This window comes from Melopsittacus undulatus, chromosome 4 (genome assembly GCF_012275295.1).
Source record: "Melopsittacus undulatus isolate bMelUnd1 chromosome 4, bMelUnd1.mat.Z, whole genome shotgun sequence".
NCBI classification, from domain to species: Eukaryota; Metazoa; Chordata; class Aves; order Psittaciformes; family Psittaculidae; genus Melopsittacus; species Melopsittacus undulatus.
Window position 1 is genome coordinate 8,814,335 of NC_047530.1, and position 232,581 is coordinate 9,046,915.

General features: G+C 40.1%; 7 protein-coding genes, 1 non-coding gene and 1 pseudogene across 8 annotated transcripts; 4 read left to right on the forward strand and 5 right to left on the reverse strand.

The window, feature by feature from the left end:
* Window positions 1-4,170: 4,170 nt before the first annotated feature.
* ZNF106 (zinc finger protein 106) lies at window positions 4,171-42,054 on the reverse strand. The gene is made up of 22 exons (XM_031044534.2): window positions 41,997-42,054; window positions 33,131-33,216; window positions 31,275-31,336; window positions 24,977-25,174; window positions 20,737-22,821; window positions 19,300-19,918; window positions 18,353-18,422; window positions 17,356-17,510; window positions 17,200-17,260; window positions 16,551-16,892; window positions 13,835-14,612; window positions 13,386-13,441; window positions 12,768-12,913; window positions 12,301-12,435; window positions 11,991-12,107; window positions 11,292-11,483; window positions 10,159-10,221; window positions 9,092-9,211; window positions 8,566-8,637; window positions 7,722-7,793; window positions 6,936-7,082; window positions 4,171-5,950 (listed from the first exon to the last, which is right to left on the reverse strand). Exons 2-22 carry the CDS (start codon window positions 33,182-33,184, stop codon window positions 5,894-5,896), a joined length of 5,601 nt encoding a protein of 1,866 aa, XP_030900394.2. The 5' UTR covers window positions 33,185-33,216; window positions 41,997-42,054; the 3' UTR covers window positions 4,171-5,893.
* A 2,001-nt stretch (window positions 42,055-44,055) lies between these two features.
* Window positions 44,056-65,833, forward strand: SNAP23 (synaptosome associated protein 23). Its single transcript, XM_005143905.3, has 8 exons — window positions 44,056-44,135; window positions 53,334-53,439; window positions 54,027-54,068; window positions 56,100-56,148; window positions 56,647-56,764; window positions 60,134-60,286; window positions 60,849-60,993; window positions 62,813-65,833. The coding sequence occupies exons 2-8, from the start codon at window positions 53,383-53,385 to the stop codon at window positions 62,876-62,878; spliced, it is 630 nt and encodes a 209-aa protein (XP_005143962.1). The 5' UTR covers window positions 44,056-44,135; window positions 53,334-53,382; the 3' UTR covers window positions 62,879-65,833.
* Window positions 65,834-67,683: 1,850 nt separating this feature from the next.
* On the reverse strand, window positions 67,684-72,821 carry LRRC57 (leucine rich repeat containing 57). Its single transcript, XM_034062622.1, has 5 exons — window positions 72,641-72,821; window positions 71,308-71,443; window positions 69,756-70,024; window positions 69,152-69,337; window positions 67,684-68,566 (listed from the first exon to the last, which is right to left on the reverse strand). The coding sequence occupies exons 1-5, from the start codon at window positions 72,722-72,724 to the stop codon at window positions 68,525-68,527; spliced, it is 717 nt and encodes a 238-aa protein (XP_033918513.1). The 5' UTR covers window positions 72,725-72,821; the 3' UTR covers window positions 67,684-68,524.
* LOC115945634 (uncharacterized) lies at window positions 70,668-70,814 on the reverse strand (annotated as a pseudogene).
* Window positions 70,838-70,909, reverse strand: TRNAA-UGC (transfer RNA alanine (anticodon UGC)). Its single transcript has one exon. It is a non-coding gene; the product is annotated as a tRNA-Ala (tRNA).
* A 797-nt stretch (window positions 72,822-73,618) lies between the features above and the next one.
* On the forward strand, window positions 73,619-79,249 carry HAUS2 (HAUS augmin like complex subunit 2). The gene is made up of 6 exons (XM_005143948.3): window positions 73,619-73,940; window positions 74,592-74,684; window positions 76,912-76,981; window positions 77,765-77,897; window positions 78,506-78,614; window positions 78,752-79,249. Exons 1-6 carry the CDS (start codon window positions 73,650-73,652, stop codon window positions 78,893-78,895), a joined length of 840 nt encoding a protein of 279 aa, XP_005144005.2. The 5' UTR covers window positions 73,619-73,649; the 3' UTR covers window positions 78,896-79,249.
* Window positions 79,250-81,967: 2,718 nt separating this feature from the next.
* STARD9 (StAR related lipid transfer domain containing 9) lies at window positions 81,968-188,589 on the forward strand. The gene is made up of 34 exons (XM_031044536.2): window positions 81,968-82,051; window positions 97,273-97,342; window positions 100,570-100,686; window positions 130,053-130,169; window positions 132,147-132,179; window positions 132,269-132,330; window positions 132,916-133,028; window positions 137,910-137,979; window positions 140,495-140,567; window positions 141,489-141,556; window positions 143,104-143,201; window positions 143,410-143,610; window positions 144,008-144,105; window positions 144,888-144,965; window positions 145,792-145,866; window positions 146,560-146,739; window positions 149,682-149,733; window positions 150,620-150,757; window positions 151,594-151,676; window positions 152,658-152,761; window positions 154,173-154,216; window positions 161,349-161,543; window positions 165,070-165,550; window positions 166,402-177,390; window positions 178,219-178,416; window positions 179,368-179,551; window positions 180,400-180,546; window positions 181,083-181,188; window positions 182,705-182,847; window positions 183,423-183,487; window positions 183,576-183,781; window positions 184,183-184,262; window positions 184,668-184,826; window positions 185,922-188,589. Exons 1-34 carry the CDS (start codon window positions 82,005-82,007, stop codon window positions 186,021-186,023), a joined length of 14,976 nt encoding a protein of 4,991 aa, XP_030900396.2. The 5' UTR covers window positions 81,968-82,004; the 3' UTR covers window positions 186,024-188,589.
* Window positions 188,590-189,613: 1,024 nt separating this feature from the next.
* CDAN1 (codanin 1) lies at window positions 189,614-221,662 on the reverse strand. Its single transcript, XM_034062522.1, has 29 exons — window positions 221,567-221,662; window positions 217,707-218,407; window positions 216,021-216,245; window positions 212,966-213,159; window positions 212,416-212,535; window positions 211,628-211,706; window positions 211,131-211,251; window positions 210,015-210,124; window positions 209,232-209,321; window positions 208,144-208,219; window positions 206,509-206,717; window positions 205,633-205,747; window positions 204,685-204,828; window positions 203,843-204,009; window positions 203,202-203,283; window positions 202,487-202,576; window positions 201,606-201,660; window positions 200,465-200,598; window positions 199,413-199,516; window positions 197,771-197,920; window positions 197,260-197,323; window positions 196,699-196,777; window positions 195,587-195,744; window positions 194,682-194,789; window positions 194,234-194,297; window positions 192,856-193,058; window positions 192,066-192,173; window positions 191,219-191,321; window positions 189,614-190,399 (listed from the first exon to the last, which is right to left on the reverse strand). The coding sequence occupies exons 1-29, from the start codon at window positions 221,660-221,662 to the stop codon at window positions 190,242-190,244; spliced, it is 4,107 nt and encodes a 1,368-aa protein (XP_033918413.1). The 3' UTR covers window positions 189,614-190,241.
* A 304-nt stretch (window positions 221,663-221,966) lies between these two features.
* LOC101868974 (uncharacterized) lies at window positions 221,967-224,901 on the forward strand. Its single transcript, XM_005143903.4, has 2 exons — window positions 221,967-222,510; window positions 223,912-224,901. Exons 1-2 carry the CDS (start codon window positions 222,042-222,044, stop codon window positions 224,568-224,570), a joined length of 1,128 nt encoding a protein of 375 aa, XP_005143960.2. The 5' UTR covers window positions 221,967-222,041; the 3' UTR covers window positions 224,571-224,901.
* The last annotated feature ends 7,680 nt before the right edge of the window (window positions 224,902-232,581 follow it).

Sequence of the window (232,581 nt, forward strand, 5' to 3'; positions counted from 1 at the left end):
AAAAGAAAACGGCAGAGATGTGCTTAGTTGGGATGTTCAGAGAAAAAACAAAATCTACCAGTCAAAAGATCAAAATTGGTATTTTCTATTGGCAACTCAAAACTGGTCCTTAAAGTTGTGATGAGTGAACCACCAGCAGCTCTAGAGAACTTATCTTCATAAGGGCCACGAAGCAAGAGAGTGAGTACATCATCTTCAAGGCACCCGCTGGTGCCCCCAATTTACCTGCCAAGCAACGAGGAGGTGTGAGGTTCTGGCACATTGAGAGCAAAAAACTTGCAACACTCCTGCCCGTGCTGGAGCTTCCAAGTGGCCTGTCTAATTTCATCCAGGCCTCTTAGAAAAGGGAAAAAGCCCAGAACAAAGTAAGCCTCTACTGAATGCTGTGAATCATCCTATTCAAAACAAAGAAGAGTCAGACTGACAAGCTGTAACAATATAGAGAACTTTTATTTTTTTATCTTTTATCTTCTTTTTTTCTTCTTTTGCTGTGTAAAAATGCATCATGAAGCTCACAGCTTTGTACCAAAGTGAGAAAAGAAACCCATGGTCAATCTGTGCACGTGTTCTACACAGCTTAAACTATTACATGTACAATCATGTGGCTTTATTCCACTTCCATTCTTCAAAGAGACCGTTCAACTATTACAGCAAAATGAAACTTGAGAAGCTGCCAGGTGTTTATAACAGAACATATGTCTACACAGTTTGCTCTTTCACAACTAAGTATTTTACAAACAGTAGCTGAAACCTTTTCCTTATCCTCCCTCACATACTCTGGAACTCTGGACAACTCAGACTGCTTGAATGGCAGTGTCCTACAAGCTGAAAACCAAGATTCATCTGTACATGTGTTTTAATTCAATAGAAGGGGAAAATATTTTCTCAACAACACATTTTGTTTCTGGGAACCTCCAGTTTATTGTGCATTTTCAGTTATTATTTACCCACGTTGTACAGTTTGAAATGCGGACTAAGAACTGCACTACTTCAAACATACTGCACAGCCAAACTCCTGCTATTTTGCAGAAGGCAGCTCATGTGCCAGTACATTAAATTCTGTAATCCACGTGTAAGTGACACAAGGCAAGCAGAAGCTGGGATATTTAATGCATCTTCATACTAACAGATGCAGCAGTTTTCCTTTTGTCCCCTTCCACATACAGAAGCAGCAGCAATATCCCATAGAGTGATTTGCACTGCCAATTGGCTCTAATTTTTCCCCTATCATTTGAAGGAAAAAGGAGAAACAAATATTGACCAATCCTACCATTGTCTTACTCAATACATGTGAGTCTATTAGTATGGGGAAGGTTAAGCTTTGCAGAACATGCGAACTTCAAGTGATCATTTTATGCTACTCACACCCTCCTTTTGGAGCTCAGGCAAGGCCTGGTATGCTATGACACAAGTTCTCAAGCTTCTGAAGAGAATGATGTAACTGGTTTCAGTAGTGCCTGGCCCATTCTTTGTATCATTAAATCATGCAATGCCTCTGAGCACTTTCTGTCTGCTGGGGAGGTTCACAGCTTAATAGACACAATGTCAATCCTGCTAAGAGGGAAATGGTGCCTTGCCCCCCCAAAGGGTCTGCTATATGGAGGCAGCCCTATAGTGAGTCCAGAGCTCCTTATTTAAAACTTGACTAACAAGATAAACACAGGTAACCACAAAATAAACCTTCACTCTACTCACTCTTCCACCCACAACTTTTTACTTGCATAAAAAAACAAACTGAAAACAAAACTACTCCTGAAACAGGCTTCAGAGGTGCAGTACTGCTTTTCAGGCAGAACAATTCAACCAGAGGTGTATCAGCAGTCAAAACCCTAAGTTCCAAGACTGGAGAGGATGCCACTAACGGCTACCAAGCTAGTATATTAGTTTGGCATCTCTCTTCGGCAACTGCCTCCAGAAGTGAACGGCCGATACCAAAAGCTGCCCTGAAGGGGGAAGTCATGTTTGACCAACCTTACAGCCTTCTATGAGGAAGTAACTAGGTGGAGGGATGATGGTAGAGCGGTAGATGTGGTTTTTCTTGATTTCGGTCAGGCATTTGATACTGTCTCCCACAGCATCCTCATAGGTAAGCTAAGGAAGTGTGGGCTTCATGATCAGGTAGTGAGGTGGATCAAGAACTGGTTGAAAGGAAGAAGGCAGAGAGTTGTGGTCAATGGGGCAGAATCTAGCTGGAGGTCTGTGACTAGTGGAGTCCCTCAGGGGTCGGTGCTGGGACCAGTGCTGTTTAATATTTTCATCAACGACCTGGATGAGGGAACTGAGTGTACCCTCAGCAAGTTCGCTGATGACACTAAACTGGGAGGAGGTGGCTGACACACCAGAAGGCTGTGTTGCCATTCAGCGAGACATGGACAGGCTGGAGAGTTGGGCAGGGAGGAACTTGATGGAATTCAACAAGGGCAAGTGTAGAGTCTTGCACCTGAGGAAGAACAACCCTGTGTACCAGTACAGGTTGGGGGTTGACCTGCTGGAAAGGAGTGAAGGGGAAAGGGACCTGGGGATCCTGGTGGATAGGAGGATGACCATGAGCCAGCAATGTGCCCTTGTGGCCAAGAAGGCAAATGGCATCCTAGGATGCATTAGAAAGGGTGTGATTAGTAGGGCAAGAGAGGTTCTCCTCCCCCTCTACTCTGCCTTGGTGAGGCCGCATCTGGAATATTGCATCCATTTCTCACTCATCAGTGTTTACAGATATGTAAAGGGTGGGTGTCAGGATGATGGAGCTAGGCTTTTTTCAGTGATATCCAGTGATAGGACAAGGGGCAATGGGTGTAAACTGGAGCACAGGAGGTTCCATGAGAACATCAGGAAGAACTTCTTTACTGTAAGAGTGACAGAGCACTGGAACAGGTTGCCCAGGGGGGTTGTGGAGTCTCCTACGTTGGAGATATTCAAGGCCTGCCTGGACAAGTTCCTATGTGATGTACTCTAGGTTACCCTGCTCTTGCAGGGAGGTTGGACTAGATGATCTTTTGAGGTCCCTTCCAACACTCGGGATTCTGTGATTCTGTGAAACCTCCCCACAGAACTCCAGAGAAACCTGTGGATTTCCATAGCCATACAACAACTTCACTGCAAATGACATCCTCAGGAGAAAGCAGCACAGCATTTTCCTCTGACCCCCTGGGGCATTTTAAAAATTGTTAATTCAGGAACTAAAATTCTATAAACACTCATGCAGCTCTGCTATTTTCCTGCCTCTTACCCACTTTAAGATGCTTACCATATATCTGAAATTACTTACAAAGCAGCAAAAGGCATCACTGTTAAAGCTGGATTTCACAGGTCCAGACTTTTCAGAAGGACTGTTTTCAAGGCAGATAAAGAAGTATCATAGACTACACGAAAAGGAAGTCTGCTTCTACCAATTAGGAAAGAGAAACCCAACAACCAATCAGGAATGCAAATAAAGTGTAGTAACTGTTTACTGCAACAACTAGTGAGAAAGATCTTCACATGTTCTGAAAACAGATGAAAGAACGTGAAGAATCACAAAAAAGAAGTAACAAAATCTACTCTCACACATTAGTTTTCAGAATGCTTGTCCTCAGGGCACACACCTCCACACCTTCACTTCAAGCACAGTCCATGAAGGACAGCTTCAGATATTCACATTGATTTATGCCACACTTTTACATGCTCCCTTAGGGAGGTTCACAAAACCCCCCAAAACTACTCTTCAGTATCTGTAATTTTGGAAATGGTTTAAGTATTATGCAGTCTTCTGCTCTTAGGTCATGGAAAAAAACCCCAAATACTCTCAAGACTTAAGAGCAATCCAGCCTGCATCAGAAAACACTGACACTGCTCAGATCTACCCAAACCTGTTTCTCCCTTGAACTGCTTCATCCACACACCACTATAATAAAAATAAACCCAAAGCACAAACACACACCCCAAAACCCAAAACCAAACCACCCTTGAAACAGCCTGGGGTCTGAGCCACGTATCTGGGATTTTGCCTGGCCACAAACAGCTAACAAAAACCCCAAACAAATCACTACAAAAGCATTGGAACCTCAGAGACTCCTGTGTCTTTGAAGTAGGATGCTCCTGCACCTCATTCCTATTTTATTCTCGTATCTCAGAATAAAAAAAAAAAAAAATAACAAAGTCAAGCAATTGAAAAGAAATTATACTTGTCCACTACAAAAAAAAAATAGTGTGCTTCAGAGGAGACCCCAAAGTTCCTTGATTTGATGGCAGTGGAACATGCACGGGCTTTCCTCAATCAGTTTCTTGGCCTAAAAAGGCTTCTTCATAGGCAAAGAATGAGGCTATAAAATTTATGTGGTCTGTTTTGGCATAGCAAGCATTGAAGTAGTGGTCAAAAAGTTGCCTAGTAAAAACAGTAAGTTCAATTTGTTTGAAAAGCATCACTTGTGAGCAGCTTAGTTTTAGCACTGGGATGTTTTTAACTTCTGTTACAGTTTAAGGCAACCTTGCTTCTTTTTTATCCTGAGCAGCAAGTTAGGCAAAAGTGAGGACAAAGCTCATTGCTACATTTAGCCTCATTGTTTAAAAGAGCCCTCTGCTAAATTAGTGTCATTATGGGAGAGAGGGTCACAAATGCAAGAAGTACATTTCACTGAACTAACTGGGTAAAGTTTTCCATCCCAAGGGATGCCTGCAGAGGAATCCTAACAAGTAGAAAGAGTCTTCATCTCTGCACTGGCTTTTCCGCATTAGTAGAAACAAGATTTTACCATGTGGTATGCATTTGTTATCCTCAGCTTCTGCTTGAGAACTGTAGACTTTTAAATCCTTTAAAATCCTGCTCCATTCTTTCCACTTGAGGTTTTGTGAACTTGATATAGCCCAAGCCAATTAAGCCAGTTCACAACAGAAACAAAACACAGCCAAGTGGATGCAGTTAGACAGGCAGTGCCTTTGCATTTCTCTGAAGTTTGCTATGCCATGGAGAAATGGAACTGCAAAGTTCAGTCACTAAGATATCAAATAAAATCAGGAATCCAATTATGGTGTTGTATCAAGGTAGCAGTGGTTATGTTGGTATTTAACTAAAACAAAAGCTGACATCACTTACTTCTTTCCTGTACATAAAGACCTACATTTAAAAAGACTAAGACTGCAAACCACATGAACAGAGCCATCGTTCTGGCTGTTTTCCTGCTACTGGCATACCTCTCAAGAAATAAAGTCTTTTCCTCCAAATAAACAAAAGGAGATACAGTATTTTGGGCAGTTTGTCACCGTATATATTATGCCAGTTATAGCAATCTTTACACAAGGAATAAAAAATAAGTTACAATTAACATAAAAAAATACTTATTCCAGTTCTCCATAAAATACCTTTTTTATGAAGTAAAAATGTACACTGGGTATTCAGGTTTCACTGTTATAATCTGTCATACTCTGGTTTGCAGAGTTCTGTTAAAATAACCTAAAAAAATAAAACATCAAACTAGACATTTTTGAGATGCATAAAAGGCTTCAAGCTGATTTTGCAAACATGAGAACCTATTGTAATCTAAGTTCTCAACACCCCTCTGGTCTTTCCAAGGACACTCAGACTATGCTGCTTAAAAAAAAACAAACAAAAGCAAACACAAAAACAAAAAGGAAAAACAAACAACAAAAATCCAAAGCAGACAAGAGGAGGGAATATTCTTATCTGTCAGTGAATTAAAAACTTGCAAGAATCTTCCATTTGGGCCATGTCTTAATCGACCAGCCTTATTTCTACAGAGTGCAATATGACCTGCAGCCTCCGTAACAAGGCATTTGAGCCCCACTCTATTTTTGCATTCCAAATGGGAAAAGAAAGAGGAAAGACTGGAGTAGGAAATGGATGTTATCTGGAATAATTCTGACATATAAAATTACTTCCCAATGTGGGAGGTGAACAACTTCACGAGTCAACTCTGCTGTCATCCTCAGCATGTCTTTCAATGTGTCCTACAGCATCCTAGAAAAGAACCAGAAATCAGTTATAAGTAGTAACCATCAAAAAAAGCTTTGTAAAAGATACTTGAAGTGTCAGAGAAAGTTACATGCTGGATGATACATTTTTTGGCTTAAAGCTTCTAAAAAATTATTTTTTTCCGAAAAAGATAATTGGTGCCAAGCTATTAAATTACATCTATAAAGCATCTCACATACCACATGATTTTAGGCAAATAAAAACCATCTTTTCTGACTATAAAAGTATATCAAATAAACACATCATACCCAAAGCCAGTGCTTAAAGAGAAATTAAGGACTCCACTCTGTTCTTGAGTTCTCCAAACCCTCCTTCCACTGCATGTATTGAAACACATTAACAGAAAGGTAATTTATATTGCCAAGGACTAAAATGGGGATTTTGCCTATCAGTCTATAGGTAACAGCCCTCCTTCCACCCAACCCCCAACCCCTTCATCCAGCCCTTAAGTCTTCATTTTTCTTCCATCTGTGCCAGCATTTACTCAGAAATTTATGCACCACTTAAAGATTGTTAGCAAAACCAATCCCATGCCAAAAAACAAACAGCATCAGCATCCCCAACAATGAAAGGGGGCAATGAGGGATAAAAACTTAAGAGAATAAAAAACTTGTTTCAGGACTAATGTTTATTCAACTTAAAAATAAAATCTTCCTGCAAGAACTTAATTTAAACCTATATTTATCAGAATTTCTTTTAATATTTCAGAATTTTACCCCTTCCATATAATATTTTATTATCAAGTTGTTTTATATTAACCATATCTCAAGTTACTATACTTAGTTGCACTCATCTGTCACAGGTTGAATTGAACCCTATTCACCTGTGTGACTCTAGCTATATGAAGTTAAGCCTATCAAGACTAGAAAAATTTAACTCTTTTTAAGAGAAATAGGATCAAGTCCCATGGCTGTGGTGATGTAAAGTACTTTCTGCTGCCAAATACAAACAGGTTAATTCAACCACATACCTGCTTGGAACTTTTCTTGGAAGTAAAGAAAGCATCACAGTTCTTCCAACGACATTTTAGAGTCTGAAAATTTGGGTTGGTGTGGTCAGTTAGCAAGTGTTGTTTCAGATGGTCCACAACTCCAAAGATTAGCGAGCATCCATGCCACTGGTAGAAAAAAAAAACATCAGAATAAGCCAGGAAAAAAAAATTTTAGCTACTTATTTTCTTCTTGCTGCCTCGCAATATTCTACCAAAAACTGTTCACACACACGCCACCTCTTGTAACTTTTTAATCTTCTTATTTAATTTCCATTCTCTACTTGAATGAATAGTCTCTGTTCCTTTAAATGCACCTTTACAGAGATTCTTCCTGCCTCTAGCCAAGCCTAGATCATCAGCAAGAATGGCAAGAGGAAGACAGGAACTAAACCTTTACAAGATTTAAGCCTACCTGAGACAGAGGGAATTTAATTAAACTTATTTAGCAAAGTAAATCAGCTTTTCTATGTCATTCAGCTGAAGTTTTTGGTTTTAAACAGGTACAGGTCACTATCTTTAAAGTTTCCAGAAAGAAAAATAATTTAAGATGCTACTATCAGTCTGCCCCAAAGCATATACCTATACTAAAACCATGAAAAGTGGAACAAGAGATACATACTTACATTTTAAAAGTATATATATGCATTTAAAAATACTACTGAACTACAATAAAGGTTAAGCTATGCAGGACTGAGTAGTGACCTTCCCCAGAAAGTTAGTCTAAAAACTGTAACAAAAGAAAGCTAAAAACATATCGCTTATTACCCAACAACGATAATTCTGCATCAGATTAAGCCTCACAGCTCTGACACTGCCATCATAGCAACCAGTGTAGATCTGTAAAAGAAACATTTATGGATAAGGAAGCTGGGAATAATAGGGGAAAAAAGTCAAATTTGGAAGGAGGCTTCATTGTAGAGTACATGACATAAACAGCAATAAAATCTCAACATGCAAGGCTTCTAAATTTAAAAAATGGATCTAATCTAATGGAGATTTGCATTCATTGTTTACAAAAACTTACTAATGAATAAGAAATGTTTCCATAACTTCTATTGTTTATAGTGTCATAACAGTTCAGAAATATTTCAAAATCCAGTGTTACAAATAAATGTATTTAATGACTATTTTAAGGAAATTATTTATCCAGAAGTGCTTCTGAAACCTATCCTGCAGGGCAGATGCATGAAGAAATCTGTGCACCTAAACCAATTTCATACCTTTGTTTAGGTTCTGCCAAAGGTTACTAGAGGTTTGACTGTGGGTGAAGTTCTTCTCTAGCATGTATGTGACTCTTTCGAGCAAAAGTCAAATGGGATTGATGCTTGAGAAGAGGGAATATTTTACTGTTTCTAAACTCTACACTGCAATCATAACTATAAACAGAATTAGTTTTAAGACTAGATCAAGCTAGAAGTAATTTTTCCCCAGACAATTATATTACATAGATACAGAGCTGTAACAGCAAACTGATTTTTGCCTGATGTTCTTAAGCTCTTCTTAGTCAGACAGCAGATTGATTTCATTATCTGAAAAAATTATACTGTCCCGTATATGCATGTGGAAATTACAACCTCCCATTTGAGATCAGTGAAAAGAAGGAAGTTACCATGCTCTTATGGATGGTCATACACATAATCATATCTGTGTGGCCTCCATAGACTTGCAGGCGGTCATGTGACTTGAAAAAAACAGAAACAAACTTTCATCACTTGACAGTTAATAATTTTTCACAGACATGCACATGACAATGCTTCTGAGAGCAGTTTTCTGGGTAGCAACTAAACTCCTCTGGTGGATTACAAAGTTTCCAGCCACCATGAAAGTTCACTTTTGCTTACATTGCTTCTTTAACTTTTTTTGTCCAACTAAGCACTTAGTCTTCCAGCAGACAAAATTTACCTTTCCCCACCGCTCTGATTTGTCACTGTCTGAAGATAACCCAGGTTCTAAAAATAATGGTTTAGGTTATAATCTTTAAAATCTATGTATTTTGGTTGGTGAGACAACTATATATTCTGAGGAACGGGAAAGAAAGGGATGGGGCCAAGATCAGCAAGCATAAAGATTACATCTGACTTCAACATAATTAATGCATATTAGGTAAATGGTATCGTAAACATCTATCTTCTTACCTGTAGTTCATAAACACGAACAAATTTATCCAGACATGCCGTCACCATCACTTTTCCAAGAATGTTTACAACCGTTACCGCATGGTTATGGCCTTTATAGATCCGTACTAGCTCTCCAGTCTGCATCAACGAAAAGCAAAAAGCAAATAGGTATTTGCTGCTTTGAGGGTTTTTGTTTGTGGTTTGTTGTTGATTTTTTAACAATTAAAACCATTTTAACCTAGCCTAGATAGGGTAGCTAGCTTCAGTGTTCATTACTCAGAAAATGGAAACACTATTAGACTTTCATTTGTTGTGAAAGTACTTTCAGATTATGATCAAATATGACTTATCCTTTTCTTTGCCCATGTTAGCTCAGAGCCATTCCAGTACAATAGAAATGCATGCCACTATGAAAGCTGTGTACTTTTCTTTCCATCATCAGCCACATGTTCCCACCAGGCCTGCAACTAGTACCATTCTAGCGGTGATACTAACAGTATTTAGCCACAAGGATCAGTGAGCAAATTTAGCTAAATACATAGAAATACACTTCTTTATTATATTTTTCAATTAAAATTTACCTCTGGTAAGTTTCTTAATCTACTTATTGTATAGCTACATGAATGCTTCTGCTAGCACAAGGGAAAGATAGTGCAAATGAGGAAGAGAGAGGCAGGTGAGCGACAAAGCATTCAGGACAGTATAACAGCTTTTGAACCAACTAGTTTGGAACACTGTGTTCAAGTTTTTCCTGTAATAACAAACTCTTCCTCCACCAGGATACCTCACATGTCTTTGCTCTGAACCCTTCCTGCATTATTAGCATTTTTGTAGTAATATTTGCAAGAAAAATATCCCCAGATAAAAAAAGCACTGCATATTGCATTGTAAGACTCAGCAAGTTTATGTATCCTTTTAATGCCTCTTTAGTTAGCTATAATGCCGTCACATTAACAAAGTCTTATGTCTTTATTTTTCCGGAAGCACCACCAGTCAGTCAAAAATTCTGGAAACACTGACTTTATAGTACAGGAATTCACTGCCTTAACAGAAAAAGTCATTCCAGCTTTATAGATGATACTTACATGAATATTGTGGGCATGTACAGACTGATCACTGGAGCCACTGAATACCAGATCATTCACAACCTTACAAAAAAATAAAGTATTATTTCTGTAACAGATACAGAAATGGGCAAGTAAAGCATTAAGATGCTGTTCAGTTTAAAGTTGCACTGCAGTATTTCCTAAATTTGACAAACTTAAAATCAGTGGAGAATACGGAAACAGAATAAAGCACACACTGAGTTCCTTATAAGAGCTAGAAAATGTACTGTGGTATCCTAATGATGATTTGTGGCATTTCAAAACTGACACCAGAAGTTGTTAAAACTTGCAGCCCACCAGGCTAACTCATCCTTCTTACAAGCTAGTCTTAGTGCCAGCTCAGCAGCAGATCAACAACCAAATAAACTGAGCGCAGATTGCTGCTTTGAACATGCACAGTAAAGCCCATTGTTTCCTAGTCATTTTGGATGTGCTGTGTGCTTATACACTGGTCACAAACGAAAGGGCTCCTGAAAAGTACTAATCCAGAAAAGAAGCTTCTTAATAGACCCATCATGGATCAAAAAGGAACCACAGTCTGCTGCCATATAAGCAGGACTAGGATAATTCACAGGGTAAAAAGGCTGTGCCACTGCACTGTAATATCTGTACAGTTTATGGAAGTCATCCCCTATCTGTGACATGATAGCAGTCACAGCAAAGCAATCAGGAAAGCATTTCTGTTCCAGCTTATAATCTCAGAAGCCAGAAACCTGCATATATGTGTTAGTGCTTCTTCTATTATAAGAGAGTACTTCTCTAGAGTTACATTTTTTCCAGTTTCCTCTGATGTTTGCCTTAGGGTACCTGACAACTAGCTTTACCTTTTCCACAACTTTCCTTCTACTGGCAAATTCACACTTCAAGATTCCCTGAATCTTTTAACAACATGAAATAAACATGCTTCCTACAGACACAGCCCCAACACTTTTATAGGAAACGTGAGATACAGCAGGCAGCCAGAGCCAATTTATCTTCCAATTTACTTAGCTTTTACTATCATAATCCTTTATTTCCTACCACAATCTGCTCACTATTAGATAAGGAACTAAAAAAACAGACATAACATTTTAAGCTGTCATTATCAAAAATGTATTTTCAGAGACACTTACCTTCATACAGAGGATAGTCTTGCTGTGACCTTCCAGGGTTCTGAGAAGCAGCCCGTTCCGCGCATCTCGCACACTGATGGTGCAGTCATAGGAGCCCACCACCAACAACTTGCGTGCTCCTTCCTGAGCTGTGGCTAGACAGCTCACTGCTCTAGGGCCATGGCATTCAAAGGTATCAACCTGCTTGTTGTTCTGTTGGGTGAGGAAAAAAATGTTATTTAAGAATTAAAACTTTTCTATGGCATTGACTAGACCCCTGAGTTCTTCCTGTGCTGTACTTGTTAGAGCATCTGATTTCAGTTTAGTAACACACCATTTCAGCAGCAGTAAGGGTTGCAACTGAACAACTAACTTTCCAAATCAAGGAAATAACTTTGATGGTCAAGAAAGCAGGATTCACAAATAATCTGTGTCAGAAAACTGTCACGATACATGACTGGTAGGCCAGGTGGCACCTTAAGGGATAACATGACAACAATACAGCAGTTAAGAGAGAGGCACCTTAAGGGAAGGGGAAATGGGGCAACTTTGTGCACAGACAAAATAAAGGACCAAAAGGGATCAACAGTGACCATTTATACCAAAATAGTTTACTCACAAATACACTTGCTACTCAAGAAAAAGAACAGAAAGAAACACAGAGTGGAGAGAAACAGCATTGCAGGAGACTTTTAACTGCCAATATTTAAAGATACTAACCTTTATGCTGAAAGTAACCACATTGCCATTTGCAAGGCCTGCAAAAAGGATCCGCCATCTACTGTGTAAACAGAGCACTCGATCTTCCAACTTAAACTGCTCCAAGCACTCTTTGGTCTGACAATAAAAAGAAGTATTTAAAGCTTTCTATTAACTGAAAACAATTCAGGGAAAAAAGCCTGAAGTGAATGATAATTTTCACCTACAGCTCATATGGGTTTTAAAGGCTTTTTTCATTTATATTTGCAGAGAAACACTTAAATAAAAATACACATTACACTGTGTGTTAACCAACACAGAGTTTGACTACCTTGATATTGTAACAATTGATAGTGTGGTCGCTTGAGCCAGTGTAGAGTGCAGCATTCTTCCCATTTGTCTGAGTGACCAGGAGGCAGTTCACTTTTGAAGTATGTCCTTCAAAGATGGCCACACACTTCCTGCTCTGAAAAGGAAAGCAGATGGTCTGTAAACATAAAAGGCCATTATACCTCTGAGGATCTGCACCTGACTGAGTAGGGTAGGACAGCTAACAAAAGCAGGACATGTGCAGCAATCTATCTCCCCTTAACTCTTCTCACAAGGAGAAGGGGTTGGGGAGGGGGAGAAGTTTGAAGAGTAGCATAACAAAATTAGGTACTTGAAAAAGCAGCTGCTTCCTTAATTATATAGTAAGGCTTTACAAAAACAGAGTTGCAACCTTGTGACTGCAATCAACATTAACACCCACCATTCAAAACATTCACCACACCAAAACATTCCCACCACCTTACTTACAACCAGATTGTAGGCACAAACAGTTTTGTCTGCTGAACAGGTATACAACAAATTCCCAAAAATCTGAAGAGCATTCACTGCAGCCAGGTGTCCCTCAAAGCTTCCCTCTGTGGGCTCTTCATCTTCACCTGGCTCTGAAGACACTTCTGTAAGGCAGACACATGTACTTTGATGATAGGAATACATGTAAACACACTGCTGCTGTTTGTATTAACAAACAGTAGAACTGTTTAATGGGCTTAGCACCTGTGGGTCTCTGGTGGAGCCTGTAAGTGGCAAAAGGCAATATAAAATGCCAGAAAGACCATTTATATGATATTAAATGCAGAAAGCTCTTTAAAAATAGCAAAAGGATTGTATTATTGTTTGTCCTACCGCTCTACAAAGATTGTGGAATATAAGCGTTTGTGCAGGAGGACACGGGGATGCAGGGGAGTCAAGGCACACAGCAATTCAATGAGACCTAGTGAGTATGCATCACTTCCCACTTCAGTTTTTAGCACTGGTTTTGATTTTCAGGACAAAATTTCCCACTCGAAGCAGTTTCACCAAGACTTAACTCAGAGTCTTGCAAGACACTATATACAAAGTATCACAAGAAAAGGTTAAAAGATATACCTGATGAGTTCTTTGATCCTCTTAGTGATCCTATGGAATTCTGCATCTCAGACATACTGCAACACAGAAATAAAGAGCAGCGAGATTAGACTTTGCATGTTCATTTGCAGACAAAATTTTGGTGCGAATAACACCCCAGAATACAAGACTCTGCACTTAGCAGAAAACAGGCTCTAACAGATAAGCTCAAAACCAAACTTTCCATGGAGGGCAGTGTTGTTCTTATATTACTTAGTAGGTAACAAGACATATTTATTTGTTGGACAAAAAAAGCAGATTAATTTTCCATTTTCCCTCATTTCACTACCAAATTAAGTTACTGATGTTGCCAGACTTTCTGAATAGAAAGTTAAAAAAAAAACAAAAACAAAACCCTAAAGAAAATAAGATAGGCCTCTTGTGACTACTGTATAATGCCTTTACTTTTGAGAGACCTGTGGTAATCTCACCTTCTTTTCCCATCATCCCTATAATTTGTGCCTATCTCACTGGTAGAGGTCACTTCATCATAACCTGAGCAAGACACATGTAGGACTGCTTGATCCATAGAGCCATGTGACTGCATCTTTGAGGGAATGTCTGTTTTCTCATCTCCCGACTCTGATGAACCAACATCAACCACCTCATATTGGGGTGCTGGAAATTCCACAAGTTCCAAAGAAGCATCACTGTCATTCTCATCTTTGTTTCTTGCCATGTGAGCAGTAACTCCATCCTCCTGTTTTGGAGGAGTGGACGTAGTAACTTTATCTCCTTTAGGAACCTTTCCACCCTTGACTTTCCGGACAGGCTTCGAGTCAATTATATCCTGCTCTGTATCACTGTTCTCTGGCACATGGGCTGCCCTCAGAGTTTTCTTCTTCCTTAACTTTCTCCGCCTCCTGTTCCCTTTCTCTGCTGAGACTACAGCAGTCACCATCTGTTGTTCGGATGGTTCTGCTGACAATTTGTGGGGTTTATCTACTGGCATTTCTAGAAGGGCCGAATGCTTTGGAAGAGAAGTGTTACACTGATCCAATAAAAAGCTTCCAGTCACTGTATCATTTGCTTCTCTCTTGCTGAAAACAGACGCTGAATAAGAAGGGTTCTCAGGAAGTCCAGCTTCTCCACTGTCCACAGCAGGCTTGTGTACATCTTGATTAGGTTGTTGGAAACAAGCTGCCAGCTCTGATAGGGATATGGTTGCTGAGATAACTGGATACACTGAAGTTTTCTGGTTGGTCTCTTCTGAGGAAAACAGAAAAGTGTTATATTCAATCTGTACAGCAATAAATATTTATGCAAAATTGTTTCCCTGATTTTTCTGTTTATACTTAATCGTGCATGTTAAGTATGTATTTCTAGATGTTGAAAGCTACATGCACACGCAGATCTGCTATTTCAGTCAGCTATCCAGGCTTTAAAAAAAAAAAAACATACCTGAGGAATAAAACTGTGTACCCAGAAGCAAAGGAACAGGGCACATCATTCAAGTTGCTGGCTAACTATAGAACTTCTGACAAACAACCTTTGGTGAATCCTACGTAGTCAGCTTAAGATGCTACCACCTGTCACTGTGTGCTCCCTTACCAGCTGTTCACCACTGCTGTAGGACTGGTATTAACCAGTGCATACTTAATATGCCTCAGCTGCTCCATGACACTTCTACTTAACCCATTGCATTAGTTATTTCTACCAAGTTACTTGAACCTAACTCAAGGTAGATGAGTCATGCACAACCCACTCTGCAGTGTCATACTTTCTATCCAGGGAATGGCAGCACTGTAGGACAGAATAAGCTTTGTCTGTTTATCTATGGTGGACTAAATGACAGAGCAAACATGCTCTCCTCCTTGTGATTCTAATTTGAAGCCAATATGAACAAATACATCCACCCTCTCAACAGAGAGGCTAAGAGCACAGGCAGCATCTCACAGCTGTGTTTCTGTCCTGGTTTGAGCAGTAGCAGTAATTTTTCTCCTTCTTGGTAGCTGGTGCAGTGCTGTGTTTTGACTTTCGGGCTGAGAATGGTTGCTGATAGCAAGTATGTTTTGAATTACTGCTCAAATGTTTGGTTTTGTCCAAGGCCTTTTTCTGATCTCATGCTCTGCCAGGGAGGAGGGGAGGCCGGGAGGAAGGAGAGACAGGACACCTGACCCAGGCTAGCCAAAGAGGTATTCCACGTCATACCCAGGATGTAACCGAGAGGAACCCAGAAGGGCTGGAGCTCTGGGGGGATGGAGGAGGTATCCGTTGGTGCTCGGTCGGACAGGGTGGGGTGAGTTATGGGTCGGTGGCTGGTGAGGTGTTGTATTCTCTTGTTATTTGCTTTATCATTATTGTTTGTAGTAGTAGTAGCAGGAGCGATTTATGTTATACCTTAGCTATTAAACTGTGCTTATCTCAACCTGTGGGGGCTACATTCTTTGGATTCTCCTTCCTAACTCTCCGGGAGTTGGGGGAGCGACGGGGGGAGTGAGTGAACGAGCTGTGTGGACTTGGGTTTTAAACCACTACAGTTTCCCACCCTAGTATTTCCCCATTGCATTTCCAATAACTACAGAACAGGATATTTCAAGTTCACTGCATTTAGTAGGTGGGACCCCTCAATGTGAATGGGAAGCTGCTGGCCTTTGAAAAACTTCACTGCTTCCGTCTCTTAGAAACCAGAAAATCAAACCTACAGCAATGCTTAGGCAAAGCTGTTCGACAGTTTCAGACATCACAGTACATACTGGATGCTTTGGAATTACGCATCCAACTAGAGACAGCGTAAATGTGAACATCTACCCCCAACACCCTCCCCAGATGGAAAGTTCCAAGATAAAACAAGAACTTGCTGAGGGCGTAACGTATATCATATTTAAAATAAATCATAGAATCATAGAATAGTTAGGGTGGGAAAGGACCTTAAGATCATCTAGTTCCAACCCAATGGAAAGCTGTCTCTCACCCATCCCATAACTGTTACACAGCTACCACACCGTCACACACAGCTGCAATCTGTTAGAAAATCCTTTATATAGAGGATCCTACATTATACATAAAGGTCCTACACAAGTTAATGGGATTCATCCTTGCACAAAAGGCTGCAGGTTTGAGAACCATCTTACATTCTTCTAGGGAAGTAATATTTTTTCTTTCCTTAAAGCTAACTCTCCTAAAACAAAGACAAGCCAAACATACCATCCTTTTGCTCCCCCTCTTCTGCTCGTGAGGCACATGGAGAGCTCTGGAGTACAGAATTCACATTTTCTTCTGAGCCTTCTGGAGACACAGGTTCTTGTTTAACTTGTACTGAGGAGTCAGGAGGAGCAGTGGGTGCGATGCCAGAAGACTGGAATGGTGATGGTACATGAACATGAACAGAAGCTCCAAATGGAGCTACAGAAGACGACAAAGTGTCCAACAGGGGCAGGAAGGTGCCTGTAGGAATTAAGTCAGCTGCCACGTGAGACTTGCTATTTCTTCTTTCACTTGAGACACTGCAGGGAAGTTGCTCTGACAGCTCAGGAGGTTCATATGTTTCTAATGGCAAAAGGAGAGAGGGGGAAAAAAATAAACCAAAAATGTTCATATTCTACAATAAAATTTAGTGGTGTCAGAAGCTCATTTCTTGTGAACACACCAAGAAAGAGAAATATTTGTGAAAAAAGCGCCACTAGATGGCACTACCAAAAATGACAGATAACACAAAGACTTCATTGGAAAGCCTGAGATTTTGTTGCATATTTTAAGTGAGTGAATTCAAATTAAATACAATTTTTACAAGACTTAGAGTTCAAAGAATGCACAAGTTAGAATTCCATTGGTATAGTCTGGTGGTATCTCATACCTTGTAGCCCCTGCAAGACCTGGATTCTCTGGCTTCTCAGTGTACTCATTTCCATGGTTATCTGCAAAACAATTGTGGTTAAAATCAGTCCTACTTAAGGCAGTTTCTCAGGCTGTTAATTCAAAAGTTCAGATGGTCTCAAAAGCCCACTGTTACCTGTTGCTTTAATACAAGGAGCCGTTGAACTTCAACATATGCAGCCTGCAGGGCAGCCCTGGCCTGCAAGAGACTGCTGTCCACACTATGCAAGGACTTGCTTAATTCTTCTTCCCTCAGCGAAATAGCCAACAACTGGTCTACCTGAGAACGTTCTGAAAAGGAAACAAAATGTAGAGTATAACTGTATTTAACAATACATTAAAATACATTACCTATGGTTTTTCAATAAATACTACCACCTCAGCTGTAGAAATCACATAAATTAGGTTAAGTGTCAATAGTCATACAAGAAGCTGAAAAGGAATAACTGCACAGGAAAAGCCACATCTACGTGAAGGAAGAGCAAAGTGCAGTATTCCTCTCTACAGATTCTCAACCTTGACTCGAATAACTATTTCCATCATAGTTTTGCCATCACTGATTTAGTTTAGTTGAACAAAGTCATTCTCATCCACAAAGATCTTTTCTTGAGGTAGACATATACAGGAAGTACAAATACACGCTTTCCATTGATGTCATTGAAAAGACAGAGGCAAACTTAAGCTAAACAAGATCTAAATTGTTCAGTTAACTTAGAAGCTGAGGAAGGGCAGCTTGAGAGAAAAAGAACCCAGTGATGAAAGATCATTCTTGAAGTCCCAGATGACTTCAAGCCACAAGACTCACATTTGCTATCTCTTGAGCACAGTACTCTGTAAAAGATGCTCCTATATTACTTCCTTAAGTCCACTGAAGGCAGAAAGGAGGCACAAAGTGTTCTGTTGGAAATAATGCCTGACAAATTAAGATCGGAAGCTTCAAAGAATATGTTGCAGACTTGACAGCAGTCTACTCCGTGATCTTCAGGAAGAGCCCAAGAAGCACCAAAGTAACATCAAGGAACTACCATATCAACCAAGTCAAAATACTACTAGTGTTTAGTCAGTAGTATTAATAGTGCAACTACTAGTTATGACCTCTACACCAGACACACATACGTATAATAGTCACTCACCTTTTTTACCTTTGATTTTTCTTCTCTTATTCTTTCTTTCTAGACTAGGGATCTCAGGAGAAGATCCCTCCTGCAAGTAAAATAATTTATTAACAAAAGTTACAGGAGCAATTTTGCCTAAATCAAAAAGCTAAATATCTACTGTCTTTTCAACTACTACGTGTACCCACAGAGAAGAATGTGCAAAACTAATAGTATATTCCCATACAAGGGAGGGCAACAAAGTGAGTGCCATGTTTTCATCTCCCCACAAGTTAAAAATATTAAATAAGCCAAGAGCCTTCTACTTGCTCAGATGTTTAAGACCACACTTGGGTCAGATTTTCTGCTCTATGTTTTTAGTCGGAGGTCTAGAAGATTAAATCAGTGAGGAATTAAAATTATCCCTTTCTGCAGTTAACAAAACCATTTTGAGGATTTTGACCAGAAGCATTTTCTTCCCCTCTGGGTAAGTCCAAGACAGGATAGTGAAACAAATTCAGAGTTAAGGCTATAATTTTAAGTATATAATCTTGTAGAAATGCTTGTCCTTCCTTGCTTGACCATAAAACCAGAAACATTTAAGGAAAACAAATTTCTACTACAGCCTACCTTCCATTCAAGTTTTGGAACACAAAGATCCTTGCTACAACAGCAACTACTTCCAAATAACTATTTTAATAGCTCTCATTTACCAGCATAGCATGTCAATTCCAAATCAAACTTAAAGAGCATTTGCCATTCCTACTAATTAAAAAAGAAAAAGCAAAAGTCCTGCACTAGGAAGGCAGACAAATATTCTTAAAAAAAATTAAGACAAAAAAGCAAGTTAGCTTGAGGCTGTCAGTGTACAAGATAATCAAATAGAGAAAGTCCTCCTTGCAGAGATCATTCCAAGGCTGAATGACCACTGACAGGGAAAAAAACATTTCTTATTGCACCAAAGCTGGACAAAGTTGCACACTTACTCCAGTTGCTCTTCTTTTCTTTCCAATTCCTTGGCTGTCATTCTGCTCAGTACCAGATGTGCAGCTGCTGTCTGTAGCTGCATCTATGTTATTAGACACTGTAAGAAGTAAAGCATTATTTGAAACTGGATGATTTTCTTCTGAGATTTCTAGCACATTTTGTTTTTCAAGGAGAGGTGTTCTCTTCTCTGGGCTCTCCTGCTCTTGCTTTGTGAGGCCTGCAACCTCAGAAGTGGCTGGTAGGCTGTGACTCCTTCCACTAGTCTCAGTTTTTTCAGACATAAGTGGTGACAAAGGAAGAGAAGATGTCTCCTGTTTCAAGTCAGCCTCAATGTCAGCACTTGCCTCATATCCAGATGTTATATGATGTGAGGGACTGGCTGCAGTTATTTGCCCACTTTCTTTCATTTTGGCTTGTTCACTGAAGAAGCTATAAGCAGAAGGATTTCTGTCTGCAACAACACTGCTTTCAGAAAAGCTACGTTTTCTGGCTGAGCCAGGCATTGCTAAGGAAATCTCTTCCCACTGGAATCCTTCTAGCGAAGACAGATCAGATTCTTCACCAAGTTCTAGACCCTCTTGCTCATTTTGAACAAGAGGCACCATTTCGATGCCAAACCTTTAACAAGACAAAAAGAAAAATAAATATACATGTAACAAGGCAGCTAATTTAGAAAAAAGCCTCCCCCTTTCCCAAAAGGACATTAATGCTTTAAGAGATCCAGAAACTCAATTACATTGGTATTCTGTTTTGTGTCTCACCTGGCAATGGAATATGTTTCGTATGCCACAAAATAAGATTCAGCAGCTACGAACTGACAGCATGATTCTCAAGTCTGAAATCATGTTGTTGTAATTATTCCAAACCAAGTTTGGAATAAGCAAATATGACATCTTCTCAACACACTTCAAAAACTTCAGGTTTAACGAAATTAACAAAAATTTCAGAAGTGAAGTATTATAAAATAGCTTCCTTTAAGCACAAAACCAAGCTGCAGGTCAGATGAAAAGATTAACAAATGAAGAGGAAGCATTTATTCTGCCTGCAGCAATGCAAGCATTTTGTAATCTTGAATAAATGAAGAAATAAGCAACTGACACAGGAATGTTCACGTCCCAGTTGCATTTTTATATTCTTCCACTTGAAAAGCAAATATACTGCTGGTGTCCATATTCAGATATTAAGCAACGATTATGAACTGGATCAATCTTTTCTAAGCAGCAGACTACTATTACTTATCTACAGATAGACATCCACAGCAGGAAGTAATGACAAAAACTCTGTATCATTTGTATATGCAAAAGACAGTGGTATAGCAAGTTTCATTCTCAAGTCTTAGTTTTAGGTTTCTGGAATTCATTTCAGATTTGGAAAGAAACAACCCTCCCCCTGAACATGCTCAGAGAGAGGCATGGTTAGTTCCGAAAGCTACTGACCTTGGTAAGCCTTTGCCAAGTTCCTGCTTCTTCTTGGTTACCTGCTGGATGACCTGATCCCAGTTTACATTTCGCCGGGAAGCACTAAGAATCTGCCTGAGGGTGGGTTTAAGTCCTGACTCCTTTTCAGTTTCACTTCTTCGATGGCCGCTCACATTCCGAATGCGCCGTGCGTTATTGAGATTGGGCTCTGGAAGATGTGTTCCAACTTTGCTCTTCAAACTAATATGTCGTGTCAAGTCTCGTTGCAGAGACGCAGGGAGGCCAAGTTTGCTTAAATCAGGAAGCAGGCCCAGTGACTGGCCTCCTCCTTTTTGCAGTTCATGATCTGATTGATTTTCAAACCCTTCCATTTCAAAGTGATCATGTGACTTGACCTGCTCTTCATCCCCTTCTCGGTCCTGCGAGGAGGTTTTCAAATCTACATGCTCATGGTTCTGACTGTTTGATGGAGAAACTGTGGAGTCCATCTGAAACACAGAATCTTTTAGATCAGCAGGAGCAATACTTGAAGCAGCCAGTTTTTCATCATCACCCTTTTCAGAGGTAGCAGGTTTACCTCCTGGAGTGTCACAGGGTAAACAAGAACTAACAGAAGAACGCAACTTTTCAGCTCTTGATTCTAACTTCTCACCTCCTGTTAAATTATCATCGCTCACATCTTCTAATGGATCTAGTCTGAACTCATCCTTTGGCGGTGTTTTCCCAATCTCTTCCTTATTCTGGTCACTTGCATCCTTGCAAGAGCTTAAGGAAACATTTTGCAAGGAATGGGTGGACTGAATATCTTTGGGGCTTTGTTCTGTTTCACATAAGTTATTAACAGTCTCTTTAAGATGGCTACCAAGCACATCTTTGTTATTTTGTAAGTTATCAGCACATGCACTATGAAGCTTCGATGAATAAGAAGAGGAACTGTTTGTTTCCAAGTTCAGTGCATTCAAACGATTCTGCTCTTCACCATTAGCCGAGGATAACAAAACCTTGAAATTTTTTAAGAGACTGTTTTTGTCTTGCTTTGGAGAAGATAACATAATATCTGTGATATTCAGAAGAGGGAACTTCAGCGATGGCATCTTATTACTTGTACCATCAGTTTTGTCAGGCTTTTCACCACTGGCACAGTCTTTCATTACCTTGCAAGACTCAAGGTGATCCGAGGTCACATTAGAAGGGGAAGATGCTTCCCAGTTTTTAGGTTTTGAAAGGCTAACACTGACTTCACAAGTTTTTTCTTTCATTGGTGAATCAGTAGGAGGCATAGATACAGACTCCATTTTATCTGGAGTTTTAGATACATTATCTTCAGACCACAGTTGCTGCTCTGCAGCTTTCTGGGATGGGTAGGGAGTCCAGCGATGCATTTTATCTCTGGAAGGACTGCCACTTTTTCCATTGGCTCTTGAAGTTTTGCTTTCTGGTTGCTTTAATGTACCAAAATCCAAAGCCCCCTCAAAAGGAAACTTATCACTAGTAAAATCAAGCGAGTCCTTCCTATGTTTTCGATCTCTGTATGGTGGAACACCAATGTCTTTCTCCTGCCATGCGTATCTTTCCTTATTATATTTAACAGGTTCTACTGAATACTTATCTGCTGAGCTTCCAAAATTCCAGCCATTTGTACCATGAGGACCAGATTTCCAGTTTCCTCCGTAACACTTAGAATTCCAAATAGAAAAATTACCTGCTCCTTCCAAGTGCCAAGTAGAATTTCTCTCCCTAGCACTGTGATGCCAATTTGATGCTCCTCCTCCCCACCTACTTGGATGCCAAGCACTTCCAGAATTCCCATAGTTATGCCAATTTGAAGAGCTTCCTGAAACATTCTGATGCCTTCCAAAGCGTTCCTTTGAGCCACCTGAATGTCTGTTAAGGTTCCACTGAGAGTGTGAAAAATTGCCTTGTCTAGGACTAATATAATCATAATTTTCCCAGTTCCTGTCCCTCTGTGGTCCATTATGATGATACCATGATGACTGATCATAAGCTTCTCTTCCTTTGTAAGTAGTTCTTTCTTCTCGCCTTCTCTGTGACCTCCTGTCATCACATTCTAATTCTTGGTTTGCACAGCTTGGCTCAGTTTGCCTACAAAACAATTGAGAAAAACCTAAATTCTGATGTCATCCACTGAAATCCAAGAACACACAAACCACATATTTTTTATTTGCAGTGGGAAGAAAACTTTTTTTTTTTAGTAAAGAGAAACCAGAGATAACTTCTTTAGCTGCTTTGCTGTTCAGGCTTCTGTAGTGTCTGACTTTCAAAACTGAGGTTGTACATTTACTTCAACATGACATTTCAAAACTGCTCTTACAGGAACAACTGATTTGGTGCAGGGACAGTTCAACAGACTAATTCTTAAATACTTCTATTTACCTTTTATTTACCAGTTACTGGACTACTAAGAAACAAACAAAAAGAAAGCTTCTTTCTGCCATGTGATCTTTGTAATTTGAGTAATATTGATAAAAATCATTCATAGTGAAATTATTATTTTCCTTAAGACTATTCCATTGGTATTAGATGGAGTAACTTGAAGGAACTGATACAGAATAGAGTGAAGGTTAGGCTGGGAAAAGCAGTTATCCTACTTACTGGAAAAAACTACTGAGATCATGTCTCAGTCCATAAAGCTGAGGTTAAACACAAGATGTAAAACATCCACAAGTTGCACCTCAAATACAAAAATATTTTGTCTTGTTTTAACTAACAGACTTGAACAGCCTACAGCATGCAATGCTCAGTCTGTATGAGCCTCCCAGCAGCACTACCTACTGCCCTTTGGATAGTACTTATCTTGGCAACTTACCATGAACATGTGGTAAGTTATCACATGTACATTTAAAGATAAATGCTGCCCTAACACCAAGAGCTATTCCCAGGCTCAGCAGCCTAAATGTTCCAAATATTTATTCAACCAATTAGGAGGGTTTTTTAAAAAGTTTTTCAAAAAAAAACCTGATTACAGAAATGCTTCTTTCTGACATTATAGAAATACCCTAGATCCCTGGACAAGCACAGCAGGATACTTTCACACTATTAATCAAAACCAATTGATTCACTTTTGAATAGACAGAATATTGATATTGTACACCTCCTAAGCTTTTAAACTGCTCCAGTTTTGCTAAAAGATTCACAAATAATTACTCTCTACTAGGAAATGGCCTCCTGCATAAAATAAAGTGAGTTGTAAGAGAAGGAATAAAAAAAACCCAACAATGTCTAAGTGACACTGCTAGTTCTAGGAGCTGACTCAACTAGATTATGATCTAATGGAAACAATTTTGCTGTTATTAGTAACTCAATCCATGTACTTTTGTTTTTTCCCCTTTCAAACTGGCATACAGTAGAGAGAGATTTTCTAAGATTTCAGTTGCCTCAGAATACCACTGTACCGGCAACATTACTCCTTTACCACAAAACCTGTGGTGACATTGCTACCAATATGAAAACATTACCATCCTGCAGTACAGGGACACTCTAATATGACAGAATGGTGTCAAAACCAAATAAACCCCACAGATTTCGCACTTGGGAAATGCCAGTTGAAATTTTTAGCCACAGCAAGCAAGAGTTCCTTTCAAAAATCATATATTCCTTCCATACCATCACCATGCTGTTAGACTATTCAAACAATACATTCTCAACTGCAATGCACACTTCTAGAATCACATGGAAGATAAAAGGCAATACTTCTCTTTCATAGTGAGCCACTAGAATTATGTTTAGCTTACTTAAGATAAAACAGGTATGAAATTTCACTGAAAGACTATGGGATTTCAGTGTGACATTGGCAGAACAATCTAACTCACTGTAAAAACAGATTAAATTTTTATAACAAAGCATGTTCAGCAACAGTTTTCAGTAAAGGCCAGGTTCCTAAAACCACCTCCCACCCCAACAATATTAGCACTACTGTCACATTTATTAAGTCTTTCAGTGAAATGGGTATCAAATACTAAAATAAAAATGTTACTGCTCTCCAAACACAGGATTCCACACTGGGGACTGGTTTTATCCATAATGGAGAACAGTTGTACTTCCTCACTAGTAGATCCACAGAACAAGAACATTCAGCAGAAACACATTTACATGCTGAATGTACGATATCCACCTGGGGCTCCTGGACTGTTGTCGTAACAAGTACACTAGCTAAAAGCAGCTTAAATCTCACAAGCACCTAAGTCTTAAGAACATATCCTGTGTTAATAGCAGTTCCACGACCCAAGAGGAAACTCACCGGTTCCGTTCCTTCCTTTGTTTGATTAGTTGAATGACTTCTTTGTCAAGGTATTCTTCTTCTGCCTCTTCTTTCTCTTCCTGATTTCTGTCATGGTCATAAACATTATCTTTGTGCAGCTTGCTGGAGATGTGCTTGGCATATGCTGACAAACCCACCAGCGTCACTCTGCACACCCGGCATTCATGACTGCTGTCCCTAGGAAGAGAGGCAGAGGGTGGACTTTCAACACTGCCAACAGGCATGGCAGGTACCTCTGGGTCTTACTTTGTTTCCTCTGAATGTGCTTGAATTCAAGGCAACTAGGTTTTGTTCTGTATATTTCAGTTACTTGACTTCTTTGGCTTTTTCTTTCAAGGTCTAGTTTTTCGATAGTCAGGTTTTTATAAGATTTTTTTCCAACAATCAAGAGGTAAAGACTTGGTAATAAAGCTGCGTTAACAGGGAAGAGGAATTCTTCTTGAATTGTTGTACTCAAAATCTTTTCAGAGGAAACATAGTGAGCGAGGAGGCAGAGTGGAAGGCTTACAGAGCTAGCAGGAGCTGCTCTGAAGCCTATCCATGGTGCCAGCTGCACTGGGGAAGCCTGGTGACAGCTTCTACATTTAATCCTTGCCTTGAGCCTTCCCCCAGTGAAATTTAGAAAAAGGAGGAGGCAGTACATGGATACAACCAATCCTGATACAACACAGCCTAAACTGGGACAGCTGAGACTGCTGCCTGGAATCCAAAGACTCCACAGCACAGCGAGTGATGAGAGGGTTTCTTCAGTTCACTGTACTTTATTTGGTTCAAGCGTGCATGAGGTCTGCTTTCCACTTTAGAGGACTTATCTTAAAAAATACAGAACTTATTTCAGCTGTAGGAAGTTGACAGCTGTGTCAGACAAATGGCTTTACTCATGTTTCAGTGAATATTGAATTATGGTTACAACTTTTTTATTATTATTATTTTAAAAAAGATATTCAGATTTCTAAATATACCTTATCTGTTCTCCAGACAAGTCCTTTCAATACTCCACTGTTACAGAAATACATGGTTAATAATAAAGCTAAACAAGGCAAATGTGTTCATCAGTTAAAAAACTTAATGAAAGCATAATCTGCTGCAAACAACTCATCTGAATCAAGTTAAGACTCTCCACCTGCCTCCATAATGCCTTCTTCAATTCTGCCATTTAAATCATAAAAGCAGTTACGCATATCCCCATGGTGCTCTTGTGACTGAAGTCTGATAACAGTACCTTTAGAATAGCATCACACAGTCCATGATGGGGGTAAAAAAAAATAGGACCCATAAAGGCAAAAGACCAACATGAATCCTTGGGATTTTTCAGAGAAAAGCTAAAAATTAAATGATAAAAAGATCAAGAGATGTACTTTCACTCAAGATACTAAGCCAATATCCTTAGAGTGGTTTATGAAGTGTCAGCACCCATATTTCATTTATCCTGGAAATCTGTGGGTTTCCTACTAAAATAGTTAAGATTTAACCAATGTAGTCATTCAGACACAGTTAGAGAGTGTTCTATTTTAAATGGACAAGTTATTAAAAACTACTCCTTTTACATTTTATTATTTTGTATGTTGCAGCCTAATTACTTTCAGATCAAACATTTGGATAAATTTCATTTACAAAGTCAATAGCTTACAAATTTAGTCTGTACTACCACAGAGAGGGGTGTACTTCATTTTGCACACTTCAGCTTACTAACAAATATCCAAAGCTCAGATACTACATACATATTGTACTTGGGCTATCTCATTAATTCCAATAAATATAAACAAATACAATAGTAAATTTTACTAATGGCTTCAGAAGAATCCTCTCCACACTCATAGATGGTACATCTATGCACTGTTAATAGGACTTGTTTTAAACTTAGGTCACCACACAAGGCAAACCACCAATAGAAATTTGTCTTCCTGCTGAAAAAGGTGTTCTTCTTACATAATGTTCCACTTCAATCATAAGGACTCTTCAATAAGAAACATCTCAGTGGTACTAATTAGGTTTTAGAGAACAACCCAAATCCTTCCAAGACCGATGTTTCAATTCTGTCATGAAATTTTCATCATCCTCATTTATAAATTAAATAAATATATGTAAAGTTTTACTTGCTTTGGACAAAGCCAGTGAGTTAACAGCTGGCCTAAGGACAAAGAACTCTGTCACTTCTAACATGCAAGTTTCCAATTACAAAGCTGTGGCTCTTGTGCCACCTGACAGTCTGGACAGAAAAGCTTCAAGTGGCTAGTGACGAGGCTTCTCTGTCCTATTTTTAATCGATATGAACCTAAAAAGTGACACTATTTTTTTTCCTGTGTGAAAAACTGCTTAAATTGTAGATAATTTGGTAGGAGTTCAGATAGTTATACTTAAAGGAATTTACACTTCCTTCAGTTCTTTCTTTCCCCTATCTCCATTAATATCAAGTAGAACTGGGCACACTCCATGACATACACTGATCATGTCTTTGTTATTTCCCTACCATACAGGAACACCATACAACCTTACCTGTTCAACAATAAGGCCAAGAGCAATTGAAAATAAACACGACAGAAGTATTCTCAGTATAAAAACATCCAAAAGCTTTATTCACTGTATGTGTGCTTCAGATGGCAGACTCAACGTCCCTTGTACAAAAGGGTTACTTTGCTTTCAATTAAAAAATCCTCCAAATCTTCAAAAAAACCCAAATCACAACAAAAACACTGAAGGTTTGTACTTGACATCCAATTCTCCTTATACATCACATGATGTAAGACTTCAAAAAGAGAACAGCCTTAAAACATTTCAGAAAACTACTCTAGCTCTTGAGATTACTAACTTAACTTTAAAAGGAGAAAAGTGTGAACTGACACATGCATTTCCTTTACTTCTTCTTTACAGGAAGTCTAGAAAGCGAGTTCTAGTTGGGTATTAAATTTGAAGGTAGTAAGATGGCATTATCCTTTGTTACACAATTCAACCACACTCTGGCGGCTGTTGCTTGTGCTTCGCATTTTCTACTTGGAATAGCTTTTGCTTTACAAGGCTGTAAGACTAATATTAAATGGGAGAGAAGAGGAGAGGCACAGAAGCCTGCTGCTGCACAGTGAAAAATGAAATTCATTATTCATTTTGGGAACAAACATCTTCCATGCACTCTTCTGAAAGAAGTACTGAAGACAGGTACCTTACTAATAGAAAAAGTAACGATGCTGAAACAAATTTAATTTCAGTCTTACAGAAATGGAAAACCAGGAATTGTCAGACCACTTGCAAGTAAGCCATTGTGAACACAATATATAACTTCTAAAAATCACTGCTACTTTCAAGAGTCACAAACCAAAAAAAAAAAAAAATAGTAAAACAGTAACTTAGAAGGCCAGAAATAAGATGCTGAAACACATGAAATTTTAAGCTGATCTCAGTCATCAGAAGAAGAAATTCCGGAACAGAAATGCTCTACAAGTTGGCTGACCAGAAGCCCTAAGTCTCTTTCTAGTGCTGAGGACATTCTGGTTTCTGAGCCATCCCTTCCCAGCTGTTCAGCAACAGAACAAATCCTTTTCACACTCAACAAGAACGATTTTGAATACCCCCATGCACTCAATCCCAGCGACATTTTCAGAATGTTCCTAGCTCCCAATACCCAGCTGTGTGGGGCACAGCAGAGACAAAACCAAAATTATTCGGGTTTTTTGGGTTTTGTTTTCAACTAACTGAATTCAGAACAAAAAAACCCCAACCAACCAAGAATACAGAGATGGCAATAGCAGGGAGGGGGAAAAAAAAAAGGGGAGGAGGGGAAATGTGAGGAATTTATTACCATCTTCACTACAAAGCCATTTTTATTTGGAAACCAACCAAACAAAAAAGAAATAGCTTCCAAAAAGCTGCTTTCATAAATTTAATGTGACACAAGAACAACTTTGCTAATCCAAACAACTTGAAGATTTTGTGAATCCCACTAAACCAAATTTAATTTCAAGGGGGAAAGAGTATTTCCTTTCTATTTAACTTTCTTTCTATTTCACCGCTTTGAGAGTCCACATAACTTCTGCCTAAAGACAAGCTGATGATGAAGATTCTGAAGATGCAAATTCTTTCCCAGCTTACTAACCTGCTGTGAAGCTTCAAACAAATAATGAAAAATAGTTGAAATTAGACAACAGAGGATATTTACCAGCAGTTAACGTGCATCTCAAGGTAAGCAGTATCTTTTTATTTATTGTCCTGCAGTAAGTTACTTTTTTATTTTGAGTCTGCCATCTGAAGTACACATACAGTGAATAAAGCTTTTGGATGTTTTTATACTGAGAATACTTCTGTCATGTTTATTTCCAACTGCTCTTGAATTTGGATTAGTGATATAAACAGGCATACACATATGCCACAGATTTTCTGAAAATCTTAACCTAAAGAAATTTTAAGGTGCTGATTTAGACAAACTACAGCAACACTTAGCAACTACACAAAACAGCAGTATACAGCATTATACAGCTGGCTCAAACAAATGTCTTAATCTGTGACATGGCTGTAACAGGATCTTCTACTCCAAATGCAGGCACTTTCGTGCAGCTATACATATGCTCTGCATATAAAAAGTTACTAAGAGAAATAAGTTTCTAACTTCCTCTACTATTGAAAAATTACAGATCAGAACAGTTCAAAAAGTTTTACTGAATTCAATCTGGCACAACTGATCTATATTGGCATTCGTACTTGTCATAGTATAGATCAGAGTCTTAATTTCACTCAGACTTTTTTTGATAGTTAACTCTTTAAAGCAGGGGCCTGGAGTCCTAACAGCTACTCTCACCTTACACAAAGCAAAATAAAAGCTACATGAATAAAAAGCTAGCATGGGAACAGAAGTAGTCTACAACTTCTCCTTGGATGTAAGATATCCTAACAAAAATGGATCTCCCACATCCCTAACAGTTGAAAGAGCATCACTTCTTAGTCTTTTAAAAGCTGTTTAAAAGAAAATTATCATTTGCACATAAAGTTTGTGCTGCAAGATGTTTAACAATTAGTTTGTAGGTCAAATACTGCAGTGCAGACTATCTGATCCCTCTGCTTACCTCAAAACCCATGCACCTGAGAGCTCTTTTAAGTGCACTCTGGTTACACCCTGATTCCAAATGATCAGGATGATATTTGAACAACCCTCAAGTCCTTTCCTCCTGCTTTCCCAAGGTTGCAAATAAAATGAAGGATAATAGAAGGAAAACAATATCCACTGTGGTAAGGTCCCTTATCTAAACAACCAGACTAAGATGACAGAGGACAAGGCAGTCACTCAAGCAGATGCAGACTTTACATCCAAGATACCAGTCTTCTCACAGTCATTTTAAAGATCAACAACTGTTTCTACATCATTAAAAACTTTTAAAAAATTAAAAAAAAAATGAACCCACCATTATTTGTGATTCTGCCAAAGGCAGAGCTCTAGAGCTTCCAAGAAATAAAGCATGAAACTGCCAGGTTTAAAAACGGGTTCTTTAATCTTATTTCACTACAGTCCAAGAATATGGGAGAACCTTCTTCCACATCACTGCTTACCCTGAGACAAGGAGGCACAAAAGCATAAAACGTAATCAGTTCTAAGTAATGTTAAGCTTGATGGCTTTGTAATGGAAAACAACTGATGTGCCTGAAGGTAGCTGACATAGTTTTAGTTCCTTATGACCTTAGTACAAACAGTGCAAGAAAAACAGAATAAAAAAATAGGACTTGGGGATGGGGAGTATCTGGGACTAGATATCCAGGATGGGAGTAGTTAAACTAACTGATGAGTAGAAGACCATGTCTGTAATGTTAATTAAGCTGGTGCTTCAAAGACTGCCAGAAGTTATGAAGATTGTTGGAAGAAGTAAATGACTCTCAAAGACCATTACCACATTTTTGTATGCATGCAGGAAACTTTCTGGAAAATGATGTATTTCATGTGTAGCCTCGAGAACACGTATGTGTGCCCAGTGACTATATAAGGATGGCCAGTATAGCAGTACATGATACACATTAGGAAGAGCTATCCCCCCATGTCTCCCAGCACCACAATAAAGAATACCTACTTGTCAACTTGAAACTTTGTTGGCGAGTTTGTTCCTGGAATTTTCTCTGAATCAACCCAAAGTTTTTGATTTTAAGAGAACATGCCCATTGGTAGCTTTACCACAGGGCATGCAAACAAGTGATACATAAAAATAAACAGTGCAGTTCAGCTTGTATGGGAAACAGGACATGAGCTCTTCCAGAGTTACGTATACAATGTACTGAGAGGAAGGATTCAAGATTGTTCTCATACCTTCCCTTCAGGTTTTCAAGTTCTCTGTGGTGGAGCATGCTTCTTACGTGTTCTTCCATCTCCTTCAACATAGGGAAAAAAAATAAAATCAGTCAAAACAAAGCAGTGTATCATATTTGAAAAGCTCACTTTAGAGAACCCCTTGACTTGCAGGAAGGTGTCCTCTATTCCCATAGGGCTGCAGCAATTGTCATTCCTGTTTTTATGACTGTGAATGCACAAGTACTCACATTCTCAAGAAGTTATATAATGTTACCTTTCCTGAAGAAGGACACACAGGAGTCATAAGAATTCAGCAGAAGGGGAGCAGAAGTCCAGGAAAAAGACAAACAGGAGTGCACGAAGCATAGCTTGTAAGACTGATTTTTGACAAGTTACTGTTGTTCATTTTTTCTGAAGTCTGTCCTGGGTTCAGCAGTAGCAGTCATTTTTCTCATTCTTAGTAGCTGGTGCAGTGCTGTGTTTTTGACTTTTGGCCTGGGAACAGCATTGATAACACTGATGTTTTTAGTTGTTGTTAAGTAATGTTTAGTCTGACCAAGGACTTTCTGAGTCTCATGCTCTGCCAGGGAGGAGGGGAAGCCGGGAGGAAGCAGAGACAGGACACCTGACCCAAATTAGCCAAAGAGGTATTCCACACCACAGCACGTCATGCCCAGGATGTAGAACTGGGGGCAGTTTCCCAGAAGAGCTAGATTACTGCTCAGTCGGGCTGGGTATCGGTTGGCAGGTGGTGGGTAGTTATATTCTCTTCCCTTGTTATTTCCCTTATCATTATTATTATTGGTGGTAGCAATAGTGGTTTGTTATACCTTAGTTACTGGACTGTTTTTATCAAAACCCATGGGAGTCACATTCTTTCGATTCTCCTCCCCATCCCTCCAGGAGCAGGGGGGAAGAAGGGGGAGAGTGAGAGAGGCTGGGCTTAAACCACAAGTCTCATCAATATCATTCTCCAGAATCACAGTATTTAAACCATTGTTTTCCTGTGTGATTCAAGCAGTCTCTCTATTTATATTATGACACAGCTGAAATTTCATTGTCACATACAATTTTACTCTAGATATACTTCAGAAACTGAGATGTATCTAACACATGTCAATTTGTTGACTACAGCAACCTTGACGTATGAGCTGCCGTGCTGTTATAACTTACTGCTATTGAAAGAGAGCTGCTGAACAGAAAGAACAGTCATAATTCAGCAAAAGGAAGCAGCTCAGAAGATTAAACTTTCTCTTGGCATTTGAGCCAAAGCGTTTGGAAAGCTTCGGAACACATACTAATTACTATTTCCTCTAGTCCTTGAAATCCTACACACAAAGGGTAAGCAACATCTTCAACCTTGAAAAGTTGTGTTAATTAATACATTGGAACTTGCAATATCTCCATGTACTGTGTTTCTAAGGAATATATGAAGGCCCATTAAGAAACACTCAGTTTCAAAGCAGACTTTACATGATATGTAGCACACAGCAGATACATATCTTCCATATGAAAACACACATATCCCTAAAGGAACAAAAAATGTGTGTATTACGGTATTCTCATCACCATTTACAGCTAAATAACCTTGAGTGCTTTTCACTTTAGTAGCTTTATACAACATGAGTGACTCAAAGACCTCAATATTTTTGGCATTCAGAAGCAAGCACACAGCACAGCTCATTTAAACAAAGAAACTCTAGAGGCACATGCAAATATACAATTTGGGATAAATCTTGATCAATATATTCCTGGTAAAAGAGAAAACTCTCACACTTGGCACAATTTTAAAATGGAAGCATTTCATACACACAGTTCATGTTCATATCTTAAGATTAGTAACTACTGGAGGAGGTAAGGCATTAATTCCTTACCTTTCTTGAGTTGTACACAACGTGGCATAATATGCATTTTCGTTCTCGAACCATGCTTACTACGCTGAAAAGATCTTATCCCATATCTGCAATTGAAAATAAGAACCAACATTCAGGATTTTTTTTCCATTATTCTGTTTTAGTAAGTTAAGCAAAAGTAAGCTACTACTCACAAAAACACTTGTGCTGAGTTTCTTTTAGAGAATTCATACCTCTCGTACATAATTTCATTTCAACCACCCTGCAAGGTCCTACACCTGGGTCAGAGCAATCCCAGGCACAGCTACAGGTTGGGCGAAAACGAAATTCAGAGCAGCCCTGTGGAGAAGGACTTGGGGGTGTTGGTGGATGAGAAAATGAACATGAGCCAGCAGTGTGCACTCACAGCCCAGAAAGCAACCGTATCCTGGGCTGAGTCAAAAGGAGAGTGACCAGCAGGTCAAAGGAGGTGATCCTGCCCCTCTACTCTGCTCTTGTGAGACCTCACTTGGAGCATTGTGTGCAGTTCTGGTGTCCTCAACATAAAAAGGACACGGAACTGTTGGAACAAGTCCAGGAGGCCACGAGGATGACCAGGGGGCTGGAGCACCTCCTGTATGAAGACAGGCTGAGAAAGTTAGGGCTGTTCAGTCTGGAGAAGAGAAGGCTGTGTGGAGACCTCATAGCAGCCTTCCAGTATCTGAAGGGGGCCTACAGGGATGCTGGTGAGGGACTATTCATTAGGGACTGTAGTGACAGGACAAGGGATAACGGATTGAAACTTCAACAGCAGAGGTTTAGACTGGGTATAAGGAATAAATTCTTTACTGTGAGGGTGGTGAGGTACTGGAATGGGTTGCCCAGGGAGGCTGGGAATGCTCCATCCCTGGCAGTGTTCAAGGCTAGGCTGGATGAAGCCTTGGGTGATACAGTCTAGTGTGAGGTGTCCCTGCCCATGGCAGGGGGGTTGGAACTATATGATCTTTCCAACCCTAACTATTCTATGATTCTATACATTCTTTAACACCATGCTGTACATGGCATCTTATGTATTAGAGTAATTAATAAAAACTATTGATTTTCATTAATTACTCCCAACAGTATGACATTATTCAAAACTTCGCACCAGAATACTACACATTTCAATACTTATCACCTTAAGACTTGCATATATGCAAATGAAAGCAGATCAAATTAAATGGCATACATATTTTATCATGTTTAATTCATAAGGAGGGCAATTAAATTAGAGAGGTACATAATAGTCTAGGTTATAACACAAAGACAGTACAAAGTCTGTGTAAGAAACAGGGTATAATTTTTGCCTTTTCCCTCTCTTACAAGACACTAAAATGCATAATGATCAAGAATTATGGTAATTTCTTAACTGACTTGGCAGAAGCAGTTTCTCACCCTAAAGAGGAAATAAATGTATCTTTTTACTACTAGGCATTTTCACATCTCCACACAAAAAGACAAATCCTTCCAAGCTTTGTTATCTTAAATTAGTCAACTTCAGAGATAACTTAGCTACTACCATCAAACTTAATCTTCAAGAGCCTTCTTTAATGGCTCATCTCCTCATCTTACCCTACAAAGTTAATTCTAACTACCATGAACCTTCTATATCAGGGATGTCAAACCCTCTGAATCAGATACTGAATAGAAGCTGCAAGCAAAGGGCAAGAGCTGAATTTTTACAGAATCCAGATTACCCAGAGTTAAAGCAGCTCTGGCCTTCTGTGGTCCTCTTCAACTGTAAACAAACAAAAAATCAGCCAGTAAAACCACATCCCTTCTGATTCCAAAACGTGGTTCTTTGACAAGTAACTCTTTTCCTCCAGATATGCATGTCCATTTACAGTTTGCATGTGCACCAGCATCTGTGCCATTTAAAGCGAAGGAACCAAGAGATGCAGTAGCCCTTTCAACTTTAGACAACAGATAAAGCAGTCTTCTCCCTGCAAACATCCACACCAACATACAAAATGAAACACACTTAAAACACACAAGGAGATTCAACCATCCTAACCAGCATTCCTAGGTTGCCATTCTTGATCTCACTAAAATACCTGATAGTGTTTAAATGTCCATTCTCTAGAGTCATCTCATGGGCACCTGATGTGCTTGAATCATTAGTAACAGTCTGGGTTTTTTTTTTTTGACAAATGACTCCCAGCAAAGGTACTATATAATTCAGTACTTCGCACCACCCTAGGTCATATAGAGTACACATAAATGCAGATGGTATCAGTGATGTGCATGGAGAAGCTTCTCCCTTCACAGAAGATCAGAACACAGAAATGCAAAGTTTTGGAACAAAAAATGTTAAACCCCATACAAAAAGTCTTACTTGTTTTGAAACATTTTAACTGAGACACTAGTTAAGGAAAGTTTAAGCTAATGTGAGCCGAGACAGAAAATGAGATATTTCAGCCTCATGATTATCCAATAGGTTATTAGGTGGGTATAGAAGGCCATCATCAATACACTGTTTATCCACAGATCTGTTCAGCTACAACAGAAGTATTTATTATCACACACAACTGACAAAGGTTTCAACACCTACCTAATAAAGAAGAGATGTTTTAATATGTAGTTACCCCTGAAAAGAAAGGGTGCTAATCTTTGCATTGATTTCAGATATTTCCCTTTTGGATTAAAATACCCTGTACTTCCCCCAACATTCTTCACTAGCTCTAATTTGTAGTTTAGTGGAGTAATACCCTACATGTGTTAAGGATCTCATCAAGATTATTCAAGTATTTACAGAATTTATTCTGCACAAGGGCAAAACAGCAGCATGGGACTTATCAGGAAAAGCAGGGCAGTGGAGTGTAGTAACTTGCCGACACAAGTGAACACGTAACATTAAAAAGCTTTCACAAGCATAACTAACATTACACCTGTTTTATCTAATTAAAACATATTGTAATGATAGAGGATTACAGGAAGAGTTTTAAGATAACTGCCCAACCAACTGGGCATTACTTACGACAGAGTACTAAAAATACTAATGGAATTCAAATGCTATTGGATATCACTATGAAAAACGAAGCTTTAACCTCCAGAGAGAAGCCCGTAGAGGCAAGAACCCAGAAGTAAAGAGATTCAATAGATGCTATAGAGACTGGGAGAAGACACACCCATGTTCTATTTCCAGATGCCTCTTGACTTACTGTCCACATAGAGATAAACCACTTCCCATCACACTTAGCTTTCTCCCAAATCCTGCTAGAAAACCCATGGCTCACTTTAATAAGCTGCTTCAATTTCACTGTAAAAGAACTTCATTAAATACTTTGAAAAGCATTATAAATTCAAGGTATTCCCTCATTCACTATGCAACAGTGACAAGAACCAGACAGCTTTTGAATCACATAGTCAGTGATTGCATTACATTTCATCATACACTATTCTGTTCTATCACAGAACTGTTATACCAAGAAACTTAAGAACAAACTTTCCCTACAAAAATGCAGGTATATTTCAGTACTTAACAACAAAAGCCCCAAGCTTGAAACACTGAGCAACCTTCAAGCTTTTATCAGATTTAACATTTTGTGCTTTTGAAATTACCAACTTGCTGCACAGAATAGGAAATTACTTTTTATGGAACATTAACTGGAAAATTAACTACTCAAAAATAAATAAACAGAGAACAAACATGAGGTTTTGCCAAAAAAGATCCCATCACTATACAAAAGAGAAACTGCAAAATGTAAAGCTTTCAAATGAGATGTCACAACAACTTTCTATTTTATAGGAATGTAACTGAACAGTGAGTGGTATCTGTTTGTTTCAAAGACATGCATTTCACAGCTATGTGATGGAAATGTAACTTGCCCAGATCCTGCACCTGCCCAGAGCTTGGAAACAGCACACGCAAATTTAATTAACTTAAGCAAGTCTGCTACAGAGGTTTTGGAGCACACTTCTCACAAGTAAAAATAGTCTACAAAGAAAATCAGGCATTAGACTACTTCCTGCTACAACATTCATCTGTCCACAGTAATTCAACCTTACCGGATAACATACATTAAAAATGTACTTCAAGATTAAATCTGCTACAGATCAGTGGCTGAACACTCTGACTATATAAAGCCACAAGTGCCATGGAGTGAGGCAGGCAGCCCAGCATTCCAGCTGCCTAGAAATCCTCAGGAGGCCTCAAAGAGATCAGCAGTACTGGCCTGTCTAAAGGCCTGCCTAAGTGCTGCATGTCCCTACAGATAGCACTGGAAACTCTACACTTTACAAGAATGGAAGTCTAGAAGCTCAGCTGTGACAGAACGCTCTGCAGCAACATGTTCCTCAGCTCCTCACAGCAATCTCGTTCCTTGTTTCAGTTCCTTCTCTCCTTTAGCAACTGATTGCATAGGTCCTAGCTGGAGCTGTAGAATAGTAATAAAACTACCACAGATCTGGGAGAGGAGAGCAGAGAGGAAAGAAGCAATTTACCACAAAGTGCATTCAGGAAATCTTTAGTCGGTTGATGGGAAGAAGTGGCAGATACAAAGTCATCTTAACTTTGAGACAAGCCTCTTGCAGAAAACAATTAGGAATGGAAGTGCATTTAGGCCCCAGAAAGCACTTAAACAACCACTGCTAGGCTAGACCATATATAGTTTGATTATCAGCACACTTTGCCAAGAATTTTACAGGAAAACTGGGAGAACCCCAGATAGGCCTTTGATAGCTGTATCCAACTAGCAATTACGATATACAAGCAGTCCAAATCAATGATTGCTAATTTAACTGAATAATGCTTCATTATAGCCTAGTAAGAAATTTTCTTAAGGGTAAAAATTATAACTAGAAAATTACTTCCCTGTATTACACACTGCTCCAAACATCAAAGCCCAGCACTGCTGTGAGAATGCTGTACAAAACCAATTTATCATAACAGAGGCCAGATGCTCAAATACCATCACCTCGAGCAGGATTTATGCAGAATAGAGCACCAAGGTTCCAAGGCTACCTTTCCTTTCCCCTGAGGCATCTGAACTCACTATCTCAAGATCTACCTGAAGTGATTCTCCCCTTGCTCCACAGTAACTTTTACAAATTACCTTAACATTCCTTCTGGGCATATGTGGGAGGCATTTTAACTTTCCTTCTGGAAATGCTAATCTGTGCAATTTATCCAACCAACAGAGAGAAACTTAAGGATTTACTAAAGTTAAGTAAGGACTCACAGCATTATTCTCCTCTATCACACTATCATGCACTGTACAGAATTAAAATACTTGTACCAGAAGCAGTTTTTAAAGGTAAATTCCTCCCTGGTTTCCAAGATTTAAATTTCATCCTCATGACAGACTGAGGGTACCCTAAACCCTCCCAGCACTGAAGCAGCACCACTGCACAGCAAATGTTATAACTGAGCATCCAAGTGCTCAACTGTTTTGACACTGAGCTACAAGGAGAGAAGAGTTACTTCACAGATACAAGTTCTTTAAGTTCCTGTTAAAAGCAGTAGTCAACTCAACTATCTAGCCTAGAACACATCAGAAACTGCATGCTATCCCAGGAGTGTATACTGTGAAGGTAGTATACACTGGCTTCAGTATACTGGGAAGGCAACTGAAGATAAGGAGTGCAGAGAAATACCTCCAAAAGACCAGGACAGGCAGGGCAACACCTGGCACGAACACAGAGTTTTCATTGATGTCTATTTTTATTTGAAGTAAATCTAAGAATGGGGTGCAGACCAGAAGACCCCCCTCCGAAGCCCACTATGGAACTGGGCAAGTGCTCACTAAACTATGTCCATCATTATCATAGCAATGCCTCTCTATTCTTCATATGCAAATTAGGGCTAACAGCCCAAAGAGCTGAACACAAAAGTGTAGGGCCCAGATTAGGGTGAGTTCCCAACACCAACAATACCCTGGATAAAGAAGACCAATAAAATGCAGTTGGATCCACCTATGCTGATACTTCTCTCCCTCTTTCTCTTTTTTATTGAATATTGACTAGCTGTAAGTAAAAAAACACATGGCACAGGACTGCTGATCTAGTTAATAATCGTTATTATATCTAACCATGTGCCTTGTATTTTGTATTAATAAATCATAAAACTAGTAATTTGGTGTCATTTCACCCTAGTTCAGTACAAGGGTATCATGAAACCTGGTGGCTGCTTCCAAGGGGAGGAAGGTCACCCTAAATGACTACTTTTGGATCACCTATTAGCACTCTGGGGAGGGGAATTGGCTCTATATGCCTACTACCATTACAGCTTCAAACATAATTGATAATAATTGAGACAAAGTCTTAATAAGAAGCAACACAGTGATCCACAAGATGCAGGACAAACAACCTAACTGATTTAGATATTCACCTGACTTACAAAATAATTCAAATCAACTTATTCTTATAAACTTGTGTCACATTAAAAAGGTCTTCAACAGACCCTTATAAGAATGACAGAAGTACCCACCATGTAATTTTAAACTTAATTCTGTAACATTTAGCTGCACATTTTTTTCCCTTCCTAGGGTATTTAAGCTTATAATAACCTTCACTGGTAGGCATACTATGTCTGTTTTACTAATTAGAAGAAGGTTACTCAGAAGCCAAATCAAAACAGACTACTCTATAGATCCTATCTATTGCAGTTCCACAGGAGCAGATACCTGGCCTTAGCAAAATGATTCAGACTTGCATAAAAAAATATCCATATAGACCTAAGAGAGCATGTAGGAAAGCAGTCAGTCAGTCATTGGGCTCTTTCTATTTATACAGTCACTATAGAATATGAAAAACAGCTGTAGAGTGATATGAGGTGCTCAGACCAAGGTAGTCAGGTCACTCTTCAGTACATGGAGCTCTGGTGCCATGTAAATTCAAGTTAAGGATCCAAACATTAGGACAGCAGTCATTAATGGCCATGTAGTCAAAATATAGGAGTCTGTCTGAATTCTTACATCTCTGTAATGAAGTTCCCCCAGGACTGAATATCAGCAGCTCAGGATGTACAATCAAAATGTAAGATAGTCTAGGACTAGATGAGAAAAAGAAAACAGAACTTGCACTACAAATATGAATAATATTTTCACAAAAACAAAACACATTTTTTGTAATGCATAGTACCCGCTTATTTTCCTGTAATTGGTTTGAGTCAGGTAACATCTTAAATCTTAGGACACCACCTGGTGGCAGTTTACAGAAGATGAGCACCAGTGTTAAAAATGTTATCAATGTAAGTCTGATTTCAATAAAATTCAAATGTTATTCTAGATATCTTATAAATTTTATCTCTACAATAAAGTGAGGGGGGGGGAATCAATGGAAAAATACCTTAATTTTGCCTAGATCAAGTCATCTACACATCTTAGTATCTCTGTACACAATTTGTATTTGTACAATATGTATTCATAGATTTCACAATTTGTACAATATGTATTCATAGAATAGTGATAGCTGTTATTCTTTGTACTGGATATCAAAGCCCTGCATAAATTAAGATGTATTTAGCTGACACCTCTTCAAACATTTCTGGAGATTTCAGCTAGAAATTACATGAAGTTCAGTCATAGACACCACATTGGCTCAGGTAACAGACCTACATAGTTTGCCTAAAACCAATGACTTGTTTCAAACTGAGAACACTAGAAGATACCACCTACTATGGTGCAAATGCAGTTGGCTTGTACAGCCACTCCAGTTGCAGCCAGGCAAGAAGAGAAACAAAAGACAACACTAGTTGCCTTTACCTGAACAGACCTCAGAATAAGAGGCTATTTTCCAAGGTAATGAATTACAAAGCCATGCTGCATTGGCTCTTAGAACCTCCAATATTCACCATAAATACTGCAGTGCTAACAGGGAGATAATTTCAGTCTTCAGCAAAACTATTAAATTTTCAGAAGGCTTAAGTGTTTCCCGGGTTAGTTTTTTTTGGGGGGGTTGATGGGGTTTTTTCTTTGTTGGTTGGTTTGGGGTTTTTTGTTCGTTTTGTGGGCTTTTTTTGTAGGATCTATTAGTTCAGCAAAACAGGCTGTTAGTTTAATATAGCAATTGAGGCTTGACTGAAAAAAATAACAAATGAACAGAAAAAAACAGCAGAAATGTAGGAAAAGCAGTCCCAGGGACTGATGCTGAAAACAAAGTCCAAAAAGCCTCAATCCTTTTCTCTCTCTGGTCACACCTCAGAACTCACCTGATCTACAAAGCTCTTTAAAGCTGCATTTCAGAAAGCACAAGAGGGAACATGAGAAGGAAATCTCTTACTTGCATAAGGCCGTTGTTATCAAAACACTACCAATAAAGAACAACGAAGTATAAACTTCAGTCACCAATGACACTTTCATCCAATGCTCATAAACTTTTCCAAGTTGAAGCTCATAAGCACCCCTGAACGGTTCTTAATATAATTTAAGCCTGCATGCAAACTTCCCTACTTTTAAACATCTCTTATTTCATTGTACCCTTAATGTTTCACACTATCAGCCCCACTCTTCTAAGTTCGCAGGTATTTATCATTTGCATATGCTTCCACTAACACACACTTTTAGCAATATATTACAAGAAAGGTAAGTGAACAACTCTGCCCCCAGAGCCATGTTCCAACCCAGGAAACGCTTCTGGCTGGTATGAAGAGACCTGATGATAGCTACACACCTGTAACAGAAAACCAGCTCTAGCAAAACTTGTATTAAAACAGATCAACGACGTTCAGGATTCACTGCAGCAACAAAGGATATTCACTACACAAAGCAAAACGCATGCCCGCCCCAAGGCAAGATGTCCGGTGCAGCCCCCCCACCCACGCCAGGCCTGCCCCGCTCACCTCCACCACATCCCGTGCAACCCCCCATCATCCCAGCTGTCCCCCACCGAGCTCCCCGCAGTCTCTGCTCCCCACGGCCTCGGTACTCACACATCACACCCTTCGCCAAGGCAGCGGCCCGAAAGTCCATCCCCGTGCCAGGACCGAGCAGACCCGGGCACCGCACGTCCCCAAACCAACCCACCTCACCAAACCCGCGCCGGCCCGGGCCGACCCCACAGAGACCCGCGGCGCACGGCGGGGCGGAGCCACTGACCAACACAGCCAATGAGCCGGCAGTAAAGTGGCCGCGCTGCATGCCGGGAGGCACGCTTGCTCCTCCACGGTGCATGCCGGGAAGTGTAGTCCCGCCGGCGTAGCGGCTGGGCAGGGGGATTGGCGGTGAAGTCGGCAGGATGGAAATGGTACCACTGGTTACTTACAAAAACATGGAATATGACAGAGTCTCACATGTCCAGAAGAATTGACTTGTGATAATTGGCATATTTGGGAAGCTGTAAAATAGCAAATAATTGCGAACAGATGCCATAAAAAAAAGATGAAAAACTAATTATTTGCAAAATATTAGGCTTCTGTGTAGAAACTCTTTATCAGCATAGAGCAGAAGATAGCAAAAAGATACAGGACCTAACAGAAGAAACTGGAAAAGGAAAGAAAACAGAATATATACAAAATATATACAAAATATCTTTGAAAATTGAAGAGTTACAAAATCAACTTCAGAAAGAAAAAGGGCAAAATTAGGAGAAAAGGTTGAAATTATGCTTATGCAGCCTTTCAAGCCCCCTGATACTGTACAGAATAGAAATTGTACTCCGTGCAGACTAGGAGGGAGACAGCCCATATGAAGACAGGCTGAGAAAGTTGGTGCTGTTCAGGCTGGAGAAGGCTGCATGGAGACCTCATAGCAGCCCTCCAGTATCTGAAGGGGGCCTACAGGGATGTTGGTGAGGGACTATTCATTAGGGACTGTAGTGATAGGACAAGGGGTAATGGGTTCAAACTTAAACAGCAGAGGTTTAGATTGGATATAAGGAGGAAGTTCTTTACTGTAAGGGTGGTGAGGCACTGGAATGGGTTGCCCAGAGAGGTTGTGAATGCTCCATCCCTGGCAGTGTTCAAGGCCAGGCTGGATGAAGACTTGGGTGATATGGTTTAGTGTGAGGTGTCCCTGTTTATGACCTGTTAAAGCCATTAATTAAGGGAGCTCCTGCTGCTCTCAAACCTTATCTTATTGCAAGAAGAGATGAAATTATGAGAAATTCAGACTTTAATGCTTTATTGGCATATTGCTGATTATGATCAAGACAAAGTTCTAATGCACAGAGATCTCCCAGCTGGGGCAACATTAATGCATGACATTATAAAACACGGGTGAGAAACAGGATAGAGTGCATTCTCATGGAAACCATGCTAGGGCATGTGAAAAACAGCGAGGTGGTTTGTGACATCCAGCATGGTTTCAACAAGGACAAATCCTGCCAGACCAATTTGGTGGTCTTCTATAATGGGGCTACAGAACTGATGGACAACGGCAAAGCAGTTGATGTCTATCAGGACTTGTGCAAAGCATTTTACACTGTCTGCACACCACTGGCTCCAAGAGCCACGTCAGGCGGTTGTGGGCCTCAATGGTGTGAGACCTCCGTGCGGCGCTCCGAGGAGCAGCCCTGCGGAGGGGTCCTGACGGCGGCTGAACAGGGAAGAAGTCACCCAGGCCCGAGAAGGAGCACACGTCGGAGGGGCTGTCCGCCTCAGCTCTGCAAAGCGAGGTCTGTGATTCCAAACGGCAACTTTCCCACTCCGCTCTCCTTGTCTCTGGCAACGAGCAAGTGGCTGACACGCTTCCTCCTCATGTGCAGCACGGTGTCCGGAGAATCACCCGTACACACGGACCGTACCAGCACCACGAAGTCACCGGCGCGGCGAAGCCACCTACAACGCATTCGCACAGCTCAGGGGCGGAGCTGGGCGCCATCTTGGGTGTACGCAGACTGATGTCACCCCCGTATGGGGGCGTCCCGCCATGCCGGGTGTGGCGTGTGGTGCCTCTCCTGTGGGCGGTACCGGCTCCCGCTTCCGGGGGTGCGGAACTACGCTCTCGCGGTCGGCACCGGGTACGAGCGGGAGGGACATGGGCGCGTAGAGGGCGGTGAGGTTCGGTTTGCTTCGCCACGACTCGGGTTGAGGACGGTGCGTGTGAGGGAGCGACGGTCGGCGGTGGAGCTGGTAGGTGTCTGGCGGCTTGGGCTCGCTGCTCTCTGCGCCTCAGGCAGGGCGGCTGCCGGTGGATCCGGTCTGTGGCCGCCTCCCTGCCGCGTAGCGCCCCGCGCGGGGTAGGCTCGGCTCGACTGTGGTAGGGGCCTTCGTGGGTAGGGGCGGTCTCGGCCGTGCTGGCCGTGTGAGTGCCGCCCTGCCTCGGCTGCCGGGCCTGAGAGCCAGCGCGGGGTAACGGGGCGGCCGGGACGCGGCGGGGTCCGAGTACGGATCCGGGCTGCCCGGGAGAGGCATCTGAACCTGGGCTGAGCCGTGGGCTGCGACGGTCCTGTCGAGTGCTGGAAGGCCTCGGCCGGCTCTCCCTGCGAGGAGCGTAGGTGCTGTGTTCAGGTGTTTGTTTTTTGCTTGTCGGGAGCCCTTCAATTGGTGAGCCCCACTGCTTTAGAGTAATCAGTAAGATGCTGTTGTGGTACATAGTAAACAATAATCGTCAGAAATAAACTGTGCGTTTCCTAATCGTACCTCTTGAAGCCCTTGGCACTTCTGGGAAGCTAATGTAGAGTCAGCTTTATTTTTCACTTTTTCCTTTATTTTTTTGCATTCATTTCTGTTTTATGCAATGAAGGTTGCCAAATCAACACACATGATTCGACAACCTAAGTAAATGAGCTGAAGAAACTTTGGAAATTTCTTTATGCAACTTCTCTATCTATTTACCTTCCCCTTTTTCACCCTCTTAATAAGGGCACTGGGTCTCCAGTGGTCAGAAGTAAGCAGCTGGGTGTTGCTTTGGTTCTCCTTCATAAATAGAGAACACAGCTATGTAGGAAGGTATTTAGAGATAAAGGGAAAGCATCCTGTGATGTCAATTGCTTGATTCAGTGACTTGTACAATTAATTGCTTACTGACACTCTAGTAACTAATCTATATGTCTGACCCCCCTGCTCTGCAGTTTTTGATATAGCTTATTATATAGCACGGTTTGTGTCATTATAAGAAAAGGAATCAGTCCAGGTCTGTGTACAGATATAGGGTTAATTGTTACTTGGTATTGGTGAGTAACTAATTTGAAGGAGGTATCACGAGGCTTTTCCAGCCAGACAAAAATGAATTGTTGAGACAAGTACGGGACTGCACAGAGGAGGTGGCATTCCTATCGCCTATTCTTTGCGCTATCGCCTCTGTGCAGTATGGTCAGGAAGCTGATAAGAGAGAGCAGGAAGCATGCAGAGTAGTGTCTTGTTCTGGGCTCTGGCCTCTTCCCCCAGGGTCACAGATGCTTTATTCATTTATCTTGTATGCATAATCATGTGAAGGAGTACGTCTTGGTGCTGACACCTTGTACCACCCTGTATTAGCTGGGCTGAATTTCAGCTAACTAATAAGAAGGATGGCTATTTCTGTTAAGGAAGGGTTTAATAAAAACAACTCCTTATGTGTTAGTGACATGGGGAATTGGAGAGATTAAAAAAACCCATCAACATAAAGTTATCTAGTTTGTAAACTATCTGAATTTTATTTTTTTGCAATAATACATGGAATTTTTTTTTAGGACTATTGTTTCAGGAATTTTTCTGTATTTTGGGGAAGGCAACAGCTTACTTCATAAGAGAAGGAGCTGAGAGAGCATACATGATCACCTGAGGCTGCACCAATTCACTGATGCCTAAAGTAAAGCTCATAAGATAGTGGCTTTCAGTCAAGTGTCGCAACAGCAGGGTTGTATCATCTCCTACTTCCTACCTTTCTAATAAGATTACTCAAAAGGAGGTGTAGGCTGCGTTTCTCAATCATACTTTTAGATGTATTAGTTCGAAATTATTATTTAAAATTTCTTTCCCAGTATGGATATGAAACATTCAAAGAAGAAACTAGTGAACTGGGAATAACAGGATTTTAAGGCTTAATGCTTTGGTATTCTTACCAGTAGATTATGTTAAAAGAATAAAGTGTTACTTTCTGCTTTATCTGAAATGAAGTAGTCAAATGTAATTATTTAGAAATGTAAAGGGAAAGATTGTTTCATATCATGACTTCATAAAAATGATTTTACGATACATGTGTGAAAGTTTTTCACTCAACCTTGCTACATTTAGTTCCTGGCTGCCATAAACTTCCACTAGATTTTGAAAAGGAAAACAACGTGAAGATGTTAGCGCGAGGTCTTGCTGGAACACTTTGTGGGAATTACATGGTTTTCACTCTCAGCTTGGAAATAGCTCTTTTAAAGACATTATCCTAGAAGGCAAATGCAGTAAAATTTATGGTTTTGGTATCAAAGAGATAATCTTATCCCAACTTTTAGCTCTCACACATATTGTTTACCGTGGCCAAAAATATTACACTTGTTTCTTCATCTCACTTGCTACTCACAAGAGAATTGTGAACCTCTTATTCTCCATTTATGGAACCAGGCACTAAGACACAGCCTGCTATGTATTTTGGATGTTATAAAAATACATTTAACAGGAAAACAAAAAAGAGAAACATTTATGCTTAATTTCTAGTTTAGGGTTATCAGTGAAGAGGACAAAAAGTTAAGTGGGACTCTTCATTAGGGAGTGTAGTGACAGGACAATGGGTAACGGGTTCAAATTTAAACAGGGGAAGTTTTGATTGGATATAAGGAAGAAATTCTTTACTGTTAAGGTGGTGAGGTACTGGAATGGGTTGCCCAGGTAGGTTGTGAATGCTCCATCCCTGGCAGGGCTCAAGGCCAGGTTAGGAGAAGCCTTGGGTGGCATGGTTTAGTGTGAGAAGTCCCTGCCCATGGCAGGGGGGTTGGAACTGGATGATTTTAAGGTCCTTTCCAACCCTAACTATTCTATGATTCTATTAGAGCCATGATAGAACTCGATAGAGAAAGGGTTAGGTTCTAACAGAGGACCCTAAATGGAGAGTAAGGAATTAATTTATGGTATTTAGCAAATGTGACAGACATACGGCAAATTTCTGAAAGGCATTGAGTCTGTCAGAGGCATACAAGTGTTCTATGTCAGCCAGAGATGCAGGACAAAAATCTTACAATCATTCAAGGTGGGGTTGTGAAAGTGCAAGCAGTAAGAACAGTTGATTGATCTGGTGCATGTAGACCTATCTGGTTTAAGAAAACTTGTCACCTCTGACAGCATCTCCCTCCTTACAATCCTTTTCCAAATGTGGGCTATGTAATTGCAATTGAGCATGCACTTTATGAGGCCTTGTGGTGTCCTGCACTTGGCTTAACTCACAAAGATTGGTAAGACAATAAATTCTTACTGGTTTTCAGTGCTTTGGATAGCACAGTCGGAATATGGTATAAGTGTTGTGAACCAAGAAAGTAAGTTATCTTTTTTTTTCCTTCTTTTTTTTTTTCCCTAAAGCTAATAAGCCTTACAATTGCTTTTCAACTAGTGCTGAAGAAAAGCACATTTAAATAGCATGCAAATTGCCTACTATAGCTGTCAGGATGTTGGAAGTGTTTTATAAGCCTCAGAAGATGATCTGGGGTTGGAAAACCCATGAAAAGATCATACAACCTCACTGTTACAGCTTTTGAAACTTGTTTACATTGGAAAGTGAATGTTAGCATAAATAGCTGGCATCCTGTGTACAAGCAGTTTTGAATGAAAAAGAAAACACTTGTAAGTAAAACCTGTAGTGGTGCAGAGGAGTATCTGAAATCAATGACTTAGCAAAGATTCCGTATTGGTTTTTTTCACTCAGAAGATAGGTAGCAAAGATGACTGTGTTGTTGCTGGCTGCTTACCTTGATCTTGAGGCTCTGTCCATTCAAATGCCTTAGGGTTTTTTTTTTTTCCCCAAAGTTTTTAATATATCTGTTGTCAGACACTCACAGACAGAGAGCTGGGATAAAGCGATACTGTCTTAGCTTTCTGTTCACAAGCAGGTAATTTACACTTTGAGACTTGTATGTGCAGGCAGTAGGTTGCTGTAGGTGTTACTAACACTGAATTTGCTTATTGTACTTAGTCTTATGAAGGATATGGGTTGGCAAATGTTGGCTCTTGAGTCAGTAGTTGATGTTGGTGCAGAGCTCTGATTAAGTAAATACTTGTGATTGATCTGTCTGAAATTTGATAGTATGAGCAACACTTTCCCTGAATGAAAATTTGCACTATAGTCTCTTAGGATCACCCTGCTGCTAATACAGACATAGCCATAGCTCACATCGATATCTGTCACCTTACAGTTTTTTCAGGCTAGACAACCTACTAAAATGCTTCAGCTGCTATATGGGTTGATTAACCAAATGAAGATCTCTAAGCCAGTGATAGAATCATAGAATAGTTAGGGTTGGAAAGGACCTTAAGATCATCTAGTTCCAACCCCCCTGCCATGGGCAGGGACACCTCACACTAAACCATATCACCCAAGGCTCTCTCCAACCTGGCCTTGAACACTGCCAGGGATGGAGCATTCACAACCTCCATAGGCAACCCATTCCAGTACCTCACCACCCTAACAGTAAAGAATTTCTTCCTTATATCCAGTCTAAACCTCTGCTGTTGAGGTTTCAGCCCATTACCCATTGTCCTATCACTACAGTCCCTAATGAATAGTCCCTCCCCAATAGGTTTGGTATTATGCTAAAATCATCACCAAAGTGCTTGTCCTGTCCCTCATTCTTTTACAGAAATACCTTGAGCTTTTAAACAGTTCTGTAAAATCATCTTTGCTGTGTCTCTTCCTCAGCATTCTCCAACCTAGAGAGTGCATTGAAGGCTTTTCAGGGTTTTTGGAGCCATGAATAAAGGTTTTGTAAGCAAAAAAAATATGTGCAGACTTGATTTCTTTGTTTTTTCTTCTTCAAAGGATGGCAGTAACTTAAATCCATCCTCAACTGACCTAGACCATAATATTCTGATTTCAATATGCATTACAATAGTGAGCTTACAGGCTTAGCACATTATGAGCAGTCTTGTGGAGAGAGAGCCTTTAATCTAAAGCTTGTGGTTGGAATTGGAATTTTGGAGAACTTTCTGCCTCACAATCTCAAAAATAAAAAGAATGGCAGAATAGAGGTTTCTAGGATTTGCAGGCCCTGTGTTTATTTCCTTGATGCTTTTGGTTCTTGATGAATCTTCCTTTTTTTTTTTTAAGACAATGATAGTTAAGGTGATGTTGTGTGTAGTCTTCTTAGTTCCCTGGCAGAGAAAGTTAATGAGGCCCCTTACTTCAAGAAAATGTGATTTTTGTGCAAGCTTAGTTCTGCTTAGTTTGTAGGTGCCAGGTTCTCCCATGCAAGGGGTAGAAGGGGAGTTGCACTGAAATGCATTTAACTTTAATCCTTGCAGTCTGATAACTTGAGTAAATAGTGCAGAGTACTTTTTAATAACAGAAAGTAAATAAGGGTGACCTCACCTTATTACTCATCCTTTCTTTAAAGCAGTTCTGCTTTGTATTTCGGCACATTAGTCTCTTGTTTAGAACTTACCACTTAGAGAGAAAATAAGGTGAAATGTGTCAGAAAATTGTAATGTAAATATGAAGTGTCTTTGTAGGCTGTTTTATTTCTTTGGTTACTTTGTGGCTGGGATTAATGGGCATTTTCCATGGATGAAAAAATAAATGCTTACCTTAGCACATATTTGATTATAATAAAAATACATTCCAGGAACACTTTAGCTATATCAAGTGTTCTGTTCCTGAGGAATCTTCATGTCTTGGATATAAAATAGTTTTCATATAACATTAAGAGCTAGATACCTTAATGGGTGCTTCATGATTCCTAGGCAAAAAGATGGGGGGACGAGCATCCTTTCTTTATGTATGTATTCATTTGGCTATGTATATGTTCTATTGGAGTAGCTGAACTATTATTTCAATACAAATGACCACGTCTTGAGTGTTCTAACTTATTGTTTACAGATGTCTTGCAAGACTAGTAAGTAATTGTACCCTATTATCCATGATGAAAGATTGTCATAGTATTTGTCCCTTAACCAAGTGTTCTGAATGGTTTTATTTAACATCCTCCCACATAGGTCAGTTATCCTAGCAATTGTAAATTGGGCATATGAATGATCACTTTAGATTGTTTTCATCTCACAAGAGACAAAACACTACAAGTGGCCAAATATGAGCATCAGAAGATAAGCACATGCATACCTCAGCTCTGAGGAATCTGCAATTTATTTTTTTATTTCCTCTTTATTATGGTTGTCAGCTGTGTAGAAGGTTGGGGTTTTTTTTTTCCTTCCTATTTTCCAGATGTATTTCTTGTGTTAGGTAAGTCATAAATAGCTTCAAGATGAAATACCATTGATTTAGGAAAAAAGTTGGAGGAATGCTGTGGATTTCCATGAAATTCTTGCTGCCTGGCAGCAGATTTGTTCAGGATGATGTGAGCAAGCTAGGGGAACAGAAAGCTTCCTTGTCACCTTTAGAACTGGTAGATGCAATGGCAAGTGCTTATGTTTTCAAGATACTGTCTGGTGTCAGATACAGTTACAGACACCTAGTTTAGTGTGTTACTACTAACTTATTTGTGTCAAATAATGGATTGCCAGTTCCTTAATGAGATAACATAAATAGGACAAAGATTGGGGGGAATAGTTTGATCGGTAACAATACATGAAGTAGCTCTTCACATAACTGCTATGTCTCTTCATGTCATTACTATCAGATTTCAGCATGGCATTATCTTTCATAGGACTTTATTAACATCATGGTTGTCAAGCCCATCGTGGATTTAGTTCAGTGTATGTGAGCTTCAGCCCTGAAGTTAATTTGCAACTGTCACTTTCCAGTAATATATTACCTTTCAAATGTTACCATCAAGAATTACTGGCTTGGGAATTGGAACTGCTGACTGTTGTCTCCTTTTTTCTCGTTTTTCAGTCTTACTGCTGGTTTGTTTTTCAATGGCTTCTCCGTGAATCTGTGGTTCTAGTAGTACAGCACGGTGTTCTGCCAGTATTGAGTAAAACACAAAACTCAGTATCTGGCTTGGTAAAGTATACATTCTTTCTTCAGATTCTGGGTTCTTTCCTGGCATGTAGTTAGTATTATAATGTATTTGCAAACATGCAATCAAACTTAAGGGCCTATATTACCTGTCAGACTTAGTTTATAAATCCTTAACCATGTTTGAGAATATTACTGTTATGTCGTTGCCTCAAAAGCAAAGAAACTGTTACTGATTTGTGTCGTGCTGGCTGTAGCATGGTTATTGGGTAACTTGAACAGAGCCTTTGAGCTAGGGTTACATCATACAGCCAGCAGTTGTGCTTGCACTGATGGTATGTGAACTCCTGGACAGCCTGAACCCACAGCTGCGAAGGGAAGGAGGACACCAGGGCTGCTTGAAAGAGAAATCTCCAGTCACTTTGTGAACATAGCTGTATTTCTGGCCCTGTTCTGCAGTTGTAATGGGATTCTTGGCAAGCTGATGATTCACAGGGTGGGGTTATAATATCTCTTTTCACTGTCCCAAGATGAGATGTGTGTTTTATGGCTCCAAGTTGCAGAGAGGTACCTGACTCTGTAGCACCCAAAATAGGGAAAACTGGTCAAGCCTGCTGCAGTAATCCAGATAATTGCTTTTTCAGTGCCCCTATATAACTGACTCTTCATTCTGTTTCTGAATATTAAATACATGTGAGATCTTCACCCAAAGAACCAGCCTGATGTCATTTTCCTGTGCTTAATCTAACTTGATGAAAATATGTCCTTTCCTCCTGCACCCTGCTTTACTGGACCTTAGCTGTGCAAACCATCCTAAGGGACATTCCCAAATTCAAAGTTGGGACTGAGCTGCCCTAATAAATAAACCTCATGAAAGGGTCTTAAGTCTGTGAGTGAAAAGTCACTGATTGTATAGTGAGATTGGACTACTGCAAACCGAGCTAATAGAGGCCTTGTGTGAGAGTGTCTAATTTTATTACTTTTTAATGGTGGAAAAACCGAACTTGTGTTGACAGCTACTTAAAAAGGATAACTCCTGAAGCCACAGTCTCAGCCATAGTGTGAGGAGGTATTTTATGTTCGTAAGATCAAACTTGCTGAAATATTCTCTATATCCTGAAGTACTTCAGCTATAAGGGATTAGGTGTCTGTATTTCAAGTCACCCTGAGATGTGTGCACTTTCTGTGAATAGCATCCCTTCTCTAGCTAACAGCTGTCTGAGTCTGCATAAATTTGCCCTTCTAAGAGCAGTTACTAATGCTATGTCTTCCAGAAAATTTATCTTGTAAGGAAAAATGGAACATACTTCTGTTAGTCAAGCAGGATGTTTGGAATTATTCCAGTGGATTATGGGAACTTAATTGAAAGCTACTCATGTGAAAGAGCAAGGACTAATCAAAACTTTAGGGGAAAATGAATTTTAAATGCTTCTTATTGTTCAGTTTATGTAGTATCTCATTAAATTATTGTATAGCCTGGGAGCTCAGTTTTCCCATTGCTGGGAGTGCCAGCTTTATTACTATTCCTCCAACAAAAATGCGTATTCTTAGCTCTGAAAAACCTGGCTCTAATGACAATACATTTATTGATGGGGTTGCTTTTTCGTCTTGTTTCTTCAGGGAAAAATGTATCTCCTGTTAATAGCAAAAGCTAAAATGGTGTGTTGGGGCTTCATCTTGATCCTATCCTTATTATGAGACAGATTTGAAAACCTTTGCTAGAGTGGCAGACATACCATTTGAAACTTTTGCAGGTCCTCTTGCATTTGAGGGGTTCACCAGACTTCCTCGAGTGTTACCAGAATCATTGTAGGTGGTGTCTGGTGAATGAAATTGTTTCCCCTTCTGACTGAGTGCTGAAATTCCTCAGAGGGAAGGGAAAGAACACTTGAAGCTTATACTAGTAATTTAAATGTCATCCTTAATTTCTTTCTGGATTGCTGGCTGAACCAGTGTGCTTTTCCGACATGGAGAAGCTTTTTATTTCAAGACTTAATTTCTATCTGTTGTTAGTTTAAGGTAAAAATGATGAATTATCAAAAAAATTTTTGCAAGCCGAGTTTTGTAAAGGAAACTGTTTCACATACTGATTGTTCCTACATTTCTCTTATCTCCTAAGTTATGTCATATCAGCTGAATAATTCTTTAAGTACTTTCTAGTCCTAACGAGGTATTGTTCTAAGCAGAATGAATTCTATAGACTTTCATTCTTTGAACTTCTTATTTCTACTTTCAACTCAAAATACTGATACAAGGAGATTCTGATGCTTAACTGATAATTCCTTTATTCTGTATCACAGGGGAAAGATTCTCTTTAACGTGATTACGTACAAGTAATAGTTCCTCACCATGGCTGAATTATCGCCTGAAGAAATCCAGCTGAGGGCCAACCAGGTCACCGATGAGGTAATTGTTATAGGAAGCCATCTGGGTTTACACTACTTATCTGCCAAGATTACAATATCTTCTAAATATTAAGTCAGTCTAGGGTGGTGACCCTGCGAGGGTATACTTGAATGTTTCAGACTCTCACTTTACTTGGTGAATACTGGAGTGAAGACTTCGACTAGCAGTAAGAATGAATTTCAACTTGTGAACTGTAAAGCCACCTCCCTGACTGAGTACAGATCACTCAGCCATGATTACTGAGACCATGCAGGCTGGTACCTACAGTATTCTTAATCCATGTTGATACTTCATGATTATTCAAATGAACCAAAGTTCATTTGAATATATTTTCTTTTATAATGACTTTCCAGTGGGATAAGCAAAGTACTAAAGTACTAAAAACAAGTACTAAAAACCAAGGGCTTACTAGCATACTGAAAAAAAACTCCAGTATGCTGGCACTGTGACTGTGATGTGGAATGTATTGCATATAGACAGGCTGATGAACCTTTGTATATTAATTGCTTTACTGTAATGAACTGGTGAGGACTATTTTGGGACACTGATATGCTGTTAACACACTCATGTTAAAATTCTCTTTTTAGTCTTTGGAAAGCACAAGGAGGATTCTTGGCCTGGCCATTGAGGTAAGGAAACATTTTTAAATTCCTTGGGGATTTATTAATTTAAGAAGCAGTGTGCTAATTATCACAAAGTGATCTTAATCACTTTTATTGCCTTTCTCAAACTTTTTGACACATACTTCATTATTACAAGCTGCTGCTTTAATTCAGTAATAGAGTTCAAATGAGTTAAACGTAATGTTTCTTACATTATGTAAAGTCACATCACAGAAGTCCTTTCTACCTGTTTTTCTCTTAAGCAAAATGGCCTTATCTCCAAATGCTATAGATTAGTTATAAAAGACTTCTGCAGTGGTCAGTAATACCTTTGGCTTCTGTGTCATTTGCTTCTCATAGCATGTTCAGTTTCTCTTTTAGCAACCTTAGCCTGTGAATGTCTTGCTTTGAGGAAGAGGGCAGCGCTTATTTGGGTGGGATAGTGGAGGGTAGGGCTGCCTTCAGTTTTAAACAAAGCTTCTCTACATAGACCTTACAATCTGTTGATAAATTTTAACTTTAAAGATAGCTAGGTATGATATTAAACTTTTAACACCTTTATACATGACTTGAAACAAATCTGTATTTCGAGTTTTATGTGACATTGTGTAAGGAATCTATTCCTTTACACTGTTATGCATAACTCATTGTAAAAATGACAGTTTATTTTTGATACTGTAATTTCAAAATATAGAGAGCATCCTGTTGGTAGGGAGTAAGATAAGGTAGATAGTCAGCTCTGGTAGACTTAACAAAGCTTAACTGGTTCAGCAAGATGATTTTGCTAGTACGTGGATAAATCATAGACAAATGGAAACCAGAGACGAAGCAGAGACAAAGCTAATGCCCAGCCTTCAAGGGCTGAAGACTCAAGACATTTTGCTGTCAGTGTAAGAACACAAAAAAATAATCCAGTGAATAAGGAGCCTGAGGTGTTTGGTCACTACTGCTTTAGAGCCTGTACTCACTGTCCAGGCGGTAGCAGTTTGCTGTGAAACTGAAGACGCTATGTTATCAGTGAGGCATTTGAATCAGTGTAATGAATACTTCTCAAACGCAAACATTAAGAACATGTAATGAGCCAACATTATTTCTCTTGGTGTCATGGTTTGGAGATTCACACACGAAAATATTTCCTACCATAGACAGTCCTATGCTGCTAACCTACAGTAAAACATGGGTGCAACTTGCACGCTAGATTCAACTCTTTGATACAGCAAAGAGCTCTGCAATGGTATATTCCTCACTGCTGATTTCTTTTGCTTCGTTTTAAAACTAGTTATGGGCTGGTCTCTTACTGATCTCTTCTGTTGAGTTTGCAGGAACAGTTTTGCAGGCTTTGTTTTGCTTTCTTTTATTCTGTTTTCCAAGGACTAAAGGCTGTGTTAGCCCTATTGAACGTTGTAGGGATAAAGAATCAATTGAAGTGCCACATTTCAAAATAAGACATGGCTAGGTTTGCTTTTTTATTTGATGTTGTTGTAGTTCGATCTGAATATTACAAGGACTTTTTACAAGGGCATGTAGTGACAGGACAAGGGGTAATGACTCTAAATTGAAAGAGGGTAGATTGAGATTAGAAGTTAGGGAGAAATTCTTCCCTGTGAGGATGGTGGGACACTGACACAGGTTGCTCAGAGAAGCTGTGGCTGACCTGTCCCTGGCAGTGTTCAAGGCCAGGTTGGACAGGGCTAGGATCAACCCGGTCTAGTGGAAATTGTCCCTGCCTGCGGCAGGGAGGTTGGAACTGGATGAGCTTTAAGGTCTCTTCCAACCCAAACCATTCTGTGATCTTATTGTAATGTTAAAATAATTAAAAAAACTCCAACCAAACAAATAGAAACTACCACAACCAAACAAAAAAAACCAGCGCACCAGACAAGATTATTATCAGCCTACCATAGGATCCATTTGAATCTTAGCATAGCTTTACTACAGAAATTACTCCTAGCAGTGTTTTATTATGAACTTGATTGACTTACCAAATTTACTATAGAGACCTGATTTCACATTGCTGTATTAAAATCTGATTTTATATCTGAACATTTCTTTCTGCAGTCTCATGATGCTGGCATCAGAACTATCACCATGCTGGATGAGCAAGGAGGTGAGTCCTTCCTCTCTAACACTAAAAAACCATCCAATTTTATGACTGTAAGAAAAAGGATTGTAATTCAAGAGAGTTATTGCTGAACCTAATGGCTTATTAAACACTACATACGTTACAATGAGATTTGCTTATTTGTTGTTCTGATGTGTTTGTAGTAAAGAGGTTTTAAAGTAGTTGAAAGACTGTTATCATGTAATACAGCTCTGTTACAGATGCTCTTCTTCCCAGCATAGAATAAATGTAACTACATTTATTCTAAAAACAGCAGCTGAAGTGCTTTCTTAAGGATAGGGAAGATATTTTTTAATGTAGTAAACGAAACTTTTCACTGAATGTCTTCCAGTGAAATAAATAAATGAAGAAGCCTAAAAGGCAGGAAAGGCAAAATACATTAATATCACTATGAAGATAGAACTGAAACTTAGGTTTCCTGCTTGAAGGAAATGTTAGTTTCCCCCAATCCATGTTTATTCCAATTACTTGTTTCTCTTCTAGAACAGCTAAATCGCATAGAAGAAGGCATGGACCAGATAAATAAGGATATGAGAGAAGCTGAGAAGACACTGACAGAGCTCAACAAATGTTGTGGGCTCTGTGTCTGTCCTTGTAACAGGTCAGTTCAGTTGGTAATTGGGTCTAAAGTTCTAGTTCAATAGCTACTGTACTAGGAGATGGTCTCTAATAAAAGAGCTTATTAAAAAATGCTGACTCTCTAGAAAGATCAGTTGTTTTGGTTTGTAGAGGTGCATCCTTTTAAAATTGTGGGTTGGTAGCCAGAGCTTACTTGCATCTAACCATATATTGTGCCCCTGTCACTGTAAATATAGCTGCTGTGTAACATCCTGCACAATTCTGCCCTAATCTCCTCTAAAATTTCTGTTTGGCAAAATACTATTCATCTCCATATGGATGAGACCAGATTGGACTGCAGATAGCTATATGTAAGTGCCTGTCTGTGTTAGAAATTGGACTCCAAAAATAGTTCTCTACAAAAGTACTTTTGTACTAACTTAAAAGTAGGAAAACTTCTGTTTTGAATAAGAAAAGTAGTATTGATTCTCAAGGCATTAAAAAAAGTGTTCATTCTTTAGGGAGGAAGAGTAGAACAGACATTGGTGTTAGAGCTTTAATGTTTTGTTACTGATTACGTAAATTCTTGTAGACCTGCTTCGCAGTTCCTCTAGAACATCAATGTTCTGGTTACCATAACCAAGTCACTTAAGGGTGTCTTGTATGGCACCTGTTTAGTTGTTTAGAGGTACAAATGAGCCTAAACAATTATCAGAAATCAGTTGTATAAGGAAAACAGCATTTAGTTTTGGAGGTGTGCTAGCTACATCTTTAAGCAGCAAAGTATCTGATTTGTGTGAATTAAATGTATCTTCTTCACTTGGAAGAACTATGATCACAAGCTCTTTTAAGAGTGTGACCACTGAAGTGAATAGTGTGTGTGTGTTTGGTCATTTTTAGCTGTTTAGCATGAGGAAAAAACAATCCAAAACCCAGCTATCATTCAGTTGAGAGGTAGCAGAAACCTAGGTAAGAAGTCCTTGGAATATCTGAGTCTGCTTATCCAGCAGAATAATACTTTGAGGATCCTTGAGGATAGATATGTGTGGCTTCTAAGGCTGAAAGTGTTAGAGCTTTAGTACTTTGAAAAAGCAGATGGTGTTTACTGATTTATATTAGTTTTATCAATCTGATAGATTGAGCATTTTGACACATTCAGTCTTTGTTTTCTATAGTTACAGTTTTATTTCACTGAAGCTAAACAGCTTATTGACACTGAGCAAGCTCAGAGTTCATTAACTCTTGTGGCAGTCCTTTAGTGTACACAGATAACAATAAAAAATAATGAGTTGTGTATCAAAACAGGCAGTAATGTGCAGGAAAATCTACTAGGTAAGTAGAGGGCACAGAGGAAGATGAAACTTTGAATGCCTTTCATATATTTGGGACATTGATTTTTCTGTCAGTGTTGGAGTTGTTTGTCAACCAATTATCTCTAAAGCATTTCATTTGTTTTCATAAAGCATGAAGCTAAATTAGAATGCTTGCTGAATTAAATAGTGCTTATTTCTTCTAGGCTTAGACTATATGTAAAAGCTATGTGAAAACATGAAATACTGGCAGCTCTCTAATATATAATCTATGTACTAATAACTATTTACCAGTTTGCTGGTCTTTACTATTCTTTCTTTTCCATTCTCTCCTAACACTGATGCTTGCTTTCTAAAAATGAAGACTAGGATAAGAAGCTGTATTCACTTAACTGGTGAAAGCGGATTTTAGGACAAGGTCAGTCTTACTAGTGAAGATGTAATTTAACCAGCTGTCTGAAGTGATGCTTCTATTGGATTTGTGCTTGCATGTGTATGATGCCTGCATGTAGGTCTCTGTGCGACTGTGGTGTCTTTTATTACTGATGTGAATAGAAAATGTCAAGTACTACAGAGTGCACTACCTGTGGAAATGTTGAACAACTGCTTGAGGCCTTGCTAGCTTGACAGGCTGTATAAATTGCCTTATGCTTATGGAAATATGAGAAAAGTGAATATATAGTAATTTGAAAAACAGCTCTTAAAAAATCAGGTGGTGAGAAGCTTTGTTCTTAACTGTTTAGTTTGAGCAGCATTTTTGTTTCTAGCTATCTACTTTTGTGCAAGTAGTTTTCAGGCCACTTGGTTTTGTTCAATAAATTCCTCAGTTACCTCTAGCACCTAAGACTTTGCTAATCCAGAAGCCAAGTGCACAAAGCTCTCCTGCTATGAAAATCTCCTACCTAAAGAGATCTTTAAGCCTGTGTAAGGAGCTAGAATTGACTAGTCTAGATTTCTTTAGAGTTCTGCTGGATGTAACACTTCCATTATGAACTGATAAATTATTCTATTTCTTCATCATGTATTCATACTAGATTACATCCTGTAGCATCTGGCCTATGAGACACCATTTCCCTTTTCAATTACACAAGTGCCAACAGAATGAGGGGATTGCAGCTACAATTAATGACATTGACACCTCTTCAAATGTAAAATGTCTGGGCTATTGAAAGGCACTACAGGGAAAATGGTTACCAATTGTGAACTTAGATGTAGTGAAAGACACTACAGATATCCCCTCACAGGCTTTTTAAAGAAGCAGAAAAGTGGCAGTGGAGTCTGGATTATCAAGTTTAAACCTGAAAATGCCAGCAAACAAGGTGAACATGAGAATATTCTCTCAGAATATATTTTTGGGGTTCATGAAAACTGACCCCAATTTAGATCAGTTATTTTTTCACTAGCTTTTCTTTCTCTCTTGCTTTTGTGAGTCTGATTCTTTACACTGTTTCATGTTAGTGTGCTGATTTATTTTTATTTCTCTTCTGAATTATGTGCTGAAAGTGTAATGGTAAGATGATTTGTTTCTTTAATCGGGTTAGTACAATCAAATTGCAAAATGAAGGAGCCAATTAAACATGGTTACTGTTATTCCATAATTAAAATTAACCTGAGGAATATTAAGTTTGAAAGGAAAGACTTAGCAACAGACAATGTTCAACAGAAAAACAATAGAGATTAATGGTTTTCTTGCATAGAGTAGCTATTTCTGTTTGAGGAATCTTTTCATTAATCCCCATTTCTTCCCTGAAAATCCTGACTCTAGACTAACTCCTGTCGTAAATGTGACTATCTTATGACAATGTGAGCTTTCCTGTTACTGTCATAAGCTTCCTCTCTTCTGGTAAAGTATGTTAATGTACGGAAATTGCTGTGCTTGTATTAAAGCTTAAGACCAAATTAATCACAGTCCCAGAGTAACTCAGTTATGTTTCTGCTGTCATGATATAAGAAATTGCATTGCATAGACAAGGCTTTGTGTGTACAAAATCTAATCTCTTTCAGGCACAAATGTTTCTGAAAATTCTAGATTAATACAGAAGTTTAGTCAGGAAACCATATTTCTGATGTGACAGTTCAGATTTCTTATTTTTGTGGAGCAGGACAAAGAACTTTGAGGCTAGCAAGGTATACAGATCAACCTGGGGAGATGGAAATGAGAACTCGGCAGATCATGTGATATCCATGCAACCAAGAAGAATAAATCAGCAGCAGTTTCAGACTGCCCGAGGACCAAGTGGTGGATATATAACAAGGTTTGCTCCTTTATATTAATCTCAAAACTAGGAATCCTAAGTTATCAGTTGTGAGCCTTTCAGATGCATTTTAGGGTAAGTTGCTAAATAGTAAGATGTTTTACTGCCGCTTGCAAGAGTTGTTCCTACTTGGACAGGAGATGGCAGACACCTGCACTTTCAGTATTGTGGGGCTCATCTTAAACTTCCATTTGTTTTGTCTTGGTGGTATTATCAATCTGTTTCTGGGTGTGAGGACTATAGAGCTTCATGCTCATTTATTGAGAGGACTTAAAAATATCAAGGACTTTTACTATCATAAAGTATATTTGAGACCATCTCCTGTCTTAAACTTCCTCTGGTAGCTGTTACTTTAAATTCTAAGGCTGTTTTTGCAATAATGACTAGCTTAGCACCTTTTTAGTGGGGTGCTTGCTTGGTTCTAAAAGGGAGGGAAAACATCTGACAGGCAATGTATTTGAGCCAAGGTATAATGATGCAATAATTGATATTAAAGTAAATTTTTGGTAATGAAAGGCAAGATTTAGATTCGTAGAAACATTGTCCTTAATTATTTGAACAGGATAACAAATGATGCCAGAGAAGATGAAATGGATGAAAATCTTGCTCAAGTGGGAAACATTCTTGGGAATTTGAAAAACATGGCTTTGGATATGGGCAATGAGATTGATGCCCAGAATAAACAAATAGACCGGATAAATGAAAAGGTAAGTGCCAAAGGTGTTCACTGCCTTCTGCTTAGAGGTTAGGTTGTAACCGAGAAGTTATAAGGAATGGGTTTACTGTTCTGTCTACATGTATTTGCAGTAAGTATGCATCGAGATTATACAATTGTCCAGGTTGCAGTGATCTGGATAAGGGATGTCTGGGTGTTTGGGTGCATACCTGAGAATTTAAGTGCTTCAGAGTGTTGGGAAACCTAAATATACAGCACAGGTCATTGCCTACTCTGGAAAACACTGAACTTCTAAGCTTGATAGGATTGAAAGGGCAAACATACTGGAGGATTTTTTGCGCACAGGGAATCTTGTACATGGTAGGGAATAGGTATTTTTGACAAAAGCAAGATTCTTCTGGAATTCCTAAGAAGTTGCTATAATTGTTGAACTTAAAATAAAACACAGGTGATTCATTGCCCTAATTCTCATGGACAGGTTAATATTAGGACTGGGGAGACTTTGGAATAATAGGTTTTGTACATGCACAGGACATGGTCTGCCCTTATCAGCAAATGGAGTTAGTCATAGTCAGTAACTTATTTTTCTTCCAAATGTTACTGCTTTAAAGACAAACTTCCCAGAACAGATGAATCCTATGTAAATATATGGGGGGTGTGCATCTTATGAGGAAGTTAAGTATATTTTAGAAATCCCCATATTACGAAATGAATACAAGCTTTAACAGGCTTCTTATTTAAGAAAGGAAATTAAAGCTTTAATGAGTAGTGTATACTAAGGATGAAAAAAAAGCAGAAGTGAACACCGATTGCTGAAAAATCATGTAATTAAGACAAAATGGGAAGTTAAAGATACCATTAAATGCCCAGTAGAGTTAAAAGTGAGAGGAATAGACTTTTCTCAAATATACAGAGTTAGTCTGACACAAACACTGGCTGTACCAATGTCACCATCTCAGTTTTGTCTAGTAAATTTGAGTTGTGGCATTAATAATGCAATTAACATGATTTTATGAAGGATGCTTTAATTGTCTTTCACTGTTCCCTGAAACCACCAATCTGATAAGATTACCAAGTAAAAGGCAAGCATTTTAAAGAACACTAGAAAATTTAATAACAGTTTAAAATGAGGTGTGAAATTGTTACATTTTTATCATGTGGACTGAAGTTGGCTTGGTCAGATTAGCTGCAAGTGGGAGTTACTGTTTGCAGCAATATTTTTTCTGGTAGTTTCAAGCACTTGTTTTGGCCTGATACTTTCATTTCAGTGGTTTGAATAAATCTTGCTGATCAAACTTACTATTAAAATTTTAGAAACAAGTTAGAATTGCTTTACAAAGCAGCAGTAAAAGTGGAAATGTTATTCCTGGCTTTCAGACTGGCACCTATCTCAGGATATTTATCCTCTTCTGCTGAAAGGTGCTTTGAAATCTATTGCGGAATGTGGACACCAAATCAAAATCTTAAAGGTGAAACTTCAAGGGACAGTATCATGTAAAGAAACCAAGAGCAGTATTAAGCTGAAAAGCGTCAGTTCTATTCTGAAGTTATTTTTATTTTAAAAAACAAAAATAAAAAGGAAAGTAAAATTCCAACTCACCTGGGGAACACATAGGCTTGACTGGGTGACTTCTGTAGCCAGCAATGTTAACACAGGACTCCTAGTTTGAATGAACCCCCTAATAAACGGTTATGCTACTGTTTTATTTCTTAGATCATCTAGTTTAATGAAGTGCTAGCCTTCTGCCTGCCACAGTGATAATACCCTGCATTGCATAAGTTTCTGTCAGCTTGAATTTTGAAATGCTTTTGCAAGAAGTCTGCAAATGACCTGTGAATTTCTCTTTCAGGCTGATACAAACAGAGAACGAATTGACCAAGCCAACATCAGAGCCAAGAAACTAATTGACAATTGAAGCCTGCTGTCATTGTTAATGACACTGTCTCTCCAGCTGCAAGCCACCATATTCATGGATCTGTGAAACTTCTCCTATTCTGAAATAAGAGGGGCTGGGTAAAATGAAGCAGAACCCTTTCTGTAGGGATTAATTGTCTTTTATTTTTTTATATTGCTTCATGTAAATGTGGCCTAGACTCCAAGAAAGCAGCCAACGACATAACTTCCTCCTACCCATTTGCCTTCACTATCTTTAAACTGCTCAGGGCTAAGAGTGTTATGACTTTGAGAACCTTTGCATGTTTCTTATTTTTCCTTTTTCCCCTGCACCCAAAATACTCTTGAAGTTGAACAAGCAGAGTAACCTGAATTTACAGTTGTGGGAAGTTGGAGAGGGCACTTTGCACTGTTTGAAATACCTCATAAATTGAGTGTCTTCACTAAAATAGGGACTTGGTGAATATTGTCTGACTTGTATCTCTAGCATGCTAATGATAATTTTACAGTCTAAACCACATGATTGGTTTGGGGTTGAGTTTGTCAGTTACAGAACTGAAGAGGCCCACTAAGTACTCATGGGTTGAGGGCTTTAAAACACTCCTAACCACATGAACATTAGTGTAAGGGTAACTGGAGGAATATAGATGTTGCCATTGGTTTGGAGGCTATGCCTAGAAAACATGCTGCATTGTCCTGATAATATTTGTTGTAAGTATATATATATATACCTGCTCTAAACCCCACGTGCATGTGAGTAGAACAAAATAAAATGATCTCCCTGAAGTATTTATTTGATGGAAAAATGTATGCCCCTGATCTAAAAGTTACCTTTTAAGTGTTTGAATTATGTATCTTAACTGGAAGAAACTGAGCAGAAAAGTATGTGTGTATCATCCTGTATCAGAGTCCATTTTGGCCAGTTTTCACTGGAGTTCAGTTTATGCCTTTCTCCAGGTGCAAAATAATGACTCTGATGCGGTGCAGGGCTTGCTCTCTGCAGTGACTTTGGGGGAGCTTCTCAAATGTACTGGAAACAGAGAAGCTTATCATGAAACTTCTTTTGTCACAAGTGTGGAGGAAGCAGTATCTATTTATGAACTGTATGCTAGTTCTAAATAAACTAGTTTTAAATAGATTCCTGACTGATTTATTATTGCAGGGCATGAGACCTGCAGTTGGAAATATTACATGTTCAAGTTGCTTGCAACCAAAATGTTCCTGTTGCAGTATAGAGGAGTTTCTGACCAGGTGAGGTAAAGCTGTCATAGGAGTTAAGAAAAATGGTTTGATTTTACTGTACTTTAATCAGATTTATTTCTAGGGTTTTCTTTAAAAATTCGGCAAATAAATTACAAGCGATGCATATAATTGCAATAATGCCTGTCTTAAAGGTGAAAATGGGGCTTTGGACTAACTTGTGATACTTAATGTTGGATGGCAAAAGTCTTCAAATTGATTGGAAGAATAATTAAAACTAATAGCATTATTGGGTGATTTGTTTGGAAGCTCAGCCCACAAGTATCCTGTAACTATTGATAATCCCAGGGCTGTTGAGATGACACTAATCTGCTGAAATACAGTGGTTTTTTTTTCTTTATAGTAGAAATACAATCAGCATTACTGGTATATTCTCAGTTCAACTAAAGGGAAAAAAGTCACACCAAAAAACCCAACAAAACAAGAAAAGTAACAAAAAATATGCTTCACTCACAAAAAAAAATGACAAAAGGACAGAGCTGCTGCTTATAATAAATAGGCCAGTGGTAGACCTTATGTGAATAAGGTAAAGTCATATTTAGGGGACTGTGGATATTTCACTAGTGTGTGTTGGCTTCTGTCTAGCTTCCAATAATTGTTGGAATGCTAATCAATTTTAAAAGCTCATTATCTACCCCCTTAGTAAATGAAGATTTATGTGCTTAAAAAATACAAGTAGCAAAGAAGTACTTTTAAGAATATCACACAGTAAATTTCTAACAACCACTTGTGTGGGAAAGCACAAGACATTTGTATGCCTTTTTTCCCTTTCTTACAAACTTCAGGTTAACTGAAGAGATATTTGCTGCTGGTTGTGAAAGTAAAGTATATTGTATTGAATTATAGTTGTCTCCTGGAACAGAAGACTAAAGGGGTTACATTACTCTGCTTACAACAGTGCAAACCTGCTCTGTAGCATGTGGATTCCAAGCATTGGAATGTTTTTCTCCCTTGCCATTCAAAGTCCATGTTCTTGTCTACCCTGAGCAATAACAACAAATTGGCATGTTGGCTGAGAGAATGCTGTGATTGATATCTCAGAACCATAATGTAGCAATGTATACCACACGAAGTAAATTCTGAGGCTCTAAGCTTGAGTATTAGTGGAATATCAACACTATTTTCTGGTGCAGCAAGAGCCAAATCCACGCAGGATTTGGTAACTGTTAGCAAACAACACAGACTGCTTCTTGGATTGTCTTGCTGTTTGTAGAATAGTTGCTTAATTTCCATTTCTATGGGATGGAATCAATGCTTGTACATCTTTGTATTTCTGAATGCTAATATGAATGAAGGTTTACATTTTCTGCTTTTGATTGTTAAACTATATATTGTGCACAAAAAATACATACTTTTATAACTGAGTGTGTTTTAAAACTATTTTCTCTTAGGAATGGCTTTTAGTTTCCTGTCCTTGAAAAACTTGGCAGAACTAGTTGCTACTATACAAGTAGGAAGTTCCCTTTCTATTTCTAGTTCACAGAAATCCTAATGCTAACAAAGGAATGGGTGTGGTTGGGAAGAGAAGACTATTGTGATCTAACACTAGTTTTCATCCCTTCATAAAAAACATCATGTAACTTCAACCGATGAAATGTATCCATCTCTTTGAAAGACTGATTTGACATGGGACTGGACATCAGGGTGTATGGGAATTGCACTTTAAGTCAAGTATCAGTAACAGATGCCTTGCAAATACTGAAATCCAGTGATTTAACCTCTTGCCAATGCAATTTCTCTTGTGAGGAAGTTTAAACTGTATTTTCTCTGATAGCAGGGCCTCAGATTCCCAGATCATTCTGGGGGGGGGGGGGGGAGAGGGCAAGGGTGAAATACAAACTTATGTTGATGTGCATCAGTGTTGAGTTGTGAGAGAATAGTGTGTCCAGGAGTCGGTTGGAAGAAGTACTTCTCATTTACTGTATTTCTACCAGTAACTAGTGGCAAATAAAAAAATGGAGAAAAATGATTATTTTGAGCCATGCGTTCCATGGCTACACTTTGATGATGAGTAAATTTAAGCTAGGCTACTTCTTAATGAAAGACAAATTAAGCCTCTGAACGTAGGGGTAGCTATGTATGAACTGCAGCATGTGCTGCTTGTGCAGCAAGTTGCAGAACATTCCTCTGTGAAGGCTGTATGGTGACAGTTTGGTGTTTGCATAATGCAGTGACATGCAGTTGCTAATTTACCATTGCTGCACCTCAGACAGCAATGCACTACCAGTATGTTGATGGAATAGATAGATACACTTTTCATCTATCTTGCTGCAATGGCAAATTGGAGAGCAAGTGATAGAGGTCTGAAATAAAATACATGAGTGGTTAGGGGATTATTGTTTGTTTTATAGTGATGCTAACTGCATCATTTTGAAATGTTCTGACCTGCACTCTCTTCTTACATGTCTTTAAAAAGACAAAAGAATACAGTTAAAATAATGTTAAATGAGAGAAGAAGCATGTCTGGGCACGGACATTTCCAGTTAAAACAAAAATAACCAGTGCACAACCATGCTAAGTGCATGCACATTGATGATGGCATGTTTCTTTGTAATTGTCAAATATGGCGAATGCAAAGGGGAAGTCTGCTGAGGGGCTTTCTTCTGTGGATGTCTCATGCATGGCAAATCTCTAGGAGAAAAGCTAATACTTCAAGTAGGATTTAGGTATCAAGTGGAAGGAAGTAAAAATTTAAAACAAGCCTGGGGCTTTAAACTATTCACTGCTGGGTTTGCACATCATAATCTGAGGAGTCTTGTAGTGTTAAGCTGAAGAGATTTCTGAGTATACAGGGCCTTGCATTATGGTAACATGTTTGCATTCTTAAAACATCTCTCTAGTTACATCTTACAAAACTAAGTAGCATCATAACCATTGTCTGCTGTCAGCTATTTGCAGGAAGCTAGTCCTGGAACGGGGGTTCCTAAGTAAAACTGGTTCCCTGCATCCACTACCTGAAGGAGTTGATGTTCCTCCAACAACTATTACAAGAGCTATTATTATGTAAGAACTAAAATTAGACAGCAAGAGGGGCAGGCAACTAGATACATCTGAGCATCATATAAAAGAACCACTTATTGCTAATCTTAATTACAGTTGTTACACAGAGGAAAAATTGGCACAGAGCTCACTTCATTTTTCTTAACAGTAGATGGAATAAAACGCTGAATACATTAATAATTACACCAGTAATGTTAAGGAGCTTTGTGTCCAAATGCCTTTCTTACCTCATGTAGGAAAGCTTCAGTAAAGAATGGTAGTTATGTAAGACTATCTCGTTATGAACAGATACATCCATGCTTATCTTGCCAAGAAGTGGACTTAGTACAGCTCTTACTTCATTGTCCTGATAGTGCAGTGTACTCTGTTAGCAGGCTGAACTGTCAGTGTTGACATACGCAACAAAGTGTTGACATACTCAAATCCCTTGCCTTCTCAAAGCAGTTGAAGTACAGCCATTACCAACAACTGAGGAAACTGAGCACCTAAGTGACAGCTTTCAGTGATAACTTGGTATTACTTGTTAAAGTGACAACAACAGCATTTACACCAAATAAACTTGAACTGAGTTTTTGAAAATTATTTACTAAAATAAACAAGTACATTTTTCTTTTCAGTATAAGTTACATAATTGCATACAGTTTTGACTCTTTCTAGGTGCTTTTGGTACTAAGGCAGCAGCATAGGCTGACAACTCTAACTTTTAGCATTGCTCTTTACACAAGGAGTCAGTGCAAAGGTATTGTATTTTCCAGCAATCTATATTTTTACTGGGTGTGTTGAAGATGAACCTTGTATTTGATACAGCTTAAGCAGAAATGGACTGTAGTGCAATTCTTGCTTATGGGAAAAGAAAGCCTGTACAGTAGAATATGAATGAAGGATGCTCAAACCATGATTTGTTCACCAGAAGCAGTTAATAAAACATTTAACAGCCACAATTATTTGTGCTTCATAAAAAAACTTAGGTTATAAACTAAAACCTCAGCTGCAAAAGTTCTTCACTGTAGAATAGCGCTTAGTGCAAGACATAAAATGTTTCAGATCTGCTTTGGTGGTTGAACTTCCATGGGCTATCATGGAAAAATGTTTCCAGAAGAAATAATCCTCTTACAGATCAACAGCCAAGCTCATTCCCCTTTTCTCTGTGAAAGAACAAGCTCTGACAAAGGAGAACATGTATTGTGGCAAAAGCTATAGTGGCACAAAAAACCCAAAACTGGCCCCTGGACTGGTTCATCAGTTCAATACCCATGTTCTCGAGTTCAAGTTTATTCAATGTGGCCTTAACAGACCATATCAGACTACTAGAGAAGGCGTACTCTCCATCAGCCTTGATTTAAATCAGTGAAGCAGATGCTTCAGTCACTAACCCCTCTACTGGCAATGCGCAGGGTCTGAATAATGATCATGCAAACTTCTTCTTTGTAGCTGTAAATCGTTCCATGTACTACAAGGAAAACAAAGATTCAGAAGTTAATACAAGATTCATTGTTATAGAAAGCAGCTACACTTCTGCTCTGAGACTCAAAAGCACCCTGCAACAAAAGCATCCTTTAATTTCCCACATACTACAGAGCTTCAGAGCTCCCAGACATTAGAGCTCTAATTTTAAACAAACAAAAAACAACCCAAAATTTCTATCATTTGCTGTAATTCAGATTAATGTTCCAGAAAGCACGTCTTCACAGTAAATAGTCAAATCTCAAGGCTTAAGCATGAGCAAACCGTTAAGAATGGTGCATAATAAGCACCATCCAGTGGTTTTGTCCCATCAAAGACATGCCTATCAACTACCCTTCAACAGATGCTGATGAAAGAACTTTATCCTGAATCCTATGAGGAAGCTGATCTCTGAAAAACTCCAGAAATTCCTTTCTGAGGTTAGTTACAAATCCAGTACCAGGGACAATACCAACAGACTGTACTTTTACTCGCCAGCATAAATGCTTAGTACTCTGAGGAGGTACCCAGTAAGGACTTCACCAGAAGGTTCATTAAAAAGCCACACACACAAGAAGAAAAAGACACAAACCTTGTCATAACCTTCCAGTTCTCTGAGTTTCTTAATTTCAAAGAGGTTGCCTTCTACTGCAAGCAGTGAGATCTGGGAATCACTGAGGATACTCTGAGGAAGCATGCTGAGTTCTAGACAGTTTTCCTCTAAACGCAGCACTTTGAGGCGTGGACAGTGGGAGATCTGCACTGAGATCTGGGAAATCTGGTAGAAAAAAAAAGAGAGAAATAGGATTAAAATGTTAATAATCCATAATTATTTTAAGTGATTTGTTTCAGGCTAATGTGGAACAATCACCTTGTAAATATAAACTACATTAACAGTAACCACTTGACAACAACATGTAAGCAACCATAATAATAATCAAAAGTCCACGTAACTTTTTGTTCTTGCATGATGACAGGCAACCTATACATGTTTATCAGATTCCTGCTAAAAACTGTTCAAATAATTTCTATATGACTAAGTTCACGATTTTTCAGTATAAAAATTCTACTTGTGATCCCTCATTTCTGTTGAGTACATGGAGGTCTTTTAGCTATAAAGTTGTGATGGTCTGAGTTTATGTTCCAGACAGACCACGTCCTAAATCTACATGCCCATAATATCTTTGTTACCAGACCTGATTCTGATTCAAATTGAGTTCAATAGCCTGCAATTCTCCCACACTGTCGGGCACGTTTTGGATCTGGTTTTTTGAAAGATCTACCACATCCAAGTGGCGAAGACCACAGAGTTGTGTAGGCACAGTCCGAAGCTGGTTTCCAGAAAGGCCCAGGGTTTTGAGAGCCAAAAGCTGTCCAAACGCAGCCGGCAGCTGCCTCAAGTGATTGCCATTCAAGTGTAGTGTTTCCAGTTTCTTCAGTTTACACAGCTCCTCAGGTAAAGCAGCTAGAAACAAATGACACAACAAAGAAATGACCTAAACAAAGGCAGTAAATGTCCTTACCCATTTAATTTGAGTAAGTTTCTGCATGGAAAACAGTGCTATATTACAGTATTTTCTCACAGGATTAATTTTCCAGTGAAGGCACAGACCCCTGCACAGAAAGTTAAGCCCAGTGACAACATATGCTTTTTAACCATCTTCCATAAGTGTCTTAAAAATAATCTGCAGATAAGGCAGAACTTCACATCCTGAAAACACCACTCTCAGAAGAGTTTAGCCTATTTAATCAGCTGTACTCCTTACCAACCACTTTGCAAACACATTGTATTATATTTGAAGTACCACACAATTCAAAGCTTCAGGTTTGCTGTAGCTCTTTAAAGGTATTATTCAAAACTAAGTTCTCAGATAATTCATACTGTATCATACCAGCATAAAAGCCTCACCAGGTAAGCTCTGCTGGTGTTCATTCATCCCTCATTCTACCTACACACATGTATAACCTGTAGCACTTCTCAGTTGCTCTACAGAGTCAGAGGTTTGTACATCTGGTTTTCAAAAGGATACATAATACACAACACACAAAAAAGTTTGCTTGTTCATCTCATCTAATTTTTCCATAACGTTGGACTTTTGTTTAACAGAAACAGTAACAACCACTGAATGGCCACAAATCATTCAGTGGAGTTTCCCACATTTGGGGAAATCGCAGGGGTCAGCACACCCGGAGTGCAAGGGATGAGCCTCATGCTAGGAAAACCACCTGCCTGATTATGGTGTTAAAGGAAGTGGTGCTCAATCTCTGTGGAATAGGCTGGAGATGCTAGGGATTGAACCCAGGACCTCTTACATGCAAAGCAAGCACTCTCCCACTGAACTACATCCCCTTGCCTAGCAGGATTCAAACCTATGCAGGGAAACCCTACTAGATTTCAAATCCAATGTTTTTTACAAGTGGTCTTCTTTACCAGTTCTCTATGCAAGTGCTAAACCATGAGACACTTATAATTTCAGATCAGACAAATCACAGCACAGAAATGTTATGGTTTTAAGTACTTACATGTCATTGTAAAACTGATAATACAACTAAGTTGGCAACTAGTTTTGAAGAATTTATGGTTCTGGGCTTTTTGATCCTGTACATGACTCCCAAAGATTTCAGTTTAGGTGTGACTAAACTCCCCATTTACATCCTGCGAGAGTTAAATCATTAAATTTAGTTTCTGATCAGAGAAATGAGGTTCTTATTTTTAAAATCTACAGAGATATTAACAAGCAGACATACTCAGTTTGTTGTTGTTTAGAGCAAGGCTCTTCAACAAGGAAAATTTTCCTACGAGCGGTGGCAAGAGCTCTATTTTGTTGTTCGATAAGTCTATCGTCCGTAAATTGCTTGCTAGCTTCTGCAGATCTTCAGGAAACTATGGGGGAGAAAAACAATACAGCATTTAGATATGTTAGATATGTTTAGCTCTGAATGTTCAAGTTACACAGCTTAGAATTTTAAGTGAAATCTGTACCGTTACTACATACTGTCGTAAGCATCACAATGCCCAATCACCACAGTGTGCTACTAAGCTGGCAAATTTGCTTAATATATATTTTTAAACATATTTTTTCATCTGAGGAAGGGAAAAGGGATATAAACAAGACAGTCTGACATCTAAGAAGTAGATTTTAATCCAAAGAATTCAAATGAAAAAGGGAGATGGAAGCATACCATGACATGAGCTTGGTTATATTTTAGTCCTCGTGTGTGTTTCTCTGAAATGTGCCTGTCATTTAAAAACATTCTACAGCTGGTTAATAACTTTTTATTTTAACAGAGAGGGAATTTTTACTCTTGCTTTCCTTTTTAATTAATTATGAAAACCATTTTCATTTTCTTTATGAAAAAGAAAAATTAAAATGGCACTTCAGGCACTGAGCTGAAAAAAAGAAAAACTTGGTCAATAGGCCAGTGATTTTGATTCTTCTGGGCTTGGCAGAGGAAAAGGGAAGAGAGAAGGTAGGAGAATAGAAAAAGATACTTTAAAAGTCTTGGAAAATTAGTGCAATATAGCGTTATTCTGGCTATCCTGTGAACTGTTACTTGACTTATGATTCCAGCATATTCTGTGTTTTTCTGCAGTCAAGTCAAAGTGAAGACAGTTTCTGATATAATAAACTTCAAGAAGCTTGCAGCCCAGTGAACAGCCTGTACAGACTAGTTATATGACTACAGTTAAACACAGCTTAAGTATATAAATGTGACAAATTGTGGAGTATCTTTCTAGGTAACAATACAGTTATAAAATTTACAGGTTTTCCCCTCAAGTTTACAGCCCTTTTTTAAAACAGCACAACAGCATAACAAGTACTTCTTGAGCATATACATACTCTAAAGCATAAGCTCATAAGCATACAAGTGCCCTGACAGATAAATCCTCAATCAAAAGACAGTAAAAACAAAAAAAACCCAAGCAAAAATGAAAAAAACAAATTCCTGAAATTAATTTTATCCATCACTAATTATGAAAAACATACATATGCTGTGCATTGTGAGAGATGTGGGAATTTCTCTCCAAAAGCATCACTCATGCACACAAACCACCACACTTCCCCTATAGATGCATTACCTCTGTGAGACCCTTTCCAGTTAGCTGAAACACACCAGTTTTCTGTGCCGTCTCCAGATGGGCCTTTAATGCACTGTTTCCCATCCTAACAGTTCCGTCAAGCGTCCTGAGTTTTTAGTGAGTCTCAGGTGGTTTCTCTTCAGTTATCCTGCACTAGAGAACTGCAATCCAACGTCTCTGTGATAAAGCAAATGTAAAAAGTAATTTTGTGTTCTGTCTTTAACACTACAGGTGTTTCAATGTAATGAACCCCTTCACTGCTGCATATTAATCTGCCTCATCACTAAAGCCTAGAACTTAAAAGATTTACCTGGTGGTTTCATTACAGCAGCATGAATACTGAAATGATACAATAAGTAGAGTTAAAATTAAGTGGGAAAACTGAATACTCGCCCAGTTTTGCCTCTTTCAGGGCCCAGTAGTCTAAGGAGATTCTCCACGGAGACTGGCCATGATTTTAATGGCATCTATCAGCACTGACCTGCTGTTAATGCTATACAGTTCTACTTCTTTTGTCAACAGTTTCATGTACAGACCTGACTCCTTTGCTGCGACTCTAAATGCAGACACAGGACATCCATCTCTCGTAACCCCAGCAGCGTTTAATCCTCAGAACTGCATAGGTTTACAGGCCGAGGGATTAGCGGCAGGTCTGTGGCCGGAAGGTGGGGAATAAAGCCTCACGCAGCACGTCAACAGCTGGGATAAGAAGCATTCCCTAAAAGAGGGTCAGTAGGACCCTCGGAGACGGACGAAGCCAGCACCGACCCGCAGCAGGCCCGGGTCCCCCCGCCTCAACCCTGTCACCGCAAGACGCTCCAAGGGAGCAGCCGGACCCAACCCGGCCCACCTCACCTGTCCAGAGCCGCACGATACCGCTCCGCGGCGGGGGCGATCCCCGCACCCTCCCGCAGGCTCCGCCTCAGCCCTTCTAGCGCTGCCGCTTCAACAGCTCTCACGGCCCCCCGGAACCGGACGCATATCCCTGCCCCTTCCTCCCGCACCCAACATGGCGGCCGCCCTCAGGTCACTGCCGCCGTCATCCGCCCGGGCTTCCGGGACACCTCCAGCGGTGGAGCGGCACCGCTCCGCTTCTTCAGCGATGCAGGCCGCCAGCCGCTGGCCCTCCAAGGAGGCTGAGCCCGTGTGGGAACCGCTGGAACTGAGCCTGCGGCTGTGCGCGGATGGTGCCGGGGAGCAGGGTGGTGCTGAGGCCGCCCGCTGTTCCTGGGAGAAGGGGCAGAGCACGGTGGTGAGCACCCTGCTGGCGCGGTGCCTGGCGTCGGGCGCCGTGACCCAGGTAACGGCCCAGGGCCTGGAGGGGACCGGGCTGGAACGGCAGCGGGGTAACAAAAGCTGCGTGTGGTAAAGGCATTTCAGGCCCCTGTGTCCCGCCGGGGTTTCCTCCGTGCGGTGCCTCACTTCCATCTCCAGGCAGACAGGCCGCAGTGCTTACCCGCTGTGGGTCCGGCTGTGTCCTGAAGTGAGACTGTGCTGAACATAGAATCATAGAATAGTTAGGGTTGGAAAGGACTGAAACGTGTCCCTGTTTGTGTAAATCGTTGCGAATTTGCGAGGCAGAGAAGTTTTTCCTTTTAGTGTGGGATCTCTTAGGTTTGGCTGATGGCAGCTTTCCGTACTAGGAATAACCGTGCCTTATGGTGCGTGGAGCATAGACGTGAGGGGTTCGTTGTGCCCTGTGTTCTAGCAGCATGCAAGCCAGTGTCGTTGAGAGTGCTCTCATTATGCCTTTTATGAGATTTTATTTTCACTCGTGTTCATTTTCCCTACAAAAAAAGCATCTGTTTTATGAGTTGTTCAGATTAAATCTTCTGTATTCCTTAGTGCGAGACTGGAACAGTAACTTTAGACTCTTAAAAACCAATCTGGTGGCTTTGCATCATGTGTTCTTGCGCTGACTGCATTTTTTCCCATTGTTTTCCTTTCACAGGAGACACTGGATTTAAACTGTAGACGTCCCCAGTGCTTAGCGAAATTTGAAGAGATGGAAAGAATGGCAAACATGCGAGCTGAAATCAATGAGGTACAGCCTTTACTGTTGCCAGTGCATCCAGTGAGGTATAGCTTTTACTGTTGTTGGTGTGCATACAATGAGGTACAGCCTTTGCTGTTGTCAGTGTGCATTCAGTGAGGTACAGCCTCTACTGTTGTCAGTGTGCATTCAGTGAGGTACAGCCTCTACTGTTGTCAGTGTGCATCCAGTGAGGTACAGCCTCTACTGTTGTCAGTGTGCATCCAGTGAGGTACAGCTTTTACTGTTGTCGGTGTCCATCCAATGAGGTACAGCTTTTACTGTTGTCGGTGTCCATCCAATGAGGTACAGCTTTTACTGTTGTCGGTGTGCATCCAATGAGGTACAGCCTTTACTGTTGCCAGTGTGCATCCAATGAGGTACAGCCTTTACTGTTGTCAGTGTGCATCCAACACTTCAGCACTGGGTTTGGTGGGGTTAAAGTTATTTTCTTCCTGGCAGCTGGTGCAGGTCTGTGTTTTGGCTTTAGTCTCAGAATAATGCTGAAAGCACACCAATGGTTTAGTTATTGTTAAGTAGTGCTTACCCTGATCAATGACTTTTCAGTCTCACACTCCTCCAGTGAGGAGGGGGACAAGCAGAGACGGGACACTTGACCCAAACTAGCCAAAGGGGTATTCCATACCACAGCATGTCATGCTTGGGATATAAACTGGGGGAGTTAGCTGGAAAGAGCTTATCGCTGCTCAGGACAGGCTGGGTATCGGTCAGTGGGTGGTGAGCAATTGCATTCTGCATCACTGTTGTTCATTGGGGTTTTTGCTTGGGTTTTTTTAGGGGGTATGTGTCTGGTTGGGTTTTTTTTCCCCTTTCCATTTTATATATTTTACCCTTATTGTTTCCCTTTTTGTTCTAATCATTAGTAGCATTAGTATTATATTGTACTTTAATTATTAAACTGTTTTTGTTTTTTTTCCTCCCAGTTTTTCTCCACATTCCACTTAGTTGGCAGTTGGGGTTAAACCATGACAGTGGCACTTGATGATGTATCAGACTGCCTTGTGCTATTGTTTTGTGGTTTGGGTTTTTTAAACAGTTTAGCTGTTGAACAGTTGGTACTTTTTCCCCACTGTGAGTTGTCATAAAGAAAATAACATTATGAAACAAAAGGTTTTGATATAACTGGAAAGATGCAGCAGCCTGCATCTTTGATTAAGTGTTACCTGATGTTTTCTGAAGAAAAGGGAAAAATTTGTACTTGACTTAAGTTCACAAAAATGTGTTTATAGGCAACTAGACTATCTGGTTGGTTAGCAATAGGTAACTTTAGCCATCTCCTACTGCCTAAATTGGCTCTTGGCTTGTATTTTATGATGATGTTTTCTGAACATTTGCTAGTACAAAAGCTGTGTTTATTAAGTTACACAACGTGGGCTCCAGCAGCTTACTGCAGCTGCTTACAGCTTGCTGCAAAGCAGTGTGACAAATTCACCATTTACTTTTTTGGAGGATGGGCTAAACAGGTGGTATTATCCTGTATTGACAGGCAGAAGGAACAGTTTCTAGCTCACAATAAGGTGGCTGCTTAGCATCCTTTGCTGGAAGGTTTCACATACAAAATACCCTCTGATAAATGTTCAACATGCTATGAGTGAAGCACATTTATTTATGTCCTCTCATCTGTGATCAAGAAAAGCAAAGCAGCAGCTCTCTGTGTCCTGAGAGACTGATATCATCTTCTTTTGTACTTTCCTCAGTCATCTCTTGTCTAGCCAAAACGGCAAAACTCTTTCAGCCACAGGAAGGTATCTGCTGCTCTTGTGCTGGTTTATTATTGGAAAGAATTAAAGTTGGGAGTTTTCCCTGAGAGAGCTTCTCCCACAGCTAAAAAAGCCCAACACAACACAAACCCTCCAGAAGGGGCTGTGAAAGGTTCTTTAATAGAATGCAGACCATGAAACTGCTTTGTAGGAGGTGTAAGTTTCTGTGTTTAGGAATGGATTGCAAAATCTCTCTTTTCCAACATAAATTCCCAATAAGTCACCAAATTCTTTAGCTTTTTTTAAAACAGTCTTTTCCTATGGATCTCCCCAAGTAGTGGTAACACTCCAGAGAGCACAGTAATAATGCTCTCTTGCAAATGCTCTCTCTCTATTGTCTTCCATACGCATGCTCTCCCCCATGCTCCTGCTTTTTCCATTTCCACCCCAAGAGGGTCAACAATATCTGGATAAGTAGGTTAAAAATGCATTTTCATTTGATGTTGTTACTGTCGTAGATGAAACTGAAAACTGAAATCTTGCAGTTGGAGAAGGAGACAGCAGACATTACTCACCCTTTTTACTTAGGTAAGTGCAGTTGTACATTATTAAAAACAAGAGTGTTAAGTGACTTCATCGGTGTTTTAATGTTTCTTCCGAGTACATGCCGCTTGTAGAATTGGTTGCAGATTATTAGAGGTAGCAGGTGCTTTATGGGCCTGTAATGAACACTTCCATGCTATTTAAACTTGCGCTTCTGCTGTGGCAGCAGATGCTTGTGCATAGCTCATTATCCAAAAAGTTGGGGGGGGTGGACAGCTCAGTGCAGCATCAGGAGTTCTGAGATCATCAGTAACCTGATTTGATTCCCTTGGCCTGCGTGCTGCCTTGCTACTTTTCCAGTAACTCAGTGTATTTTTGATGTACCTGTATGCCCCTAAAATCACTTGATATTTTGGAGCATGTGGATTCATTTCTTGTTATTGCACACTCTTCCCACTGTGATTTGATGGATGCTTAAAAATATTCTAGCTTGCTACTACTGTGTTAGGCTAGTGAAGTATACTGTGATACTGCAGTGCTATGGTATGGTCTTAAAAAGTTGGTTTCATTTCAAACAATTTACTTAAAACTATAATGTAGTAAAATTAACAAAGCAGTATCTCTAAAAAGTAAGTATTAAGACTTTGAGGTGCATGCTGATACTAAGTCCTATAAGCTCTAACAAAAGTCTTTCTGATTAATGATCTCTCTCTTGAATGTAGACTGTCCAGTGCAAGAGATCAGATTGTATTTCTGTCTTTCTCCAGAAGAAATCTTGCTCTTGTTTTAGCAGGACAGTAGATTCAACTTTGTAATTTTATTTTATAGGCAAAAAATGTGAGATTATGCAAGATATGAACAGACACTTGAAAGCCGTGCTGAAAGAAGAGAGGGCTCTTAGAAAGAGGTTGCTGAAGCCCAGATGTCAAGAGAGCCTGCCTATTGAGGCTACTTTCCACAGGTAGGCATATAGAAAATAATTGTTCTTTGTTTGCATGAGTCAAATTAATTTGAACTAATAAGCAGTAAAAATTGCATGTTTTCATTCACTTTTCCATTGATTAGAATACAAATAAAAATGGTAGCAGAACCTCAGCTAAAATCCAGTAGTTTACTCATTGCTCAGTTTGTAGAAAGGTAGTGATACATGTTTTTGTGAATATCTGCTTAGGTTATTGGTCTTCTGAAGATTACAAAACAATTTGTGATCTGTTTTAAACAGATGTGTTAAATGCTTGATTCATTATGCTTCTCCATAGGCAGGAATTGTTACTTTAACATTTGGTGTCTTCCTCGGAGAGAATAAGTGTGTGAATGATTCCCAGACATGTATAGTACATTTAAAAAAAATATAGTCCTTCTTATGGTCAAAAAATCTGGTCTAGTTACTGACAAAGTGCATATTCACGTCTGTCATTCCTGCTCTACTTGTTGCTCAGAGTCACAAAAGAAGTGTAATTATAGAGAAATTAATTAGAAAACCCATGTGGTGAAGAGTAAAGAGCTAGGAAGTATTAAATCCTCACTGTTTTCCACAACTTTTGAGTAAGAGCTCTTTCTTTGTTACAGGGATATAGTAGAATTGTTGACCGAGGCTGTGACTTTCATTGAGAAGCTTGAAAGCCATTTGCAGACCATTAGAAGCATCCCTCTGATACCACACATGCTAAATAATTTGGTGAGTAGCAAAAGAATGGAGTCTTCTGTCTTCTCCAGCATTAAGAACTCAATGCTGTTTAGGTGCTTAGGTCATTTTTATATCCTGCTAGATTGACAGGGTATATAGAGATGAAATCCTTCTCCTTTTTACTTCAGGAGACTGCTTTGACAAAAACAGAGTTGCTTGTGATAGACTTGGAGGAACTGACAGAGTATATACTGAAATGGAGAGAACTTCAAATAACTTCCAACGTCATCTGCAGTACTGCTGAATTGGACTTTGGCTTATCTGTGACCTAAGAACTCATTTTCCTGAAATAGGATGCCTATTCAAAGAGCTATCTTTTTACAGTCTTCTGTGAAAACTACAACAGAGCTGTAGTTAAGGGGATTTTGTAGGTAATTATGTTTCTCTTCTTATACAGCAGTTCATGAGCTGTAGCTCATGGAAAAACAGACTACCAAGAAGGCTGTTAAGGAGTTCATCTTTGAAATAGTTGGACAGGATTCCCTTGGAGCCTGTATTGTCAATGCACATTTGTTTTGATACTTCTTTTGCACTTGCTATAGTGTCTCTTTTTTATGAGGGTCTTGATAATATGCTGTATTTTGTACATTGCTATAAAACTTCAATAAAAGCACTAGATTTCAAGAGCTCAGTTTCTGACTTTTTATTTTGTTACTAAATTGTATAATTAAAAGAACAGTGCAAAGTCTTGGATCCTAGCTTAGGCTTCCATAAGAATTCCAACCAAAAAATTAAACTAGGTTTACATTACAGTTCATTATGGTTATGATGTGGTTTTGTGGAAACCAGGGAAGGGACTCAGTAATACATGACAAACCACATATCTGTGGTAGTGATAAATACATTCCTCAGTCTCTCCTTTTCTGTTGCTTGCCCTATTTTCAGTGCCCCTGCCCCCCCTCTCTTAGAATAAAAATCTTGTTCCATGAGTATGAATCTAGCAAAAGCACTGGTTGTTCTAGTTTGCAATTTTGAAGACTTTTACATCATGGAAAAACTTGTTGGTAAAATATCATTGGGATAGTGGTTGTGTTTGGAGGATGTCCAGTTTCATACGGATGATGCAGAACAAACTTAAAGTGGTGCAGATGTATTCCTTTCTACCTTCCTATTGTTCAGTTATCTGAATTCTTCCTATGTCCAGCCTGTAGCTGATTGCCGTTTCTGAAAATGAGCCCTTTGTTTTTAGGAAGTAACCAGTAGGTGGCTCAGTACCACACAAATTTCACTGTAGTTTAATGATTGCTTAAAAACTTAAGGTACAGTTAAGGAAGAAACCTTTGGCTCTTTGTTGAGCACGCTGTAATCTCACTGACTTGTCGCTGGTCTACTCTACAGCTGAAATTTTCCGAGAATTCCATTTTAATCTCTAGATTACATCATTCTGGGTGTGGGGACAAGGCATTTAGCTTAACCATTTTCTGGTGAAGTGTGTAAGTGTAGCTGATGTTCCTCTCTTCTGCTGTTGAGGAAAGTTAAGAGGATAGACACAATTTGGATTGAGTCAAGCAGAAGGTCAGTAGATAGGGTCTGAGAATATGAACTGGTGTTTGAGTCCCACAAACTTTAATGGGCTCTTTGTGTGAACACTTGCACGTCATAACAGGATTTGAGTCCAAAGTCCTATGTCAATGTAGTTTCAGATGTGGAAACGAAGGTCTTGACACAATGGGGAGGAGCTGGCATTTTGTTTAAAGTGCTTTGCACATTCTGTGAAATGAGAAGAAACAGAATCCAGACTTCTGGAGTCACTGTCCTATGCATCTATCACAAGCTTAACCTCTCTCTCATTGCCTTTCAGTGATGAGTTAGGTCAGGCAAATTAAAGCTGTTGTATAATCCTTCCAGAAGTGGAATGAAAACATTTCTGGATAGGTTGTTTGTTGTACTCTCTTGAAGACAAATATGTGGTTTGCCATATCCCAGAGAGTTGAGCATATTTTCTTCTTCTACTGTATCCGTAACTGGAGAGCTGACTGTGTAGATTGTAGAGTTTAGCTAATACCATTTGCCATTGATGTACTAATTCACTCTTTGCTATGATTAAATCACAGAATCATAGAATGGTTTGTAGGAAAGGACCCTAAGATCATCCAGTTCCAACCCGGTTGCCATAGGCATTGATGAACCTACTGAAATAAACAGTGATTCACAGCTTGTATCTCTACGTTTTAGCATTTGTCTGGGGGGTCACTGGGAAAAGTGTTGGGCTCAAAGGATCCATCCTATACTTCACTCCTGAAAGTTCCTGTATTATAGTATCTTTTTCATTTACATTTAATGTTTCTGGAACTTAAAGCAAATTGTCTCATGAGAGCTATACTTAAAGTATACTGTACTTAATAGTACAGTTGAAAGGCAATTTGAACAAGTTGTTTAAATAGTCAGTTAAACACTCCCGTAGGATATTTAGATACAGCTCAGTTTTGCTTATTTTGAAATGCAAAACCAGAAAAAGTCCAGTTAAAAATGAGTAACAACACTGGCAAAAAACAAACAGGAATTCTGTGTTGAGCATCATGTTTATGCCAGTGCTTGCTTCACGATAGTGGCAGTAGCTGACAGGGACAGTATTCTGAAAGCATTTTTTCTTTGTAACTTTATGGGGTTAATATTACTTTTGTTAATGCAATTGTTTGATGTTGACTTCAATTATAGTCCTTTGGAAGTTTCAACATTATGTTTTACACCATAAATACAACCCACACGAAGACTGGAGGTTTTCAAAGGAATTTAAAACGCTCGGGAGCTCTCCTTTAGCACCAGTAAGGAAGGGACGGATACTCTCCTTCCTTAAATTACTGACGTAATTAATTAAAGGTGGAATGCTTTGCACTTTAAACAGTGCTGATTTTCCAATTGCCTGCACATTACTAGGAAAGGTGATCAAACGCAGGGTTAGACCGGCAGTTCTTTACTCGTCAAACAAAGGGTAGTCCCTAGCTAGTATCTTTGTAGCAGCGCGCGTTTAATGGGGATGGAATATTGAGCTCTGAAGTTAATCTCGGGCTGTTACGCTGCTACACATGGCAGTTCAGTGGTGCTGCCGGGGGACAGTGGTGATTTTCACCCTGAAATCACAGTCTCTCAGTTCGGAGGTCCCGGGCGCACCTGTTTGGGGCGGAAACCCCCGGTTTGGGTGCCTGAGAGGCTGCCGCGGCTGCTCTGCCGGGTGCTCCCCATCCCCTCTTCTCCGTCAGTGGAGACTTCCCTCCCACCCGGCGGGGGCTGCCTGGGCCGGGCTGGGCCGCTCCGGCCCCTCCTCTCCGCCCTCTCCCGGCTCCGCTCCTCCCCTCCCCGGGCGCTGGGGCGCCGCGGCGGGGCCGTGATGCGGGGCAGGGGCGCTGGCGGCCGCGGGTGCTGTGCGTGACCGGACGAGCCATGGCTAACGTCAAGGTGGCCGTGCGGGTCCGGCCCATGAGCAAAAGGTGCGGCGGGGCGCGGCTGGGGGTGCGAGGGGGGACCCGTCGGCGGCAGGGCGGCTGCGTGGGGTGTCCGGGTGCCGCTGGTCCCGGCACCGGGGATGGGATCACCGCGGTGGGGGCTTAGCTGGGGTTGAGGAGGGACGGACGGAGGTGCGAGGGAGCTTAGCCGGGAGGTACGAGGGGGTTCCTCGCTCACCAAAGAGCTTGGAAAGTGTTCTTGGAAGAGCCTCCCACTGGAGCTGTCAGATGACTTCCCTGTTCCTGAGCTCCCCGAAAGAGGGAATAGTCATCCAGTTTCAGGGAATCTTCCCTTCCCCTTCTGTTGTTGCTGTTTTTTCCAGCGGGAGGCAGAGCCGGATATTCCCATTGTCGCTCTGCTCCGCTCCCCTCCCCAGTTAGCCTGGCTCCAATCGAAATACCAAAAGCTAAGAGATACGGCTTGAGGACAACTCCCACAAACAAGAAGATGCCGTAGCACATTCCTCTGCTGTTGTCCGAATATAATGCACAATTAAAACCATGCAGACTTTGGAAACTCGGGGAGGAAAAGAAAAATCAAGCAGCCAAAATATCAGAGGCTGGTAACTTGCTCCTCGTAAATGCTGTAGTGCTTCAGGCAGAAATGGCTTTGAAGAGGGGTGGGAGGGCCAGTCCGTGGCTTGATGCTACCTTGGTGTTTAGCGTGAGTCTCTCGCGTTGTATTCCGACTGCACGGGCTTCTGTGACAAGTAGCTGGGATGTAGCAGAGAGAACGGTTCTTGAAGAGTTGCCCTGCCAGAAAACGAGCTTTGTTGTTCAGCCAGAACTACACTGGCATGCATCGTTTGCCTGGATTCATATGGTTTTAGTACTCTGTTCTGTGAATGTAACAGAGACACTGCTGTTCAATCACAGTTTTCATGCTTCTTACTTCATTTTCCATAATCAAGTGTTAGTCCAAGTGTTAGACCTTCATGAGATACATCTGACCTGCTAGTGTTGCACAGCGGTTTCATTTTATGTGATCTTAATTTGCAGAACTTGTTTTTAAATACATTTTGCAGTTACTGTACTGGTTTTTATTGTGGTCGACTTGGCAGTGCTGGGTTAACATTTGGACTTGATGCTCTTAAAGGCCTTTTCCAACCAAAATGATTCTATGATTCTAAGCTATTTTGCACTCTTAAGTTCTTGTCAATTGATTTTTGAATTTATTTTTTTCAACAAAAGCTAGCAGAAAGTGTTGAATAAAATAAATTTTAAAGAATTCACCCAAAGCAAACCTGTTACTTTAATAGAAAAGGTGGGAAATAACCTTCAAGTTTTCAATATCTTTTACCTTTAATTCGAAGCTAACTGATTTAAAAATACTCTGTCCGTATTTTCATTAAAAAATATGTTTGGGTAATACAGTTCTGCTTTATTGTCCAGCTGTGAACAAAACAGCTTTTAAAAGATACTGGTTTGTTTTAGGGAGAGTTGCAGCACTGAAGTAAGCCAAGTTTAACCTTTCATTGCCTAGGGTTGCTTTGGTGTTTGATTTTTATTTCCTTCTGTTTTGTTAGTCATTCTTAGGATTTCCTGGTTAAATAAGTTGTCATTATGCTCTCTAGAAATAAAAAGCAGTAAACAGGAGCCAAGATTTAACACTAAATGACAATTTGGTAATGATGTCAAGTTATCTATATCATAGGACCCTTTTGTTTCAGTCTTGCGGAGTTCACTGGAGACTGAAGGCCTTTAAAAGTTGGACTCAGTGATGTATTTCATTATGCAGTCAATTACATGTTTGTTTCTCCCACAATAGCATTTGGCTGCCTATTTACAGTTATGCAGTAGACTTAGTAGGGTTTCCTGTAGACATAAGTTAAAATGAGTGTTCTTAGGAGCTGGGGGAGAGAGGCCAAAGACTGATCTGGCAGGGATGTAATCTTCCCTCTCACCAGATCCTCCTTGGTGAGGAACTCTGCACTGTGAATGTCTTACTGGTTTTTACCCAGCGGGTAGCATTAAATAATGTATAACAGTGCATATGTCATTATAGTATTAAACAGCACCTATAACTCTGTCAGATAGGGTTTGATAAATAGGAAAGCCTTCAATATCGTCAGTGTAGGCCACCTGTTTGCTAGGGAATGTAGTTTGGAGAGGGGGGTAGGATCAGAAAGGTGGAGAGCCTCCTGCACATGGGAGAGGCTAATCTGGTGCTGGAACAGAAATGTTTCTAGGAAGGTGAGAGTGGAAACACAAGGGATAATGTGGGAAGCGACTCTTAAGTAATTCCATCTACCAAACCTGTGGCAACATAACAGCTGGGATGGGGAGGCACAGACCAGTCTTGTATTTGTCCCCATTAGGGCCATTTGTTCCTTGTACCGTGTTGCCACAGCTGAAGCCACCAAAACCATTTTAAGGTAGACTTTGGTAATGCGAAGCGAAGATGATTGGATACTTGATTTTGTGAGGTCTCTGGCGTGAGAACTTGCTTTCTAGCTATGACCAAAATTGTTCAAATGCAGTCACTTTGAGGCAAGTATCAAATATCTGAAGGCTTGATAGACATTGAAAGGACTAAAGCTCTCAGTGGGGATAAAGGCCTGCACTTTCTGTTCCAGCTTACACTGCTTCCATACTGTGGTCAGGCAAACCTTGCATCTTATGTATTGACACATACTGTGATTGTCTCTAACAGGTACAATGTTGTCACAGCCCCTAGGTGCTTTAAAAAGAAAAACCTCCTGCAGGAAAATGTCAGTTCAACTGGACTGAAGCAGTGTAATGTGTACAATTGCAGTTCCAGCCAAAAATACTGAATTTTGCTTTTTTAAGAGTCCCCAGAATTGAAAAGCTGCATGAAAAAAGCTGTAACTGGTTAGTTGGCTGTTTCTAGCTTATCATACAAACTTATCGCTTATTTTCATTTAACTTACAATGGCAGATAAATGTCGGGTTTGCATCTTAAAATTCACAGAATATTCAGATGTTAAAATGTTAATACAGGAGTTAATAAAATCCTTCTTTCTGTTCCAAGTTTCCATTTTTTTATAAACCATAATCGTATCTGCAACTTGCTATTTAGCATAAAGCAAAGAGTGGTCTTTTTGTTCCATGCCTATATGGCACCCATCACAATGAATTCTTTGACAGAGAGCCCCTATGCACAAATAATGCCTGATGGTTATAAAGCGAGCAAAGTTATACAGAATGCAGAAGTTTTTCCTTTGCCTAAACTTTAAATAGCTTGTAGCCAATGATCTTCATAATGCCATCAATCATTCTGTAACAGACCAAATGATTGTTTATCACCAGAATGTTATCCTGGGAATAAATTCCCTCAAATACATTCCCTGGAGTGGCATTACTTTAAAAAGTGTTTATTATACATTTACTGTTCTATATATTAAAAAAGATTTGTTACTTTGTGGTTACATGAACGCTTATCCTGTGTAAATACACCCCCCTCAGGATGAAATATGGAAGCTTGAATGGGTGCTATATATTGACTCTAGCAATAGGTAATAATCAGGTATTAAATAGGAGCTGGGGACTGATGAAATCCCTTTATGGTTTATTTCTGGACATCTTAATGCTTGGTCTATTAGATATTAGACTTTTGTAAGGGAAGTGTGATGTTATTTTTGGCTGTCTGTCAGAAGCTGTTGATAGAAACACTTTCAATGTTAACAGGTAACTATGTGAACTAGGAATGTTGTTTCTTTTTCTTCGTTTCTGCTGCAGCGTATGCCAACACCACAATCTCCAGTGGTGTGCTGCAATAGCAGGTCTGACCCTCCAGATATGGTAATAGTGTGACTGCGTGAGAAAAGGGGTACATTACCCTTTCAGTATTTCATTGCTGTGTCTAGGGTTCTCCTTGTGCCTGGGTAGCTCTCTTAAAGCTGTGTTGAGTGTTGGCGTGCTACAGAAACACCTGCAGTGTTACACATGCCCTTCTACTATTTGTGTAGGCCAGCAGTTTTTTAAAATGCTAGGTTTTATGTGCTGATAGTTTAAAATCATTTTGTCCCTGTGGTGTTCCATCTCAGTACTAGTACCTACCTGTGGTTGCTGATTGCTCTTATCATGGACCTCAGCACTGTGTTACATGAGAGGAGGAAGGGAGGGCTAGGTTTGTGCGTGGGAGGCGCTCTGGGAAGGAAGCAGGCAGTGTGTCCAGGACAGTATCATTGGGACCAGGATGGAGCACAGCTGCCTGATGCCTTTTCCTCCATGATCCACTTCCACTGCATCTTCTGCTCTGCATCAGCCAATCTCAGTTCACTCATCCATACCCAGGGTGTGTTTCCTTGTCATGCCTGTTTCAGAGCTGCTATGTAAGCAGTATTAATGATGGGGAGAAAAAATTAAAGAGGAAAAAAAGGATTTTTTTTTAAAAAAAGGTGCTTTATACCACAATGAAAAGCCTCATACATTACTATAGGATTCTCTTTTTAGCATGCACCAGTGACTAGAAGACGTTGCATTCCTCCACAGATTGTGGATTGAGGCCTGGCTACAATAATTCACATTCACAGCAAGTGTGTTCAATGGAATTGTAAAACTATAGTGGTGCTAGTTAAAGATGATGCTAGGACATGTGAGTTGCCCTGTGACACTTCTTGAGAGCTTAAAGTACTTTGCTGAAGTTTGCAAGCTACTTGTGCAGGACTCATCAAAACAGAAGACACCATGTGGTTCAGATTGTCTTCTCTGCTTCTCAGCTGCCTCTGTGGCCTGGAAAAGGAGTGATTGGCATGGAGCTCTTATTTGAAAGAGTTTTTCCCTAGTGTCTTTAATAGTTACAGCTGAACTCTTCCATCCTCTACAGACTTCATAGACATGTCACCTGAATGAGTTGCTAAACAGATTAATTAACCCAAAAGCTGCCCTTCGCCTTTTTCTGCTTTGCATTGTTTCCAAGCTGTAACTTCAAGTCTCCTGGGGAGCTGCTTATTTCCCAGTCCCCTCAGGAGTTCCTGATGCTCTCATTTGCCACTCCTGACAAATGAGAGCATCAAAGAAATGCCTGGGTAGTCCCAACTGGCAAAGCTGAATCACATTTCCAGCTGTCACAGTCTGAGCTACAGCAGTTGTTTTCCTCATCACTGCTGCTCTGCATGGCACAATCCTCTAATTGCCTTTAATGGATGCAGCAGGTAGTGAGGCTCTAGGATGGGATAAGGATGGAGGAGTTATGTTTGAGAAAAAAGAACTTGGATGATGGGTAGGAGCAACCCCAAGGCTGCAATGGAATTGTAGGGAAAGTTTCTTCTTATGACTTCCAGGAATGTTGTCGGTGCGCCAAGCTAAGTGCATTGAACGTAGCTGCAGTGAATAGGTGCGAGAGAAGCTAAGCTGGTTAGTGCTTTATGTTGTGAATATTTAAAATTAATTTCTATTCAGAAGGAAAGCTGTGTGGAAAACTGAAATTCCTTTAAAAATAATTATTGAAATTAGGCAAAGTAAATCACTATTGGGTTTTACTGCATATGCCTTCAGCATCAGCTTCATTAACTAGTTTCTGCTGTGGAACATCTTTGTTCTTTGTAATTAGTGTGGTAAGTAAAAGGAAGGATTGTTCTGTAAGCAAGACTTGTTGCTGTTTTGTAGACTGTCGTATTAGCTAGTTTACATGCTCATGTATAACCACAAGAACTTCAATACAGCAATATGGCCTACTGCTGACAAGAGTCGTAACTTGCAGCAAATTTTGTTGAAAACATTCCTTGAATTTTATGCATAACAGATGTTAAATGCCATATCAAAACAAAATGAAAGCAACAGCAGATTGGAGATTGTTATTCTCCCTCCTACCCCCACCAAAACAAATTATCCAAGCATATTATTTCTAAAACGTTTATTCTTCACTGGTTGTTTAAACTTCATAATGCCACTGTTAAGAGGAATGTATTCTGAGGAAAGATAGCCACAGGTTATCATTTAGGTTAACATTTCAAAAGCTTTTCCAATTATATTTAAAATACCCCCCCATGAGCCTACTTTATTCAAATTGTTGTGATACACTGCGTCAAATGTGTTTGATACAAATGTGTAATGACACTAGCATCACTAGTTCTGGTACAGTTTGTTTTTACAACTTCAGCTTCTTCAGTTACCTTTTCTGTCCTTCTTTGTCAGTGCTTTAAAATTGTTTGGTTTTAATGTTTTTGAAATAACCCCAGTGGTTGCAAAGAGAGAACATTCATTTCCCTTTGTGTTTCTAAATGTAGATGTGAGGTTTTTTTCTTGGTACTTTTCTTGAGCTGCTTAACCTTTGCTCTGTGACCCAAGTGTGTTTTGGATAAATTAGCTCTCTGTTAATGGCATATTGCTATCATCTCCATTAACTGCTTTACTGGAAATAATTGGAAACCTGTATAGATTTTACATTAGCACAAGGAATATAATTCAGTCAAAAAGTCTCTGGAAAATGGATGTAGAATAATTTTGTTTAATAGGTATTCAACACATATTCCATATGGATGTGATTTTCAAATACAAACCAAAATACTACTTTATTTGAAGAAAACAACAAAATTATCTGTGATTTCAAAGGGGCCAAAAAGTCTCTGAAAATAAAGGTATAAATATAGGAGAAAAAAAAAAGGTAACAGGCAAGATCAGAAAACACCATTTAGCTTGCCTAGAACTGTTACATAGTTCTGATGCTATTCAAGGCTCAGGACTAAGGCAGGATAATGAACTCAGTGAAATGCCTTTCTCCTACCCTGACCTGGTTTCTTTACCCTTCTCAGTTTTATTCTTTAGTATACGTATTCGTTGCTATCTTGGTGCTGTCATCCCCTCACACCTAAAGGAAAGGCAGGCTTTTATCCACTTTTATCTGCTGTGTTGGTTGGTTGAGTGAGTATTGTTCCTTGGTGTCCCTCTGTTACATGACAATCCCTTTCTTCAGGTGGTGATAGCTGAACTCTGTCCCAAAAATTGTGTGTTTAGGGGTTGGTACGTGATGGTAGGAAAGAGCTTTCTTGGGCTTAAAAGGCTTGCTGTCTGAGAATCTGTGCAAACTGCATTGGTTATGCATTGCTTGTGATTTCAAGCTTCTTTTCCACAAAAGAGCTGTGATTTTTAAAAGAAAAGTTGAGATTCTAATTTTGTGTTTATAAAGGAGATCCCTCTCCCAAACAAATGTGTTTCAGCATTTGTGTATCCTGTTTTGTAACCTAGCCTATTGTTGAGGTTATCTTGACATCTTTTCCCCTCTCTCAAATCAGTTATTTTCTTTTGCCTAGTCTGCTATTTAAAGTTCCATGTAAGGTATCATTGAGGTGGCCGCTCTTTTATCTTAGTAACTGTACTGGGCATTAGCAGGTGGTTTTGGTAAGCCACATCTGTGTTTTCATTAGTGTGCTGCATCAGCAGCCTTTCCCAGATGTATCCTTCTTGCAGTTGTGTGAAGCGAGTTTTGTAGCTTTGGTAAAGGGCAGACTTTCTAGTTCTTTAAAAGGACAGGACTCTGCATGTCCTGAGTAGCCACCACTGCCCATTCCACACAAAATGATGCTTCTGCTGATGTTATGTGACAGTGCTGTACTCATTTAAGCCAGGAGCACAAGGTTTACTTCACAGTAAGCTTACTGGTGGTTTATGTCACAGAGTAAGAGGCTGTCTCTTCCTTCACCTCCCTTGTTGCTTATGCAGAAGCAGTTAGTGCAGTGTCCTAAAACAACAATAAAACCCAGCTTTTGGAAGCCTTCTAACTAATGTTTTTCATTTTCATAGAACACTTTTCCTTCAAATTCCTCAGAATACTTCATGAGTGTCAGAATGTTTTGGAGGAGGGATCAGATTTTTTTGTATGCAGCAAAGAAAGATAGGGTACAATGTCATGAAATAACTTGGCCGGATCCACGTCTTTGGTTGGCAGTCTCTCTGAGACCACATACTTTATCTGAGAGAACATAAGATGATGCGACTGCATGCACATCTCTGGGGAATGATGCATTGGTTGGATACTAGTCTTGTGGAACCTTTATGGTGACATGGATGGTGGGATTGAACTTGCCATCAGCAAGTTTGCCGATGACACCAAGCTGTGTGGTTTGGTTGATACGCTGGAGGGAAGGAATGCCATCCAGAGGGACCTTGACACACTTGTGAGGTGGGCTGATGCCAACCTCATGAAGTTTAACCATGACAAGTGCAAGATCCTACACATGGGTAAGAGCAATCCCAGGCACAGCTACAGGTTGGGCAGAGAAGAGATTCAGAGCAGCCCTGAGGAGAAGGACTTGGGGGTATTGGTCAATGAGAAAATGAACATGAACCAGCTTCAGTGTGTGCTTGCAGCCCAGAAAGCAACCGTATCCTGGGCTGCATCAAAAGCAGCATGACCAGCAGGTCAAAGGAGGTGATCCTGCCCCTCTACTCTGCTCCTGTGAGACCTCACCTGGAGCATTGTGTGCAGTTCTGGTGTCCTCAACATAAAAAGGACATGGAACTGTTGGAACAAGTCCAGGAGGCCACGAGGATGACCAGGGGGCTGGAGCACCTCCTGTATGAAGACAGGCTGAGAAAGTTGGGGCTGTTCAGCCTGGAGAAGAGAAGGCTGCATGGAGACCTCATAGCAGCCTTCCAGTATCTGAAGGGAACCCAGAAGGATGCTGGAGAGGGACTCTTCATTAGGGACTGTAGTGACAGGACAAGGGGTAATGGATTCAAATTTAAACAGGGGAAGTTTAGGTTGGATATAAGGAAGAAATTCTTTACTGTGAGGGTGGTGAGGCACTGGATTGGGTTGCCCAGGGAGGTTGTGAATGCTCCATCCTTGGCAGTGTTCAAGACCAGGTTGGAGAGAGCCTTGGGTGACATGGTTTAGTGTGAGATGTCCCTGCCCATAGCAGGGGGGTTGGAACTAGATGATCTTAAGGTCCTTTCCAACCCTAACTATTGTATGATTCTACATGGTGAGACACCACCAGTGTACGCAGAGAATTTATACAAGTTTTGGGTAGGATTTCCCAAAATCCTTTTTATTTAGTCCAGTGCATTATGTGAACTTTAAAAGCAATGCACTTTTAAAATTCTTCTGCCATCTTTCTATCTCTTGCATAAATTTTAAACAAAATAATGAAGTTTTACACCTCTATAGAATTTAAGGGTTTACTGCAGTAGCTGCTTTTGTTACAATCAAAGAGGTACCTAAGGAAGAGGAAAGAGTTCACTGCAGCATTCAATGTCAGTCATGTATTTAACTGTGACTGCAGATTGAAGTTCTGTCCTTGTGGAATGAAAACTGATCACTGTATCCATGTTCTGGTTTGCATGGAAATCATGGCATTTGCGCAGAATTTCTTTGATGCAAAAATACTATCTCCTTACTCAGTAAACAGTTGGGAAATCAAGTGTGGATGAAACTGGACTGACTGGACTGCAGCTTTGATATAAATCCTCCTTATTCATGCTTCCCTAAATACTGGTGGTATGACTGATGAAAAGACTTCCATCAGGATTGTTTTTGACATGTACTGCTCAAGGAAAATGCCTGATGGTCTTGTTCTGGCAATACAAGAGTTCAGAGACAGTGCAGACAGAAAAACTCATTTTGTACTGTGCCATCACACAGGCAGGATTGCAGAGCTTACGGTGACTGGAGGAGGCCAGCTTGCACTTCCTCTCCTAGCTCATGATTATATGTATCAGAAGCCTGGTAAGATTAAATGAAGACAGCTGTTTGAGTAGGTGTGTATGCGGAAAGACCACTGACAATGCCTCATGTTTATCTCTGTTGTGGTTGAACCCCAACTGAAAACTAAGCACCACACAGCTGCTCACTCCCTCCGCCCTGGTAGGCTGGGGTAAGAGAGCTGGAGAAGTAAAAGTGACAAACCTCATGGACTGAGATAAAGACAGCTTCATCAGCAAAGCAGAAGACATACACACAAGCAAAGCAAAACAAGGAATCCATTCACTGCTTCCCATCACAGGCAGGTGTTCAGTCATCTCCAGGAAAGCAGCTCCATCTTGTATAGTGGTTACTTGGGAAGACAAGAGACCGTAACTCAGAATGTCTCCCCCTTTCCTTCTTCTTCCCCCAGTTTTTATGCTGAGTATGATGGCATATGGATATGGGATAGAATATCCCTTGGGTAAGTCGGAGTCAGCTGTCCTGGCTGTGTCTCCTCCCAGCTCTCATGCACCCCCAGCCTATTCTTGATGGGGTGGTGTAAGCAGCAGAAAAAGCCTTGACTCTGTGAGGGCACTGCTCAGCAATAAATCATCCTGGTGTTATCAACAGTGTCTCTAGCACAAATCCAAAACATCTCTATGCTAGCTGCTATCCCAACATCCTGCACCAAAAATCCCTGTTTTTCGTTGCCATATAAAATTTGCAAAGGAGAATTAGGAAATCACATGAGGATGATGGTGATCACTAAGAATGATGAATTTTGACTATCAGATTGTGTTAGTCATTATCAGAGACAATGAAGTCTCTGTGCAATTAGGAGTAGACTTGGATAACTTGAGCAGCGTGTCTCGTATAGCAGCGTGCTGTCTTGGTGAACTCTGTGTACTTGGCTTCAATATAGATTTTCAAATTATTTATAAACATCTGTTCTGAATTTGGTGGGAGGATTGTTGACTGGGTGTGCACTGCTGTTTGCAAGACACAGTAAACCAGTTATGACTTAAAGAGAAATATCCCAAATGGCAGTGTATAGTTCTAAATAATGGGAAACATTGAAAACAAACTTGAGGTAAATTTACTTGACTGGTTATTTTTTGGTTTGTTTTAATTAATTAAAAACCCCTGCCAAAACTGGGTTGCTCATACTATTAGCAGCTTGACTTTCACAGGTTACAGCAGTAGGGATAAGGATATAGATTGTGTTGGTGTTGCAAAGGGGTGCTCTGTTTGGGAAGGTTGTGATTGTAGAAGCTTGTCACTAGAGTGCAGGAGCTCTAATGGATGAAGTCTTTGACATTCTTCTCTACCATTTCTCATGGAGCAGCATGGACTCTTGGGGCTCCTCTTATTGCAGCTTTGGTCTCTCAACAGATGTTTTATCAACTCATTTTGTTTGGAACAGAACTTACACAATTGCTCAGAACAGTAAAATAATCTCTGCCAGAGAGGAAGCATTGATGCTGTTGCTGTACTGCTTTTGAGATCCTCTGTCATAGTATATGTTGAAATTGTGTTTGGAGTTAACTTGGGTGATAGGAATTGGTAAGGAAGTATAAGTGCTTGCAACATTTACAGTGAAGGGTTATTTTTAAAGTTTTTATGAGTAGACACAAATTCTTTCAGAAGTTGTTTCAGATTTCTCATGTACTTGAGCAGTATATGTTGGCTTTGCTATGTTTGATTGGTGAGTACTTTGGTGGTCTGTATTTGTAGAAGCTGTTTCATTGCATAGCAGGACTACTGCAAATGACTCCAGTATTTTTGCTTGAGTGCATGTACATGGCTTTAAAATAAACAGACGACTTCTCAAAAGTCAGCTCCTTTGTTCTCCAAGTGCCTGTTATTTGAGAGGGTGGAGAAGCAGGGCAAATCTTATAGTCTTAAAATAAACAGCTTCCCCCTTTCTTTCCACCTACTGCTTCCTCCAGCTCTATATACCTCCTTGCACTCTGTACTCTGTCTCTGAACTCATCTAAGTGAATCCAGCAAGCTGGGTAATGTCCCTCTCAGGGGTCTTGATCCTCCTCCGATTCTTTTCTCCTGGCTTGTTTTAATGTGTCTTCCAGAGTGTTGTCCCTCTGGAGTTGCATTAACTTTACATTGTCTGGAGAAATCATTAGTCATAGGAACAGCAAATGGTACAAGGAAGTCTCCTTCGGACTGCCACAGCTGCTTTGCTTTTGTCAAGTCTCTCTTGTGGCTCCCTGTACAGCCCTGCCACTGCATTCCATACTTGTGTCCCTGTTCCATTGCTGACTGCATTTCTCCAAAACTTTCTGTGCCTGAGAAGATCCAGGTCTTTCCTGGGACATGTACCATTAAATGGTCTTGCTACAGCTTCATCTTCATACAGATGACTTCTTTTCATGCAAAGTAATTCCAAAGAGAGGCATTTCCCAAACACAGCATGATTTTTTCAGAAGTGGGAAAGAAGGAAGGATGGGAAAGCTAAATATCGGGATCACTGTATCTTCTGAGCAGCAGGAGTCAAATGTATTATTAGAGAAGTGTATTTTGGAGTACACTTTGGAGTGTACTTTGATTTTATTAGTACAAGCAGTACAGCTTTCATACCTGTGGAGCAAAGCACCCATTCCTAAGGGTGAAAAATTGTTTTATCAGTGAAATGCAAACTGCTGTGCACATTTGTGTAATGCTGTACTGATAAACACTATTTTTGTTGAGAGAGCTTTTGTAGTGTTTGCAGTCTGGAGTTAAGGTCAGAATATCTACAATGCTTGTGAGTCTGCTTTGCCTCCTGGGCTGTGGATATTAAACTGTGCTTTCTCTCCCAGAGTTCTTTGGTTTGTACCTAAATGAAACGTAATATAAACACAGGGTTATGAGGAGGTTGAATGTATGGTTTGTAGAGCTGGGAATGGCTGCAGGTCCAGTTCTGTTTATGCTCAATGCTTTCTGGCCGTGAAACTGCTGCACTAGAGAGTGATCTCCAATCACTTTGTGTTCCTGCCTTTTCTCTTGCTTTGGCTTAGCAACTGTGTGAGCAATGTACTCAGTGCTCTGGAAGGGCTCACTGGTCCTGTGGCACACTGAGTATTTATTTTGGGGTGTCTGTTTTGTGATCACAGCTGATCTGAATCATTACATTGAGGTATGATTGGTAGATCAGATGCAAGAAAAGAAGTGGAAACGTGGCAGGTTGGAGCAGAAAAGAGAAATTGCCTCTTGCAGCAGCTGCCTCTGCAGTTAAGATAAAGGTATGGGTGCTGAGTCTGTGCCCAGGGCAATGGGAGACTTTAGTTTTATCCCTCTTTGCTGGTGGCTTCTTGTCATGAGACTTGAACAGAACTACGTGATTTTGCATTGAGCTTTTTGTCTGCATCGTGAGGAATCCTTATTACTCTGTGGTTAAACGTGATGTGGTGATTTTATTTGGTTGTCTTTTTAATATTTATTTTAATATAAATATATAAATATAAGTTCATAATTTTTTACATAAGAATTTTTTGTACCTCAGAGGTTTTATGTTTGGAGTTTCTTCTTTATCTTGAATCTTCAGTAATGACTGTGGTCTAGGAGAGCACCAGGTCATGAGAATCCACAGCATAAAGTCATTCATTCACAGGGTTGTGTATAACACTTGTAGATGGAAGTCAGTGAGTTTCATGTAATTATTACAGGTGGGGTTGGGAGCAATGCTTGCTGTTGAGGTTCTGAGCTTATGCCCCCAGACTTACTTGTGTTGGCAAACACTTGCTTTTTACAACATATATGAAGTTGCATATGTACAGAATAAATGCATCAGTTGCAAATGTCTACCTTAAGATACAGCCTGTATCCTTAGGCTCTTGTTGTCCTTGTTCATTTGTTCTTCAGGAAGCCTTATGAGGCCTCCACTCAGTCCTCAGCTGTACGTAATGCAACATTTGGCACCCAGTTGTACGTAGCACAAGTGCCCTCTATTCTGAGTTTTCCTTTTTCTCCTGGGGTCTGACTCGGGGCTTTGGTGAGTGATGTGTTGAACTGCTGAACACTCACAGCTTAACCAAAACCTCTGGGAGTTGTGCTTGTGTTTTCTATGTGAAGTGCCATGTATAAGTATGTGTTACAGAAGGTACTAAGTTTAGTCTGTCTCTAGGCAACTTCTCAAAATCAGTAATGTGAAGTACAGAGACTTCAAGGTAAAGCATTATTTCTATCTGCAAAACAGGGATGGTCTATGCTCGAAAATCTGTTTAAAACTTCTGCATGCTTGTAAAGCTCAAATGCTACAGGGATGGTCTCTGTAGAAGTATTAAGTGTCCTAAGATGCTGTTTTGAATGTTGTTTTAGTACAGGAAGTGGGGGGTGAAAACAGAGAACGGGAGAGACCTTCAGAGGCAGGACATGTTGTGCTGTTTGCTGCCTAGAAATTAGAGCTGTCAGTGGAAGGAAATTATAGTCAGTGGGGGAGTAAATATGTCTGTACATATGTAATGAGAAAAAACAGATCTAGGGATATGAATGAAGAGTGGTCAACTGGGTTTGAATTTTCTAACTCTTGTTTTATCTTATTTGTTAACTGACCTGATGATAGGGGATAGGTATACAGCTAATCTCAAAGGATAGTGTTTGTGCCTTCAGTTTAATTTCAAATAGTGTGACAAAAATACAGTAAGGACAAAATTGCTTGCATTTTTAAATCAGCTTCTTCCAACTTTACAAAGGCGTTCATCAAAATACAGGTTTTGTCAAAATTAAACCTTATGGTAAAGCTGCAGCTTAGAAGATTTGTCAGTATCAGAGCACAAAGGAAAATACGGAAGAAATATAAAGGATAAAAAAAATATTTTTCCTGTTCTTCGCCTGTCAGTACTAAAGTGTTTGTTTTTGTGCTGTCATAGAAGTCGGCCACTGACCTCTTCTTCCTCATTTCTGTCCTGCTATGTATAAAAAGATCCACAATAATTATTTAGCTATCATGTCATTGGCCCAGAAATAAGGTGGTTTGTTTTTTTTTTTGCTTGGCCACATCCTTGTTTCATTGTTTTCTAGTGTGACTCATTTTGGAAGTGGAAGTTGGCTGTAGTAGCCAGTCATAGTTGCGTTCAGTGGAATTTTAGACAGTGCATGGTCCTTTGCACTTAGGGAGCAATCCTGTTCCTTTACATTTCAGCACAGTTTTGTTTATCTAAAAAGGACTTTGCTGAGGACTACAACAAACACTGTGGATTTTGTGGTAAAAATCAGACAGTGCAGCCTGATGACACTTGTGGCTCACAAGTATGTGATATGGATCCGTACTCCACAAAGCATAACCAATCAGTGCTCCACTCTACTTCCTTGAAGTTAAAACAACTCTTAATCAGAAATAAAATCCTAACAAAGTGTTTAGGACAAGGACCGAGGACTTTCAAACTGTTTCATCACCACAGTCCTGAGGTTTTGTAGTGTAGTGCCCCCCACTATTGAGGTACCTGACTGCAGCTGTACAAATGCTACACCCTGTCACAGAGTGTCTTATAAGCAAAAGTAGCTGGTTTATACCTCTGATTCGTAGTTCGTTAAACACAGATTTCTGTGGTTTACAAACTTGACATTCACCTTTCTGTGTCTTCATATTATATATGGATTTTTAAATGTGTTCTCTTTTCAGAGAGAGTGCAGAAGGAGGAAGAGTGATTGTAGAAGTTGATGGCAAAGTGGCAAAAATCAGAAATATAAAGGTATGCTTTTTTGTCATCTTCACTTTCTCGTATAAGGATTCTGATATCCTGATGCTTTTCTGTGTTTGCTTGGTTATTAAATCATTCTAAATGAAATGCTAAGGGAGAAGTTTAAACCAGCAAAGCTCTAGAATAAACCGCAGTGAAAGTGTGAGGGAGGATTGTTTTGGTTTGGGGTTGTTTGGTCTTTTTTTTGACAGGGGATGTAATATGTAGTTGTGTTTTCTGTATTTTACATTTGTGAAAGCTTCTGCAGTCTGGCTGTGCGCCATCATTCAAAGCTGTTAGTAAATTGCTCAGGATTTTGTGTTTATCTCTCTAACATCTGCATAATTTCTTTCCCTGTGTGCCTCCTCCTCATACTTGCGCTCAGAGTGCAACTGACTTGCATGAAATGGAGCAAAATGTGCTCAGCTACACTTCAGGCCTTGGTAAAAGACCAAGAGCTATAAGAATAAACTGAATGTAGCTGTTGTCCGTGAGAGTTCTGGAGCCAGCATGCATGGGAACCAGCCCTCTGGTTTAGGCTTTTGAACTACATAAAGCTCCTGTGGCACTTCACTAAATTAACAGAATAGAAGCAAAGCAATTTTATGTTGTCAAACATGTTTCTTGTCAAAAGGCAAATAAATGAACCATGAGATTACAGTGGGGATCCTAGAAGATGGATGCATTTTGTATTTCTTGTCTCCTTTTTCTTTATATCTGCAAGCAATTCAGCTATTCTAAGTAGCTGGTCCAAGAATACATTAGGTTTTGAAGAGAAACCCTGGCAAAAATGGAATCAAAGGAGTTAAATTATTTACCTTTTTCATTATAATTATTTTTGTAGTGAATACAGGTGCTTGTCTTTAAAGAAAGAAGAGGAAAAGTATTAGTGGCATGAGAGGCCTCATGGATGTAAAATATTGCTTATGTTTTGCCTATTTCCTTTTCAAAGGGTGTATTTATAGAATCATAGAATAGTTTGGGTTGGAAAGGACCTTAAGATCATCTAGCTCCAACCCCCTGCCATAGGCAGGGACACCTCACACTAAACCATGTCATCAAAGGCTTCGTCCATCCTGGCCTTGAACACTGCCAGGGATGGAGTATTCACAACCTCCCTGGGCAACCCATTCCAGTGCCTCACCACCCTCACAGTAAAGAATTTCTTCCTTATATCCAATCTAAACTTCCCCTGTTTAAGTTTGAACCCAACACCCCTTGTCCTATCATTACAGTCCCTAATGAAGAGTCCATCCCCAGCATCCTTATAGGCCCCCTTTAGATACTGGAAGGCTGTTCCAGGCTGAGCAGCCCCAACTTTCTCAGCCTGTCTTCATATGGGAGGTGCTCCAGTCCCTGATCATCCTTGTGGCCTCCCCTGGACTTGTTCCAACAGTTCCAAGTCCTTTTTATGTTGAGGACACCAGAACTGCACACAATGCTCCAGGTGAGGTCTCACGAGAGCAGAGCAGAGGGGCAGGATCACCTCCTTTGACCTGCTGGTCATGCTTCTTTTGACACAGGGCTGTGAGGATTTGAGCACCTTAGCTTCCCTGAGCAGGTGGAGGCCTCAGTCCCACCGTTGCCTAATGGGGTCCAGCTGAAGCTTGTCAGGCCCAGAGGACTTTTGTTTGTATTTGTTTAAAGGAGCTGTGGGTTGCCTCAGCATCCTGGGGAAACCACAGCAGTGGGGCTGGTTGTTTGTGTTGGGCCTAGGAGGGTTCTTTGGAGATGCAAAGAGGCTGACTTCTGGATGTTTGCTCTCGTGGGGTTTTGTAATTGTTAAATAAAGGGAGTGAGTTTGCTTTATGTATAAACTATATTTAGGCAAGCTTTGAATTTAAGTTAGTGTCTAATATTTATACACCAATGTCTATATTGTTTTATCTGGGGTAGGTGTGCTTTGCAGTTCAGAACAAAGCCCTTCATCATCTCTGTGATCAGGGGCTGCTTTTCATGAGGTGGAGGGTTTTCTTTAATTATTTTTAATTTTTACTCTACACATTGCAGTAGGAAGGCAGTGCTCCAAGCTGTCTTCTGCTTATTGCTGTAAAAAAACTAAGGAAATTAAAGGTAACTGCACTGAGTCGTGACACTTAAAGTGTTACTATTGAAGATGACTTGTAGGCTTGTTGAGATCTTAATTCTGACCAAAGGAAACCTTGTTTATATTTAATTCAAGATAACAATTTTAGAATCATGCAGAAGTTAAAATTCATGAAACACTCTTACTTCAAAGATAGTTTAAAATTATTTCTGTCCTCTTTGGTTTTGCTTGGTTGAAAAACCCCACAAGCCTCACTGATGGGCCTGTAAATTAATCTTCCCTGTAAACTTTCCAGCTGGCAGCAGAGTTCAGTGCTTACAGCATCCTTTATCCAGTACTCTGGCAGACAGCACTGTCACCCCTGGTTTCTGGGGCCATTAGTGAAGCAGTTTGTTTAGGTACCAAAATATAACAAACCTTTTTTTCCTGCTTATGTTACTGCAAAGGTTACAATAATGTTACCAATTAGGTCAAAACTGCATGTGGAGAGTGTTAATTTTGTGTAATGTTTTGACTCATTGCTCCCCTTCTTTGATGAGTAGAGCAATGAATGTCTAGTTCCTTGTTCGTAAGCTTATCTATTGTATTACAAATCTCTTGGTCAAGATTATACAGAAAGACTTGTACGAGTCCCTTAATTTCAGTCACTGTTTCTTACTATTATGCTAGAAAGGCTTCACTGTCATTATTATTAACCCATAAAGGTCAGGTTTGTTTTTGTGAGTACAGGCCCAGTGACAGAAGCATTAGATTGCAACCTTGACTAAGCTAAGGGGAAATGGGGGAAGAGACATTTTCAACTGTGCAGTGGGAAAGTTGTTTTTGTTTTCTCACTTGGGGTCTGATTTCTGTTATATGATTCACAGTGAAATAGAAGAATGACAGAGAGGTATCTAGAGGTTTGTAGAGCTTTTCTGCTAATACATAGATGTGTAGATTAACTCAATTATTGTATACAGTCTGGAGAACCTTAGCTGTAGTAAATGAACCCTTCAGTAAAAATGCTTCAGAAGGTTGCATTTCTCTTCCTCACTCTGAGCATCAAAGAAAATTGAATAAAGAGGATAAACTGTTTGCCATGCCTTTTCCACAATACAAATTCTAGATAAACTTCCTGTTAGTTTTAAAATGCTTGTGTTCTGGTCAGCTTCAAAGTGACGTGGTCTTTCTGTCTTTTTCCTTCTGTTGTCAGGTTGACAGTAGGCTTGATAGTACTTGGGACTCAAGAGAAAAGACTGTGGCCTTCAGTTTTGATTACTGCTACTGGTCAGTTGATCCAGAAGATCCAAAGTATGCATCTCAGGAAATGGTATGTGTTGCTGTTCTTCATGTCTATGTTCCCATCCCATTTTGTCCTTCATAATGCCACCTACAGGAAGAAATTGAGACACAGGGTACATGAAATATAATTTTATTTTCTGCCCCATCTTTTTCTTACCTTGTTTGTAATATCACAGTGCTCAGTCTGTTTTGTCTTAAATAGGTGCAGTAGGACTTCAATACCCTTGTTTGTCAACTAATGCACACTTTCATTAGATCTGTTAATTTCAGTAGTGATCATGAAGTGTGCTAATCTGAGAACTCTAGTTTAACAGTGAGATTTGGGATGGGGGATTGGGTTCTAAAGGGAGAGAGCTCTGAAGTGGAAGGAAGAGTGCAAAGTGATTTTGCTGAGAGGATCAGCAGTGAAGTAATCACACCTTTAAGTAACGACAGTAAATTTTACTTATACTGTATTGTTCTGAGCACTTTTCCTTGCTAAAGCATCAGAAATCCCTTGTAACTGATGGAGACTCCTCCTAGAAGATCTGATCCTTGATGGATTAAGAAAGAAGATTGAAGGATTCAGTATTAAAATAGGTGGTGATTACATTCCTTGTTAATGAGTGATTATTAAATCTGCTCCAAATAAATACAACATACAGCAAAGCTGTCTGAATTTTTCACTATGCACGCATACCAACATGTCAGCATTAAAATGAGGTTTTACTGCTGTTTTGTCTTCAGAATTATTTAATTTAATTTTTCTTGTCAGTACAATTGTTCCTGAAAATCAAACTGTATAATTGTGCTGCTTTTCACAGTAAGCATCACTTAAAACAGAGCTAGTCCTGTAAAATGTTTATTTCTGGTACTGATGAGCACAGGATTGTTTTAGTTTTGGGAGTCAATATTTGAAAAACTATCAGGTTTGTCAATTACCAGAACTAGAGGGGAAATTCTTGACTGTGCTCTGTTTCATTCTTGGTACAGGAGTGTGAAAGAGGTTTGGGGAATTTGGGAAGTGTATTTACTGTGTGTACATTCATATTATTTAAAAGTTGTCTTTCTGAAGTATTCAGCACTAGATAAGCTTCCATTTTAGATATTGCAAATAATAAACCTGTAAATGTTAAATTGCTGGGGTTCCTCCCAACCCCTCTTATATTTTCTTAGTTGCTTATTTTGATTTTTGTGTTCGTTATATCTGTCACCATACACTTAGAAAGTTGGCTTCCTAGCTGGAACAGTTTAGCAGATGAAATGTTGATGCATACAGTTTGCCAAGTAATTTTATATCTCCTCAGTATGAACAGTTATCAAAGCGTTAAGTGGAAAATATAAATATTAGCTACAAAGCATAAATTTTTGTTCTGGTTGTTATTATATACTAGTGCAATAGAAAAAGAATGTAAAATGCAATATAAACACAGCTTCCTTGCTGGGGCTGTGTAGGTATTTCAGACAATGTGAAGAACATTGTGTTATAAAATGTGGCTGTATCCAATAAAAACACTGAAGGGGAAACATGAACTCCTTGGCCACAGACAGTGAAGTAACAGGCCGTAGTTTCTTTACTTGTGTCCTAAGGCTGGCTGAAGGGATGTCCAGTGCTGCCTCATGTAACCATTGGGTTCCTGATCCTTAGACGTACATCTTACATGAGTTAAGAAAAGTCTAGAGGTGGGCTGATGCTTTGGAAGGCCTAGAGTCCTGAGTGAATTTCTTGGGCTTTTTACCTGTCTTGGTGCTTGTAGAACCAGGAAAGCATACTTTAAATGTCCTTGAGAAGAGGGCTACTGGAATACTGCAGTCTTGCCATGCTTTTGTGCATTTGTCCGCCTCATGCTGTATGAATGAAGTTTATTGTACTAATTCCATGTTTTGAATCATTATTTCAGTGCTGACCTTGAGATTTCTGAACTTCCTTATGGCAATGATGCTATCAGCAGCCAAAGGAGTTATGGTGATATTGTCATCCCATAAAAGCTTTCTTTCATGAGCTGACCTTGGATTACTTTCCCTTGAGGATGTCCTGCCAACTGTTATCATACGTGATTGGTGTATTGGTTGAGGATGACAAGTAGATTAAAGTATCTGCCTTCAGGTTCATTTTGTGGAATGCTGCTTTCTGGTAAACTGTCTATTTTATCCTCTGGATAGATGTATAAAAATGAATTCTTAACAGCTGCTTCAGTTGTTAAGAATTCTGTGGCAATAAACCAATAGTGCAAGGGCTGCAAATCATAAATGCTGTTTATGTAAAACCAGGATTTTAAAGGTACAAATCTGCTTTGAATACTTCTTACAGTTTCTTCCAGATGTTAACATTGTTCACTTCAGGTTCCTGTCCCTTGCATTCCAGAGACGACTACACCAAATGCATGTTATTCCCTATATGTTTTGATCATATAGTTCACAGGTATTTGTGGCAGGCTTAAATCACACATGTGTAATTAATTTCAAATGTTTGGATGCAAAGTTTGGATTTATTTTCTGTTTATAAAGACCATGATCTCTCTATCACCAGTATTTCCATTTTGGCAAATACAAGTCAAATACATGCTGCCCACCTTGGTTGTTTTTCCTAATCCATTCAAGTTAATATTTCTTTTATTGCCTTTTTAAATTAAAAAAAATATAGGGAGGGTTGTTTGTAGTTGGTTTTTTTTGTTTTGTTTTGTTTTGTTTTTTCACCCTAATCTGGGGAGAGCAGAGCTCACAGTACAATAAACTGAAGAGGAACTGAACCAATTTAGTAAACCTGCAATGCCCATGTGACAGATGATGTGTCTTTATTTATTTTTAATGGCACTGGAACTGGAAGTGCTTTTCCCTTCAAAAAGCTGGAGCAAAAAGAGTAAAAAATAGAAATTATATTTAAGTGTTGCTGTCCACATTTTTTTAAGGTTGAATCTAAGAATTAGTTCCACTTCACGATATATCAAAGCATTATTTGTTTGACATTGCATAAGTAATGGAAGCCTCCTCTTATCTCTGAAAAGAGGAAAATTTAAAATTAAATTAAATTAAAAACAATGCTGAATTTTGACTGCTGAAATAAGATCCCATCATTGTTGATCTCTGTGAAACAGGTTTCTTAGCAGACACAACCTGTAGGATAGCTGTCAGTTTTGGAAGATGGTTTAAGTTAACAAATAGAATCATAGAATAGTTACTGTTGGAAAGGACCCAGTTCCAAGCCGCCTCCATGGGCAGGGACACCTCACACTAAACCATATCACTCAAGGCTTCATCCAACCTGGCCTTGAACACCGCCAGGGATGGAGCATTCACAACCTCCCTGAGCAACCCATTCCAGTACCTCACCACCCTCACAGTAAAGAATTTCTTCCTTATATCCAATCTAAACTTCCTCTGTTTAAATTTGAACCCATTACCCCTTGTCCTGTCTCTACAGTCCGTAATGAAAAGTCCCTCCCCAGCATCCTTCTAGGCCCCCTTCAGATACAAGAAGGCTGCTATGAGGTCTCCACACAGCCTTCTCTTCTCCAGGCTGAACAGTCCCAAGTTTCTCAGTCTATATTCATACAGGAGGTGCTCCATTCCCTGATCATCCTCGTGGCCTCCTCTGGACTTGTTCCAACAGTTCCGTGTCCTTTTTATGTTGAGGACACCAGAACTTCACACAATGCTCCAGGTGAGGTTTCACGAGAGCAGAGTAGAGGGGCAGGATCACCTCCTTCGACCTGCTGGTCATGCTTCTCTTGATGCAGCCCAGGATACGGTTGCTTTCTGGGCTGCAAGCACACACTGAAGCTGGCTCATGTTCATTTTCTCATCCACCAACACCCCCAAGTCCTTCTCTGCACGGCTGCTCTGAATCTCTTCTCTGCCCAACCTGTAGCTGTGCCTGGGATTGCTCCGACCCACGTGTAGGACCTTGCACTTGGCATGGTTAAACTTCATGAGGTTGGCATCAGCCCACCTCACAGGCATGTCAAGGTCCCTCTGGATGGCATTCCTTCCCTCCAGCACATCAGCCGAACCACACAGCTTGGTGTCATCGGCAAACTTGCTGAGGGTGCACTCAATCCCACTGTCCATGTCAGCAACAAAGATGTTAAACAAGACTGGTCCCAACACTGATCCCTGAGGTACACCACTCACCACTAAGATACCACCAAATAAACAGACTTTGACTGTTATTTAAGATTATTTTCTCATTTAAAGCATTTGAGGAACTAGATATGAGCCAGAGTTACATTTTCTTTATTTCTCTCCTAACTGGTGAAATACAGAGCTACCAAGTGTTTCCAATGATGACCCAGTAATTTGTAGGCTCAATTTATAAGTCTGATAGTAGTAGTCTGAATTCTTAGTCTTCCTTTTGAGGTTATATAAATTTTTCACAAAATGTAAGTTTTTTTTAAGTAGTTCAGCTATGCAAGTATTATGTTCATTTTCCAAATAAGCTGTAGTCCAATTTTTACAGTGTTACCTCTGGTTTTTAGGTGGCCAGTTTGGGATCCTTGGGTCTATTGCTTTTGTTTTTTTTTTTTTGCTGGGCAGCTGAATACTTTGTGCTGATGCTGAACTGATGTTTTCATCTGTTTTTACAGATGTGCAATTCTTTCCAAAGGGAAGCCTACCTTCTTTTGTTAAAGACAGTTTTGGGGGGGGTTGTAAGTGGATTTGTTAGTGCATAAACAGAATAGAGTATCAAGAAACACCCAAAGGGAAGGGTCACTGGCTAAATCAAGCAGGGCTACTGGCCACCAAAGGAAGAAGAAAACAGATTTGCTACATCTTTCTAAATACAGAGAGACAAATGAGGCAGTAGGGCTACAGGACAGAGAGAAAGAAACTGAGTATCAAAAACTTGTGTGGGACTAGAGAAAGAAGGGGTAGCAAATAAATGTGAATCTGGGATAGGGCAGAACACCTAATGGGCAAACTAGGAACCAAAAGGAAACTCTAAAAGATTATATAGGCATTTAAAATGGAAAAGCCATGCTCGTTTTTTTGTGATTCTATCTCTGTAATTTGTTACCTGCATTTTCTAGGTTATAAACAAGGGAATGTTTTTCCAAACGGTCACTTTCAAGATAAAGTTATACTCTTAAAAAAACCTAAAACTTTTGATGATGTTTTATATTCTTAAAAAAAACCTAAAACTTTTGATGATATTCCTTTTCCTGCCATTTTTGAGACAAATATGTTTTTTCTCTCATGCTGTTGTAGTTCAGTCTTGTGGAAGGAGAATGGTGTCTGCACCTGGACATCATTATTTGCATACAATGAAGTAGCTTCACCATGTTTCCCTGCATTCTTGTATTGAGTTTTTCTGGGAGGTGAATTTGATACTATATGAAACCTTCTTTAGGAAAAGGGGACGTTTTGTGTAAAAGTGACTATTGCTTCCTTCTCCCCCACCCCCTTCCTCCACAGATGTCTTCAGGAAGCTGTGTGTGGTTCATGATTGTTTTCCAAAGGCAATGTTGGAAATCCATCGCTCTTTAGCCATTGTATAACTGGGATTATGCCTTAATAGGGATTAATGACATATTTCCATTTTGTAGTAAAAATACTATATGATAATGATTTCATAATGATATTTAGGGTAATAATTTTTATTCTTCTAGACAGATTCAGGCTTGCTGATTCATTCTGGTGGTTGAATGTGGTAGATATTTTGTAGGTACTTTGGGACCTTTATAGTCATCCTGCAAACATCTAAATTTAAACTTATTTAAATTCTTGTCTGGCATAGAACAGTCTGTTTCAATCTCTTGGGTTTCCTTTGTAAAACCTAAAATAGATCTGAATCTTCCCTCTAGTCTTTTTTTAGCTCCACTAAGCAAAAAACCAAAATGTTTAAAACAATTACAAACTTAAGTAAATTCCCATTTAAATCCCACTGACAAAAAAAGTCAGCTTGATCTAATATAAGAGCAGTTAAACAAAATCTGAAGGGTATTCTGCACAAGAGTATCCTTAAGGCTACAGGAACACATGGAAGCACGAAGTATTCTTGTTGTTGGTTGTTAGAGTTTCAGTCCTCAGCTTCCCTCCAGCCATCCTACCCATCCGGTTATTGTGCATGCACAGTAACTGTGGTGGGCAGACTGACCTACAGGATGTGCAAGCAGGTATTTACACACAACAGTTGCCATAGATGGCTGGTGTGTAGCAATCTGTTGCTTTTGATAAGAGGAATATGTGCCATGACTAATAGGCTTTGAATATTAGGGACAGTGAAATCCAGAGAAGTGTTGAACTGCTCAGCTTCCACTGGTTTCAGTGGGATCCAGATCTCCAATTGCATTTTCTCAAAATGCTTTTTGTAGGCCTCAAGCTTAGCTGTTGTATCTCAGTGTATCAGTTAAATGGTGAGGATAATGTTTATAAAGGAAATTGTGATTTAGATGTTAGAAATTTTACCTCAGGCTTGTGTAAGAATGACATAGATCATATTCATATAGGTCAAGAAATTTCACACTTCTGGGCTTGGCTTGATAAGGATTTTATTTAGGTTTGGCATAATGGTTTATGGTTTATGCAGGTATGAATATTTCCCGAGTGGCTCTCTGAATATTATCACTTTCAGTAATGCTGTGACCCTTATTGGGCCTTCTAATATGAGTCATAAAAGCACTTGACCAAAAAGGCCACGACCAAACAAACAGATTACTGTCTCTGAAGTAAATCTAAGAAATACGAGAGTGCACAGAGATGGTTGTAAACAGCTGAGTGGTGATATGTTTTTGCTCTTTTTCCCCTGAAAGATTACATTGTCTTTTGGATGAGAAGTGGCAGCCTATTCAGAAAAAAACCCACATTAAAATAAACTTGGTTTCAAAATTTTGTATGGGCTTCTCTGTGTGTCGAGGTTGCACTGTGATGTATCACATGTGAGAAGTATTATCTTTAACAAATCAGGATGGTTTTACAAGTGAGAAAGTAGTAAGGGTATGAAAACAAATTCTATTATGAATGTCAATATCTGCTCCTAATTCCTCACTTCCCCATTCTTCAGAACTGGTTTACCAACGTGAGTGAAAGAATAACTGTCTCTCTTTTGATGCACTTCACTGTGCATTTGAACCATTGAAGGTTTTACATCCTGCTCAGAAGCAAGACAGTGTGTTAAATGTAAGGTCGTTTATACCTAGACTTTTTATATAAAGTGACACAGGTTCTCATTGTCTGTCCATTCTAGATGTGTGCTAGAAAGAACTCCCTTACATTCAAATACGTTATCTAATTATTTTTATCTTTGTTTATAAATATATTCATTGAGAAGATTGTGTTTTATTCTGTGCTCTGAAGGCAGAAATGGGGATTCCTGATGGCTCATGAGGGTGAGCATACATGAGCCCTGTAAACAGATTTTTCCGTTTCTTTTTTGTTTTCAAAGTACCATAATTGCTTTTCATCACATTTAACTTCCCAGGATAACTGGGTTTTATACTACTTCCAGAGGAGGCCACAAGGATGATCAGGGGGCTGGAGCACCTCCCATATGAAGATAGGCTGAGACAGCTGGGGCTGTTCAGCCTGGAGAAGAGAAGGGTGTGTGGAGACCTCAGAGCAGCCTTCCAGTATCTGAGGGGGGCCTACAGGGATGCTGGTGAGGGACTCTTCATTAGGGACTGTAGTAATAGGACAGGGGATAATGGGTTAAAACTTAAACAGCAGAGGTTTAGACTGGATATAAGGAGGAAGTTCTTTACTGTGAGGGTAGTGAGGCACTGGAATGGGTTGCCCAGGGAGATTGTGGATGCTCTGTCCCTGGCAATGTTCAAGGTAATGTTGGAGAGAGCCTTGGGTGTCATGATTTAGTGTGAGGTGTCCCTGCCCATGGTAGGGGGGTTGGAACTAGATGATCTTAAGGTCCTTCCCAATCCAAACTATTCTATGATTCTAGGTAAAATAGTCAGGGAGAGGTGCAGATGGGCAGATGTATTTCTTGCCTCCTTGTCAGAGTCTAACTAAAAAGCAAATAGAAGAGATACGTTTGTTTTAATATGCAGCATCTTCAGTATGGTGCTAGGGGGTTTGTTTTATTTTTGGAGGGTTTTGTTTGTCTGTTTTACATGTTAATTGAAAAAGTTAGGAAAAGTTACACAACAGTCTTGTTTGGAAGCAAACCATTGCAGCATACTCTCCAGCCCTTCACCAGACTATGTCACTGTGCTTGCTCCTCTTCTTTATATTTTTTATTTATTAATGCAAATGCTTTATATCACACTTCTGAAGAACTTTAACTGAGAGACCTTTCCTTTCTAAGCTGAGATTTTGATGCTTCCGTACATTCACTGTGGGATTCAAGTTTTTAATTGTCTTGCAAATCCTCAAGACAAATTCAAAACCTATTACCAGCCTATGGGCTTCATTCTGAAAGTGATAACAAAATAAAGCTGTGATTTAGATCTCCTGAAAAATCTTTAAATTTCTTTCTCCCCTTGCCCCCCTGCCCCATGGCTTGCTGTAAAGGAGAAGGAGGAGGTGGCTGTGGGTGTAAATGGCATTTTGGCATGAAATATTTGAAAAGCAGTGAGCATTCCATCCTCAAGATTTTTTTCTTCCTTCAATCCAGAGGGAGACAGAAGTGAAAAGGGGAACATGCAGTTAAAAAAAAAAGGCTTTTTGTGCAATAATTGGATCAGTATTTAATGGAGTATGGTGGAGGGAAGGAAACCACCATGAGTGCATGCTGTATAGCTTCTGCCAGCAGCACAGCTGCTGTGTTCAGTTCGTGATCGAATAAGGTCAGTTTTCTGACTACACCAACATTTCTTTGCAGAAAACTTCTCTGGGAACTATTGTGAATAATTGCAAACTTCAAAGCAGGCTTTATTGGAAGACACAAAAGAGCCAAGTTGATTTTCAGTTTACCATGCATAACATAAAAAGCATTGTATTTTGAGGAGACAAATAAGTTTGAAATAACTGAGGAATTAATTGATAGAAATATATAGAGTCATATGCATTCATATGCAACTATAATTTAATGCAGATACATTTCAAATATGAAGCCTAAAGAGTTCACAAGAAAGGATTCAGATGAATATTGGTAACAAGTTAAGGGAAATCAATAAATTGCTCCACAAACAATGGAAAGAGACATTTTCCGACTGTTCAATCTGCTAGTGGTCATACACATTCTGTTTCATGACAGGCACTGACTGTTGCTCGCTAGATACAAAGAGCATGTTCTTTACAAAAGGCAGGCAGTATAATTCACTAAATAATACAGAAAGGATCTGTAAGTGCATTCAGCAGCTTGGAAGAAAAGAGAGTTGCAAGTTCTTTTGGTTGCCAGTTGTGCACGTTGCTGTGAACCTGCACATTTGCAATCAGTGTTACTTTCATAAGCCTTGTGAGTTTTGTGTGTCTTAGAAGTGAAAACAAAACTCTGGTACTGGTGTACAAACTTCCTGAAGTCATTTGACAGCACATAGTTATTTGGAAAGATGATTAATTTTTTAAATTAGCTTGTAGTGATGAAGATGTATTTAAAAACCCAACCAGTTGTGTAGGTAAGCTGCATGCAGATGCTGATTGTTCTTTCTTACTTGCAGATGGACATTCAGCTTACATTTCTCTGTGTAATCACACCACAGTCTTTCCTCCATACTTGTAAAGTACTGGTACTATTTTCTTCTTTTAATCTAACATTAGGACCATTCCTTATTCTTTCTGCTTTGTGAACAGGTCCCCTTGCTCATCTGTAGGTATTTCCACAGCAAGGCTTGGCACAAATTCAAGGTCATAATCGTGGTCCTTCCAAGCTAGCAGGTTGATCCAAGATTCACTTTCAACCTGAAGTGTTTTTAATCATATCTTAGCAATGCTGAGTGAATAAATTCAGTAAAGACTGGTCTTTTGGGAACCAAAATTACTGAAAAATTACTCTGAACTAAGTCTCCAAGATCACAGAGGTCTGCAAGTTCTGTAGTCATTGGATGGACAGATACTGATACACTTTTAGTAAAAGACTGGGCCAGATTTGAGGGTTTATTTTATGAATTTGGGGTTTTGTTTAGATTTAGCGGGCAGCTGGCTCATGAAAGGTTTTTGTTGTGCAGGACTGTGGTAGCACTGAATAGTGAGATACATTTATTGCAGCAGCTGTGATAAGTTCAACACAGCCATTTTGTTTATTTCTGAAAACAAGCCATGTTTCTGACATGTTGCAGCGTTGAGGCTGGACTTGCATGCATAAGTAGCTAAAGCCTGAAAAGCCTAAATAATGTGCATGCGTCCTGTTTAAATTATTAAAGTGTTTGGTATGAGCAGCAATTGTTCCTTTATACCACAGCAAAGACCAACCCTTTCCTTTCAACATATTTGTGCTTGCTTTATTTATCTTCTCTAGTAGCTAACTTTTCTATTTTACTGTTAACCAAGATAATATGCCTCAGAGATGTGTGTGGCCTTCAACACAAACTGAATGAATCATCCTTTTGGCTGAATCTGAGCACCTGCATGTTGACTCCCAATTCCGTTTTGTTTTTAATCAACAAAAAGTCTGCCCTTGAGAGCTCATATGTGAAAAGCAAAATTAACATCTCTGTTCAGTTGTGGCTTTCCTGCTAAAGTAGTTTCTGTTGGCAATGTTCCTAAATTGCATAAGAAACAGTGAAGATAGATAAAATTAATTCAGTCTAGAAACATTTACAGTAGCCACAGGACATCAAAATCACAATTCTGAGTGTAAGTTTAGGGTTCCTCCTTCCCAGATGCTATTATGGCTGGGTCCTCACTCTATAACTCCGGTGTTATAATGTCAGGACATTCTCAGCTGAAGCAGGGGAGATCATGTTCTGTATATTACATTGGCAAATATATTTTGAGGTATATCTTACCAGACTATATCACTGTCGCATGAAATAGTTGATTAATAAGTTATTTATTCAATTTAAAGTAGGCATGCTTTCAAGGAGGTTATATTTATACTTCATATGTGGCTTTGAAAAAGAACTGTCCACCTCTATAGGATCTTTGTATTTGTTTGTTTGGAATATGTCTAAAAAGTGGAGCTCAAATTACTGGTGCAAGGCTGCTTTATGCCTTTTGTTTTGGTAGCTTAAGTTTCCTGAGGCCATAAGCATTTTTGCAAGTTTTGCCCAGATCTTTTGATTTTAGTAAAAGATCTTTCAAGATATGTTTAAACTAGTATTCAACAAAGCAACATCTGAGAAAGAACCAATTGATTTGAAGGAGAGCACAAGGAGACATCATCTTATTTTTTGCTGAATGTGTTGTGTTATAATAGCAGAAAATGGATTTGAGTAACTGCTCATAATCTTAGGAAGAGATAAACTTGTTTTTAGCTAGATCAACAGTTTTGAAAGCTTCATGGGCAATATTTTTTATTATCTTCGTTGTGGAAGAATGAGGTTTCCTGTTGGATTTTAAAAGCCAAAAATCTCTCAGAGCAATGATTCCCAGTCTTTTGAAGCATGTTCTTTTGGAGCTGTTTATGACTTTCACAGTAAAGACCACAATAATAATTTTGCCACATGACCAGTAAATGTAACATGAGTGCTTGGAGGTACAATCAAAAGAGATTCCTTATATAGTGCCATAAAAGCACATATCCCTTTGGGACAGGAGGGGTGCACCTATAAATTCTATCTGCAGAATAGAAAAGTTCTCCTTTAGCTGTTGGCATTGTGACCCATGTGCCTGGGCTTTGGACTTTGGTATTCCCTTTCACATGTTGTCACCAGGACCTTCTTGTACATTGGCAATGATATTTGTGATAGTGGATAACTTGGGTTACCCTGCACCCTGCAAGTCAGGCATGAAGTTGTCATGCTGCTCTAATAAGTGACAGTGCTCTAAGGCTGTTTTCTTTTCCAGTCTATCTTATTTTGATGCTCTTATTTGCATTGTGTTTCTTAATGATTGAAAGTAATGGCTAGAGTAACTCAGGAATGACCATATATATATATATATATATATATATATATATACTCTGCATAAATACGAGTTCTGCTTTGAAATGTATGACTATCTGAATTCATTAACCTTTTTATTAGGCAAATTAAAATGTGAAACCTGCTTGCTTTTATCTTTTTCATGGTGGTTTTCCTTTGGCTTTTTTTTAGAACCAAGAGCATTTCACAATATTTGTTTTGAAATAGGAAAAAAGGTGGAATAATGTTAAATATCTAGAAAGTTAACATGAATTTATCACTGAAGCAGTGATTGTTTTTTGTATGTCATCACTTACTTTTAAATTCCAATCAAGTGAAAGGGTTTGGTGGAGCTAGTTAGCATTTTAAAGCCAAAAATTCATCTCACTTCCGTACCAATTGGAAAATGTTCTAATCCACAATCTGAGGCTGTTACTTGTTCCTCTTTAATTTTTTGACAGCTAACATTGTTATACCTTTTAGCAATTTCTAGTGTGTCTTACAACTCTAAACCAAGAAATTGACACTTTTTCAGCTCATTTTCAGAAAATTAGCAACTGTCTTGATTCCTGTATATGGAGAATGAGATAATTTAAAGCCTGGACTTAGAGCTTTTGGTATTTTAAAGTTAAACTTGAATTCAGCAGAACTCAAAAGAATGGTCAGTGCCTTAAAGATACATTTAGTCTGAAAACACAAAAAACACTGGAAAGATTTTAGAGGATTGTAGAAATTTGCTTCTAGTACTTCACATTTGCCTCCTTTACATAATTTCTGTTTGGTAGAGCACAATGCTTTTATTGTCTTGCATCCTATTGCATGTCATTTGCATAAATTTATTGCTTATCACAATGTATGGAATGTAATCTTTTTTGTTTGTTATGAATGTAAGTGGCTTTCTACATCTGAATGTCATGGGCATGTTGAGTTGGAAGAGAGAGCAAAACAGACTAGGTCATGTTTTGTTCCTTATTAACCTGCAGTTGATGCTTTTTCTTCATAGCAAACAGAGGCTGTATCTGTACAAGTAGATAAAATGGCCCCACTTAATCTTGGATATACTCCCTGAGCAGTGCAGTTTGGTCATCTATACTGCTAAATTAGTCATTCCTGGTCCTATCCCTGGGCTGGGACAGCTGGTACTTCTCCTAACAGTTTACAGGCATTGTCCAGGAATGGGCAGGGATCATGACTGTTCCTGACTGGCAGTTTGCATATGGCCACCCTGGTTTGGAGGCTGAGAGTACTTGGCAGTATGAATACAAGTTGGTTTGTGCCATGTGGGTTGGGTATGTTTAAATTACTTTTATCTGTTGTAACGTACACTTAAATAAAAGCATGCTTAGCTGAAGATAATTCTAAAAATGAGGAGAAAACACCCTGGGAGAGAAATAATTTGATAATGGAAATCTGGAGTAAACAGTGATATACAAAGAATAATATTTTAAAAGTATGCTTTTAAAACCCCTTTTCAAGTCAGGCTTTGACTTTCTATAAATGGTTGAGGGACTAATAAAAAATGAAGCGTTACAAGTGAAATGCTCTGGTTTGTACTTCGACCTGTTGTGAAGCTTTGATCAAAGTTGGCAGCCAGTTTTTGAAACAAAGAATTTGCAGACACTGGGTCCTTTTAGGTTTTCTTTGAGGGAGAGCAGACTATACAGATGTTGTGTAAGAAACACCCTTCTTACAAACTTCTGCTGTAAGCCTGAGCTGATTTCCCTGGGGGGTCGAAAGTAATCTTAAACAGTGTATTTGTCTGAAAATCACTCAGCAACTTTGGCATGTGGTCACTATATTCAATACTCTTTTGGAACAGAAACAATATTCTTTAATAACTGAATTTCTAATTAGGTTGATGCAACTGTTCTCTATCTAAAAGAGGAAATAGTGGAAATAGGAATATAGCTGATTAGGTTGTCAAAGTCCAGTACTGCCTCAAGTTGTGTGTGAACATTTATTTTTCTGCATCACTTTCTCATGATAAGACAGTTCTATTGACAAAGAGTTAAGGGACATGTAATTAATATGTATTGATTTAATGTATGCTCAATATGACTTATGTCAGGACAGAACTGACAATGTAAGTTGCAAACTATAAGTGACAAGTGATATCTCATCTTAAAGAGTATTGTACTAACACACTGGGAATGTGTATATGTAGAGGAGTGGGTAGTTATTTAAACATGGCATAGATACTTACATGTCCTGCATTTTAATCCTTTACCAATCTCTCTTGGTATCTAAAATCAGTTACTTTGAACCTCCAGGTCTTTGCCCATTCCTTGCTCATTTCTTGCCCATTCTAATGTGCTGCATAGAACAAAATTTTAACTTGTAAAGAAATGAAATTTAATGCATCTCGAGCCTGGAAGAACTTGAAATGCTGATGAAAGGTCTTCCTTCTGTCTCATCTTAGAAGGAAAAATAAAAAGTGTATTTTATTAGTCAAGGGTGAAATTATGCTGGTTTTCTTAGACAATTGTGTTCAACTGAACAATTTTAGGGCTTCTTTTTTTTTATCCCAGAAAACATCATGTCTGAGAGGGAAACTCCAGTATTGTCTTCACAGGAAATGTCTTGTCATAATATTATGAATATATATTTTTTTTGTCAGTTTGCCAAAGGGTTTTTGCTCATCTTGGTAAAATCAAAGATTTGGTTTATTGCTGGGCTTGTAATGACACAGAAATATGTGACCTTACCATGGTACATAGGAATTCCCTGGTTCTGATGCCTGTTTTTTCTCTGATCTTTAGCAGATTCGCACATTTCTTTTCTTGGATATGGATGTTACCTTTTCCTTTATGGAAGTATTTAGCTGGTTGTTTTCTTAGATATTGTATAACTACTGTCAGATGTTTAGTAAAGCAAAGAGTAGTAAGAAGCACTGAGCTATCTTCATAGTTTGCCTTGCTGTGTTTTGCTGTTGGTGTGGTATGAAGTGAGCAGGGAAGAGAAGAATGGTGTAAAGAGTAGTTATGTCCAACTTAAGTAATTTCTGACAGTAGGAGAGCATAAATAGAAACTGAGAGTCCCTGTAGCATCTTAAATGTAACATTTTTAATTAGGTGAACGGTTACTGTTCATTGCTAATATGTGGCTCCTCCAGTGCTTGTAATCTGGAAATGAACAGAGGCCACTGACCTGGCAAAAGAGTGGAATTAACAATTTACTCAACCACTAGTCCTGGCACAATTTATTATTAATATGTTGTTGAGAATAAGGTGCCAAGAGCTCCCTGCATGAACTCACAAGTGGCCTTAAATTACCTCCTGTTCTTTGGATTCTCCTGGAAGCTGCTGAAACAATATGAATTTACAAAGGACTCTTTTCCCTGAGGATCTTGTACATATCCAAACCATCTTTTATTTTAGTAGACAGTATTCTGTTTTTATGCAATATAAAAACCTCATGAAAATGTAATGCTGCAAGAATATTTGAAGACTTGAACCACAGGAAGAAACTTGCTTGGGGATCTGACTGCTGGTTGTCAATCTTCCCAATAAACATTGAGGTGGTATCTGAATTCATGCAAGTGTGTATGTTTTTCCTTCACATCCTTTTTGTGGAAGTGAGCTGTGCATTCAGCCCTCTGAGCAGTCAGGAAGGTGCTTCCAAATACAGGTGTAAAAATAGCCCCATTTCTGTAAAGAGCTTTAGTTAGTGGAAAAATCACTGTTGTATCATTGCTTCCTGCTCGTGGCAGGGGAGTTGGACCAGATGACCTCTAAAGGTCACTTCCAACCCAAAGTATTCTGTGATTCTATGCAGGTCTCTGCCTGTGAGAACAGCGATAGCAGATTCCCCTCTCTTGTGAGCTGTGCTTAATGAAGATAGCTGGTGGTACTTGTAAGCATGGGATGAAACCTATGCGAATGCAACTAGGTTTGATGGAGTATCTGTTTCTCAACATCTGTTCTTTTGGCAGTAAGCCCTGCATATATTATAAAAGCTGGCCAAACTTCCTATCAGAGGGCAGGTACTTCTATGTCTTTAAGCAACAGCAAAAAAAACATCCCTCTGATGATTAAAACAGATACAGTCCTAAGTCTGTTGCCTGAAACCAGCAGGAATACTCTAATTAACCTTTTTTTTCCTCCTTCCTGTGAAATACAAAAGTAGAAGTGACTGCTGTGTATTACTAAGAAGTGTTTCTTAAACTTTTTTCATGTCTCCAATTATGGAGACATAATTTCTTTTAAATATAGAGGCTTCTGCCTTAAAGTGGCTACCCTTCTGGCTTGTATAGTAACATCATAAAGAGCTGTTCATAGGTGACCTGAATGGCTTTATTAAATATACTGCTACACCTTGCTTAATATCCCAAATTATAAACAGAATAAGTGTCTATATTGTATTATAAGAGTCATGTTAATAGTCGATTCTTCCTTTAATGCCTCTGTAACAACTTGAGTCAAAGAATTTGTTTTCCACTGGCTGACTTTGATGAGACAACCAGTGCATCAGAATAAGAGAACATAGTAAGCCACTCCTTTCTTAGCTAAACTGCTGCTGTTTCTGCATGCAAAATATAGATTCTTCAATCCCAGCCTTGGCAGGTAAGACTGCCCTTACTTGTACACTTAAAGAGAAACAAATTATTGCAAGAAATCTGTAGCTCCTTTTTACATATGCTGCTATAAAGTGGAAAATTTTATAGTAGTTGCTTTTTATTTGGTTTTTAATGTTTTGAGCTTGGACAGTGAAAACTCACTTTAAAAATGAAGCTGTTCAAGTAACTTTCATTGCTGCAGTTTTATGCTTTTGAAGTCTAAAGGGAATATTGGGGGTTTTAATGCTTCTCTTCTCAGTGGAACTCTTAAATTTCAGTTCTTCAAGATAATGTGTCTTTTCTTTGTTTTTTATCCCTGGAGGTATGTGAAAGGCTTGTAGACATGGTGCTTAGAGACATGGTTTAGTGGTGGACTTGGCAGTGTCAGGTTTATGGTTGGACTTGATGATCTTAAAAGTCTTCCAACCTAAATGACGCAGTGATTCTATGATTAGCTTATAGAATTTATGTAGGTGGAACTTGAAACACATTTTATTGAAGCCATTACTGTACATCTTTCCAACAGCTCTCATAGTTGTAATTGCCAGAAACAGAAATTTACAGTATAGTTGAGACCAGACATTAGTGAGCTCCATGAGTGCTTGCCAGGTTCACCCGGATTAAATAATGACAAATGTAGGAAATTTACTTTCAGAAGCATGAAGTCTATCAGTTTTGGGTACTGTTGAAATTCAGATGTTGCTGATAGAAACGCAAATGGAACCTGCCTTGCAGAATTTCTACTGGTATTTTAAGGAATTGTTGATGGAATTATTATTTTCAATGTCTTATTGTTTTTGCTTATTTTTTTATGTTCTTCTTACAAAGCTCTTGTATGAAGGTGAAGAAATAAGCTTCTTGCTAAGAAAGTGTATTTTATAGGCTTAAGAATTGTTTTCCAGTGTAGTGATTTTAAGGGCCAAATAGTAAAAAATACAAACTTGAATTACCTGATACATGAAGAGAATACCCATATCCAGATGAAGGGAGAAAAAAGCAGAAATCTAATCTTGATAATGTCATTGTATTGTCTATTACAGATGATTGTTAACCCTTACTGAATTACTGAAACATTTGGATCCACACTTTTCCTCCTGCCTCTTGCAATAAAATTGAGGAACAATCTTTTTTCCATCTCCATGCTCTGTCTCCTCCAAAAATTAGTGGACACTTGTTTTCAGAGACACTGCTGAGAACTTATATTTGCCTCTGCTGCCTTAAACAATAAAACTTGCTAATTTTATGTTGTTATTCTTTACTTTCCTTTCACATGGAATCACAGACATCCGCTAATGACCTGGGATCCTAGCCAAGAGCTGGCAGTGGTGGGAGAAAATGCAGGATATTTATAACTTCATTATAATCCATCATTTATTCCTTGCTCTCTTCATTGCAAAGGAGATACAGTTCAGTATTAAAAACCAAGTATTTCTTTTGCTTATTCTAAGAGGATATCAGTAAACTCCTCCAATATTTTTTTTTCCTTTTTGGTAGAGTTTCAGACATAGATAATGATGGTATCACACCATTAAAAGTGACAAATTACATTATTTTTCTGGCATGAATTATTATCTGGGCCAGGACAGTGGGATGTCTAAAACATTTTCTGGTCCCATTGGAGTAAAGCTGTGTGATTGTAGAGAACATTGTGCTGCTTCTTCCAACTGTGACATTAGCCTTTGCTAGACCTTTAGAAAAGCTGAAGTTTTTAGTTTCCCCTGTGGGTTTCATTCATGCATGGTCTGGCTCTGAATTCACCGGAGAAAACTCTTCCTTCACTGTGTATTGCTGGCACTGGTGTAAGTCAGTGTGTTACTATTCTGTTGGTGAAGATACACAGCACAGAAATTAAATCTGTCCCTCTGACATGCAAGCCAGCAAACATGCACCCATATGGATAGATCAGCACTCAAACCTGCAGTCCTGGGTTCCTGGGACAGGGAAACAAACATGTTTGTCTGTGTCTTCCTACCAAATATTTCTGTTCTCCTGGAGAGAATTGCCAAGCTTAAAATATACTTCCCAATTCACTCAATGAAGGATCTCCATTCATCCCTTAATGGATAGCATTCACCTGTGTTGGTGATGGGCAGATGAAATACCAGAGTAAAACTTACATAAAACACAATGTAATGTGTAAATCTCAAAGTAATCATTAATAAAGCAATGTGTAGAAAGCTTTATTATGACAAGTAGCTGGACTGAGCTAAATCAGATAGTGATACAGTGTCAAATGCTGCAGGGTTTTTATTGTATGGCTGTTGCATTCAAATTTCTCACCTGTAATCTAGAGATAACACAATGGGCATCCCTGTCTGTCAGGAAAAGAGGGATCTGAGAGGAATGTGGTTTTGTACAGGTAGGTGAAAACATCAGGTGGTATTTTTGTGATGTGACTTTTTATAGTATTTTACAATTCCACCTAAATACTTTAGTCAAGGTTGACCTTTCATGCTGTTACACGTAGTGTGTGCATGCACATAACCACACAGAGCAGACACTGAAATTAATTTTTTCACTGGAAAACAAATTACAGCTGATAAGATGAACAAAGCAACCATTGTTGTGTCTCACAAGGAGAATTAAAGCACAAAGGGATTTAAGGACATGCAGGAAGTCTGCTGGCAGAGCCAAGAACTGAACTGTCTCTTAAGTTCTAGTGCAAATGCCCCTGCTACGGGCCAAGCTTCTTGAGCTGGAGAGAAACTGTCCCTTTCACTGCCCTTCTTCCGGTTTGACAGGGAAAAGAAACTGAAAAGGCTGGATAGAGAGAAGGAAAAGAAGTAATCCCAGTTGTGAAGCCGTGGCCTCTTAACAAGAGAGAAATGTTCCCAAACCAACCAGCCGATGCCTCCCCCCCTGCCTCTCCATCCCATTCAACCCAAAAAGTAATGTTGCTGAAGTAATCCTAATGTCACAGTAAAGAGTTCTGAGCAGCTGATCAGCATAATGTGCTTCCCTTTGCTTGTGCTTTCTCTGGTTGTGTACAGAAAGCCCTTCAGCTGACATTTGTTTAATGTTCCTTAAAAGAAAACACGTGTGGAAAAAACCTCGCATTATTGGAACAAACCCTTGAATTTGTTTTCAGATATTCCTTCCTTGCATCCTCTTTCCGCCTTTTCTTGTTTAAATGAATTCTGGGGAGTTTGTGACAGTTTTGGAACCAAGGCTTTCATTATTTTGTCAGCAATTCTTTAGGTCTGCGTAATTGTATTTTGTGAGACTTTTTCACTTTCATTTCAAGTCTTTTTCACTTTCATTTCAAGTCTTTCAGTCTTCATCTGAGATGTAGCAGCAATGTAATTAAACAGAGTTCGGTCATAACCCACACAGTAACAGCTTGAGGGGGGCAAGATTCTCTAAGGAAAGCATACCAAATATGAGATACTGCATATGTGTAGTTTACAGTGGAGATGGTGGCAAAGAGATACTGCAGGACTGAGCCTCTTAGGTTTTATACAGCTGCTGAAACTGTCCTGACCTACTGGTTGAGAGTGATTTTGTTTGTATAATAAGTAACAGCACCTTTTTTTATATATACTAAGTTTATATTGTACCTGGATCTACTGTAGTTGTCTTCATGCTCTGAAGCTTTCTGTGTACTGATGAAGTTTTCTGCTTTCCTGTTTGCATGGTGAGTCTTTAATGGAAACTGGGCTGTTGATTTTATTCATCATTATGAAACCATTTGGTTGGCTCTATGGTGAAGGGCAGCTGCTGGCCATATGTCCTACCTAACTTTAGCCTTTTCCTCTTTCATTAAATCAGTGCTATTTCAAAGGCTATTTTTAAATTGTGCTGTGCAAGAAGATTATTTTCTTCTGGGTTTGCTCCAGGTTATTAACCTGTGGGAACTTATCTTAGTTTTCAAACATTAGCCTAATGTTTTATAGTACAAGTGGTTTGCTTTTAGTGAGCTGTTTGTTGATACTGTGGACTATGCCTGTAGCAAGTAGTGATTTTATTTATTCAAAACCTTTTTTTTTAACTACCAGAAGATTTTCATGTCTGGGGTTTTGCCTTGACTAAATAAATAGCCTTGAAATTTCTGAAGTTTCTAGGATTAGGTTAGTTTCCTAATGGTAACATTAACTAGTGACCCCTTCAGACACTTGCAAATAAGAAAAAAGTTATCATAAATACTAGACTTTGATAAACTGTTTTACTTCCTTTTTGCTTCTCAAAGGTGAAGTTCCCTCTTTTCTATTCTTTCCACCTCCTCTTACCTTCTCTGCTTCAGAGTTGGTTCTAGCCTGTTCATTATAGTCTAAGCAAAATGCAAGTACTCTACCAGAAATTATTTAGGGTAAAAACTCCCAAAAACTTTATTTAGCAATATTGTTCCCTTAAATTTGCAAAAATGGCATTACACGCTGTCCCTGCAGGTTTATTGGATGTTATTTTCTTTCATGTTACTCTGGACTTGGCTTGAGTGACTTGGGGAAACTTTATTTCCCAAATTCTTAAACCCTAGAGCATAACAGACAATTTACTACATTTTAAAACAACTGCTTTCTGTTTCCTTGCACAATTCAGTTCTGACTGGATTAAGAAAGAAAAGTTTTCTTCTCAGGGAATTCTTATTGCCAAACCGTTTTTTCTGATAGCATGCCTCCATTATCTCTGAAATTGAAGCATTTGCTGCTGTAAGAATGATAGAAATGTATATATTTACTGTGAGGGTGGTGAGCCACTGGCACAGGTTGCCCAGAGAAGCTATGGCTGCCCCATCCCTGGCAGTGTTCAAGGGCAAGCTGGACAGGGCTTGGAGTAATGTGGTCTGGTGGAAGGTGTCCCTGCCTATGGGAAGGGAATTGGAATTAGCAGGTCTTTAAGCTCTCTTCCAACTCAAATTATTCTATCTTTATCCCAGAACAGGGAGCACCCATTGCAGTTACAGTGTAAAATATGTATTTGCTGTCATCAACTGCCCTAGTTGATATCCATTCAATGCACAGTAATTCAATGAAAAGTCAAAGGCACTGATATTAACTGAGCCTCATGTTACAGTAGTCAACAGCATTAGTTTGAATCATATGCATTAAAGGAGAGTTTCATTATCTCCAAGTTTTTGTTAGGCTCAAAAGAAAAGCTGACAGCCAATGCACTTCCGTCTTTGTGTGCGGCACATAGAAAGGTTGTAGATTATGTGGGTTATCCACTGGCCATTGGTTAGATAGTGAGTTACTATTCAGTGCAGCCTACTTACCGCTATTGAGTTAATCCTATTTAAAATTGAAAGCTAGAAAGTTTGATTATGATTAATAGGAGTGTCAAGGAATATGAAAGAGAGAAAAGGCTTCATAATATACACAAGCAGTTGGGAGAAACAGGATATGCTAAAAGTTTTGATCCAAAAATAAATATGTGATTTTGAAAAGAAGAGTTTAAAAACAAAAAGCTTCACACTTCTAATATCCAAGTGAAGATTTCAATGTAAAATAACAAAGTCAGAAACCCTCACTGTTAATAACTGTCTGTCACTTATGTTGTGTGACTGGATGTGCTCCATGCCGTATTTCATTTCTTCTTGGCACTAGCACAAAAATATGTTCCATTATTCCAGAGAAGAAATATGGTCATCTGTCTGCTATGCATATTGATACACAGGCATGCAGGTCTAATGTGATAAAATGTGATATAGTTTCAGACTAATAGGGTATCTTTCAGTATCTTGAAAATACATTATTCAAGAAAGACGTGCAAAAGCCACTATAAAATTTGACTTTTAAGCCAGAAAAAGGGAGAGATGAGATTTTAGCTTCAGAAGATTTCTGCTGACCAAATGGAAAAGGATCCGAATAGGATATTGCTTCCCTGTTATAAATCATCTGGTAGTAAAGCTACCATCAATTTTTTGTATCTTTTAGCAACGTGAGGTGCATTTCCAATTAATATTCTCTATGTCATTTTAAAAATGGTCTGTGTGGAGAGGCTAAAAGTATCTCAAGTATTCTTGAAAAAGCAACCGAAAAAGTCTCAATTTATTCTATCAGTTTTCATTTTCCTTTGAAATGGGTAATAGATAGAAATTTTCTTATCAAGGGTGACCTGATATGAAGTGCAGGGTTTTGGTGCAGTTCTACTGTGTGTCCCAAGCTGACTGCACTTTATGCTTCATTATTTTTCCCTTCCAGTAGAGGCTCAGATGTTATTTGCAGGGTGGCACATTCATTTGACCTCTAATGCATTTGGATTTCAAGGAAAATACATAATCAAACTTTCTAGCTTTCAATTTTAAATAGGATTAACTCAATAGCAGTAAGTAGGCTGCACTGAATTACTACTTTTTTAGTTTCCCTATATAACAGCAATTAGAATCTGGATTTGTCCTTATTTTAATATTTGGCTTATGTGCCATATGAAATATCTTTTGTTGTTATATTTACTTATTTAAATGACACTGAATTTTTAGGCTTTAGATGGTCTCAGAATCTGTCATTCACATAAACATTTGGAAAGCATATCCTGTAGAGAGACTTCATCTGAAGTATTTTCTGTTTCTGTCTTCAAAATTCTACAATCCAGATCTAAACAGCATGTATTAAAATTGGCTAAACATATCTTGTTGATGCTCACAAGTAACACATAGCGACCAAATGAGCTGGTGTGCAGACCAGTAGAGAGAAAGGAAAGCAGAATAAATTGGTTAGAAGTGGGCACACTTATCCCACGCAGAAGCATTCACTTTGCATGACTGCTAATAGTAAATTTGACCTTGTAATCTAGACGTAAGGTACTTGAGATGTATGAAGTCTTTCAAGACTGAATTTTTTTGTCTTTAAACCAGTTTTGTTGAGAATAGAATCCTAAAATTATTTTGAAACTGCTAATTTTAAAACATGTATTTGAAGAGGGAGGCGAGGAATTTAACTTTTTGTGATCAAATACTCTACCATGTGATAGACACTTAAAGGCATTCATCAAGGCCAAAATACCAAATAATACCAAATTATATACCAAATAAAATACCAAATAATAATGAAAAATACCAAATAAATACCAAATAATACCAATAATACCAAACTCAGGCTTATGAAGCATTTGATTTGAGCCTGTTATTCTTTACTTAAGCTGTAATTTTCCTTGGATGACATGGAATTTTGTAAGACTACAAGATTTTACACTGGAGCTTTGTTGAAACAACTTACCTGAAGAGAAATTATGCCAATTGAGGGAGGGGGAGAAACAGAAAGAGGAGAAAGATGCTGAGGAAGTCACCAGTACTCCAGTGCACTGGCTATGCATTTAGGAAATAAGGTTTTCTGCTTCAGAAAGATGGTTTAAATGTTGAAGCCATTGACAATCACAAGGTCCTTCTGCACTTCTGGGCAAGGGTCTTCTCATTTTCTTCTATTAACTGTTGCAGATTGCACTTGTGCTGCCCAAGGCTCCGAACTTTGCCTGGGTAGCGATTGCATATCTGATACGCTCAAGTATGATTTATATTTTGGCCTGGTAGTATAAACAGGGGACTGAAAAAGTTTATATGTGTTTAAAGGGCATAAGCATAACAATTGTACAAATAGCTTCAAAAAACACCAAGAAAACAAGTAATATCAAGCTGAATATGTTTATATTTTTAGCTGAATGATTGGAGTGGTAGTCTTCCTGGTACATTAGTCTTTAAACCTTAAATCAGTTTTAAAAAACACAGGTAACTGAAAATTGTCTGGTTTTCTAATATGGGCAAGGGCAAATTACAAATACTGTAGTTTTCAGAAATTAAATTCTGTGATTCTTTGAGTTAGGACTTAGTCACAAAACTTAGGTTGCTGCTTAAGAGTTGGTAAGCCTTGTACCTTCATGGTTTCTTAAGGGCAGAGTTCCTGTTGAGGTTTTTCTACCTGCTTTTAATATATAGTTACACAACTGCACAACTTCTTATGTAAGATTTCACAATGAGCAGCTTAACTTGCCTGTTCTGCAGACACTTAGTCTCTCTCAACTACTTCTTGTATCTTCTAATAGAGCATTGAAATAAGTTTTGAATTTTTTAAGTGTTCTGTTATACTTGAAGTAGATATTTCTTACCTCATGTAAAACAGCTTCAAACCCAAATATGTTCATATTGCAGCAACTTGGGCAGCATTTTGGTATGTGTGAACTGCATGGTTAAGACATTTTATCTACTAGACCAAACCTTTCCCTTTTTCCAGTTTGTATTGAAAGTCTGGTAATAAGGACTAATGTGTAGAGCCCAGGATTTGTTAGATTTGAATTAGAACCTGGCCACTTCGTTGAATATGTGACCAAAGTACCTTGAATGACAGCAGTTTTCTTAATGCCCTCTCATAACTTAGAAAGGCGTGTTTTTTTTCAGTATTAGGACAGTTGATAGAATGCTTCATAGATCATCATGGGATATGGACCAGATACAGCTGAGCAAGTGCAGGAACAAGGCATAGCAGAGCCAGTTGAAGCTTTGTTGAAAGCAGCATTCAGCATGGAACAAACTTAGCAGTGCCAGTCACACAGAGCAGCCATGCAGGGAAGACATAGTTTTCTCTGCCAAATGGAGTATTCTCTGCAGTAAGCCATATCCAACTCATGGCCTTTGAAAAACCTCATCTTCCTGAAGCTTTATTTCAGAAGTGACTTGGATGAATCCCAGAAGAACTGTATTTTTTTTCCCTTCTCTCATGATCAACAGAAACCATGATTTGATCCATTATATCATGAAATATGTTACTACATATGTCCAAAATGATTAATTGTAGTTCTTTTTGTATAATCAGCAGCTGTTGATACTGATGGGTATTTGGACTAATGCCTCTGATATTAGCACAGAAAAAGCTTTGATTTCAATTACCCTCCTTTATCTTTAAACAAGCCAGGAATTAATTGCTGTGCTTCGCTTTGTTTTTTCTGCAGTACACTTAAACAAAGAGTTTTTTTCTGACAAAATTGAGACTGTATTCAATTAAATGAATTTTAATTTATTCTCACAAAAGGAAAGTGAGTAATTTACCAAAAAGAACAAACACAAAGCAGTACAAATAAGCTTTTAATAGGATTTTAGCAAATAATTCTTTAAGTTCTCATTCATTTTCATCATAGGGTTATGGCACTGTTTTCAGAGTAATCCAATTTTGCTTGTAATAATATGTCTTCTCTCAATGCCTAATTCAGAAAGGACTGATTTGAAACATATTTGAAGTGTCTGTGTAGCCATGTGTATTTAATAGAGAGTAAACCTAACACAGCTTTGCTTAACTGGGATTTGGAGTTAGATGTTCTTTCAGAGTCCAATGTATGCAGAGAGAGAGCAAGCACACAATAATATGCACTTTTGGCTTAAGTTGCTATGGATGTTCTAAGATCCCAAGGAATTTTATGAACACTAGTAGAGCATCCCACAATTTTCTACTAATGGATAGCATTATTCCTATTTTATCTGAAGGAAAATGGGGACATTTAAACTTTGAATTGCATAAAGTTTCAACAATTGTTTGTCTAAAATTCCAATTTCGATGCCCAGATGACATTGTATATAGATGTATGCTATACACATCTATATACATTGTATATAGATGAATGCTAGTGTTGGTATCAGAAGGGTTGCCACCCTGTGAAGGTTTCATTTCATTGTAATTAAATCAATTAATAACTCTTCATGATCCACTATGAACCTTCAGAGAAGAGGACAGTTCTTAATGAGAGAACTGTCATAGAATCAAGATACTTCTCCAGGCTGCTTTTATCCCTGTTGTAAGAGGTTCTAGCATGTGAAGTTCAGGTTTCTAAACTGATGTGAAATATATTAGCTTGTTTTAGGCCATTTCTATTTACAGCAAACCAAGAAAAACTCCTGGATTTGTTCAGTGTTGATACTCTGAAGGGAAGTGGTCATAGACCTGCCTTGCTCCTGTTACTCCAAGATAACACTGATGGAGTAAACTAAAAGCAACAGGGCTAATCACACAGTTTGATAAATTTATACAGTTGTTATTTTTAAGTGGGGCTCCCATAGATGGAGTAAAAACAGATGATGATAAGTAAAAACAGATGTTGAAATGCTGTGACAAGCAACCTCCAAGAAAACCTGACCCCCAGCCTAATCCCTGCAGTTATATTTTCCCACAATTTGGAAAGCAAGACTCATGGACAAAGTGCCGCCTATGATCTTATAATTTCCATTATGTGCTGGAATACAGCTCAGGCTATTAAAATCCCTGGGGGGTAAACTTCACTCTTCTCTTAAACCATGCACTTTCCTTCCTTAGTGTCACCTTAAAATTGACGCTTCGAAGTGCTTCTCAGTAGCTTTCTTCTCCACTGTTCATTTTTTAAGCCCATGCTGTCTCTTTTTAGTGTGCTTCTGGCTTCTTCATACAGATTCTAAACCTTTGTGATGGCAAATAATGTATATCCATCTCTCTCTTTATACTGGTATTTGTAAAGGTAGTGTGGTTTAGGTTTTTTTTAATATGACTGATGTTTATTAGAGGAAAGTGCTACACTGGCCTCTTCAGCATCAATTTTAACCATCATGCTAGTATGTCAGTTATTTGTTCACTCGTTTATCGACTGTGTACAATGGATTCATTTTGCTAGTTGTATTACTTCAGGGTTTTTTTCTTTCTGTCTGTAAAAGTTGATCTTTTTATGGCATATTGTCCTTTGTGAGGAATTATTAGCCAGATGTGCTGCAAATGAACTACCAGTACTCCGTGTATATTCTGGACTTTTGGCTTTGAGCTAATTATTAAAGAACATAAGTCATTTCCAATAATAAATGTGGTACAATTAAGGCATGTATAATGCCACTGCCTCCCATGGAGTAGCAAATGTGCATATGCTCATGAGCACTCCCTGCATGCTCTCTGCCTGTCGTCCCGTCCATGTCTGTCATGTCCCCCCCTGCTCCATGCCAGTAGCTGGCGCACAGGCCCTGGGGATAGCAATTCTCTACTCAGGTGCTTATACTGACGCTCACTTGTTTCACCTCAGCCACCTTAGTAATTGGTATCTGCAACACAGATCTTGGCACCCATGGTTCCCTCTCCATCTATTGATAGAGACCCTCATACCACTCCAGTTACCCTAGTAGCTGGGACATAGATCCTGAGACACATTGTTCCACTCTAATTGCTGACACTTAGATTCCTACTTGCATGAGGTGCTGGCACCATAGATGTGGGGGACATATTACTTGAGGCTGACTTCAGTTTCTGACCTGAATTTACTTCTACCAGTAGCTGGACCTGCACTCCTTAGGTCCATGGCTATACCAGCTCCCTGTGCTGAGACACTCACTGCCATCATTTGCAGGCACCACTGGTGTGATGGCCCTATAAGCTGAGGTCTTCTGACTTTAATGTTGGCCCCAGATTCACTCCAGGTACTGAGCTCAGTCAGACAGATGTACTGATCTACTGCTGTTTACATGGGACCAGCCCTTTCTCCTTCCTGACTCCCTCACCTTAAACATTTCACAATAAGATTTGCATAGCCCTGCAGGTCCCCTCAAATATCCCAAATCCTTCTGTTCCTCTTGTTTGCCCTATAACGTATGTTATGGTTTTAAAGTCCAGGTTGCCCCTCTACAAAGCTATGCTTCAGTTACTTAACGGCCTATCCAGTAGTGCCTGGAGAGTTTGTCACTATTTTTGTTATCCCTTGTCTATTACTTTTGTGTCCATGTGTTTTGTTTGGCTTTCTCTGTATTCTTTAAACAGAAAAGTTCTTGATAATCAACAGAAAAGTTGATCTGATAATCCTATTGAAGCAGATGCTCTGACATGCCACATACCCTTACAGATAACACAGGGGTAACCAAATTCTGCTGAATGGCAGTGCTATTGGTTCTTCAGCCAGAAATTTTCATCTTGTCTCAGTTTGAGTTGAAATATGATCTGAAAAGGAAACTCTTGGTAGAAGATTTTTAATCTATTTTCTGGGCAGTTTAGGTGAAGTGGTATATTTATGAAATATGTTTTACTGTTGATTTTTCTATCAGGTTTAGTACATTCATCTCTCCATTGGAGAAGCAAATGACATGGCAGTCAGTGAGACTTCACAGCAGTGACACACAGAAATCCTGTTATCTCTCTCTAAATGCTATCTAGTTTTCTACATAAATGGCAAAAACATGGATACTTGTAACAATTGTTTTGAAAGGCCAAAGGGGTTGCACCTCCTTTTGATCCATCATGCACTTCATATCAAATCTTACCAGGTGTCCTTTCAGCTGGTCTGTGATGAGGCTTTGATATGCAGAGAGCATGGTCACAATGTGGGGCAGCTGTGTCACCAGAAAGGGAATAGAGAAAGCAGAAGGAATGACTGTTCAGATCTTGCTGTATGGCTGTGATGGTCCAACTTTTGTAGCCAGAGTGGGACCAGTGCAAGCTTTGGAAGTGCCTGGAGCCTGGCACTGATTTGGTGGTAACAGTTCCTGGCTCTGATTGTGGTGAGCAGAAGGCAGCATGTCACTAAGTGTGTGGTATAAACAGAAAATAAAGCATTTAGCCTTTCGTGTGGTGCTGCTTACTGACCGGAGGGCTCAGATAGAAGTACTGTTGGGTGAGGTCTCCTTGCAGGCTATGGGTTAGACTTCACTTTGCTTTGGACCTGTAATTCTGATGCCTAATGTTCCCACTAATGTCATTGGTTCAAAGAGGCTTGATCATGCCTTTCTGCCAGATTTATGCTGAGGACTGTAAAACATGTGGTGGGGGAGATACTTAAGAATTCATATGGTCTAAGTATGCAGTAAGAGACAGCAAGATAAGAAGCACAGTTAAACACTACTGCTCAGTGTCAGCACTGTGCTTGGCCTACCAGCATCTGGGAGAAGACCTAACAAGTGAATGCTAGGCACTTAACACTGTGTCTGATTAACCAGAAAGACAAATACTGTGAAGATCCTTGTTCCCATAGAGTTATTGAAGCTGAAAGATCTACAAGTAATGCAGAGAGAGGCATGTTATTCATAGACTATTTTGTTTCTTTTGGTCTTTTCAGGTGTTCCAGGACCTTGGCACTTCTGTGTTGTCGGGGGCATTTAGAGGATACAACATCTGCCTCTTTGCTTATGGACAGACAGGTTCAGGAAAAACTTACACAATGATGGGAACACCTGTGAGTTACTCCATTCATTTTACACTTAGGGTTGAGGGTGGGATGTCCAGCAGAATCATTGCTTCATTTTTAAGCTGTGATTATGGTGCTTGTGTTGAGCAGAATCCTTTATACATGATTTGTTTGATAGTTATATATAGAAAATGAGAGTTAAGCCTTTACATTTAGGTAAATAACATAGCATCACCTAACAACACTACAAAAAGAGGTGTAGCTTAAATATTTCTCCTTCATCTTACTGTTTATGAATCTTACTGCCTATGTTAGAGGACAAAAAGCTACCCATGTGTTTTAGAAGCATAACTCAATATAATACAAAGTATTCATTCTTGGAAATTTTTGGCAGTCTGAGCTATGCTGAAATTAAATTACTTTCACAAATAAAACTGGATTGAATCCTGAGAAGTACTTTTGTAACAGGCTTCATTATCTACTTGAGACATTTATCAGTTGCAGAAGTTATCCTTTGCCTGTGGAAACTTCACTTCCAGTTTTGAAATGTATTCAAATATTGTTTGCAGAAGCTGTTATATTTTGATTCTTGTCTACCAGAAACCACTTAAAGTGCATTTTAATCTTGGTACTCTGATGGCTGAGGATCCTCAGTTGAGAATTCCCTGTGTTCTGCTGCAGCACAAGGCAATTTGATCTTTATTCATAAATATTCTCGGTTGTTGGTGAAACATACCCCTAAAGAAGTCACATTTTATTTAACAGCTTGTGTGAGTAGACCACTATCTCCTACACCCATGGGATTAAGTTTTAAAGGTGAAATAAGGGTAAAATTTGTTCAAACCCTGAAGATAAGAAAAAGACTGTTCTGTCAGGGCTTGAGCTTTTGGCAAGGTTTGGATTTCAAAAACTGTTTTCCCCACAGTCATCAGCAATAGGATTCTGTTAAATCATGAGTGAATTCTGTTAAATCATGTGTAGATTCTCCCTTCGTTTTCTGCAAAATCAGGCTTAACTCCATGGAAGCCTGAACAATTGTTAAAATTGGGTATCAGCAACCCTGACTGGCCACATCTTGAAATTATCCTTATTTTTCTAAGGAAATTTCCAGGTGTAGTGTTTCTAAGAGATTTCTGGCTTATAAAGTGATTTCTTGCTCCAGTAGAATCCTGCTTTGATCTGATCTCTAATAGCGTGTGAAACAGTGTTCAAAACAAGTGTTTAGTATAAACTGAACTTTTGCCCACGATGGTCTGCTTGATGAACCTGGACTTTTTCCCTTTTACAAAAGGGGAGCCCTTTAAAAGCCTTTCATGCTTCTCAGCAAGCAGATGCCACCTAAGCCATAGAGTCTGTCATAGGGTGTGTTGGCACTGTGGTCACTCATGATCAATCATGTCATAAGAACAGTTTATCACATAAAAGCACACCATTACTTCAGTGTAGACTGTATGGGCAAAGTCTAAGTCACCTTGTTTGGGTGCTGCAAGGCCATATCCCATTCTCTCTGAGAGATCAGATTTATAAATCTAGAACATAAGGCTGTTCCAAGTCTATTCTGTGATGCCATAGCATAAAGAAATTAAAGTAGAATAAAGAAAAACCAAAATATTCCTGACCAGTCAAGCTAGTTACAGTGCTGGCCTGGCATCATCTAGACTGCAACACCTCTGACATAAGCATGTCCAAACAGCTCTTGGATTTAATCCAAACATCTAAGCTTCTCATCAATGCTATATAAGTACTCTAAGACAACTTTTGTGATAAAGAACATTTGTGCTGAAGCTGCTGATATTACACAGCACATGAGTATCTGTAGAGTTTCAAGCCCAAGGTGCCTTCAGCTGAAGTAGCAGAATTGCCATGGTGTGCTGACTACACTCCAGGGCAATTTCTGTTGTCATTACTTTAGTGCTACATTATGACTCTGTCCCTTTCTTACAACTTGGCTTTTACTTAAAAGTAACTCTTGCAAGAGTGATAGTAAGTATACTGTTTAATTTTGTTTCTGTTTATTATTTGAAGGCATCCATTGGGCTGACACCCCGTATATGTGAGGTACTTCTTTTTATTTCACTTGCATTTATTTAAGCAACATTGTTTTTCTTACTGGGTTTAAAATTTACATAAGCTTCTGGTTTGTGCAGGGTCTTTTTGCAAGGAAGGATGATTATGCAGACCAGACAGCATCTTGCAGAGTAAAGGTCAGGTAAGTGTGTCGCTGTTATGGGCAATACAATAACTGCTTTTGACAACATACTCCCATAATCAAAGAAAGTAAAGAGTAGTTTATTTTGGTTTTGTTTTCTCAGATGGTAATAATTTTGGAACAAAGGGGAGAGCACAGAGGAAGGATGAGAAAGTGTTGGATTTAGTTTTCCATCTCAGTATAGTTCTTTGGATGCTGTCTCTTCACTTTTGTATATACAGCTGAAATAGGAGTGCATTAAAAATGGACTTCCTGTTTGTTAACTGTTAAATTAGAGCCATAATCCTACATTCCATTCGTAGTCATTGTTCCCATTGATCTAATGAAACATTATGTTTGGAAATCTGGGAATCTGAACTTGCTGATGTTAAAAAAGTGCATTTTATGACATTTTTAATAAATACTGAATGCCTCTTGCTTCTTGGAAATTTGCTATGAGTTCCCTCTACATGCATGGGAAGGGGCAGTAATAGGATAATGAAAATTGATTAGTTGACTTTATCATGAAAGATTCAGGTAGTTACATTGTCTAAATAACACTTTTTTTTCCATTGTGTGCATTTAACTTTTTTTTTTGCTTTTCAGTTTTCTTGAAATCTATAATGAGCGTGTCCGAGATTTGTTGAAACAATCAGACCAAAAGAAACCTTACACACTTAGAGTCCGAGAGCACCCTGAAACAGGACCATATGTACAAGGTAAGAGCAAGCTTCACAGCTAGCATCAGAATTTCAAGTAAATGCTGAGCAGGGGTGTATGTATCTTTGCATATGTTCCTGGTGTGATTCTGGATTGCTTCTACTCTTTTACCAGTGGAAAATGACACAGAGTAGTTTTACAGTGGAGACTACTAGGGAAGAGCCTTTTCCAAGCTGATGGAAGTTTCAAAAATTACTGAGTTTGTTTAGAAAGTAAATGCATATATTTCCTTTTCCAGGTACCTTATATCTAGTGAGCAGAATTCCCAAGATGCCTCTGGTGTCAGATTTTGCTGCTTTTTGGCTGGCTACCAAGTGGGTAGTAACATCTGGGGTTATGCATTTTGTATGCAAAATTTTATTGGTCCTGTCATATTAGATCAAATACCAATTTGTTTTGGCTTTTAAATAGAGTTCTTGTCTCTCTGTGTTTTGTGAATTCCTTTTGTTCTCTCTGGTTCACTTTTTCTCCCTCTCTTTTTCTTTATCATGGCATTACCCATCAGATTGTTGTCCTCACTTCAGAGATTAAGGCAAGATATGACAACAGATAGAGTGATCTGACTGTGCGATTGGAGGCTGGAATTTCCAGCTCTCATTCCCTGGGCACCAGCAGTATTGGTCATAGCATGTCAGCAGACAGTTGTTTCCAATTCCTCATCTCAAAATTTGAAATAACCACTTGGGAAGTGTTGAACATACATGGTCCTATACACAAGGGACTATCTGACATTCTGGTTATTTCAGCTGTGCTTTCCCAGCCCATCAGCATCCTGTTTAAGGAGAGCTGGAAAATAGATGAATTGATGGTCTCATTAGTATGGCAAACTTACCATTCTTTGAAAAGCAGATTTGTAGACATTTGGCTTTTATTGAGGTCTTTCCAAGATTCTTTCTACCTGCTTGGTATTGGACAACTTCATTGTTGGTGGAGTACAGATACTAATTATTTTCCTTTAGCAGCTGCTCATTCACCACAGAAGAAAAGGTCTTTAAACCGCTTCCTTCCTTGGCAGTTTCCATCCCTTTTCTCAGGCCTTATATCTCCAGTGATTCCTTGGCTGCATGTAACTGAGTTTCCCTGCTTTAAAAGAAAATGAAGTTATAGCTTCTACCAATGCGCTGGCTTGCCTTTTGTCACTATTTTGTCTTCATCTGGAGCCTTCCAGGCCAAATCTGTCACTGCTTTTACAGTTCTGGGGTTTTTTTTGTTTGTTTATTGTTGTATTTGTGTGTTTTGTTTGGTTGTGGTTTGGTTTTTAATTTCATTTTTACCCTTTCGAATAAAGATTTTGGGCACAGCTAAAAACTTTAAGAGGAGCAATTTTATGCTAAATTCTTGAAATATCCCACAGAATTTCCCAGTTGATTAGATTTTGTAAAATAAAGGGGAAAAGATAATGGAAAAAGATGAATCTAGATAATGTTTGCCTGCTTTGGCCATGTTTGCAAATCCAACATGAATATTTTATTTTAGAAGATTCTCTCCCTCTGCATCTTGTGACAGCCTCCAAAAATAATTATGCTAATGCCTGTAAGAAAAACTTTAATTTTAATGATAAATATGCATTTTTAGAAAAATTGATCACATGCATGGAAAATAAAGTAATTTATCTGCTGAAGGTATCAGATTAATTAGATGCTGTTAGTCAATTAGATGCTTAGGCCAACAGTCAGATGGCCTAGGGTTTTTCTTTTTTTTCTTATATGTGTATATAAGTATATATTAAATGAGCTTAAGTAGTTTGTTTAATTAAGAACTGTAACAGTTTGCTTTACTTGAGGCAACCCTGATGCCTTTTGGGGAGAGGGACTAAAAAAGAAGATGTGATTATGTGGCTCTTTTTGGAGCTGCACTCATTAGCTCACATCAAAAGTAAGCAGCAATGAGCAGGTCCAGAGGTCTTTTGAATGCAGATGAGGAGTACAGTCAGCTGGATATCATTAAGGTCAGATTCCAGAAAATGAAGTGTTTCACAACACTGGTACAAAATGCCCTTCTCAATTGGAGTAATATTTTTCTGCAGTCAACAACTACTGATCTCTGTAATAAGGGCCATCTACGTGCTGAAGGTGTCTTTGGCAGTGTTATATGTAGTCTCTCTGCAGCATCAGAGAGTATGTGCAAGTATATTGTTTCCAATAGCAGATGGCTGAGATCAGAATTCTCAGCAAGCTTGCTAGAAGGGGAGCTTGTTTTGTATTTTGTTTTTATTCTCCTTCCAGGCAGTTCGCTGTATGGAAGAAATAAAAATGGTGAACATGAGCAAAGCTCAGAAATTTCCCATTATTTCCCTATAGATACAGTATGATAAGGGCTAGCATCTGTATTTGCTTTATACTTCTTGCAAGCCATCAGTGATTTTAAGGTTTGCTGATTTTGGTCAGGAGCTTCCCAGTGTACCATTAGTTTTAGTTGTGTGTTTGTTATCAGTGATATCCAGAGTACAGTTAGCACTGGGTGAAGAACAGACAAAGATGAAAATGGGAAGACTTAACCCCTTTCAGGATGCTTAGATGGCTTTGGGCAATGCATTTTCCATTTGCAAGCCCAGTCAGGAAGTCCCAGCTCTAAGTATTTTGAATAGTTTCCAGCCCATCCTTTTTCCACGTAAAGGCTGTGAGATTGTAGCCTTTAAAATGCTGAAAGTGTTTCAGTGCTTGGGGTTGGAATCATTTCAAACTTCTCCCTCACAGATGGTTGCACCGTTAAGGAATCGGCCTCTCTTAAACCAGGAAATGATGCAATCTGTTTTGTTACTCTGAGACAGATTTCTGGGGAGATCCTTTCTTACTCCAAGGCAGATTTCTAGATGAGCAAGTGTTTTTGGTCTTTCTACAGGACTTGAAAGTCACCTTTCTTTTTCTAGCAGTCAGCAGAACACTTTGTCATTTCTTTTCAGAAACACAGTGTTTCACTTGCCTTATTGAAAAGCTAAATGTTTCACTAGATTCACTATTCCAGTACTTATGGAAATGTAAGTAGGTAAGAATTTCTTCCATGCCTTCATTTTATAGCTGGATTTTTATTCAGTTAAATGAAACCCTGAAAAAGGCTCTGGGAAAACAATGTATGATAGTTTCCATACCCTGAGCTTTGAAGATCCCACTGCTGTTGGAAAAATAATGGGCCTCTTTCTCAAATGGAAAATGTGATGATTTCTGGAATGAATGCATTGTAAAGGGACACCAGAGAGCAGAAGAAATGCTTTTGTTTGAGAATCATCCTATACTGTGTGTAGGGTACACACTACAGCTAAGAGGTTTTTGAAGTGTGGGTGATCCAAAAATATTTTCCCCCTCCTCTCTGTATGTGTATTTCAGACTAAAATAAATGCCCATCTTTGCCTTAGATTTTGCATTCATTTCATTCCACTGTTCAGCCTGAGGAAGAGAAGCTGCTTGTAGACCTCATAGCAGCTTCCCAGTGTCTGATGGGGGCCTACAAGGATGATGGAGAGGGACTATTCATCAGGGTCTGTAGCGATAAGGGTAATGGGCTCAAACTGGAACAGAAGTTTAGATTAGGTATAAGGAAAAGTTCTTCACTGTGAGGGTGGTGAGGCACTAGAACAGGTTCACTGAGAAGCTGTGGCTGCCCCATCCCTGGCAGTGTTCAAGGCCAGGTTGGATGTGACTAGGATCAGTCTGATCTAGTGGAAGGTGCCCATGGCAGAGGGGTTTGAACTAGATGATCTTAGGGTCCTTTCCAGCCCTAATTGTTCTATGATGCTGTGATTTGAAGTCGAACAAGCTGTTATGATGTAAGGATAAGCTCTAACATTGCCAGAAGTTCTTATTTCCGTATTGTTGAATTTTATATTAATTTTTACTTACACTAGTAGGTAAATGATTTTATCCAAATATATCAGATTTTTAGTACTCTGCCTTCCTCCACTCTTTTTTGGCCTGTGATAAAACAAATCAAACCCAAATCAGTACAGGGGGAGGAAGTAGCCCTGGATTCCAGCTGTGAGGTAAAACATTATGCAGAGGAGTGTTTTATTAGGTGCTTAAGACAAAGACTTGCTTCACAGCTCCGGTGGTTTTTTTAGGAGTCACTGCAGTACCAGCGATAACTAATCATGACCATAAAATCCAAACGAGACATATTAAACTGTATTTCTGTGAAATACAAGCCTGGGGAGGTTAATTTTGTGTGTCTGTTGGAATTTGCCTTGTGCAAGGGGCTGGCAGTGCCGCAGCTGCACACTGCCCTCCTCCGGGGCCCTGTTAGTCACAGCCACCGCTCCACCACAGCAGGCTCTCAATGCAGTATTTTCTTCCATTTGTTTTCAGTGGGGGTTTTTTCCCCACTTAAAAATAAAATCAAATAAATGTAAAACTGGAAGCAGGAGATCTGAAAAGGACAGATGTTTCATATCATTATTTATGTCCACTCTAGGGAGAAAAGAGCATGAAGACTCATGAGTTGCAGGCTCAGACCTAGTTAAGTAAATGGTAGATATTCTCAGGGGTTGGTTGCTAATTCTGTTGCTTGAGCAGAGCCATTATCCAGAGGCAATGGCAAAAAACTTCTTTACAGGATCTGTACCCAATTAGTAGCAGTGACATAGCTGAAAATTTCTCATGGAATTTCAGTAATACTGGTTTTACATACCATTTTTCTGCTGACAAGTTGTAAAAAGGCCTGTACTTTGAAGGCAAAAGACATTTCTTGTACTGATGTCACTGCATCTGAAGGATTTTATCTGCATCGCTGCATCTTATCTTTAAATGAAATGGTTACTCTAGTTGAAAGACTGCTTGTAGCACAGACTGGCCTCCCAGCACAGCATCCTTATGCTCCTGTTGTTGGGGAAACTGGTTGAAACTTCTTGAAAAATAATATGCATTTAACTCTTTTGAAATCTTTGACAGGATTGACGCAACATTTAGTTACAGACTACAAGCAAGTTGTAGAACTTCTAGAAGAAGGAATAGCTAAAAGGTATTTTATAAAACAAACCAGCTTTTTCTTTAACACTTCTTTCACCATCTGTTGATTTTATTGAGGTTCATTTTACTGACTGTTGCCAATGCTTTTTGTGATAGGATATCAGATTTGCTGTGTATGACGTGCACATAAGATGTTACATACCCTCATATTATCCACAGTAAGAGCCACAAGTACTCACGAAGTTGTTTCTTCAAACCTGATCCAATGCTGACTTACCCAGAAAATTCAACCATCTGTCTGGGATGAAAAATGCATGCCAGGAAAACATTTTGCTGTAAACAGACTTAAGTTTTTCTTTTCCACTTGCTCTTGACACTTTAGACTGTTTGGCTTTCAGCTCACTTGTTAGTGTAACTTAGTGATTTAATACTGCTGAGAAGACTGTTTGTTTGTATTTAATTTATAAAAGTAATTGTTTTGTAATTATTTGCTTTGACTTGCATAAGCATTTAAGTTCTTAGTACAGGTCATGCACATTTGCTATGAGAGAACTGTGGGAACTACTAATGAAGCCAATGATTTTGGCTCTCCTTAGTCAAGACACTTCCTTACTTTTTCAGCAGAGAGCCTTGGACATCAGTACAACTGCTGTAAAGGGTCCTCCAAGTACAAATCACAGCTCCAAAACTGATATTAAGTCTTATCATTAAAGAGATCAAGATTTTAGAATATCAGCGATGCTGAGAAGTAAATAAAACTAAGCTGCATTATCACAAAAACAGAATATACAGCAGGACTGAGCTTTGCTGCTTCTGCTTATAGCAATCAGTAAATGCAATTCTATAGTAAGAAGAGTCTTTTTCAGACTAACACCAAAATCCCAAGTTGTCTCATTGCTAAGGAAATAGACGCAGAGAAAACAGAATCAGAGGTTCAGTATTTTGTGTGGTTTTGTGATGTTGAAGTTTCAAACTTTATCACTTGCATGAAACCAAGGAGTTTTGTCTTTTTTTGAGGAATATTCCAAAAACTTATTTGGAATATACAGGAAACTGCTGTTTACCTATTGTTTTTATTTTTATGAAATAGCACATTGTAAATGCAAACAGACTAATTTAAACCACCTGCAATCTGAGAAGTGATGCCAAATGAGCATGACTGCTCCAGGTCTGACTATGCAGGAATGATACAGGATGGGGAACTTTGCTTGAACATGGGTGGTGCCTTTCATGGGCGAGAGGGCAGTTCCTGTACTAACAACAAGCAAAGTTTATTGAAGGCATATTTTTAACCAGTCAGTTTTATCAGGCTGTCTCCAGCCCTGCTCTGGCTGCACCTGTCCATTACAAAATAAACAAATATGATTTTCCATAGGCGGTCATTATTTTTGTTGTTGCTCCCAGTGCTAGAATTTTCTCTCAACACTTTACAAGACCTAGTTCTCAAATGCTTAAGAACAAAATCTTAAAACGCAGGAAATACAAATTTCCCTATTTCCATAAGCATAGCCCTAGTGCTGTGTTAAGCTGAGCAACCAATGAGTCTAGATAATACTATTAGAGCAGTTCAAAATATTAAAATGTACACCACATGCTGTGATGAAATATAACATATAAAAACCTAACACATTCTCCCATAAAAATGCTCACGTGGGTTGTGATTGTCCTCTACTTATGAGTATTGTCAGAGGTGAGAATTGAGCGCTAACACTTTGTCCTCCAAATCCTGGTGCACATTCTATTTCTCTTTCGCTTTATAAATTTCAGTGCTGTTCCCTTATATTCTTTTCCCACTGTAGAGCTGTATTTTGTCTTCTGCCCTTCACATAATTGTTTGCTTTCCTCCCCCAACATCTGGAGACCAGTTCATGTTCTCCTGCTTCCTCAGCTTAGGCTAACATATGACCGTGAGGTGTTAGACTGCCTGTAGTTTTTGGCAGTGCCTGTTTACGTGGCTGTGAAGGTGTAGGAAGCAGAGTGCAATAGGGAGGAGAGTCCTGGTTTTGGTCTCCTGTGTCTGATGCTCAGCAGTATACCCACAGCTGCAAGCTCTCTGCTATCTGGTGCAACTGGTCACTGCTGAACTCTTGACAGCTGGGTTCAATACAAAACCATGCCTCCAAAGTCCTTGTCTGTGCTACTAACATTGCCTGCTGTTGTTGAGGGCAAGCTTGGCAAAACTGATACTAAAGGCTGCACATGGGAACAATATGAAGAAAATGTACTGGGCCAGTATACTCAGTGGTGTTAGAGGTGAGCTGTATGATGCCATTGCTGACTGTACTTCTCTGCTGTATTCTACCTCACACAACACTTTACAGTTCTGCTATAAAGGTGCTTTAAGATACTTTTTCAGAGTGCTGCTGGTGGACAAAACCACCTCCAACTGACCCTTAGTTTCTGCCCTTCCAGGTCCTCTGCCAAACAGTGTGATCAGATCCAAGAATACAGCCTCCCGTAGTCTCCAAGTTTCACATTCCTTCGTCTTCGTTTCTGCTGTTATTTTTGCTTTTCCTGAACACAGGGAAATAAACCTTTGTAACTGAATGGTTTGTTCTTCTTTCTAGAATCACAGCAGCTACACATATTCACAATGCTAGCAGCAGATCCCATGCTATTTTCACCATCCACTACACTCAGGTTAGCTAAAAATAATCCATCTTCCTTTTCTCTTTGCTCTCAAAAAGTGTTGTTCAATGTGTTGGGCATTGTTTACTTCTCACTGTTCTGCACTGTTTGTAATAATCTTTGTAGAAGCTGTTACTTATTTCCTTTGGATCACACTGCAGATGTGTTACACTTCCTAGACTGCTTGTTGTGTTGAGTGTTTACTGAGATATTCTTGTTCTTTTATGCTTTGAGGTATTATTTCTTTTATATGTTCTTATAGTCAGAAGTGATGCCAAAGATTTCCATAAAAAGAAATGTTTGGAGTTTTAATCAGCCCTTTGAAATGTAGTACCCATTCTATGATGCTGTGAAAATTACATGTGAATACGTTTGATGTTATATTATGTTTAGAATCCTTAATTGAAATATGGCATTAGTTTAACACCAAAATTTTATATCTGTCCAGCTTTTCAGATGTGCTCATCTCTTTAGCATTTGGCATCCACTACTAACCCAGAGACAATGCACCCTTTCTCTGGAGGAATTATATCCTTCCCTGGCAGGGAAGTTGTTCAGTGATCCAATAGACCTTTTCTATCTCACACTTCTAACATCCTGTAATCACAGAACATTTTGGGCTATTTTTCAGTAGTTTCACAAAAGACCTTTGGAATACATTAGTGGAAAATAACTGCAAGATCTACAAGAAAGCCTTTCACAGTCGCTAGGCAGTAAGGGTTTTTTTCAAGAGGAAATCGGCATAAGAGGGTAGTTTCTCTGCTGGGTGAGAAAGCTGTTGAGTTAATGGTTTGAGCATAGTCAACGGGTCAAGGTCACAAAGAAAGGCAGTGAGACAGTCATGTACAGCTCAGTTTCAGACAAATGAGCACATCTATTTTATTTTTGTTAATTAAGAGGAGTAATCTTCCTTATTTACATTTTTGTCTTTAGGCTATATTGGAGAATAATCTCCCCTCTGAAATTGCAAGCAAGATCAACTTAGTGGACCTTGCAGGCAGGTAATTAACATACTGAAGGTCAAACAGGTAATTTTCTCTGAAGATGGTACTGCCTGAAAGATGAAATGTAATATTTTTCAACTTCATTAAGCTAACAGTAAGCCTGACTTTTGTATACAGTAACAAGGAATATTGAGCTGTGTCTGTCATCTGTTCTATTGTTTCTGTCTCTGTTCTTATGCATTAGATATTTGATTTCATTGGGAAAGAGAGGTCCTGGATCTTAAGATCCAATACTCTGCTGTTACATAGAATCATAGAATAGTTAGGGTTGGAAAGGACCTTAAGATCATCTAGTTCCAACCCCCCTGCCATAGGCAGGGACACCTCACACTAAACCATGTCACCCAAGGCTCTCTCCAACCTGGTCTTGAACACTGCCAGGGATGGGGCATTCACAGCTTCCCTGGGCAACCCATTCCAGTGCCTCACCACCCTAACAGTAAAGAATTTCTTCCTTATATCAAGTCTAAACCTCTGCTGTTTAAGTTTCAACCCATTATCCCTTGTCCTGTCACTACAGTCCCTAATGAAGAGTCCCTCCCCAGCATCCCTGTAGGCCCCCTTCAGATACTGGAAGGCTGCTATGAGGTCTCCACTCAGCCTTCTCTTCTCCAGGCTGAACAGTCCCAACTTTCTCAGCCTGTCTTCATACAGCAGGTGCTCCAGCCCCCTGGTCATCCTCGTGGCCTCCTCTGGGCTTGTTCCAACAGTTCCATGTCCTTTTCATGTTGAGGACAACAGAATTGCACACAATGCTCCAAGTGAGGTTTCACGAGAGCAGAGTAGAGGGGCAGGATCACCTCCTTTGACCTGCTGGTCACGCTCTTTTTGATGCAGCATTTAAGTAGTTCCATTCAACCCTATATTCTTGTTAAGTGGATATTCTAGTAGCTCTTGATGGAATTAGCAAATCTGAGCTTGAAAAGAGAGAGAAAAAAAGAGATGTATTCCTCATGGCTGCCTAGCATGAGCAGGATTAAATAGTCATATCTCACTGTTTATGTTGTTCATGTTCCAAAGTCTGTAAGAGTCTGATCTTAGCTGTGCATTTCAGTAAGGAACATGGGGTTATGTTGGACGTGACAGAGAACAGAAAGAAGAGTTATAGAACAGTTGGAGAACAGGACATTTTCCTTTCTCAAGAACGTAAATTGCCATGTATGTCTGAACAGAGGAAGTACTATTGAGGGGATATACAGACTTCTGCACAGAGCCAGTCTAGACTTGCAGAATTCTAAATATATGTTGGGGTTTTCTTAATTCAGAGCTCCTATGATTGGGTTGCCCAGTTCAGGCTTAAATTTGTGTTTTGGTGGGTGTTTAACAGTAGTTCATGCCAATGACCTTTGTTCGTGGCTCTTCGGTCTTTCTGAGCCAGAGCGCAGTATAAATTATTCAAAGCATATGGGGTTTAATTACAAAACCTGCAATTTCTGTTTTCTTGTATGTCAGGAAAATGTGTAATGTTTTCATATTGATTGTATGTTAATAATTAAGCATTTTTGTTTGGTTTGCACTGTCTTTTACATGCTTGTGTGCTACAGCGAAAGAGCTGATCCCAGTTACTGTAAAGATCGTATTACCGAAGGTGCCAATATTAACAAGTCATTAGTTACACTTGGAATTGTCATCTCCACTTTAGGTAAGCATAGTAGTTCTTTATATTGACGGGTAGTGATAAAAGCCTAGGATTCCCTCACCATGTGTTTTATCTTAATGTTTCTCCATATTTACAACAAAAAGCTGAACAGAACAGCTATGTGGCATCTTCATAAACTGTAATGACATCTAAGAAACTTAAATAGAAAAAGAAAACTCCTTTCCTGAGCTCTGTGGTATTTCTCCTTCAGCACAAAATTCCCAGATGTTCAGCAGCTGTCAGAGCATAAACACCATAACAAGTGAAGGGGACAGCAGTCATGCAGACAGTCCTTCCACAAGCAGTGTCAGTGGGACCAGGCGACCGGCTTACATCCCATACCGTGACTCCATCCTCACCTGGCTTCTAAAGGACAGTCTAGGGGGCAACTCCAAGACCATTATGATTGCCAGTGAGTATGGTTTCTATTCCCTGCTAGAATTTTGCCCTACGTTACCAACTTAAAATACATCTCTACTCCAGTGAGAAGACAGGTATATCACTCTCCTTGGTTTTCATAAATACTTCATAGGATACTCAAGGAAATGAGAAGGCATGCTGATTGTGCATGAATTTAAGCTTAAGAGACTTTTCAAGGTCATAGCTTTGGTTTAAAGTGTGTTATTCAGTTATAAATGCAATCTTGAGAAGACATTTTCTATGGGCCTGATGAATTACCCCTAAGGAAATTTTGGGGTTTTGTTTTTTAAAGAAGCAAGACTAAAAAAATCCACCTTTTTCAAAAGTGATGGGTTAAACTGGTTGCTTTTTAAAATACTATTTCTTTCTTATTTGTTTTCTGTCGGTAGCTATCTCTCCTGCCAGCTCCAGCTACAATGAGACCATGAGTACCTTGAGATATGCTTCAAATGCCAAAAACATTATTAACAAGCCCAGAGTGAATGAGGTGAGGCTTAGAGTTCTGCTTTTCATTCTTGTTCTGTTTTGTTCTGTGTATTATATAAGATTTATTTGCTGTATCTGCACTCTCAATAAGATTCGTACTCCCTTTTCCCATGTTAATGGGAGCTAAATAGGACCCCGGCTATTATAGAAAGCCCACACTAGATCCTTGACTCCATCCCCTCTTCCCCTCAGTGCAAACCTACCTGAGCCAAAGTGTCACTGGCAATTGAGAGAAAGTTGACTCTCACTCAAGAGTTTCCCTGAACTGTCTGCAAAAAGCTGGTCTCCAGAAACTGCCTATGCAGAGATGCTTACACTGAAAGTGAGATAAATGCCTCCACACAGACAGGAAATGCTTTGTGTATCAATTGGAAGGGATTTTAGTACCACGGTTGGTGACATTCTCACTTAGTCTCCTCTAGTCTGGTTCTATTCTCTGCATGAGAGAAATAACAGCATTTTTCTGACCTGTTTTGAAGATAAATCCATAAAAGTAGTGATGTATCCAGATATTGTTACATTGGGAACAAATATTACGTTATGTCTGTGTTTAGAAAAGAGATGGGACAGAGTTTATGGGGAAAAAAAACCCATCAAAAATGGGAAGCACCTGTCCCTAGGCAGTATATTCCAGAGGCCTGGCAGGGTGGATGGACCAAGGAGCACTGCTTGAGTGTGCCTGTTCTTCTCTCATCCCAGGGCTTGGAACAGCTCTGTATTGATTTCTTTAGCTAGAATTTTTTAAAGAATGATTTTTCCAACATCTGTGTCTCAATGTTTCAGGATGCAAATGTAAAACTGATCAGAGAACTACGGGAAGAAATTGATAGGTTGAAAACTATGCTGATGAGCTTTGAACTGGTACGTAGGAACACTTCCCAGCTGGAGCTCTAATCAAGCTTTAGGTAGCTACAGTCACTTACTTTGTCTTATCTGCTTACCTTACCATGTTTATTGTAACTGGAGAGAAATTAAACTGTTCTGTGATTTCACAATGTTTATAAGGCTAACTACATTTCTGTCAATTCACTTTTTTCTGTCATTATATTGATAATCCTGAAGGATAAGCATTTGTGTAATGATTAGGAAGGATTTTCTTGCCTTTCATGGAGTCAGCTGGTGTTGTTGTCCAAAAATATCATGAAATAGAAGTATTTTATTTGTAGAGATATGAAAGCACCAAGACAGTACAAAATATTAAGCTTTGATGTGATTTCCCTGCCAGACTTGTTACAATCCTCCTTCCCAAAAAGAAGTGAAGTAATAGACCTCAACAGTACTTTGGAGATTTCCTACACATTTTGACCCCAAATGAAGTTGTAAGCCCTCACAAAATAGCTGAAACTCTGTTTTCTTCCTTTGTAATAATAATAATAATAGCACCTTTGTTTTCCATGCCATGGGAGAGAGCATGTTTTTTGGGGGGAGAGACTGGAACTATAGTCCAGGATTTATTTACACAGAAGTATCTCTCTATTAATGCACTTTCACCAGTTTTTCACGAGAACTTGCATGCCATACCTAGAGAGACGTAGGGTAGATGCTATAAGACAGCATTAAACATTTGTGTATTTTGTCTTTGTTTCTGTTGAATTCATGTCCTTGAAATCCTGGAGTGAAAGAACATACCTGCTGGTTGTGGATAAGGTAATTAACATGTACATCTTGGTGGCTGTTGTTTGTACAGAGGAATTCCAGTCCTTCTTGGAGCGATGACAGGGATGGAAATCTGACCGAGCTGGTTCTTCAGAATGAAATGAAGGTGTGTATGAGCTATTTGATGCTGTAACTCTCCTGTTCCACTGGCTTGGGGGAAAAGCATTACTGTAGTTCCGAAATCTGAAAATGTGTCCTAATTCTTTCCCGTTTGCTCTGAATATGCAGGCAACTGCCATCTGTAATGCAAGTTGGGTGCTCTCTACCAATTTGTTGTGAAAGTCTCATGTCCTTGATGAGATACTGTCCATTGCTTATCACTAAGTCTGCACAATCTACTCCTTGTTTGAAAGCTGTCTTGACATATCACAGTAAATAACTATACCGAGCTCTTCTAATATTAAAGTCCCCCAGTTTATTCAAAGAAAATTATTGTGCAGTCACCAAATTACCAGATTTGATCACTAGTGACCTTGAAAGGTTTTGGAAATCTTAATGTCAAGATTTGCTTAAAGACAGGCAAAATAACTAGTTAGTATGATCATACATCTTTCTACGTTCTGGGAATGAGTTTTCAATAGATTAAAACTGCTTCACTAGGTGGTAGTACAGTTTTTACCTGATTTTTTTTTGTTGCTGCAGAAATGTACTGCAATTATAAATACACCTGCATTGCTACCAGTGAAAGAATTTTGTACCCAGTAACTGAAAAAAAAATAATGTTGTTCTGAAGAAACTTCTGTATGAGAAAAATTAACCAGTTTAGTAAGTGAAATAGTTTTCTTTTCTGTTCTTTAAGATTGAGCAATTGACCAAAGATTGGACAAGCAAGTGGACAGACATGAAAGCCATCATGGAAGAATACAGCGTGGATATCAACAAAAAAAAAGCTGGAGTAACAATAGATTCTAGTTTACCTCATCTAATGGCCATGGATGACGATATCCTCAGCACAGGAGTAGTGCTATATCATCTCAGGGTGAGATACTGAGGTCATACTGAGGAAAAAATACGTTAAATATAGTTGAAAATCGTGTCACTGATTCTGTGATCTAATAAAGTATCTTAATCCAAATCTAGTTTTTGTGCTACTCGATACAATTTAGGGATCAGGGATTTTTTTTTTCCTATCTGAAACAGAAATCATGTTTTTCTTTATCATATGAAAAGAGAAGCCTTACTAATTTGTCTCATGCCAGCACAAAGAAATCATACCAGGTAATAATTAGGGACCAAGTAATGATATCTAGAGCTGATCAACGTGCAACTTGAACTACTCAAATCTTATGTTAATGTTAAACATGCTAATTTTGACAACACTTTAAGTAATTTGCAGATACTTATTATTATTAATGGAGAAGCCTCATTTGAAGGGTCACCTTCTGAAGTCATTAGTGTCTGTCTGTCACACTAACATCTTTGTCCCCTCTTTCTTTGCTCCTAGATGCTGCCTTTTCTTTTCTTTGTGCTTTGCGTCTTTTAGACTCTGGTGTCTATTACCTTCATCTGAACAGCAAGAAGGTAAAATGTGACTGGTTCCTTACATATTAGGGCTTCAGCATGTAACAGTACTTCACATTGCACTTCTAGAGAGAAGTCATGGCAGCAGCTTTCAGACCATGTAGAATAAACATTTTGTTATGCTTTTAGTGTCTCGATATGCCAAGCTCTTAATTGCACTAATCAATGCTGTGCCTATGCTCAAGAAAACCTTCTTAGGTTTCTTTTTTTTTTTTTCTGGCTTTCATTAACAAATATTTGTGTTTTCCCTGTAATTTCACTGAGCTTTTCACATAGCTTAAAATATGGGATTTGTTTTAGAAAAAGATATTCTTGAAAAACCTCTTTGAAAGTTCGAGTATTCCCAAAACTGAAGGGGGAAAGCAGTCTCAGTCCTTATGGTTTTATAATGTGCCTTGGGAATTCTACACTTAGTCAGGAAATGCTGTAGAAGGGGGAAACAATGTAAAAGCACTTCAAGATCTGAAGATGTACCTCAATATGTTAAGATGAAGTTGTGAGTTCACGTCATCTGAATTGTCTTTCACTTTTTCAGGTAGAATACTTAATATTAAATTAGGAAAGAGTATAAATATTTAAGTTATTAGCTCAGGAACAGCATTTGAAAAATTGAAATCAACATGGACCTGGGTTTTGGCAGGTTTTGTTTTGTTTTCTTCTATAAGTTGATTCAGTTTGCTTGTATTGTATCTGTCCCCTTCTTCTCAGCTGCAGTTGTTAATTGTACTTAAACTCTTACAGAAGCACTCCACCAACTGGGATACTATTGTGAATTTCGTGAGGCAATACTGCTGCAATACATTTTTGTGAATTGAACTGTGTTAGCAAAGAGTTAGTCCAGTACATTGGGAAAAAAGTTTCTTTTGAAATTACAATCAATATTTCTTTGCTTAGTCAAGAATATAATTGGTAAAGAAGACTTTTAGGAGTTGGTTTACTTCTCTTTGTCTAAAATACATGTTGTTAACTCACTTGGTTATGTGAGGTAAGACAAATGCAATATGGATTGTAAGTTTTCTTCAAGTTGTGGCCAAGCCAGGTGGGTATTTTGTGGTTGAGGCCACTGAACATTAAGCTGATACCTAACTTGAGAATTACTCCAAAGCAGGGTCACTGGACACAATCCAGATTTCGGTCTTTCTAGCAAGGGTCTCTAAGCAGGGCTTGTATTACAAGAGGTCTGTTAATGGGCTCAGACAGCTAAGCTCTGTGAGGAACTGAATGATAATAATTCCGTTTCCCTCCAGTGCACAAAACCGCTGTTATTTACACATAATTACCTGTAACTGCATTGTCTTCAGTAATGCACAACTCCCTTTTTCCCAGTCTCCAGGCTTCTGATTACTATTTTTTGCTTAATCTTTAAATCAGGGCTATGATATGCTTGGAGCAGAAAGCATATTCAATTTATTCTAATTAGAGCACAAAAATCAAGTAGTTTAGTGACCATAATTAATCTTAGTATGACTGAAAGAGTTGCCACTAAAGTCGTTTTAGAGCACCTTCACTAATCAGTTTACAATAATCAAGTGTAGTGTCTCTTCAGAGCTGGGAAATGATCTTGCTTTATTTTCCTAAGGAAGAAGATAGAACTGGTAGTGGAACATTCTAGGCAGGTGTCACATTAATTGATTTTTGGGGGGTTTTTTTTTCTCATAGTATTAAATGACTCTTTGCTGGTATTTGCACTGTACCTTAAGAATACTGTCTCTATTCTGTTACTGGCCCACAATATGCTTTGAGCCTGCTTGGTCTGAAGACTTTTTTTCCTAGGCAGAAAGCAAGAACTTTTCTTTGAAGTTGTTGAATCTTCGTGTTTGGGGACTTGCCCATATACCATACCATAATCACCAAGATGAATTTCAATAAATGTCATTTAAGTTTCAGAAAAGAGATTCTTGTTTAGTTCTTAGTTTGAAGAATTCATAATCTATGAAAGTTCCCTTAAAAAACAGGTATTCTATTGCTTTTGTATCTGAAAAGCCCAGTTAACCAAATAATTTTGCAACTTCTTTCTTCCTACATGATTATTTATGAAAAGAATTATCTCATTTCTGCATACATAAGTCTCACTGTAAAAGTTCAAAGCATCAGAATGTGTGTTCCTATTCAAAAAATTTATCAAGCACAGTCCAAAAATCATCCTCTGGGAGTTACTTTATCTACTGGAGTCATAATAGGACAATCTGACATAGTTACAGGATAAGAAGTAATAGCATCACTGTAGGGGACAGCAGGCTGAAGTATTGCAAAGCAGTAGATAGAGCTCACTCTGAACAATTCAGTAATTCACAGGTGATTTATTTCACGTATTTGTTAGGATGCTCTACCAAAACTTTTTTAATTATTGTATGTAATACACTTTCAGTAACTTTTAAATTAGCTCTTTTCTCGTTTTAGGAAGGAACAACCAAAATTGGAAGAAGTGATTCAGACCAAGATCAAGACATTGGTAAGAGAATCATATTACAAGTTATTTTATGGTATGATCTGGTCAAACCAAAAGATTTACATTTGTCATGTGTAATAGCTAGGTAATGTATTGGTTTGTCAGCTTTCTTTGTAGGAGGTGAGTACAAAAGAATAATTGTTCTAAGTTGGCTAAAATCAGTTATTTTTTGGTTTTGTTTAAATGGTAAAAAAGCCAATGGTCTTGTCTGATTTGAGATCTCTTCAGAATTTTCTTCCCACTTGTGAAATGCTACAGTAGAGTTTAAAAATACCTTCATCCAGCATGGAAATCTTGTTATGAGCTATCCTAAACTAGTGGCACAAGTCATCATGAGACATTAAAAATACTTTTCAACTCTACTTCGGCAGAGTATTTCAGGTATAAAATCCAAATTATTCAGAATATTTTTTATTGCATTTCATTCCTGCTCTTAACTTTAACAAATTATAGTAGTTGAAACTTTATACCAAAATAGGCAACTTTGTGGAATCTCAGCTTTGATTAGTTCTGCTAAGTTTGGTTAAGTTTGATTATTTTCTGCCAGTAGGTTAGTAAAATATAAATAATAAATGCCATAATAGCAGAAAGAAAATTCAGCACAACAGAAGAATTTGCACATCACTCACAAATCAGAAAGTAGTATATAATTTTCCAGAAACAGAAATACTCTGAAAGATCAATCTCACTATTTTTGATCAAGTATGTTTTTTTCTGTAATATTGGGTAACTGGGTAGGAATCAAGACTATTTAATCTCCTTGTTCTGCACCTCTGAGGTACGAAGTGTGTAGTCATAGTGTCAAATAGTGTGTGGTACTTCATTCTGAGGAAAATAGTGCGAACCAACCCTATCAACACGTGAGGTAAACCAAATCTATACATGGTAGTTTTGCAGGGACAGTGGATTGAAAAGGATCATTGTATGATAGACAACAACTGTGGGATTGTGACACTGCGACCAGTTCAGGGGGCACACTGCACTGTGAATGGATGTGAAGTCACTGGATCATGTCGTCTGTCACAAGGTAAGGCTTGCTTTTTTTCTCTGACTGCTGCATTATAATCAATTTACCACTGGAGTTTAGAGACTAGGATTTATGGCACTCATCCAGATCTAAGACCTAGGCAGCAATCTCCTACTGCTGTCTAGCACCATATTCTTTGATCCATGGCTAGAACTTCTAGACTGGAACAAATAAATTAAACATTCCACAGAAAGTAAAATGAAGACATAGGTGACAATATTAAGAATATTAAGCCCTCTTGGTAGCAGTAGTCTGTAGCTTTCTGAAAAGCAAAGACCTGTAGTCAAATGTGCTTTTATGGAAAGCAGTAGAGACCGGCTCAAAGCCAGCTGACCACTAGTGGGGTTTTTGACAATCTGTAATATGCTTGAAATCACCTTCAACTTTTTCACAGTGTGTTTAGATGGAGGGTACTAGCCACAGAGTCATAGGTTATGGTGAATGAGCTCAGATGAAATGGATCAGGTTCCCATGCTTTCAGGGTGTTTGAAAGAAAATAGAAAATATATCCAGTTTCTGGGAACCTGCACAATCTGGATTCTTAAAAAGACAGTGTACAAACAAGTTTCCAGCAGTGGGCTGGTTATGTTTTATTTATATGAAGTCATGCCAGTCTTTAATATGAACAGGGAATTTACTGTTATGTTGAAGATCTCCAACATAGGTTTGCTTGGATGCTGTTTACAGAAGAACTCTGCTGTTCCATAGTGGCAAATTCTGTAGTAGTCTGTATGTGCTATAATCTGTATACTGGAGTTAAGAAACTGCTGACATCCTAGGGACCAACTGTCTGATGAATTATGTCTCTGAAGTTTTCTCATTACTTTTTTTCACAGGGGCCCTTGTTGTCCTTGGCAAGTCTCATAAGTTTAGATTCAATCACCCAGCAGAAGCTGCTGTCTTAAGACAAAGAAGATCAGTAAGTTCTAAACCTGCATTTTTGTCTCCTAATTCTTCCTTGTCTTTTCTGGTTATTTTCCCTCTTAAAAGCAAGCCTGATGCAGGTAATATGTCTTCTCATCATCGTATTCACTTGCTTCATTTCCTCCACTTAATGGTCTGTAATGACACTAAACCTTTTGTGGGAGGACACTAGCGCTTCTTTCAGATGTGCTTAGCAAAAGATTATGCAGATCCCTTGAATAATTTAGTGTTTCCTATTCCTAGTTGTGACTACAGAAAGTCATTGAAACAGACAGGCAGAATGACGCAGTGAAAAGACCAATTAAGAATCTTTCTACATTTGATAATTTTCTGTATTATCTTCTATCTCTGTCATTTCACCATCCTGAATGACGTATGCTAGAAGTAAAGGAAAATATATGGGATTAAGCACTGGAGTATTGTTGACTCTAAAAGCACTTAATTGTTACATGCTCCAGAAGTAAAGTATTTCTGGATATGATCATCTCAGGAGCTCACTATTGCAAGATATAATTTGGTCAGGTAGTTCAATATGTTTTTGTAATTAAAAAATTAGATAATTCTTAAAATGAATGGCATATGTAACTAAAAAAGCTAACTTAATGAATTTAAGTTTTCTGGTTTAGGACATAACCATACTGCCAACCTCTTTTAGTAAGAATTTGCTTTCATAGAGTAACATTTTACACTTTCCACTCAACTGTCCTTTTGTACTCACTTCTGTAATTAAGGAGCTTAACTTCCATTTATTTTGATTCTTAATTTCTTTACTAACGAAGCATGCAGTACATTAAAACAGAGCTACAAGAAGAGGTGCACTCAGTAACAAATCCTTAGCAGAAGTGTGAGATTATAAACTCACATGGGAGGTATTATGCAGCATTGCACGCAGTAGTTGGCAACAGCAGTATTTATGATAACTTGGAAGTTTCTGGGCTGTTGTGATATTTTTTCTTCTTGTTCTTGTGTGTTGTAGATTAATGAAACCTCACCCATTCTGAGTTGTGGAGCTTTGGACTGGCTCAACTTGGATGGAAGTTGCACACATTCTCCTCACTATGTCCTTTCTTCTCTTGACAAGTAAGTTTAAAACAAACTGACAAATAGTTTCTCATGTGGGATGAAAATGAGTATGTCTGAAACCAGGCTTGGTCCAGGAAAAAACTACGTTGTATCTAAAAAAGGTCCCATCATGTTTTCAAGTGATTAAATACAAGTGCCAGTGCCATACTTCTGATCAAGTGAATTGCCTTCCACCCTGGGTGGTGTGTTTCTGTGTGTCCTCTTTAACATATCTAATCTCTGCATTTGCTTTTCATTTGCTGCAGTGATACCTTTCGATACAAAATGATTTTCTTTTCATTTCATTACTGAGGTACATTTTACCCATCACTGCTGTTGCTTTCTTTGTAAAAAATATGAAAAATTTAAAAATAAGAGTTTTTCTAATGACCTTCAGAAGCAGATATCAAATTGCTCTTTATATGTGTGGAAACATCAGAGGTGAAGCTTTTGTCATGGTACTTTATTGATGGCCGTGGAAAAACCTGCAGAAATCCCAGACCACTGTGAACAGTATAGCACAGAACTGGTATTCCCATTTTTAACCTGACAAAGCAGCAGAATGCTTCTGATTTTTTCAGACCATGTTCAGAGAGTAGATTTTTTTGGTGTTGATTTATTTTTTAATCACTTGGACAGGACTGTGCATATCGCATTGCTTAACATTATTGAATTGAATTAACATAATTGAAACACATTAGCTAGTGTTTCAAATGGTTACTTCAGTGAAAATGAAAAGCATTTACAGTATTGCATTCATTTGATTTTTATCAATGTCCATGCCTCAAAAGAATAAGCTATAAATTGTATCTAACATTAGATGTGTTTCACCTTACATAATCCAGTGGTCTTCTGTTTATTCCTCTTGAATAGTATTTTTGGCAAAGGTAAACTTAATTGATGCTCTCAGCCTTCCTTTACAGTAACCAGTAAGGCTGTGTTTCTGTCAAGATATGTAGTTTTCTCATGGAGGAGGTTATGACTGTGACATGTAGCTTAAGATTTATAATATGAGAATAAAATTTATATATATGGTCTCTCAAATGTCTAGCTTTCGTGAAGAAAAGTCAGTGTCAAGTGCGGAAAGTTGTGTTTCAGGTACTTCACAAACAGTAATACAGGATGAAGTGGACTACAGGGAGTGCTTATTTGCTCATCAATAAAAAGCTCACTTAGCACAGGCCCTGTGTTTTTAAGAAAGGGATACTTAGAGGAAAATATAAGAACATGTCAAGCTCTGTGTATAGGGGTGTGTCCTTTTCTCTCCTCCCTCTCACTTGAGAGTTCCTGATGCTCTCCCAGCTGCTAGCAATCTGCATCTTGGAATCTTCCTCTTAAAAATTACAGTAACATTTCTGTGTATAACAGGCTTCAGTGAGGTTTTCTTGCCTTCTTTTTAAACATCTTTATGATATTTTTATTTTTACAGTCAAAAATTTAGAAGCTGTAAAGAAAACAAATGCTCTCCAGAACTAAGCTAAGAATATTGATGAGTCTTTAACATGCTGAATTTTTTGACCCCAGCTTTGTCTTTCTCCTGTGCTACACTGATTTTCTGCAGAGGAGATGCAAACTAGTCTTCAAGCTTTAATTTGATTTTTGTCATATTGAAACAAGAATCTGCACATGCAACTTGAGTTATAGGCAAGTCTCTGCAACAGTATTCTCTGTTCATACTTGAATTTCTGCAAATGGTTCATACCTTTGCTGCATGTGTAGCCATAAATTTAAAGCCATGTCTATAGAGGGGTTTATGCTGAAGCTGCCATCCATTTACAATATGTAAGAACCCTAATATATATTAAATTCTATATCAGTAGTAGGTAGTGTGGATACTCATCAGTATATTGGAAATTCCATGGATATATCGGGTTCTCTTCTGGTGAGAAAAAATGGCTTTATGGAAGAGTTTGAAAAGAAGTCCTAGCATAAAATATCGTTCATTCATGCAAAGGAGCATAGCAGTCACACACAAAAACTATTCAGTTTGTTGGACTTTCATGGGTTAACTACTTTTTAATCAGGAACCGATGGTACCTTACTTTCTTCTGAATTTATTATTTTTGAATATATGAACATATATATTATGGTAATAATTACTTACAGTCTTATCTCCCATGCTGTCAGTATGGTGACATTTTTCTCGTCTGCATTTCATGGGTTGAATCATCAGTTCAACCTCTATTTTTATGTTGAAATATTTTGAGAAATGAGAGAGAAAACAAAACTCTACCATTGCATCCAAATGTTAAAACTTTAGGCCTGTAATGTTGCTTGAAATGGGTGTGACTCGTTGCACTCTTACTTGGCTGCTTGCTCATACACTCTACTCAGAAGAGCCCCAGCACTTCAAGCTTCTGATATGTGTTGCTAGCCAGCAAACACACAGAAGGCTTGTGACTGGCATCAATCATCATATGACAGCGTTACCACAAATAAGCAGGTAACTAATTTCTTGCTCCTTTCATTGCCTTAATATGATACTGCATATAAATATAAACCCTGATTTTGTTCTCTTACTGGTTTGAAAAAAAACCTAAACCACATGAGTTCCGTTAGAGTCCTGTGGTATAGCAATGCACTGAATTAATTTTATATGCTTGGAGCATGTTTAAGCTCTCTTTCCTTGAAAATACCAACATTGTTAGATAGGAAAGAAAAAAGTATTCTAAGAATGTGTGAAATTCCGCTGAACAGGAAAGAAAACAGTGTCCATAGATATGACATCTGATACTGGAGAGCACGACACAATTATCATTCTAATGTATTATAGATATCATGTCCAGCTAATATTTATAAAACTAATGCTCTGAATTCTTGCTAACAACTTTCATCTGAGAATTTCGAAGTGCTCTACAAATACAATTTAATCTTTTGCATCTCTTAAAAGATCTCTTGAATATTTGATTTCACAAATACGCTGTGTCGCTCACAGCAACTTTACAACTTAGCAGCAGAATCATGTATGATGGGTTAGCAAGGGAACTGACAGATTCTATGTATAACTGCAATCATAAGGGGAAAACCTGTGACAGATTGTAGTTCCAGCTGAACTGGCATTTACCAAGGCAGCAGTGACCTTTACTGGAGTGTGTGGCTGTGTCTTGTCTCTGTGACTCCTTGACAGAAAGAGGTCTGGTTTAGAAGTGTATTTGAAGCGTTGCCTTAGATAAACCATTGCCTGGTTGTTATTTTGGGGACTTAGGCAAAGGTATTGCATGCAAAGGCTAAAAAAAAAAACAAACAACCCACAATATTAAGAAATGCACAGGTGTGCTTTTTCTTTAAGCAAACCAGCTAATCAGAAAGGCAAATTATACTTCACCCGATGGTAACTTCCGTGAAGGGGATCACTCTCTGTGTGCATTTCCGAAGGTCCCTTGTTTCCAAAGGTTTCTGTCTCTGCAGGAACTTATTTCTGGTTCCCACATCCTGTCTGACACCCCCCAGCTTTTGCTTTGAATTATGTGAGTGGCCTTGCTTCAGGAAGCTGGAGGAGGTGATACTCAAGGTCTTCATATCTCCTTTATCATTCTTGCCTTTGCTTTAGGAAGGAGGAGGGAGAGGTTTCAGCCTTGGTGCTAGGCAGCTCCATGTGATGCTCTGAGGCCCTGTGGGAAGGGCTCAGACTGGACACGGGTGGAGGGGGAGGATGGTGCAGGTGTAGATTTGTATCAGTGGATAGCCTTGCAACCCTGACTTAGGATTGCTCTCAGTGCTGGGATTTGCAAGGGTGCAAAATGCTTTGCCAACATCTTTTTTTCTGCTTTGTTATTAACTCTTCTTCCCCTGGAAAAAATCATTTGTAAAAGAAAAATGGGACTTGAATACTAGGCAAAGAGAAGGGCAGGGATGCTGACTTGACTGGTACTTTCTTTGGGAAAATTGACAAATTACAGCTTTTGCCAACAGAGGTTATTTTCACTTGAGTGAAGTGAATTTGAGCCTTAAGACTTTGTTGCAGAAGGCATTCAGCCTCACCACAGAGCTATTGCTGCCATAGTTACTGAAAACTGCATTATGCTGTAGCAGCCGCCAGCCTCTGCATCAGCAGAAGTGTTTGGGGAAGAGGGGAGGAGAATTGCACAATAGAATTCCGGAGAGCTGACAACAACACAGGCTGGAAAAAAACGTGGATTTACAGATGGCTCATTTAGCGTGCATCATGCAAACTTTGTGGAGAAAAAGATGAGATGGAAAAGCAACCCAGCAGCACTGGTATAATATGAGAATTTTCTCAGTAATTTGGGGTTATCTTTAGGTTAAGGTTTTTATGTCTCTGTTGCTGTAATTTTACTTGCTGTGTTTTTAAATGTTTAAGCTTCTTGGTTCATTCAGTACACCTAGAAATCTGCATGCTTTTATGAAATTCTATGAAGTGCTGGGTTTGGTTTGTTTTGTTTTAATATGCTGTATGCAGAGTATGCTGGTCCCATGAAACCAAGATTTTATGTTTGTCTTGATAGCTACAGAAATGAAGCTGTTTGACTTATGCTTGTCCTGAGGTTATATTATTTCCTGCTAGAACTGGACTGAATGTAGATTGCTTATGTGGGAAGGCAGGAATACAAGCAATAGCAGTAATTAGTCTGCGCTTGATTCCTGTATCTCGTAGTGTTTCTGTATTTCCAGTCTAAATTTAACAGTATATCTGATTTAAAGTGTTTTAGATTAAGGAAATGAGTCATCTCATGTACCTATTACAGAATAAAGCTAAATTCTTAGGTGAACTGCATTGATATTTATTTTGAATTTGGTCATTCAAACATGTATTCTAAAAGCTGATTGTTTGAATTGTCTATCGCATAATTTAGCTATGAAGTGTGTGGCAATCTGTTATTTCCTTTCTGGGACACTGTCACCTCATTTCTGTGTTTTAGTTTGTTTTCTTGTGTTATTTCCACAAGCCAGCAAGAGTGTGTTGACATGACATAGCATGTTTGAAGGTAGAAAGAGTGTATTCCTACTTCATGTTCGTGGCTTCAGCTCTGACAGACAGATCTGTACCTGAAACCCAAACCAGCCACTTGCTCTCACAGTCACTAGTCTGACAGTCAGAGGAAAAACATCTTCTGGCATACCTGTATTATGTAAGTGGGTTTGCTTGAATTGTCATTGTCTTTCTGTTCTGCTTGGGAAGAAAGCCATCTTTAAGAAGCAGCTTCTTTAAAAGGTGTTTAATGTCTCATCTCTGTATTCAGATCTGCCTTTACTGCCCTGGCTGGTTTTTGGGTTGTGCTATTAAAAATTAGGAGATGAAGCAGAGAGGCACTGACATAGCAGCAGAACAGCAATTTATCTATATACCTTCAGCAATGGTATTTTATTAAAGAAACTTTAACCTTAGAGAGAGATAGAATTGTACCAGATAGCTGTATCACCAGAACAAAAGCAGTTTCTGTGCTGAGTTTGTTTTTTCAAGGCTTTAAGTGAAGTATAGGCATGCCTCTTTACCCTGCCTTTTTGGAACGTAGTCGTAGTACGGAGCTGTGATTAATAACATCAGTTTGGACTGCATCCCATACTGCTCTGTGTGCAAACACACATGCCTTTTGGAAATGATCTTACAGTTTCATGTTAGTTCAGCAAAAGCCATTACCACACACATGAGGGAATACACTAGTGCTGCTGAGAACAGCAAACACCACACTTCCATCTGCATTGTTTGCATTGCTTATTCTCTGATACTTTATTATATAGGAGGGGTTGAGTTGGCGTCTGTATGGTTGGAAAGTATGGAAAGAGCTTGTGACCCTCTCCCAGCTGTAAACAGATGCTACCTAAGCACCTCTGCAAGCATTGTGAGGTCTTTGGATTGAAATGCAACACTAAGTTGTTTCATATACTTAAATGTTTTGGATTTCAATTTGTAAACTGTTTGAACTATGATAGGTTGATTTTATGAAAATGATGGCTGAGAGATGTAAGTCATGGTTAGGAAGAATATGAGACATTTTGTAAGAGGAATTTTATCTTATTTTAGTAAAGAGTTGCAGAATGGTAATTCTTTCTCTTGTTTTACTATCATGCTCTGCTTTTCAGCATTATTGGCAATGATTTACTTAATTTCCTCCGTCTCATACAGAATGGTGCTAATAATGATAAATGGATGCAGTCAGCTTTTCTGATACTTGACTTTCCGGTGTTTGATAATGTTAATAGATCCTCATCATTCCTTTTGGATTAATGTACTTTGCTTCTTTCTCTCATGTTTCAAACTAAGTGACTTGCCCAAGGTCATGCAATTGTCCAGTAACAAATTTAGACTCACATTTTTCAACTTTCATACCACCGCAGCAATCAAAGCTTTCATAAGTCTGTTAGCAAAACAGGTTAAAGACTACCCCATCATCAGGGTGTGCACAGAGACTTAATAATTACAGTTGCTGTTAAGGTTTATTAGTTTTAACATATCAGCAAGAAGAGGCCTTGGCTGACAGAAAGTCTCTGTTAAGTTTAGTGCATGGGCACCCAGAGGCAGTGTTTGCCCTGAAGACCTTGCAGCCTAAGCATGTATGAAAGCACAGAGGTGATATAACTGCTGCAAAATCAGAGACGTTTTGTCTCTCGGATCCATACTTTAATCTCCAGGTTAAATGCTGCTCTGTTACACTTCCCTTGGAAAATATGGAAGATAACATAGAAGTCACATTCAGGAAAAGCCTTGGTTAAAGTTATCATTGAAACCATGGAAGCTTTTCCTAAACAGGATCTTCCAGGTTTAATACTATGTTGGAAAAGTGATTCTTCTTTAGTTAACTTCAGTTAGCTTTAACCTCTGAGTTTGTCCCCTAGTAGTTGGTAGCCTTACAAATACCTGAACAGCTGGAGATTTGTAATGGCCATACAAGCATTTCAGTGCTGCAGCGGAAGGTCGTTTAAAACCTACTTCAGCTGAATAAGAAATGAAGCACCCAGCTCCTATTTCCTGTGGATCAATTAAAGTTTATCTGAGAGGAAAAAATTACAAATCACAGAATGCTGGCATATTTGTAGTCAAGCCAAGGACAAATGGTTCTTGGAGCTGCCTATTCTTTTTAATTTGTTCTTGTGAGCCCCAAACAGACACAAACCATGTAGCAGATGACAATAGCTAAGTCTGTACTCTGTTTGCACCATGCCAGACAATTGAGCAGATGTTCCTTTTCAGTTATTCTCACCAGCATTACATTTACATAAACATTAAATTGTGTTTTCCTCAGGTGAACATAAGAGCCACAGTAATATTGTAAATTATTTATAGTCTTAAGGTGTTGATGTAGTGAGGCTTTCCCACTGCTTCTGAAGCAAGTGAAATGCGTGTTCCATGTAAAGGTGCTCCAGAGACATGTACACTTCAGCTGCTTATTTAATCTGTTTTGTCTGCTAATCTAGCACATAGAATCAGTTGTTTCTGTGGAAATGGTTGCTTTGAACCCATGCTTGTAGTTCTAAATAGAGATGTCAAATTAATTCCTATGTAGCAAAGGTCAAATGCTCTTTTCATGCAGGTGACCTTGTCTTGGTAATGAATTTACAAACAATATGATGCTTCCAAACAGAATTTCCCTTCAAAATTATGGTTTGTCTTCTTTTGACCTTCAGGGTCTTTTTAGCATTTTGGCACCTCTGCTCTCTTTAAAAGTATAATAAATACATCATTCTAATAAGTATATAATTTACTTCATCAGTAAAAATATATGTAATTTTTCTTCAAGATTTAAAAATTTAATTTTCTGAGATTACACGTAATGTGGTGTTTAGATACAAAATAACAGCCAAAGATCATATATCACCTTTAGAAATCAAATAACTTGAAGAATTTCTGATGATAATGTGTGGACAGGTAGAATATAGATTCCTTTCAGAGGGTTAATGTATTTTGAATATTACCATGGATTATGGTAAGAATAGATACAGTTTTGGTTGTTACTCTGTGTGTGTACTTGTGTGTGTAAAATTTTGGCATACAGTCAGGAATCAAACATCTTGGAGGGAATATAAAGCAGTTTTTCACAGGTTAGTCGCTTATCACAATTCTGCTCCAAATATAGAAGCAGTAACCTAATATAGTTGCTGCATCCAACAGAGAATGGTGTGATCAGGTTCTTTCCTTGATACTGCCAGAGACTGTCAGTGTAATCTCAGCAATGCCTGTAACCCGTTCTAGGCTGGGGATTATTGATCTGAAAACAGAGGGTGTTTGTCATTTCTGCAAGGCACTTTGCGGTACTTAGATAAGAAAAATCCTGTAGAGTGGTTATCACATTTTATAACACATTAACAGCCCTCCTTCCCCCCCCACCCCCATATTTACTCTTTTGGAAATCTAAAGTTAAATGAAAAGTGACAATATTTTTAAAATTCTTTTTGCTGTTATCTTTCTGGTGATGGAATTTTCTGCATCACCACGAGAGCTTTCCTGTTTGCTGACATTAATGACACAGGATTGTAGTTGCTGTGACACACGTATACACAGCTACTTTGCCATCTCGAGTATTTTTCATACTGTACCCTTATTGAACAGAACAATATCTTACATGTTGTCTGTCTTTAGTTAGGTGACCTGTTTTATTACAGATGTTTCTTGTTTGTTTCTGGATTAAATTCACCATCAATGTTTCTTCCAACAGAGAATTAGATGCTGTGCATGAAGAATACAAGCAGAAACTGAGAGACCAGGAAGCTTTCCACAGAAAACAAATTCAACGGCAGCAGCTCTATGTTGAGGATTTAAAGCAGCAGATAGTGAGAGGACAGATCAAAGCAGAGCGGGAACTAGAAAATGACCAAGCACTAATCAACCAGCAGATACAAGAAAGTGGGTACCTGCCTCTTCCTCTCTGTTCTTTCCCCTCCATTATTGAGTTCTTTCATCCTCTCGATGTTTTTGTCCTAGTTATGCTTTATATCATGGGTAGAACTTTATTATGGCTTATCAGTAGTTTTCTAATTGCCTTTCCCTTGGGAACAGTCATTAAGCTTTGCTTAACAGGACTAAAGGGTCTCCTTTGCATTGTACCAGCAGCACTGTTTAATTAGTTCTGCAGGTCACTGCTTGGGGGCTGGCACCAGCATGCTACTCCCCTGTGGTTCCCTGTTCTGCCTCTCTGCAGCTTTGCTCTGTTCATTATCTGTAGTGCAACTCTGCCATGTAGACCAAGTCTGCTATTGTGATTTAAGTTTTTCTTGTGATATACCTGTGCTTCATCCAATGAGTTGCTCTGGGATATTGAACTTGAGAGGACGGTGGCAGTTCTAACTATTAGGTTTCAGGGAAAACTGCTCTAACAACAAGATGATGGGAACCAAGCAGCATTTCCAAGAGAGCAACGTGCTGGTTGAGGTACTTTCTTTGCACATTTCATTGAGGATGTCACCAGTAACAATACAGACCATTTGCACATGCTTTAATTAATTTCTCTCAGGAAGAATAGAGCGATGGCATAAAACCATGGCTCAAACTGAATTTTCTGTGCCCGCCATGTGAATTTTAAACAAGGAAAACAAGCAAAACATATCTGAGAAATGGGTGGGACACTGAAGGTAAGAGCTAACATCCCAGCCCCAGTTAAGGGAAGAAGAGGTTCACTGGCTTTTATGTATTTCCAAACACCCTCGAAGTTTACAGTATGAAGAAAAATGTATAAAGTTATTCTGTGGTAGAAATAGAAACTGAAGTGTGACAAATCAAGGTCAAAAATAAGATGCAGGTTATATTTACCCCCAAAATGATCAATCGATTGTATCACATTCACAGCAGCTGAATTTGTTTTAACCAAAACTGGATTTTAAAAGAGAGAGACATGCTTTGGTTCAAACAGGAATTACTTCTAGGAAGTACTACAGTGTTAAGATCAATGATCAGATTTTGGATGGCAAGTAGCTATGTCAGAAGGTTAAGCTACAGCATATTCAGAGAGGTATTTTTTTAGTGTCAGTGACTCCTGGTCCCCAGAGATGCTGCTTTGCTTTCTGGTGGATATATTCAGCAAGAAGTCTTGGTGAGGTTGGACTGCCTCTTAACGAGTTTATAGTCTAATTTGAGAACACTGTAAACCTTGAGCTGTTTTTGACCACTGAAATTGGGTGGTTATAGTGTTCTCTAGTTTGTCTCTTGATTTGATCCAAGTTTCTTGACAAGCAAAGTATGTCTATTGCAAGGGCACCATTCCTGCTTGGCAAAACCTGATATTGGTTCCTGGAAGAAGAAAACTGTAAATTTTTGGAAACTTCTTACATCCAAACTTCTGCAGTCTGCTATTTTTTTATTATGCCAGCCATAATAAAACCTCACATGGAGCATTGTGTGCAGTTCTGGTGTCCTCAACATAAAAAGGACATGGAACTGTTAGAACAAGTCCAGAGGAGGGTCACGAGGATGATCAGGTGACTGGAGCACCTCCCATATGAAGACAGGCTGAGAAAGATGGGGCTGTTCAGCCTGGAGAAGAGAAGGCTGCATGGAGACCTCATAGCAGCCTTCCAGTATCTGAAGGGGGCTATAGGGATGGTGGGGAGGGACTCTTCATTAGGGGCTGTAGTGACAGGACAAAAGGTAACAGGTTGCAACTTAAACAGGGGAAGTTTAGATTGGATATAAGAAGGAAGTTCTTTATTGTTAAGGTGGTGAGGCACTGGAATGGGTTGCCCAGGGAGGTTGTGAATGCTCCATCCCTGGCGGTGCTCAAGACCAGGTCAGAGAGAGCCTTGGCTGACATGGTTTAGTGTGAGGTGTCCCTGCCCATGGCAGGGGGTTGGAACTGGATGATCTTAAGGTTCTTTCCAACCCTAACTATTCTATGATTCTATAATGAAGAGATTAAGAGGAAGTTGTGGTGATGCAGCAGAAATGGACTTAGGATCTGTAGACAGTACAGGAGACTTCCCCCAAATATTTTTAATTCATGTCTCTATAGACTTGTTCTCTGCTTCCATCTTGTTCTGCTGGTTTTGATGTGTTCATGCAAAGCTTAGCCAGGCAGGTAGTCCTTGCCAGACAAATACAATCAGTTGGCAGCCCACAGAAATTCTTTACCTTTTCTGCACCCTCTGTGTCTTAGCTCCTAGGAGAGGCAAATCTGTAAGCAGAGAACAATTAGCATCTTGAGGCTTGCAGCTCTGTTCCAGGGAAACTTATCTGACAAACATTCTGCTTGATGGAAACATGCTAAAGAGGACAGATCTGGGAATAAAGAGTTGGATTAAAAAAGCTTTGTATGTGCAAGTTAAAAATGTCGTTAAGGAAAGTTAACTAAAATAATTAGTAAAATGCTTCCCTTTTGTTCATGGAGTAACCATAGAGGTAGAATTCCCTCTTCTGTGTGTGTTGTGTAGAGAGCTGCCAATATAAACAGGACAGGAGACTTGTGGTAGGGATCACTAATGAGGTATGTTTAGTAAGATCAGTCATCACCAAGCAAGCGATGCTGACAGCACCTCTGCACTAGTGATTTCTTACGTTAGGGAAACTTCCACAGCCTAAAATATCTCCTTGCAGCTGAGCTATGCAGAGCTGCGGATAGTCCTTGTTCATCACGTCAGGCTTAAATACCTCTCAATTCTAACCTCCTGAATATGCAATGAAAAGTTGCTTAGTCAGTAAAGGACTGCAGATTGAAAGTAAGCCCAGCCAAAAGAAATGTTTCTGCTAGTAAGACAGAAGTGATTTGAACCAATTTTCTTTACTAGGAACCTTGCTTGTGATTTTGACCTTGCTTTTTTCACTATGGATATTTTATTCTTTGCTTTGTGCAGCTTTATGTGTATATTTTTCTAGCAGCCTAAAAATGAACAAACTCTGCTTCTTTAAGAGAACATCAGTCATCAGACACAAGCCGATAATGGTGATCTCAATAACCCTTTCTTTTGATTGTTACAGTTCATCACAGCTTAGATTGAAGCCAGCATGCTCTAGAAAATCTCTAAGCACATCCCCTGCATGAAATAAAGTAGTCTTGCCTCCAGGGTTAACAAAAAAATCAGGTGATGTTTGAGTGTAATCTTTGAAAAATGGAAATGGGTTCTACTTTTTCTTATACACAAGGTCTTATCCACCAGTCCCCTTAGCAGTATTGGCCAAGCTCTTGCTTATATCTCACAGTTATTACCTGAGTCCTTATCCCAGTGGAAATGCTTTTGATTATCAATGAAGTGGAGCAATTCTCTAATTTCTGGGGTTTTAGAGGAAAAAAAAACATTTTTCTCTTAATGGTTTATCAGGACTGTTCTACATGCATAAAAATTCTCTCAAATGAGCTCTCATGGCTGATTTAATTAAGAAACAAACTTGTAATGAACAATGTTTTTCCTATGAGTTTAACTTTCAATCACTCTTTTGTTTGCAGACCAGCAGTGGCTTATAAATGAGAATAAACGACTGGCTGCCCTTCAACAACAGCAGAGGGAGTTTGCAGTGCAAACAGAGACTAAGCTGTATGCAGAGGCTGAGGTGCAGAGTACCATCGGGCTGGAAAACTGCCCTTCCCTGCTACAGCAGAACAAGAAGAGACTGGTGCAGCTGGAGCTCTTGCGAAGATACTCCTTAAAAAAGGCAGAAAGAAACATAAGACGAAAAAAGGTCAAATTCCAGCTGGAAAGGATAGTTAAGAAGCAGAAGTTATTGGAAGCCAAGCAAAACCTAGAGCAGCTGGAAGCTAGCTGCTGGCTCAGTGAAGAGTGTGTGAAACAATCCCAGGTCCTAAATGAAAATACTGTACAGTCCTCTTCGGATCACCAGTTGCAAAGGAGAAGGAAGTCATTGGGTTTGAGTTCCCTGCAGCACAGGGAGCATTCTTTCTGTAACTCACGTCTGCCCCAGCTACCCAGGTAAGTTAACATTTGGCAACTCCTCTGCATGGTCAAAAGTAATTTAAATTCAAGGTATTTTCAGTGACCACCTGTGCTCCAGGATGCCTTTCAGTTTATTGAAACAATCCCCAAACTTGCAATGTCAGTGAACTTACTGTATGTTGCACTAGAGCTTTTCCCTTTTTCCTGGGATCTGTACAGTGCATTTCCTCCTCAGCTCTTCAGTGTGGTCTCTATCCCTGTTTTTACATACCTCTCTCAATCCTTTCTGCACTTTTTACCTCTTTGTGAATGCTTTCCACAACTGGCTTAAGTCTTGTTCTTACCTTGTTTAAACTGTTGGTAAATACTAAAGTCTGCATCATTTTATCTTGATTAGGATCAAACTCTTCCTTAATAATAATTGTATCACTGGGATGATTCTGGATTGGGCTTTTAAGTTGGCCAGCCTTTCCCAAGCTAAATAAACTTCTCTAAGCAATGCTAAAAAGTTGGGGTTCACAGCATGGTCCTGGAGGGAAGAAACAGCTGAATTCTGTTAAGTGTATTTCTGTGATTTAGAACCACCCTTTATTTTAATCTAGTGTTTGCAGCCTACTTGAGCCTACAGGAACTAAATACCAAGCTACACCATGTAGCACTGAGCTGGTCTTTTGTGTTGCAGAGCATCTCAGGATATCTAGAGGACTGTATTGTTACTGACAGGATTTAATCTTATTGTTTCTATTTTCTGCTAAAATCTGCTTTTGGAAGGTGTTGATTGTTGCTTCATATATCTTTACTCTTAACTACAAGACATTATTGATGTGGAAGTGTTCTTGATTACATTATTCAAGCAAGGATTCTGTTTTATTTCTTTATTTCCACAGTTGTTTGTTGAAGAGGGAGACTGTCTCAACACTATCTACCTCACCAAATACTGATCAAAGCTGTGAAGTCAATACAACAAGGAGGTTGTCATCTGTAGAATATCTTTACAGAAGAGGTAAAGATGTTTCTGGGAGCAATGACCTTAATGATGAAAAAGGGATCTCCTTTTCAGTGCGGAGGCAGCTAACTGAAAAACAAAAACCATCTTCATTTGCAAATAAAAAAGGTGCAGGACAAGACTCTAATGGTAAAGCTATCATGGCTTACATCAATCAAAATTATCAAAAAGGTGAAAAGTTGGATGACAACCCAGGGCAAACTGGATCTCAAAATCAGACCTCTAAAGGCTTCTCTCCTGATCTTTTTAAGGAGAAAAATGAGCCTGAAACCTTTATTGCAGGGACAAGAATGACAAAAGCAAAGGTGCTAGGAAATTTAAGTCAGGCTGCAAGTAGCAATCTAGAACAAAATAGAGCTCAGGTATCCAATGAAAAGACTAGAATGGATATCGATGGAAAAGGTCACAGATTTTCTCCAGAAAACTTTCCTAAAGAAATGAGGAAAACAGTGTATGAAAACCCACCATCAGCGCATCTAAACCAAACAGCCAAGAACTGGAAGAGAGCACCAAACTCAGCCTTGCCAAGTCATGAGAAATCAGCAGTGGAACAGCAAGAATTTTTGATGGTGGCAACATCAGTAGGAAACCTCACAAAGATGAACACACAGGCACCACTCTTTTATGCTGAGAAAAAGTGGCACAGTGCTGAGATGCTAAGTGCTGGAGCATCCAAAACAGCAGCAGAGGTGCTGGAGAACTGGCAGGAGGATGATGAAAATGAGATTTCTGATACTGACAGTTCCTATTCTGTGGATTCTCTCTCCTGTGCTTATGCAAAAGCTTTCTCAGAGAAACCAAAACAAGATTTTGACAGAAACAAGTGTCTTGCCAACCCAGAAGATTCTGAGAGCGATGACAGTCAAATGTCACAAGACTCTCTGGTAGAAAAGGAAAACAAAGCCAAAAAGGAAAATACAAGTCGATTTCACAAGTTTAAGGCCCGCCATGAGCCAGCTAAGCTTTACAAAAGCAGAACTGATCACCATATTTCATCTTCATCATACACGTCTCGTAGGAGGTTGGGAAAGCCTGAAAGAAGCTTTTCTCTGGACAGCTTAGCTGATGGAGAAGAGATGCCAGCAGAAGATCCGGTAGAAGAATCCAAATCTGATTCATCTGATGAAGTGCCAGCAGAGATTTTTTGGAAGTTACAAACTCCCAGATCACCAGCTATACAGACTGAGGAAGGCCATGAGTCCAAGACCTGCGACAGAGATAGAGAAGGGACAAGTTATGACCTGAAGCTGAGCAGTTCCTTTTACTTGGACACTAACCCACAGCCTGCTTCCAATAGTGCTTGCAAGCAGTTGCTGAATGGGATAAAAGTCTCCTTTGTAGAACAAGAAAGGTCTCTTGATAGAAGACCATACTATGCAAGTGGAAATCCTTTGCTTACTACTGATGCTTGGACTTCCTGTGATTCAAAGGTTGACATCAGCAGCCCCAGAGCAGCACCTTCTTCCGATGAACATTTGGAATTTCAAGAAGCTCATCTCTGCTCTTTGAGCAAACCAGAGCTTTGGCTGAAGAAAGATGATCTAAAGCAGTCAGCTGCTGAAGTTTCCTTTGTTTCTGGCTCTAAGCAGATATACAGCATTACTCATTTATCACGTATAAATGAAATAAACACATTTTTTTCCTCTGATGCATCAGAAGTACCTTTACCTGAAACAACAACTGCAAGCAAAGCTTCTGAGAGTGAATCATTAAATAAGATTCTTAAGGGATGGACAAACTCTAATGAAAATTCTTCCTTGGTCTCTCAAGAGGTAATGTCCTCATTTGTTAGCTCAGTAGGACCAAGCTCCTCTTTTGTTCCCGTTTCAGCAAAGCATGATTATCATGAGCATTCAGGGTCAAATTATCCTGAACAAGAACAACTGAATGAATTATCTACTTATAGGTCTGCCACTGAATGCACACAAACATTCAGATGTTTGGAAAGCGCCACCTCTGCAGACTGCTTGCCACTGGTATCTAGGAAAGAGGAGGATTCTTTCCACACAGCTCATCCAGAGCTGTCAAAAGATCACAGTCTGAAAAAAACACCCTTTGTAACTGTGTTTCCTATGCAGATTTCAGAGCAGAGAGATGGCTGTGTCAGTGCAGATCTAGAAGATGATTTCTTCAGAACTTCTGAAAAAGATTACATCAGTGATGACTACAGTAACTTGATGACAAAGTCAGGTGTGACAGATGCAGGCAGAAGGGCATCTGTTGGTGCACTTGCTGCTGAATCTTCTACAGGATTGGCTCACAATATGATCTCAACACAGGCATCTGCAGTAAAACAAGTCCAGTTTGGAAATCACGGGCAGCTTTTTCCAAGAAGGGAAGTACCAACATGTAGTGATGAAGGTTTCTTTCTCAATGACTTAACAAATAAGAGCTGCTCTCTTGTAAGCAGTTACAAGCTTCAGCCATTGGCTGGACAAGGAGCAGAATCAGCTGTTACAGTAGGTGTCCTCAGATCTGGGGAGAGTAATCTGGAAACAATGCAAGAAACAGATTATGAACAGATATCTGCAGAAGAAATAACAACAGAGACAGATTTTTCCTCACAGAAGAAAACATACCGATGTAACCCTCTAGTTGTTGCTCACAGTGCAAGCTATGACCAATCTGCAACACCAATAGAGATGGCTCAAAAAGAGATTATCTGTATGGAGATAAGCACAGATAGCTTGGCAGAGGTTGCAGAAGATGTGCCTTCATTCAGAGCTGATGAAGACTATGAACCAAAGGATGAAGACTTGTCTTCGCTGAATCATTATGAATTCAAAAGCAAACCTGTTTCAAAAAATTATTCCCATGAATGTGCTTTAGCAGAGAGTCAGGCAAGTTGTTTATCCCAACAAGTTTCAGAAAATTCTATATTATGCATTGATAGTATACGAGAAGAAAGCAGTGAAAGCAAAGAGCACAATGTCCTGAATTCTCAAGCTGTAGCTCAGAAAGAATTTTCATCCGAGTATGAAAACTTAGTGGTAAATGAAGCAAGTTATCTTATAGTGAATGTAAATGGAAAAGACACAGAGTCTTTCCCTACTGCTGCTCGTGAGAATATAAATGATTTTCCCCCAGAATCCAATTCAGTCATGTTTTACAAAGCTTCAACAAAAGGTAATCTTTTTCAAAGTGCATCTGAGACGGAAAATTATGATAAACTATTGGAGCATGTCACCGTAGTGAAAGGAGACTGTGATGCTACATCTAATCTTACTGTGGAAGTCAGTGGCACAGAAAGTTGTTCTGAGGCGCATTCTGGCTGCCTTTGTACAGCATGCTCTTCGAAATCAACAGGGCAAAAAATCAGTACACATAGTATGACTGACATTTCCATTCTCTTGGAAGCAGAAACACAGAACAAATCTTTACTCAAATTAAAAGAAGAGAAAGAAGCCTTTTTAGAAAGTGATTGCCCAGAGGGTGTCTTGCTTGTTGAAGGTGATGTAAGCTCTGAGCCGGAAAGAGTATTTGAGTACAGCACAAATACATCAGCTACTGTTTCTGAAGAGGAGAGTCTGTATGTAAATAAAGAATCCAAGTTTTTAAGAAACCCAGAAACCAATCCAGAAGAAACTATGGTTCCTTATCAGAATACAAAAGCAGACTCTGATGAAGAAAGAGCAAAATTAATCAGTAGTGCAATCAATTTAGAAAAAAATGCATTGGAAACTAAATCCAGACAGATTGAAAGTTTACCTGACTTCCAAGTCCAAAGTGCAACTGAAGACAGGACTGGGGAGGATTTTAAAGACATTGGTCTATCTCAGAATCCAAAGAAACCTCTTGATACTGAAGCTTGTGAGGTTCAGCGTGAGCTTTATACCAATCTGTGCCTGACACATGAAGAGGTGGAGAAAGATGAACTGCAGGTAGCCAGCACCAGGATAGAACATACTCAGGAACCAAAAGCACTCGTGCACTGTGGCAGCCACCTTGAAACAGGCAGCTTTTGCCAAAAAGAAAAAAAAGAGAAAATAGAAATAGGTATTTATTCACCAGAGTTTTCCATTGCTCCCAAACCCACTCCTTCAGCTTTGTGTTCCCATACAACAGACACTACTCAGAATACTTCAGGTGTCCTTGATACGTGTGAGGGGCTTTTACAGAGGAACAAAACAATAGAGAATGTATTTAATACAGAGGATGTAGCTGCAACAGTACTAGTCATAAACCCTGAAACTGAAGGACAAGTAAATTCTAGCAATTTAATTGAACATTATGTACCACACTCTTTGCCCCAGGAAGACAAGGTTAATGAATGTGAAGTGGCTGGGAGTGAAGAACAAATTATCGTGACAAACACTGAGGAGCTGGTTATTATGAGGCAGGAAGTCATACTCACAGATGAAAATGTGTTATTTACTGAAGGGTCTCCAGCTCTACATCAGATGTCTTGTGACAGAGATGATAAAGAAGAAATGGTAAATCAGTTCAAGATCCCTGAAAGATACCTGACTGCTTCAGGTCTAGACCAGGTGACACTGTTAGAAGATGATTCAAGATACCATGATCCTACTGAAATGAGTGAAGATGGTGGCTCAGTGGACTCTGTTGCAGATACAAGAAACGCAGTCATGAAAGATATTGATGCATATGAATATTCAGTAGGTGACAGTACTGGTATGGACCAAGAATTCAAAAGTCTCCACATGAAAGAGGACAGTGATACGTACATGAGTTGCTCTATGCAGTGTCCTGAGCATGGTGCTTCAGGAAACTTGAATCCATGTATTGCTAGAAAAAGATGTGATAGTTGTGTATTAGATCCAGTAGACTCCAGAGTGATGGAGGACAAAGTGCATTTGATGAGTCTGGTTCAAATGCCCAAAGAAAAGCAGATGTTTGTAGAAAACACAGAGGAGGTAGAAGTGGTCATTTTACAAAACCTGAACAAACTATTCCCTGAAAACAAAGTTGGCTGCCAAATGACACATGGTGACAGCAGATTAAGTGAAATCTTACGAGAAAGTCAGTGGGTGTCTACCAGCTTTTCTGGAAATAATGAAGATATTAGCAAGGAACAAAATCCATCAGCAAAACTGGCAACTATTGAAAAAAAGCAAGAGAGTTCACTTAAAGACTTCCCATGCCAGTCTGTAAACCACCTTTTATATCCTGGAGTAAGTGATGATTCCCAGCTTGTTCAAGATGTTCCCACTGCACTGAAAGGACATACAAAGGCATCTAACAGCAGTGTTGGAGCTGGAGCTGTTCTGCCTTACTATGAAACATTAATGGAGAGTGACGTCTGTGTTGGAATGCCTGTTTCAGTCAACCATATTGGAGAAGACAAGTATCTTCCTGATAAAATGCCAAGCAAGAATATAGCTTTTCTGCAAACCAGGACCACACAGGGCAGGCAGGAAGAAGACTCTTTTGTATCTGGGCAAGCTGTCAATAAGAATAGCTCTTCAACTCCTTACAGTGCAGGTGGTCCTGAGTCTGAAGGAGCTGTACTTCAGCCAGGGGCCAAAGGAAACCCATTTTTCTTGGAAAAATTTGATTCACCTGAAGCTGTAATTCAGGATGCTAACATTGGCCATGAAGAACACAGGATGGATTTAATGGTTAATAAACTATCAAAAAGCTACATTAATTCCATAGAAGACACAGCTCAAGAAGGAAAGGGTACCACTGTGCCTGATTCACTACTTTTGGATAATACAAACCTGCTTTCTTCTTCAGAGAAAAAAGTGATGGAAGGTATAGAAGGGGGGAAAATGCATTCTTTACAAGAAAACTCTATGCAAAAAATGCTTCACAACACTAATGCAACTCAGAAAGTACTTGAGTCAGGGAGTTTATTGCAGCATGATGAGGAGAAACTTTTAAGCACAAGCTATACTACACCAAACAGTAAAAATGAAAATGCAAAGTTTCCTGGTGCAACTGGATGTCAGCATGACCCCAGAGAAAATCAGGGATTTGGGATTTCTGAAGAGTTCTGCATAGACCAACCAGGCAGCTCTGATTCTGAGAACACTTCAACCCTTTCAGAAGGTTTGAACAAGTCTCTGTGGGAAAATCTACATTATAGTAAAGGGTTTCTAAGTTGTAATAGGAACTCAGGAACTTCTGAATGTTCTCCTGGTCTCCTAGATCATCCAGCATCATCTGCAGATGCTCTGATTGCCAGCAGTGAAGACAAAAGTAGAAACGATGCTGCTCTCTCTAAAGAAACCAAATACTTTGAAAGTGAATCCACTGATTTAAGTGTATCTGTACCTTTTCCTGATGCTTCTCAAAAAGGAGATGAAAGGAAAACTAATTCTGTAGTTGCAGAGGCCACAGACAGTCAGAATAATAAACTGCCTGAAAAAGTTGCAGGAACAGATCAAAAGGAGAAAATAATTCAAAGTTCCTTCGAGAACTGCAGTGATGTAAAAGAAAATGAAATTCCCGAGTACTCAGAACACTACAATAACGCTTCTCATGTGACTGTACCAGAATCAGGCTCACTTACTTTTCAGGGCCGAGGACAGAGTGGCAGTGAAGAATCAAAGTCTCTTTCATCCTGCTTTATAGAAGATGCTCCAGCTGATCCACCTTTTCAAAGCTCCAAGAACTTCAGTGCTTTTGACACTGTGTGCTCAGTAAAAGATTATCCTCAAGCATTTACAAGTGTCAATCACCCATTCTTAACACCATTTTCAGAATCTTTGACTCGTGAAACTGGCACATATAATACTTCACATACAAGTATATTGAAACATTCTCCATTTGCTGTTTTGCAAATACAAGACACTCAGTCTGATAAAGCTGTGGTATTTGATGAGCCGATACGTGCTTCAGGAAGTATTTTACTTTCTCTTGCAAAAGAAAACAGGCATTGTCCAGTGTCAGACACAGACTCTACTTCATATGGACATTCTACTGTTGGTGGGGAACCTGTATATGGAAGTAATCATAAAAAATTTGACAGTGATATAAAAGTTGGTCAGCACCACTGGGGTCAAGTTCCACCACAAAAAGCTTTCACAGGACACATAGAGAAAGTACTAACTGATAATTCTCTTCTATTACCGTCATTACCTTTTGGGGATACAGAAAGGACAGTTCTTGTTAATGAGGGGAAAATGAGAAATGTACTTAACAGAAATGAGGCAGAACTGCACCCAAATAACGAGGCTGAACGCTTTGCAGTAGAGATACAGCAGAGAAAAACATTATGTAGAGAACCTGTTGAAATGCAAACTAACGTATCCTCAAATTCTGCAAATGAATTAATAGGTTCAGAAGTTAGAGTGTTAGAAGATCTGTATACAGGAGATGTTAATGTGGATGCTGAGCACACCGATTCATTTAGTCCAGCATACCCCACATACAGCAGAAGCACTGATCCCAGACAACTGTATCGCGCTGTCTTGGGTTTTGAAAAAAACCCTGCAGATCTGCAAGATAATTGTCAGTATGTGCCTACAGGCAATCAGATAAAACAGGTGCTAGATAGAACAAATACAGATGGTAGAAAAGAGATTTTACTTTGCCAGAATAATACAGGTTCAGGCGTTGATGGCCCTGGCGCTGATGCAGGCAATTGTTCACCAATGGGAGATGATCTAATGAGGAATAAGACTCTGAAATCAGAAAGACTAAAGTTTTCTGTAATGAATAATGACAGTACCTCTGTGAAGTTTTTACCAGAAACCCATGATTTGCCTCCTCAAGAATCCAAATTTGTGCAATTGAGGAGCAAACGATCGTATTCTACTACACGGAATACAAAGAGCTGTAAACAAAATGAACAGAGACCTTCCTTACAAAGTCACCGACTATCAGCCCCAGCTATTGCTGTCTTCTCTGATACAGAATGTACTTTGGAAACTTCATCTAAGGCAGATTCCTTGTTGTATTCTGCATCTAAATCGTTGCAAGATTTAAACATGAGTGTAGAGCCTCCATCACCAACTGAAGATGATCTTCGTGGAATTGAAAGATTTTCAAAGCAGGAGTCAAAGAACTTTCTACAGGTTACATCTAAACCCAGATTTCAGCAAAGAATAGCACAAACTAAGAAGTTTGCAAACTGTGATCCCAAAAACTTACAGAACTTTGCAGCAAGAACCCAAAGCAGCCAGTCCTCAAAAGACTCTACTACTCGATCTCCATCATCCGTATTGCACACAGCTCACAGTTCTGTGGGTGCAGAAGCAAACATCCATTCAACGAGTAGCTCTGTAGCTCAGTGTAGTGAAGGGAAAGTTGAAGAGGCTGGATACCAGCCAGAAACAAATTTATTTTTGCAAGGCAATAAAGACTCAATGCATTTTAGTTCAAGTGATATCAATCCATATATTCATCCATGGCAACAAGATGGATCATGCAAGATTGGCTGGAAACAGTATATTTTTGGAAGTGCAAGTGATGTCTCTTGTAATCAAATTCCTTTAACCCTGGAAAATCGTAAAGTTATGAGATGCTCCAGCGTAGACAATGGATTGGATTCTCAAAATTCTCCTTTTCATTCTCATCTCAGTTCATACGCTACAGCAAAAGTTTTATCAAGCACTTTAAGCAGCATCGAAGGTCTTCAAGGGTGGGACAATGTCAGACACAACCTTCAATCTGCATGCTCAAGTGACAGTACCAAGCAGTATAGTAATGTATCCAGTGAAACATTGGAAACTAATCCAGAAAACAACACTGCTGAACTTGAGAATCCTTCTGCACAACCTGGTAACTCTTCAGTGCAGGTTGATGAAATTGTACTATTATATCCTTCTGAGTCTGAAAGGTCTTCCAAAAAACTACCAGGGACTACATGTGAGCAGGGAACGCAAACAGCAACTCCAGGAAGGTATAAAAGGCAGAGAAGACATCAGAGAAGCTATACGGATGTTTCTGCAAGAAAGCAGGAAACAAACAGAGATTTAGTTCATCAACCGTCTTGGACAAGCATGCAGAACCTGTCCATGCATCTGTCACAGCTGCTTCAGAACACTTCTGAGCTGTTGGGAAACCTCTCCCAACAGAGTATTATAGATAATGAGCAGAATGCCAAAATGAACCAAAGAGGAACTGAAGAGGCTGTAAAGGCTACTAGATCAGATAGCTGCACTCAGACTACAGCAGATGTAGGCACTCAAACGGATATTTTGGAAGAACCTCAAAGCAAACATGAAGAAAAACAAATGGAAGACAAAATGGAAAATGAATTGAGGGTGGCTCGGGCCGTAAATGTTTGTTGGAGAGAAACAGGTACAGATGCAAAGATTCTCAAAAGGAAAGAGGAAACACTGTCCCTTGAAGAAAGAACAAAAGAACGAACAGGGATGAGAAGCCTGGCCAATCCTGACTTCCATGACAGTCTTGACAGCATTTTGGAAGACTCCTTTATGCGTCTGCCTCTCTTACCCAGAACCTCCACTCCTATTGTAGATTGCAAAAAAACATCATTAAATACACAGCAGAATGTTGCTTTTACTAGTACCAGAGTTTCATCTGTCACATCATCTTCACTGAGTTCAGGGCAAGATGGCTCTTCATGCACTGTAGTTAGCAGCCCTACTGATAGCACCTCTCAATCTGCAGCATCTTACCCTCAGGATAAAAGAAGTGTCAACGAACTAGAGATTCCAGCAGAGAGAAAATTCTATTACAAAAACACCCTGCTAGTCGATAGGGCCTCTTCCCCTATTCTTACTCTTAGTGCTAGTCCCAGCAGCCGGACTGCTTCTAGTAAATCTGTCTGCCCTATTAAGCAACCTCGTGGATATTCCAGTGATGCTTCAAGTCCTCTTCACAACCACAGAAAGCAGAGGGCAGGTCCACAGCTCAGCATGCCCCCGCACGTGGACAACTTTTCACAGACAGAAACAGACAGTGAATCTGGTGCTTCTGGAGAACATAAGGGCATAAGGAAGAAATCGGGAAGTTTCCAAGATAAGAAAACAGCTGAAGAGCTTTTAAGGCAGCGTGGTTCAGAAGACCTGGGGCAACAGCACAGAGTCACGGTTGACAGCCACACTACCATTTGTGCCAAACGACTGTATCACTCCAGCAGTATGCTGGAGGTGTCAGGGCACAGGGAACTTTTAACGGGTGATCTCAGAGACCACAGTCCACTGGCACATTCACTTCACTCTATGTATGTCATGAGGGGAGGAGGAGGCTCTTCAGCTGTAACCAGACATGAGAAGTATGTTGGTCATCCTGACACTGCTTTAATTCATGACTACTCGCCTCCAAATGCAGAGTTCCTTTTCAATAAAAGGATTAGTGCCACTTGTTCAAGTAAGACAAATGCTGGCACATCCTCAGAACCTTTGGGAGAAGCATCATCTTTACAATTTCATGATTTCTTCTGGAAACATGAACACAGCAGCCCTGCCCCGCTGTCTGATGCGAGTGATGTGCAGACATCCTTCCAAGATGATAATATGGATTCCATCACTGAAAGTGAATGTGACACTGAGATTCCTCTCAACAAAAACACTCCTTTTGCAAAGCCTCACAGGCCTCGGAGCTACAGCCTCCGTGACTTACCTATACACAACAAATTCAGCAACTGGTGTGGTGTCAAGGGCAGCCCTCCTTCCTTGCTCAGCTTGAGCGGCAGTGTGGCTGATTTACGAAGTCAGGCAGAAAAGAAGCTTAGAAGCACAAGAGCAGCAGAAATGGAAGGGAAATCCCAGCTTTGTGACAGCAGGAGCAGAGAGATCGAGAGACTTCAGCGAGAGCGCGCTCAGATTATGTCTGGCATTCATCTGGATCTGCATCAGCATCCCCTCACTGTGGAACTGACGGAAGCAAAGCTCAATCATGGCATTGGGGAAACGGATGCCCTGCTGAGGGTCCTTCAGAGCGGGACAGCAGAGGACCTGGTGGGGATTCCAGTGAAGCAGCAACTCTATGAAAGGTAAATTACTTCAAGTAGTGTTGTCATGAGTATTTTGAATACACTTCATGTATGCTTAATGCAGCATAAATAACATATAGTAACGAGCACTTAATCACTTAGTCACACTGAGCGAACTGTATGTGAAGGGTTATAGTATCAAGCTTATTTTATATACAGTTAAGTAATGCATTTAAGACAACATTTTGGAGTTACTTCAAGAAAATAGGGACAAGTATAAGATTTGGTGTAATTCAAATTTAGTGTCACCCTCTTAAAATGTCTAGCAGCTGTGGGAGTGATCATGTGCACCTGGTTATCATGGGAATATAGTTCATTGATTTATTGCAATCTAAGAATAATTGATACATACTGTTTATGGGAGTATCTCATTCATCTTGTTCCTGTGAATAAATGCTGCTGTATGAATATGCCAAAAAAAACCCAAAACTCGGCCATAAATATATGATGTAAATTACAAAAATATAATCAAGATCCTAGATTCCAGTGACTGGATTACAGAGCTCAGTTTAGGAGGCTGTTGTGACTAAAAAGATTTAGGACTAACTGCATTACTCTCCACCCTTAATTTGCCTCTCAGTCATTACAAGCAGTAGCCAAGACCCTCTTATGTATTTCCTACTGTTATAAAAGCAGTAGAGTTTTAGAATTCCTGCATCACCAGCCAGCATGTGGCCAAAGGGGTATTGGAAAGGGAGTGCATGATATTAGATTCCTATAAATTTTACATTACAAAGACACCTCATATTTAAGTCTTTTTTAAAAAGAAATCAGCAAATGTAACTTTGCAGGGTGCATTTTGTCAGTCTCATCTCGTTTCCCTGACAGACACATGAGGACTATTGAAACTCTGAGGAAGGAAAGAGAAAAAAGGCTGCAAAGATACCAAAGAAGCAGAAGTCTGAGTCCTCAAAAGCATTTGAGTCTGTTACAAACACTGGATGCAAGTCAAAGGGATCTGGATCTTCCCAGTAAACGCCGGGAATATCTGCAACAACTGAGAAGAGATGTGGTGGAAAACACCAGGTAGGGCATTAGAAACCTCTCTTTTGGCCTCATGTACGCTAACAGTGTTCACACTGGGTGCACATTAATGGTTCTTACTGACACCTGAGACTTCTGTGGCAGAATTCTTCTCTGTGTGGAAGTGTTAAATACTGGGACAAACAGGAAAAAGAAAAGCTGTTTTCCTGTTGCTGCCAGGAAAAAAAAACTGAACCTGATTTTAGAAAACATACACCAAAAATTTCCATCTATTGTATTTCAGGCCATAACAGGTATCTGATTTATGTGTATGATGTATGGGGACAGCCAAGAATTCGTTCAGTCTTGACTCATTGCAGACCAATCTGTCTTCTTACTCCTTTGTTAACTTAAAAGACACATGGAACAGTTTTGTGTTAAATATCAAACAAGTTCTACAACCCTTCACCACTTAGAATTTGAGTTTCATTCCTCACTATATCCCCTAAATGACTTTTGCTTCCTTTGCAGTGGGTCAGGAGACAGTTATTTTCCCAACACAATTCTTTTGCATGGGGTAAGACAAAGCAATAACCTTAGATGATATGGGGAACTGACTTAGAAAGCAGTGCAGTCACTACAGTAATCTCAGTGGTAAACTGGACTTGCAACCTGAGTAACTTTCCAAGGTTAATGTCCATGTAGCCATTAGTGAGCAAAGAGAAACTTTTGGGAGGCTAATATAGTGGGGTTTTATTGCTTTACTGGCAATTTTTACTCTTCAGAGAATCACAGAATGGTTTGGGTTGGATGTGACCTTAAAGCTCATACAGTTCCAATCCCCTGCCACAGGCAGGGACACCTTCTACTAGACCAGGTTGCCCAAAGCCCTGTCCAGCCTGGCCTTGAACACTGCCAGGGATGTGTTGAAAGATGATTTTCTCATGGTATTTTGTCAGGTGGCCCTGTTTCAAGTAATTATGTGTGCTTCCCCCCTCTTACCTCTCTTTACAGAGTTCAAGAACCAAAAAGAAGAAGCATTCAGCATCCTTCAGACATTGAACTGTTGCTCCGAGACTACCAGAGGGCACGAGAGGAAACCAAAAGTGAAATTGCACGAGCTAGGGACAAACTTCGGGAGAGAGCAGAGCAAGAAAAGAGGCGTATAAGGGAGAAAATAGTTTCTCAGTTACAGAAGGTGAGTGTTACAGAGGAAACCACTGGGCATTATTCGCACCAATGCATTTCTTCAAAAGAGACTGTTCCGTGCCCAAGTAATCCTCCTGTTTGATGAACACCAGTGTAGAAAAGCCAAAAAGTAAAATGCAAATTTATGATTAAAAAAATCTGAGTCATATTGGGCTGATACTGTTCATGGTTATGAGCTGTACCTTGAATTCAGACACATCCAAGGGATGACTGAATCTTACCACCTGCTACTTTGTTTTGCTTGTTTAACAGAAGTGTGCTTCACAGCGGTTGGAAACCCAAACTTAAAACCACCTTTGAAAGTATAAATAACCTTGGAGTTCTTGGTATTATCTTATTATGTATTTTTTACTTCATCTTCTGGGCTGGCATTGAGTGGTTCAATTGGCTGACGTAAAATCTCCAGTCTATAACAACTACATTTGATCAGCAAGCTAAGTCAGGGGCTACTCAAAAAAGAGGTAAAGAGGAACAAATGGGAGTGAAAAGAGATCTTTTTTAAATCTTATTTTCCCCTTTAAACACCCTGGCACTGGTTCCATAGCCCAGACTCTCATGTGCGAAGAATGACAACAGCAGAAGCTGCATTTTCCCAGACTACCAAGTTTTACAGGTTCACTCAATGGCCCATATGTTGGTCTTACAGATGAGCCTGCTTATTTAATAGTTTCTGTACAGCAACAGCTTTTGTCCTGTCAACACTCCTTGAAAGAAGCTGGACTTCTTTAAGCTATTGCTCTTTCCCATTTCAGTGCTGTCATTGTTGATTTGACCAGCTGCTGTGCAAGGTGAGCTTTGCGTGGTTTTTTGTTGGTAATACTGTGATATTGATTACAGGAAGAAGCAAGGCTGAGGACTCTTGCAAGTACAAGCACTTTATGTACAGACTCCAGCCTCAGCCTCTCCTCTGGCCCAACATCTGGCTACAACAGCAGCAATACTGCTACGTATACTGCGAGTAACCTCAGCAGCCAGGAAGGACAGGTGAGGAAGAGCTGGCCTGTGAGACTAATGTCTGCTGATGCTTTAACAGTAATAGACAATGTAGGAACAGAAGCAGGGCATGTTTATGTCATGAGTGCAGAGAGGGGTCATGTGGCAGGAGCATCACCAGGTAATAGTGATGCTTTTATTTTTCTGAGATATTTTCTGGCGTTTTAACTCATAGATAAAATCCAGATAGATAGTGTTATTGTCAGTAATGCCACTACCTGCCAAATGTTTTAGAAACAAGTCTTTTGTTGTGATAAACCAGAATCTGATGTTCTCAGTGTGCCTCCCTGAATGATGCATGAAGAGTTTCTGTGTATGAACATGGACTTTCCTGAAGTTACTTTCTGGAGTATATACCTATGCTAGCTCCTTGCACTTGGTTTGCTCAATTTCCCAATTCAAGGTATCACTTCAGAATCAGGGGAAAGGCAAAGGAGTTAACTTGTGGTAAAGAGAGGCTGCCCAACTTGTAAGGCAGATATGTGACAAATGCTCCACTTCTTCCACTTCTGCTCTTTCCTAATCAGGTTTCTTCTGGGAATGCTTTGCTTTCAAGAGATACTCGAGGTCGTTCAGCTGTTAGAAACAGTCAGCTTTATGTGTTAGAGAAGCTACAGAAGGATTCTACATTTGGTAAGTAAAACATATTACTCCTTATGTTTGAGCTGTATCCCAAAGCCTAATTAGATTTGTCATTTATTTAAATCAAAATCTAATTTGATTCTAGATATTGTGAAGATGTCCCTACCATTGCATGTCTTCAGGAAAATAGTCAACCAGTAGCCAGAGCTTGCTTAGAATTTCCTGAAAAACCAAATGAGGATTTGATCCTTCTAAAGTTGGTCTTTGTCCTGTCACGTTACCAGATCAAGTGTTCTGGTGATGACTGTACTTTGATGACAGTACTTTGAGTGAAGCAAAGACGCATGGGGGGAGGCTACAGGTGCAATGAGTATTGGATTGTACACAAAAGTTCTTATTTTTATTCTCCAGACTGATGTTCCTACCTCTTCTGTAGGTTATTTTGTTAGCTTATACATGGTACTAACTGTTAAACTTTAGTAATGCACGATGTAGAATCATAGAATAGCTAGGGTTGGAAAGGACCTTAAGATCATCTAGTTCCAACCCCCCTGCCATGGGCAGGGACACCTCACACTAAACCATATCACCCAAGGCTTCATCCAACCTGGCCTTGAACAATGCCAGGGATGGAGCATTCACAACTTCTCTGGGCAACCCATTCCAGTGCCTCACCACCCTAACAGTAAAGAATTTCTTCCTTATATCAAATCTAAACCTCCCCTGTTTAAGTTTCAGCCCGTTACCCCTTGTCCTATCACTACAGTCCCTAATGAAGAGTCTCTCTCCAGCATCCCTATAGGCCCCCTTCAGATACTGCAAGGCTGCTAGGAGGTCTCCACGCAGCCTTCTCTTCTCCAGGCTGAGCAGCCCCAACTTTCTCAGCCTGTCTCCATACAGGAGGTGCTCCAGTCCCCTGATCATCCTTGTGGCCTCCTCTGGACTTGTTCCAACAGTTCCATGTCCTTTTTATGTTGAGGACACCAGAACTGCACACAATGCTCCAGGTGAGGTCTCACAAGAGCAGAGCAGAGGGGCAGGATCACCTCCTTTGACCTGCTGGTCACGCTCCTTTTGATGCAGCCCATGATACGGTTGCTTTCTGGGCTGCAAGCACACACTGAAGCTGGCTCATGTTCATTTTCTCATCCACCAACACCCCCAAGTCCTTCTCTGCACGGCTGCTCTGAATCTCTTCCCTGCCCAACCTGTAGCTGTGCCTGCGATTGCTCTGACCAGGTGTAGGACCTTGAACTTTCCAAGGTAATAATTAATAAGGCTGGCATCAGCCCACCTCACAAGCGTGTCAAGGTCCCTCTGGATGGCATTCCTTCCCTCCAGTGTATCAACCAAACCACACAGCTTGGTGTCATCGGCAAACTTGCTGAGGGTGCCCACAGTGTAACTACTAATATGCACATCGACTACACAAGGGATGGCATGAATCCCTCAGGAGGACCAGGTGCCTGGGTGCTCCAGTGGTGGGTTGAAGTCCCTGCAACTGCAGATAGCAGTGAGTTTCCTTTTCAGTATTTTTTACCCCCTATGGCTTTTCTGTCTCCCACAGAAGCCAGCAGCATTCAGCCACCCCTTCCTTCCAGCAGCATCAGCTGTAAGTTCACACATGGATTAACTATTTCTGTCAGCTCCTCTTCCACAAAAGGATACCAAGATTTATCCAAACATATCTTGGCCAATGCTACCACTGAGGTAAGTGAATAAGCAGAGTTTTCACTTATCCCTATACCTCCTGCTACAAGTTGTAGTATGTGTGGGAGAAGCCTTGGTGTTCTACACTGCTTAATAGTTATATATTTGTCAGCTAGAAACAGACACACCGAACAATTTTAAATGGTGGGGAAAGTGAGCCAGGCTGCAGCAGAGGAGACTCTTGCATGTTAGCTGAAATGGTTGAGTGAAGCTGGGGGAACTGCTGAGTCAGAAGGGAAGCATACCAACTTCCTATTTCAGATCAGGTACAAACACTCCAACATGCTCCCCCCAGCTCCCATCTTCTCACAATAGTTTAGGCTAGCATACAGGGGTGTATGTTTATATACATATATATTATAAGGACATATATATCCTCCTTCAGTAGAGAATATGACAGCCAAGACCATCTGGCTGTTCATACTTCCTAAGAATTACTAGCACTGTAAAACTGTGTGTGGTAAAGGCAGCTTAGTAGTCTGAATAGAAGACAGTGTAGCAGCATGTAAACACTGGATGCAATTTATAGTTTCTATGGCTTTCTCTTACATGTACATCTGTTACTGTTTTCTAAGGTAATGGCAGCATGCTCTCATAACCTGAGGAATCTCTACACCTGCCAAGCAGCAGCTGGGTGGAAGTAAGTTTAGGGCAGGTCTTTATGATGAGAGGCCTTCTTTTGTACTTGGCCCTGTTGTGTGCAAATACCTTTCATTTGTCTTTGACAGGTATCAATGTACAGAAAAAGAGGTGCTGGTTTATTACAAAGTCTTCCCTTCAGCAACAAGGCATGGGTTCCTGGGAGCAGGAGTAATAGAAAGACCCCTGCCCTATGTGTGGGGACTAGTGAGAGACCCTGGCAAACGCCATCTGTATGACAGAACTATCAATACCGCTCGAATACACAAGAAAGTAACCAGCCACATCCAGCTGGGTGAGTATCAACACAAAGGACTGGCCACCCTTACCAGTAGGTACTTTCTCAGCTCAAGTTGCCAGCCAGAAGGAGACTTAGAGACATCTTATTTCTTCACGTCTGAATAAATAATTCCATTATTTAATATGGGAAGTTGAGCTTTGCAAGGCTTTTCCAAAGTGAGGATAATATTAAACACATCTCACTGTACAAATACAGGTAGAGACAGTGGTTTGAAAGTCAGAATAAATCTTAAGTGGCTTGAGAAAGAATCTTAATGACATATAGCATGTTAACTAGAGTTCTGCTCTCCACACAAAGAAGTCAAAGTGAAATATGCACGTGCAGTTTAAGGGATGGGGGAAAGTGTGCCAAGCTAAAGTTGTCAAAGCCTAATTCCCCTCTTTGTTTTTTCACAGTGTATTTAGTGACCGATAGTTCCCTCTGCTATCTAAAGCAACCGCGGGATTTCTGCTGCATTACTGTAGAAGCCAAAGAGGTAAAGTGAACATTCTCTCTGCAGCACAGAGGAGTTGTTCTGAACTCCTGGTTCAGGGACAGAAGGGAGAGGGAATGGAAGTCCACGCTCATCCTTCCAGAAGTGATGGTGTAATAGGAAGAAAAGCCTTGTGGATGACACAAAGGAATTGGGTATAAACCCCTCATGAATGACAATCATTAGCTAAGGGGCTTGTGTTACAGATGTGTTACACAGCATAGTCCCGTTACAAATATGCAAGATTATGACAAAAAAGATTAATAAAGAACATGGGAAATACCGTTATATATGAGAGACGTTTTTTAGGTAGTATGAGACACCCATCTCATGGTAAACAAAGAAATCATCACTGTATGCATAAAAAAATGTGCACAAATTGTCATCTTTGCCCTTTGTCACACACAGGAGAACTTGTCTGTCTTGGCTGTCCAGTCTGTCTATGATGCATCCATGCCCCACCCTTGCAAAGAAGTGGTGAGAGGGGAGATTCTGCCAAGTGCTTGGATACTGGAGCCTGATGTGGTGAACGGAAGAGATATCACTAGAGTTATTTACATGGCACAGGTAAGATTTTGCTCTGTGTCCAACTGTGAGTGCAAAAAGCTTTTACAGATAAGAGGTAAGTAACAAAATGTATTATCCTTATGCTATGCTGCATGAGCTGATCATGAATGTCTCCTCCACACATTTACCTAATATAATGTACATTAAAGCAAAGAGAATCTTGCTAGGATTGTGCTGAAGCACATGGTTGATCCTAAGCTTTTGTAGCGTCTGGAGCTGCTCCCTTGGATACCAAGACCCTTCTGTAATCGATTATTAGCAGCTTCAATGGATGTTGCCTTCTCACAGTGGGAATCAGTATGAAAACTCTCATTGGCATTTTTATCTCGCTGTGGACAGAGAAGTCCACCTCAGGTTACACTGTGTTCAAAATGCACAGAAATACCGGTTGCTAAATTTCTTGAACTGAATTTTTTAATTCTTCAGCTTTAGCAGGTACAAAAGAGAAACTCAGATTAGGATTCCTGTAAAGAATAAGAAAACCTTGCCATCCATTCATTAGAGATTCATCTGAAAAGTAGGCTCTCCTTGAGACAGTGGTGCCAAGCAGTGTCTAGAAGAGAATTCCAAATGTATATAATTTATTTTAAAGTGCTCATCAGAGAGCTAAATGTCATTAGTCCTTTAAACTTAGCTATAGAATACATGTTTTTAAGATACAATATAAAAAAATCTTTATAGTAATTAGTATATGCATTTTACAGGGCATGTGTAATGCATATGTGTAATTTTGCAGTAAATTTTATAAATATACGTATTTTTAGTATATGCATATCCATTTTCAGTAACACTGTATCTGTCTCAAACTAGTAATATTTAATTGAAGCTCAAACTCAAAAGCAGTGTGGGTCATACCTGCTGAAAGTGACACCAAAAAGCCAAGCTTTGAAAGCCTATGGAGTACTGGGAAGGAACAGATAAAAACCACACAGGAATGATAGCATTTGCCTGTAAACTACTTTTGTAGTTTACAGACATATAACTTGCCCCATCACGTACTTACACATACCATCAGAGCTATATGAGGCTAGAGGAGCATTTTGCCCAAACCCAGGTACAAACTCCAACATGTGGCCTTTCTTCTCATTCCTGCAGGTGGATCTCGGTGCTCCAGCTATCCCCACAAGGCTTCTGAGCTCCATCGCCAAGCACCAGCCCCTGGTGATTGCTCACCTGGCACACTTCCTTGCTAGTTAGCGTTGGGTACAAAACTGGACAAGTAACAGCAGCTTGAAGTTTACAATGAGACACAAGCCTTGTAAGGGTAATGTAAAATGCTGGCTCACAGTCAGTCACAATCAAGCCTCACTGCTAACAATGACTGTGCAAAAGGATAGTTAGGAAAAAGGATCATTTATTTTAGCTGCTCGGAAGAAATGCAGCAGGTTTGATGGGAACCTGTCCTCCTGGAGACAGCTGTGGAAAAACTCCATGAAGCAGAAAGAAGGTGTGCTGTCTCTACATAAAACAGAGGAAGAGACTTTGATTTACAATAGCCAGCATCTTACATGCAGAATGTAGTATTTAATTTCTGCTTTCAAGGTGCTTCGAAGACCAACCTTCTTCTTTAAGAAATTTTAGGCTCCAGGGGGAAAAAGGCAATGGAAGCAATGTCATGCACTACAACCTGGATACAGTCCACATGTGGCTTGAGGCCCTTTGCAACTCCTGAGTAGAGCTGCAAGGCCACTTTCTAATGTTCAGATAAGCATCAAATGCAGAATTCCTAACAGTGTAGATAAATCATTTAACCTAGCTTGCTGGCTAGACTTCCCCTGGAGATGGGAAGTTCAAACAGATCGATATCCACTAGTCACCCTACACCCTGAACAGATTTTTCTCCTGTAATTGGCTGATGGCTTACAGCCAGTGTGAGGTATTTTGGATTGCCACTACACTATGCAGCATCAGTGGAAACCACCACACCTCAGGACACAGTTTTACTGCACTGCAGAATTAGGTGCTTTGAAATCAAGAAACCAAACCAACAGCTGTAAACAGTGACACTTTGTCATTAGTGGAGAGTAGTACCACGCAATCAGCTTGTTTCTAGAATTTATATCCTGCAAGTAAGAGTAGCTCCAGCAGTTTTCCACAATGTCGCTTTGCATCAGCTGAAAATCCAGCCTGGCCATAGTCCTACCATGCTTCTTTGTTCAGAACATGACCAGTTTGCTCACTGCAGTGAAGACAGACTCTTCCGACTCAATTACCTCATGTTATTTCTGTCGACCTTAGTCCAACAATCCTGCTGTCAGACTTTGTATGTATTTGTTCAACACACTCCCTAGTTTGGTCACACATTCCTAAAACTAAACAAAAACCACAAGCAACTCCATTAGTTCTTCAGCACAACAGTAAAAATCATTTCAGATACCTTATGTAAGCAATAGAAGCTGTTATGATGTGCTTTCTTTAGCTCAAAAATTCACCCATTGTTCAAGAAGCTGTTGCACTTTAAATCTGTCAAGTGAGAAATATGTATTCATGCGTCCACCTGACCAGAGTCACCTTCTGCTACTTCAACGCAATTCCTGTAACTAAAAGATGAGTTTTCCCACCTTTGAGTTCAAGAGCCAAGAGCTACTTTACTATATCTTTGCATAGATGTAATTTTGGCTCTCAGCTTCTATGTTACTTCCTGTTTTAAATATATCAAGTTTTAAAAGAAAATAGCTATTTTAAATCGATATTTAAGAAAATAGCAGTTTTGAGACATACCAGCCCAAGGCTTTCCCCCTGAAAATTGTACCAGGTAGGACAGCAAAACCTTTCACTTAAGATTGCAACCAAAGCAAATCTGTAACACCAATACAGTGCTGTTCTTTTATGGTGAGGCTCAGCATTTTCTTAGAAGCCCTTCAAACTGTGTCATGGCATGGTTCACTTCCAGCCTCATGCATTCTCCATAGCCCCGTAAGGACAAAGGGACAACCCAACACAGTTTTTTCTGCAGTTGAGCAAAAAGACAGAGTTCCACATTTGCAACCTGTCATACAGTTCCCCATTCCCTCCCTCTTGGTGGAAACCAAGAAAGGAAGCGCCAATGAGGCAGTACATAAAAGCCCTATTTAAAATGAGCAGAAACAGCAGCATGGGATATTGGCTCTATCCCTAATGCTGCTTCCAAGGATGGCTGGCAGAGGTAGGGGAGGTCTTCATCCAATCCACACAAGATTTGCTCAGTGCTTCCCTTTTTTTCCTTTTTATTTTGGACATGGCACTAGTGATGAAGCAGTTTTTGTGGGAAAAACATCTAGGGGGACTCCTGTTGATCAACGATGCCAGTGCCTATGAAGGATAATGTCTTCTTGTACAGTGCATCAGATGTTTATTTTTATATACACATAAGATTTTTTTTCTATGTTTACAGATTAAGTTATTTCTATATGCTTGTTTTGAAGCAGTTTTATATGCTATCAAAGCTAAGTTTTATTTTTATCAGTATTGAATTAATGTAACTTTTTTTTAATACAATCTTCAATTGATACTAAAAAGCCTATTTATATAAATGTTTTCTTTTGCAAATATAACATTTTATGGTACTTGTTAAATGTACGGCATTGGTTTGGTTGGAAGGAAGAAATAAACACCCAGCAGATACCGAATTTGTTAACCTACAACGGGCAAAAAACAACTTCCTGTAAGTTACTGCTGAGCAGTAGATGATCAAACCAATTGTATTGTACCACCTACTGTTGCATCTCTGCTCTTAATCAAGATTGCTATTTTCATATCCACAATAAATGGTATTTTCTACACAAGAAAACGTGCCCTGTGTTACTCTCTTCCAGCTAAAGACACCCATCTATGGAACTATGCCACATGGAGAAGTACCACAAAAGCTAGCTTGGGAGAGATGATGTAGGGCTCCTGCCTACCTGCTGAGGAACGTGCGTGGAGTAGGAATTTGTGGTATAGCAGTCAAGAAGCCAGCCATTGCCTGAATTTGGTTCCTATAATGCAATGCCTTGTCCAAGCAAAGAGGTTTTGTTGTATTGTTCTGAAGTGAGGCACTGGCTGAAGCATCTTCCCAAGTCCAGTTACACAATTCCTCTGACTCCAGAAGGAACACCATTTTGCTCCATTTTCTTTTGGGAGTTGTAGGAAAGATTGACAGAGAGAAGGCCACATGCTTTAACCTAGCTTGCTTTGAGCTCTCTTCTCCCTACTGCTCTCCTTACAGCACGACAACAGATACAATGCATGGAACACTGAGAGATGCCTCACAGCCCTGTGGGACTGCAGTCATGCATCCTCAGCATCCCTAGGCAGAAAACAGCATCCATACAATAGTTCCTACAGTTTAGCTACAACATTGGGTGTCTGGCTTTACAGATCAGACCAAATTACCACAGGATGTCCAGGAACTAGAGCAACTAATTGCATTAACACAGACGACCACTGACACAGAGCTGTTTCTTACTTGCTGGTTTCTTACTTGCCTTTAGCTCCATAGGTTCCAGTAGTAAACTGCTCCTGGCCTTGGTCACCTTTTAAATGAACATTTCCAGGCACATTGTATTAGAGAAGGATAATTCAAGTACATTGAGTTCAAGAGACCAGCTGTGGCCATGGCATCTAAGCAAAGACTTCTACAACACACAAGTAAAATCAGTTCCAGAGCCAAGAGCACCTTTTCTGTTAGTATGAATTGCAGCTTCTTCCCCCTTCCACCATGCCTTACATAAAGTTATATTTCAATATAAGCAAGTACCAAGAGGTCACAGATCAACAGCCTGAACACAGACCAGGACATTTAATTGTTTATTTTGACAAACAACAACTTCAAATGAGATCTGCAGCAGAAAGTCACACAGGACTCAGCCTCAGGGAGCAGGTATGGTATGACAGGGTGTACTTGCTACTCCAGTTTGTATTACCATAAGCAGCCTGCTTACTTCTAAGGACCCTCTGCTTCAGTCACATGAGAAAACCCCTACAGTGAGGCATGCAGATGGCGCATGCCAAATCTGTCAATACAGCACTCTAACCAAGTCTAGAAAAATCTCAGTACAGGTCAGACACTGATGTGCCTCTGCAGCCTCTCTCTCTGAAGCCACAGTTATACCTCATCAGTCCTGTTTGTTTGTGGTTGTTCTTATATCACTGACTCTCAAGATGTTACCCTGCCTTGCCTTATCCAAGGGAAGAGGCAAGTTAATTAGCATACGGTAAAGCCACTGGGTTTCACTTTGTTCAGATGCTGCTCTCTCATCATGTAGTATTTGCTTTCTGAGAAAACCTGCGCTAATAGGACACTCAGACAAAAGGAAATCATTTCCTTACTGCTACCGGGGCACGAAAAATAACCCCATGAGACAGCTAATGAGCACCTGATCATGTCCTGCCAGCCCCCAGCAGTTCCTGCTCCAGGCTCCAGTGCTAGGAAATACTTGTGGGGTGGACAGGGAGTCACACCCTTGGTGGTGACCTATCTGCACAGGCAGAAATGCTAACTGTCTCACAGAAACAATTCGATTCCAGGCCAGCTCTCCAGGGGATGGCACAGTGCTCTTCCACTACTGTTCTGTCTGCTCTTCCAGGCTGTAGTGTTCTTGCTGCAGCACTTCCTGTATGATAAAACCCAAAATCAAGGCAAAAAGGATTATAAAAAACAGCAGTCAGATGCCGTTTAAGTTCACAAACTATAAAAGCATCTTAAAAATACTGTGTTCAGTAAAAAATATAAACTGATATTTTCTCCCTTATTTCTATTAAAAACCTTGGGAAATTACAAGTTCTGTTTCCAACAAGAGAAGGAAAAACACTTAAGCATCCACATGCTTTCAGAATAATGCCATCAGTGTTCTGATGTATATATTTAATACAGTTCAACTTTTAAAATGAGTCTTCATTAAAATCAAAGCTTTGAAATTGAGATCACAATGAAAAATAAATATAGGCTTATCTTCATGTCATACAGGTTCACCTTTTCTCTGCTCCGACAGTAGAGTCTTTGTTTAAAGACAACAAACATGAGAAGTCACATTAAATTATGAGAAGAGCCACCAGGAAACCATGTCTCTGATCATGAAGTTACTTGTCCACTTGTATCTGTTTCTGGGTTTGGTCACAGCCTGTTGCTGCACAGATACAAAATGTGTCTCAGACCAGCTGCTCTGAGCCACCATCAAGGTGCTTAAAGGACTTCTGACTTGGAGATCCATTTGCCGATCAATGGACATCCTTCAGCATAGTCACCATGGCAAAATGCCCATGAACAGAAAGGGAAGACCAGTGTGGGTTTTGCACAGAGTGACCTCCTAGTGGCAGCAGCTCCCAGCAAAGCGCTCACAAGGCATTCAGAAACAGTGCAGTCCCTTTACATCTTCATTAGGCTGTTGTGTCTACAAAGAGTGGCCTCCGTTAACTTTGTGCTGTCACGGTACCTAGAGATTGTCTGGTCAGCTCACATGGGTTAGTCCTGAGCTCCGCTATCTGATGTTCTGATATAAATACTCTGGACAGCATTTCCAGTTCTTTTAAGAAATCCTGTAACAGACACAAACCAGAGAACCCTTATTAACAAGTGCCAACCAAGAGGCTTACTTCATATTTCTAGTTAAGAACTTTACATGGTTAGAACATGTTGTTGATGGTTTGCCAGTGCAGAAACATAGACAAGCTACACAACTGATTGCAAAGACAAATGCCTGTAGGTGTACATGTTCAGTCTCCCTCTAGGCCCCACACCCTTCTCAGGGAAGGTGACACTGCCACAGTTTGAACAGTTAAGCATCTCCAATATGCAGGTGCTCACCAGCCTTCAAATACCACCCATTTTTAGCAGGGAGTTGGGCAGTTTTCCGCATTTTGACTCTGGCTAGAACAGTCCAAGTGCTCTCACATTTTTGTGGTAAGAGGCAAAGAGGTGTAGATGCAAGTCTGCTCAGCTTAGATCCTTTCCAACATCGCCATTCTCAGCTGGAACATGGCAGACCCATTCAGGCTAGAATGGAGAGCTGGTAACCATGCCAGCTGGTCTCCACACTGCGATACAACTTTCTTGGCACTGTTTGCACTGCAGGGGTAATGGCAGGATTCACACAACCGCAGCTTTCAGCCAAGCACTAGTAACAGAAACAAGGCTGTTGGAAGCTAGTCCTGCTGCTGCATTAAGCAGGAATTATACATAGGGAAGGTTATGGGCTTCATAAAACAGAACTACAAGGGTCAATTGTCGATGTAGCTTTACTTTTTATTTCGTTTATTGCTCACACACATCTCATTACTTACTGAGGGCCAAGGGAGCTCTTTGAGGCTACGCAAGCAACTCTCTATTTCACTGCTTCTCATTAGCTCATGTTCTACAAGACCACGAAGCATGAAAAGGAACAAATCCCACTGCAGAAAAGAAAAAATATCAACAACTCAAAAAATAAATGGATTTTGTGTTCATTTCTTTATCCCTATACAACTCATGTTTTCCTGTGTGGATCGGGATGTGGAGAAAAAGAACAAAAAGATAAAGCATATTATTCATGTGGGTGTGGCAGTGAAGGACACCAAAAAGCAACATCCAAAATGAGTGCAAAATCCCACAAGTTCCTACATTTCTTCATACCATAAAGTCTCCAAATTTCTAATTCTTGGTTTCCAAACACACCAAGTAATTAATTCTTGTGTGCTCAGGAACAGCTTGAAATATTCTTTACTTCCCTTCTGAAATAAGCTGTTTTTACCCTGCAATGAGCCAGGACAATTTTCAGATTCATAGTTGTGGATCTCATAAGATAACACTCTATCAGTCCTCAACCTCCCCAGCCAAATGGGCCATTTTGCCATTTGTTCATTAAACTGTTCCTTCCGGACAGCCCCCCAGATAGGTATCAAACACTGACAAGTTGTGTGCAGCCCTCTCTTCCTCTGCCCCTGCAAAAACAACATCAGCTAGCAGCTGACCAAATCCTGCTGGCTTCATTCACACAAACCATCAGTTAACAATGAGGGCAGGCTCATGCAGAACTCCTGCATGATCAGACCAGACTGCATAACTAGCACCTCCACAGACTGGAATAAGGTTTACCTCTCGCTGTTTAACTTCTGCAAGATAACCAATGTTCTTCTTGCTGAACATCAGCTGCACAGGAACAGGTGTCCCAAAGTCCTCCTTCCAGACAGAAAGCAGGAGTTTTAGAAGCCCATAGGTGGGATTATTCTTCATATGCAGCCTCTCAGAGGTCTTCTCTGGGGATTTGATCTTGAGACTTAAAGGGACATGATCTGAAACTAAGAGACAGAAGAAAAGTGAACTTCTATAGCTGCATATTTTCCTTTTATAGTCATCATCTTGGTCCAACACCACATTTTGCAGAGCTGGAATCACTGAAGTAATACCGTTTAGTGAGTGTAAACTAGGAAACATGAGAGGAATGGAGTTTAGAAACTTGGAAAATTATGGGCTTTGAAACTGTAATAATAAGTTGAAACTGTAATAATAACTGTAATAATAAATTACTTAGATAAAGAATACCATTTGGTTGACATACAGCCCAAGTCTTGAAGGTGACTGACTGACTGAATGTCAGACATTTAAAAAAAAAGGACCCAGGTGTTACTCCAAAGGAGAGTAACACAATAAGACAACATTTAAATCCATAAACAAATTAAACAGTTGTTGACTATAGGTAAAGTTGTATACAATGGAAACTGAAGCTGAACACTGTTTAACTGCAGCTAAAATTAAGGAGAAGACACCAGATCCTCCTTGGTACAGTCTGAAGAAATGAGGCAGGTTTATACTGCTGCCCCCCAGAATGAAATTTCACAATATTCAGATGTGAACTGTTTTCTGAAAGAATAAGCCACATATAAAACTTCTTAGGGAGGTCCTAACCCCAGAAAATTTGAAGGAAAAGACCTGCATCCAGATCAGTAGTTCCCATTGAGAAAAATACTGTGTTTAACACACTAGAGCAAGGGGGAGAGAAAGAAACAAAACAAAAAGATACCCCACAAAAATGCTCACAGAAGTCACAATACACAGAAAACAAGCTACTTCCATTCTGAAAAAAAAGCCATAAAAATGTAGATAACAGACCTTTACTTCTAGGGGAAAGAAAAAACCAAACCCAGAGCTATAACTTTTTGGAGACAGAAATACTGGCAAGCATATCACATATTTAAATGAAGATATCAATAAATAAACTAAATAAAAACCAATGGTGATGTGAATAAGGACACCAGATCTGAAGGATGGTTAGTCACATATGATGCTGTTTTGCAGAAGGTGGAGAGGAGGAAGAATAACCACCCAAACTGACAGAAAAAAATCTACAAACTAAATAACACCAAAGAGAATCAAACATCTGTGAGTTCTATATAATGAAATCTCTGACCCCAAGGATTTAAGAGAACTGTAATAACAGATTTGAGTCTTAAATAGCATATCATGACTGACTTACCCAGCAAAGAAGCCAACTCAACCGTGCATTTTGCCAGCTGCTGCTCTGATGTGGGACACATGAACTGGAAAACACAAAACAGAGTTGTATCGTTGTCCTCATACTGCAGACTGGACAAAACAGGGCTTCACAAGGGATAAAAATATCAGAGAAGAACAGGCAATTTACAGCAAGAGGCACAGAGCTGTAATCAGGAGGCCATTAAAGACTGAAAAGACAAGAAAAGATCAGATATGAAAAGGGGATCCACAAAAGGACAATTTTAAGTAACAAGCAAACCTACACAGTATGAAAAAATGCAGTGCAACTTTGTCCCATTTGAACTTAGACAAAAACCATTCCAATGAACTCAACTGTAAGGCAAGGCAAAGTAACAAGTTTACAGGTATGAACACAGCTCAAGGTGGCCCAAGAGGATGGTTTTGTTGCTTTTTGTACAACTTCTAACCTTTCTGCATCGAAGTGTCTGACTCAATCTACCCAGCAAGCACTCCAGCCAGATGCAGTCGATCACTTCACCCTCATCCCGGGGTCCCACAGCAACACAGAGTACATCCTTGATGAAAGAAGACAGCAGTAATTTACATATTAGTATCCTGCACTTCCACAAACATATATTTGGAGGTGACAGAGCAATTCATAGATTTTACACTTGTGTTTACACACTTTACACATTAGTTCTTGTGTCCCCATAGAAATGGATTGCTTGGACTTAAGGCTGAAATGAAATCCATACCATTACCTTCTTTTTAAGATATTCTGATTCTCCTTAGTTACAGCTGAATGAAGGTGCAGATACAGATTGGCAAAAATCTGTCAGATTTGTAGATTCATCTGACACTTAATTCAGTGTCAGATTCCTAGTGGGTAAGATGGGACAGTCTATCAAGCTCTACAGAACTGAAAGGACCAACAGGAAACACTCTAAATAGAGACCAGGAGGCTCTCCATAAAATGAGCAGGTCTACAAAAAGTAGCTACTTTGATATGCTGACTCTTTAGCATAGAGTTGTACACAACCCTCACCACACTATGGTTTCAATGCTTCCCAGATCAAAGAAGCCACTGCTATGCTACCAGGAATCTTGTATCTGAGATAGTACTCCTGACCAGGGAACTCTGATCTATGGAAACAGCAAACATGGAGATGAACAAGAGACCTTTCCACTGTGCTTCCTAAATGCTCATCATAACCATTTCCTTAGAACCAGAACATGCCCCTAAAAATCAAAACACCACACACAGAGAAAAACCCACACAAACAAACAAAAACCTCCAAAAAAAACCCAAACACACATCAATGTGAAACATAAAAATGGATTTAGGGCAAAGTGGGAATTGAACACTATGTACCTTAATCTCGTTGATGATTTGGGAGGGAAATGGAGCACAGTGCTGACAGCCTGCAGGGCAGTCCCTTCTCAACTCCAGAGCATCCTCGCTGGGCAAGGGAGGTCCTGGGACTTTCAGCATTCTGTTGAAGGTTGCTTTCACTTCTCTTTTGATTAGCGCTACAAAGAACAGGGAACAAATCCTGTTTACTTCAGCTTTTCTCTCCAACAAGGCAGACTATTAGCCTCTCATTCTGAGGACCATGGTGGTTGAGGAATGGACATTTTATACTTTCAAACCCCTCCTACTCTGAGCTCCTGTTATATTTAATGGGCAGAGCAGAGGTAGAGAGAGAACCTTAACTCACAGCTCTAGAAGGCAGCCACCATTACCATCAGCTACCACTGGCAACTCATCTCATTTGCCATCAAAATACTTCATCGGGTTTACTGAACACAGTAGCTAAGCCAGGAAGCGATGCCAAAGCAGAAAGCTGAATCAGCGTGATCATAGCAGTTCAACCACTGTGCCCATGAAAGCCATATGTTTTCTACCAAAAATAGGTTTTGACCAGCATCCAAAACACTGAACTCCCATTGCTGCAAATGATGCTGCATATCCCTCCCCAGATTCTTGGCACAACCTCCTACAAAAATGCGTTTTCAGAGATCCTGAAGAGTTGCCAGAGCACTATTACAGAGTAGGACTATAGCTGCCTTCAGCCTGCTGAAGACACACCCAGTCCAAGAGGACTTGTTTTACAGAAGATTTGAGAAGCATTTGGTGCATGTGGACCAGCTGTCTCTATCATACATCTGAAGTGCTGAGACAACTTCAGCCTAGATGACATTTTCAGAAGCAGCTTTCTACAGCATTCATCCTCACCATCCTATGAGCCTCCATAACTACAAATCACTTACATGGTGCCAAGCCTGAAAAATCCCTGAAGAAGGTTCTTGAGCTAGAAATCATTCCTCTTATTCCTAAATAAGGAGGGACAGAGCAACTGCATGCTTCCGACTACAAGAAAAATGAGTAGTGCTTTATAACACTGGAATAAATTCTACCCTTGATCTCAAACAGGGAATACAAGACACAGGTTAGAAGCCCAAATTGAGGGTAAAGAGACTCACCTGCAATGTTAGCAGAAAGCCAGCCACAGGCTTTCTCGATAGCCAGATCCACTGCAATGTCTTCTGCACAACTTAAAACCTTTACAGGGAGGATAACAAGCAATAGATTGACCACCAGCCACAGCACTACAGTCAATGAGAAGTCAGAAGGAAGTCTAGAGGGGAAAAGATGCTTAATTTTGGCATGCAACATTTAAACAGAGCATCACCACCTCTGTGGGAGCCACTACTCTGAGCAATAGGACTGACCCATTTTGATTTCCTGAACCTCATCAACCCCACACAAACCCCACCAACTCTTGGTGAAGTTGATACTAAACCAAAAGCATTATCCTTGCAAAGTAAAGTAACTTATACACCATTCTAGTCTCAACAATTAGCTATCGGCTAGAGCATCACTTCAGCCAGAATATCCAAGGCAGCCTGGCAGAGGTGAGCTCTTCCTCCTATTAATGAGGCACCAATGATTACATTGTCTTAAGTCATTAGGGGATAAGTGAAGTAGCAATGGGAAAATGGTAATGACTCAGGTCTTTAGTAAGTTTTAGTGAGAATACATACTGCTGCAGATGTCTCTTCTGGCAACAACACCCTTACTGCCTCAGGACCTTTCTTTTTGCAAAATCTGCAAGAAAAGAAAGAAAATGTACCACAGGATTAGTCAAAGTTCTTGGACAGCACTCAGAGGTACAGTAATGCAGCAACTTTCACACACTCTCTTACAGTCAAAACCATTTACAAGACCGCAGTGAAACAAGTCAGACTAAAAGAACCAGACAAGGAAAGAGCAATTGCAAGCCACCAAGCTGCAATATTCAGTTTCCCAAAGAGGGGGAGACAAAATAGCTACAGTGGATGTCCATTTGGAGCTGGCTGCAGAGGGACACATAGCACCTTTATTCATTCCTACAAATATGGCATTAACTGGATGGAGGCACAGCAGTCACCCTAAGAAGAGAAGAGGTCAGGATTTGTAATTACCAGAACCTGAGAAGGCCAAGCCAAATTAGGTTTACAGATTCTGTAGTAAGAAGAGAATGGAAGGCACAAGTTTAAATAACTTCCTCCTTACTCTCTGCCTTTGATGAGTGCCTGGGCCCCTTCCTCATAGAGATGAGCGCACACCTCTTCAAGCAGCTTGTCATGATTGGCATTCTCCTCCTTCACTTTATCCTGCAACATGACTTCAGCCCTTTGAACCAACTCTGCTACCAGTGTTGCTCTGTAAAAAAAAACAAGAACAATCCCACAGACTGAAATCAGTACAACCAATAGCAGTGCACACTGTTACCAACTGGTTTCCCCTATTTAGGAGGATATCCATCTTGGATGAAATACACCACTCTGCTAAAAAGAATTACACTGCATTTAGTATTGCATCATCTCCTTGTTCTTTTCGTAAGGACGAAGGCAGCAATGAAGGTTATCAAGGCCCAAGAGTCAAAAGCTTTTAGGTTTTAATACAAACATCTATGGTTAGAGGTATCTTTTCTGGCAGGAATACCCTTATGTTCTCAGTGGACAGCAGTCAGAAGTTCAAATATATCAACAGCAGCCCACTACCACCAGCAGCATTCCTTGTGGGCTGATACTGTTTAATGTTTTTAAGTTGGACAACAGGACAGTACAAACTCTCAGCAAGTTTATGAGTGATATGCTTAGGCAAGGGCTGCTATTCAGAAGGACTGAGAGGGCAGAAGAAGGGGCTGACAAAGGGCTGGTGACTGTGCACCTGTACAGGCTGGGGTCTATTGGCTATGAGGCAGCTCTGCAGAAAAGCATCTGTAGCTCCCAGTAGGCAAGCCAAATGAGTCAGCAGTGTCTGAAGAACGCCAACCTTAAACTAGGCTGATGTTTGCAACAATGCAGCCAGCAAGTCCAGGGAAATTACTGCTTCCCTTGCCACTGTGAAGCTGCATTTGGAGTAACGTGTCCATCTTTGGGACACCAGTAGGAGAAAACCATTGATAATTTGTGTGACTGAAGGGGAAATGAAAAAAATCATTTAGGTAGCTGGGATGCTGGAACACATGACCTACAAGGAGACTGGAGAAGATGTTTTCACTTGGCCTGGAGAAGAAAGGAAGGTGAAGGAAGGGTTACAGAGAAGACAGAACAAGACTCTCCCAGGAAGTGGGCAGCTAAAGGTTGACAGGAAACACACAAGCTGCCCACAAGGGAAATTCTGATAAGATACAAGGAATGGTTTTCACAAAGCCTGGGAAAATTAAACACTGGGACATGATACGAAGAGGCTGCTGAGTCCCCATCAGATTTCCACACCTTGAGTGGAAAAGGTGGCAAGCAACCTGATCTAACTTGAAAGCTGGCCTTGCTCTGAGTAGGAGTTTGGATCAGATGACCTCCAAAGGTCCCTTCTGACCCAAGATTTTCCTATCATTAGCAAGAACATTCTGAAAGTAATATTAAAAAGCTATCAAATCTCAAAATGCATTACTGTGTTCACATTCCAAATGTTTCACAGTCATACAGCCATCCTCTCTGTATCCTTTCACATATTCCCCTCTGTGATGGCAATCAGATGCTGCTGGACCTCACTATCACAGCCTTATACAGCCTTGGTGTTCTGCTATCCAACATACTCTGAGGGAAGCTTTCCTTCTCCCCCATACACGCAATTTTAAAGAATCAACTCTTTGCTTCATTAGTGTAAAGTTACTTCTTAAGTTACAGAACAGATCATCAGCACTTACTTGATATGTTTAACACAGTTGGATCCCACCCTCTCTGCCACAAATTCAACTGTTCTGCGTAGGGAGGGAGGCTGGTTGTGGAAGAAGGCCTGTTCCAACTCTACCTGTTCAAAAGAAAAGTGCTAGAACTGAGTAAAGGACTCTACCCATGTCCTCCTCTCCTCAACACAGGAATGGACAGAACTTCTATCCGGACTTGTGCTGAAAGGAACACAATTTCTCTATGCTACAACCTTCTTCTACTGTAGCATTCAGCATCCCTGTCAAATATTTGTTCCCTATTTCCTTCTAACCATTTAACCCAAAGCTCATTATCAGGGTTTATGACACAAAAGCAAATGTGTAGTAAAGGAAAGAATGAGAGTGTTCTGACTGCACCTACTAGTAGTGAGTCACCACATAGGATTTGTTTTTGGAAAGAAAGGATCTCCTTCTTTTAATTATAGGCTGGTAATCCTTGCAGGATCACACACAGTTCATTCTTCCAGTGAAAGTGTGCTATAATCTAACCAAAACAGAGTATCAGAAACATACCAACATTTTACATTAACAAAGAGGCAGACAGAAATAGGCTAGTTGTTCCAATTGCAAGAATGTTTCACAGAAGCATAGAATGGTTTGGGTTGAAAGGGACCTTAAAGTTCATCCAGTTCCAACCCCTCTGTAGAGGCAGGGACACCCTCCACTAGACCAGGTTGCTCCAAGCAGCATCCAACCTGGCCCTGAACACTGCCAAGGATGGGGCAGCCACAGACTCCCTGGGCAACCTGTGCCAGTGCCTCACCACCCTCACAGAGAAGAAGTTCTGCTTAATGTCTAATCTAAATCTCCCTTCTTTGAGTTTACTGAAAGATCTCAACACCCACATGGTATCCCAACCACATGACTATAACAGAAGAATGAGGAGAAAGGATACTTGACCGTTAAACACAATGTTCCCTGCTGCCTAGGCCCATGTTTTTCTTTCCCTGTCATTAGAACACCACTGTGTACCCCACTCTCACACAGTTTCTTCTGACCTGCTTCCCCCTGTGATCCCCTGATTTCATTACCTGCAGTTTCTGCTGTGTGACAGAAGCTTTGGATGCCAAGGACTCTGCAGCTGTGGGAGTGATTTTCCTTATAAAGCCACCATTTTTTGCTCCACTACCAGCCACAAAAGAGGCAAGTAGTTTCCGCAGCTCCCCTGTACAGAAAAACATGCAAAAGCAGTCATTGTCCCCATAGGCAAGGGAATAAACCAAAACTCATGAGAGATTTTCAAGTTGTCAGTCCTGTTTCCAGAGCAGATTCTCTCAGCTTCAGTCAACACAAGTTTCAGAAAAGCAGAGGGACATTCCACACATTTAACTGGCAGAGCACAGCAAGGCAGGAGAGGCTCCCAAGGTAGAACAGGAGGCTTCCAAAAAGTTCCCTGGCACATAGGAGGACTTGTTCAGAAGGATTAGGAAGCAGTCATTTCTATGCACCCCCTTCAGCATGGCAAGCAAGAACTGTAAAGTTCACAAGGACAACAAGACAAGCAGAGTTACACACAATTCCAACAGGGTCAGGAGAAAATAACTGGGAAAAAGCTTGAAGACACGTTCAACCCCTAGATTTCATGATGCAGGTTTACCACAGTTTTCCTAGCAGCTAAATCCCAAGAAGCTGAGCACAACCCCACCATCTGGGACTCTATTGTCTAGAGAAGGATTTCACAAGTAGCTGTCAGATATCAGGAAAAAGATCTCAAACAACCATCTGATAAAGCACCAGGGCATAAAAGAATTCTTTCCCTCTGCCTGGCACCAGAAATATTCTTAAGGATCAAGGCATTCCTCACAATACAAACACCTCTCCCTATACCTAGGGATGGAAAAGTTGTATGCTTACTTCTTATAATGCTTCCTTATAGTTTATGATAGAGTCTTCCTGTCCCTCTGCATTCAAGCTCTGTAGATCAACTACCCTGACTGTGTAGCCTCCCTTCCTCAGCTTCTACTCACAGCTGCATGAGCTTCTGCAATACAACTGAAATACAACTACAAGGCTGATTCACACACAACTGAGACTTGAAGTTGTGTGGAGGGGTAAGAAAGATGATCCAAGGACTCACAATGCCAAAAGACAAATATAAATAAAAATTTAAAATATTAATAAATATATACTAATATATTTTAATTTTTTAGCAAATATAAATAAAATACTCACCAAGATAGGGACAGCAGGTATAAAGTAACTGCTGATCCACCAAGGGTACAGAGTCCTGGTGAGAAAAGGAAGGAAATGCTGAAAGGACACAGCAGGAGACAGTCTTCAGCAAGTCAGAAATCCCATATGCACAGAAGCAGGCAGGTTTCACAGCTGCCTTTCCATGAAAACAATAAAAATAACTGGATTCTAAATCCACAGTAAAATTAGGAACTTTTCAGCCCAAGTGTTCAGTCCAGCCCTGTAACACACAATGAGCACTCTACATGCAGTTAGTGTACCTCAACCTTTCCTTCTGACCACTGTAACCATCAGTTTTCAGCTGGACTTTGGCAAAGTGGAACCAGGACTGCTGCCACAGCTGCTACCCATGAAAGAGAAACCTACCCATGGTGGAGAATAAATGCAGCACATCTGCTATGCATTACACCTCCACACGTGTCTCCATCACCCAGACTCACTTGAACTGCACTGTGGTGTAATGTCACGCCAGTATTACACAGTACAGCCAGAGGCATAGGGGAAAAGCAACTTCAGACCACATCCACATGGGCAGTGTGCATTCATCTGGGGAGGGGGTACCAGACCCAACAACAAAAAGCAATCCTCCAGCATAACTGGGCACCTATTCTGCAAGCCATTGCAGCAGATGAGATAGCTCTGCCTGACCAAAGCCCCAGAGCTGTAACACACATGGTTTACAATCCAGGATGCAACGCAATTGAGGTACTTGGACAAACTGGGCATCACATCCATTGGCCTATGTATGCTCAATGCAGTTGCATTGAAGCCAAGTTCCTGATAAAATGTGAAACTCCTGAGGACATGGTAGGTCCACCCTCATCAACAGATTGAGATGACATGCTACTGCTCTAACTCACCAAAGCCTGAGCAGATGTCACAATATCCATCATCAACCGCTCCTGCCTGACATCAATGGTAAAAAACAACTCTTCAGGGACAGATGGAACCTGAAACAAAACTCCCAGCAGTTACAACCCAAACAGCAGTCAGTAACTTACACCATTTCTGACAGAGAACAATAAAATCTTACCAACCTCCCACCCACAAAAAAAAAACCAGCTAGTGCTAACTATCCTCTCTGCCCTAAGAAGAGTCTTTCCATAAAATTAAAGACTTAGTTTGATCACAATAACATAAGCCATCTTCCTTATCCTCACTTACAGCATCTTGCACCTTTCCAACAGGTTACTGCTAAGCAGTTACCTTATTTTCAACTGGAGGCAAAAAAAGGATTTTTGAAGTTCACCACATACCATCCCTTTATCAGACAAAAAATCCCCAGTAATTCAAGGCTGCACTTCATCTTTGCACAAGAGCTTCCAATTCTAACAGGAATCAGCTGACACTTTAATTACAAGGATGCAGATTTTTAAGTACAGAATGTATTTCAGCAGCAATTACAATTCCTATTGGGAAGAAAATATATCTTGCTTCACAGAATTCCACTAAAGGAAAATAACTCTCCATTAGAATACAGAGGATTTTTTAATCCATTTAGATACAATTTTCTATTGAATCCTGTGTCCTGCTTTTTCTTTAGGGAAGAACTGTATCCAGAAGGAGACTCTCTACCTGAAAAAGCCAACCCAGAACCGCAAGGATCAGCAGCTTGTTCAGGAAACTCATCTCCTTATCTTCAGAAAGGACCATTAACCTGCCAGGCAGCAAAAGCAGCAAAACAGAGTGTTAGATTTTTCAGCAGCTCTATTTTCATCATGAAAAGAATTCGCAAACCACTCACTTTCTAATTATTCTATTTGGCACCATGTACACATTCCTTATTTGCCTGCCTGACCAGTGGAGAGCAAGCTCTACCTTTTTGTACATACGCATCTGAATAACGCTGCTGTAAGAAAAGACTGTATTAGGTAACTCTCAAGAATGTGCCTCATACATATAAAAAGAAAATTAGGGCATTATTTAGTCATAGGAGACCCTGTAGGTTTAAGGTCCAAATTCAAGGTTTTAAATTCACAGCTGCAAATGCAGAATGAGTGAACACGGATTTAAAGAATTTTGTTTACTTAATGAAAAAACATATATTTAAATTAAATATTAATCTCTGAGTTTAGGATGTGCTCCCTTTGCAGCTTTCTGTAAGATAAAAGTAGTTCTCAAACTAGGGAGAGTGTGCATTCTCACACACCAGGCACCTCAAGCAAGCAGACCTTCACAGGAAAGTTATTAACAAGTATCCTTTCCCAGGCTCTTACCTGTATACCTGCAGCAAGAGACAAAATACTTTCCTGTAGTAATCAAGGAAAGGAGCAATATGATCCACAAGGGAAAGGTACTCCACAATCCAAGGAATAGTGAGGATGCAACGATGATCCTGAATAGATTGTCTCAGAAGCTTCAATACATCCAGTACAGGCAGGGTCTTAACGGACAACAGAAGTCAAAGCAGCAGTTTCAAGTTAACTTTTGATACTTAAAGAAAAGCTTAATCTATATTTTGACTTTTCTTTCTAGGATTTCATCTTCTGTACAAATAAGAGGCGACTTCCTGGCAAATAAAAACCAGGAACTGGTTTCTTTGTGCTTCTTTGCACATGAGCAGAGGTAAAGACCACACTATGATGGCAAACAGAGGTCCCACTGGGACTTTCAAAATAAGGGCTATAAGTCTGACTATGTACAAGTGGAGCCAGCGTCTAACCCCTGTCTCCTTGTGTTCAGTATGACATATCGTGAGGATATGAGTGTGAAACTAAATAAAAAACATTCCTGGTAGCTGGATTTTATGCTATAAATACAAGTTTTCTTAGCTAGATCAGAGCTCTGGTATGACAAACCCAGATTAGCAGAAATAACAGAAGACTGAATACTTCATCATCAATGAATTGCTCACTTTTCTAGCTTCCACAGACTCCTCTGTCCTTTGTTCCCAACGCCAGAATATGCAGTAGGGGCACAGAACAGTACAACATCATTACAGGAACCACAGGCTTGCTCTGAAAGTGCATAACTATTCATAATCCCATCCCGGGATTAGAAAACCTGCCTGTCAAGCAGAAAGTCACACTGGATATTTTAGAAGAGTCTGGTTTCTTACTTGGTTTCTCAAGGCTACTGCAGAGTCTTGCAAGTCTCTAGTTGGTTGCTCCACAGTGCGATATGGCAAGAAAACAAGAAAGCCCAGGAACTTGGCGAGGAGTCGCAGGCTTAACAGGACCACAGTGAAACGCTTCTTTTCATCCTGAAATGAAAAAAAAAAAAACCAAGCTGGGGCAATGCTACTATCAACAGAAAACTTCCACTCCCTTCATGTAAAAGGACCACATACCTTCATCACTGCTTTTCATAAAGGTAAGTTTCCAAAATACATATTTATCAAGCATTTTAAATTGCTTCTGCCTCCACTGCTTCACTTGCAGCAAGAAAAAATTAATTCAAGGGCTTTCTAAAACAAGCAGCTGCTGAATCACATCTTCACTTTGGAGTCAATGAAACAACAGAGAGCTGATCTCATGTTGCCTCTTTCATACCATTAATGCTGTGCAACTCTTGGTGAACCTTTGGCTGCTACTTTGCTAATACACTATAAGCTATAACACCTCTGACAGGTACAGAGGAGTGAAGAAACATATAAACAGGGCTGACTACAAATTAATTCTAACTAAGATCTTCATACATGGAAAAGCAACAAGGAGCTATTGCACCTGAATGCAACAACTGGACTTATTACTTCATGGATCTAACACAGGGTACAAACGTCCTAAAAAGAGGCTCTCACTTTCCAAACTACTGTGTGTCATCTCTTATGACACCATTCTATGAAGCACCCTGAAGCATGCAAGCAAACAGCAAGGGGCTCAGACATCCATAACAAAGTTGCAAAGTTACAACAAAACTAAATGAAGAAGTTTATTTACTGCTGTATTTATTCTTGTAAATACAGCAGTAAAAGCTCCAGGCACTCACAATCAAGCCAGTGATTCTTTGGGTACTGAAACAGCTTGAGGAAATTCCTGCCAGATGTGTTTGTAAAAAACGAGCGTACCTGCTCATCCATATCTGCTTCCCCATCACTGTGCTCATGCTCCACCAGAGTAAGGCCATTCAGTTCAAGTATCTTCAGGCACAGACTATCCATCAGATGCTGATTGAACTGATAACTTCAGCAAAAGATGAAGATGAGTCAGACTAGGTTGAAAACAGCAGTAAAACCTCAACAAACACACTGCAAAATTTCACGCTTGTCTCATGAGTTGTTACAAGCATCAGCATGCATCCAGTGTAACAGGCTGATAGACAGAAAGCAAAGGGCAAGTACAGCACAGGTTAACACCCCCTTCTTTTCCACTCTTATTTTGTACTTTTTTGAAGAGATGCTATTTAGTAAGTCCCAGCATAAGGGTAATAATATGGATCTGTTGAAGCAGGAAGCAGTAAACTAACTGGAGATTCAAATCTCCCATAGATCATAACTCCTCCATGCTGTGGATTATGAAAAGTTTATTAAACAATACTATGAACCTTTATCCTGTAACTCCTTAGCTTCATGCACTATCACACAAGAAACACTTGGCCAGTCCAGTGCCCTTGTTAGGCAGCCTTGCATGCCTTGACACTGGGAAATACTGATGTCCTGTGACAAGATATTATGGTTTTACAGAAGGAAAATGATTACCATATGGTCTAGCCTAATGTAGCACACAAATACATTCCTTGCCCCAGACACAACCTGTTTATTAACATGTTCACCATGCGTGTTGGCCAAGAGCACCAAGTGTGGTATTATGCAGCTTAAAAACATTTCTGCTACGCTTTGTCTAGGTTACTGCATGCACCAAGCTCTCCATACAACTCTCAACATGCTGATGTTCCCCACTTGCATGCACATTCCACAAAGCAAGCAGCAGCCATGACAGCTAACCTTCCTGCACTGAGGATGAAGTCCCTGAAGAACTGCTGGCACCCTGGGAACGAAGGGGGTGGACAAGGTCCTCTGATGCTCTGAGGAACAACAAATCTTTCCTGCAGCCTCTTCAGACGGCTCAGATTATCAGAACCAAGCATATTAAGGACATCCTGGTCTGGGGTGTCTCCGGAGCTTGCGCCACCACCAACCGGACCTTTACACATCTTTAGGAGACAGAAATGCCACGGAACGGATTCAGTCAGAGATCAATATGATCAGACAAAAAGCCATTTATTGCAAAGCCTTAACTCCTTATATACTATTGCTTACACACATCTACAGCAATTTGGCATATCATGATTGGATACTTGTCCTGAAGACCCTTAGTGACTAACATAATAGGTTAAGCACAGGTGTGAGAACTTGACCTCGAAAGCTTGCCAACAGTCCACAGTTCTCATCACTCAGTGAATTCCAGCTTCTTCTTATCTTGCTTGCTTAGGCTTCCTCGGGCCTCTCACAGCCTTGCTGTATCTTTCAGAGTTATTCAGAGCTCATGTACCAAATATTTATTCTCCTGTGAGAACACTGTCTCCACACAGAAAGAGTAGGGAAGCAGAAAATTTGTAATAAGGTTATCATTTCATTTCATCTCTCACCCCACATAGTCTCCCTTCTGCAAGACTTGGTTTTCAGAGTAATCCAAGCATGACCTTTTCAGGCAGCCCATGTACAGAAAACCACTTTTCCACATGCTAAAACATGTTACCCACCTTGGCTATAAACAGGTGGCCTAGATGTCTTGATAGATGGAATTCTGACCCTATACATCTAACTCAGACATATGTACCAGGCTACACATGGGTATGTGCAGAGAACACATCACTGGCACAGTCAGAACCACTCAGTAGGAAGATCTTTAGCTTAGCCTCCAAAGACTGTGATACTGCACTATACATTCCCACACTAGGTTTTCCCAGAGTTTCCACAGGGTTAAATGAAGTTAAAGATAAGCCCTTCCCTCAAACATAAAGATACTACTAAAAGCTCAAAGAATCACTGCATTGCAGTACTGTTTTATGTCTGCTTTGCTATCCAAAAGGAATTCACCAATAAGCTAGCCATTAATAGAGAATACACTGATATCTATATCTATACTTCAGTCAGAAGCATCTTTTCTTTCTTCATTTCTTCAAGTTACAGTGAAATCAGATAATGCTTGAAACTGGCCAAAAAAAACAGTAAACTACAACAGCAATACTACATTAAAAAAGAGGCTGTTGCAGTGTTACACAGGAAAAAACTTCTTTGCAGGTAATATTCTCATGTCTCTAATCAACATATCTAAGAACTGCATTTGATACATGTCAAAAGTAATAACCATGAAGAATGAATTCTTACAGCTTACGATGTGCTCAGCACACCTTAGTCCTGATTTATGCCTGATTTACACAGAGTTCATTATTATTTATCACTGACTTGTATTTCTGGAAAAGGAAGGAAATTCCCATCCCAAAAACTTGGCTCTACAAAAAATGTTTCAATAGGAAAATCTCAAAGAAACTTGCAAGACACAGTTCGTTTTCTCAGGTCAAGGGAGGATCAAATTAGCTTTGATGTGCATCTTCATTAAAAGAAAAAGCAATTTACCTGGATAAGCTGTTTCTGAAAAAGCCTGGCAAAATGGCTGTGGTTGCAGGTTGCAGATAGGTGAGCCATCATGGCCCTGTGAAGGAAAATCACAAAAATGCTGACTGGATCTCTATAGTACAAAAAGAAGTGCTGTAACCTCAAACTATATCAAAAGCACAAAACAACTGCTTTTAAGAAAGTGTTCTCCAAAGGCCACAGCAAAAAGCAAGATCTTTATAACCAGGTTTCCCATTTGCTGACCATGGAAGCAAAAATTCTCCCTGAGCACCTGCAGAGCAAACACAGGTCTGGGGTTAAACTGCTCTCTTCCCTTCCTGCAATAATGCTCTTATTTAGGAAGAAAATCAACTCATCCAGCTCCTGCTCTCCCCTCTGCAGAGCAGTGAGCTGAAAGTTCACACATATGCAAGTAAGAAAACAGCAGTACTTCTGATGCCCAAAGAGAAAGAAAATTGTTCAGTTTAAATCTGAGAAAGCCTTGAGCCCCACATGGGCCTTGTTCTGCTCCTGCAGTGAAAGTCATCTACATACATGTAAACTGAGTAGGCTGATGGTTAAGACTAACACAGAAACCTGCAAGGCAACTGCTTCCAAGACCATATATACTCTATTTTGATAAAACAATAAATGAATAAAACAATTGGCTTAAACAGGAAAGAGTGACATTGATCTAGTTTTCAGAGCCACTACACTAGATTCCTCTGAAATAATTAGAACTAAAAGCTTCTGAGAATACAATACACTTGCACATGGTTAAAAGGAGCGAGGTATTGGAAACATGAAATGCACAGTGCTCAGACCAGAACATACTGGTTTTGAGAGTGGCTCTCTTGCTAGCCACAGAGAACAGAGACAGAAAGAGATTGATCAAATTAGGCCCTTGCCATTTATGGCTTGTTTCTTTAACAGAACAGTTAATACTTTTAAACTGGTACATGGACAGTATCTTCCAAGCAGCACGGCCTCCTACAGATTAATGCAGAAGATTGCACAGAGAACACGGAACTTCAGATGCCAAGTCCAGCATGCTGCACAAGCAATACAGCTACACTAAAGAGCTATATGAAGCTGCATAAGACTCCTACCTGATCTTGTTGCCCAAAACTCTTTCGAAGTCCCAGCCAGTTTTTTCATGGTTATCCTCCCATTCACGTAGCAGTTCATAAAATATATCCCTGTGAATCAAGATATTTAAGGGTATGAATTCCCACTCTCCAAAATCTGAAGTAACAACTGAATATGCAACCACTCCTAAATTCTCCAGCAATAATCTATCTCAGATTAAATAACTCAAGCCTCTAAGAGCTCAGATACCTTTGCACATCTCATTAATGTTAGCGGTACTTCAGTGAGTTTCCATTTTCCATGTCTCTGACATCAAGTGCTTAAAAGTTTGTTACAGCCAAGCTCTGATGGAATGACCAGAACACCCATTACCAGACATAATGAAGACTGAGAGGCAAGAAAGAATAAGCCACATGAAATTATACCTATGAGGAGAGAGGAAAGGACCAACACAACTTGCCATGCTCACCTCACCCTGTTGCTGTATGCATGGAGAGGGGTGGCAGGAAGAATCAAAGCATACCAGATTTATATGCAGAAACAATCCAGGAGGGTGACACTGTACTGGCATTTGCATAAGTCTCAGTAACTCCTGAAGAGTTTGGTTGTTCTTTTCTAAAGACATTAAGCATTTAGCTCCTGCAGTCAATATGGACAAAGACTTCTTTTTTTTCTTAATTGAGGTGAAAATCAAAGTTTTTCTACAGCATGTAGAATACATGAGACTTTCTTAATACCCTTTGTTCACAGTCATAGGAAGATTATACCCTTTGAGAAATACAGTAGCAGTAGAAGAAATTTACCTTTGTTTCTTAAATATATGAAATGCTCTGTCACTAGGAAAGTTGGAGCGATTGTCAGTTTCTGGCTGGAAGGAAACAGATTGCACAGAGCATGGCAGCAGGAGAGACACCTGTGAAAAATATAAAGGCAGCCATTAGGCTAACATAAGTCTCTTAATTCACCCAACAATCTGAGACGTAGAAAAAGCAGGGAAAAGACGTGATGAGGAAACCAAGTATCACTAGTTGAGCTGTTCAGACAATAGCCACATCCCAATTGCTAACTGCTAGTACACACCAACAGTTTTACAACCTACATTACACTACAGCGGCAGAATCATACAACATTATGAGTGGAAGCATCTTATCTAAGAAATTTCTGCACAGAAGATTACAACTAATGCAGATACAGCATAGGAAGAATGATCTGCAAACAGCCCCAGTATACCTGCAATGTAAGGCTCCAGAGAACACAGGATAGTGGGTGCCAATTCCTGTATTATTATTCTTTCTTCTGTTTGAAAAGTCTACATCTTCAAGTAACAAGAGACATCTATTTACAGCTTTAACTAAAAACCTCAGGCATTGACATGCCCTAGTCTCAGGAAATACACTATTTTCTTTGCCAGGAGTAGTCCCCATTTTTAAAAGATGGGGGAAACAAGATACAAAACAGGAATTCTTACCACCCAGCTTTAGTTCCCTAACCCAAATGATTACATCAGGAGACCAGTTTTTACAAGATACATTATCTCCACTAAGGCTTCATTTGCCTAAAAGGAATCTGTCCTATTACATAAATCCAATTCTTCCAAACTACGTTCTGATATTGCACCTAACCAATCATTCTTCTGGGGTCTCCAAAGCAAAACTTGATGCTGTCAGATTTACTGGCTGAGGTCAGGGCCTGGAGCACAATGCAAGGCTACCAGTGGCAATTGAGAGCCAACAATCACTGGAGCTAGCAATTCACTTGCCCACTGACCAGAAAAAAAAAGTAGCTTTTAGACATTTGCCAAAGATGACATGACAAGATACAGTGGAAGGAATAAGATTTAACATCAAAGCCATCACAAATGAAGGAGCAACAACACAAAGGTTTGAAACAACAGTCAGTTGAGATCTGCCAATTTTTACCTTGGCTCTGCTGCTTTCATAAGCTCGCCTGAGCCTCTCATGCAAGCTGGGAGAAAAAGATGCAATCCGTTCATTTTCAGCCAAAAGCTTCAGCATCCCCTTTTCTAAATGGGAAATAATTCTGCCAAGACAACACAGATAAAACACAGACAGACATAAACAACACATGATCAGACATAAAGAAACACTTATGCTCATTTTTTATGAGGCTACCAAAGCAGAGTTCTAAACCCCAGGCACCCAGCATCTGTAGGGACATTTTTTATTGCTGCATCTCATGACTTTCCCATTCTTGCATAATTACGCTGAAGTTCAGTAGATAGATCAGTGCAAGCAAAACACAGACATCCAAATCTGTGTCAGGTTGTACGTTTTGAGGGAAAATTAACAACCCTGTGCCTGTAAGTGGTAAAGCTCTCAAATCCAAGCACACTTGCTTAATCTCACACACTTCAGCAGACACAAGCAGAGAGGAAACAATGAAATAAGCAACTCACTCATACTGATAATCCAAGACTTGAACAGCAAAATAAACACAGTTGTGCACACTTCGGAAATGCTGTCTCCCTGATGCATCTAAGGATAAAGAAAAAGAAACGTGAAACAACAGCACCTATCACCATTCATAAACAATTAACTTCCAAGGAAAGTTAACTCTCAACAAAAAGTAGATCAGGCATCAACTGATGTTCCTGTAGCTGGTGAGTTTTTGCTCTTAATCTCAGTCCTAAGAATCAGTGACCTTCAGAACACAAGTCAACCAAATTGGGGCATTTTTGTGTGTGTGTGCGTCTCGCCTTAAAGCTACTCTTTGTTTTTTTTATATTCATAAAGTACTCACTGTATCAAGCTTAAGTCTGAATTTGATCAAAAAAAAAGCAACAAATACACATCTATATGGACGTATCCTGTGCACTCATAACCCAACCTTAAATTTAAGCAGCTCATAAAAGATTAACAGCACTTTTGAGATGCAAGGACCAATGGAGGAGAGATTTCAGCATATCCATCCTTCTCTCTGAAAGTCAGCATTAACAAGAATGTACAGCAATCTGACACCATCACAGAAAATCAGATACAAACAGTACCTACAACCCCACTCTCTCATACTGTGGAAGCACTTCCCATACATACATGATTTCTGTCAGCATCTCAGATGAGTCCTAGTGGTCAGAAGGCACTTTTATGGAATTTAAGACTAACTGTCCAAGCTAAAGGGAACTGCTCTGTATCACATTATCACATCATGGAAGTAACGTTCTTTCCCCTCAATATTACTGCTTACCTTTACTTCTTTCATTGACTTCAAGGTCACTATCCCCATCTTCTGCAGTAGACGTGCCTTTAGATGTCAACAGCTGCAGAACAAAAAAGAGCTCCAGAAAAATATTTGGTACCAGGTTTTCTGTAAGAGAGGAAATGAGATACTAAAGGTGCATATTCAATACTGACCTGCTTTAATAAACAAAGCTGAAAAGATAAATACCAAGTTTATTGCACAGTCAGCAAAGAACTCCCTCCCCACACATAGCCACAGTATAAATCAGTACGGGTATTATAGGACAGATGTGTTAGGGAAGGATCTGGGTTCAGACAGGACCATACAACTTCAGCCTACTGTAACTCAAAGTACTGCATCAGGTTCACCTCCTTTCCTAAACTTTTACTTCGTATCCATTGATTCTAATAACTGTATTGGCTTAGTTTATTTTTCCAGATGTTATTTGTTTGTACACTGTAACTGTTCCACAACTTACACTTCTCATCCCCCTCCCAACACACATGCAAGTTCAAAGCTCAAAGAAAAGTCAGTCCCACATCTTCTGGATCTTTACCTGCTATACATGATGAATAAAGCTGTGCCAGACACTCCAATTGTTTCTTGCAGGAAACTTTAGTAGCATCTGCACAGGTCACCAGATGGCTTTCAGCAGGAAGGCTAGCACTGCGAGTGTAGCTAGGCTTAGTAGGAGTACCAGGATCAAGAAATATCCCTGCAGGAGAAGATGCCTGGTGCTGCAACTTGCATCTGAAATTCAAGAGCAGCAACATACCATGTAACTGAGGATAACACACAGCAGCCACGTGGCCAGAAGAGGTCTTTCCCTTGCAGTCTAGCAAGAAGGAATTCCTGCAATAATTATCCATGTTACTTACACTATCTAAAGCTGCTTTAAGCATGACAGTAATTTAACTCATCTTTCCTTAATGAGAAAGGATCCTGGGGCTAAAAATCAAAAGACTCAAAAAAATGGCATTCAAATTCAAACTCTGCTAAAAGAGTGGCACTTTGACCAAATCATCATAGAATCATAGCATCATAGCACAGTTAAGGTTGGAAAGGACCTTAAGATGATCCAGTTCCACTCCCCCGTCATGGGCAGGGACACCTCACACTAAACCATATCACCCAAGGCTCTCTCCAACCTGGCCTTGAATACTGCCAGGTATGGAGCATCCACAACTTCTCTGGGCAACTCATTCCAGCACCTCATCACCCTCACAGTAAAGAACTTCCTCCTTACATCCACTCTAAACTTCCCCTGTTTATGTTTTAACCCATTACCCCTTGTCCTGTCACTACAGTCCCTAATGAATAGTCCCTGTCCAGCATCCCTGTAGGCCCCCTTCAGATACTGGAAGGCTGCTATGAGGTCTCCACACAACCTTCTCTTCTCCAGGCTCAACAGCCCCAACTTTCTCAGCCTGTCTTCATACGGGAGGTGCTCCAGTCCCCTGATCATCCTCGTGGCCCTCCTCTGGACTTGTTCTAACAGTTCCATGTCCTTTTTATGTTGAGGACACCAGAACTACACAGAGGTCTCATAAGAGCAGAGCAGAGGGGCAGGATCACCTCCTTCAACCTGCTGGTCACGCTCCTCTTGATGCAGCCCATGATACACTTGGCTTTCCAGGCTGTGAGTGCACGCTGCCGGCTCATGCTCATTTTCTCATCAACCTATTACCTAACTAAACAAAGTTACTGCTTCTCATCTAAACTGCTACTTGTTAAGGACATGGAATCTGTTAGAGACCAGGTCCTAGTGTACAATTTCTGACAGCTAGACACTTTACAAAATCTATGAAAGCATGGTTCACATCCAAACTTTCAGATGTGTATTTCTAAGTTAATGATGCCCTAAGAAGATCCAATACCATTAAGTGGAAAGGCAATGCCACAACTGATTAAATCCCATACTGACAAGTTAAACAACAGAAAGAACAAACTAATTGCTGGATTCTAAATCAACAATGATCACTCAGTTAAATATAGAGATATTGTTAAAAAAGATACCTACAGAGGACATCCAAAACATACCCTGCAGAGAAGCAGGTAAAAAGCCAGTAACAGCAATATCAAATGATTGTTAAAGATCCCAGTGGAACACCCAGCACTTGGAACATCATACCACCTCTTACCACCATCTCAAAATTACAGCCTTTAAAAGTCACTTTAAACACTGTGGGGAAGATTTTTAACTGCAGCAAATACCTTTTTCTATTGGCTGGAATGAAGAATGGATTAGTCCTAAAATGGGTGTAAAAAGGTTATTTAGTAACATCTCCCTTACAATGAACATAAGCACCTGACTGACAGAACTGAAGAAAATTATTTATTAAGGACTTTGTAAACCCATCAAGTTTAGACTTCAGTAACGCAGTTAGACTCTGCTTCACTTCTGCCTCAGTACTGTCATCTACCTCAGCATGAATTTCACCTTTTGACCTTGCCCAAAGCAATCCAGTTGGCTGAGGGCTGTGTTAGTTTTGTACCTCATTTCACCACCACCTCTGAGGACACAACAGCAGCTCCCAGCTCTCAAGCATGGTGAGTCAGATGAGAACACCTCACAGGCAAGACCCAGCCCACATGCTGCTATTTCACCAACTTTCATTTATATGGATTAAGTGGGAGAATTCAGGTAGAATTCAGACTGCAATAGGTACTTCACTTAAGTCCAGAGACGCAGGTTTGAATCCTGAGCAGTCTGTTACAGGTTAGGTACAAACAGTAACTTGTGAGACTCTGCTGGGTCTGTTTCATCCAGTTCTGGACGCACTGAAGTGACTTGCAAGGCTTACAGAAAAAGAATTCCACCCACATGTCCTGAGGAGTTTCCCCAAGAACAAAACTTACAAAGAAAAGCAACAGTTCTGACAGCAGCTATGAACAACAGTTTCTTTACTACTATGCTTTGCATTTTTTACCCTGAAGAATCAGTCCTCACAGACTAACAGTGATAATCATTTTACAGAGGATGAAAGCCACACAGTGACCAAACAGCAGAGACAAAATTAGAAACTAGAATTCACCTCATCTCCCCGCAAACAAATTTTCAGTAGATAACTGCAGTAGTAACTTTTAAAACAGAATCTTACCCTACCCACACCTTTCTCAGACTGCAAGCTTTTGTTAGTCTGCCTAACCTGCAAAATCATTAACACTTTCCCAACATTTCCATCATTAACACATTTTCTGCAGACCAGACTATGACTTCCATCACAAGCACAATCTTCAAACACAGCCTAATTACACCAGCTCAAAAACACTTACTTTGCCTGTGCAATCTAAGGAAAGCTGCACAGGAGATAGACACATGTGCAAGCCCATGAAGAGGCAAGCTTACAAAAGCAATGAGGACTGACTAGACCCCTGAAGATAAAGTGAGGGTCATGGTTCCAGAGTCAGCACCCCTCTAAAATGACAAACATGAGTTAACTGCATCAATATCCTAGTCTGATACCAGAATCACACTTGGATTTTAGGTAAATTATACTTTAAGGTCCCCAATACCAATTTTGGATATTCTTGTGGTCATCTCCGCTCTGACCTTAAGACAAAATAATTAAGAATCAATACACATTATCACCACCCTGCTCAGACCATACCGTTCTTTCTTCAGCATCTCCCTCTCCTCTTGAAGGCTGCTGCTTATCACAGATGTAAGGTTTCCTTCCTGGACAGCAGTAAAGGCCTCAAGGCTTGTCCCAGATGAAAACCGAGCAGCTGGAGACTGGCTGACAGGCGTAGAAGTAAAGCACATCTTTGGTTTTGAGAGGGGACGCTCAGCACTTACAGGAGTTGGGTTGATTCGCCTTGATGGTTTGCTTTTGCTGAAAAAGTGAGAAACAATTCCACTGAAATCAAGCTAACCAACAACAAAAATGTTAGGTCTCCAGAAAAATATGCATGCAACTCTTCCAGAAGAGCCTGATGCTAAAACAAAACGGATATGGAGTCACAATAATGAATTTCTAACCTGTGTGTCTATTTGTTGACTTCAGTGTGGTCACTGAAGAAAAGTCATGGAACTACAGACTGCTACAAGCAGCCTGCTGACCTTGCTGCAAGCCACAGAACAGGTAACACTGCTACACAACTCCTCCAGACTTCTTTGAGAGGACACAATATGCCACACAGTTTTCTTAAGAAACTAATTCACCTGCAGTTTCTAACAAGACCACAAAAGAAAGAAAAATACAAGAAAAAAACCCTAAAGCCAAACATCAAGCTGCCACTGTCTATCAGAAGAGTAAAGGCTCCTCAGCTACCATAGGCCCTTTTAAGTTTAGGGAAACCCATTCTTCTTGCATATACTGCCTAGATTTGTACTTCTGGAAGAAGATCTGTAATGCAGTAAGAGACACACTGGAACTGAGATACAGGAACATAAAGCATTACACTTCTCAAGGAAATGCTGGTTGGTACATATTAGTTGTTTTGGTGTTCTCAAAATTGCTGTAGTGTTGACTTCCTAACACTTGGTGACCTCTTTCCTTACTCTTTATCCTACCTGGACATTGTGCAGATCCAGACCCACAGACCTATGAATTTTCAGCTGCAATTCTGCATGTCCAGCTAGAAAGTCCCACTTTCAGAGCCCAGTGCCTCCTGCATGGAGCAAACAGGCAGACACGAAAGCCTTGCATTTGGTAATGAAGATTTTAAAGAGCAAAATCTCAAAGAGAAAAATGACTTAGGCAACCACAACACAGCTGCCCAGAAGCTAAGCCAAAACTTAGCCAAAGTCACCAGGGAGACCAAAGTTTGCTGCAGACCATAGAGATTCTGTCCATGATCACAGCACAAGCGAAACTGCACACTAACTTCTGTTACCAGAGACCACAGAATGTCAATCTGAAAGCTTTTCTGCTAGCATCAGTAAAGCTGAAGAGCCTTCCAGGATTGCTCTTCATTAGCAATTGCTATTGTGTTAAACAAGAAATGTGAAGAGCCAAGATAACGCTGACTTGTTAGAACATGCAAGGACAAAGATGTGCTCAGCTTCCTATCAACTGGTCTGTCTTCCAGCAAGCTGCAGGCAGCATCACAAGTGACGGGCTAAAGAGGCATCTTGGGTGGGTTCACCAAGTGGAAAACAAACTATCCACTGAAGTGATATTCTCCTCATGCCAACCATGACAAAGTAGCTGAGCAAGGAACCCAATAGCCAGCCCCCGGGTGGTGTTTATTATAGCATCTTCCCTCTGGACACACACAGTAGGGTAAGCTAGTCAAGGAACAGTAACCTGCAGCACAACCTGAAGGAGGCAGCAAGGCAGACTTGCTCTTACTTTGTCCAGCCAGAGGCAGCACCCATGGGTGGAAACTCCTCCAAGTTGTTAAGATTTAGCTGGCTGGGTGGGGATCTGGCAGAAACAGGAGGCACCTCACTCCGCTTCCTTCTCCCTATACCCCACGATACACTGTCACTCTTTCCATCTTCCTCTTCAGTAAGGCAGTGCCCCAGATCCCGAGCTACCGGACGGCCAGAGGCACTGACTGAGCTGCTGCCTTTCCTTCGGCCTCGTCTCACTGGCAGGACTTCAGGTGTGGCTGTGAGGAAGCTGCCCAAGCTGGCCTTCTGAGATGACCGCTTCTCGCCATGGCTAAGCAGAGGACTGCACCCAAAGCTTGGGCTGCTGCTGGAGACCGTGCTAGGGAAGTCACCACAAGGGCTCGACAGGCTTGACCCAGAAAAAGAAGAGGAGCTGCTGGATGCCACAGCAGGAGAAAAGCTGGTATCTGTGGTGCAGGTGGTTACCAAAGTCCTTTGGGAAAAGAGCTGCACACGGCTGCTAGGGGCATGGCCTGCCCTCCTTTCTGATCCTGTCCTTTGGCTTCCATGGGCCTTGGAATTAGGAGTTTTAGCAGGAGTAGAGGGTCCATTAGTCAGGATCTGGCTGGTCTGCTCCCTTAAAAAATTTAGCAGAAAAGGCACAAAGTCTTTCTGAAGCAAACTAAGAGATACGAGCTTCTCATGGATGTGGTTCTCCTGCAAGGGAAGAGGACAAAGCATTAACATAAAGAAGCTGCCTGGTTCCTTTTGTCCATGAGCCCACTCTTTTAAGTAGTAACTGTGGAACTGCAATACCCAGTAAAAAAACAACCTGACTTGTCAAAGCAGGTCACTGAAATTCAAGGGATGCTAGCACTGCTCACAGATCTGAAGCTCAGTCTCCACACAAGCCATTTTGTCTGAAGTTTTCTGAGGGAGTCATTCACTTTGGTCTCTGACTGGGAAACAGTGGATCTGTTCCATGGAAACATCACTAATACTGAAACTAAGGCCAGTGAAAACTGGAAGCAACTGGTACCTTTAAACCAGCATTTCAAAGACTGAAGCAGCTAATTCCAACAGAAAAACCTAAATCTGCAGCTTCATCCCATTTCCTTATGAATGCCACCTGCTTTCACAGGGGAGTGCTGCAACAACAACCATTCAAGCACTTCGACTCCTGCAGTACCAAACACAAGACCAATGCTGCTCTTCCATTTCAATTAAATTATTTTGCTCCCATGAGACCTCACAGAGGTTGAAACAGAGACAGTGCAACTTTAAGGTACCTGCAGTTTATACTCATGAAATTTAAAACCCAAACCAAAACACAAACTCAACACATTTAAAATCTAAACAGCTGGTGGTGATCTTAAAGGGTAAATCTAGACAAAAAAGACTTCACGTTACATGCATAGTTCAAAGTTTTGCACACTGGGTACAATTTCTTTTGTTTGCAACACTGCACCAGGTTTCTATTTCCTCAAAGCTGGATTCAGTGACATTTACGAGAAGCAGCTCTCAGAGGCAACAACTTATTCCCTACTAATATTGAAACAATTGCAGACATATTCCTGTTTATTTGTGTTCACACCTCCACTAGATGCAAAGTCAAGAAAGCAAATGCTATTTCTGAAGGATGCTTTCTAATGAAACCAGGCAGTGACAGTGTGGCCATGACTGGACGCCTATAACCCTCGACACCTATGCCGAAATTCACATGTGACAGTATGAGACCAATTCAGCTTCCTGGAGAAGCAGAAGACACCGACATCACCTGGATAACAAGCCCAACAGCCAAGGCTCACTGCTTTAGCATTCCATCACCCCGTGAAAAAACACAGGTGAGAACACAGTCCACAAAGGTGTCAGAAAACCCAACCCCTTACCAGCTCCAGTACAAAACTGCCATGAAAGCTAGTGCAAAATGTAGCTTGCCATTTCCTGGGGTGCCCCCGAGTTTAGAATCAGAAAATCATAGAATAGTTGCGTTTGGAAGAGACCCTCAAAGGCCATGTAGTCCAAACCCCTGAAATGTGCAGGGGCATAGAATCACAGAATAGTTACAGTTAGAAAGGACCTTAAGATCATCTAGTTCCAACCCCCTGACATGGGCAGGGACACCTCACACTAAACCATGTCATCCATGGCTCTCTCCAACCTGGCCTTGAACACTGCCAGGGATGGAGCATTCACAACTTCCCTGGGCAACCCATTCCAGTGCCTCACCACCCTCACAGTAAAGAATTTCTTCCTTAGATCCAATCTAAACTTCCCCTCTTTAAGTTTGAATCCGTTACCCCTTGTCCCATCACTACAGTCCCTAATGAAGAGTCCCTCACTAACATCTTTATAAGCTCCCTTCAGATACCTAGAGGCTGCTATGAGGTCTCCATGCAGCCTTCTCTTCATCTTCAACTAGATCAGGTTGCTCAGAACCACATCCAGCCTGGTCTTGAATGTCTCCAGGTATGGCACATACACCACCCCCCTGGGCAACCTGTGCCAGGCTTTTACCACCCTCATTGTAAAGAATTATTTCCTCATGTTCAGGCTGAATCTTCCCTGTTTGAGTTTTAAACCATCATGCCTCATCCTATCCCAACAGGCCCTGCTAAAAAGCCTCTCTCCCTTACCACAGAGGCACAATACCAATTGCAGTCTGTGCTATGCACAGGGTCAGGAGTTTCTGCAGCCGACTTTCCAGAACACAGTTTGCTTTCGCTCATCTTCTCTGTGCAAGTTAACAGAAGTCTGACTCCTCCATGGCCAGATAACGGCAACCTGTCAGCAGTCACAAAGCTTCCTGCAAGCCTTTTATCCTTCACACTCCTCCCCAGTGCAGACCTACCTGAGCTGGCAGCGGCTCAGGCTTCCTGAACCTCCACAGGTCTGCTCCTGCAAGTCACAGTTTAAGACAACTTAAAATGCTGGTCCCTTCTTCCCGCACGAGTTTAGTTAGGATGACAGTGATAAATGAGTAGTAACTCATGTGGGTGACAGCAGCGAGTTTTGCTTTTGACCACTATGTAACATGCTCTGAGGGGCTTAAAGCAGAACATGCTTTACTACAGGCTAGTGGCAGGTGTCCTGCCTGTGACAGGGGGTTGGAACTACATGATCTTTAAGCTCACTTCCAAAGCAAACCGATTCTATGGCTATCGGTGAAATACAAGCACTCACAGTCCATCTGTGGTTGCAAGCACTCCCGTTACCGCAGGAACACAAGCTCTCCATCCGAAAACGCAGCCTGCAAACCCCCCGAGAACCGTCTCCCAGCGCTGACAGACCCTCCCCAGCACACAGCGGGACCAGCAGCCGGCCGGGAGCCGCGGTGGGCTCTGCACCGAGCGCTGCGCCTGAGCCATACCCGGCTCCCCCGTCTCTCCCCGCGCCCTTCCCCGCCAGAGCCGCGGGAAGCGCCACCCGCCGTGCCCGCGCCCTCCCTCAGACACCCGCTCCGCTGCCACCCGAGCCCAGGGCCGCCGGCACCGCCTGCGGCCACGCTCCTGCTCAGCGACCGCCAGCTCCCCCCCCCCCCGGAGCCTGCAGCGCCCGCCCCGAGCTCGGCCCCATGGATCTGACCGGCTGCCGGTGGCAGCGCGCCGCTGGCCGCCTCGCCTTCCCGCCGCGCTGCTCAGGGCCCGCCCGCTACTACAGACGGAGCCCGGCCCCATGTCCCGGCCGCAGAAGGGCCGCTCACCGGGCCCCGGTCTGTCCCGCACGGGACTCGCCCCTCACAGCAGCGGGGAGCGGCCGCCCCAGTCCCGGAGCGGACAAACTTTCCCGCACGGCCCCGCCGCGCAGCGGAGGAAGGAAGAGCTGGCGGTGGGTGGGCAGGAAGGCCGAGCAGACACCATGACCGCCGCGCGTTACCTCAGCTGGGCGGTGGCCGTGGCCGTGCAGCAACCACCGCACCACGGCAGCGACCGCCACCTCCTCCCGCAGCAGCAGCTCCAGCACCGCCGCCATTCCCGCCTCCCGCCGCCGCCGAGCACGCGCACAACCCGCGGCGGGGCGGGCCCGTCGGGTGCCGTCCCCGCCCTCCTGTCCCCGGCGCGGGCGGGCGGCCGCGGGGATCCCGGCGGGGGGGGCGGGCAGGGGCGGGGCGGGCCGGGCGCGGGGCCGAGCCCCCTCCCCATGTCAACACGCGGGGCACGGGGCGCCTGCGCCGGCCCGGGCGCGTCTTTTCCTCTCATGCGCGGTATTTGCTTCCCCGGCAGGGCTCGGGGCCCGGCCTAACGGCGGCGGCCGGGGGCCGGGGCCGGGGCAGCGGTGCCACCCCCCGCCGCTGCTCCGCGCCCTCCCGCCGGCCCCGGGCGGGGTCCGGCCCGTCCCCCTTCGGCGGAGAATGGCCGAGGAGTCGCCGAAGCGGCGCAAGGCGAATTTCAACGAGGCGGAGACGGAGGTGCTGATCGAGCAGGTGCTGAAGCACGAGCAGCTGCTGTTCGCGGCGGGGCCCGGTCGCGCCTCCCCGGGCCAGAAGCGGAAGGTGTGGGAGCTGATCCGGCACAAGGTGAACCCGGTGGCCGCTTGTCCCCGCGACGTGGAGGACCTGAAGAAGCGCTGGCGGGACCTGAAGCGCCGCGACCGCAGCAAGCTGTGCCGGCTGTCGCAGGGCTGCGGGCCGCCGGCCCCCACTGCCCTCGGCCTCCTCCTGGCCCCTGAGGAGATGCCGCCCGCCGCCGCGCCGCCCGCCCGCCGTCACCACCACCACCACCACCACCGCGCCTACGGCTCCCTGCTGCCCGCCGAGGCCGTGCCCATCGTCGGTGGCATCGACACGCTGGAGCTGCCCGGCGCCGTCGTGGGGGAGATGGGTGAGTGCGGGACCGACCCCCGCCGCGCTGCCCCGGACCCTCTCCCCGGTGCCTTCCCTGCGGGAGTCCCAACAGCCGATTCCCGGTCTCCAGGGAGGGACGGCGCTGAGCGGAGCGGGCTGGGAGCTCAGTGCGTGCGCGCAGCGGGATGTGGGTACCAGCCCTGCCTGAGAGCGCCTGCTTTAGATCACTGCCTTCTGTCTTTAAAGTGCGAAACGTACATGTGCACGCACATGTGGATCATAAAGGTGCATCAGAACAGCCCCTAGGACTAAACCCTGTCCCGTAGTGATATCTGTCAATGAAGCATTAGACCCAGCCGCCTGTGTTCACTTACTTACTCTTGCAAACGCGAAAAGCCATGCCAGCGTGCAGATGTAGGCAATACAGAGTGCTACGAGGACATAACTTTGTGTGTACCAGAGAGACGTTTCATTAGTGAGCTGGAAGGATCAGCTCCAGTACCAAGGGGTTCCTTGCAATTGCAATGCTTTGATAATGCTGTTACTGCTTACCACGCGCAGATAGAGCTTGAAATGAGCTTGCAGTGAACTTTGGTTCTTGAACCTAAAACTCAGTTTCTGTGGTGGGGCTGGTAAGGGATCTGTAGCATGCATATACATGGTTAGCTGGTGAATGCATCTTTATGGTTTTCTTCCCATTTATTGAGATAATAAGTATTCTAAAAGCATCAAAGATAATGCAGTGCGAGTTGCAGCGTCTTGGTTTGGGGACTGTTGTGTTCAGAGTATAGAAAATTTGGCAGAAAATCAACCCTCGTGTTCCAGCCAGTCCTCAGGGATCGGAGGAGCTGGATGCAGCCAGGCTTGATTTCTGATCATGACCAGTCTGAGACTATGCGTCTGGTCACATTCAATAAGAACTTGCACAAGCTGCACAATCAGGTCATATTCTCATCCTCTGCCTTGGATACAGAGTTCAATGTCAAATTTATACTTTTGAGAGAAGTGGAGGTGCGACTTGTCAAATGACATGTTGCTGCTGCCATAGATGTTGGGGGGGGAGAAGCCACTTTCTCACTTTATAGAATGTTTGGGTTGGAAGGGACATTCGGTATATTTGTTGTATGTAAATGAGGAATAATGGGCGTTTCAGTCAGGCTGCTCAAAGGCTATGGGTCTTGTGCAAGGAACAGAACCATGAAACACTAGCAGCACTCCCTCTTCAACCCACCTGAGGCAGCATTAAGGGCCAAGCAGCCTCTTGGCCTGCATCAGGGTGTTGCAGATACCACACCTCGTTAATCCCTTCATCACATATCTCATTCTTACAAGTACTAATGTTAGCGCTTAGTGCATGAGAACACATTTCACTGACCACAGGGTCATGAAGTTTCTCATTGTCTCTTGTTTGCTTTTCCTTATCCTCCCTCTCCTCTAGGGTTTAATGATGATCCTGGCCCATCTCATCAATCCAGTCTTGAGAAGATGAACCTCAAAGAAGAAATAGTAGTGAAGGTGGTAGAGCCAGAAGAAAGCTCTGAGGACATGGCAGTGGTTCCACCTAGCCAAGAACAGCTATCTTTTCTGGGGACATCAGGCGGTGGTTCCTCTGGGAAAGTAAAAGCCAAAACAAAAGGCAGGTCCCAGGCAGACCAAAATGAAATAAGTGAAGAGGACCTGGTGCAGATTCAACAGACCCAGATGCAGGTGATCCAGTCTGGTTTTGACAGTGTCAACCACAATCTTCGGCTGCTGCAGCAAGGCATGCAAGATCTGAGTAACAGCCTCAGCATCATGGCACATACGCTTGTTGCTATCAAAAACGTCTATGTGAAAAACAACACTGGCCCCACCACGTATGCCACCACGTCTACACAAACCACGGCTGGGTACCTGAGCCCAGGATCCCCCCAGGTCTCCCCTGCTGAGGGCAGAGGTAGAGCGCAAGTGGCTGGAAGCAGCAGCAGAAGCAGCAGCTGCAGCTCCAGCTCCATGTCACAAGAACCAGGTCCTTCTGAGTTTCCCAGGCCCCCCCTGAGAACCATTAAGAAAGAACATCCAAATGGCTGCTACTACTTCTGCTTTGCAGATATGTAAAAACTTGAATATATGTAAAGTGACTGTGCTGTTAGGTGCTGTTATATGTTCTGCTCCGGCCTGTGACTTTGAAGGAGCAAAATGGACTTGCCTCCCACATTTTTCCCAGTGGGAAACATTTCACTGTAGGTGGCATTAAACACTAATTTCCAGTCTCCTGTTTGTTAACTCTGTTGAAGCTGGCTAATTTTAATTCTGTTTTCTTTATCCTCTTACTCTCTAAAGAAACCAACCAAACAAAAAACATTTATTTTGACTAAGACTCTTGTCTGTATCATCCTTTGTTTAATGTGACCTTTCAAAAATAAAAGGCATGAGAGTGGGGTAAAAAGTAACACTATGGTTACTGATGGGCAGGAGCTGTCTTACACAAGTTGCTTCATTTTTTTGATTAAACAAACCTCAAAAGTTGTTAATTCTTTAAGTACTTGCTTTTTCTAGTAATTATAATGTTGGGTGGTTCTTGTGTTTTTTCTTTCAAGTCTGAGCTGTGCAAGGCATCGCAGGAGGAGTTTGAAATCTGTGCTTACTCTAGGAATGTTTTAGGGCTGAGCTGTTATTCATGAATATGCTCCTCAGAATTCATAGAGCATCGTTCCAATTGGCTGTAGTTCATTCCCAGCTTGTCAAATGCACCCTTCCCTCAGAGGCACTTTATTAGTAGGGTAGGCTCTTTCTTCTCACGTGGTTAAAATAGAGAAATACAGCAAAAAATAGTAATTGATGAGTGACGCCTCGTTTTGACATGGAATAACTTTTCCCCATATGGTTTATAAGCAGGCTGTATCTTCACCATATTTCAAAAGCCTTCTGGAATCAATGTCAAAACATTTGAAATATAGAAACCAAAGAAGTTTCTGCATTGTTTTACATTAAATGGAAGCTAGAGTTGCTGTTAAACAAATGTCAGGAGGCAGCAGCTGACTTTGTTCCAGACAGACCAAATGCTTCTGCATAGTTATGAAGCTTTCATCTTTACCTGTTGGAGAGATGAGTAGAATCTTCCATTCTCTTAACTATGTATCAAGGAAGAATAAAGACAAGAGTTGGAGCAAAAAGTAACCTGCTAAGTGTCAGCTCTGAAAAAAAAAACATGAAGGAATCATTTTATCCTAATGTGAAAAAGAAAAAATCTCCTTTTCACATTTAGATGGAGAAAGCTGATCACTGGCACTACTCTTGAGGTGTGCTTAAGTTTATTATGTTTAACGCTTATATATTACTCTACTTTGCACAATTCAAAATTAGCAGAGGTGCTGTGTTCCTATGTCCTGTGCCCATACTGGAGGGGAAACAAAACCCCTCTCACCTACAACTTTGTGTGATGACCTGAAAAATCATGCAGATCCTCTTCTTTAAGCATTTTGACCAGTATTAAAGCTCTATGGATATATTTGGCCTATAGCAATGACCTTGGCCTATAGCAATGCCCAATGGCCTATAGCCTCTAGTTTTCCAGTCATTTGGCACAAGCGTTACTGCTGCCAGACTTCAGCAACTACAAATAGTATAGAGGATTGTAACCTAATTGTCCCTCTCCTAGCAGCATAGGAACATGTAATCATAGGGTAAGGTACGTCATTTCAGCAGTCAGCTTTGGCAGAGCTGTCTCACTTCTGCCCTTAAACCATTATGGCATGCCCACCACAGACATAGATGACTCAAAACCAGACAGCTGCTGCCTAATAACATGTGAACACAGAGTGTTCATGTTGTGTTTCTCTTCAGTATTATAGATGGTGTAAAATATGCAAATATCTCACAACATTAAAACATGTACAGCACATTGTTAATTGAGATTAATGCCTTGAAGTAAAGGCAGTTCTCATTTTCAGGTCTACCTTAACAAAAGGAGATGGTGTGGGTCACAGGTATCACTACCTTAATTGCTGGCTTTAAAAATGGGAAAAAACTAATCCTTCTAAATCTGGTTATTGAGTCAGTGTTGTTAAAAGCTTTATAAATTAACCTGTTGGAAGCATTATTTCTCTCCCCATTAGTACAGATGGGCTCTCCAGAGCACTGTTTGCTGCAACTGCAGAAGATACCCTTCATTTGTGTTCTCATGGACAAAGAAACCAATTAACACTACTGTGACATTCCAGGTAGATGAGTGAAATGCGATCTGAAGTTTACCTGGTCCTTTTGGGCAGCAGTTTGAGCTTGTCTGCATTGCAACAGCCAGTTCCTACCTGTCTGGCTTTTAGTGTTTCAGTTCTTTCTCCAGTTGCTAATTCGCGAATTTCACTTACTACAGCATTTCTAGGGAGAGGCCATTTGTGTACACTACATGGCATTCTCATGTTCAAGTTTAAACGAGAGGCAGCTACAGTACAAGTGCAGAGAAGCACAGCAAGATGCGAAGAACAGAGTGGGCAGGTTGGATCTCCTGTATGAATGAAGATGACAAGCCAGACAAGGCTAACAGACACTTCAGTGACCAGACAGCTACCAGACCCCAACATCAATCTGCCACAGCATCTATCTTTATTTCAATCTTGCTTTTTCCCCCAGTCTGTCAGTTGTACTGCTAATGTATACTGGAGCCAGATCAAAATCACTCCTCCATTTCTGTTATGATCCACATGTAAGTATTTAAAATAAGAAAAGATACCAAGCTACCTGTCACCAGTACAGAGTGTGCAAAGTTGCTGTCTTCATCTTCAAATTAATGCTATTCTATTAGCATTATATATGTAGAGAGAGTATATATATATATATATATATATATATATATATATATATATATAAATTGCTGTTTCTTCATATGCTCTTTCTGTGATCAAATGATTATTCTGTTTGGAGCATCAAAAGCACACACCATTCAGAAGCATGCCATTAAATTTTTGACTGCTCTTATCAGAAGATGAAACATTGTTTTCTTGGAATGCTATTGAGTAAATTAATTCCCAATTTGTTTCCTGTCATGTGAAGCAATTGCAGCTATTTATACAATGACAAGAGCTAATGACGTGGTCATGAAGCTTACTGAAAATTCTGCCAATGATGTGAACAGGGGCAGAGCTGGCTTTCAATCTGCCTTACATACAAGGTGTGATGGCGATAATGCTGAGCAAGAGATCCAGGGAATTTTCTCCAATTCTTATGGACTTCCCCAAAAACCTCGTTCTGCTGCACAAAGAGCAGGCAGTATTTTCCACAGCATTTTTAAGGACTAAGACATGCAGGCACATAAGCCACAAATATAAATTCATATTGTGTATTATACTCTACTTTTACTATAAAGAAAAATGATCTTGGAGGGAACCCGAGCAACTGGTAGGTTAACTCTGCATTTCCACATAGCACATACTGCTCAGATTCACTTCTGTTTGTTAATTTCTCTGCTCTCTCCCACTTCAGCGTATTGCACAGGCAACAACAGGTCTCCTCAAAAGGCTCTAAAAGCTCAGTGACTACATCCAGACAGCTGATCATGTCCAGAAAAATAACTTATGGTGGCCTCTGACTAAATAAGGAATTTTAACATGGGAGGGATTAAAAAGTAGCAGGAGCCGGCTTTTCAGAATGACAAGGCTGGAATCCATCATATTCTTATTAAAATTGATCTGATCTGGCTGTGATGATCATTTATTGTTTGGCTGAATACAGACAGTATGGATAAGAGCAAGAGCAAATAGGGAGGTTTATGACGAGGCCAGCTTAGTTTTTCCATTCTTATTAATACACAAAACATGAACATATTAAGTCAGCAAAACTTCCATTGATCCAATCAGTCTGACTTGCAATATGAGCATCTGACTCATGTTCCTATAGCACCAAGAGACACTTGCTTTTTGCTTTTTTATAACAGAAAAAAATCACTATCAAAGTATTTCCTCCATTAAAGGTACAGGGTTACAATACTAAAAAATACTTGGGAAAAAAAATCAAGTGAAGCTTTTATAAATAAATCAATTATACAAATGCCACCAGAATTGAAGTTTTGCATGCTGAATGAGTATTTTATTTAGAACCAGTTTATAAAAATAAAATACAAAATAATTTGAAAACAAAACTTAAAACATTGTACAAAGCCTTGATATGGTACAAATGAGAAAATAAATAATTACAACTTTATGTACAAATGACCACTACAAGGGCATTAACTCTTTATGTTCTTGAGCGCCTGAGCAAAATTAAAAGGAAATGAATGGCTTAGAAGATTTCCAAGGAGGGGAAGAGAACTGCAATTACTGAGCAAGAGAATTTGAAGGACTCAATGTCTGTGTTCTTCAATGGTAACAATCTTGGAACTACTTTCCACTTAATTTAATCATGCTGCAGATTTTACTACTGAGTACTTAATTTCTGTGGGGGTGACAACATTGTATTTTTAATTACTATACAGACTTCATTCTTTGTGGTATTGACCAGAGATTTTAGTCAGCAGCCATTTTTTGGCAGCTTCAAAAAGTCAGTACTTGTCTGAAGGCATTGCTGGTGATTTCCTTAATTTACTGGTTTGGATAATCATAGGTGAGCATTTGAAAACTGACATCAGTTAGCACAAGCACTGCAGCTCATCTCCAGGCTGCCTCTATAGAAATAAAAGTTGGGGAAGAATTTCATATCTTGCTTTCTAGCCACAGAAAGAAAATAGGATGCAGAGGAGGCTGCTAAGGCAGGCAACCCAGATCTCTAGTCATAGGAAAAAGATGTGAAATAGCCATAAAAATCCCACCACCTCACCTTATGTCAAACCTTTATTACCTTGCCTTCCACGCAGCAGATACAGATTTAAAAGGATCTGAAGCCAGGCAGACCAAACTAATTACACTCTATCATTTGAAGCATGCTGGTCTGCTGTCATTATAGGTCCTTTATATAAAAGTTAGGTCAAAGATCAAATAATCTCGAAAGGAAACAAACATCTGTAACTCAAATCAATTCCAGCTGAATTCCCGCAGACAGCTGTGGATGATCAGGACCTCATGAGTATTGTTTTAAAAGAAACCACTTTGTACTCTCGGCCAAAGCCAGCTCTCAGCAGTAATTCTTACAGAAAAGAGATCAAAAAGCATGGCATGTCATAATAGTAATAAAAAAATAAGCATTTCCCAATTTAAAATACAGCAGTATAGTGAGTTTATTCCTTCAGTTCCTAAACAGGGGAAAAAACCTTAACAAAATAAGATCCTACACTGATTTTAATGGAAGTTTCACCTGCACAAGAACAGCAAGAATTCCCAAGGATCCAATCTCTTCATGTTGAGGAGAAACAGAAGCAAAATACATCAATGACATATACTAACATTTGGTTTTGTCACTACTACTGTTAAGAAAGAATGTGTTACTCACAATGGAGAGTAAAATCAATCTCCATGTTAAAATCTGGATTGCTAGAGTGATTGCCAAGTTACATCAGACTTCAAAACAGCATTCCTGTGCATTTTTCCTTTAAAACAAAACAAAACTCTCAAAGGTTAGTATTTAAAAGCCTGATTATTTAAGCCATAGGAAAATGAGTAATATTTTTTTTGGCATTTAACAGTATCTTAAGGTAATTCCAGACCATTATTACACACAATCCAGGCTGCCTTTTACATCATTTCTCTTTTACAGATGTTCTATGTAGGGAAAGAAAGACTGGCATCAAGCAACCAGCTGAGGTATTCCTGTGCGAAACATGTGTTTATGCAATTTGCATGTATTAGCTAAGAAATGCATGACCTGTGCCTATGCATTGCATGCAGTCAAAACACTGAACCTCGTTTCCTTTTACCAGCTTTACTGGTTAATGAAAATTGCAGTCATTGCAACAAATGACATGAGCCAAAAGCAAAACAGCAAACAAAATCCTTCAGTCCGCTGCCTACTTGATTAGCTATAAAGAAAGTAAAATAAAAATGTTCTAAAAAGACTGTTCCACAAGTTTCAGAAATAGGAATGAGCATCCAAAGCTTTTATCAACCGAAGAAAGGAGTCATGGATAATCACCGTTATACAGCTGACAGTTCTATGACCACTCCTTAGAGTGGAAAAGCATACAGAGACTGCCACAGGGAATTGTGGTGTTAACCGAAGACACCTAAGTAGCCCCTTGCTCATGGAATTGACAAGATGGGCACAGCTCTCATCACCTCACAGGATCAGTCCTGCATGAAAAAACTCAGATCAATATATTACAGGCCTATAATGAGAAAGCAGTTTGACTTTGAGCTCTCTGTTATGCTCCCATTCCTTCTCAAAGAATTCCTCTCATTTAACTTCTATATAAAATTTGGAGGCACATATCCCTAATTTGCCATTAGACCCTTACAAGAAATTGGAATAATCACTTTCTTCTTACCAGAATTGTTGCCTTTTAGTGTTCTGCAAAATCATCCGATTCATTATGGAAAAGTTCTGTCTACAGGAAAGAGTCTGTACTGTACATGGTTCTGTATACATTCTCATGGAAGAGAAAAAAGAAAGTATTTAGAAGCATTATAGTCAACTATTGCATAAATGTTACTGCAATAAGAAGGACTTACAGGAGTTCTGCCCAGGTAGGATTATAGGATCAGGCCTTGTAATATGGAAAAGACACAGGATCAGAATTAGTTCATAGCAAATTATGCTAGATTAAGAGGAGATCAGAGCAAATCAAGACAGAACAAGCCTCATCTTACTCTGGCAAATGAATTCCAGTAAACAGGATGCAATAGTTGAGACTGTTCCTATCTATGTGTATATACACACATATGTATGTATGTATATATGTTTCTATATAATATACAGTATCTATATAAGTGTATATATAGATACACTTATGTACAAATGTGTATTTATATATATAAAATCAAAATTGTGTGTTTTCCCAGCTATAGTTAATACCCTTATACTACAAATTGTAAATGATAGAGCTCTTGCAAATCTTTTCCATATGAAAAATATTTCAAGCTACTTTTAAATATAAGGACCAGATCCTCCCCCTTTACATCAAGACTGTTTAGTGAGGTATGCGAGAAAGCTTGATCTCAAACATGCAGACTTCCAAGGCTAGAATATGTCCAATTTCCCAAGACAGGATGTGGCTGGTGGCTGTGATGACTGCCCCGTGTCACTCCGCAGGAGTCTGTATCTTGAATAATTGTATAGAACTAGCAGTTGAGAGCTCCTGCCTGTGAGCACTGAAATTTTCTATGCTTACCAACCCTGCTCAAGTAGTAGATAGGTGCCTAATATCATACAACTTGATGGTATCTACTCTATCTACTGTATCCCATCTATTACTTTTTTTTTACTTAACATTTGTAATTACTAATGAGATTTATTAACATATATTTTTGAGGCTGCAACTTTGATTATATCATGCAATACTGTAGCACAAAAGTCTGTGTGAAATGTCAGTTCTATTTTAGTTTAAAGGCTTCATGCCTCAATTTCTCTAAAAGAAACCCCAAAATGCTCCAAAGTGCTGGCCACAACACAGGAAACACCATAAAGAGAAATGAGTGTGCAGCATCTGCATCTGCTACATGCCATGGCTCCATTGCACTGCCCTCCAAAGAAACGAAGGCTTGATGAGGACAAAGCAACAGCTCCTTGAATTATGTTGTTTCCCAGCTAAAATCCCTGTGTAAACTGCTGCGTGCTATGCAGAATAACTGTAACTGTTGTGTACAGTGGAGAAATATCTTCCCCATCCCTGAAAATTTGTTGCAGTTAATCCTCTGTAAACCATTCATTCACACTCTGCACAAGGGCCACACACATGTACATTGGTGTTTTTACAGTCAGTTGCATATTTAAATATTGAAGCTTACAGAGTTCTTGATGATTACACAGGCCCTCTAGAAATATTAAGCTAATATTTATGTATGAGTTGATCAGCTGACCATTACCTAACTACATTAACTGATTGCTACATTAGACTACAGTAAGCAGTTCTGTAAACTTCTGGGGGAGGATATCAAGCAAGAAAAAACTGCAGAAGAGCAGGTAGTTCAAGATAAGTTATTCACAATCAGTCCTCCATTCATAGCTTCATTATTTTCTCACTAGATCCTGTTGGATCCACAGCAAA

Bases quoted from the DNA above. Each gene is read 5' to 3' on its own strand.
- ZNF106 (XM_031044534.2), bottom strand. From the start codon at position 33,184: ATGGTTCGAGAACGAAAATGCATATTATGCCACGTTGTGTACAACTCA. The intron at 17,261-17,355 runs GTAACAGTGGGC...ATTGTTTTGCAG, and splicing joins TCCTTGTATTAAAGCAACAG to ATAACCATGGAAATGAGTAC. The intron at 12,108-12,300 runs GTAGTCAAACTC...TTTTATTGTCAG, and splicing joins TCAATTGTTACAATATCAAG to ACCAAAGAGTGCTTGGAGCA.
- SNAP23 (XM_005143905.3), top strand. From the start codon at position 53,383: ATGGCTGAATTATCGCCTGAAGAAATCCAGCTGAGGGCCAACCAGGTC. The intron at 53,440-54,026 runs GTAATTGTTATA...TTCTCTTTTTAG, and splicing joins CCAACCAGGTCACCGATGAG to TCTTTGGAAAGCACAAGGAG. The intron at 60,994-62,812 runs GTAAGTGCCAAA...TTTCTCTTTCAG, and splicing joins TAGACCGGATAAATGAAAAG to GCTGATACAAACAGAGAACG.
- LRRC57 (XM_034062622.1), bottom strand. From the start codon at position 72,724: ATGGGAAACAGTGCATTAAAGGCCCATCTGGAGACGGCACAGAAAACT. The intron at 71,444-72,640 runs GTAATGCATCTA...TCTCCCCCATAG, and splicing joins CTGGAAAGGGTCTCACAGAG to TTTCCTGAAGATCTGCAGAA. The intron at 68,567-69,151 runs GTTTGTGTCTTT...TTTTCCTTGTAG, and splicing joins AACTGGAAGGTTATGACAAG to TACATGGAACGATTTACAGC.
- HAUS2 (XM_005143948.3), top strand. From the start codon at position 73,650: ATGGCGGCCGCCCTCAGGTCACTGCCGCCGTCATCCGCCCGGGCTTCC. The intron at 76,982-77,764 runs GTAAGTGCAGTT...TTTATTTTATAG, and splicing joins TACTCACCCTTTTTACTTAG to GCAAAAAATGTGAGATTATG. The intron at 78,615-78,751 runs GTGAGTAGCAAA...TTTTTACTTCAG, and splicing joins CACACATGCTAAATAATTTG to GAGACTGCTTTGACAAAAAC.
- STARD9 (XM_031044536.2), top strand. From the start codon at position 82,005: ATGGCTAACGTCAAGGTGGCCGTGCGGGTCCGGCCCATGAGCAAAAG. The intron at 149,734-150,619 runs GTAAGAGAATCA...TATACATGGTAG, and splicing joins AGACCAAGATCAAGACATTG to TTTTGCAGGGACAGTGGATT. The intron at 177,391-178,218 runs GTAAATTACTTC...TTTCCCTGACAG, and splicing joins AAGCAGCAACTCTATGAAAG to ACACATGAGGACTATTGAAA.
- CDAN1 (XM_034062522.1), bottom strand. From the start codon at position 221,662: ATGGCGGCGGTGCTGGAGCTGCTGCTGCGGGAGGAGGTGGCGGTCGCT. The intron at 212,536-212,965 runs GTAAAGATCCAG...CCTCTCTTACAG, and splicing joins TTATTCATCATGTATAGCAG to AAAACCTGGTACCAAATATT. The intron at 197,324-197,770 runs GTAAGGAGGAAG...CTTTTCTTGCAG, and splicing joins GCACTCATCAAAGGCAGAGA to ATTTTGCAAAAAGAAAGGTC.
- LOC101868974 (XM_005143903.4), top strand. From the start codon at position 222,042: ATGGCCGAGGAGTCGCCGAAGCGGCGCAAGGCGAATTTCAACGAGGCG. The intron at 222,511-223,911 runs GTGAGTGCGGGA...CCTCTCCTCTAG, and splicing joins CGCCGTCGTGGGGGAGATGG to GGTTTAATGATGATCCTGGC.